The sequence below is a fragment of the Macaca nemestrina genome, chromosome 18 (genome assembly GCF_043159975.1).
Source record: "Macaca nemestrina isolate mMacNem1 chromosome 18, mMacNem.hap1, whole genome shotgun sequence".
In the NCBI taxonomy this organism is placed as follows: domain Eukaryota; kingdom Metazoa; phylum Chordata; class Mammalia; order Primates; family Cercopithecidae; genus Macaca; species Macaca nemestrina.
Window position 1 is genome coordinate 5192066 of NC_092142.1, and position 279227 is coordinate 5471292.

The 279227-nt window shown below is 51.0% G+C and overlaps 8 protein-coding genes across 31 annotated transcripts; 3 read left to right on the forward strand and 5 right to left on the reverse strand.

Annotated features, from left to right (window-relative positions):
• Nucleotides 1–3769: 3769 nt before the first annotated feature.
• On the reverse strand, nucleotides 3770–14356 carry SEPTIN12 (septin 12). The gene is made up of 10 exons (XM_071084083.1): nucleotides 14239–14356; nucleotides 13427–13614; nucleotides 12632–12757; nucleotides 12438–12519; nucleotides 10508–10645; nucleotides 10227–10344; nucleotides 10040–10135; nucleotides 5547–5643; nucleotides 4242–4293; nucleotides 3770–4154 (listed from the first exon to the last, which is right to left on the reverse strand). The coding sequence occupies exons 2-10, from the start codon at nucleotides 13590–13592 to the stop codon at nucleotides 3953–3955; spliced, it is 1077 nt and encodes a 358-aa protein (XP_070940184.1). The 5' UTR covers nucleotides 13593–13614; nucleotides 14239–14356; the 3' UTR covers nucleotides 3770–3952.
• An 8354-nt stretch (nucleotides 14357–22710) lies between these two features.
• LOC105467830 (small integral membrane protein 22) lies at nucleotides 22711–29537 on the forward strand. Of its 5 annotated transcripts, none has more exons than XM_011717564.3 (4): nucleotides 22711–22833; nucleotides 23105–23253; nucleotides 23343–23452; nucleotides 29363–29537. In XM_011717564.3, the coding sequence occupies exons 2-4, from the start codon at nucleotides 23130–23132 to the stop codon at nucleotides 29372–29374; spliced, it is 246 nt and encodes an 81-aa protein (XP_011715866.1). In that variant the 5' UTR covers nucleotides 22711–22833; nucleotides 23105–23129; the 3' UTR covers nucleotides 29375–29537. The 5 variants fall into 5 exon arrangements, with proteins under 5 accessions (XP_011715866.1, XP_011715867.1, XP_011715862.1 ...); XM_011717565.3 differs by having other exon boundaries at nucleotides 23343–23437; XM_011717560.3 differs by lacking the exon at nucleotides 29363–29537 and adding an exon at nucleotides 23594–23683.
• On the reverse strand, nucleotides 24084–29833 carry LOC105467831 (rogdi atypical leucine zipper). 3 transcript variants are annotated; one of them, XM_071084085.1, is made up of 11 exons: nucleotides 29677–29833; nucleotides 29532–29603; nucleotides 28682–28764; nucleotides 28445–28499; nucleotides 27678–27758; nucleotides 26870–26965; nucleotides 25760–25858; nucleotides 25260–25373; nucleotides 25127–25176; nucleotides 24903–25050; nucleotides 24084–24613 (listed from the first exon to the last, which is right to left on the reverse strand). In XM_071084085.1, exons 1-11 carry the CDS (start codon nucleotides 29719–29721, stop codon nucleotides 24572–24574), a joined length of 885 nt encoding a protein of 294 aa, XP_070940186.1. In that variant the 5' UTR covers nucleotides 29722–29833; the 3' UTR covers nucleotides 24084–24571. The 3 variants fall into 3 exon arrangements, with proteins under 3 accessions (XP_070940186.1, XP_011715869.2, XP_070940187.1); XM_011717567.2 differs by having other exon boundaries at nucleotides 24903–25029; nucleotides 29677–29832; XM_071084086.1 differs by lacking the exon at nucleotides 29677–29833 and having other exon boundaries at nucleotides 27678–27822; nucleotides 29532–29587.
• Nucleotides 29834–30355: 522 nt separating this feature from the next.
• LOC105467829 (glyoxylate reductase 1 homolog) lies at nucleotides 30356–78080 on the reverse strand. 8 transcript variants are annotated; one of them, XR_011616280.1, is made up of 17 exons: nucleotides 77943–78077; nucleotides 76888–76924; nucleotides 75797–75876; nucleotides 65694–65832; nucleotides 64916–65158; nucleotides 56456–56542; nucleotides 55525–55581; nucleotides 53838–53888; nucleotides 53673–53746; nucleotides 48310–48409; nucleotides 43052–43144; nucleotides 42272–42373; nucleotides 41088–41250; nucleotides 40624–40803; nucleotides 40171–40295; nucleotides 31667–32441; nucleotides 30356–31297 (listed from the first exon to the last, which is right to left on the reverse strand). XR_011616280.1 is itself a non-coding variant. In XM_011717557.3 (16 exons), exons 1-16 carry the CDS (start codon nucleotides 77978–77980, stop codon nucleotides 32367–32369), a joined length of 1644 nt encoding a protein of 547 aa, XP_011715859.3. In that variant the 5' UTR covers nucleotides 77981–78077; the 3' UTR covers nucleotides 30356–32366. The 8 variants fall into 8 exon arrangements, 6 of the variants coding, with proteins under 6 accessions (XP_011715859.3, XP_070940179.1, XP_070940183.1 ...); XR_011616279.1 differs by having other exon boundaries at nucleotides 43052–43162; nucleotides 77943–78004; XM_011717557.3 differs by having other exon boundaries at nucleotides 30356–32441.
• Nucleotides 78081–78195: 115 nt separating this feature from the next.
• LOC105467828 (ubinuclein 1) lies at nucleotides 78196–115496 on the forward strand. 5 transcript variants are annotated; one of them, XM_011717552.3, is made up of 18 exons: nucleotides 78196–78929; nucleotides 85386–85673; nucleotides 90974–91060; nucleotides 91555–91650; nucleotides 91967–92101; nucleotides 92808–92911; nucleotides 93607–94045; nucleotides 101963–102033; nucleotides 103333–103462; nucleotides 103637–103755; nucleotides 103970–104098; nucleotides 104281–104427; nucleotides 105977–106027; nucleotides 106125–106170; nucleotides 107308–108525; nucleotides 109925–110159; nucleotides 110433–110522; nucleotides 113217–115496. In XM_011717552.3, exons 2-18 carry the CDS (start codon nucleotides 85425–85427, stop codon nucleotides 113264–113266), a joined length of 3396 nt encoding a protein of 1131 aa, XP_011715854.2. In that variant the 5' UTR covers nucleotides 78196–78929; nucleotides 85386–85424; the 3' UTR covers nucleotides 113267–115496. The 5 variants fall into 5 exon arrangements, with proteins under 5 accessions (XP_011715854.2, XP_011715855.2, XP_011715857.2 ...); XM_011717553.3 differs by lacking the exon at nucleotides 78196–78929 and adding an exon at nucleotides 78958–79112; XM_011717551.3 differs by lacking the exon at nucleotides 78196–78929 and adding an exon at nucleotides 78959–79386.
• Nucleotides 115497–115647: 151 nt separating this feature from the next.
• Nucleotides 115648–172461, reverse strand: LOC105467827 (periplakin). 2 transcript variants are annotated; one of them, XM_011717550.3, is made up of 22 exons: nucleotides 172137–172461; nucleotides 144421–144520; nucleotides 137236–137390; nucleotides 135756–135876; nucleotides 134326–134451; nucleotides 134192–134233; nucleotides 132590–132751; nucleotides 132380–132487; nucleotides 131062–131157; nucleotides 128975–129097; nucleotides 128643–128789; nucleotides 127846–127997; nucleotides 126952–127049; nucleotides 126608–126765; nucleotides 125396–125574; nucleotides 125172–125310; nucleotides 124100–124293; nucleotides 123554–123704; nucleotides 122364–122447; nucleotides 121483–121599; nucleotides 120545–120637; nucleotides 115648–119466 (listed from the first exon to the last, which is right to left on the reverse strand). In XM_011717550.3, exons 1-22 carry the CDS (start codon nucleotides 172196–172198, stop codon nucleotides 116803–116805), a joined length of 5271 nt encoding a protein of 1756 aa, XP_011715852.2. In that variant the 5' UTR covers nucleotides 172199–172461; the 3' UTR covers nucleotides 115648–116802. The 2 variants fall into 2 exon arrangements, with proteins under 2 accessions (XP_011715852.2, XP_070940177.1); XM_071084076.1 differs by lacking the exons at nucleotides 144421–144520; nucleotides 172137–172461 and adding an exon at nucleotides 138569–138833.
• An 18817-nt stretch (nucleotides 172462–191278) lies between these two features.
• LOC105467826 (SEC14 like lipid binding 5) lies at nucleotides 191279–255173 on the forward strand. Of its 5 annotated transcripts, none has more exons than XM_011717548.2 (16): nucleotides 191279–191383; nucleotides 192832–192939; nucleotides 223335–223484; nucleotides 223941–224072; nucleotides 226582–226710; nucleotides 227636–227828; nucleotides 232273–232385; nucleotides 232800–232989; nucleotides 236321–236409; nucleotides 236519–236589; nucleotides 238988–239159; nucleotides 241592–241726; nucleotides 243044–243178; nucleotides 244024–244251; nucleotides 246693–246871; nucleotides 250562–255173. In XM_011717548.2, the coding sequence occupies exons 2-16, from the start codon at nucleotides 192877–192879 to the stop codon at nucleotides 250671–250673; spliced, it is 2091 nt and encodes a 696-aa protein (XP_011715850.2). In that variant the 5' UTR covers nucleotides 191279–191383; nucleotides 192832–192876; the 3' UTR covers nucleotides 250674–255173. The 5 variants fall into 5 exon arrangements, with proteins under 5 accessions (XP_011715850.2, XP_011715849.2, XP_011715851.2 ...); XM_011717547.2 differs by lacking the exon at nucleotides 191279–191383 and adding an exon at nucleotides 191844–192123; XM_011717549.3 differs by lacking the exons at nucleotides 191279–191383; nucleotides 192832–192939 and adding an exon at nucleotides 192996–193070.
• Nucleotides 255174–260906: 5733 nt separating this feature from the next.
• On the reverse strand, nucleotides 260907–270383 carry LOC105467825 (N-acetylglucosamine-1-phosphodiester alpha-N-acetylglucosaminidase). Of its 2 annotated transcripts, XM_011717545.3 has the most exons (10): nucleotides 270277–270383; nucleotides 269724–270179; nucleotides 268200–268339; nucleotides 266504–266612; nucleotides 265026–265154; nucleotides 264116–264321; nucleotides 263982–264029; nucleotides 263418–263519; nucleotides 263274–263337; nucleotides 260917–261834 (listed from the first exon to the last, which is right to left on the reverse strand). In XM_011717545.3, exons 1-10 carry the CDS (start codon nucleotides 270360–270362, stop codon nucleotides 261627–261629), a joined length of 1548 nt encoding a protein of 515 aa, XP_011715847.2. In that variant the 5' UTR covers nucleotides 270363–270383; the 3' UTR covers nucleotides 260917–261626. The 2 variants fall into 2 exon arrangements, with proteins under 2 accessions (XP_070939754.1, XP_011715847.2); XM_071083653.1 differs by lacking the exon at nucleotides 265026–265154 and having other exon boundaries at nucleotides 260907–261834.
• Between the last annotated feature and the right edge of the window lie 8844 nt (nucleotides 270384–279227).

Genomic DNA, 279227 nt, shown 5'->3' on the forward strand with positions numbered 1-279227 from the left:
TTTAGTAGAGACGAGGTTTCTCCATGTTGGTCACGCTGGTCTTGAACTCCTGACCTCAGGTGATCCACCCGCCTCGGCCTCCCAAAGTGCTGGGATTACAGGCGTGAGCCACTGCGCCCGGCCTCAGCAAATGTTTTAATAAATAATCTTAAATAGGCCAGGCGTGGTGGCTCACGCCTGTAATCCCAGCACTTTGGGAGGCCGAGGTGGGTGGATCCCCTGAGGTCAGGAGTTCGAGACCAGTCTAGTCAACATGGTGAAACCCCGTCTCTACTAAAAATACAAAAATTAGCCCAGTGTGGTGGCACAAGCCTATAATCCCAGCTACTTGGGAGGCTGAGACAGGAGAATCACCTGAACCCGGGAGGCAGAGGTTGCAGTGAGCCGAGATTGTGCCACTGCATTCCAGCCAGCCTGGGTGACAAGATTGAAACTCTGTCTCAAAAAAAAAAAAAATTTGTGGCCGGGCGCGGTGGCTCAAGCCTGTAATCCCAGCACTTTGGGAGGCTGAGACGGGCGGATCACGAGGTCAGGAGATCGAGACCATCCTGGCTGACACGGTGAAACCCTGTCTCTACTTTAAAAAATACAAAAAACTAGCCGGGCGAGGTGGCGGCGCCTGTAGTCCCAGCTACTCGGGAGGCTGAGGCAGGAGAATGGTGTGAACCCGGGAGGCGGAGCTTGCAGTGAGCTGAGATCCGGCCACTGCACTCCAGCCTGGGCGGCAGAGCGAGACTCCGTCTCAAAAAAAAAAAAAAAAAAAAAAAAAAATTTGGTGGGTGTGGTGGCATGTGCCTGTAGTCCCAGCTACTCAGAAGGCTGAGGTAGGAGGATCATTTGGGCCTGAGACGTTGAGGGTGCAGTGAACTATGATTGCACCACCGCATTCCAACCTGGGCAGTCGGCAAGACCCTGTCTCAAAAAAAAAAAAAAAAAAAAAAAAAAAGAAAAAAGAAGGAGAAGAAGGAGGAAGAGGAAGAGGAGGAGGAGGAAGAAGAAGAAGAAGAATCATCATGTAGCACAAGTGCGGGTGGTGCAGAGGTTGAGAAACCTGGTCTATCTGTGAGATGCATTCCTAGAAATGCAACTGCTGAGCCAAAGGGTGTGTGCTTTTGAAACGCCTGTAGATGTTTCCATATTGCCCAGGGCTAATCTTAAACCTGGGGATGTGCTGTGATGCCGGCCAGTGTCTCCGCCAACTCAGATGTTGATAGTGGGTGGTTTCCATGCCCACGGGCTCTGGAAGCTCCCCAGTCCTGGAGTCAGCCTGGGGTGTGGGTGGAAAAGCCAGTTTGTGAATTCAACCAGCAGATGGCTATAGGGCAGGCAATACAGGGTCCATTCTGTTCAGTCAGCAGCCGTGTTCTTACCACCTGCTGTGCACTGGATGCAGGGATGAAACTGACATATCTCTGCCCTCACCAAGTTTCCGACCTAATGGGGGACCAGGAAACAAATCAGGTGACACACACTCAGAGGGGGCAGTGAATGGGTTGCCTGGGGAAGGCAAGGAGGGCTTCAGGGAGGAGGTGATTTTTAGTTGGAACAAAACTGCTACTCGCTGTTGTCATTTGTTGAAGGCTCACCTTGCACCCAGCTTCCTAGATTATAGGGGTAGCTCTTTCTTTTATTACCAAACTAACTTAGCTTTGGCCCCCATGGTGTGGGATTCTGTGAAATCCATTTATTTTCTAGCTTTTTTTTTTTTTTTTTTTTTGAGATGGAGTCTCGCTTTGTCACCCAGGCTGAAGTGCAATGGTGTGATCTTGGCTCACTGCAACCTCTACCTCCCGGGTTCAAGCGATTCTTCTGCCTCGGCCTCCTGAGTAGCTGGGATTACAGGCGTGCGCCACCATGCCCGGCTAATTTTTGTATTTGTAGGAGAGACGGGGTTTCACCATGTTGGCCAGGCTGGTCTCGAACTCCTAACTTCAGGTGATCCGCCTGCCTCTGCCTCCCAAAGTGCTGGGATTTCAGGCATGAGCACCGCGCCCCGCCTATTTTCTAGCTTTCTGGAGAGTCCCTGGGCCATGGAGCTCACACATTCTGTAGTACGTCCTCCACCCTGGACCGCTGCTCGATCTTCATCATGTAGCCTCCGTCTTCATTGCCATTTCTCCAGGTTGTGGTCGGCACATCCTAGGGAGTATTTCATTTTGTCTGAACAGCTGTGTTATGTGCTTGGTACCACGATCCCCATTTTATAGATGAGGAAAGTGAAGCAAGGGAAGCATAAGTGACTGACTTGCCTGCTGGGATTTTCACACTGGCACTGCCAGGCTCCACAGTGGGAGCTGTTTGCTGGCCATGCTGGCCCCTGGGGCAGGGTAAAGAGGAAGGTGGGGGACGGTGGAACACAGAGATCAGGTAAGACGGCCACGACGATGGGGATTTTGAAAGTGTTCTTTCCCTGTAGGCCTAGCCCTGGGCCAGGAGTAAGGGGCTGGGACAGATGGGAGAGCTAAATTTGTAACTTGGGTCTGGCTCTGGGGCAGAGGGGGGCTGGTTGTCCAAGACATGCCTTCCCAGGCCTTCAAGATTCCTAGGGCCTTGGGTCTCACATTATTACTTCGAAAAGAAGGCTGGGTGCTGTGGCTCTTGCCTGTAATCCCAGCACTTTGGGAAGCTGAGGCAGATGGATCACTTGAGGTCAGGAATTCAAGACTAGCCTGGCCAACAGGGTGAAATCCTGTCTCCACTAAAACCACAAAATTAGCTGGGCCTGGTGGTGGGCACCTGTAATCTCAGCTACTTGGGAGGCCGAGGCAGGAGAATTTCTTAAACCTGGGAAGCAGAGGTTGCAGTGAGCCCAGATCACGTCACTGCATTTCAGCCGGTGCGACAGAGTGAAACTCCATCTCAGAGGCTGGGTGCCGTGGCTCATGCCTGTAATCCCAGCACTTTGGGAGGCCAAGGCAGGTGGATCACTTGAGGTCAGTTCGAGACCAGCCTGGTCAGCATGGTGAAACCCCATCTCTACTAAAAATACAAAAATTAGGCCGGGCGCGGTGGCTCAAGCCTGTAATCCCAGCGCTTTGGGAGGCCGAGACGGGCGGATCACGAGGTCAGGAGATCGAGACCATCCTGGCTAACACGGTGAAACCCCGTCTCTACTAAAAAATACAAAAAACTAGCCGGGTGAGGTGGCGGGCGTCTGTAGTCCCAGCTACTTGGGAGGCTGAGGCAGGAGAATGGCATGAACCCGGGAGGCGGAGCTTGCAGTGAGCTGAGATCTGGCCACTACACTCCAGCCTGGGTGACAGAGCGAGACTCTGTCTCCAAAAAAAAAAAAAAAAATACAAAAATTAGCCAGGTATGGTGGCACATGCCTGTAGTCCCCAGCTACCTGGGAGGCTGAGGCAGGAGAATGACTTGAACCCAGGAGGCAGAGGTTGCAGGGAGCCGAGATCGTGCCATTGCCCTCCAGCTTGGGCAACAAGAGCAAAACTCCATCTCAAAAAAAAAAAAAAAAAACCACAACTCCGTCTCAGAAACAACAACGACCACAAAAACTTGGTTGGTAGCAGTGGTAATCCCAGTGTTTTGGGAGGCTGAGGTGGGAGGGTTGCCTGAGGTCAAAGACCAGCCTGAGCAACCTAGCAAGGCCTTATCTCTACAAAAAAATTGTAAAAATCAGCCCACCAAGGTGGTGTCATGCCTGTAGTCTTGGCTACTCGAGAGGCTGAGGCAGGAGGATCGCTTGAGCCCAGGAATTTGAAGCTGCAGTAAGTCATGATCGTGCTACTGTACTCCAACCTGGACAACAGAGTGAGACCCAGTCTTTTTATTTGTGGATAACTCAAAGAAGTCATTTACAAAATGCCTTTTGTTTTCAAAGCACAGCTTTTCATAAAAAGCAAGGCCCACATGTAATAGATGCTCTGGTACACAGATGGGTGTTGAGAGCTGCTGGGGACTCGGGAAGCCCAGCAGCTGCGGGATCAGCCGGTGGTCAGAACTCATCATCAGAATCGTCATGGGCCCCCCTGCAGACCTTGAAGGTCCGAGGGGTGGTCAGCTGTCCTGGGGAGGCCGGGGCCAGGTTCACCCAGCCAGGCCCACGAGGCAGCAGGTGGCTTTCATTGAGTCTGATGACGCGGTAGTTCTCGTAGTGGACATTGTGGGTTATGTCCTTCAGGTCTTGGAGGTGGGAGCTGGGAGACCGGTGATGGTCAGCCCCGATGGTGGTGTCCCCAGGGCCCCTCGCCAGCCCCCTAGCCCTGGGCTCCCCACACCCTCACCGGATGAGCAGGTCTCTCAGGAGAGGAAATTCACAGTGCGCCATGTTCTCCACTGCAAGATATGGGACTCAGTATGGGCTCTGCTTAGTGAGCAATCAGTAAGCGCCTACTATATGCACCACCTGACACCATTTCCCTTAGCCCTTTTCCCACATTTCTCTTAATCCTATCCTGCCTTCCCTTTGCTGGTTCATTCATTCATTCATTCATGCACTGTTGTGTCCCCAGTGCCTGGTACAGGCGGCTCCTACAAGTAGCTGTAGAATGAATGAATCCACAGATCATTATTGTATTATATGAACAGTCGGCCTCTGTATCCATGGGTGCCCACTGTGGGACTTGAGCATCTGCCGACTTTGGTGTCCCTGGGGGTCCTGGAACCACCCCCTGCAGATAGCATGGAATGCCTGTATGCTACATCATAGGTAATAGTATAGTATATTTCTAGCCGGCTGTGGTGGCTCATGCCTATAATCCCAGCAGTTTGGGAGGCCGAGGTGGGTGGATCACCTGAGGTCAGGAGTTTGAGACCAGCCTGAACAACATAGTGAAACCCCGTCTCTACTAAATACAAAAATTAGCCAGGTGTGATGGCATAATCTGTAGTCACAGCTACTTGGGAGGCTGAGGCAGGAGAATCGCTTGAACCTGAGAGGCGGAAGTTGCAGTGAGCCAAGATCGCTCCACTGCACTCCAGCCTGGGTGACAGAGCAAGACTCTGTCTCAAAAATAAATACAGAGAGAGTGTAGAATATTTCTAATAATTATAATAATACATCAGGGGCTGCGTCCTGGCGGGCCCTCGTGTCTTACTTTCCCTCCCTCCCTAAGGCGGTCTCCCCTCCCTCCCCCCACAATCGCCTTCACTGTGCCTCTCCCACCTGTCCTTGTCCCGTCAGCTCTATGGAGACAGGGACCCTGTCAGTCCTCCCTTTACCATGCACCATGGTAACTGCACGTAGCGGTGCCCGATACACAGTAGGCCCATCGTAATTTCCGGCCAGCCACTGGGGCAGCCTTGGGTATTCGGCATTGTGCCAAATGGTGGTTCTGCCGGCTCCAGCACCCGAGGAAGTTGATGCCACTGTGATGCCCACTTTACTGTGAGGAAACTGAGGCCCAGAGCATCCGGAAACTTGCCCACGGCCTCCCAGCTGGAAAGAGGGACCATTCCCCAGGCCTCTTTGTCCAATGGGCTTCGCTTTTCTGTGCCCTGTGGTGGGTGCTAAGGATGTCTAAGGCACAGGGCTGCTCTGGCTTCCAAACTGTCCCCACCAGCATCCTACCCAGGGGCCCTGCACCGACCTTCAATGATGCCCCACTTGGTCTTCCGGCCCAGGACACACCTCCCGTTCACCAGGTGCTCTTGGTCAGCCCCCACCACAGCAAAAGGGATTCGGTCCTGGGAGAGGAGGAGAGATGGAGACGGGAGCATTGACTTCACTGGGGAGAAGAGAAGCCAAGGCACCCAGGCAGGAGAGAGGAGCCCTGTCCTTTTCGGGGAGGGAACATGGTAGAAAGTGCACAGAATTCCCAAGTTCAAAGACATAAAGTCTAATCGGTGCCTCTGGCCGGGTGAGGTAGCTCTTGCCTGTAATTTCAGCACTTTAGGTGGGAGGTGGGAGGATCGCTTGAGCCCCAGGAGTTTGAGACCAGTCTGGGCAACATGGTGAAACCCCATCTCTGCGAAAACTAAAAAATCAGCTGAGCGTAATCGTAGCTCACTGCAGCCTTGACCTCCTGGGCTCAAGTGATACCCCCCGCCTCAGTCCCCTTAGGAGTGAGGATCACAGGTGTGCACCACCATGCCTGGCTACTTTTTAAACATTTTTAGTAGAGATGAATTCTCTGTGTTGCCCAGGCTTATCTCTAACTCCTGGACTCAAGTGATCCTCCCTCTGCCTTCCAAAGTGCTGGGATTACAGGAGGGAGCCACCACACCCAGTCCGCCTGATTTCTTATATATGAAGTTTTATTGGCACACAGTCAAGCCTGTGAGTCACTCTGTCTATGGCTGCTTTTCAACCAGGACATCAGAGTTGAATCATCGCAATAGAGAGCCTACGGACCACAAAGTCTAAAACATGTACTACCTGGCCCTTTGCAGAAAAGGTTGTTGAATCCTACTGTAAACTCCAGTTGTTTACTTGCTCATGGCCAGAAGCAGAAATTCAAACTTGCAAACTCCTAAGTGACATATATGGGTTTGTTTTAACTTCTGAGTTCATCTGTGATGGGGAATAATGTTGATATTGACAACATTGGGCATGGTGGCTCACACCTGTAATCCCAGCATTTTGGGAGGCCGAGGCAGGCAGATCACCTGAGGTCAGGAGTTCGAGACCAGCCTGGTCAACATGGTGAAACCCGTCTCTACTAAAAATAAAAAATTAGCCGGGTGTGATGGCACATGCCTGTAATCCCAGCTATTCAGGAGGCTGAGGTGGGGGAATCACTTGAACTCAGAAGGCAGAGGTCACTGTGAGCTGAGATTGTGCCACTGCACCCCAGCCTGGGTCACAGAACAAGACCCTGTCTCGGCCGGGCATGGTGGCTCACGCCTATAATCCCAGCACTTCGGGAGGCCGAGATGGGTGAATCACAAGGTCAGGAGATGGAGATCATCCTGGCCAACATGGTAAAACCCCTGTCTCTACTAAAAATACAAAACAAAATAAAATAAAAAATAGCCAGGCATGGTGGTGTGCGCCTGTAGTCCCAGCTACTCAGGAGGCCGAGGCAGGAGAATCCCTTGAACCCAGGAGGTGGAGGTTGCAGTGAACTGAGATCGTGCCACTGTACTCCAGCCTGGGTGACAGAGCAAGACTACATCTCAAAATAATAATTAAAAAAACATTGTACAGTACAGTGGTTCTTAGTATTTGGCCAGGGTTATGCAACCATCATCACAATCTAATTTCACAACCTTTTCATCACACCCCCCCAAAAAAATCCCATACCTTTTAGCAATCACTCCCCATTTCTCCCTTCCCCACATCCACTGACTACCACTAATCTACTTTCTGTCTCTATAGATTTGCCTACGCCTCTTCTGGACATTTCATATAAATGGAATCCCATAATACGTGATCTTTTGTATCTGAATTATTTTTGTCTGAGAAACATGTTTACAAAGTTCCCCCACCCTGTAGCAGGCAGGTGACAGTGCTTCATTTCTTTTTCTTTCTTTTTTTTTTGAGACAGGGTCTCACTCCCTTGCCCAGGCTGGAGTGCAGTGTCGTAATCTCTGCTCAGTGCAACCTTCACCTCCCAGGTTCAAGCAATTCTCCTGCCTCAGCCTCCCAAGTAGCTGGGATTACAGGTGTGTGCCACCACACACCTGGCTAGTTTTGCATTTTTAGTACAGATGGAGTTTCACCCTATTGGCCAGGCTGATCTCAAACCCCTGGCCACAAGTGATCTGCCCGCCTCAGCCTCCCAAAGTGCTAGGATTATTACAGGCATGAGCCACCGTGCCGAGCCTTGAACTGTACACTTTTAAAGGGTGAACTTCATTCCCTTTCATAGATAAGGGCTAGTCCACGGTAGGGGATATGCCACATCGCGTTTCCCCACTCATCTGTTGATGCATATTTGGGTTGCTTCCACTTTTAGGCTAAGTAACGCTACTGTGAACATTCATGTACACATTTTTCTGTGAGTGTACATTTTTGTTTGTTCTGGGTATACATGTAGGAGTTCAGTTGCTGGGTCATATAGTAACTGGATGTATAAGCATGTGAGGAACCACCAGACTGTTTTCCAAAGTGGCTGAGCCATTTTCCTTTCCCTCCAGCAGTAGGTGAGACTTTCAGTTCCTCCACATCTTCCACAGCACCATTTTTTGTTGTTGTTGTTAAGCCGGAGTTTTGCTCTCGTTGCCCAGGCTGGGGTGTGCAGTGGTGCGATCTCGGCTCACCGTAACCTCCACCTCCAGCTTTGTGTTTTTTTGTTGAGATGGGGTTTTGCCATGTTGCCCAAGCTGGTCTCGAACTCCTAGGCTCAAGGAATCCTCCTGCCTCAGGAGGAATTCTCCTGCCTCAGCCTTCTGAGTAGCTAGGCTTACAGGAACCCACCACCACGCCCGGCTAATTTTTTTTTTTTTTTTTTTTTTTTGAGACGGACTCTCTCTGTGTCGCCCAGGCTGGAGTGCAGTGGCGCCATCTCAGCTCACTGCAAGCTCCATCTCCCAGGCCATTCTCCTGCCTCAGCCTCCTGAGTAGCTGGGACTACAGGCGCCCGCCACCACGCCCGGCTAATTTTTTGTATTTTTAGTAGAGACGGGGTTTCACCGTGTTGGCCAGGATGGTCTTGATCTCCTGACCTTGTGCTTGTGATCCACCTACCTCGGCCTCCCAAAGTGCTGGGATTACAGGCATGAGCCACCGCGCCGGGCCTAATTTTTTGTACTTTTAGTAGAGATGTGGTTTCGTTATGTTGGCCAGGCTGGTCTCAAACTCCTGACCTCAGGTGATCTACCCGCCTCAGCCTCCCAAAGTGCAGGGATTACAGGTGTGAGCCACCACGCCAGGCCAATGCTTTTTTTTTGAGACAGAGTTTCACTCTTCTTGCCCAGGTTGGAGTGCAATGGTGCCATGTCAGCTCACTGCAACCTCCACCTCCTGGATTCAAGCCTTTCTCCTGCCTCAGCCTCTTGAGTAGCTGGGATTACAGGCATGTGCCACTATGCCCAGCTAATTTTTTTGTATTTATAGTAGAGACAGGGTTTCTTCATGTTGGTCAGGCTGGTCTCAAACTCCCAACCTCAGGTGATCCAACAGCCTCGGCCTTCCAAAGTGCTGGGATTACAGGTGTGCGCCACCACACCCACCATGGAGGAGCGAGAGGCCTTTAGGCACAGGGTGATCTGGGTGCCTGGGGCAGGGCTGGGGTTATATTTTATTGCCTTTTTTTTTTTTTTTTTTTTTAAAACCTGGTTCTCACTGTGTCACCCAGGCTGGAGCACAGTGGTGTGATCACATCTCACTGCAGCCTCCACTTCCTGGGCTCAAGTGATCCTCCCACCTCAGGCTCCTGAGTAGCTGGGACTACAGGCACATGCCACCATGCCAAGGTAATTTTTGTGTTTTTTTGTTGAGTTGGGGTTTTGCCATGTTGCTCAAGCTGGTCTCGAACTCCTAGGCTCAAGGAATCCTCCTGCCTTGGCCTCCCAAAGTGCTGGGATTGCCACCACACCGGGGCCTCTTTTATTGTTGAGCTGTAAGAGTTTTGTTGTTGTTGTTGTTGTCTGTTTGTTTGTTTGTTTGAGTCACTCTGTCACCTAGGCTGGACTGCAGTGGCGAAATCTTGGCTCACTCACTGCAACCTCTGCCTCCCAGGTTCAAGCAATTCTCCTGCTTCAGCCTCCTGAGTAGCTGGGACTAAAGGTGTGCACCACCACATTCACAGAATTTTTTGTATTTTTGGCAGAGATGGGGTTTCACCATGTTGGCCAGGCTGGTCTCCAACTCCTGACCTCCAGCGATCTGCCTGCCTTGGCCTCCCAAAGTTCTGAGATGACAGGCATGAGCCACTGTGCCCGGCCCAGTGTTCTTTATATATTCAGGATACAAGCCCCTTGTTGGGTATGTGATTCATAGACATTTTCTCTGATTCTGTGGGTTGTTAGTGTGAGCTGTTATTTCTTGCTCACTTTGAGCTTGTGGATGTGTGGACAGTCATATCTGCTAGGAATATGTGCACGTTTCCCTGAGATACAGAGAAAGATGAATCTTTGGGTGGAAAGGATGTGTGGGAAGGAAATCACCTCGCCTGCCTCCCGCCCCACAGCCTCTTACCCGTAACTTGCTGTTAAGGATTCTGTCATTGATGTCCTCATCAAAGCACATCTGGGGGTAGACGTCGATGCAGTGGGTCCTCAGGTTCTGCTGGATCTGGAGATCCCGCACAGGTGACCTCAGCCCACCCTGCCCACTCTGCCCTCTGCCCCGCTGACCCCAGCCCTGCCCCAGGCACCCAGATCACCCTGTGCCTAAAGGCCTCTCGCTCCTCCATGGTCAGGCTGTCGGCCCGGGCAATCACGGGCACCACGTTCACAGTCCGGCACAGTCGCTGCAGGAACTCAATGTCCAGGGGCCGCAGGCTGCCGGGGCAGGGCAGTGATGGAAGTGGTGGTGGTGGTGAGTGTATGAATGATAGCAGCAGGGCAGGGGGGTGGGGGCAGCCAGCAGCCCACGTCGGGGACCCCTTCTCCTCCTCCCTGCCCCATGCAGGTGGTCCTCGCCTTGCAGGTGCAGCCCCCTCACCAGTGCCCAGTGGGTGGTACAAAGTACACGCAGCAGTGCACCCGGGTGTCTGGAATATGGCGCTGGCGGGTGATGAGGATCTCCTCCTGGAGGTACTGCTCGTATTGCTCGTTGATGTAGCCCAGGATGGGATCCCAGCTGAGGCGGGAGGTGGACCCTCCCCTCAGAACTGTGCTGTGCCTGGAGAGCCCCACCCCTCTCCGCTGTGTCCTCTGGGTGGTCCTCCCGTGGGATGATGAATCGTCCCGGTTTGCCCAGGACCTCTGGGTCACCCTGTTACTTTCCCCCACTTCCCTGCATCATCAGAGAGACATAGAGAGACCTCCTGCCATTCTCGGCTTCACTGTCTGTAAAATGGAGACAACAGCAGCACCTATGGTGCAAGTAAGGGAGGGGTGAGCATTAACTGGGCTAAAGGGCCACAGCTGGGCCCAAACCACGAAGGACTCGCGCCTGATGGTTGCAGGGGTCTCCCTCCTCCTCGAGTCCCTTCCCCTCTTGGGTATTGTCAACACTGTAAATAGCCAAACAGATCCTTTTTTTTTTTTTGAGACGGAGTCTCGCTCTGTCGCCCAGGCTGGAGTGCAGTGGCCAGATCTCGGCTCACTGCAAGCTCCACCTCCCGGATTCATGCTATTCTGCCTCGGCCTCCCGAGTAGCTGGGACTACAGGCACGTGCCACCACTCCTGGCTAATTTTTTATATTTTTAGTAGAGATGGGGTTTCACCGTGTTAGTCAGGATGGTCTCAATCTCCTGACCTCGTGATCCACCCGCCTCGGCCTCCCAAAGAGCTGGGATTACAGGCATAAGCCACCGCGCCCGGTCTCAGATCCTTTTAAAAACAGGTGTCAGGACAGGCCCAATGGCTCATGCCTGTAATCTCAGCACTTTGGGAGGCAGAGGCAGGAGGATCGCTTGAGCCCAGGAATTCGAGGCTAGCCTGGGCAATATAGGGAAATGCCAACTCTACAAAAACTACAAAAATTAGCTGGGTGGGGTGGCACGTGCCTGTGGTCCCAGCTACTCAGGAGGCTGAAGCAGGAGGGTCCTTGAGCTCGGGGAGGTCGAGGCTGCAGTGAGCCATGATCTCACCACTGCACTCCAGCCTGGGAAACAGAGTGAGACACTGTCTCTAAATAAATAAAAATGAAACCAGGGCCGGGTGCGGTGGCTCATGCGTGTAATCCCAGCGCTTTGGGAGGCTGAGGCAAGTGAATCACCTGAGGTCAGGAGCTCAAGACCAGCCTGGTCAACATGGGGAAATCCCCGTCTCTACTAAAATTACAAAAATTGGGCCGGGCATGGTGGCTTACACCTGTAATTCCAGCACTTTGGGAGGCCGAGGTGGGCGGATCACCTGGGGTCAGAAGTTTGAGACCAGCCTGGCCAACACGGTGAAACCCCGTCTCTACTAAATAAATACAAAAAAGTAGCCGAGCATGTTGGAGGATGCCTGTAATCCCAGTTACTTGGGAGGCTGAGGCAGGAGAATCACTAGAACTCCAGGAAGTGGAGGTTGCAGTGAGCAGAAATTGTGCCACTGCACTCTGGCCTGGGCAACAAGAACCAGACTCTGTCTTTAAAAAAAAAAAAAAAAAAAAAAAAAAAAAAAAAAGGCCGGGTGCGGTGGCTCAAGCCTGTAATCCCAGCACTTTGGGAGGCCGAGACGGGCGGATCACGAGTTCAGGAGATCGAGACCATCCTGGCTAACACGGTGTAACCCCGTCTCTACTAAAATACAAAAAAAATTAGCCGGGCGAGGTGGCGGGCGCCTGTACTCCCAGCTACTCGGGAGGCTGAGGCAGGAGAATGGCGTGGACCCGGGAGGCGGGGCTTGCAGTGAGCTGAGATCCGGCCATTGCACTCCAGCCTGGGCAACAGAGCTAGACTCCGTCTCAAAAAAAAAAAAAAAAAAAAAAAGAACCCACCAGTTGTCATTGTTGATCTGGTCCCCGAAGCCAGGCGTGTCCGTCACTGTCAGCTTCAGCTTCACACCCTTCTCCTCGATGACTGCGGAGGGAGAGGGGAGTCAGGAGACATTGGACCCTGATGGGATGGGGTGGGGCAGGGTGGGGTGAGGTGTCGGCAGGGTGGGGTGAGGTGTGGGCAGGGGCTCACTCACCATGGGTCACTGAATGCAGCTGCAGCGTCTGGGGTGGGGGCACCCCCAAGCCCGGTGGGTTTGACTTCCACACTTTGGACTTGAACAGCGTGTTCACCATCGTGGACTTGCCCAGTCCACTCTGCCCTGGAAGTGGCAACCGGATGACAGCAGTTAGGGTGGGCATTTTAAGCAGTTTTTCTCTAACTCTTTACTTTTTTATTTTTGGAGACAGGGTCTCACTCTGTCACCCAGGCTGGAGTGCAGTGGAGCAATCTCGGCTCACTACAACCTCCGCCTCCCAGGTTCAAGTGATTCTCCTGCCTCAGCCTCCTAAGTAGCTCCTAAGTACAGGCGCCTGCCACCACGCTAATTTTTGTATTTTTAGTAGAGACGAGGTTTCACCATGTTGGCCAGGCTGGTCTCAAACTCCTGACCTCAAGTGATCCTCCCGCCTTGGCCTTTCAAAGTGCTGGGATTACAGGCTTGAGCCACCACGCCCGACCTCATTTTTGTACTTTTTGTAGACGTGGGGTTTTGCTAGTCTCGAACTCCTGAGCTCAAGTGATCCACCCGCCTCAGCCTCCCAAAACCCTGGATTATAGGTGGGAGCCACCGCTCCAGGCAGATTTTTGTCTTTTGATGACTGAGCATTTCTCAGATTTTCAATGACAACATCCCTGTGAGGTGCTATTACCAGGTCCACTTAGCAGACGGGGAGGGGTAACAGGCTGCCAAAAGTGAGATCACATGCCCATGCCCAGGCACGTGTAGCACCGTGGGTCTGTCCTGCCGTGGGCCCCACCTCTCACTCACCCACCACCATGATGTTGAACTCAAACCCCATCTTCATAGCCTTAATCTTCAGCTGGTCCAGCACAGCCTCGATGCCCACAGGACCAAGCATCTCGCAGGGTGGGGTGCTGGGGCTGGAGGGCCGTGAGGACAGGCAGGGAGAGGGGGAGCGCCTCAGGGGGTCCATGGGGGCCGAGGGTTCGAGATGCCTGTCACCAGGTGGGTGGGGAGAAGGGCGTCACTGGGGCTCAGAGGAGCCCACACTGACCTCTCATATGTGAACCCCAATTTGAGCTTGGCTGTTGGCCAACCCCCTCCACACTTCATGCCTCCGGTGTACCCTAAGTGCCCGTAGTCCCAGGGGTGTGGCGAGGGTGCCTGTGGGGAGCCGTTTCTCCGGGGTGCTTCAACCCCCATCCAGAGAGGCTCCCCCGCCCAGGAGTCTGCCCTGTCCCCACCTAGAGCCCAGGCAGGGGCCTCTCAGGTCACTTCCCCCAGCAGAACCTGGAGGGCCAGGCAAAGTCCAGGATGGGTGTCTGCAGCCAGGCTGGAGTCCTGGAGGGGCTTCAGGGAGTGTGTGTGGGGTGAAGTGGCTGCCATCCCAGCAGGGAACTTGGGCAGGGGGCTCAGGAGGAGGCACCCCCACTTTCCCCAGGGGGACACACAGCAGAGTTGATAGAGATAGGGAGCGAGAGAGATGGCACAGGTACACAGGTATGAAGGTGACGGAGACACAGAGAGAGAGACCAAGGCGAGGCAGGGAAGATGGCTGGGAGGGAGCGGTGCAGAGAGTCCACAGTGGGCAGAGAGAGAGAAGCAGCCTGCTGTGGCACCTGGTGGACGTGGGTCCTGGTGGAGCTTCCAGGAGCTGCCTTGTCCTGGCAGGGCCTGGTGTGTGTGATGGGGGAGGGGAGAGGGTGACAGTTAACCGAAGAATCTGAGCTCCATCCGCACTTGCTGTGACCCCCACCTGGGGGCTTCTCTGCAGCAGGAGCAGGAGCTGTTATCCCTCTCATCCTCAAAATGACCCCAGCCTAATAATACAACGATCCCCATGTAGAACCAGGGGCCTGAGTCCCCCACGTCAGCTAGGCTTCCACCTCCAAGCTCCCACCCTCAACCACTCTGTTGGGGCGAGCAAACCCGGGTCCCACAGCTGGCTAGCGGGACATCCGTGTCCATCCTTGGCGCCGTGTGTTTTAAGTTGCCAGCGTCAAAAACATTAAGAGATTGCTTTAGCAAATATTTACTCAGTCCTGACTCTGCACATGGCATTGTTCTTGGAGCCCAAATACATTAGCTTGCTTAACAATAAAGCCCCGGGAAGTAAGCGCTGTTACTACCCCCAGTTGACAGATAAGAGAGGGTCAAGTGAGGAGGTGGCAGAGCTGGGACTTACAGCTCTGAGTCTGTGTGCTCACCCTCTACTGCCTTTTTCTTGTTTACAGAAACATCTAGATTTCCAGTGTATCTTAGAGATTATCACCCTGACTTGAGATGCCCTCTTTAAATGGGCCATGTGCTTTCCAGACCATGTTCCTCACCCCTCCCTTATTGTCTCTCTGATAGCTGTTTCTTTTTTTGTTATTTGTTTTTGAGACAGAGCCTCGCTCTGTTGCCCTTGGTGGAGTGCAGTGGTGCGACCTCGGCTCGCTGTAACCTCCACCTCCTGGGTTCAAGCGATTTTCCTGCCTCAGCCACCTAAGCAGCTGGATTACGGGCGTGGACCACCACGCCCCGCTAATTTTGTATTTTTAGTGGAGACGGGGTTCCACCATGTTGGTCAGGCTGGTCACAAGCTTCTGACCTCAAGTGATCCACCAACCTTGGCCCCCCAAAGTGCTGGGATTATAGGCGGGGGCCACCGTGCCTGATCTTTATTTTTCTTTTTTCCTTTTTTTTTTTTTTGAGATGGTGTCTTGCTCTGTCGCCCAGGCTGGAGTGCAGTGGTGCGATATTGGCTCCCTGCAAGCTCCGCCTCCCAGGTTCATGCCATTCTCCTGCCTCAGCCTCCCGAGTAGCAGGGTCTACAGGCGCCCGCCACCACGCCTGGGTAATTATTTTGTATTTTTAGTAGAGACGGGGTTTCACCGTGTTAGCCAGGATGGTCTCAATCTCCTGACCTCGTGATCTGCCTTCCTCGGCCTCCCAAAGTGCTGGGATTACAGGCGTGAGCCACTGTGCCCAGCCCTTTTTTTTTATTTTTTGAGACAGGGTCTCACTATGTTGCCCAGACTGGTCTCAAACTCCTGGGTTCAAGTGATCCTCTCACCTCGGCTTCCCTAAATGCTGGGATTACAGATGTGAACCACCGTGCCCAGCCTGATAAGCTGTTTCTTATACCAAGTCCATCTCACACAGTTAATTCTTTCTTACCTGTTCCCTGATACCTGACTTCACAAGGCTTAGGCACTCCTGTGTCCTTTGTATTGACAAAGATTTTCTCTTTTCTTTTCTTTCATTTTCTTTTTCCTTCCTTCCTTCCTTCCTCTCTCTCTCTTTCTTTTTCTTTTTTGGGACAGGGTCTCACTTTGTCACCCAGGTTGGAGTGCAGAAGCTCAATGATGGCTCACTGCAGCCTCGACTTCCTGGGTTCAAGTGATCCTCCTGCCCCAGCCTCCCTAGTAGCTGGGACTTCAGACACGTAGACCAAGCCAGGCTAAATTTTTTACTTTTTGTAGAGATGAGGTCTCCCTATGTTGCCCAGGGTGGTCTGGAACTCCTGGGCTGAAGGGATCCACCTGCTTCAGCTTCCCAAAGTGCCACCACACTCAGCCTGGCAAGTGTTTTCTGTAAAGGGCCAGGTGGTCCCTATTTTAGGCTTTGCTGGTCCTAAGTTCTCTGTTGCAACTACTATTCAACTTTCCCATTGTAGTGAGAAAGTAGCCACAGACAATAGGTAAACAGATGGGTGTGGCTGTGTCCAAGTAAAACTGTATTCACAAAAGCAAGGTGGCTGTGGTTTCAGTTTTCCTGAACCCCAGGCAGACTTCTGTCCTTTGCTGTCCACTGCCTTCAGCCAGTTCTTCCTCCTGGTAACTCCCCCTCCTTCCCAGAGGCTTAACATTAAAGGCTTAGAGAATAGGGTGCCAGGTGCGGTGACTCACGCTTGTAATCCCAGCACTTCAGGAGGCCGAGGTGGGCAGATCACTTGAGGTCAGAAGTTTGAGACCAGCCTGGCCAACATGGCAAAACCCCGTCTCTACTAAAAATACAAAAATTAGCTGGGCACGCTGGCAGGCACCTGTAGTCCCCGCTACTTGGGAGGCTGAGGCAGGAGAATAGCTTGAACCAAGGAGGTGAAAGTTGCACTGAGCCGAGATGGTGCCACTGCACTCCAGCCTGGGCGACAGAGTAAGACCCTATCTCAATAAATAAATAAATGAGTAAATAAATAAATAAAGGCTTAGAAGTTAAGGGTGGGCCAGGCAGGACCCAGGGTGGCAGAGACGACGGAGCAGAGCCTGTCCTGGAGCACAGTTCATTGTCAAAGGTGAACTCTCGCAAGCCACAACTCCACAGTCCTTGAAGGATTCAGCACGGGGGCCTCGTCCCATAAGCAGATAAGGATGTGGTTAGCGGATGAACAAAAGGCTCTGGTGATGGTGATGTGTGGACTGCGTTTGAGCAGTAGACGTACTCGTGGGGACGTCCCCTAAGGAAATAAGCTTCTGTGCAGAGAAAACACTTTCTCGCCGGGCGCGGTGGCTCAAGCCTGTAATCCCAGCACTTTGGGAGGCCGAGGCGGGTGGATCACGAGGTCAGGAGATCGAGACTATCCTGGCTCACACGGCGAAACCCCGTCTCTACTAAAAATACAAAAAACTAGCCGGGCGTGGTGGCGGGCGCCTGTAGTCTCAGCTACTTGGGAGGCTGAGGCAGGAGAATGGCGTGAACCCGGGAGGCGGAGCTTGCAGTGAGCCGAGATCACGCCACTGCACTCCAGCCTGGGAGACACAGCGAGACTCCGTCTCAAAAAAAAAAAAAAAAAAAAAAAAAAAAAGAAAACACTTTCTCCAGGAAAATCCTCCCATGGGAGTGATGGTCTCATTCTGAAAATCGTGGTGGTGCGGGCAAGAGCCTCACTGGGTGCCAGTAGGGATTGCACCATGTTAGTGCCATCAAAGGAGTAGTTTGCAGAAAGCATGCTGTCATCTGAAAGGTGCTCCCGGCGGCGTTCACTGGCAAAAGCCAGGGGTAAAACGGTCTGTGCAGTGTGACTATGGTGGAAGAGGACAAAAGACTGGAGGGAATCCCACGTGGACACGGCGATAATAGCACAGGGCCATTCAGCGCACGTTTCTGTGAGCCCGACGGCTCCGATATCGACGATCAGTTCATTTCATCCTCACAATACCGGAAGGAGGTGGATACTATTAACACACCCATTTTACAGAAGAGAAAACCGAGGCAGAAGGGCTCAGGGAATGTTACTCAAGCTCACACACTGGTGGGTCTTACGGCATGCAATCGAACCTGGGTCCAGGAGTCTGACTCACCGGAACCACTCCCTGCCACAGCCTCCTCCTCCTGTTACTGTCCTGCCTGGGACTGGGTGGGGCTCTGTGACTTCTGTCTTTTTTTTCTGAGACGCAGTCTCACTCTGTCACCCATGCTAGAGTGCAGTGGCAAGATCTCAGCTCACTGCAACCTCTGCCTCCAGGGTTCAAGTGATTCTCCTGCCTCAGCTTCCTGAGTAGCTGGGATAACAGGCATGCACCACCACGCCTGGCTAATTTTTGTATTTTTAGTAGAGACGGGTTTCACCACGTTGGCTAGGATGGTCTCGAACTTTTAACCTCTGGTGATCTGCCCACCTCGGCCTCCCAAAGTGCTTGGATTACAGGTGTGAGCCACTGCGCCTGGCCTGACTTTGGTCTTTTAACAACTTGGTGGTTCCCAGATCTTCTTTAAGAAATAGATATGACTTTCATAATAGTAACGACAAACATTAGAAACAAGGTACCCAGAGAGACAGGAAGACTGAGAGCCAGAGGGGAGAGGAGGGGACAGTGGGCCTCCTGACTACCCAGCCAGGCCAAGAGCTGGAGCAGGGGCCACAGTTGTTCCCTTGCACTTTAAAAATAGAAGTATGTCAGGTGCGGTGGCTCACACCTGTAATCCCAGCGCTTTGGGAGGCAGAGGCGGGCGCATCACTTGAGGTCAGGAGTTTGAGGCCAGACTGGGAAATATGGTGAGACCCGTCTCTACTAAAAATACAAAAATTAGCTGGGCATGGTGGTGGGTGCCTGTAATCCCAGCTATTCGGGAGGCTGAGGCAGGAGAATCACTTGAAACAGGAAGGCGGAGGTTGCAGTGAGCCGAGATTGCATCATTGCACTCCAGCCTGGGCAGTAACAGTGAAACTCTGCCTCAAAACAAACAAACAAAACAAAACAACGACGACAAAAAAACAAATTCAGTGGCATTTAGTACATTCACAATACGAACAACCGGCCAGGTGTGGTGGCTCACGTCTGTAATCCCAGCACTTTGGGAGGCTGAGGGGGGTGGATTGCCAGAGCTCAGGAGTTCGAGACCAGCCTGACCAACATGGTGAAACCCCATCTCTACCAAAAACACAAAAATTAGCCAGGTGTGATGGTGCATGCTTGTAATCCCAGTGATTCAGGAGGCTGAGGCAGGAGAATCTCTTGAACCCAGGAAGCAGAGGTTGCAGTGAGCCGAGATCATGCCATTGCACTCCAGCCTGCCAGCCTGGGTGACAGCGAGACTCTGTCTCAAAAAAAAAAAAAAAAAAAAGGCCAGGCATGGTGGCTCACGCCTGTAATCCTAGCACTTTGGCAGACCGATGCGGGTGAATCACCTGAGGTCAGGAGTTTGAGATCAGCCTGGCCAACATGGTGAAACCCAGTCTCTACTAAAATACAAAAGTTAGCTGGGCATGGTGGCGGGCGCCTGTAATCCCAGCTACTCGGGAGGCTGAGGAAGGAGAATCGCTCGAACCTGGGAGGTGGAGGTTGCAGTGAGCCGAGATCATGCCACTGCACTCCTGCCTGGGGAAAAAGAGCAAAACTCCATCTCAAAAAAAAAAAAAAAAGGCCGGGCGCGGTGGCTCAAGCCTGTAATCCCAGCACTTTGGGAGGCCGAGACGGGCGGATCATGAGGTCAGGAGATCGAGACCATCCTGGCTAACCCGGTGAAACCCCGTCTCTACTAAAAAATACAAAAAAAACTAGCCGGGCGAGGTGGTGGGCGCCTGTAGTCCCAGCTACTCGGGAGGCTGAGGCAGGAGAATGGTGTAAACCCGGGAGGCGGAGCTTGCAGTGAGCTGAGATCCGGCCACAGAACTCCAGCCTGGGCAACAAAGCGAGATTCCGTCTCAAAAAAAAAAAAAAAAGAGGGAGGGAGGAGGAGGATTAGAGTCAGAGGAGGAGACGTGAGCCTGGAAGCAGAGGGTGGAGGGATGGGAGACCGCCGGCTCAGGAATGCCGCCAGCTTCTAGAAGTTGGACAAGGCAAAAGATGGACTCTGCCCTAGAACCTTCAGGATGAACACAACCTGGCCAACCCATTTTAGACTCTGACCTTCAGAACCGTAGGATGATAAATTTGTGTTGCTTGAAGCCACTGAATTTGTGGTAATGTTACGGCAGCATCGGGAAATTAATCCACTAGGTGTGTGAAGGGCTAATGACTTAACTTCTCTAGGCTTTCGTCTCCTCATCTGTAAAATGGAAAAAGCAGTAATACCCACGTTAGGATTGCTATGAGAAATAAAGCAGGTGACACAGCACAGTGCTAGGTGCAGAGCCTCACATTACCGGATATTTTCAAGTATGAAGATAGAGAATATAAGGACGCTGAAGACTCCTGGTACAGCTGGCCTTCCATATCCACAGGTTCCACATCTGTGGATTCAGCCAACCACAGACAGAAAATATTTGGAAAATAAATCACAGCTGTACTGGACATGCCCAGACTTTTTTGCTTGTTATTTCCTATACAATGTAACAATTATTTACCTAGTACGCATTATATTAAATATACGTATATATATATATATTTTGAGACAGAGTCTTGCTCTGTCGTCCAGGCTAGAGTACGGTGGTGCCATCTTGGCTCACTGCAGCCTCTGCCTCCTGGGTATAAGCGATTCTTCTGCCTCAGCCTCCCGAATAGCTGGGATTACAGGAGTGTGCCACCACACCCAGCTGATTTATTTTTTTTGAGACACTCTTGCTCTGTCACCCAGGCTGGAGTGCAGTGGCATGATCTTGGCTTACTATAGCCTCCGCCTCCCAGGTTCAAGCGAGTCTCCTGCCTCAGCCTCCCAAGTAGCAGGAATTACAGGTGCCTGCCAGCACGCCAGGCTAATATTGTATTTTTTTTTTTTTTTTGAGATGGAGTCTTGCTCTGTTACCCAGGCTGGAGTGCAGTGGCGCGATCTCAGCTCACTGCAACCTCCACCTCCAGGGTTCAAGCAATTCTGCCTCAGCCCACCGAGTAGCTGGAACTATAGGTACACGTGCCACCATGCCCGGCTAATTTTTTGTATTTTTTTTTTTTTTTTGAGACGGAGTCTCACGCTGTCGCCCAGGCTGGAGTGCAGTGGCGCGATCTTGGCTCACTGCAAGCTCCGCCTCCTGGGTTCACGCCATTCTCCTGCCTCAGCCTCCTGAGTAGCTAGGACTACAGGCGCCCGCCACCGCACCCGGCTAATTTTTTGTATTTTTAGTAGAGACGGGGTTTCACTGTGGTCTCGATCTCCTGACCTTGTGATCCGCCCACCTCGGCCTCCCAAAGTGCTGGGATTACAGGCTTGAGCCACCGCGCCCGGCCATTTTTTGTATTTTTTGTAGAGATGATGTTTCACCTTGTTAGCCAGGATGGTCTTGGTCTCCTGACCTCGTGATCCGCCCGCCTCAGCCTCCCAAAGTGCTGGGATTACAGGCGTGAGCCACCGTACCTGGCCAATTTTTGTATTTTTATCTTCTTTTTGAGACAGAGGTTCGCTCTTATTGCCCAGGCTGAGTGCAATGGCGTGATCTCAGCTCACCGTAGCCTCTGCCTCCCGGGTACAAGCAATTCTCCTGCCTCAGCCTCCCTAGTAGATGGGATTACAGGAATGTGCCACCACACCCAGCTAATTTTGTATTTTTAGTAAAGACGTGGTTTCTCCATGTTGGTCAGGCTGGTCTCCAACTCCTGGCCTAGGGTGATCCGCCTGCCTCGGCCTCCCAAAGTGCTGGGATTACAGACGTGAGCCACCGCGCATGGCCCAATTTTTTTTTTTTTTTTGAGATGGAGTCTCGCTCTGTCGCCCAGGCTGGAGTACAGTGGCCGGATCTCAGCTCACTGCAAGCTCCGCCTCCCGGGTTCACGCCATTCTCCTGCCTCAGCCTCCGGAATAGCTGGGACTACAGGCGCCCGCCACCTCGCCCGGCTAGTTTTTTGTATTTTTTAGTAGAGACGGGGTTTCACCGGGTTAGCCAGGATGGTCTCGATCTCCTGACCTCGTGATCCGCCCGTCTTGGCCTCCCAAAGTGCTGGGATTACAGGCTTGAGCCACCGCGCCCGGCTTTTTTTTTTTTTTTTTGAGATGGAGTCTCGCTCTGTCGCCCAGGCTGGAGTGCAGTGGCTCGGTCTTGGCTCATTGCATGCTCTGCCTTCCGGGTTCAGGCCATTCTCCTGTCTCAGCCTCCCGAGTAGCTGGGACTATAGGTGCCCGCCACCGCGCCTGGCTAATTTTTTTTGTATTTTTTAGTAGAGACGGGGTTTCACCATGTTAGCCAGGATGGTCTCTATCTCCTGACCTCATGATCCGCCCACCTCGGCCTCCCAAAGTGGTGGGATTACAGGTGTGAGCCACCATGCCTGGCCATGATATTACATATTATAAGTAATCCAGAGATGATTTAAAGTATAGAATATATGCACAGGTTATATGCAAATACTGCCTCATTTTATATCGGACACTTTAGCATCTGTGGATTTTGGCACCCACGGAGGTCCTGGAACCAACCCTTCAGGATTCCAAGGACAACTGTATGATGCAGGCACACCTCTCCTAGCTGCTCAAGGGTCGTGGGATGCAGGCAGGTCTTCTCCCCCTTCCCCCTCCCTCCCACACACCTTCCCTCCCGTCTCTCTCCCTCTTTCATTCACGAAGTCAGCAGTGGCCAAGCACACAGCTGGAAATCTGGGATATTGAGGAAAGGTAAAAAGTCCCAGGACTGAAGCCACAGGCCCGCATCTTCCTCCCTGGGTCTCCAGCAGTGGGCCCTCTCCGCTGGGCTCGGCAGCCTCTGCTGGGGCTGGGCCCTCTCCGCTGGGCTTGGCAGCCTCTGCTGGCCCTGAGGAGGGCGGGGCTGGTTGCCAAGACCTCAGGTGGTATGGAGCCGGAAGCAGGAAGCAGCCTGTGCTCCCCAGACCTGCCTGGTTGAAGGAGTTGGAGGCTTCTAGGAGGTAGGTGGGGGCCTGGGGGCTGGGCCGCCAGGGGAAAGAGAGGGGAGAAGACAGTGGCTGGGGAGAAAGTTGTCCAGGTTGGGGTCAGGGTAGGGACCACAGGGCTAGGCAAGGAGAGAGGCTGGGCCTGGGGCCAAAGGAGAAGTGGAGTGGGAGGGGGCGGGGAAGCTGGTGCTGGGCGAGGCTCTGGCAGAGGCTGGGCTGTGGGAAGCCTGGATGTGGTCCCCGCTGAGCAGAGCCCAGGGTTCTGATGCAGCCTCTGGGGGGCCAGGGCAGGCGGCACTGTGCACGCCGAGATGGCTGTGTCCACAGAGGAGCTGGAGACCACAGTTCAGGAAGTCCTGGGGAGACTGAAGAGCCACCAGTTTTTCCAGTCCACATGGGACACTGCTGCCTTCATCATCTTCCTCATCTTCGTGGGTAAGTGTGGCTGCGGCCTCGGGGTCCCCCCAGCCCCCTGCCCTGGGCCCTGGGTTGGGGTCACACCTGGATGGCTGTCCTGTCCCCAGGTACGGTGCTGCTCCTGCTGCTGCTGGTCATCGCCCACTGCTGGTGCTGCAGCTGCTGTGGCTCCCCTGGGCGCCGCAGGGCAAGCCCCAGGAAGGTGAGCCCCTGGAAGGTGAGCCCTGCCGGCCACCGGGACCTGCATGGAACTGTACTGGGGGTGGAGGGGGGAACGGGGGGGAGTGGTGGGAAGGGTGCTCATCCCCCTAGGGAACAAGGAGCAAACCTGCTCGGTCCCTCTGTGCTTCTCGTGCAGGAAAGACCCAAGGGAGTGGATAACTTGGCCCTGGAACCCTGACCCTGTGTGCCCTGCCCCGTGGCAGTAACAAAGACTTGTCTGCCCAGAGCCTGAGTCTGCAGTGTCTTCCAGTCCCCATCTGGGTGGGTGACATGGGACTCGCTGCCCTACTCAGGTGCCCACCTGGCCTCTCTAAGCTTTCAGTCAATACCACTGTGCCAGATCATCCTGGGTCACCTAGCTGGGAGGGGAGCTGGTCTCAGACCGGGCGGCCCGAACTCCCAGGTGGAGGTCTTGTCACCACCCCCCGGGTCTCTTGGCAGAGAGGACGAGAGAGAACCCGTCCTCTCTCGAAGGTGGGTTCTGTGTCCAGCCCTTGCATGGCATAAGGAGTGGGGAAGCCAGGCTCTGGGAATAGGGGAGATGGCTGGCTCCTTAAGTTGATGGCCACTGACTACCAGGGACTCCCCCGCCTGCCTGGGTCCCCACTCAGATGGACAGACACGGCTCCAGGTGGAATCTGATGATCTTTATTTCTTAGAGGGCCCTGGATCGGGGCTATGGAACACAGTAACCAGCACTGCACTCACTCCTGGGGTGGCTTTCTCTGCGCCGTTCCTGACTGTCCCCTGGGACTCATAGCTTAGTGCCACCCCCCACCCTCCAGGGGGAGGGGACAGCGAAGGGGAGAGGAAGGAGAGCCCTGGGCCTGGCCCTGTCCTGAGTCCAAAGATTCCCATGGTGACCAGAAGGGCGGGGTTGGGAATGTGGGACGCCCTCGGCCCCGCCTTCCGGACCTCCCCACTACCCTACCAGACTAGCCTCCCTTCCTCCTGGTGCTTCCAGTGTCCATTCCCAGCAGTGCAAATGTGTTAGGCAGGGGCGGGGGTAGGACAGAGAGATAAATAGCAGCCTGGCATTGGTGCTGGCTGGTGCTCTGGGGCGGGTATGAGGGGACGGGCTGCCTTCCTGGAGACAAGCTCCTGGGTGCTGTGATCAGAAGGGTCTGTAGCTCCAGTAGCTGGAGAACACGGAGATCTGCAAGGAGAGGGGGTGTGGTGAGTGGCTGGATGGAGGGGATGGGATGGCCCAGGGGAGATGTCAAGGTCACCCAAGGACGGTATGTCAGGACAGGGCATTGCTGCTTAGCAGTACTGTGGGGGTACAACAGACCCCAAGACTGGGGCGCTCTGAGGGTGGGGCAGGGCCCTCACAACCCCTGCCCACTGTGAGGGTACACCAGACCCCAAGGTTAGCGCACTCTGAGGGTGTGGCAAGGACCCTTAGAAGCCCTTCCCCTAATGAAGGTGCTCAGCCCAGGCCCCACCTTGTCCTTAAGCTGCTGGCAGAGCTGCAAGGAGACGGTGAAGTAGACCAGGGCGTCGTTGAGCCAGGGGATCACGCACTCCACCTTGTGCACGTGGCTCACCTCCAGGCGCTGAGAGCCCCACTCACTGTGGGCGGTGAGAGGGTCCCTGAGGGGGGGCCCGGCCCTCCAGGTGCAGAGGGATGGGGTGGGCATGCCCGAACCCCTCTCCCCTGCCTACTTACAACATGGCCCCAGGGCTGTGCAGCACCGCGCCTCCGGCTGGGCGGAAGTTCTAGGGAGAACAGCACCAGACCCATCAGGCCCTGCAGGGTGTGTGCATGGGGGGCAGCGGGCCGGGCAGGGGTCCCTCCTCACCTTGGTGGAGTTGGGCTGCAGGGCATGCAGCTGGTACACCGTGAGGCAGAGCTTATTGAGGTTGATGTAGACATTGACCAGCAGGTCGGAGGGCAGGGCGGGGGCGAACATCCGCTGTGGGAGGCAGGTAGGATGAGACCCTCCCAAGCTCCCATCCCAGGCTGGATGGAGCAGGGCTGTGCAGTCATTCATGGAGTCTGCAGGGGACTCCAGTCCCCATCCCAGAGATGCTCTTCCCATGAACGGGGGGCTTCCAGACTTTTCCCAGGTGCCCCAAGTACCTTCCTGTGCTGTCAGGTTTGGGAACCACTAACCCCAAACAGGGTTAACGTATTTTGGGGGCACAGGACAGAAGCCAAGGACCCCATCCCAGAAAATTGCCTAGACAGAATTCTAACTATAATTTGGGGGGTGGCACCCCTTGGTGTCCATCCTGAGGGCAAGCTGGGCCCCGCTGTGGGGACCCCTCTCCTGGGGCAGGGGCTGGCAGGGACACTGACCGTGAGGCCACTGGCGGCGATCTCAGGGAGGGTGAGGGTGGCGGGGGTGGTGAGGCGGTTTCGGGCTCTGGTCAGCTGCAGCATCACTGCATCCATCAGCTGCAGGGAGGGGCGGGGTTGGCTCTGCTTCCACCCAGGCCCCCATGCGTCAGGGAACAACAGATATGGTAGCTCCCACTCCCGCCCAGTGGCTACGGTTCCCAGGACCCAGCAGCAGGGGCCTGTTAAAGACAGGTAGTTGGGCTCCAGCTGGGTGTGGGGGAAGGCAGGACGTCTGCACTGATGTCAGTCAGGACAGGGCTGATTCACTGCACAAGGGTCCTGGGAGCTGGATCAATGGGGAATGGAAGGTCCTGGGAGGTCAGTCCCAGGGGCACAGGCTTTGCCGACAGGAGTACAGGCAACAAAGGTTGGCTGCAAAAAGTCAGAGAGGGCTTCCTGGAGGAGACGATGGATGGCTAGGTTGAGGTTTTCAGGAGGGTAAGCCAGGGTCACAGCTTGTGGCTGGTGGGACCACCTGGAGCCCATCCCTTCCCTTTGCCGTGGAGCAGAGCCCTGGCAGACTCCTCAGAGCCCCAGCTTTCATGCCATCCAGCCGTGGCCATGAGTACCAGGGTGATGTGGCTCCCAGGAAACACGAAAAAGCTGACTGGGGGCATGGGGGCTGCAGCTCCCTAGGGTGGTTACAGTTCTCGAGGGGATCTTAGTCTATCTGGTTCTACCTGTGAGGAAACAGAGGTCCAGAGAGGGCAGGTGAGCCACCAGAGGACACACAGTGAGTCAGGGGCAGAACTCAAGCATGAGGTCAGGCACCTGAGTCAGCTCTTCACATGTGCCATGCGGTTAATGTGAAGGCTTTCACTGCTGCTGCCAGCAGCGGTATGTGCCGAGTGCTTACTGGGGGCTCCATGACCTGAATTATCATGGCGAACGGTTACTGCAGCTTGCCCCTGACCCCACAGGTAGAAAATGGAGACACAGAGTAGGCAGGTAAGTGCTTAGAGGTTGCACAGCTCCAAGTGGAGGCCCTGGGATTGGAACCCAGGTGTGATTCTGGATCCAGGACGTGGGACTCTATAGGCCCAAGAGTCAGGCCTGGGGGGAGCTCACCTTGAGGACCTCAGCACCCGTCTTGAACTGGTAACTCTCGTCCCGGCTGGTCAGCAGGTAAATGGCTTGGCTCACATGGTTTCTGGCATCCTGGATCTAGAAGCAGAGTTCATCCAGAGGGGTCACGCCAGCTTCCGTGCAGCCAGGAGGGGAGGGTGGGTGCTGCCTGCCTGCCTGCCCCAGGTCATTCCACTCTCCACACTGTCATCTCTGTGCCCCGGAGGGCCAGGTCCCTGCCAGGTGATGGGCGCCTGGCATCACCTGGGGCAGGCCCGGTCTCTGCCTGAGTGGGCTGCCCCCTCCTTTTAAGGGATGGACAAACAGTATTGTCCAAGACATCTGTGCAAGTTGTGGAGGAAAGCAAACAGGGTGATATGGCAGGGGCAAGGGCCCTGAGATGGAGACAGTCAGGGTAGGGGGGCAGGAGAGGAGGCCAGGGCAAGTGGTACAGGAGCTGCCAGGGAGCATGGGCCTCATCCCCAGAGCCATGGTAAGTCCCTGGAGGTTCTGGGCAAGGGAGTGACTTTTTAGAGGGCTTCTGAACCATCTCATCAAGCCAGCTGCTGTGGGGACACCACAGTCCCGATGTGGCCCTTGGGCTCTCAGGCCAGGTTCTCCACCTCCCCACGTGGCGCAGGCGCCAGGGCTTCAGGAAACACCTGCCCCCAGCTTTGCTGCTAGGAAACACCCTTCCAGGCTTGCTGTGGCCACAGATCCCCAGGGCTAGGCCCTTGCCAGGGAGGCCCCGTGGTGGGCCTGCTGCCGCCTGTCCTTGTGGCTGAGCACTAGCCAGGAGGGGCGGGGTCACCTGCTGCAGCTTCCACTGCTTGTCCTCCCGGAAGGCGAAGTGCAACAGCTGGTTGTTCCGGGGCATCTTCAAGTTCACGTCCTGACAGGCAAGAGTGGGGTGAAACAGGCACGGGGGGCGCCTCCTGCCACAGCCACTCTGAGCCCTTAAGCGTGGGGCAGAAATGGGGTGTGTGGTGGCTCAGGCCTTGGCTGCTGTGTAGGGCAGAGAGACTCCCAATGCCTTGGCCGTTTGGGGGGTGAACAGGGAGGTCAGGAAACAGGAAAACAAGCCCAAGAGGAGCCACGAAGAAGTGAAATTGAAAGAGGTGAAGAAAGGGAAAGGGGAAAACAGCAGGCAGCCTCTGTGAGGCTCTGTGCGAACCGGGTGCATCTAGCGTCTACAGGGGCCAACAGATGGAGCCCAGGAGGGGGGCCTCCCCCCACGCCTTGGTGCCTGGCACAGGGTTGGATGCAGACTGGAGCTCAGGCGTTGGCTGATTCAACGGTGATGTGTGGCCAGCCTAATCCGCCAATGCCCATGTTTCACTGGTCCAGACATCAGGCCAGGCCGTGTGCAAAGAACCCCCCCTCCTGCATGTCCTCCTGAATCCACACACCCATCCCGGGGGAGGTGTGAGGGCTGCTGTCATTTTCCAAAGGAGAAAACTGAGGCCAGAGACATCAAGGGTCCCGCTCAGAGTCGCAGGGCTTGTATAGAGAGAACGTGGGAGCCCCCATGCTCTTCCCCACTGGCAGGATGGGAGGGGACAGGGCTGGGGGACTCACCGCCTGGCTGAGGGCATCCCCCTGCAGAGTCAGCACACCCTTCACCTGGTCTGTGCTGTAACACGTGGCATCAGAGCGGTGCCTGTGGTCACCACCCCCACCACCCAGCCCTCCCTCCCGGCGGGCTGCCCCTCCTGTCCCATCGCACACCCAGCTGGTCTGCAGGACAGGGCTGTGGTCATGCCTCCTACCCGCCAAGGTACCCATTTCCCCGGTTTCCGCCCAGCCCAGGCTCACCCACAGCTGCCTAGGATGAAGTTCTCTTGCTTGGCGGGCCCCTCAGTGCCCGAGCCCGGCAGAGTGAAGCGCAGAGAGGCCTCCTGTGGCACAGAGGGAAGGAGGGGAGCTGGTAGTGCCCACTCAGGCCCGGCCCAGTGCTCCTTCCAGAAGGCCCCCTCCCTCCACGTCAGCGGGGGGAAGGAACAAGGTGGCCTGGCCTCAGTTTCAGCTGGGGTGGGAAGACCCTGCCCAAGCACCCCGGGCACCTAACCGTGAGCCCGATCTGTTTACCCCACGTTCCCTGAACACCTCCTGTGTGTCCGCCTCGGCGAATACCGGACAGAGACAGCCTCCCAGCTTGGTTGAGGGGGAAAGGGGCAAGGGGCAGAGTCAGGGAACAAGGCAATAGTCAGGGTAACCCGCGGTCCTGGGCCACAGCAAGCACTGCGCCGGTCACTTCTGGTGAGCTGCTTGGCTCATTTATCTATACTACAGCCTCGCGAAGCGGGTGCTGTTATCTCCCTTTTGCAAAATGAGAAAAGGGAGGCCCAGGGAGGTTCAGTGACTTGGCTGAGGGTCACACTGCCGGGCAGAGGCAGAATTATTTGGCTCCCAAGGCGGCCTTCCCCGATCCGAGGCCGGGCGGGACTCAGGCCCTTGCTAGCACCCGCGTCAGGACTCGCCCCTGCCCGCACACAGGTGCTTGTGTAACGAGGTCGGCTCGAGTTCGCGAAGGCGGGGCCTTGCTTGAAAGCCGCGGCGGCCGCAAGCAATAGGCGCTCAGGACGCAGCCGCGGGGCCCCAGGTGGAGCCAGGGAGATGAGGAGGAGGGTCGCCACGCCCGGCGGGGCAGGGCACGGATCGTTACCTTGAGAATGTCCTGCAGCTGCTTCAGCACAGCGTGCACCTCGTCGTGCAGCAGCCAGCGGAACTCCTCCTCCTGCGGGACAGACCTGGCGGTCACGCTTGGCCCCGCCGCCCCGCCAGCCCGCCCGCTGGCCCGCGCGCCTCACCAGCACGGCCCGCTCCGCCGCCGTCGCTGCCATCACGGTGGCCATGGCCGCAGGCCGCTGCCAAGCGCCCTCCCCGCCGGCCGCTGCTCCGGTCCACCAATCCTTCTGTCCTCGGTCCTCCAGTCCTTGCGTCCGCCCGCGGGGTCTGGCTCCGCCCCCACCCCGACTGGCTGAGTGGGCACCGCCCCGCCCCCAGGCCGGCTCCGTGCTCGCGATTGGCCGGCTCCTGTCGGCCCGCCTCGGCTCGCGAAACCCTGCGGGCGTCTTGGAACGAGGCCGGCGGCTGCGCAAGTTGAGGCCCGCTCCGGCCGGCCAGGGACGCGGCCGGCGGCTGCGCGAGTCAGGCTCGCTCCCGCTGGTCAGGGACGCGGCCGGCACCAGCCTGGGGCGGCCGCTCGGGGGCGGAGCTCCCGTGTCACCCCCAGGCTATGATAGGGCGCGCTGCTCCACTAGCGCTCACTGATTGGGCGGCAGGACAGTCTGTTCCCGCTCCGCCTCCCTATTGACCCGCTTGGCCTCCGTTGGTCGCGCTTCCAACCCCGCAGCGGACCTCGCCGCCGCTCGCAGGTCCGTCTCTCCCAGACGCTGAGGTCCCGAAAACCCGTCCCGGCCCCGCAGCTGCCCTCTCCTCCCACCCATCTCGCCGAGGGCGAGGGAAGCAGGACTCCCGCGGCACAGCTGTGTTACCAAGAAGTGTTTTATTTTTCTTGCAGTAGCTTTGTTAATTGCACAAAATCATGTTTTGTTTTTGCCATTTAAACATTATCACACAATCCTATTCTGAAAGACAAATGTTCATTAAAAACAAAGCAAAAATAAAAATTCACAACCTTAATTACCTAGATTTGTCATTTAAAGGTTTAAAGAAAAAAAGGGAGGGGCTTTCTTACAAGCTTTTTCACAAGTGTCACATTTTCTCCTTAAAAGGGAAGGATTTCAAAACAAAGGTGAAATAGCTTAAACAGAAATATTCATAAAAAGGAATTTTACAGAATTGTCAACAATATTAAGACAACATTGACTAACCGGTTTCATTACCGCATCTTCCCCCGCCCCCACCCCCAGTGTGTCCTGCCAGGACTAGAACAGGCTTTGTGTTCAGACAGAAATGCTTCAAAATCCCAGTGAAATGAACTGTGCTAAAAACCCGACAGGCATCTTCCCTGCCCCCCCCCCACCTCATCTTCTGCAATCCTCTAACCCAGGTTCTATCTGTGAAAGGGGCCAAAGCTGTGAGGGGGAAGGACCCCACCCCAGTGTGGCCACCTTATATATATATATTCCATCATAAATGCTGGCCTTCCTTCTGCAAATTATGATTTTGGAAAATCCAACCCATGCAGAGAGAGAAAAAACTGACATCCCTTGGGTGACTTGTTTTTTTGCATCATCCCAAGCCCCCCATGGTCCCCTATCCAAGGAGATATGTAGGGCCTCGAGGATGTCCCAGACCCACCTCGGAGGGCCAGTCAGTTCAGGTAGGTCAGGCCCAGTTCTCTTCCCTCCCGACAGACCCCGGGCCCGGGCAGCACCGAAGACCATGATGCTGGCTGGAGTGAAGACACTCGTTTCCGTATCAAGAGCTGAGCCTAAGAAATGCTCATCGCTGGTCAGGCTGGGTCTGGGCCAAAGAAGGGGCAGACAGAAAGAAATACTGTCTCCACAGGAGGAAGAGGGCAAGGAGGGAGGATGGAGAGTGGTGGGCATGCAGGGGACTTGGCAGGGCAGACTGGAGAAGCGGGGACCACTGGGAGGGGACCGAGGTCAGAGTGGCTCTTCAGAGCCAGGTGAAGAGTCTGTGGCCTAACGGAAACAGGAAGGAGCGCCCCCAACCCCCACTCCTCATGGCTCATCACTAGTGGCCCTGAGGACCCCCTCCCAAGAGCTGGAATGCAAATCCAAATACTAGAACAGCCCAGGGAGGAGCGCTTGTGGCAGTGGCGTCTGGGGCGTGGCTTCGAGGCGGTGAGGGCCGGACCTCCAAGCTCACCTGCAGGCCGGATGCTTGCTGCACTCCCTGGAAAGCCAGGGCCCCATCTTCTCGGGACTCTGCCAGTCTCTTTTCAGTTCACAAACGCGTCTATGGAGCGCTGGGTGCACAGTGGACGCTCAGACGTGAAAATCTTTCTCAGCTCATCACCTGAGGTTGGAGGGCCCCAAGGGACCCTCTGTCTGGAGTCTGTACTGGCTCATCTGGGCCCGAGGCCTCTCCTTGCAGGGAATCCAGTGGGGATGTGGACGTGACTACAGCCTCTTCGCTCTGGGGAAAGCTGTGGGAAGGCTTCCAACTCTCATTGCTGATTCTAGTTCCTTGACTGGAAGGGGTTTGAGATAAGACAAGCTCGGAAGAAAAAAAGCCAGGCAGCAGTTTCTGGGCAGCTTCTATCCAGGGGCGAGTCTGTGTGTGTGTGTGTTTGTGTGTGTGTGAACACACAGCCACCTTGTCCGGGGGCCAGTGCCCAGCTCAAGAGCTTTCCCATAAGCCAATCCTGCTGACACTCGTCCCCTCCCCACCGGCCTCAGGGGAAGGCTGCTGCTGTGTGCTGTGCTGATGGCAAGTCTCAAAGTCTGTATAAAAGGAAATGGAGACAGGTGGGCTGGTCCAGAATGAAGTCCCAGGCCCCCGACCCAATGTGAGGAAGAAGGGGTCAGAGGGGGGATTGGAGGGGTGGGGGCGGGGTGTCGACAGCTTAGTGTATATAGGCTCGGTACACGGCGGACATATCGTTATCGGACTGGTCCAGCGCCTTGGCTCTTTTGTACACCTGGAAAAAAAAGAGATGGCTCAGTCTCTGGCCCCAGAGCTGCCTTCAAGACCTAGATCTGATTCCTGGAGGCAGTGCCGGATGAGGCTAGCAGGCAATGCTGGAGCCCAGGCTATCTAGGTAGGAATCCTGTTTTGACCTTGCACGAAGCATCTGTTTCTCTGGGCCCCAGCCACTGTGCTTCTTGCTCTGGGAGAGGGAATAGTACCCAGGGGTTCTTGTGAGAATGACGTGTACTATGGGATATAAAGCACTCAGCATTGGCCGGGCACTGCGCCTCATGTCTGTAAGGCCGAGGTGGGTGGATCACCTGAGGTCAGGAGTTCGAGACCAGCCAGGCCAAAAAGATGAAACCCCATCTCTAATAAAAATACAAAAATTAGGGCCAGGTACAGTGGCTCATGCCTGTAACCCCAGCACTTTGGGAGGCCGAGGTGGGCAGATCACAAGGTCAGGAGATCGAGAGCAGCCTGGCTACCATGGTGAAACCCCATCTCTACTAGAAAAAAAAATACAAAAAATTAGCTGGGCATGGTGGCCTGTAATCCCAGCTACTCAGAAGGCTGAGGCAGGAGAATAGCTTGAACCTGGGAGGCGGAAGTTGCGGTGATCTGAGCTTGCACCACTGCACTTCAGCCTGGGTGACAGAGCGAGACTCCGTCTCAAAGAAAAAAAAAAAAAAAAAAAAAAATAGAGGCTGCGGTGGCGCGTGCCTGTAATCCCAGATACTCAGGAGGCTGAGACAGGAGAATTGCATGAACCCAGGAGGCAGAGGTTGCAGTGAGCAGTGAACCGAAATCACATCATCACACTCCAGCCTAGGCGACAAAAGCGAAACTCCGTCTCAAAAAAAAAGCATTCAGTATTATTAGTAATTTAATAATGTCCCTAATGTCCCTTCCTGCAGATCACTCTCCAAAGCCTTTCCATGTTATCCTCTGGGCTGTTGTTCTTACTATTCCCTCTGCATGGAATGCTTTTCCCTCACTCACTTATCATTGGTTCTTTCTTAGCTCAAAGGCCTTTGCCAACTGTTCCAAATGAAGCAGCAGCTGCACCCACCACTTTACCCAGTCATCTCTGTCTTTTACTTGTATTTCTTACACTGTGAAATTCTGACCTTTTTAACTGCTTATGTGCTAATTCTGTACCCGCTTGCAGTTAAATGTAAGTGTTCCTGGGAGGGATGGAGGGAGCTGCACACCAACATGTACTCGGAGTGCAGAACAGTGCCTGGCAATCAGCACCTGCCCCAGAGACACTAGTGGAATATGAAAAAGCTTGAAAAGAACTAAAAAGCCATTGCTTGACAGGCAATAGGGCCATGCTGAGGCAATGTGGCTGGACACATGGGTCCCTCCTACGTAATTAGCTGTGGGCTGTGGGGTTTTTTGTTTTGTTTTGTTTTCTACATTAAGTAGTCCTGCAAGAGACACCATAACTGAGGTTCACTGCAGCTCAGCTGTAACTTTCAGCTCACAGTTGACAGTTACAATTGAATAAAGACATTTTCAGGTAAAAGAAACTGTCACTGGGCAGATCCACATTATAGGAAATTCCAAAGAAAGTTTTTCAGTGGAAAGGAAGTAACACCAGAGAGAAACTCTTCTTTAGGGAGGGATAGAGTCTACTAGAAACGGTAAATCTAGAGAAACTTAAAATTATTTTTTCTATTATTTTCTTTTCGAGACGGAGTCTAGCTCTGTCCACCAGGCTGGAGTGCAGTGGTACAATCGCAGCTCATTGCAACCTCTGCCTCCCAGGTTCAAGAGATTCTTGTGCCTCAGTCTCCCAGGTAGCTGGGATTACAGGCGCCTGCCACCATGTCTGGCTAATTTTTGTATTTTTAGTAGAGACAGGGTTTCACCATGTTGGCCAGGCTGGTCTCCAACTCCTGACCTCAAGCGATCCGCCCACTTGGGCCTCCCAAAGTGTTGGGATTATAGGCGTGAGCCACCATGCCAGCCTTTTCTCTTAATTTCTTTAAAATACATATGACTGGCCAGGCGCAGTAGCTCATGCCTGTAATCCCAGCACTTTGGAAGGCAGAGGTGGGCAGATCACAAGGTCAGGAGTTCAAGACCAGCCATGGCCAACATGGAGAAACCCCATTTCTACTAAAAATACAAAAGTTAGCCGGATGTGGTGGCATGTGCCTGTAGTCCCAGCTACTCAGGAGGCTGAGACAGGAGAAAGGCTTGAACCCAGGAGGCGGAGGTTGCAGTGAGATGAGATCACGCCATTGCCCTCCAGCCTGGGCAACAGAGTAAAACTCCGTCTTGGAAAAAAATAAAAATAAAAATACACATGACTGCTTTGTTTTATTTTATTTATTTTTTTTGAGACGGAGTCTCGCTCTGTCGCCCAGGCTGGAGTGCAGTGGCTGGATCTCAGCTCACTGCAAGCTCCGCCTCCCGGGTTCACGCCATTCTCCGGCCTCAGCCTCCTGAGTAGCTGGGACTACAGGCGCCCGCCACCTCGCCCGGCTAGTTTTTTGTATTTCTTAATGGAGACGGGGTTTCACCGTGTTAGCCAGGATGGTCTCGATCTCCTGACCTCGTGATCCGCCCGTCTCGGCCTCCCAAAGTGCTGGGATTACAGACTTGAGCCACCGCGCCCGGCCACATGACTGCTTTAAAAATCACAGTGTTGCCTGGTGGGTTTAAAACAAGGGCAGATGAGGCCTGGCGTGGTGGCTCACGCCTGTTATCCCAGTACTTTGGGAGGCCGAGGCAGGTGGATCACCTGAGGTCAGGAGTTCGAGACCAGCCTGACCAACATGGAGAAATCCCATCTCTACTAAAAATACAAAATTAGCCAGGTGCATGCCTGTAATCCCAGCTACTGGGGAGGCTGAGGCAGGAGAATTGCTTGAAGCTGGGAGGTGGAGGTTGTGGTGAGCCAAGATTGTGCCATTGCACTCCAGCCTGGGCAACAAGAGCAAAACTCTGTCTCAAAAAATAAATAAATAAATAAAACAAAGGCAGATGGAACACCCAGGACCCACCTATACCTCAGAGTGAGAGTTCTCACACCTGTGGTGCTTCTGCCCCCAGGAGATATCTGGTAATATCTGGAGACATTTTCTGTCACCCGAGGAGAACTATGTCACTGGCGTCTGCCAGGTGGGTTGCCCAACATCCTGCAGTGCTTGGATAGCCCCCACACACAGAATGACAGTAGTGCCGAGGTTGAAAAACCCTGCCTTAAAAGACGAGGGAGGGGGAAATAAATGCTTTTATGTGGTTGCAAAGTTTCTACATTTAACGGGAAATGGTACAAGATTATCTTTTTTTTTTTTCTTGAGACGGGGTCTTGCTCTGTTTCCCAGGCTGGAGTGCAGTGGTACGATCACAGCTCATTGCATCCTTGAACTCCCAGGCTCAAGCAATCCTCCTGCCTCACCTGCCTCAGCCTCCCAAGTAACTAGGAATAGGGTGCTTGCCACCACGCCCAGCTAGTTTTTGTATTTTTTTTTTTTGTACAGATGGGGGTCTCAAACTCCTGGGCTCAAACAATCCTGCCTCGACCTCCCAAAGTACTAGGATTACAAGGATTACAAGTATGAGCCACCGTGCCTGGCAAGATTAACTCTATTTTAAGGATTTATATTGCAATCTGTAGAATAACCCTAAAAAATGAATGTAAAGAGGCAAAGTAAAAAAGAAAATAGATAAATGAAACTGGAATTCTTTTTTTTTTGAGATGGAGTCTCGCTCTGTTGCCCAGGCTAAAGTACAGTAGTGCAATCTTGGCTCACTGCAAGCTCCACCTCCTGGGTCCACGCCATTCTCCTGCCTCAGCCTCCCAAGTAACTGGGACTATAGGCGCCCGCCACCACGCCCGGCTAATTTTTTGTATTTTTAGTGGAGATGGGGTTTCACCATGTTAGCCAGAATGGTCTCGATCTCCTGACCTCGTGATCCGCCCGCCTAGGCCTCCCAAAGTGCTGGGATTACAGGTGTGAGCCACCGCACCTGACCTCTTTTTGTTTTTTTGAGACGGAGTCTCGCTCTGTCACCCAGGCTGGAGTGCAAAGGCACAATCTCGGCTCACTGCAACCTCCACCTTCCAGGTTCAAGCGATTCTCCTATCCCAGCCTCCCGAGTAGCTGGGATTACTGGTGCCCACCACTATGCCCGGCTAATTTTTGATATTTTTAGTAGAGACTGGGTTTCACCATATTGGCCAGGCTGATTTCGAACTCCTGACCTCAGGTGATCTGCCTGCCTCAGCCTCCCAAAGTGTTGAGATTATAGGCATGAGCCACCGTGCCCAGCCGAAACTGGAATTCTAAAAAGCAAGCAAGAAAGGAGGAACAAACAAAAGACAAAGGCAACAAACAGAAATCAAATGATAAAAACGCTAGCTCCAAATCAAACCACATATCAATACAACTACTAAAGCTCAATGCACCAGTTAACCTTAAGAACCCGACCTCTGAACTCCTAACAGTACAGAGCCTAAGCTCCGAACTGAAATGGCTGGAAAGCACCGAGCTGCATTGAGAAAGTAACCTAAAAACTCTGCTTCCAAGCCAATGAATCCTGCAGTCAGGGTGGAGGCAACCTGGAAGTCACTTAAAAGAGCAGCTTTCCCAGTGCAAGCCACATCAAACCCTTGGGAAATAACTATAGTCAGAAATGAGCTTTCAGCCGGGCGCGGTGGCTCAAGCCTGTAATCCCAGCACTTTGGGAGGCCGAGACGGGCGGATCACAAGGTCAGGAGATCCAGACCATCCTGGCTAACATGGTGAAACCCCGTCTCTACTAAAAATACAAAAAATTTAGCCGGGCATGGTAGCGGGTGCCTGTAGTCCCAGCTGCTCGGGAGTCTGAGGCAGGAGAATGGCTTGAACCCGGGAGGCGGAGCTTGCAGTGAGCTGAGATCCGGGCAGACAGAGCGAGACTCCGTATTAAAAAAAAAACAAAAACAAAGAAATGAGCTTTCATCAAAAAAGACTTATAAAATACATAAATACATGGGGAATTCTACTATCCAGAGAGAATCCACAGGTCGAATGAACAGGGGGGACTTGAAATAGTAATGTAATCTGAAAGAGTCATGAAATAAGTACTTTGAAATGTTGAAACAGACAAGAGACAGAAGTCAGAATTTAGGAACAAGGCTGCACGCGGTGGCTCATGCCTGTAATCCCAGCACTTTGGGAGGCCAAGGTGGGCGGATCACTTAAGGCCAGGAGTTTAAGTCCAGCCTGGCAAAATGGTAAAACCCTGTCTCTACTAAAAATACAAAAATTAGCCAGGTGTGGTGGTGCATGCCTGTGGTCCCAGCTACTCAGGAGGCTAAGGCAGGAGAATCACTTTAACCCAGAATGTGGGGGCTGCAGTGAACTGAGATCATGCCACTGCACTTCAGCCTGGAAAACAGAGTGAGATTCTGTCTCAAAAAAAAAAGAAGAAAAAAAAAAAAAGAATTCAGGAATAGAGAATTACACTATGAAAAGCCAGGTGTCAACAGAACAGTACTGGCTGGGCGTGGTGGCTCACGCCTGTAATCCCAGCATTTAGGGAGACTGAAGTGGGTGGATCATCTGAGGTCAGGAGTTTGAGACCAACCTGGCCAACATGGTGAAACCCTATCTCTACTAAAAACACAAAAAGTTAGCCAGGAGTAGTGGCAGGCACCTGTAATCCCAGCTACTGGGGAGGCTGAGGCAGGAGAATCGCTTGAACCCAAGAGGCAGACGTTGCAATGAGCCGAGATTGCACCATTGCACTCCAACTTGGGCAACAAGGGTGAAACTCTGTCTCAAAATAAAATAAATAGAATAAAATAGTGTATCAGCTGATAGTACTTGAAAAATACAGCTGCTGTTTCGCAGTGTCATTTTTATTGTAATCATATGGTAAAGACAAATGTTTTTCAGTTGTTTTTTTTTTTTTAGATTCAAATTCTATGAACATGAACTAAGAAAGTAGAACTTCTACCCTAAAAAACTTTTCAAAAGTGTATGTGGGCCGGGCGCGGTGGCTCAAGCCTGTAATCCCAGCACTTTGGGAGGCCAAGACGGGTGGATCACGAGGTCAGGAGATCGAGACCATCCTGGCTAACATGGTGAAACCCCGTCTCTACTAAAAAAAAAATACAAAAAAACTAGCCGGGCGATGTGGCGGACACCTGTAGTCCCAGCTACTCGGGAGGCTGAGGCAGGAGAATGGCGTGAACCTAGGAGGCGAAGCTTGCAGTGAGCTGAGATCCGGCCACTGCACTCCAGCCTGGGCGACAGAGTGAGACTCCGTCTCAAAAAAAAAAAAAAAAAAAAAAAAAAAAAGTGTATGTGAAGCTGGATACAGATATGCACGCCTGTAGTCCCAGCAACTCGGGAGGCTGAGGTGGGAGGATTGCTTGAGCCTAGGAGGTCAAGGCTGCAGTGAGCTATAATTGCGCCACTGCTGAGACTGTCTCAAATATAAAAAAAAGTGCATGTATAAGTGCTTAAAATGTCATTTGAAAAATGCTAATAGACATGCTAATTAAAAGGCAGATACCATCAAAATGGATAAAAATCCAAGCCCCAATTACATACTGTCTACGAAAGACACAATTCAGACATAAATAAGAGAGGAAATGCATGGAAAAATATACATACCATGAAAACAGTAAGCCGGAGAAGGCTGTAGCCGCTTTCTTTTGCTTTTTTTTTTTGAGATGGAGTCTCATTCTGTCACCCAGGCTGGAGTGCAGTGGTGCGATCTACGCTCACTGTAACCTCCTGTCTCCCAGTTTCACGCAATTCTCTGCCTCTGCCTCTCTGAGGCAGAGATTACAGGTGCCTGCTACCACACCCAGCTAATTTTTTGTATTTTTAGTAGAGACGGGGTTTCAACATCTTGCTCAGGAGATGGAGACCATCCTGCCTAACGCAGTGGAACCCCAGCCTGGCCAACATAGTGAAACCTCATCTCTACTAAAAATACAAAAATCAGCTGTGTATGGTGGTGCATGCCTGTAATCCCAGCTACTTGAGAGGCTGAGGCATGAGGCTGAGATCACACCCCTGCACTCCAGCCCGGGCGACAGAGTGAGACTCTGTCTCGAAAAAAAGAAAAAGAACGAAGAAAAGCTAAACTAAGTAGAGGGAAGGGAATAAAAAAAGAAACTGGGCCAGGCACAGTGGCTCACGCCTGTAATCCCAGCACTTTGGGAGGCCGAGGAGGGCAGATCACGAGGTCAGGAGATTGAGACCATCCTGGCTAACACGGTGAAACCCTGTCTCTACTAAAAATACAAAAAAAAAAAAAAAAAAAAAAAAAAAAAAAAAAAAAAAGCCAGACGTGGTGGCGGGCATCTGAGGTGACACAGCAAGACTGTCTCAAAAAAAAAAAAAAAAGAAAAAGAAAAAGAAAAAGAAACCGAATGGTTGGGTGTGGTGGCTCATGCCTGTAATCTCAGCACTTTTGGAGGCCAAGGCAGGGCAGATCACCTGAGGTCAGGAGTTCGAGACCGGCCTGAACAACATAGAGAAACCCTGTCTCTGCTAAAAATACAAAAATTAGCCTGTGGTGGTGGGCACCTGTAATTCCAACTACTCAGGAGGCTGAGGTAGGACAATTGCTTGAACTCAGGAGGCAGAGGTTGCAGTGAGCCGAGATCGCGCCAGTGCACCCCAGCCTGGACTCCATCACAATAAAAAAAAAAAAAAAGAAAGAAAAAGAAACTGAAGGGCCTTGGGACTTGGGCCACACCCTCTGTCAAGCTACGCTACCTCGTTTGCTGCAGCTGCCATGGGAGTCGGATGGTTGACCGCATCACCCAGTGCGATGGCTAAGCGGAGATCCTTCTGAATGTATTTCAGGTAGAAATCAGGTTTAAAGTTGCCTTGCAGGATATCTGAGGAGAAAAAGCCAGTATCAGATAAAAGCCAAGGACCTGAAATTAAAAGCCACCTACAGTCCATCAGGTGTCAATACCTAAAACGTATTCAAGGCTCTGTTCCACACAGCCTAGGCCTCACGGCCTCTCCCACACCCTTAGATACCTGAGGGCTGGCACTCCCAGCTTATATTCCCAAATCCCGCCCACCGTGTTTCTGAACCTCCTCTGGCCAGGGTCAGGGACTGACTAGAGAGGGGCATCTTTCATGCTCACTGAACCCCTGACGTAGTCCCCTGTTCTAATCAAACACCAAATGCAAGAAGAGGGACCAAAGGCAACTTACTTTGGCACTTCTGGTCCAGGAAGATGCTGGCCAACTGTCCCTGATTGAGGATGTCCAAGAGTGTCTGCTGGGACTGGCCTGTCACCTGGGCCAGGGTCAGCCCCTCGGCGATAGTGGCCATGAAGCTCCCTTGGACCATGTTCACGATCAGCATCATCTTGGCTGCGTTGCCCACTTCACCTGCCCAGGGCAAAGACTCACGGTCACAGCCCAAGAATGCCACAGACAGGGCTTCTCTGCCCACGCTCACCTCTGCTCAGACCCACCTCTCTCCAGGGGAGGCCCCCTTCACCTGCCCCCGACAGACTGGGCTCTTCCTCCTTCCACGCACTGACTATGCAGGTGAAAGGAAACCTTCCCTGGGGCCCCCGGCAGAAAGGCCGTGTGGGACTGACGCTGTCATCAGTGTGACACAGAGGAGATGTGGCCCCAGGCTCCAGGCCTGACGGGTGCAGGCGTGTTACCTAGGAAGAAGGAGGTCTTCCCCATCGCCTGGAAGCAGCTGCTGCAGTCCTCGTATAAGCCCCTGTCTCCAGCCGCTAAGATCACCAACATCCCGTCATTAGACAGCTGCTGATTCCCTGAGACGGGGGCTTCCAGAAAGCGCCCCCCCCTGGACACAATCACCTGGAAAGAAAAGTCACAGCTTCTGGAGGCCTCCTCTCTCCCAGCGCTCTCTGGGCAGGACACAAGGAGTGTTGCTGAGTGGCCACGGCTGCTCATCACACCTTCCAGAGCTGGAGAAGACGGCCACCCATACCAAGGTTCTACAGCTGACTCCTGAACTCAGGAGCTAACCATGTGCAGGTCAGACAGGCCGAATCACAGCAGTGATGAGACGCTGGGGTCTCCACACAGGCATCCAACTGACTTGGAATTTCTTTCTTTCTTTTTTTTTTTTGAGACACAGTGTTGCTCTGTCGCCCAGGCTGGAGTGCAGTGCCGCGATCTCAGCTCACTGCAAGCTCCGCCTCCTGGGTTTACGCCATTCTCCTGCATCAGCCTCCTGAGCAGCTGGGACTACAGGCACCCGCCATCACACCTGGCTAATTTTTTTGTATTTTTAGTAGAGACGGGGTTTCACTGCGTTAGCCAGAATGGTCTCAATCTCCTGACCTCATGATCCGCCTGCCTCAGCCTCCCAAAGTGCTGAGATTACAGGTGTGAGCCACCATGCCCGGCCCGGAATTTCTTAGAGACCAACAACTAGAACCCGATGCGACCATGTCAATGGCTTGGCTGAACACACAACTTCCCTGTGGATGCTGCCCTCCCCTCAGAACATGTGGGTCCCAACTCCCACTCCCTTATTTGGGCCAGATGCTCGGAGACGAGGGATGCTTTGCCAGTGCCAAATGCAGACAGCTGCTCAAACCCCAATGCCAGGCGGGCGGCCTGGGTTACTTCTCAACATAAGGCTGGCAGCTCCAGGACTTGATGCCCATCCCAGCCATGCAGCAACTGCCCATGGCTGTTCAGACTAGCTGCGGTTTAAAGGTGGAGCACGGGATAGGCTAGTCCCAAGGCTACTCGCCTCTCCTCTTCCCTCTCTGGCATTGGCTCTAGAGTAACTGCCCATTCTTGTAAGCCTGGGTCTTGGGCTCTGATAGAAAAGATGCTGGAGAGCCAGCCCGAGGAAGGCTGCTACCTGGGCCAGCTCAGTGACTGTGTCAGCGTCCACTGTTGACATGTCCACGTAGCACTTCCCAGGGCGGATCCCTTGCAGCACACCACTGGGGCCCAGCACCAGCTGTGGGGACATAAGGGAGAAGCAATAGCCCAGGCTCCCAGGCAGATGCTCAGGAGCCCTACAGACCTCAGATCAGAATCCTGCTGCTGTTTTGGCTCATTTCCTGATTTCTATCAAGCTGAAAAGGGAAGAACAATGAAATAAGCAAGGGATAGAAAAGTACTTCCTGCATGTTCCCATTTATCTTTAAAAAGAATATATGTGAGTGTATGCATTTCTTTTTATTAAAAAGAAACCCATTTAAAAGAATGGTTTATTTTGGGGGCTTCTTTGGATTTACTTGGATTAGGCTAGTCACCAGTTTAACAAGATGACTACCGCACTTGAACTTGTAAAATATACAAACACAGCAACAGCTAAATATAAAAACCTGGCACCTGGACCAAAGGCACACTCAGTCCCAAAGCTTCCAGTTCAACAAGAACACATGAAGCCTGTTCAAGACGAATTTCAGCACAGACTCCAAGGGCTCTAGCAGTATTCATTCTTTGATTGGAATTAAAGGAAGTCTGTATTCAATTAATGCAAACACCCTTCACAATGGGAAATGGCCCTTCATGGGAAATTCAGCCCCCCACATGTGGACACTCACTTGGTGTGCAGGGGAGGAGGGGAGGAGGCCAGCCAGCAATCCTGGCTGTGACCCGGAGTCGCTGAGGGGAGGGAGGGGGTCCTTACGTCCTTGGCCGCCTTGGGATCCGACACGCAGGCGAAAGTGATGTCGCAGGTTGAAACGACTTCAGCGGGGGTTCTTCCCAGACGGGCCCCCTCCTGGATGAACAAATCACACTGCAAAAGTCACAGATCCTAACGTGAGCTGCAGGCAGTGCACAACAAACATGCCAGCCAGGCCAGAGAAGCGCTGACCAGGCCTCCTGGCAGGCCTTCCAAGGCAGGAGGCTGAGGCCGGGAGCCTGGGTCATGGAGACAGGAGCCCAACTTTTGATGAAGTGCACGGGGCCTTTTACCAGCCATCTTCAGTTTTTGCGTGACAGGTGCCTAGGATGATGCACTACTTCACAAGTGTCTGCTGAAGGTGTACTGTTTCAAGAATGGGATGTGAGCAGCACCTGTCCCCAGCCCCTGCTGTGCTGTCCTGGCTGTGGCCTTGAGCTATCAACACTTTGCTGGGAACGTGGGGCTGTGGCTGGGACCCTTCCGCCTGGTGGCCATTACTTTTTGGGATGTTTCTCAACACTGTTGTCAGGTTAATAAGACTTCTGGAAGTGTCTAAAAGCACTAACATTTTGGCTTTTTTTTTTTTTGAGACAAGGTTTTGCTCTGTCACCCATGCTGGAGCACAGTGGTGCAATCATGGCTCGTTGCAGCCTCAACCTCCTGGACTCGAGTGATCCTCCTGCCTAAGCCTCCTGAATAGCTGGGACTACAGGTGCATGCCCCATGCTTGATTTTCTTCTTCTTCTTCTTTTTTTTTTTTTTTGTAGAGACAGGGTTTCACCATGTTGCCCAGGCTGGATGGGCCTACTATTTTATATCAAACTTTTAATAATTTTACGATTCACATTTATCTATATTATCTTTCATAATTCTGGCATAATTATGGTTTATAGTGGTTGACTGCAGAACACTTCACTGAGAGACATACTGTGATTTACCTAATGGCTCACCTGCAGTTTGACACTTAGCCCGCTTTCAATTGTAAAGTGATATCAACAAACACCTTTATGTACAAAACTTTTCTGTTTTAAATTTAGGTCTCCACAAGTAAAATAAAACAGGTTCTAAAACAGTTTTAAGGCTCTTAACAAATGTAGACAGATGACTTCCCAATTAGACTACGTCACTTCATAAAGAGCACCAGCAATATCTCCTGTTATGCCAGTGCCAAGTGTGTAATTTAAAAACTACAAATAAGGGCCCGTAAATATATGTAAAATTCTTCCTACCTGATCATTTAACCAGTCAAAAAAGGCAACTTTTTGTTTGATATATTTTAATTACTCCTGATTACTGAACCTTTTTTATGCCTTTGTTTCCTCTTTTGTGAGCAATTTTTTTGTCTTTTTTTTTTTTCTGAGACAGGGTCTTGCTGCTGCCTACGTGGGATTGCAGTGGTATGATCACAGCTCACTGCAGCCTCTACCTCCCGGGCCTAAGAGATCTTCTGGCCTCAACCTCCCAAGCAGCTGGGACTATAGGCAGGTGCCAGCTCACTCGGCTAATATTTTATTTTTTGTAGAGATGGAGTCTATGTTGTCCAGGCTGGTCTCAAATTCCTGGACTCAAGCAATCCTCTTCCCTCAGCCTCCCATGGTGTTAGGATTATAGGTGTGAGCCTATTCTCACATCTAAAATTAGGAGCACCCTGCTAATTTTTTTGTCTTAATTATCAAACTATGTATTTAATAAAATCAACGTATTACCCTTCTATCGTATTTGCTGCAAGTACTTCTAGTTGGTATTCCTTTCAATTTTGTTTATTTTTTGTTGTTGGGGAGTATTATCAAAAAAAAAATCAACTGATCTTCTTGTGTGATCTTTATTGTTTCTAGATTACAAAGATCTATGTTAATATTTATTTTCTTCTGATTTTCTTTTAAAAAATTAATTCTAGGCCAGGCACAGTGGCTCATGCTTGTAATCCCAGCACTTTGGGAGGCCGAGGCGGGTGGATCACCTGAGGTCAGAAGTTCGAGGCCGGGCGCGGTGGCTCACGCCTGTAATCCCAGCACTTTGGGAGGCCGAGGCGGGCGGATCACAAAGTCAGGAGATCAAGACCATCCTGGCTAACACAGTGAAACCCCGTCTCTACTAAAAATACAAAAAAATTAGCCGGGCGTACTGGCGGGCGCCTGTAGTCCCGGCTACTCGGGAGGCTGAGGCAGGAGAATGGTGTAAACCCAGGAGGCAGAGCTTGCAGTGAGCTGAGATCACGCCACTGCACTCCAGCCTGGGCGGCGGATCGAGACTCCATCTCAAAAAAAAAAAAAAAAAAAAAAAAAAAAAAAGAAGTTCGAGACCAGCCTGGGTAACATGGTGAAACCCCGTCTCCACTAAAAAAACCCAAAAAATTAGCTGGGTGTGGTGGCGCACGCCTGTAATCCCAGCTACTGGGGAGGCTGAGGCAGGAGAACCACTTGAACCAGGGAGGCGGAGGTTGCAGTGAGCCGAGATTGTGCTATTTTTTTTTTTTTTGGAGACGGAGTCTTGCTCTGTCAACTGGCTGGAGTGCAGTGGCACGATCTCAGCTCACTGCAACCTCCGCCTCCCGCGTTCAAGCAATTCTCCTGCCTCAGCCTCCTGAGTAGCTGGGACTACAGCTGTGTGCCACCACGCCCAGCTAATTTTTGTATTTTTAGTAGAGACAGGATTTCACTATGTTGGCTAGGATGGTCTCGATCTCCTGACCTTGTGATCCGTCCGCCTTGGCCTCCCAAAGTGCTGGGATTACAGGTTTAACACACCGTGCCCGGCCGAGATTGCACCATTGCACTTCAGCTTGGGCAACAAGAGTGAAACTCTTATCTCAAAAAAAAAAATTAATTCTGTAGTTAACTTGGGATATATTAGTATGTGGTAGGAAGTAGGATCAGCATTTTCCCAAACTTCTAATTAGTTGTTCGGAACCAAACTCACTGACCAGCCCTTTATTATATCTCACTGATCAGAGGCTGTCCCAGGCTGCCCAGTCCTCACAGAGCCTGGTGTTCCCTGCGGCCTTTTAGTAACATAGCTTTACATCATGTCATCACCTTTGCTTGGGAGGGTTCTCCTCATTACTCTCTTTTCTGAAAATCCAAACTATGTTTCCTGCTATTCTAACAGAACCAGTGAATCATTTTTACCAAAAGTCTTTTAGAAATTCCATGGGAATATCATAGGATTAAATGGCTTTTTAAAGATAATCTTTACTAAATATGTACTCTAGATTTCCTGGTTACCCTACCCTCTGGCAGTAGCAGGGTCTCAGGATATCGTAATCTCAAAATACCCTGCCAATGGGGCCTTTGAGATCCCACTCCTGATAGGCCCTCATAGTGCCAAACAAACGCCCAGCACCTGAAGCCCAAGTATCTGAATGTATCCTTAGTGCCTGTCTCCTCCAGACCCCTTCACCTCTCTAACCACTTCCCTGTTATTCTTGAAAAGAACATCATTCCAGTGAGGTGAATTTTTACTTTGTTTAGAATATTTTAAGTTTAAATCATCAGTTCCAATACTCCCTTCAGCAATCACACCTCCTTCCAGCTCTTATCGCTGCTGTACTGTTTGTTCACAGGGCTCCCAGCAGCACCTTCCTGTGCACACATGGGCATGCCCACCCCTTTCACAAACACATGCTCAACCATACCATGTGCATTGATTATTATTTTTTTTAGGCCAGGCGTGGTGGCTCATGCCTGTAATCCTGGCACTTCGGGAGGCTGAGGCAGGCGGATCACTTGGGGTCAAGAGTGAGACCAAAAAAAAAAAAAAAAAAGAGTTTGAGACCAGTCTGGCCAACACAGCGAAACCCCATCTCTACTAAAAATACAAAAATTAGCTGGTTGTGGTGGTGGGTGCCTGTAATCCCAGCTACTTAGGAGGCTGAGGCAGGAGGATTGCTTGAACCCGGGAGGCAGAGGCTACAGTGAGCTGATATTGTGCTACTGCACTCCAGCCTGGGCAACAGAGCAAGACTGTTTCAAAAAAAAAAAACAAACCATATATATATATTTTAATACAAATTGAGATGGGGTCTCGCCATGTTGCCCAGGCTGGTCTCTACCTCATAAGCGCAAGTGATCCCCCTGCCTTGGCCCCCCAAAGTGCTGGGATTACATGTGTGAGCCACTACACCTGGCCATCTCAAGAGGCTGGAAGTTCTTAGTCTCTCTTCCTTTGTTCCATGCAGGAGTACAGTGCTTTAGTTTTCTGTTTTCAGGCCATGGCTTTTCATCTTTTCTCAGAGGAGAACTTGGTGGGAGCTGTTGCCTCTCTCCATTATAAAAAGTGATCATTCATGGATTTGGAATTCCATCTCTGGGCATGCAGACCTTTTGAAGCCATGGACCACCACCTCAGGTTGAGAACTTCTAAACTCATGCTGTCTAATATGGTAGCCACTAGCCACATGAGACTATTTAAATTTTAATTTAAATGAAATAAAAATTCAATTCTTCAGCTGTACTAGACAACTTCATGTTGTCAATGTTTAATACCCTTGTGTGGATAGACAGTGGTTACTGCACTGGATGGCACAGATACGAAACACTGCTATCACTGCACAACGCTCCAGTGCACAGAACACCATACAGCCGGTAAAAAGAACCAAGTGGATCTATCCACAGGCTCTGTGTGAATGACACTCACTGTATGTGTGTATGTTCACATAGGCATGGAAACAAGAATGTAAAACCTAACACAAGCTATGTTAGGTAACAGCAGAGGGGGGGATTTTTCCTTCATTTTTTACCCCCTGGGTATTTTTAAATGTTTAGTTTTTATTTATTATTAATTTATTATTTTGAGATGGAGTCTCGCTCTGTCACCCAGGCTGGAGTACAGTGGCACGATCTCGGCTCACTGTAAGCTCCACCTCCTGGGCTCATGGCATTCTCCTGCCTCAGCCTCCGGAGCAGCTGGAACTACAGGCGCCCGCCACCACGCCTGGCTAATTTTTTTTTTTTTGTATTTTTAGTAGAGACAGGGTTTCACCGTGTTAGCCAGGATGGTCTCGATCTCCTGACCTTGTGATCCGCCCGCCTCAGCATCCCAAAGTGCTGGGATTATAGGCGTGAGCCACTGCGCCCAACAAATGTTTAGTTTTTATAATAACATTCTAAGTTTAGGCATCTATATCTCTACCTGCCTGGAGTAAAAGCTTGGCTTCTATTCTACTGCATGCAGAACGCTGAGACAACAGGGGGAGATGTCCACCCTTAGGGTTACCCCAGACTCCCCCAACCCAACAGGCACCACCCCTGAATGCTTACTTTCTCTGCAGTGCGGTTCCAGACAGTCACTGTGTGACCCATTTTTAGCAAGTTGGAGACGATTCCACTTCCCATGAGACCAAGGCCCAAAAATCCTATCCTGAAACAGACAGAGACTGTTGAGTTCAGGGTGGAGCGGGAGGGTCAAGGTGATGATGAGTCCATGCAGCACAAGGCTTAGGGTGGGGAACTCAGACCACCAGAAACCGCAGTGTGCCAATCTACCTGCAGAGCCAGGGGCTTCATGCACATGGGTCTTTTCCTATGCCATGGTCTAAAGGTGTCCCAGGACGTAAACAGGCATTTTGAAACCCCTGACTGTCACAGAAAAAAGTATGATGTGTATGGTTCAGGGCCAGTCTCCCAGGGCAAAGTCCCCTTGTTGCCTTTTTTTTTTTTGAGACAGCCTCACTCTGTTCCAGGCTGGAGTGCAGTGGCACAAACTTGGCTCACTGCAACCTCTGCCTCCTGGGTTCAAGCGATTCTCCTGCCTCAGCTTTCCGAGTAGCTGGGATTACAGGCGTGCGCCACCATGCCCGGTTTATTTTTGTATTTTTAGTAGAGACAGGGTTTCACTATGTTGAACTCCTGACCTTGTGAACTGCCCGCCTCGGCCTCTCAAAGTGCTGGGATTACAGGCGTGAGCCACCGCGCCCGGCCTCTTGTTGCTTTGACAGAGGATTTCAGCTCACAGTGCCATAATAGTAAGAAAGCGGACATCTGTCTTTGGCCCTTGAAGTGGCTTCCCAATCGGCCATCTTGAGCACTAGGCTTGATACCACTTTACTTTTTTTTTTTTTTTTTTTTTGTGAGACGGAGTCTCGCTCTGCCGCCCAGGCTGGAGTGCAGTGGCCGGATCTCAGCTCACTGCAGGCTCCGCCTCCCGGGTTCACGCAATTCTCCTGCCTCAGCCTCCCCAGTAGCTGGGACTACAGGCGCCCGCCACCTCGCCCAGCTAGTTTTTTTTGTATTTTTTTTTTTTTTTTTATAGTTTAAGAATCTTTTTTTTTTTTTTTTTTAAATTAATTTATTATTATTATACTTTAAGTTGTAGGGTACATGTGCATAACGTGCAGGTTTGTTACATATGTATACTTGTGCCATGTTGGTGTGCTGCACCCATCAACTCATCATTTACATCAGGTATAACTCCCAATACAATCCCTCCCCCCTCCCCCCTTTTTTTGTATTTTTTAGTAGAGACGGGGTTTCACCGTGTCAGCCAGGATGGTCTCGATCTCCTGACCTCGTGATCCGCCCGCCTCGGCCTCCCAAAGTGCTGGGATTACAGGCTTGAGCCACCGCGCCCGGCCTACTTTTTTTTTTTATTTTTATTTTTTTGAGATGCAGTCTCACTCTGTCGCCCAGGCTGGCGTGCAGTGGTGCGATCTCGGCTCACTGCAACCTCCACCCTCTCTGAGTTCAAGCGATTCTCCTGCCTCAGCCTCCTGAGTAGTTAGGATTATAGGCATCTGCCACTGCGCCCAACTAATTTTGTCTGTCTGTGTGTGTGTGTGTGTGTGTGTGTGTGTTTTAGTAGAGATGGGGTGTCACCATCTTGGCCAGGCTGGTCTTGAACTCCCGACCTCATGATCCACCCGCCTCTGCCTCTCAAAGTGCTGGGATGACAGGTGTCAGCCACCGGGCCCGGCCTCATACTTTACTTATTTTTTGAGATAGTGTCTTGTTCTGTTGCCCAGGCTGCAGTGCAGTGGTGCAATCATGGCTCACTGCAGCCTCGACCTCCTGGGCTCAAGCAATCCTTCCCCCTCAGCCTCCTGGGTAGCTGAGACTACAGGTATGCGTCACCACACCTAGTTTTTGTGAAGACGGGCTTTTGCCATGTTACCCAGGCTGGTCTTGGACTCCTGGGCTTAAGGGATCCGCCTACTTCAGCCTCACAAAGTGCTGGGGTTGCAGGTGTGAGCCACTGTACCCGGCCCTGGATACTTCTAACAGGATCCACCACAAGACACTGAAGCACTGTGTTTAGAGCCAGGCAACTTCCTTGACTGCATGAACCAGGACAGCAATTTTCACCTCTCTTTCCCAACTTCAATTCTCTACCCACACCCTACCTTTCCAGTCTTCCTGTTATCAACAGAGTGGGCCTTGCCTCTCCTCTCCAAAGCTAAGTCCTTCACCTGAGCTCGGAACCCAATCTGTCCCAGTCCACAAATCCCTCTCCCTATGCCTGCCTTCCCCCAAACCTCTCACCACTCCCCCAGCCCCTCCTTCCACAGGTCCTTCCCGATCCTTGTGACAGAAGCACTCCTTGGCCAGTCTCCTCCACACACATTCACATACTCTGCCTCCTCCTTCCTGCAACCCTGAGAGCTGGGGGCTGGCCGCCACTACTGCTATTTCGACATGCTTTTACAGGTGACTTTTAGCTTGCCCAGGTGTCTTTTCTTGGTTCTTATACTTCTTTACCTCTCTTTGCATGTGACAATGGTGCTAAAGAATGCCTCTTTCCTCGTTTCTGATCATATCATGTTCTTGTTTTGTAGTTTTTAATTTTATTTATTTATTTATTTATTTTTTGAGAAGGAGTCTCACTTTGTCTCCCAGGCTGGAATGCGGTGGCGCGATCTGTGCTCACTGCAAGCTCCGCCTCCCGGGTTCACGCCATTCTCCTGCCTCAGCCTCCCGAGTAGCTGGGACTACAGGCGCCCGCCACCACGCCTGGCTAATTTTTTTTTTTTTTTTTTTTTTTTTTTTTTTTGAGACGGAGTCTCACGCTGTTGCCCAGGCTGGAGTGCAGTGGCGCGATCTCGGCTCACTGCAAGCTCCGCCTCCCGGGTTCCCGCCATTCTCCTGCCTCAGCCTCCTGAGTAGCTGGGAGTACAGGCGCCCGCCACCGCGCCCGACTAATTTTTTGTATTTTTAGTAGAGACGGGGTTTCACTGTGGTCTCGATCTCCTGACCTTGTGATCCGCCCGCCTCGGCCTCCCAAAGTGCTGGGATTACAGGCTTGAGCCACCGCGCCCGGCCAAATTTTTTGTATTTCTAGTAGAGATGGGGTTTCACCGTGTTAGCCAGGATGGTCTCGATCTCCTGACCTCGTGATCTGCCCGCCTCAGCCTCCCAAAGTGCTGGGATTACAGGCGTGAGCCACCGCGCCTGGCCAATTTTATTTATTTAACAAGAGAGATGGAGGGCTCTTGCTGTGTTGGCCAGGTTGGTCTCGAACTTTTGGTATCAAGCAATCCTCTCACCTCAGCCTCCCAAAGTGCTAGGATTATGGGCGTGAGCCACTGCACCCAGCCTTTTTTCTTTTTTTAGACAGCATTTTGCTGTCTCCCAGGCTGGAGTGCAGGGGTGTGATCACAGCTCACCGCAGCCTCAAACTCCTGGGCTCAAGTGATCCTTCCACCTCAGTCCACCTGAGCAGCTAGGACTATAGGTGTGTGCCGCCATGCCTGGCTAAGTTTTAAAACTTTTTGTAGAGATGGGGTCTTGCTGTATTTCCTATGCTGCTCATGAACTCCTGGCCTCAAGGGATCCTTCTGCTTTGGTCTCTTAAAGTGTGGGGATTACAAGGATGAGCTACTGTGCTTGGCCATGTTTTCAATTCAGGCTTTCTCTGAGTGCTGGATGTCCCCTGCAGCTCCTCCACTTTGACCCCCTCATTCTTTCCATAATTTTGGTCTTCTGGAACCATCTCTACAAATGGGCCCCTAATCTCTGCTAGAATATTAGCTGCTCACATTCTCCCTGTCCCAGCCTGCATTAAGTAATTTGAGTCACATGTTGAAAAAGGAACTCACCACCTTTCTCACCAAAACAGACCTCCTTGCTAACTGCTTCAAGTTGCGACTTAAAAATGAGGAGGTATCTTTTTGTCACTCATTATTTGGTTAGTGCAATAATCCCCCATGATTCTAAATTATGACAGGTGAATTCCCTTTCCTTTCATGGTGTTCTAGGAAGTCCAGTAGACCCGGGATGAAGTTTCCGGATTTTTCTTTTTTTTTTTTTTAGACAGAGTCTCGTTATGTTGCCCAGGCTGGAGTGCAGTGGTGTGATCTCGGCTCACTGCAACCTCCACCTCCCAGGTTCAAGCGATTCTCCCGCCTCACCCTCCCAAATAGCTGGGATTAAAGGCACCCATTATCATGCCCGGCTAATTTTTGTAGAGACGGGGTTTCACCATGTTGGCCAGGCTGGTCTTGAATTGCTGACCTCAGGTGATCGGCCCACCTTGGCCTCCCAAAGTGCTGGGAGTCAAACAGCCGTGAGCTACCACGCCTGGTCAAGGTTCTGGATTTTTAAGATGGCAACTGACAGTCCTTCACACTGTGTCTCAGATAAGTTGGAAATGTGGATTAAGGTGGGTTGGGTAACAAACTGGCTGGTTCTGATGCTGGCTTCATACTCTTTACTACAAGTTTGACTAATGGGCCAATAGATGTGTTGGGTAAAGACATCAGCATTCTGTGGTCAGCCCCATCCTGGTCACATTTTTACTATTATTTAACACAATCCTCCTCCCCCTTTGTTTGCACCTAATATGCCCTTATCTCCTCCACTCTACAGAGGCAAGTTCACCAAAAATAACTGGTAGCATTACTGATTTCGACAGTACAAAAACGTCAAGTAAAAGATGCACTGTTTTTAGTCTGGGGAAGACCATGTGAAAGGTACAAACTGGAAACTGACTTCAGCTAACTTGCTCCAGAGAACATGTTTTCTTAGAAAACATATCTTTTTGTCAACAAGACTCTGTGGAGGAGACAGGCCTACAGAGCAGGCACAGAGGCAAGGCTGGGTGCAAGTTGGGTCTGGGAGCAAGTCCACGATCACTCCAGCCACCCTGGGCAGGGTGCAGGACAGCCAGCAGGTGCCCAGTGAGGACCCCTAAGCACCTTCATTTCTCTTCCCCCATCTGCCCCAACATGGCCAATTTTGGGGCTTCATAATGATTCTACTCAGCCAGTGGTTCTCACAGTGTAGCTCTGACCAGCAGCAGCAGTATACCTGGGAACTGGTTAAAAATACAAATTCTTGGGCCCCACCCGGACATACTGACTGAGAAGCCACCTTCCAGGTGACTGTGAGGCACAGGAAAGTCTGAGAACCACTAAGCCAAGTGCTCCTTGGCTCCTGAGTTCTGGAGCCAAAAAAAAAAAATCCCTCAGCTTATGCCCAAGGGAAACCTGACCATAGATTTATACAGCTTCTGACTCCTATGAGTCAAACTGCTCCTACCATTGTCAATAAAAGTTACAACGTCCCCCGCCCTTTCCATTCAATGCCAGCAATGGCTAGGACACAACCCTTAAAGAACCCCCCTGGGATCAACTTCCCCCCACCCTCAGCAGAACCAGAGCCACTGGAAGCCTTTTCATCAAAGGTCCTACTTTTTGTCTGTGGGTGTGATGCTGCCATTCACGGCTGTGCTGTCAGCTGCCTGGATGGAGGTGGAGCCAGTTTCCTACGGACAGGAAGCACATCAACAAGTCAGTCAGCCTGCAGTTTAAGGACCCAGGTGAAAATTAAAATGGGGAGGTATGGAGCCTACGTACCTCTTCACAGATTTTCAACTTCTTAGTGATTGCCTGGTAACACACAGCTGGCTAATGGAGGAGGAGGAAAGAGACTACTTATTCAACTGCAAGCTTAGCCAGTCTTCATAATAATCCCCTCAAAGGTTAGACCCAAAGTGGGAAGTTAACATCAAATATTTGTTTTATACTTAAGTGAACTCCAAATTTTACACCAGAAAGTTCATACACATTACCTCATTCAAGTCCCCATGCAATTCTACAAGTTCTTTTTGCTGACCATGGTGTTGACAATAAAAGTCATAAGCTTGGAACCCACATCTATCCAACTCCAAAGCCACAAACTCTCATGAGAACCTAGCATGGCTCAGTCTACCCCATAACCTTGCAGACCTTGGGAGAGCTTCCCTCTGCATCCGCAGGACTTGGAGACCGTCTCTTGGAGTGAGCTTCAAGATGTGTCTGCCATGCAATTTCATGGGGAGCTGACAGCTTACGATGTTTGCTTTCTGCCCTAAACTCTAAAGATCACTGTGAAAGTCTCAACTGCACAGCTGGCTGAATTTTTATTTATTTATTTATTTATTTTTTTTTTGAGACTGAGTCTGGCTCTGTCGCCCAGGCTGGAGTGCAGTGGCCGGATCTCAGCTCACTGCAAGCTCCGCCTCCCGGGTTTACGCCATTCTCCTGCCTCAGCCTCCGGAGTAGCTGGGACCACAGGTGCCCGCCACCTCGCCCGGCTAGTTTTTTGTATTTTTTAGTAGAGACGGGGTTTCACCGTGTTAGCCAGGATGGTCTCGATCTCCTGACCTTGTGATCCGCCCGTCTCGGCCTCCCAAAGTGCTGGGATTACAGGCTTGAGCCACCGCGCCCGGCCTAGCTGGCTGAATTTTAAATGCTCTTTTTGGGATATCTATCTATCTATCTATCTACCTATCTATCTGAGATGGAGTCTCGCTCTGTTGTCCAGGATGGAGTGTAGTGGCACGATCTTGGCTCGCTGCAACCTCTGCCTCCTGGGTTCAAGTGATTCTACTGCCTGTCTCCCAAGTAGCTGGGATTACAGGTGCGCACCACCCCGCCCAGCTAATTTTTGTATTTTCAGTAGAGATGGGGTTTCACCATGTTGGCCAGGCTAGTCTTGAACTCCTGACCTCAGGTGATCCACCTGCCTTGGCCTCCCAAAGTGCTGGGATTACAGGCATGAGCCACTATGACCGGCCTTTGGGTTTATTTATTTTGAGATGGAGTCTTGCTCTGTCACCTAGGCTGGATTGCAGTGATGCGATCTTGGCTTACCGCAACCTCTACCTCCCGGGTTCAAGCAATTCTCCTGCCTCAGCCTCCTGAGTAGCTAGGATTACAGGTATGCACCACCACGTACAGCTAATTTTTGTATTTTTAGTAGAGACGGGGTTTCACCATGTTGGTCAGGCTGGTCTTGAATTCCTAACTTCGTGATCCACCTGCCTCGGCCTCCCAAAGTGCTGGGATTACAGGTGTGAGCCACCATGCCCGGCCTGGGTTTATTTTTAATCTTAATAATGCTTGGGTCATTAGTGGGCCCATACTAGGGCTTCTCGGCTAGTTGTTCTGGGCAATATACCAGCAGAGCCTAACTTTTCAGGTGGCTGGGCCAGGACCCTGTGGAGAAGCACTCCTTGGCCAGCCCCTGACCAAGGGCCAATAGCCTCAAAGGGCAACTCACCTTCTCTGTTTGGCTTAGCAGGAAATGATGGAAATGAGGATCTGCATCTTTAACAGGCTGAAACCAGAAAACAATGAAATAAAACCAGTACCTGCCACCAAAGGTCACTTCCTTCTCCCTGGTAACCGGACTCCCCTCTGGCTGGAACACCTCTGGATTCTGGTCTCTTTTTCACAATTGTCTGGAAATTCTTTTCCCATTTTGGCCTAAGCCTTTTTATAAACAAGCCCCATTCCAGCTAGAGGAAAACTGGCTTTAAAGTGGAAAAGAATAAACGATTCTGCCAGGTTGGTGCGCACGTTGTTCCAACGAGACTGTGGGGAAATATTAACAAGCATACTTGGGCTTTATAAATTCCGTGCTTATTAGGCACAGCAGACTGAGTCACATCTATTCCGGAATTGCAGGGTTTCGGCCTACTTGTGTCTGGTACCAAGCCCTTGGGGATCTCATCTTACTGAGCATATTAAACAGAGTAGCCACAACAGTGGACCTTCATGGGCTTTCCATAATCATGCCCAGCAATAGGTGCAGCCGCACCAAGGATAACAGAACTAAACATTAAAATTGTATTTACGGATAATAGGAGGGTATTGATAAAATATTAGGGGGGAAAACTTATGGAATGATCCCTCTTTTGTGAAAAAGAGCCCTGCCCAAAATAACAAAAACCAGACATAAGTCTATAATCATCTAAATGAATGCTGAGTGGGCATCCCAGAGGACTGAAATCTGCCACCTCAAGCCTCACAGGGCTCACCCTAGAGGGAGATTTTTAATTTTTTATTTCATGGACTTCTGTACTGTTTTGTAATAATAAATTAAGCCTCACACACAAGAAAAGGACAAAAAAAAAAAAAAAAAAAAAGAGGATCACACAGGAACCTCGCCCTAAGCTGCAGCTTGTCCTGCCTGCAGAAGAGCTCCTTACCTCGCTTGCGGTTGGCTGCCATTTAAACACGGCCATCGGTCCGGCCATCATCCCCTTCACGGTACTAGACTCCGGGATGGTGAGATCCTACAGAGGGAGGGGCAGGGCATTTTAAAATCACATTCAAACCCCAATGAAATCCCTTGCAAGCTCCACGGTCTAAGTGAAAGTTCAAGCCAACCCCCAACCACTGTTTTGATGACTGACTGTCCCTCAGGAGAAACAAGCCAGTTCTTCCCATTAACACAAAGTGAGTCTTTCTTCTCAATTCTGGAAATAATGTGGGCTTATGTCTAAATTTCACAAAGATGGAGGTAATTAGAAAGCCCAAGTATGATCTGCAGTACTGTCTGCAAAGTTGCGGAGTAAATGCCATATAGTGAATACCAAACATTAAGAAATAGCAGTGGCGGCTGGGCGTGCTGGCTCACGCCTGTAATCCTAGCACTTTGGGAGGCCGAGGTGGGCAGATCACGAGGTCAAGAAATTGAGACCAGCCTGGCCAACATGGTGAAACCCTGTCTCTACCAAAAAAACCCAAAAAATTAGCCAGACATGGTGGCGGGCACCTGTAATCCCAGCTACTTGGGAGGCTGAGGCAGGAGAATTGCTTGAACCCGGAAGGTGGAGGATGCAGTGAGCCAAGATCGTGCCACCGCACTCCAGCCTGGAGACACAGCAAGACTGCATCTCAAAAAACAAACAAACAAACAAACAAAAACAACAAAAAAAACAAGAACCAGGAGTGGCTTCAGCAGAAGGAATCCACCATATTTCAAAAAAACAAATAAAACCACATGGGGCTGATGAGGTCTGCTCACATTTTACAGCTATTGTGACAAAGGCTGAATTAAACTCCAGGGTAGCCGGAACCCAAGAGCCTGAACTCTCCTGAGACGGACACAGGAGAGGACATAGAGGACGTGGTGAAACGAGCAGCTCCTCTTCACGTTCTTCCTGGGCAAAGGGTCCTCTTTCCAATTCTTTTTTTTTTTTTTTTTTTTGAGACGGGAGTCTCGCTCTGTCTCCCAGGCTGGAGTGCAGTGGCGCAATCTCGGCTCACTGCAAGCTCCACCTCCCGGGTTCACGCCATTCTCCTGCCTCAGCCTCCCGTGTAGCTGGGACTACAGGCGCCCGCCCCCGTACCCGGCTAATTTTTTGTATTTTTAGTAGAGACAAGGTTTCACCATGTTAGCCAGTATGGTCTCAATCTCCTGACCTCGTGATCTGCCCGTCTCGGCCTCCCAAAGTGCTGGGATTACAGGTTTGAGCCACCGCGCCCGGCCCCCTCTTTCCAATTCTAACACTGGTCTGGTCCCTCTCGACTGCTCTGATGTTACCTTGCACTCCCTTTCCCCAGTCGCTCCCTTCCAGCCACAGTGGCCCTCCTGACACCTCCTGCCTAGACTACTCCTGAGGTTTTCTTAGTCTTAGAAAATGCCTGCTCCATTCTACTAGGCCGACATCTTTAGAGCCCTCCTTGACCCCTCTTCTCTAATCACTGGCAATGAATGGGGCTTTATAGTTGGGGATCTGCCCAACCCCTTCTTCTCACCATCCAGGCTACCAGTATCTAAGCTCAGGCCATTGCTGGCCACCTGGACAATTGCAAAAATAAATCTCCCGGCTTCCACTCACAGTCTAGTCTCTACACAGCAGCCAGTCATCTACCAAAAGGGCCAATCAGATCCATGACACTTCTCTGCCTAAAACTGGCTTCCAGTCTCACATAGTAAAGCCACGGGCTTCATGAGCATGGTCTACAGGGAGGGTCTTGCAAGTTCTGCCACCTCCCACCCATCCCACGCCAATCTCCAACCTCAAGTCCTATTTCTTCCTCCTGTCACTGCTCTCCAACTCATTAGCATCCTGCTAGCCTTCCACCCAGGCCCCAAACACACCAAGCATGTGCCTGCCCTGGCTCCCTTGTGCTACTGGGAACGTTATTCTGACAGTTATCTCCTTGGCTCAGGCTTGCTTTAGGACTCTGTTGAAATGTCACCTTATCAGAGTGGCTTCACCTGACCTCTCTGTATTTTTGCCCACAGAACATGATGCTGATGTGGATCATAATGAGAAAAAATGCTTTCATAGGGCTTACTACATGCTAGATGTCACTATAAGTGCTATTTTATATGTTCGTTCTCATGTAATTCTCACCCCTTCATGAAACAGAACTACTATGATCTTTTTTTTTTTTTTTTTTTGAGATAGAGTCTTGCTCTATAGCCCGGGCTGGGGTGCAATGGCGTGATCTTGGCTCACTGCAAGCTCTGCCTCCTGCGTTCAAGCGATTCTCCTGCCTCAGCCTCCTGAGTAGCTGGGACCACAGGCACATGCCACCACGCCCGGCTAATTTTTTGTGTGTTTAGTAGAGACGGGGTTTCACCATGTTAGCCAGGATGGTCTCCTGACCTTGTGATCCGCCCCGTTGGCCTCCCAAAGTGCTGGGATTATAGGCGTGAGCCATTGCGCCCAGCCCTATTATTATCTTCTTCTACAGAATACAAAACTAAGGCACACAGAGCTTAAGTAACCTTGCTTAAGGTCACCGAGTCAAGTCACTGGTGTGGTAGATACAATTTATTTATTTGGAGGCATAGTCTAGCTCTGTCACCTAGGCTGGAGTGCAGGGACGCAATTAGGGCTCACCGCAGCCTCAACCACCTGGGGTGGGAAGAAGTGATCTTCCCACCTCAGCCTCCTGGGTAGCTGGGACTACAGGTGTGCGCCACCATGCCCGGCTAACTTTTTCTTTTTCTTTTTTGTAGATTTATTATTTATTTGCAATTATTCGTTTTTTGTAATTTTTAATTTTTTGTTTTTATAGGGTCTTGCTATGTTGGCCAGACTGGTCTCGTTATAACTTCTGGCCTCAAGTGATCCTCCTACCTCGGCCTTCCAAAGTACTAGATTATGCGAGTGAGCCACTGTGCCTAGCAGACTGACAGAATTTGGCTCCAGGGTCTGTCATATTAGAAGCACATCCTAGGAAAGCAAGAACTCTGCCAGTTTCGCCTACTCTACAACCCATGCTGGCATACAGTCCAGGTTCAATTGTTACTGAAGGAGCCTTGTCTGACTTTTATACTGCTTTCTCTCCAGGCATCTGGCCTATGGTAGAATTGCTCAGTAAACATTTGTTGAATTCAGAGGTTTTTGGGGGAAGAGAAAGGCCCAGCCCAGAGCTGCTCAAAAGAATATTCTGCAATGATACAGGGCGTGTCCTATATCTGCACTGTGTGATAGAGCACGCGCCAGTCAAGTGTCACTGTGGAGCATCTCACACGATAGGATGATGGAGATGGAGAAGCTGCATTTTAACGTGTATTTAATTTAAATTTAAATGGCCAATTGTGGCTGGGGCAGCACAGCTGTCTGGGGAGGTGCAGCCCTAGGAATTGCCTCAGGACACAATGACCCAATGGGAACTAGGAGGAGGCAGCTTGTAGCTCTCAGTTTGGCACTAAGGAAGGGCCCCAACTCCTAAACTTCTGCTCCTCGTTTGAGTGTGGGATTCTGGGAGAGTCACAGACCTGACAGTGCTACTTTGATCCAGGTGGGCTGTACCCAGAGTTCATCCCCAGAAAGAGGGTGGGTAGGCGCTGCTGGGGTACAGCACTTACACGCAGGTCCAGACACAAACCCAGCCTTTCCCTCCCTGCCTCCGCCATCAAGGTCAGCCTTTTCCATTAATCCTCACGGGGCAGGAGATTATGTCCCGGAATGGCACTCAGCTGGGCTTTGCCCAGTTATCAGCCTATTTGGCTGCTCAGTGTTTCTGAGAGGAGCTCGACAGCCAGATGACAATTACTACAGCAACACACACACAAACACCTTCCTCTGAGACTACAGGATATATCACATTTAAAACGCACCAAAATTCCAAAGCCCAGGCACCGATTCCCTACCCGTCTGAAGGTGCTGAACTGAAACGGCTCTCCGTCTTGTACCACTTGCCAGCTCTGTCCCCTCCTGCTCATATGTCCTTTCACTATGGGCCAGGCCAAGCACAAAGAACAGGTAGGAAGGACACCTCGAAGGGTCAACAGCAGCTAGAGCTCCTGGACCACAGACACACCTGGTTTTATTATGCTTTGTTTTATTGTGCTTCATAGGTATTGCACTTTTTTTTTTTTTTAAACGAACTGAAGGTTTGTGGCAGCCCAGTATCAACCAAGTCTGTGGGGCCATTCTCCCAGCAGCAGGTGCTCACTTTGTGTCTCTGTCAGCATTTTTTTAAGCAATGAAGTATTTTTAACTTAAGGTATATACTTTTTTTTTTTGAGATGGAGTTTCGCTCTTGTTGCCCAGGCTGGAGTGCGGTGGCGCGATCTTGGCTCACCGCAACCTCCACCTCCCAGTTCAAGCAATTAATTCTCCTACCTCATCCTCCCAAGTAGCTGGGATTATAGCTGGGATTACAGGCATGCACCATCATACCCGGCTAATTTTTTTTATTTTTAGTAGAGATGGGGTTTCTACATGTTGGCCAGGCTGGTCTTGAACTCCTGACCTCAGGTGATCCACCCACCTTGGCCTCCCAAAGTGCTGGGATTATAGGTGTGAGCCACTGCGCCTGGCTTTTTTTTTTTTTTTTTTTTTGGGATGGAGTCTCGCTCTGTCACCCAAGCTGGAGTGCAGTGGCGCGATCTCGGCTCACTGCAAGCTCCGCCTCCTGGGTTCAACGCCATTCTCCTGCCTCAGCCTCCCAGGTAGCTGGGACTACAGGCGACCGCCACCACACCTGGCTAATTTTTTGTATTTTTAGTAGAGACAGGGTTTTACCATGTTAGCCAGGATGGTCTCAATCTCCTGACCTAGTGATCCGCCCGCCTTGGCCTCCCAAAGTGCTGGGATTATAGGCGTGAGCCACTGCGCCCAGCCAAGGTATGTACATTTTTAAAAGACATATTGCTATTGTGCCACTTAATAGACTTCAGTATAAATCTAACTTTTACATGCACTAGGAAACCAAGATGTTTGTGTGACCTGCAATGATCTGGAATCGAACCTGCAGTATCTCCAAGGTATGCTACACTACTCCCCAAATTAATAATTCAGACTCAAGGGCAGTCTGCTGTTTACTGGGAGCTTGTGAGACGAGTCCCTGGAAGCCTGGGCAGTGGCCTCTGGGGTTCTCACTGCACAACTGGCTATTGTCGGTGAAACAAACCTAAAGAACTGATGAAATGCCTTGTACACGGGTACTGTTCTAAGTGCTGTGTCCACGTCAGTCATTTAACTCACACGGTGAACCTATGAGGCACATACTGTTATAATTCCTAACGATCAGATGAGGAAATTGAGGCAAAGATGGTTTGCTAAGTTCCTATACATGTGATTCAAACTCCGGGCCCTTGTCATAACCTCTCCTTTGTACTTCCCTTTATCCAATGAGAAGGTGTTTCTGTCCAGGGTGGCACAGGCGCTGGTGAGATGCGAGGCTTCACATTCCAGACAATATCAATTTGGGAAATAGTGTAAAATCTGACAGCCCAGATTCCTTTTGGATTCCAGGAAATAAATTCAAAAGTCACATTACATTTTTTGTGGATCAATTTAGATCATGCTCCCTATAAAGTTCTCTCTGCACTGCAGCTGGCAGTTTTTCCAAACCTTGGGGTCACGGTATCCAGGGACAGCACCACCGCTCTTGCTCTCACCACTCACTTAGCCTTAGGTCATCTAACAGTGAGAAGGGCTGTCTCTCACCAGAGGCCTCACACTGGCAGCCCACAGATATGTTTCTGTGGACCCAAGACATATTTTTTAGCTAAGCACATTTAAAATTGGGATATTTCACATAAAAACCTGTATTTCCAGCTTTTCTTTTTTTTGAGATAGGGTCTCACACTGTTGCTCAGGCTGGAGCGCAGTGGTGCAAGTGTAGGTTACTACAGCCTTGACCTCCTGGGCTCAAGTGATCCTCCCACCCCAGCTTCCCAAGTATCTGGGACTACAGGTGTGTACCACTAATGCCCAGTTAGTACTTTTTGTTTCTTTCTTTTTTTGTTGTTTTTTTGAGACAGGGTCTCGCTGTGTCACCAAGACTAAACTGCAGTGGCATAATCTTGGCTCACTGTAACCTCCACCTCCTGGGTTCAAGTGATCTTCCCACCTCAGCTTTCTGAATAGGGGGCACTACAGGCACACACCACCAACTCCAGCTAATTTTTAATTCATTTATATTAATTTTTTTTTTTTCCTGAGACGGAGTCTCGCTCTGTCGCCCAGGCTAGAGTGCAATGGCGCGATCTCGGCTCCCTGCAACCTCTGCCTCCCAGGGTCAAGCGATTCTCCTGCCTAAGCTTCCCGAGTAGCTGGGATTACAGGCATGTGCCACCATGCCCGGCTAATTTTTGTATTTTTAGTAGAGACGGGGTTTCTCCATGTTGGTCAGGCTGGTCTCGAAATCCCGACCTGAGGTGATTTGCCCACCTCGGCCTCCCGAAGTGTTGGGATTACAGGCATGAGCCACCACGCCTAGCAAAAAAATATTTTAAAATAGAGATGGCGTCTCCCTATGTTGCCCAGGCTGGTCTAGAACTCCTGGGCTTAGGGGATCCTCCTGCCTTGGCCTCCCAAAGTGCTAGGATTACAGGTGTGAGCTGCCATGCCTGGCCAACTTTTTAGTTTTTGTAGAGCTCGTCTTGAACTCCTAAACTCAAGCAATCCGCTCACCTCAGCCTCCCAAAATGCTGGGATTACAGGCATAAGCCACCACACCTGGCCAATTTTATCTATTTATTTATTTATTTGTTGTAGGGAAAGGGTCTTACTATGTTGCTCAGCCTGGTCTCGAACTCCTGGGCTCATGTGATCTTCCTGCCTCAGCCTCCCAAAGTGCTATGATTGCAGGTGTGAGATACCACACCTGGCCTTTCCAGTTTCTCTTGAGAAAAAACAGACAACCTGGCAGAAGCTGGCTGGAACCCTGTGGAAGGAGCATGACCTCTCCAGACTCCCTGACCATGGCCAGCCCTGCTGCTCTGAGCACCAAGGCAGGTCAGCTGGGGTGCCTGGCACCCGTGCCACTGCTTCTTAGGTCCAGTCAGCTACAGTTGCTTCCATTACCTGCCTGGGCTCACTGGTGTCTGAATTTTTGAGCCTTGATCCAAAGTCTAGTGTTTCATCATGGCCTTATCACCCAACTGTTTCTGCCAGCCATCTGGCTTCTTTTTCCTGCTGTTGGCAATCCTGCCGCATTCCTGACACAGGCCCCTTCACTTTGAAATTCTTCTCTGTGGCCTTCTAACACTGGCCCCAAATCTCGTCAGCAAGAAGGCAAGAGATGCACCCTGGCTGCTTTATCTCATCTTGCTAGCTCCTCCCACTCCTTCCTGCCCCGAGCACGGCATTCTTGTTGCAATGCAGGCTTCCGCCCTTCCCTCTTCTCCCTCTCTTCCTGAGACAAACCCCATCCCACTGCCTGGACTCAAATACCCTTTTACAAATTCACCTCCCGAATCTACATTTCTAGTCCTGAGGTCACACCAAGCTCCCAGGCTGTCTAGGCCTTGCCTCAAATTCTTGCCATTCCAAACTGGTACTCTTTTCTCCACAAGCCACCTCTATATCCCAACTCCTCTAAGAAAGTGATCATCAGTTTCCCAGGAATGAAGCTGGAAATCCTCTTTTCCTTTTTCTCATTCATCCTCTATATACCCAGTTACAGAATCTTAAGAACTCTTCCTCTAAAGTGCTTCTCACCTATTTGCTTGCAACATTTGCAATTACCCCCTTATGAATGCACACCTAGCCTTAGCCTTCTAATTGGCTCTGAGACTTTCCCCTCTGGACTCTGTGACTACTGGAGCACACACGGGAAGCACACACTGCCACCGGCTCAATCACCTTCACAGGCCCCCACTGATTCCAAGACGCTTTAGTACCATGCTGCTTCAGTAGCTCTTCAGGCCCTCCAAGATCTAGGGACAAGCTTCCTTTTTCTCTGCTCTCCTTACTATCCTCTCCCTGTTCGAGAGTATCTCCGCCAGCACTGAGCCTCACACGGGCTGCGCCCTCCACCTCTGGAATGCCTTCCCTTCTTTCTTGCTAAGCCCTTCCCAGGACCAGCCCTTGTGCACCGGCTCAAGTGGACTGCTCTCCTACCTCATGCTCCTATTTCACACCTGCATCCAGGCCGTGTCTCTCACTGGAATATGGGATTCTTTTTTATTTTTTAAAATAAGAGTCAGGGTCTTAATCTATCACCCAAGCTAGAGTGCAGTGGTGCAATCGGCTCAATGCAGCCTTGAGCTCCAAGTCTCAAGCCATCTTCCTGCCTCAGCCTCCTGAGTTGCTGGGATAAGGCATGAGCCACCGCACCTGCCCTGCAGGATTCTTGAGCACAGAATTCTGCTCCCACTCCGTGAGCGGAGGCACACTGTAGAGCTTAACTCGACCTTCTACTAAAAGGACATCACTAATCCCGGAAGCTGCAGAGAGGAAACAAACCTTCTCATCCTTTGGGGGCCGACCCCGCTTCCGGGGACTTTGCTCTTGGGCTCTTTTCAGAGGGGATTTGGAGCCTCTCTCTGAAGAGCCTGAAGACACCCTCTTCTTTCCTTCTCCCATGTTCTTCTTCACCTTCCCTTCAGACAGGCTAAGTTTGCGCTTCTCATCACCTGAGTTTGGCCTACTTCTCTCCTCACTGGAATTACGTCGATTCTTGTCATCAGCAGAATTGTGGGATGACGTCTGAAAGTTTAATAATAATAATGATAACTACCACCACAGCTGCTGTCGCCATCGCCACCACCATTTACAGGTGCCACGTGCTGCTACAGGCACTCTGTGTGGTCTCCTCACAGTGACCCTAGAATAGATTCTGCTGTCATCCCCAGACATTGGGAGAAGCAGATTGAAAGTCATTTTCCCTAGGTCCCAAAACTAGGAGATGGGACTTAAATGCAGGCAGTATATATATTTCAAAGGCTACGCTCCTAATCTGTGTGCTATGAAAGGAAGAAATGGCCTGTGCTAGACTCAAATGCTAGATATTTCTCCTGGGTCCAAGCAATTTTCCTAAAAGCAACAACCTACTCCAGAAAGGTTAGCCGCATGGAGTTTCAAGCTGATAAGCAAAATGCTGACACCTTAGAACTGAAGTAGCTTTCTCCAGTGGCATTTCAGAAGAACAAAGGTTTGGGCTTGGGTGACATTTAATCTGTTAGTTGCTACGCAAAAATCACCAGTCTGGCGTTGGTAGAAAGTGAACATTGTTGTCTCTCACCTGGTCTTTCCCTTTGGCTCTCCTGAGGAACTCTTCCACGGCATCTACCGCTTGCTGGAATCGTTTACCCTTGTTAATTTTTATCATTTCCTCTTTATGAGCATGATATGGCTTTAGCTGTTCCACTTTGATCCAGGCACTAGCAGAAAACAAAAACAGAAAAGGGTATGATCCATATTGCATATGCCATAAAGTATCAACAACCTCACTATGGCACGGTTTAAATATCCATTTGGTTTAACTGGACTTTGCCAACAGGCCTCACCATTTTTTTCAAAACATGCTATCAACCATCTCAGAGTCTCATGCCTAAAGTATATTTTCTTGAAACAAGTCAAGCAGAACCACCACCACCACCACTGCAGCAACCACAAATTAAATTCCTCCAGAGAAAGCACTGTGTTGCACATTACTTATTTCCACAGTTGTCTATCAGCTTCCAATGCCCAACCACATATACCCTGCCACTTGCTCAGGGCAGAAAGAAATCTGGAGACCGTTTCCCATTCTCACCAGGCAGCACAAATGGCCAAACACGGATCCCTGGGAATCAGGGTACCTGGAAATGTGATAGACGACAGCAGCATTACTATGCAGGAAAATGCTTGCTGCTTGTCAACAATCGGAACCAGATTTATGATCTGTTGATCGACAGAGAATCAGGGATGTTACAGAGCTGAAGAAATGCAACATCTTCTAAAATTTGTGGCTCTTATGGATATTCACAGCCACTGAGCCTATATTTGTTCATAAATGATGGTAACCATGGCTACTAAACCACACAAAACACGGAACACATGGTTTGGAATAAGGGCAGCAGTTACAAAAGGAGGCATTTAAAAACGAGATGGCATGCTGTTTTATGATGTCTCAAAAAAAAGAAACAGAACAAGATTCTTGAGATTAAAAGTAGAAGAACACACATCTTTGATACTTAATTTTTAATTTCAACCATCAATGTTGGTGGTTGGAATTAACAGGATTTGACAGGAAAGTAGTGAGCTGTCAATTCTGGGGTACCTGGCCTGTCACACTAACCTGAACAAATCTGCTGCAGTTGGCTTTCTACGTTTCCCTCAATGACATGCAGCTTATAGAATCCAAGCACAAAATAATTTTATAGGCTTGACAAAGTATCAGTTAATTTACATGTTTTAGCCTGTGATACTCACAGCTTTCACAGCATAACCTTCAGAAAAAGTGGGTCAGGTTAAGGATACAGAAACCGACCTATCTCATGAGCTTCAGGTTGTTTTCTTTATAGAAAGCTAGAGAATATTCACTAACAGCGTCAGTGTTAACCTTTGCACATAAAAATAATGTTACTAACCCTCCACCAGCTACCTGGACTTTGAGTGTGGTGCTGGTAGTTGTGATGATGGGGTCTGTGCAAAAACACAGCCCTGGGATCATCGGCCTGCACATGACAGGCAGTGAACCACTATCAGGCATGCCAACATGGCTAACTGAGACGATGAATGGAGATACAGAAGCTGGTCTCCCTGGCACAGCTCCAACTAGAGGAGTTAGGCAAATTCCTTCCTTTTTTTTTTTTTTTTTTTGAGACGGAGTTTCACTCTTGTTGCCCAGGCTAGAGTACAATGGTGCAATCTCGGCTCACTGCAACCTTGCCTCCCGAGTTCAAGCGATTCTCCTGCCTCAGCCTCCCAAGTGCTGGGATTACAAGGCACGCACCACCACGGCTGGCTAATTTTATATTTTTAGTAGAGACAGGGCTTCTCCATGTTGGTCAGGCTGGTCGCGAACTCCTGACCTCAGGTGATCTGCCCGCCTCAGCTTCCCAAAGTGCTGGGATTCCAGGAGTGAGCCACCGCGCCTGGCCTTTTTTTTTTTTGGAGGGGAGACAGAGTCTTGCTTTGTCACCCAGGATGGAGTGCAGTGGCACGATCTTAGCTCACTGTAATCTCTGCCTCCCAGGTTCAAGCAACTCTCCTGCCTCAATTTTCCGAGTTGCTGAGACTACAGGTATGTACCACCACACCCAGCTAATCTTTATATTTCTAGCAGAGACGGGGTTTCCCTGTGTTGGCCAGGCTGGTCTTGAACTTCTGGCCTCCAGTGATCCGCCCGCCTTGGCCTCCCAAAGTGCTGGGATTACAGGCGTGAGCCAGCAAATTACTTTCTAGTGACCAACTCATCTTAAAGTTTGAAATTCAACATGAGAGTGCCAATGAGTCCAATCTGCCAGGAGGATAAGTGGAAGGAGATTTTGACCTCAGATTTTCTGGCAAGTATATCCCTGAACTCACTCCCTTCCCTCTCCTTATGGGGATGCTAATGACAGGCCAGAGCAATCAGACACAAAGTCAGACGCAGCCCCAAAAGCCAGCGAAGCTACCATACTAACCCGTGGGTCTGAGATGACACAACCAGTATCAGGGATAAAGCTTAAGGAGTTGTGACTAGCCTCTTCCTCCTAGGAGCTTCTGTTCAGAAGCTGAGAACCATACAAGTTCCCAATATAGGACCAACAAAGTGATTTTTATGGAGCCCCTTGAGATGGGACAACAGACTCCAAGACTCGCTAATCCCATTCATGCCATCCTGCTACCTCCATCCCCGACTTCCACTCCCCAGCCTCACAAGAACCTGATTCTGAGAGGATGGAAAGGTGAGGATGTCTGTGAAGTGCCAAGAAATCAACCCCATTTTTTGTTGAAGCATCTTACAAGGTTTACTGATTTCTGCTAGAAGGAACTGTACAGTCAAAATTCCACTCACTTTAAAGCGTTTGAGATACTGAAATTTTCCTCTTTACAACCATCTTCAAAACATTAAAATGGCTAAATGAACTGACAGTATGAATAGGATGGTAAATCCAAGAAATGTTAATCTATTTAAGGAATCAACTTATTGCTGGAGAAGCATCCTGTTACATCAGAAAACAGCCATAAAAAACCAGCTTGGCTGGGCACAGTGGCTACCACCTGTAATCCCAGCACTTTGGGAGGCAGAGGCAGGTAGATTGTGGTAGTAATTGCCTGAAAACAGCCAAGGTCATTACAGAGAAGGAAAGGGAATGTCTCATAACATATCTGGTTACATGGAGATGATCAAGATAAAAAGCAACGCATGTTATGTGCCACCATTCGTGCAAAGATAAGGAAAACGGACTGACCATGCACTGATATCTCTGGAGGGACACAACATCAGAAACTGGTCTAGCTGGGTGTCTGTGGGATGGGGATGAATGCAACTGTTTCAGTGTTGACAGGTTTTTTTTTTTTTTTTGAATGGTGAACACATATTATCTTGAAAAAACCGAATCAATACAAAAGGCCTCTGCCATAGAACACAGGCTATTCCGACTGCCCAGAGGGTTTCCTCCATGACTTCCTGGTTTGTAGGTTTGCTCTGGTGGGTTGCTCCTGCCTGGCTGCTGGTGTAACTGCACCTGTAACACAGCCAATTTACTCTGGTGACCTGACACACTTCCCATAAAAAGTCTCTTCATCTATGAATACAGAACTGCCACTAAGCCACTCTCAGATTATTCCAATCAAAATGAATTAAAATCTGGTATTTTCAAAAACTTCCACATTTCCGATTTGCTTTCCTCTTAAATTAAAATCATACATGTAGGGCCAGGTGCGGCGGCCCACACCTGTAATCCCAACACTTTGGGAGACCAAGGCAGGAGGATCACTTGAGGCCAGGAGTTCAAGACCAGCCTAGCCAACATGGCGAAATCCCATCTCTACTAGAAAACACAAAAGTTAGCTAGGTGTGGTAGCACGTCTGTAATCCCAGCTACTCAGGAGGCTGAAGCAGGAATTGCTTGAACCCAGGAGGTGTAGGTTGTAGCGAGTGGAGATCTTGCCACTGCATTCCAGCATGGGTGACAAAGCAATACTTGATTAAAAAAAAAAAAAAAAAAGAAAACCATACATGTAGATACCGTATATTAAAGATGTCAGCTTATGACTAATCTTGAACCGCCTTACATTTGTTTCAGCCTTTGCACAGACAGGTGACATGGGCTGAAGCCTTGAAGCTAAAAGAAAGAGAAAAGGAGAAAGGGTGGGGAGAAGACGGGGGACGGAGGGAGACAGAGAAAAAGAACACACACACACACACACACATACACACAAGCATAGAGTTTTCTAAAGGTGAGAACAAGCCGGGCATGGTAGCTCACACCTGTAATTCCAGCACTTTGGGAGGCCGAGGTCAAGAGATCAAGACCATCCTGGCCAACACGGTGAAACCCTGTCTCTACTAAAAATACAAAAATTAACTAGGTGTGGTGGCGTGCGCCTGTAATCCCAGCTACTCGGGATGCTGAGGCAGAAGAATCGCTTGAACCCAGGAGGCGGAGGTTGCAGTGAGCAGAGATCGTGCCACTGCATTCCAGCCTGGCGACAGAGCGAGACTCTGTCTCAAAAAAATAAAAATAAAAATAAGAATTAAAATACAAGTGACAACAAAGATGGGGCCAGAAGGTGTGGGTTCTCCATTTGCATTTGGTGAATACTTAGTAAACAATTTCTATGCATGATTTTTTAAAAAAAATCCTAGGAGCTTCTGGTCAGAAGCTGAGGACCACACAAGTTCCCAATGTAGGACCAACCAGGTGACTTTTTTGGAGCCTCTTCAGATGGGACAACAGACTCCCAAGACAAAAGGGGCTGAAGATTACTGAGGTGTTCCAGGTTAAGTTCTTCAGAAGTAAAAGCACCAGAAAAAAACACACACAAATCAGGTACAGGTGAAAGGAAAAAGGGATGCTTCCAAGCTGCTATGTTAATTATTAACCACAAATTCTTCCAAAACAGCTACTTTCAGTACTGACTCAGACACCTCACATCCAGTGAGACCTGTCCACTTTAGATGTGGCTTGATGGAAAAAGTACCACTGGTCTTTCAGTTTCCTCATCTGTGAAAAAATAAAACCAGAAAGATGACCCTGTGCACTTCCTGAAAGGGCTGCTGTGAGGACTGGAGGTGAAGACTGCCATGGAAACTCGCGGGTAGGTACTTGCAGCCTCTCCATGGTTTGTCCACAATCTGTTGAAATGGTTGGTTTCTGGTGGCTTCTGAGCACTTGTAATTTAAATGAACACTCCCTCCATTCCACTATCATTTATAGCCACTGATGAAACTTTTCCTTCTTTCTTTTTTTTGAGATGGAGTCTTGCTCTGTTGCCCAGGCTGGAGTGTAGTGGCGCGCTTTCGGCTCACTGCAAGCTCTGCCTCCTGGGTTCACGCCATTCTCCTGCCTCAGCGTCCCAAGTAGCTGGGACTACAGGCGCCCACCACCACACCCGGCTAATTTTTTTTTGTATTTTTAGTAGAGACGGGGTTTCACAGCATTAGCCAGGATGGTCTCAATCTCCTGACCTCCTGATCTGCCCACCTCAGCCTCCCAAAGTGCTGGGATTACAGGCGTGAGCCGCTGCGCCCGGCCTCTTCTTTTTTTCAGATGGAGTCTCACTCTGTTGCCCAGGCTGCAGTGCAGTGGCGTGATCTTGGCTTACTGCAAGCTCTGCCTCTGGGGTTCACCTCTGGGGTGAGGCGCAGTCCAGCTTCTACAGGAGCCACTTATGACTTTGTCTTCACAAGTTCTCATCCCTAAAAAATCCCCTTGCAATACCTGTCTACACCACCTCTTAAACGCCCATTTCATCCAGTGCTCCTCACACTGGTCCTAACGCAGTCACACCACAATCTACTTGCAGTGCCCATCGCCAAAATCCTCCAGGCCATTGGCTGTTTCCTACATCCTGATCCTGTGCTTCCTTCAGTCTTTGCTTCTCCACATTTAAGGGTCCTGGTCTTTTGTCTGACTCAGTTCCCTTTTCGGGATCTTGGCCAGTTCTAACAGATCCCTTTGGAAGCATGATCTGAAGTACACATAGTATTCCTGATGAGGCACAGTACAGTTTCACATCAAGGTGGAATCATGCATGATTTTGTACTCAAAGCCTTTTTGGTAAAAAGAGAATACCTGGCTGACATCCTTTAGGAACTTCCAACTCTCATATTCCTTTCTTTTCAAACATACACACACGCTCTCTCTCTCTCTCTCTCTGTGTCTCATAGTGAGAGTCTCCATCTCTCTGTTTTCCATACTTAAAGGCATCCTGGCCCAATGTCTGCTAATACCTGCTGTATGGCAAGCCACATTCTACACAAGTGATACTACTTTTCCTTCCTAACCATGAGGTAGGGGGTATCATCCCCTTATGTGGAGGACACAGAGGCTCAGAAAGGTGAAATAGCTTGCCCAGATCAGGGAGCAAGGTGGAACTGGTACCTGAATGCACATTAGGCCGGTAACCAATCCAGAGCTCTTTCCCCCAAAGTAATCTGCTGTCAGCAGCCAATCTGGAGATCTTACCTTAATAGAAAAACACATTAACCCACCCCAGCACTGATCACTAAGGAAGTGTTCCTCCTTTAGAGAAGTACTGTACATCTTTCCCCTTCATTTCCTTTCTCTAAGTTCACTGTCTACCCAAAAAAGATAACACTAGTACCACAGTGACTTCATTTTTATAGTTTTTTAAAATGTCTAACTCTATCCAAGGAGTTTAAAAGGTTAAAAATATTGCATTTAGCAGTTGCTTTGTATCCCACTTGTTTACAACCATTCAAAGAACCTTAGTCAGTTAGAAATTATATCATCACCACCACCACTATAAGGCTATTTTTGTCTTCAGCAAGCACATCACCACTGGCTTCACCTGTTTGCCTGGTTAAGCTCTGAAATTAACTCAACTCCAATTTTCTGTGTCCTATTTCTAGCACTTGTTATAAACAAGGATCACAGCTCATTAATCTAGCCTTTTAGCATTAAAAAATATATATATATATGGCCGGGCGCGGTGTCTCAAGCCTGTAATCCCAGCACTTTGGGAGGCCGAGACGGGCGGATCACAAGGTCAGGAGATCGAGACCATCCTGGCTAACACGGTGAAACCCCGTCTCTACTAAAAATACAAAAAACTAGCCGGGCGAGGTGGCGGGCGCCTGTAGTCCCAGCTACTCGGGAGGCTGAGGCCGGAGAATGGCGTGAACCCGGGAGGCGGAGCTTGCAGTGAGCTGAGATCCGGCCACTGCACTCCAACCTGGGCGGCAGAGCGAGACTCCGCCTCAAAAAAAAAAAAAAAAAAAAAAAAAAAAATATATATATATATATATATATATACACACACAGACACACACACACATTGGGGCTCGGCACTGTAGCTCACGCCCGTAATCCCAGTACTTTGGGAGGCCACAGCGGGAGGATCACTTGAGCCCAGGAGTTTGAGACCAGCCTGGGAAAGACGGTGAGAACCTGTCTCTCCAAAAAAAAAAAAAAAAAAGTAAAAAATGTAGCAGGGCATAGTGGTGCACACCGGTGGTCCCAGCTACTCGGACTGCTGAGGCGGGAGGACTGCCTTAGCCTGGGAAGTCAAGGATGCAGTGAGCCATGTCTGTGCTACTGCACTCCAGCCTGTCTCAAAAAAAACAAAAACCAAAAACAACAAACAAACAAAAAAATAAGGAAACAATAGCTTTCAGGCTAGGCTCCCTGTAATGAGACTGAGTTCCCATTTTTGTTTCAGACTTGTGTAATTATTTGTTTAGCTAATGAAGTTTGAGCCAACCATACTGCCTCTGTTATTCCTAAGCACAACTTACCTCAGGCAGGGAGCCTCTCCCTTTCCATAACACCCAGCTGAATGCCAATTGTTCACAGCATCTCCACTGCCTGAAATGCCCCTACAGTCCTCGTCCATCCGATTCTACGTATCTTCCAGAGCTGGATTCAAATCCCATCTCTTCAGTCAGTCTTCTTGGATCTCATGGCTCTCCACTCATCTCTCCCTCTTCTAGAATTCTTTTGCTTTTTGAGACAGGGTCTAGCTCTGTCACCCAGACTGGAGTGCAATGTTGTGATCATGGCTCACTGCAGTTTTGACCTCCTGGGCTCAAGCAATCCTCCTGCCTTAGCCTTCTGCATACATGGGACTACACTAGTGTGCCACCATGCCTGGCTATTAAAAAAGAAAAAAAAACATTTTTTTTTTTTTTTTAAGCAGAGACAAGGTCTTGCTATGTTGCCCAGGCTGGTCTCCAGCTCCTGGGCTCTAGCAATCCTCCTGTCTTGGCCTCCCAAAGTGCTGGGATTACAGGCATGAGCCACTGTGCCCAGCCTAGAATAAATAATTATCTGCCATCATTCATTCTGCACATAATCTTTTTTTTTTTTTTTTTTTTGAGACGGAGTCTCGCTCTGTCACCCATGCTGGAGTGCAGTGTCCCGATCCATCTCTGCTTCCTGGGTTCAAGTGATTCTCGAGCCTCAGCCTCCCAAGTAGCTGGGATTACAGGCACACACCACCACTCCTAGCTAATTTTTGTCTTCTCTGTAGAAAAGGGGTTTTGCTATGTTGGCCAGGATGGTCTCGAACTCATGATCTCCAGTGATCCACCCACCTTAGCCTCCCAAAGTACTGGGATTACAGGCCTGAGGCACCATGCCCGGCCAAATCTTCTTTTTTAAATCCATGGAATTATAAGAACATTCCCTCTTCCAGAAGCTCTGGCTCCACAGCTTCAGGCCAGCGATCTCCTTGAAATACTGCCACCACAGGCTGCTAAGCTGGCTTGTGATAGAGAACTGGGGCTGGCTACATCTGTAAATATGAAACCAGGAAGAGCACTCTGACATATAAACTCCTGGATGAGTGAAGAATACTGTTTATAATATGTTGCTTTCTAAGAAGAAATACTTTAACCATCAGAATTAAATTTACCAGAGAAGCCAGAGACTTTTCTTTAAGTCTAATACTGTATTTTCCTGTAAGAATAACAGAAATACAACTACTTAAAGAAATCAAATGGTCTGGGCATGGTGGCTCTCGCCTATAATCCCAGAACTTTGGGAGGCCGGGGGTCGGGGGGGCAGATGACTTGAGGTCAGGCAGGAGTTTGAGACCAGCCTGGCCAATGTGGTGAAACACTGTCTCTACTAAAAATACAAAAAAATTAGCCAGGCGTGGTGGTGTGCGCCTGTAGTCCCAGCTACTCGGGAGGCTTAGGCACGAGAATTGCTTGAACCCGAGAGGTGGAGGTTGCAGTGAGCTGAGATCACGCCATTCCACTCCAGCCTGGGTGACAAAGTGAAACTCCATCTCAAAAAAAAAGGTCAAACCATCTAGCTAGACCCAGGTAAGCAACTTGACATAGTGATGAGAAAGCTAAACAAATCACTAGTAACTCAAGTTAATACACGTTCTTCCTCTCACTGCAACATGCTATATGGTCAAAGAGTCTCAGATTAATGGTCCTGGTTTCCCCAACTTAGGACAGATCCAGCAAAAAGACCTACTATAATAATGCCAGAACAAATCACTTAGTTTTACAAATGAGAACAGGATTGAACAATTACTTTCATTAAGGTAAATACAATTTTAGTTTTCATTGTATACCTCATGCATGAACCACAATGATATATAGCATTAAAAGAGAACTGAACATGGCTTTTATAAAAATAACTGCCAGCTGGGCGTGGTGGTTCATGCCTATAATCCAGCACTTTGGGAGGCCAAGGCAGGTGGATTGCTTGAGTCCAGGAGTTCCACATCATCCTGGGCAACACGGTAAAACCCCCTCTACAAAAAATCAGCTGGGCATGGTGGTGCACACTTGTGGTCCCAGCTATTCGGGAGGCTGAGGTGAGAGGACTGCTTGAGTTGGGGAGGCAGAGGTTGTGCTGAGCTGAGACTGTGCCTCTGTACTCCAGGTTGGGTGACAGAGTAAGTCCCTGTCTCAAAAACAAACAAAAAGGAACTGCCTTTGGAGTTGGGTAAAGAAACATGTGAGAAACTACTTCGATGTGATTATTACATTTAGAAGGTAAATGAACTTAGCTCTTGCCTGACTTAGTTATAGGCCTAGGACAGTTGTCTAGGGCAATTTCTGCAAGAAACTGCACCTTTATTTAGGTATGAAGCCAGAATGAGATGCCAGTATTATACATTATAAGAAGACTGAACTAAGGATCCTTAGAATATTTTCAAAGCAGCTCAGACTCCAGGTAACACAGAAAGAAAGGTAAAGGGAGACTCCTGGTGAATACTACTCACTGATCTTCTGTTCCAAAAAATTTCACAAAGAAGCATTTCTTTCCACGAGGTTTCTTCAAGTCCTTTGGTGGATTAACAATCTGGAGGATAAAAGGGGGAAAAAGGTTGGCTGGCAACGCGCAGCCCACTCTCTAGTGGCTCCACATTGCTCTACACAGCTCTATGTTGGGAAGAAAAAAGTAAATTAAAATGACTTACAAATAAATGTATTTATATACAAAACAGAACCCAAGGCCTAGTACTTGTCTAAATCTCCCATTTTTCTAGAGATTTGTGGAAATGTGTAGATATTCTACAAGTTCCCAATATTTAACATGTAGCACAGTGCTCAGCAGACACAATATCCCTTTCACTGTAGAGGCCCTGTTTTACAAGCAGTTAAAACTAAGATCAACAACATCTCCTGCCCCCCACCAACCTGCCCCACCCCAATGTGACCCCATCATTACTGAAAAAAAGCAGAGGACACTCTTTGAAATACTTCCTGTGCAGGAAGAGTTGAGACAGGACATAGTGAAAACAAAGGACAACTGAGGCACAGAAAACACCATATTGCAAAGAGACCATCTAAAGACACTTCCTGGGCTCCAAGCAAGAATATAAAAACACATTTGGAAAGCAATGATGGATCACCTCATGCAAAATCTGGAATGCCAACTTCTGCAAAGAGGCACTGGAGTAGCACATATGGTAACATGGAAAGAAGATTTAAACTTAGTTGGGACAAAAATACTTTGGCTTTTCACTAACCTACATTTAGACTTCTCTTCCTGGATAATTTATATTTTCTTCTCCTTTTGTTACATTCAAGCATAAAGCTAAATTCAGATTAGAATTATTTCCGGGGTTAAAAAAGAAACTTCATAAACCTTCTCTAAATCAAGAAATAAGCGTTTAGAGCAGATTTAATGATCTGGAATATACTGCATTGCCTTTTAAAAAATAACTGATACTAGGAGAAAAAAAATTCTAAGTGCCATCTGAATGGGCCCAGTTTAACTCAATACTAGAAACTGAGAGGAATGCATCTTACATTCTCCACCTCCTCAAACCCAACTTCAGATATCTTCCTTTAGTAGCAAGACACTCACCTTTCCTGGCCAAGGAGGATACCGGCCGAGTTTCCCCCTAGAGAAAAAACACAGAGTTAACACTCGACCTGGAAAAGTCAGCCTATCTCCTTCAACCCACTCAGTACGCAATTTATTTTCCTAAATCTCTGCTGGCATCCTCAAGTGGCGGAACAAAAGCTTCCACAGCTGGGCCCAAGACCCTCAGAAGCAAAATGCAAAATTGTATACTTATGTACACAACGTGTAACCATTCTTCTGTTGACAAGGAATACAAAACAACACAACTGTCATAAGTCACTTGTCTGGAGCTTCTTAATGACGGGGGTGGGAGGACAACTTCCTCTGTAAACACAGACTTTCCCTCCCTAAGTCTGGTTTAATTCAACAGGAGACCTGCCTGGCTTTGACAAATGCTAATGGAAGCCTTCCTCTGGGTGGAGAAACAAGCTATGCAGCTCGAGGGAGGCGGCGACAATCAGCCTTGGTTCGGGCAGTTGTCTGGGACAGAGAAGCAGAACGCGGGAGGCACCCAAGCCTGCACTGGTCACTGCCAAGCCATTGGTTGTAAAGAACTACCCCGCCGTTTCTTCGCGGGGCAACGCCAGAAGTCCGGTTTAGACAATCCCGGATGAGCCGCCCGCACAGGTCGGCTGCATCGCAACCTGGGCTTTAACCGAATGGCACCGGCGAGATGGACTCGCAGGTCCGGTCCCCGGCGCTTCTGCTTTCTGGGAAGCCCCAGCAAGACCCCGGGAACAAGTCGTCCAAGGAAGCCTCGCGGCACTGGCGGGTCCTTTCACAGGGGCCGCCAGTAGCTGGGCCCCGAGTGCAGAACCCTCCCGGGCGGCCTCGGGGATCAAAGCCGGTGCCCGCCGTGGCCACCCTCGGCCTCGGTCCCCCGGGACTGGACTGCCCCTTCCGCCCGGCGCCGCTCGGAAGCGCCGGCACCTTCTCTTCCCCTCTCTCCGCGACCTGGAGCGCACAGAAAGACAGCTCCGGGGCCGGCAGCGAACCCCGCACCCTGGCGGGCAGCTCCCCGGCGCGTCTCGGTTGGCCCGGCCGCCCGGACTCACCACACCAAGTCGCCGAGCCGCAGACTCACAGCCGCCATCTTACCACCCAACCACCGTCGACGCACGGGCCGCCGGGAACAAGCAGGTCGCCTCGGCGCCGCCCATTGGAGTGGGTTCGACCACGTGATGGGGGCCGGCTGTCATCGGCCACGCCGCTGCTCCGACGTCACCGCGCCTGTCGGGGATCATTGGCTGGCCGAGCGGCACGTGACGCGAGCGCCGCGGTCTCCGCGCGCCGGAGCGCAGAGACTCCCGGCTCTTTCCCCCTCCCTCCGGCTCGTGACAACGAAGCGTCCGCGGTCTGAGGCGGCGGCGGCGGCGGCGACGGTGCGACCGGCTGAGCGCGAGAGGGAGCCGGCCTCGCGGCCTGCCCCGCCCCCGGGCCTTGGACTCCGCGCTCCTCCCCTCTCGGCGCTTCCGTTGCGGCCGTTGGTCCTGCGCGGGCCCCGGGGCCATTCCCGAGCCCGAGGCGCTGGTCGGCCCCGTCGCTGCGCCCGTGAGCTCCCGTGACGGAGCTCAGCGCGGCCTGGAACTCAGCTTCCGCCGGGTCTGGGCTCCGGCGCCCGGCTACTCCTCTTGGCCGCAGACCGGGAGGCCCTGGTGTCCGCGCCCGTCTGCTCCTGCCGCCCGTGTTCTTTGGAGCGCTCCTCCCGACGGCCGCTTTCGGAGGCGCCGTCTGAGCGCGTGGTCCCGCGCCGCAAGTTCTCCCGGGGCGCCCGGAGGCTGCTCCCCCGACCCCTTGGTGTCCTCAGAGTGGCTGTACGGACGTCGAGTTGGCATTTCTTCGCTTCCTCCTGGGCCGGCGCGCGGCGCGGCACACCAGGCTCCCCTGGGCGCGGGGACCCGGTCATGGGCCGAGGCGCGGGCCGCCCGCCCGCAGGGAGCCACGGCTCGGGAGCCGACCGCTAGCTGCGCCGCCGCCCGGGGACCGGCATGAGGACCGCCGCGGGGGGACGTCTGCGGCCCGCGTCGGCTCTGGGGACAAAGGTGCGTGTCTTTGTCGGGTCCGGGCTCTCCCGTTAGCCTTGCCGTAGTTTGGCACTTCTGAAAAAGTTGTGACAACAGGAAGACAGATGCCGGGCGTAGTTTGGACACTTGAAAACTGAACCATGAAGTGGGAAGTGTTAGCTGCGGTTGAGCGCAGCGCCGGCCCAAACTTCAGCAGACCAGGTAGAAACACAGTTTTGCAAAAGATCCCAGACCTGATCACAGACTCCACAGTGTCAAGGAATGACTTAGACTCGGTGTCGGGCTCTTGTTGAGTTCCAGCCTGCTGGAAAAGGTGGCGGGTCCCCACGCGTTTCCCCAAGGCATTTTGGTGGTTAGAGGTTTCGGTTGCAAGTCGGTGTTTACCGTACTGGGTCGTCCCGCAGCCTGATTTTTTTTGGGAGATCAGTTTCCCTGAAGTACCAAGAATTAACTTCATGAACTGTCATTTTACTGTGTATGTATTTTTAAGACAAAATGATTTTGAAAGCGTATTTGAGATACTAGGGAATAATTTGATAAAAATAACATGTTCCTGTTTAAAAATTCTTACTTTGTAAGGAATTGAAGGATGTTTTAATAACTTAATTAAAAATATGAATCTTGGCTGGGCATGGTGGCATAAGCCTGTAATACCAGCGTTTTGGGAGGACGAGGCGGGCGGACCACCTGAGATCAGCAGTTCAGAGACCAGCCTCGCCAACACGGTCAATCCCGTCTCTACTAAAAATACAAAATTAGCCGGGCGTGGTGGTACATGTCTGTAGTCCCAGCTACTCGGAAGGCTGAGACAGGAGAATCGCTTAAGCCGGGAAGCGGAGGTTGCAGTGAGCTCAGATTATGTCACTGCACTCCAGCCTGGCGACAGAGCGAGACTTGTCCCCCCACGAAAAAAAAATATCTTTAATCAACATTGCACCAAAACCTAGAGGCATTCCCGTTAACGTCAGAAACATGGTACATTTCTGCCACTATTAGATAATATGAATGTATTGCCTAATATCCTGAAAGTTCTAGCCAGTGCAATAAGACAGGAAACAAAAATAAGAAATGCAATTTTTGGAAAAGGGAAGACAGAATTCTTATTTCCATGGATGATAGGTCTGCCTCTTTTGGGGGAAAAAAAAAGCCATTAAAATAAGAATTCAGGAAGGGTACTCATTATAAGTTGGAATACACAATTTAGTTTTTCTGTTTCATCAATAACCAGTTTGAAAATATAATGTTTAAAAGGATATATATGCATGGTAAGAAAAAACATAAAATTCCTGAGAATAATCAACGGACAAGGAAGGCTAGTATTTTCTCAGTAACACCAACTGAGGTTTTTAAAGGGGGATCTTGGTTTTTTTTTTTTTTTTTGAGACGGAGTTTCACTCTTGTCGCTCAGGCTGGAGTGCAGTGGCAGGATCACAGCTTACTGCAGCCTCGACCTTCCCAGGCTCAAGCCATCCTGCCACCTCAGCCTTCTTAGTAGCTGAGACTACAGGGGTGTGCCACTATACCTGGCAAAGTTTTTTTTTTTTTTTTTTTTTTTTTTTTGAGACGGAGTCTTGCTCTTTCGCCCAGGCTGGAGTGCAGTGGTGCAATCTCGGCTCACTGCAACCTCTGCCTTCCGGGTTCACGCCATTCTCCTGCCTCAGCCTCCCGAGTAGCTGGGACTACAGGCGCCCGCCACCATGCCTAGCTAAGTTTTTTGTATTTTTAGTAGAGACGGAGTTTCACTGTGTTAGCCAGGATAGTCTCAATTTCCTGACCTTGTGATCCGCCCGCCTCGGCCTCCCAAAGTGCTGGGATTACAGGTATGAGCCACTGCACCTGGCCTACCTGGCTAATTTTTAAAAAATTTTTTGTAGAGAGGAAGTCTCACCATGTTGCCCTGGCTGGTCTTAAACTCCTAGGCTCCAGCGATCATCCTGCCTTAGCCTCCCAAAGTGCTGGAATTTTGGGAAGTGAGCCACTGCACCTAGCCTTGAGAGGGGTGGTTCTATGTGTATAATTCTGCACTTAAAATAGTGTTCAACTCATTAAAGTTGAATATTTATTAATAATTACTACTATTTGAGACACAGTCTTACTGTTACCCAGGGTTGAGTACAGTGGCACAGTCAGCGCACGCTTCAGCCTTGATCTCCCTGGCTGGAGGGATCTTCCCACCTTAGCCTCCTGAGGAGCTGGGATCACGTGTGCACGCCACCACACCCAGCTGGTTTTTGTATTTCTTGTAGAGATGGTCTCACTGTGTTGCCCAGGCTGGTCTTGAACTCCTGGGCTCAAGCAGTCCTCCCACCTTGACTTCCCAAAGTGTTGAGATTACAGGCGTGAGCCACTGTGTTGGGCTAAAGTTGAGTATTTAAAAACTTGGCTATTTTTTTTTTTTTTTTTTTTTTGAGACAGAGTCTCGCTTTGTCGCCCAGGCTGGAGTGCAGTGGCCGGATCTCAGCTCACTGCAAGCTCCGCCTCCCGGGTTTACGCCATTCTCCTGCCTCAGCCTCCCGAGTAGCTGGGACTACAGGCGCCCACCACCTCGCCCGGCTAGTTTTTTTTTTGTATTTTTAGTAGAGACGGGGTTTCACCATATTAGCCAGGATGGTCTCGATCTCCTGACCTCGTGATCCGCCCGTCTCGGCCTCCCAAAGTGCTGGGATTACAGGCTTGAGCCACCGCGCCCGGCCAACTTGGCTATTTTTAAGCCTTTTAAGTATTACTCACAAATCTTGTTTTATTTACAAATATAAGAACATTTATTTTAAAAAAAACTTGATCTTTGACAAAGGTTCAATTCAGGCATCAGTTTAACAGATTAAATTCCCAACTCTTTTTACAAAGTTAATTAAATCACGAAGTTAATTAAATTATCTTAAATGTTTTAAACTGCACTTAAAGCTTTATATTTCTGATTCAAATACTTCAAACTTCTAAAGAGATGAACTTAGTAGTAAAATCTTTGGGAGGCCAAGGTTGACAAATTGCTTGTGTCCAGGCAATTGAGACCAACCTGGGCAACATGACAAAACCCTGTCTCTACTTAAGATAGAAAAAAAAAAAAAAAAAAAAAAGCCTGGCGCGGTGGTGAGTGCCTGTAGTCCCAGCTACTTGGGAGACTGGGATAGGAGAATCACCTGGGTCCGGGAAGTTGAGGCTGCAGTGAGCTCTCATGGTGCCACTGCACTCCAGCCTGGGCAACAGGAGTGAGGCAGCTGTCTCAAAAAAAAAAAAAAAAAAAAAAAAAAAAAAACTAAACTAAAATCTTTCCAAGGACTTAGGCAACTCTTGTAAGTCTAATAAACACGTCAATGTAAGTCAGTTTTTTTTTTTTTTTTTTTTTTTTTGAGACGGAGTCTTGTTCTGTTGCCCAGGCTGGACTGCAGTGGCCGGATCTCAGCTCACTGCAAGCTCTGCCTCCCGGGTTTACGCCATTCTCCTGCCTCAGCCTCCCGAGCAGCTGGGACTACAGGCGCCCGCCACCTCGCCCGGCTAGATTTTTGTATTTTTTAGTAGAGACGGGGTTTCACCGTGTTAGCCAGGATGGTCTCGATCTCCTGACCTCGTGATCCGCCAGTCTCGGCCTCCCAAAGTGCTGGGTTTACAGGCTTGAGCCACCGCGCCCGGCCAAGTCAGTTTTTTTAAACATTCAAACATGTTTGAACTTAATTATGTTTTCTTAAGCATTTTGAATTATGGTTGTAAATCGAACATACCATTGTTTAAGGTATCGGATTCTCTTACATGTTTCAAGTGGCTTAGTAACAGCAGAACATTATAGTGATTATAAAACAACGCAAAATCTAAGTGTTAATAGATTACAGGTTTGACTCACTTTATCCTGTAGTCCTATTTTTTACCTTCTTGGACTTGGAGAGTCACTTAAGCAACTGAAAGGAGCAGTTTTGCCATCTAGGATTGAAGCTGCAGTCTCTCAGACTTGGACTGAGATAAGGTTATGTGTTTACTGCCTGGACAAGGAGAGTAGGACCTGGTTGCCACTTCCAGGATGACCTTCCTACATCCCATTGGTTAACCTGCTGATTCCCTTCTTATAGTGAGACAGTTCCGGTTCTGTCGGTGGGGGAATCTGTAAACCTTCAGCTGGGATTTATTTCCACACCCCAGTGCATCACAGATATCCTGAGGGCCTTGGAGGTTTCTTTTAGGGAAATCTCCTTTAACATCTTAGTACACGTTGGGAGATGGTCTTTTGCACCACCAACCTGTTTTACTGCTAATCGTTTTGCTGCCTGATTAGAATTATTTTAACTCTTCATTTGCAGATATTTTGTTCCCTTATCTCATGTTATGTTGCAATTTTATGATCATAATTTGACAAATGAGTATTGGATATATACAAATACGTTTACATGTATATGGATATATGCTAATTTTCCTGAATTAACTCAGGTTTGTGATTCATTTACAACCAAAATACAGTGAGTTTTTTGGAAACCTGCCAAAATAATACATAGGCTGGAATGGCAAAGTATTATTTATAAAGGAGGATAATAAACATGAGCTTATGCAATATTAAAATTTATCATAAAACTTTTCAAAACAGTGCAATACTGGTTAAAGAATCTCTAATACCATATTAAGATACAGATGGACTTCAGAAACAGGCCTTAGATACCTGCGATGTTGCTTTGCAATATATGCCAAATCAGCACAGGAAGGAAGGATTGTTTAGTGATTGATACTGGAAGAAACCAAGTTATAGCCTATCCTCATACTTTATAGCATAGCAAATTCATCTGGGGTTAATGAAGTAAATGTGAAAAAATATCTATAAATGACCATGTAGGCTGGGCTCAGTGGCTCACACCCGTGATTCCATCACTTTGGGAGGCCAAGGCAGGAGGATCGCCTGAGCCCAGGAGTTCAAAACCAGTCTGGACAACATGGCAAAACAAAAAATACAAAAATTAGCATGCCTATAGTTCCAGCTCCTAGGGAGGCTGAGGTAGGAGGATCGCTTTAGCCTGGGGGGTTGAGTTGCAGTGAGCTGAGATTGAGTCACTTTATTCCAGTCTGGGCAACAGAGTGAGACTTTGTCTCAAAAAACAAACCTATATACACAAGTTCTTCTGTAAGATCTGGTTGGAGATGAGCATTCTAGGCATACAGGAAATGGGAGGAGTCTCAAAGGAAAAGAGCCTAGTTTTGACTGCATACGAAGTTATCATTTCCTTGGAAGGAGAGTTGCTTGAGGTTGTGAACTTAAGACCAGCCTGGGCAACATAGTGGGTCAGCATCTCTACAAAAAATAGAAAAAATTAGCCAGCCGTGGTGGTGTATACCTGTAGTCCCAGCTACTCCAGAGGTTGAAGTGATGAGAGGTTTGCTTGAGCCTGGGAGGTTGTGGCTATGATCGGGCCACTGCTCTCCAGCTTGGATATAACAGTGGGACCCTATCTCAGAAAAAAAAAGTTAACATTTTTTTCATCATACCTCACTCTAATCAACATTAAACAACAAATAACAAAACAAGAAAAAGCAGTTATAAGAGATATGACAGGTGTTGTGTATCTATAATATGTAATAATTTATGTATAGTATCAAGAGCTCTTACAAGTCAGTAAGAAAGTCGCAGTTTATTCAACCATTCCCTGATTGATTGTCATTTGATTGTCATTTTGGTTGCTTCCATCATTTTTCTTGTATAAACAAGGCGGCAATAAATATCTCTATTTATTGGTATGGTAGAAAGTTCACACTAGAATATGAACTCTTTTAAAAAGCAGGACACAAAATTATATATGAAGTAAGCAGAAAACATGTATGGCATGTATTAGCGTATTCATATTCTGTGAACATTTGGAATTCTGTATTCAAAATCTATTTTGACCATTCCCTAGTGATTTTGAAGGTCTTTGGCATGTGATAATTTATTTTGCCAAGGCCAGTATTTGGGTGTGAGAGTGGTGCACAGGGCAGGAGTGTGTAACTTTGTTAGGAAGTGAGCCTAGCCACACCCTCCTGAGTCACTGGTTCTTTATTATCCTGGGGTAGGCAGTATCTTTTGTTTAGCTGGTAAAAGCTTTGTCCCTGTGAAGATTGGCTCCCAATGATAGGAAACTGCTGGTGATGAAAATAAAGAGTCCTTAAAGGTTATTCTCAGCCAGAAAAAATAAGTGTTAGACAAATTAAGTGGAAAACAATTAATATTTTAGTAGTCTTTACAATGTGGAGGTCTAAGGCTCTGTTAGCATGCGTTCTTTTAGGTCGAGGATCTAGGATATAGATACATAGAAAAAAAGAAGTGTGCTAAGCAGTGACTGTCTCTGAATGATTATGAAAAAATTTTAGGATGAGTATTTAAGCAGGAAAAAGCAATAAATGACAAAGTATAACAGTGGAGTTTTCTTGACAATGAAATTCTCTTAAACTTAAATCTCTTTAATTAGACAGGTAAACTATTTTATCATCTTCGTTTGACCTGGCCCTTCTTTTCAATGTTAACAGAAGCCATGCAGTGACACCCGCTAAGACTTGTTGGTAGCCATGTCGGAGCCCCACAGGGTCCAGTTCACCTCTCTCCCAGGTTCCCTGAATCCTGCATTTTTGAAGAAGTCCCGGAAGGAGGAGGCTGGGGGAGCAGAACAGCATCAGGACTGTGAGCCGGCCGCAGCAGCTGTTCGGATTACACTCACCCTCTTTGAACCAGATCACAAACGCTGCCCAGAGTTCTTCTACCCAGAGCTGGTGAAGAATATCCGAGGGAAGGTAAAAGGCCTTCAGCCTGGAGACAAGGTACACCCCTTTGTTCCCAGAGGCGCTGCAGGTTTAATGCACAGGGGTCAGTGCGTGCATGTGGGGCTTCCATAGTGGGGAAGCAAGATTTACTGAGGTTTTGGCTGCTCAAAGATCCTGTCACTCACTCAAGGCAAGCACAAGGTTTGCTTCTCTTACCTCTGTGCGCAAAGGGAGAGGCCAATTTGAATTATAACTAATTAACATAAATTTTAAAAACAGTGCATTTTTCTCTGTCAAGGTTGTAAACGTTATGTGTAAATGAAACCAGTCCCTGACAGTTCCAGTGTTAGAATTTCATGCTGGACATTTTTCTCTTCCAAGAGAGTCTTGCTGTCTACCTAGTATAGGGGCCGACAAGAAAACACGTAGACTGCTTTTTGTTGTTGTTTTTTTCTTGTTTTTTTGACTGAGTCTTGCCCTGTCGCCCAGGCTGGAGTGCAGTGGCGCGATCTCGGCTCACTGTAACCTCCACCTCCTGGGTTCAAGTGATTCTTCTGCCTCAACCTCCTGAGTAGCTGGGATTACAGGTGCACGCCACCATACCCAGCTAATTTCTGTATTTTTGGTGGAGATGGCATTTCACTGTGTTGGCCAGGCTGGTCTCAAACTGCTGTTCTCAAGTGATCTGCCTGCCTTGGCCTCCCAAAGTGCTGAGATTACAAACATGAGCCACTGCACCTAGCCACAACTTGATGGATTTTCATGAACTCACTGCACCCATGTAATCTGCATGTAGGTCACAACATATATTTATCATGACCCCAGAAACCCTCCTTCTGCCCTGCCAGAAGACTATCCCAATACTAATGGGCAACCACTGCCCTGATTTCTAACAGCTTAGATCAGCTTAGATTTGTGGAGGTTTTTTTGTTTGTTTGTTTGTTTTTTGAGGCGGAGTCTCGCTCTGTCGCCCAGGCTGGAGTGCAGTGGCGTGATCTTGGCTCACTGCAACCTCTGCCGCCTGTGTTCACACCATTCTCCTGCCTCAGCCTCCCGAGTAGCTGGGACAGCAGGCGTCCACCACCATGCCCGGCTAATTTTTTTGTGTGTTTAGTAGAGACGGCGTTTCAACGTGTTAGCCAGGATGGTCTCGACCTCCTGACCTTGTGAAAATCCACCCACGTTGGCCTCCCAAAGTGCCGGGATTACAGGCATGAGCCAAGGGTCTGACCTCTCTCTTTTTTTTTTTTTTTCTCTTTTTTGAGACCAAGTCTTACCCTGTCACCCAGGCTGCAGTGCGGTGGTGCAATCTTGGCTCACTGCAACTTTTGCCTCCCAAGTTCAAGTGGTTCTCCTATCTTAGCCTCCCAAGTAGCTGGGATTACAGGTGCCAGCCATCACATCTGGCTAATTTTTTTTTTTTTTTTGTATTTTTAGCAGAGACGGGGTTTCACCATGTTGGTGGCCAGGCTGGTCTTGAGAACTCCTGACCTCAAGTGATCTACCCACCTCTGCCTCTCAAAGTGTTGGGATTACAGGCGTGAGCCACGGCACCCGGCTGTGTTTTTGTATTGTATGTAGATAGAATCATATGGTATTTGAGTACTGCCTAGGTGAAAAGCATTTTTAAGCACCTATGTCTCCCTTTGCACTATGCTAGGCTCTGAGGAAAAGGTAAGTAGGCCCCACACTGGCAGCATTCTAGTCTCTAGAGTGGCTCTTGGTGAAATGGGGATGAGGCTGATAATTGGCTCACAGCTGTCTGAGCGTGGAATGAGATCATGTTGTGAAGTGTCTTTTTTTTTTTTTTGAGACGGAGTCTTGCTCTGCCGCCCAGGCTGGAGTGCAGTGGCCAGATCTCAGCTCACCGCAAGCTCCACCTCCCGGGTTTACGCCATTCTCCTGCCTCAGCCTCCCGAGTAGCTGGGACTACAGGCGCCCGCCACCTTGCCCGGCTAGTTTTTTGTATTTTTTAGTAGAGACGGGGTTTCACCATGTTAGCCAGGATGGTCTCGATCTCCTGACCTTGTGGTCCGCCCGTCTTGGCCTCCCAAAGTGCTGGGTTTACAGGCTTGAGCCACTGCGCCCGGCCCTATGTTGTGAAGTTTCTAGCATTATGCCTCAGTGCCAAGTGATCAGTCGGTCTTATTCACAGGTGTGCTGTTTGGAGGGTATTTTTGGTTAGAAGGATTAACCTTTTTTTCCTGAGATTAAAAAATGTATTTTCTTGGCCTGGCATAGTGGCTCACACCTGTAATCCCAGCACTTTGGGAGTCAGAGACATGAAGATCACTTGACCACAGGAGTTCAAGACTAGCCTGGGCAACATAGTGAAACTCCATCTCTGCAAAATAATGTAGAAATTAGCTGGGCATGATGGCGCATGCCTGAAGTTCCAGCTACTCAGAAAGCTGAGGTGGCTGAGGTGGGAGGATTGTTTGAGCCTGAGAGGTCAAGGTTGCAGTGAGCCGTGATCACACTACTGCACTGGGTGAAAGCAAGACCCTGTCTTAAAAAAAAAAAAAACAAAAAAAAACAAAAAAAACATGGCTAGAAGGCCTGGCGCAGCATCCCAACACTTTGGGAGGCTAAGGCGGTCTGATCACTTGAGGTCAGGTGTTCGAGACCAGCCTGGCCAACATGGTGAAACCCCATCTCTACTAAAAATACAAAAATTAGCCGGATGTGGTAGTACACGCATGTAATGCTAGCTACTTGGGAGGCTGAGGCAGGAGAATTGCTTGAACCCAGGGGCTGGAGGTTTTAGTGAGCCGAGATCATGCCACTGCACTCCAGCCTGGGTGACAGAGCAAGACTCTGTCTCCAAAAAAAAAAAAAAAAAAAAAAGCCGGGAGTGGTGGGACGCACCTGTAATCCCAGCTCTGGGGAGGCTGACGCGTGAGAATCACTTGAACCCAGGAGGCGGGTTTTGCAACGAGCTGAGATCGCGCCACTGTACTCCAGCCTGGGTGATGGTGAGACTCCATCTTCCCCCACCAAAAAAAACCAAACCAAAAAAAAAATGTTTCCTTGATTGAGGTCTGATTGCCTGATTGCCAGAATCGAGGCCAATGAGTCTGTACCAGGGGTCAGCCTGTTGGATGAGGGCCACTGGGCAGGATGAGAAAAAGTAATTTCAAATCCCTTTATAATTCCTGTTTCAGTAAAATGGTATCTTTTTCGTTTAGAGGAAGAGACAGTAGCAGGGGTTGGTTAACCAAATCAGTGTTTATTTGTGGGTTGAAACCAAATCAGTAGGTCAACTGAAATGAGAACTCCAGTGCTCTGATTGCACGTTTTTGGGGGCTCCAAATGCCCTTCTCCATTGCAGACAAATGCATGGAGGATACACAGAGAACTTTGGATCCAATTCAGAGGATTCAGTCCTGGACTTCGGGTTCAGGGAACTCCTAAGTCGCCGTGGGTCTACTCTGCAGTGTTAAAAGTACAATGAAATCGGACACATTCGTGCAGCATTCTTTTAGTGTATATTTCTTAATAGTATGAAGGCACTGTGCTAGATTCAGAGGACTGTAGAAAGGTAGAGAAAACACTGTACCACACTCAAACGTGTAGGTTTAGGAGAATGGTACCACCACAGGTAACAGAAATTACAATACGGTCATTGTTTAAGTCTGGTACAACACAGGCCCTGGAGGTCTTGGAAAGAAGAGAGCTTATATCCTGATTAGTATTTGGACAGAGCTGGACCTTCCATCATACAGTCAGGAAATAGTAGTTATTGGAAGACTGCTGTTGGCAAGGCATTGAGTAGTATACATGGAATCCAGTGCTCCTCAAGGTTGGTGGGATTTCTTACTGTTACATAACCACTCAAGTTATATGTGATCATCCTAGAAAAATTAGAAGATCCAGATAAGTGTGTTTGAAAGACTCCCCATTTGTGGTATGTTCATTAGATGTATGCTCTATAAAATCCCATTGTGTGTGTACACCACAAATCATTTAACTGATCCTTTGCGGGTAGTATTTCAGTAGGCAGAGATGGAAGGGTGAGATAAGAAAGTTTGTTTGAAACAGGCATACAGTCTTTAATGTTTTCTCTCTACCTGGAAGTCTTTTTTTTTTTTTTTTTGAGACGGAGTCTCGCTGTGTCGCCCGGGCTGGAGTGCAGTGGCCGGATCTCAGCTCATTGCAAGCTCCGCCTCCCAAGTTTACGCCGTTCTCCTGCCTCAGCCTCCCGAGTAGCTGGGACTACAGGCGCCCGCCAACTCACTCGGCTAGTTTTTTGTATTTTTTAGTAGCGACGGGGTTTCACCATGTTAGCCAGGATGGTCTCGATCTCCTGACCTCGTGATCCGCCCGTCTCGGCCTCCCAAAGTGCTGGGATTACAGGCTTGAGCCACCGCGCCCGGCCTACCTTGAAGTCTTAAACATTTTTGGTACAGGAGTCTTGTTAAGGTTCCTGGCTTCTGGCTGGGTGTGGTGGCTGTCACCTGTAATCTCAGCACTTTGAGAGGCTGAGATGGGCAGATCATTTGAGCCCAAGAGCTTGAGACCAGCCTCGGCAACATGATGAAACCCTCTCTCTACAAAAGACTTAAAGAAAAAATGAGCTAGGCCTAGTGTTGCATGCCTGTGGTCCCAGCTATGCAAGAGGCTGAGGCAGGAGGATCACCCTAGCCTGGGGAGGTTGAGGCTACAGTGAGTCATGATTGTGCCACTGCACTGCAGCTTGAGTGACGGAGTGAGACTATATCTCAAAACAAAAAAAAAATTTTTTTTTTTAGATTCCTTGCTCAAGAACCTTAAGGCTTATCTCTGGAAAATTTGCTTGATGAGAAAAGAATAAGCTTATAAAATGGAAATAAGCCTTGGAAGCCTGAGTTTAACTTTGGTAGCACCGAGAGAAGTGCAATTTCAGACCTTTCTAAACAGTGTGGCAGAACGGCTCTCAAGAACTTGTACCACATTCAGTGGGATTTTCACGTTTTTGAGCCATTGACTCTTTTGGAAGTCAATGGACTCTTTCTTAGAATGTTTTTAAATGCATGAAGAAAATTTTAGAGTTACGAAGGAAGTCCGCTGTATTGAACGTGGTTGTGTAGCGATTGAGCATCTCCTTCTAAAGGCCCTTTGCTGTCTTTGAGCCCTGTAGCCCCTCCTGCTGTGGTGGATAATTGTAGGCATTCAGTCAAGTTTTATTAACCTACGTGAATGGAAATTTTACTTTCTTAATTAAGATAAACTTTGATGAGATAGTAGCATGTTTTATACCTTGCCTTTTTCTGAAAAACATTGTTTTGATATAGGTATTGAGTAGTCAGTGGAGTTTCTACGAATAAGAACATGGGACTATTTTGTGACTTATTTTTTATGGAACAATCTCTTTACAGAAGAAAGATCTGTCAGATCCTTTCAATGACGAAGAAAAGGAAAGGCATAAAGTGGAGGCCCTTGCCCGGAAATTTGAAGAAAAATACGTAAGATTTCTCTCTTGAGCAACAAAACAACCTCATTGGGTGGGAGAGGTTTCCATACATTTCTGTATTCCTTTTAGTGGATTATCATGTAATAAACACTGATGTGGACATAAGCATTAAGCTTGGAGAGAACAGAAGCAGTTATTAAACCTAATGCATTAAGATACAGAAAACGGGCATGGCAGAGCTAGAGTGAGGAGCTAACTGGACAAATAACCGAGAAGGGCCTGTGATCGTCTTAGAAGAAATGTTTTGGTACGAAGCATAAGAAACCATTTAGTTCATTTTTCTGTCCTAGGACATTTTATACAGATACAAATCTGCCCTATGTTAAAAGGTTTTCAGGAAAGGAGATTTTGGGGTTTGTGTATGTGAGAGAGTGACCTTTCTAGTTAGTGCTTTTCCTCTTTGAGTCATAGCTGATGAAGTTCAAGGCCACAGTTAATTCTGTGTATTTATCAAAAAGCATGTAATCTGTTGCTTTTACATTTTAGGGTGGAAAGAAACGTAGAAAAGACCGAATACAGGACTTGATCGATATGGGGTATGGTTATGATGAATCCGATTCCTTCATCGATAACTCTGAGGCGGTAAGTAGTTACTGAAAATGCCGTGTCAGACCCACTGTGCCATAGCTCCTCCTCATACTGGCCAGGAAGCTGGGGGTGGGGTCACAGCGGCCATGCCCTCTTCCCAGCATGAGGCAGTAGCAGCGCTGATGAGAGACAAAGTGACATTCTTGATCCGCGCCTTAGTTCCCTCTTCAGAAAATGTTGACCAGAAGGATGTTTTAGCATGCTCTTGGAAGTGTCAGAGGAACATACTCACATCTCTCTCGAGACCTGCTTTGCACCTTCGGACTACAGAAGCAGAACTTGGAGCTGACAGTTTGTTTCACCCTTTCAGTATGATGAGCTTGTTCCTGCTTCTTTGACTACGAAGTATGGAGGATTTTACATTAACTCGGGAACCCTGCAGTTTAGACAAGCATCAGAGTCTGAGGATGACTTCATTAAAGAAAAGAAGAAAAAGTCTCCAAAGGTTAGAATGTGCTTGCTTTTGGATTTTAGAAATGCTTTTTGATGTGACCCTATCAGATGAGTAGGTGACTCGTCAGAATACGTGGTGCTTGGCCGGCTCAGGAGGACGGTGGAAAGGCAGAGCCGTGCCAGGTCGATGGTTCACCTCATACACATGTGCCCTGATGAGGACACATGCCTGTGGGGGCTCTGTGCAGCACTTGGTCATCGTGTCCACCTCACATGACATCCCAGCAGGCTCAGCAGGGATCGTTTCTGGAGGTGGCCTAAGGGTGGGAAGGGTGTGGAGTGAGGAAATGTGTACCACCCTTGCTGACCCTCTTCTGTGGACGTGTAGAGGACTTCAGTTCCCAGGGCTGCCACCCCACTGAAAACCAGTCAGCCTTAGGATCAGTGTGTTTAAAAACCTGTGTACCACTGCCTATGTGTTTAAAACAAGAGGTAGGGCCCACTTGTAACTTTCAAACTAGAAAGGTTTCAGGCTCCAGAATGGTCACTTTTGTCTCAGCCCTGGGTGTTTCCAGGAGACACCGTCGGTGGGAATGCTGTGGGTTTGTGGTCCAGGGACCAATCTGAGAGCTTTTGTTCATGAAGGAAATGAGACAGGTCTCAGGATGTGCCCTGGGCGGAGCAAGGCCAGTGCCGTGTAGTGCACTTGCTCCCTGAGTTAGGGAGCCGTGTAACTGTGCCTTGTCTTTAATTCTCAGAAGCGGAAGTTGAAGGAAGGTGGTGAGAAGATAAAGAAGAAGAAAAAAGATGACACTTATGACAAGGAGAAGAAATCGAAAAAGTCCAAGTTTTCCAAAGCCGGGTGAGAGGCAGCAGCTTCTTTGCTAGGATAAAGCCTGAACTGTTAGGGCAGGACGACTGGGAGCTGACTCACCTCCTCCCCACAGCTTCGGAAGAGGCAGCAGGGCCTAGCCTTCCTGTCCTCCTGCACGCCTCCCGCAGTGCCATTCTGGGCATACACGCTCACCTCTCTGTGTGTCAGATAGTTCCACTGTCAGTGTTGGCAGCTATTCTTGTCACTGTGTGACTGCTGATGTTTCTCGTTCTCCGGGACGCTCCTCTCTGCCCCAGTTCTCCTTCTGTCTCTGCTGTTTTCCCTTGTCGTCTGTGGTCCTGCTTCCTTCTCCTCACTTGGTCTCACCCCAGCTGCTCTTCAAGTTGCTGCTGTTCTCTGCTGCTCCTGCTTTCTCCCTGTAAATACTTTTCTTGCTCTCCCTGCCCCTTTTTGCAACCTTTTATTTCAGCCTGGCAGTGGTTTCTAAAAACCCGTCGGAAATTTAGCATATGTGACACTGTGTTGCTAACCTGTATTAACTCTCAAGCTTTGGTCTCAGCAAGAACGAGCTCCATATGCCAAGAGGAGGGAGGAGGAATGACAGGGTGGACTGTGACAGGTTCTCCTGGAGACCATGGCCCTGGGAGCAGGGGTGAAGGCCTCTGGAGTTCCCTTTGGCAGTGTCCTGTAGTCTGAGTGACCAGTTTCCCTCTTGCTTGCAGCTTCACAGCCCTCAATGCCAGTAAGGAGAAGAAGAAGAAGAAATATTCTGGGGCTTTAAGCGTTAAAGAGATGCTAAAGAAATTTCAGAAGGAGAAAGAGGCTCAGAAAAAAAGGGAGGAGGAGCATAAGCCTGTTGCGGTCCCATCAGCGGAAGCTCAGGGCCTGCGAGAACTGGAGGGTGCCTCTGACCCCTTGCTCTCACTCTTTGGCTCCACTTCTGACAACGACTTGCTCCAGGCGGCCACTGCCATGGACTCGCTGACGGATTTGGACTTGGAGCATCTGCTCAGTGAGTCTCCAGAAGGAAGCCCCTTCCGTGATATGGATGATGGAAGTGATTCCCTTGGGGTGGGATTGGACCAGGAATTCAGGCAGCCCTCTTCTCTCCCCGAAGGCCTGCCAGCACCCCTGGAGAAGCGCGTTAAGGAGCTGGCTCAGGTATGGTGACACAGTGCGGCTGGGCTTTCCTGGAAGCAGTTTGGGCAGATTGCCGTTGGTTCTGCACTGCGTGAAGCTCGCCCAGAGAAACCTTAGTGAGTTGGCAGTTAAGGTGTCAGCTTTTTCCAAACTCTCTTCTCATTCTGAGGGAGAAAACAGTGCAAGCCTTGCCCGTCAGGCATCATTTTAGGCCATTCTTCATTTCTTCATTTCTGGAAAGTTTGCTTTCTTCTGGGGAGATGGTTGTCTTTCTGTTTTCTGTCAGATTATTCTGTTTTCTGTCAGTTTTCCACTCGGCATCTTTTCTTTCATGTGATAGATGGATGATGTTGGCAACAGGCAGCTGAGGCAGAGATTCATCTTAGAATTCTTCCGAAGGTTTTGCAAATTCACAAAAGTTTGCAAACATATGAATTGCACATAGAGTATATGCTTCGTTGCCACTAGGTTTCAGTTGCTCCTTTGCATTGTGTATCTAGAGTTAGGTAGTGATTACGGGAATGCTTCCAATGTGATGAATGAAAAGTAACTTAATTTTAATTGCCGTCCATGCCCCGTTAAAACCCACCATTGGCGGGGCACGGTGACTCACACCTGTAATCCCAGCACTTTGGGAGGCCGAGGCAGGTGGATCACCTGAGGTCAGGAGTTCGAGACCAGCCTGGCCAACATGGTGAAACCCTCTTTCTACTAAAAATACAAAAATTTAGCTGGGCAGGGTGGCGCATACCATAATCCTAGCTACTTGAAAGGCTGAGGCAGGAGAATCACTTGAATCCAGGAGGCGGAGGTTGTGGTGAGTGGAGATGGCGCCAGTGCACTCCAGCCTGGGCCACAGAGCGAGACTCTGTTAAAAAACAAACCAACCACCATCACCACCTTTAGGATATAGCAGCTCTTGCTGTTTTCCTCCAGTGATTGGGAATTGATCCCTAAGCTCTGAGAATTGTCTGTTCAAGTAACATATTTCTTAACTGTAAACCTGGCATGGATCATTAGTTGTAGTATCATTTACCTTTAAGTTAAAATAACATTTTATCTTAAGCATCAGGACTTGTGATGCAGCTCTGGTGGCACTCATAATCTACAGCTGTAGGTTTTAAACCAGCAGTTCTTACAGTATTTTAGAAGCATTGTTACGTATAGTATCCTTTGTGTTTTAGGGCAGGGTAAATTGTCAGCCACTGCTAAAATGATTTTCTCACTTCCAAAAACTATTTGAACGCCGTATATAAAGCAAATAAAGTATCTGTTCCAATCTCTATCTCATCTTTGTCAGCTTGTGTTCAGCATTGGAAATTCAAGTATTGTATTTGAATGTAATGATTTAAATGAATTGTGCCATGTTGGGGTTTGGAGTATCCCTTAAGTATGACCTTGAGGTGGAAGTAGCTGAATCTGAACTTGGTGTGTTTGAGCCTAGTGTCCTATATTTGCTCTCAGAATTCATGTTAAACAAACATTATATCTTGCTCTTTTTAATCCTCTGGTTTGTAATCAAATTGTTTCATAGTCTCTGAAAGTCTTGTTAAATCATTTAAGGTCTATGTGATGATAGCTGCTCATTAGAGAAAAGTCAAAACCAAATTCTTGGCTGTGTCCCCACTCATGCCATAGGTTGTGTTCTAGTGTGAAGACTTGCTGTTTCACTTTCTTGGGAAAGATAGGGACAGATTTAGTGTCAACAAAATGATACAACCGGAAAAAGCATGGGGCTCTGGTGCAAGAAAGCGGAACTGAGTAAACACCTTGTTAGGCAACCTGCCCTGCCTCAGTGATTGCCAAGTGTCGGTTAGCTCTTGGGCATAACAAACACATGGTTCAGGATCCCATAGTCAAGGTGGGCCTGGGGCCTGGTGGGGAGCTGGTGACCAGGAGAGGCTGATGTTCTGGTTTGAAAATATGATATTCAAATGTGAAGTTGATATTCGAGTCTTCGCATTGCCCTTCTCCTGTAACAGCTTTAAGAAACTTTGAAAATGGGGTGGCAAGTGTGTAGAAATGATCCATCCGGCCAATATAAAAACAATTTCTAGTTGGATATTCTTTTCTAGCCTCTGTGTATGTGTTTGTTTTTTTTTTTTTTTGAGACGGAGTCTCGCTCTGCCGCCCAGGCTGGAGTGCAGTGGCCGGATCTCAGCTCACTGCAAGCTCCGCCTCCTGGGTTCACGCCATTCTCCTGCCTCAGCCTCCCGAGTAGTTGGGACTACAGTATGTGTTTTTATGCAACTGTAATTATAGTTGTGAATAACTGTTTCCTGCCTTTTTATATAATATTGTAAAACCCTCATCACTTTTCATGGTTGCATTAAAAAGGTGGCTTATTTTAGAAAATTGCTGAATGCTACTCCGAAGGGTCCTCAGGTGCACTGTTCTGACCAGGGCCCTGTTCTCGGGGCATTTGGAGGCCCCACATGTGTGTGCAAATGCTCTGGACCCCTGACCCCGCTGAGAATCTGCTGGGAAACATAGTCTTCCCAGGGAAATAATGCACTGGGATGATAATAATGCACAAATTGCTTATGATTCCAAAAGCCACACGTGATTATTTGGATCCTTAATAATGAGTCTATCCTAGATCTTGAAATGGATATCACATTTTTAAAATTTAAAGTAAACCTGCTGTATGTAACTGGAACATTAGCAGTGTTACGTATTTCTCACTTTATTTTTCATACCCCTAATTTTTCCCTCCTTTTCCCTTTATTATAAGATTGGTTAGACTTTACGTCTTGGCCCTAGATGGCACACAAATCAGTTTCTATCACTGTCTACAAAACACCCCCCCAAAATTGGCCTTATCATAGCAGTTGGTTTCTCCTGAGTCTGGGCCCATGCTCATGGCTGCATTCAGCTGGCAGGTTGGCCAGGTGCTGGCAGGGCTTTTCTTTCCTGGCCTTTCATCCTGCCTTCTTCAGGGCATGGTGGTCTCAGGGCAACATCTCAAGAGGGGAAAGGTGGAAGCCGCAGGACTCTTGAGAGCTAGCCTTAGAGGCTATGTGTATCACACGACTTCCACCACACTTTTGGTCATAAGAAATCACAAGAGCCGCCCAGATCCAAGGATTAGGGAGCTAGGGTGCACCTCTTAAGGAGGAGGATTTCTTTGATCCTGGTTTGTTGCTGCTGCTGTTCCGTTTTGTTTTTTTTGAGACAGAGTCTCACTCCGTCACCCAGGCTGGAGTGCAGTGGTGTGATCTCGACTCACTGCAACCTCCACCTCTGCCTTCTGGGTTGAAGTGCTTGTTGTACCTCAGCCTCCTGAGTAGCTGGGATAACAGGCGTGAGCCACCGTGCCTGGCCTGTGTTCCTGTTTTGTATCTGCCACAATACATAGCAGATTCTCATCCCATGTGTAGTGATCCCTTAGGGGAAGAAACTCTTTCTGGGAAGTGAAAATTAGATATATCTTTTAAGTAAATATGGTACTTAAAACTTTGAAAAATATCTTTGAAAACTTGTGTATGTTAAAGAGGCCCTCTGAGAAGGAACCTTGGTACTGCCTCTGCCATCTTCACTACATTCTCTCATTAGCCCGTTTTTTGTTACTGATTTGTATTGTACATTTGTATAGGCCCCAGGGAATCCAGTGATTTGATGGCCTTACCCTGCCTCTCTTAATATGCATTGATGGTGTCTTTTGTCTTGGTTGTTGGCCAGTATAGGTGCTGACAAAGCTCAGGTTTGATGTTCCTTTGGGTTATTGTCTTGAGGTAGTTTGACAGCTCTTCAGCCTCAGGCTGTACAAATAACCCAGATCTGTTTTGATTCTCTTTAGTCAAGCATAACATAGAGACAATACTAAGAGCAGGAATGAAAGAGACCCTATGTCACCCATTTTACTCTGCCCTCCTGTAGAATTAGAGCCCCTCGTCACAAGAAGTCCAGGGAGAGATGGATCCAAAGAGAATAAGGTGGGGGGGGGGGGGGGAGAAAACCAAAACAACTTGTTTGATCTTTTTTAAAAAAATCATGCCAGATTTTCTCCTGCTCAGCAAAAACAGATAACAGTATATAAGATTTAGAGCTGGGTGCTGAAAGGCTACAAGTGGCATTTCTTAGAATAAATAAAACAGCTCATTAAAAGGCTGTTGGAACTCTTATAAATCAGCATGATTGGGATGTTTAACTTCGTTTCCTAGTTAACTTAGGATTGATTAATTTACCCAACTTCTGGGGTAAGAGTGTCTCTTTTTAGGGGTGAGGGACCTCATTTATTTTTGGAAGACTATCATATATATCCAGTTGCTCTTTTAATTAGATTTACTTTAAAATGCCGCAGTCAACTCTCTTCGGTATAAAGCCAGACCCTCAGAGATACTGTGTATGCAATTCAAAAGGTTTCAGAAAAATATTTTTTAAATTACATAATATTATTTAAAATATTTTTAAAGATTGCATAAAGATTACATAGGAAGCTTCTGAAATATTGCACAAATGGCTATCTAAACAGAAAATTTGGCCGGGCATGGTGGTTCATGCCTATAATCGCAGTACTTTGGGAGGCCGAGGTGGGAGGATCACCTGAGCCCAGGAGTTCCAGACCAGCCTGGGTAACACAGTGAGAAAAAAAAATCTAAAAATTAGCCAGGCATGGTTGCATGCAGCTGTAGTCCCAGCTGCTTGGGAAGCTGAGGCGGGAGGATTGAGCCTGGGAGGTCAAGGCTATATGAGCTATGATCACGTCACTGCACTCCAGAATGGGTGACAGAGTGAGACCATCTCAATAAAATAAGATGCCGGGCATGGTAACTCACACCTGTAATCCCAGCACTTTGGGAGGCTGAGGCGGGCAGATCACTTGGAGTCAGATGTTTGAGACCAGCCTGGCCAACATGGTGAAACCCCATCTCTACTAAAAATACAAAAAAAATTAGCCGAACATGGTGGCAGGTGCCTGTAATCCCAGCTACTCAGGAGGCTGAGGCAGGAGAATCACTTGAACCTGGGAGGTGGAGGTTGCAGTGAGCCGATATCACGCCATTGCACTCCAGCCTGAGCGACAGAACAAGACTCCATCTCAAAAACTAAAATAAAATAAATAAAAAGTAATAAGATAAAATTTGATTGGAAATTTAAGCTGTCGATGGGTCTGACAGTGTAGCATATGAAATACATGTTAATTAGTTTGAATTCATGTGAGGGTGCTTCTGGATCTTATAACTAGCAGTGTAAGCTTAAGCAAAAAAAGTTGTTTTATTTTTTCTCAGACTAATATAATTCTAGTACCTTCCAAGTGCCAAGGTAGAATTCTGAATGTTTCTAAGAGGGTAAGAAATTGGCATATGACTGGGTGAAAAGTCATGCCCTTTTTTTTTGTTATTCATCTGTGGATTTCACCCCTTTGGCTTTTCCCCTAGCCAACGGATCTGGAGAAGCTTGAGGTTTGCATGTTTTCTTCCAACTTAGTTTTGGTAGTTTGTTGTTAAGCTTCTCTCCCTGTGGTGTGCCATCTTACAGGAGTATCCTCACTTGTTCATTCACTCAGTCAACATTTAGTAAATATTATGTGACAGACAGCCATGGGAAATATATTGATAAATAAGACTCAGTTCTTTTTTTTTTTTTTTTTTTTTTTTAAAGACAGGGTCTTGGTCTGTCACCCAGGCTGGAGTGCAGTGGCACGATCTTGCCTCACTGCAACCTCCACACCCAGGCTCAAGTGATCCTCCCACCTCAGCCTCCAGAGTAGTTGGGACCACAGGCATGCACCACCATGCCCAGCCTTTTTTTTTTTTTTTTTGTATTTTTAGTAGAGACAGGGTCTCATCATGTTGCCCAAACTGGTCTGAAACTCCTAAGCTCAAGTGATCCGCCCACCTTGGCCTCCCAATGTGTTAGGATTACAGGTGTGAGCCACCGCGCCGGGCCAAGGTTCCATTCTTGTCTTCCATGAGCTCGTTACATAAATGGACCCAATAGATATGCAGATGGTGGACTGTAGTACAGAGCAGAATGAAGTAAGCTTTGTGATATCTGGACGGCCAAATAACCCGACTTAAGGGGTAAAAGAGAGGCTCTTGGGGGGCATATAGAAAGCAGACTGGAGGCAACAGGCTTGCCCGGCCTCCTAGGGAGAATTCCCTAGGAGAAGGCAGGGAGCAGAGCTGAAGATGGGCAAATTGGTGAATTGCTGGGCCAGATCGTTGAGGACCCCAAATGCCATGTGAAGGAGTTTGGGTTTGATACTAGGCTTGGAAAGAGCTGCTGAAGTGTTCTGAAGAAGCGAGTGGCGGTCTTAAGGTTGGAGTGCAGTTATTAGAAGTGGGGAGCACAGGCGGAAGAGCAGAAGCCAGTGGGTCTGGTGTAAGTTGAGTTTGCAAACCAGTGGGTCATCCATCCACAGAAGTGAAGTTGACCCTTGAACAGCACAGGGTTGAACTGCGTGGGTCCACTGAAACGCAGACGTTTTCTAACCAAATGTAGGTTGATTTGAGGGATGCTAAATCTGTATATACGGGGCTAACTTTTTGTATAGGCAGGTTCCTCAGGGCTGACTGTGCACTCGGATTTTGGTATATGCGGGGGTCCTGTAACCAGTCCCCTGCCTATACCAGGCGTTGACTGTAATTGGAAATTACTCGGAGATAACTGGAAATTCTGGTCCAGAGCTTAGATGAGAGGGTTTAGGGTTTAGTTTAGATTTGAGTGTACAATTATCTGTGTTATTTTGCAGCCCTGAGGGGGAAAGAAGTTATTGGGAGAAGTGGGTTCTAGTGAGAATCCTGGGGTCCGCCTATGGAAAGGAGCTGGTGGAGGAGGCAGATGGAGTAGTTAGTAGAGTGGTTGGAAGGGGTCCCACAGGATGCAGTGAGAGGAAGGTGAGTAGGGGAAATGGTAGGGGAGTTAGCAGTGTCTGCAGTTTCAGAGGGGTCGATCCCTTCATTCTAGGTCGTCACTTTATCACCCTTGTTTGCTGTCGTTATTGTATATCATGTCTGATTTCAGAAATTTCATTTCACACAAAGCCTTCAGACCAGCAGCTCTTGGGGTTAGATGAGTGGTTCCCAGCTCTCTCTGCACATCAGCATCCGCAGGGCTGCTTTGAAAGAGTCCTTGGGCCTCTTTTAGAGAGTGCACATTCTTGAGTCTCCTTTCCAGAGATTGTGATTTAAGTGGCCTGAGTTGCTCCAAGCTGCCCAGAGAATTCCAGTATGCAACCAAGTGTGAGAACCCCTGATGCAGACTTCGCAGGACCCCTGATGCGGATTTCCGCAGGGCCTGCCTTCTTGTGTTCCCGCAGTGTCGTGACTGCCTGATATGGTTGCTTCAGGGGTCTCTGAGCTTGCCATCCAGGGTGTGTGTTAACTGTGTTCTTTTGGAAAGCAAACTAAAGACTGTACTGAAACTCCTATAATCTGGTGTTAATAGGTAATATGCTGGGTTAGTTATTCACATGGTCTGGCTAATAGCTCGTGGTATACCATAAGTAGATTAGGAATTGTCAAAGAGTTTAGATGTCCTTAAGTGCCAGAGCTGCACATTATTATTGTTTTTGTAGATAAAAAGGCCTTTAAATCCTATAGGCTGGTTGAAGTTCTTGAATATTTTTGTACTGTAGATACATGGAAATCCCAACTAATGGTGTAGTTGATAGTGTATGGGCACAGGGGTTATTTGGCCTTTTTGGCCTCTGGCCAAGTGCATTGTGATGGCTTTGACTCTGTGATTTTCTTTTCTGTAACTGTTTTAAGTCCTGGGAAGAACTGGCAGCCCACAGATGCTGCAGCAGCATTTGAAAAGAGAATATTGATTGCAGGCGAACTTAACCCGGGACTAGGGTGGAGTTGGAAAGGTGGCGGTGTGATTGTATTGACAGGTGCTCTTCATGGAGCAGTGACTCCTGTGCCTGTGGGTGAGCGTGAGGGACGTGTGGGGAAAGTACACTAATGGTTGTTACTGTCTGCTGTGCACCAGGCTGCCAGAGCTGCTGAGGGGGAGAGCAGACAGAAGTTCTTCACCCAGGATATTAATGGAATCCTATTAGAGTGAGTATCGTCTGTCTGTCTGTCTGTCTGTCTGTCTGTCTGTCTGTTTCTGCTATTATTGAGCTTGGGGCAAGCCAGCCAGGGGAGAATGGGAGTATAATTGAACTGCATAAAGGTGACCGCCAATGAGATAAAAGAAGAATTGGATTAACATGGTTTCATTGTTGTTTTTCTATTAAAAATCAAAACACAACAGAGATACCAAATACTTGTCTCCAGAAGTGGTAGACCTCCCTGATCTTAGGCAGCAGGCATTAATAGCATATGATAATCATGGCCTGTTGGAAGAGGATTTCTTGGCAGGTATGAGAGGAAGAGAGAGAGAAGGTGTTGCTTGCCTGTCTCTGAGAATCCTGAAGAATGAGAGACAGCCTGGTGGCCTCAGGGGTCTGTTCTGCCTTGGGTGTTGCTTGGCGTCCCTGGCTGTTCCCCTCGCTTGCACTCCTGCTCCTCGTGCCACGTGCGTCATCCCTAATGCTGTTCCCACACACCTGAGCCTCTGAGACACCATGCTGTGTGAATCGGGTTAAAAAGCAGAAGAGCAAATGTCTGTAAACCCAGACTGGGAAAAGTGAATCCTTGTGGCCTGGCCTGCAGTGTTGCCGCTTTTCTCCTGGTTGCAGTTTGTGGCAGGGGAAGCTTGTTGCTCAACAGCTGAGGAGTTTGTGTATGTAAGAATAGTTGTCAAAATGTGGGTGTTCTACCAAATGGCCTCGCCTGGCCAGAGCCTGGATTGGCCCCTTGGGTCAGGAAGTGTGGGCTGCAGAGAGCACCTGAGCATTGGTGCGGATGATAGGGTTGTGTCAACAAGGAACCTGCTTGAGCGTGCCAGATATGGACAGCTCAAGGCATTGAAGAGAAATATTTTTTTGCTTATCTAGTTGGAGAAACTGGAGGGGTGAGGCTTTTTCTGACCTCTTAATGGTTGATAAAACTGGGGACTAGGGGGAAAAAGAAGAAATGCTGCCGGGAAGTATTTCCTGTCAACCCCAAGTAACTCATGATTTTCCACTTTGAAAGCTTAAAGTGCTTCAGAGCTTGTTCTCCTGGGCTCTGTTTTCCTGGTCTTGTTTTTGACCTGAGAGCCTTGACCCACGTTACCTAACTCTGTTCATCAGGCTTGGGAGTTGGTCTTGTTTGTCGATTGCTGAAGATGTGTTTCCTTGGGCACTCAGTTACCAACGTAGACAGGGCCTGACCTGCCTCTGGCCCCTAGCTTTCCTCTCCGCATATGGTGGGCTGGTGAAGACAAGAGCTGCAGTGAGCTGCAGCGGGTGGTGACTGTGTTCTGTTCTTCAGCATAGAGGCGCAGACTCGGGAGCTGAGCAGTCAGGTCCGCTCGGGGGTGTATGCCTATCTCGCGTCATTCCTGCCCTGCAGCAAGGATGCCCTGCTCAAACGTGCTCGGAAACTTCACCTCTATGAACAGGTGGGTGACTCTAGAGTGAAGCCCTTTGGCTTTGGGGCCTGGTGGAGGGGTGACTGAGCCTTAATCAATGCTGCATCTGCTGCCCCACTGCCTCCTTGTGATTACCCTGTCGTGCGTCCTGAACATAAAGAGCGATGTGTAAACCTGGCTTGAATTTTGTCCCGCTCTTCACAGGGGGGGCGTCTGAAGGAGCCTCTCCAGAAGCTCAAGGAAGCTATTGGCAGGGCAATGCCGGAGCAGATGGCCAAGTACCAGGACGAATGCCAGGCACACACGCAGGCAAAGGTTGCCAAGTAAGTTTGTCCTGGCGCTTGCATGGCGCGACCCTCCCGTCTCTTGCCTCTTCCCCTCCCGTTTCTCGGTGTGTACTGCCATTTCTCCAGGAGCCTCTTGGCTCTTCTCTGGCCTTTTCTCCTTCTCTGTGAAGTCCCAGTTGTACAGAGGGTGAGGGGAGAGGTGGTGGGCAGGAGCACCTTGGGGCCCCGTGTAATTCTATTCACCCTGTAGGATGCTGGAAGAGGAGAAAGACAAGGAGCAGAGGGACCGGATTTGTTCGGATGAGGAAGAAGATGAAGAAAAAGGGGGCAGGAGGATAATGGGACCTCGGAAGAAGTTCCAGTGGAATGATGAGATCAGGTGTGCCCCCACTGGGACTTGGCCTCTTTGGAGGGTTGGTTGGGCAGTGTCTGAGCACATCCCCTATTGCTGACAAAGGTTAGGCTCATTTACTTTCATCAGGGCTGCTGAAAGCACATGATTGGAACCTTGAAGAAGCATCTGGAGTAGTTTGGAGTTTCTGATTTCTGCCTCCTTCTCAGGGAGCTACTGTGCCAGGTGGTGAAGATCAAACTGGAGAGCCACGACCTGGAGAGGAACAACAAAGCCCAGGCTTGGGAGGACTGCGTGAAGGGCTTTCTGGATGCGGAGGTCAAGCCCCTCTGGCCCAAAGGCTGGATGCAGGCCAGGTGAGGGCCATGTGCTGAGATGGGCATCTGTGCAGTCAAGACATATTTGAACGCTGCTTTTGTGCCAGGCCAACAGGATCCCTGCCCACAGGGAGTCACTGTCTAGCTGCCTCAACTCTGATCTCACCTGAGTAATTGGGGGACATGCAGGTAGCTGGGAAAGGGTGTTCTGGATCTTCCCTGGAGGAAGGGAAGTTGCCTGCAGGGTTTTGTTTTTGTCATATTTTTTGTCCCACTTCAGGTTGAGGTTTGGCCTCCTATCTCAATATGCACTTTCCTTTTTTTTTTCTTTTTTTTGAGACGGAGTCTCGCTCTGTTGCCCAGGCTGGAGTGCAGTGGTGCGATCTCAGCTCACTGCAAGCTCCACCTCCCGGGTTCACGCCATTCTCCTGCCTCAGCCTCCAGAGTAGCTGGGACTACAGGTGCCCGCCACCACGCCCGGCTAATTTTTTGTATTTTTAGTAGAGATGGGGTTTCACTGTGTTAGCCAGGATGGTCTTGATCTCCTGACCTTGTGATCTGCCCGCCTCGGCCTCCCAAAGTGCTGGGATTCCAGGCGTGAGCCCGCGCGCCCGGCCGCACTTTCCTGCTTGAACATACAGGCTGCTGCGAGCATTTGAGAGATGGGTTCATCTTGGGTCTTTCCTGATGCTCCTGAAGAAGCCTCATTTGCAGGGAGCAGGGCTGACTCCTTATTGGAACTAAGTGCCAGGCTTCCGTCTCAGAGGCTAACTTGTATGAAGTCGCTTCCTGCGAATGAAGTTATTTCTGTCATACACAGGACAGAGAAAGTTAACTGGAGTGATTTTATTGATTGGACCCGAATCATCTGTTGTGCGGACAGATCTTGGAACCTTTGAAATTGCAGTCCTCTCTACATAGGCTGGACTCATATGAAGAACATTTTTTGTTGAGTTTCTCTGGACAGAGACGCGCTGGGTCACTCCACGTTTTATTCCTGGAATGGAGGGAATAGGCAATAAGGAAAGTGCTGTGCCCTTTAGGGAAGCATCACCATGAGAGGTTTGAGGCAGAGCCATACATTTTATTGGTAAAAGCCAGACTCAGTCTTTGGGCAGCCAGTGTGGCCCATTCCGATCCTCTCACCAGGAATTTGGCTCCCCAATCCATTGACCTTTTTTGTGTGTGAGGGGAACAGAGTCTCGCTCTGTTGCCCAGACTGGAGTGCAATGGCACAATCTCGGTTCACTGCAACCCCTGCCTCCCTAGTTTGAGCGAATCTCCTGCCTCAACCTCCCGAGTAGCTGGGATTACAGGCGTGCGCCACCATGCCTGGCTAATTTTTGTGTTTTTAGTAGAGACAGGGTTTCACCATTTTGGTCAGGGTGGTCTTGAACTCCTAACCTCAGGTGATCCGCCTGCCTTGGCCTCCCAAAGTGCTGGGATTATAGGCGTGAGCCACTATACCTGGCCAATTGACATTTAATGAGGGATAGCCACTGAGTACCGGGAACACTAGCAAAGCTCTGGGAGTAGAGTCCCAGCTTTTTGGGGCGTGTACAGATGCCTGGTGTTCTGTGTCTTTCAGGACTCTGTTTAAGGAGAGCAGACGAGGCCATGGACACCTGACTTCAATCCTGTGAGTGTCTTGGTATTTTCACATCTCGGGACAAGTGTTGTTTTTGGTCTCCTCTGGATAGTCTCTAAAGCTTTTCTGTGCTCATTCCTTTGAACAGGGCCAAGAAGAAAGTTATGGCTAACCCTTCTAAAATCAAGGTGAAGGTGAGTCAGTTTGCTCAGGTCACATGTCAGCTATGCTCATCTCCCTGCAGCTATGCTCTGGAAACCTGTCAAGTGACTGTGGAAGCTCATTGATCTTTACTGGTCTGGGGACAGCTACTCAGGATGGCATTCTTGAAGTTACACCGGGACAGAGACCCAAGCCACTTAACCCCCCTCTAGCCTTGGTTCTAGAAACAGTACCCAGCTGGCCCAATTCCTGGGGTTCTTGTGGGATTAAGTGGGATCTTCTTGGCAGCCCTCTGAGGAGTCAAGAGCCCCTGCAGGTGTGAAGGTATTACACTGCGATCTTTGTATGGAAGAAATACACTCGAGCCAAGTGCAGTTTAGCTTTGGAGCCACAGCAGAAAGAAAAGGCAACTTTGTTGAGCCACCAGGCGGAAATGGAGGGCAGTACAGTGGCTGGAGAATAGACACTGTGAAGATTACCTTGGATGTTGCAGAAACCTCTCAATGTAGTAAAAATTGCTGTTTATCAACATTTTTTCCAGTTCTTAGTGTGGTGCCCTTAGCCATGCCTAAGCAGACCATGAGAATGAGATGTGCAAGTCGTTTACTCCTAAGTATCTGTTGAGCTCCCACAATATCCCAGACACACTGTATTGAGCACCAGGGATGGAGGAGTGAAGTATTAGACCCCATTCTTGTTTCCCATGAAAAACTTACTCTTCTTTGAACCCAGTCTGAGGAGTTAGGTGATGGGAAAAATCAAGGAGGAAAAAATAGCTGCTTTAAGCAATTTTCATGCCATGCCTTGGTCTGATTGCAGTTAGGAGTGCGCTAAGACAGTGGGAATGCCAGTAGGCAAAGTATCTCTTCATGAGAGTCTTACACTTTTCAGAACAGAAGAAAATTTCTCCTGGTGGCATGTTTGTACTTAGCAACGAAGCATGCCGGGGTAAACCCAGCCCTGGCCAACCAGATACTCGCCAGGGGTGATGAAGCCATGGCATCTAAAGTCAAGGTGGGCGCGGCTCCTACTCTCTCCTACCGCTTGTTTTGTAATTATACAGGAAGACCTAGTTTTTTGCGCCTCAAGTTCACGTTTATATCCTCACAACAGGCCAATGTTGACATCTTTGGACCTTTCTAAACATCAGCATTTCTGTTTTCCTTTAGGAATCGTCTACGAAGCCTGATAAAAAGGTTTCTGTCCCATCAGGACAGGTTGGTGGCCCCATTGCTTTGCCCTCAGATCACCAGACAGGAGGCCTGAGTATTGGGGCCTTGAGCAGGGAGCTCCCATCCCAGGCATCGGGCGGCCTTGCTAACCCTCCTCCTGTCAACGTGGAGGACTCGTTGGATGAAGAGTTGATCCGCAATCCAGCCTCCTCTGTGGAAGCTGTGTCCAAGGAATTGGCTGCATTGAATAGCAGAGCAGCTGGGAACTCTGAATTCACACTGCCTGCAGCCTCAAAAGCACCTGCAGAAAAAGTTGGAGGTGTTTTATGTGCAGAAGAAAAAAGGAACTTTGTGAAGCCCAGTCCTTCTGCTCCACCACCAGCTAGCTCTCTGCAGTCACCCCTCAATTTTCTGGCAGAACAGGCTCTGGCACTGGGGCAGTCCTCTCAGGAGAAAAAACCAGAGAGTTCTGGCTACAAAGAGCTGTCCTGCCAGGCTCCCCTCAATAAGGGCCTGCCAGAAGTACATCAGTCCAAAGCAAAGCACCACAGCTTGCCACGGACGTCTCACGTGCCCCAAGTGGCAGTTCCCGTGCCTGGCCCCCAGGTCAAAGTCTTTCATGCCGGCACTCAGCAACAGAAAAACTTCACGCCCCCATCTCCGTTTGCCAATAAGCTCCAAGGCCCAAAGGCTTCTCCCCCACAGTGTCATCGTTCCTTCCTGCAGTTAGTGAAGACAGCGGCCAAAGGCCAGGGCTTCCATCCCTCTGCACCAGCCACCTCAGGAGGCCTGCCAGCCTCCAGCAGCAGCTCTCACAAGACCCCAGCCTCGTCCTCTTCTGCCCTGAGCCATCCAGCAAAGCCACACTCAGTCAGTTCTGCAGGCTCATCTTACAAGAATAATCCCTTTGCCAGCTCTGTCTCCAAACATGGGGTTTCTTCTGGCAGCTCTTCCTCGGGAGGAACACCAGTCCAGAGTTCTGCTTCTGGGAGCCTGGTCCCTGGCATACAGCCTCCCTCCGTGGGACAGGCCACCAGCCGACCCGTCCCAAGCTCAACAGGGAAAAAAATGCCTGTTTCCCAGAAGTTGACCCTGGTAGCGCCTCCAGGCGGTCCAAACGGAGATTCCAGTGGAGGGACCCAGGGAGTGGCAAAGTTGCTGACCGCGCCCGTACCTTCTTCAGTCAGTGGTGTGACATCGTCTACCTCCTTGTCAGTGAGTATCCGGCATAGCAGCCTGCCCTGCCCCACTCACAGGGGCCTTGGGGATGAGGTTGCTTGCCTTGCCCCGGGTGGAGAGAGAGATCTAAAACCACAGGTCAGGTAGGAACAGTGGGCTCAGACGTAGGAAGGGAGACGGGAGACTGGGCTCCCTGTTCTCAGGTATTCACTTTTCTGGTGACAGGAAGCCCAGGATGGCCTAAAGCTTCTTCTGAAGAGGGCAAAGGGAGCTAAAAGACAGCCAGCACCATGCCTCTTCAGAGGCTGGGTCTGTGTGGCACAGAATGAGCCACAGCACTCGCCTGCTGTGACCCCTTGCCTCTCCGTCTCTCTAAACAAGGCGGATGGAGGTGCTGTCTTCTCTCAGTGGAGTCATGTGGGGGTGTTCATGGACCAGGAATAGCAGGACCTTCTAAGAGTGATTCTGTTGATTTTTGAAGGACAGAGTCCAGTAATTTAGCAGGTTCGAGAAGAGGGAATGAGCATTTTTTTTTTCTTTTTCTTTTCTTTTCTTTTTTTTTTTTTTTTTGAGATGGAGTCTTGCTCTGTCACCCAGGCTGGACTGCAGTGGCGCTGTCTCAGCTCAACTGCAAGTGCCGCCTCCTGGGGTTCATGTCATTCACCTGCCTCAGCCTCCCGAGTAGCTGGGACTACAGGAGCCTATCACTGCGCCCCGCTAATCTTTTGTATTTTTAGCAGAGACGGGATTTCACTGTGTTAGCCAGGATGGTCTCAATCTCCTGACCTCATGATCTGCCCGCCTCGGCCTCCCAAGTGCTGGGATTACAGGTGTGAGCCACCACGCCCGGCCTGTTTTTTTAATATATAAATGAAGTGGTTGCAAAGACAAAATCATAGAAAGGTCTGTTGGAGGTCTCACCTCCTTTCCTGCATCCACCACCCCTGTAAGGTAACTAAGCTTTTTAGTTTTTGGTTTATTTTCTTTTTAAACAAAAGATTAACAAATATATACAAAGGTATATATATATATGTATGTATGTGTATGTGTATAAATATATATACACATACACATGAACATTTATGGATATGTATATTACATTTTTCCCTTCACAAAGGAGGCTTTTTTTTTTTTGAGACACAGTCTGGCTGTGTCACCTAGGCTGGACTGCAGTAGCGTGATCACAGCTCACTGCAACCTCTGTAGGAGACATATTGAATATCCTGCTTTTTAAAAAATTATGTTGCCTGGAATCCATTCCATGTTGGTTCATAAAGACTGTCCTGGGTCCTGTCTTTGGGGCTGCAGGGTCGGAGGGTGCCTCCGAGGGCCAGCTGACATGGATGTGTGTGTCCTCCTTTGTGTTGCCAGGTTTGGTGTGAGTCAGCCATGAACAGGACTGGAGTTCTTACCTCTTGCTGTGTTTCTTCCCTAGAAAGGAGCGAGTGGGACTGTGATGCTGACTGGCTCCTCTTTGATGGCTTCACCCTACAAATCCAGCAGCCCAAAACTGTCTGGGGCCATGAGCTCGAACACCGTGGGAATTATAACCCCTATTCCTGTCCATGTGCTCTCCTTCAGCGCTGACTCCTCTGCCAAAGCAGGGGTCTCCAAGGATGCCATCGTCACAGGCCCTGCCCCTGGGCCCTTCCACCATGGCCTTGGCCACAGTAAGTGCTGCTTTGCTGCCTCTGGTCACTTGGGAACCTCTAGATTGTGGCCAGGGGTCCTGCTGTCATGTATTCTGGTTCCTGTGTTTGAGTCTGGTGTGTGACTGTGGGGAACATCTCCGGGAACTGTGCTGAGCCCCCACTGCCCCTTTGGGTGTGGTGCCCAGACTGGCCTGGCAGGTTGTCAGGGGCTCTTGCCTGCTGGAGCTGCTTTTCCGTGCCTGTCTTCAATGTGTGTGTTTTGTTCTTTTCTCCCCTCCTGTTTTCTCTCAGGTCTTCTGGCTGGCTTGCACTCCAGCCCGCCCCATGCAGCGCCTCTCCCACACGCTGCCGTGCCCACCCATATCCCGCAGAGTCTGCCAGGTAATCACCCGACGGTCAGTGTGCCATGTGCACCATGTGCCTTCGCCCTCTCCACCCCTGGGTGCTTTGCCACTGCCAAGGGTCTTGGTGTCTTTGCCTTGTCGCTGTTGTTTTGGTTTGTCCTTTGAGGCTGTACTTTGTCTGTACTCAGGGTGACACGCACTTCTACTCTTGGGGTTTCCTCTGGTCCCCACTTGGAGCTGCCGCTGGGTCAGCCTCAGCCTGTGTGATCACAGGGAAAGTTGCGGGGGGCAGGGTGGGGCGGTTTTGTGTATGATGGAGGAGTTCCTAACCCTTGGCTCGTTTCTTTCTCTTCAGTTAAAAAAAAAAGGAAGGTAATGGTGCATCTTCTCCAAGGGCTAATTGGGTACAACAAGGTCTTGAAATGCAAGCTGCTCCACTTTCAGATGTGATTGCTTAACAGAAGACTCTCTAAACTTTGTTTCCATTAAAGGGAAAATCCAAGTAGCAGCCAGAGGCCGCAGTGCAAGACTTTGAGAGGAGCAGCTTTAAATCTGTCCAGGTGTAAAACCTCCATCAAAACAGATTTGGAGGCACAGCAGGCATGTGGCCGGCGTTCCCCTTAGAATAGCGCCTTCTGAAATAGCCTCTAAAAGCCTCAGGCTTGAGGCTGGTCTGGTAGCACCTGAGAAGAGGGCTCAGGTGCCCCGGGTTGGCACCTTTGCATTGAGTGCATCTGCCTCACCCTGTCCCAAGTCTGCGATTCTTGGGTACGCCTCCTGGAATTCTGGCATGGGAAGTCTCATGGTGTCTCGGCTTTGACCTAGCATTCTTCCTACTGTAGACCTGCTTCAGACATGACCAGGGTGCTACTTGGATAAGGGGAGAGCCACTCTCATGGGAGACAGCTGAGGTAACCCTGGTGAACTGGTGCCAGGTGGAAGTAAGGACCCTCTATGCTGCATGTCTCCCAAATTACATCTGCCTCATGATGTGCTGTGGCTCCCTGGCACCATGGCATTATAGTAAATGCCAGAGACCATATGGGGCAAGACTCAATCTGGATATCTCCACAGTGGAAATTGTGCTGCTTTGAGGGGCTAAGACTACAACACTAGTGACTCCTCCTTTCCTTGGGAGGAGAAGTAAAGTGCAGTGACTTCTCTACAAACTAGAGGCTGCAGAGCCAGCTTGGTAAGAGCAGGGGTCTTTCCAAAGTCAGGCTGCCCTGCCTCTGCTTACTCTCAGGAACGTTACTCTCAGAAAAGCAAAGTAATTGAGGCCGGACCCGGTGACTCACACCTGTAATCCCAGCACTTCGGGAGGCCAAGGCAGGAGGATTGCCTGAGTCCAGGAGTTCAAGACCAGCCTGGGCAACATGGCAAGACCCTATCTCTACATTAAAAGAAAAAAATTAGCCAGGTGTGATGGCATGTGCCTGTAGTCTCAGCTACCCCCAGTAGTATATAGCTTCAATGAGGAGGAGGATATTGAATGTCCCCAACAAGAGGAGATGAAAAACATTTGAGGTGATGGATAGGCTAATAACTCTAACCCGACACTACACGTGTTAGGTGTCAAAACATCACTGTGTACCCCATAAAATATGTATCATTATTATGTGTCAGTTTTTAAAACTGTTTAAGGCTGTCAGAGTCTGGATGTGGTGGCATTGAGAGGCAGGAGGATTGCATGAACCCAGGAATCAGAGGGTATAGTGTGCTATGATCATGCTTGTGAATAGCTGCTGTCTGGGCAACATAGTGAAACCTCATCTCTCTCTCTCTCTTTTTTTTTTTTTTTTTTTTTTTGAGACGGAGTCTCGCTCTGTCACCCAGGCTGGAGTGTAGTGGCCGGATCTCAGCTCACTGCAAGCTCCGCCTCCCGGGTTTACGCCATTCTCCTGCCTCAGCCTCCTGAGTAGCTGGGACTACAGGCGCCTGCCACCGCGCCCGGCTAAGTTTTTGTATTTTTAGTAGAGATGGGGTTTCACTGTGTTAGCCAGGATGGTCTCGATATCCTGACCTCGTGATCCGCCCGTCTCGGCCTCCCAAAGTGCTGGGATTACAGGCTTGAGCCACCGCGCCCGGCCGAAACCTCATCTCTTAAAAAAAAGTTTTTTTAATCAGTTTAAAAGTTCGGGGAAAAAGAAAGTCAATGAGAAAAGCAACTATACCACAACAGGGTTATCCACGTGAGCCTCTCACTTCCTTAGATGGACTTCAGCTTATAGGATGACACGAGATGCAAGTAAGAAGCTATTTGCGCATTTCAGCCGTGTGACTTGTGTCTGCATTGCTTTCCTTTCTTCTGTGGACTGAGAATGCTAGTCCTTTGAATTTGTCTTTACAGGACCTGAGGGTCTTTTGATGGTAAGAGAATGAATGATCATTGCTACCTTGAGTTCTATGTGATCGTCAGGCCTCGCCTCAGGATGGCAGTTGTAGCCTGAGATGACATAACCCAAGTTGCATAGCAGAGTTGCTCTTCCGGGAACACCGTGCTGAGTGACCACGAACCTTCGCAGTGCTATTATGCTTGCAGGCTGCGGCCAGGAGCAGTGTACACGAATAACCACTTGCTGGTGTCTCATGGCTTGTTTGAGCTCTGGAACACTCAGCATTTGGTGACTTTTGCTATTTAGATGTTTCCCTTGAAGTTTTGTTACTACTGCCTTAAGGAAATCAGAGAGCCTGAAAAACTTGTGTTCTAATTTTTCTTACTCTTTTCCAGGTGCTTCTCAGCTTCACGGGAAAGGGCCTGCTGTACCACGGAAATTGTGACCGCTTCAGAGGCAAGGCTTGCCACTTGGATCTGGGTGGAATCAGAACGTGCAGGTCTCCCAGGATGGACACTCACTGCGCCCTTTCTGCTGCTTGGTGTTCTTCTGGAGGAGCGTGAGTTCTCAGTGGAGCGCTTCTTGGCACTTCTGACGTGCCTCCCACGGAGGGAGCCGGGCCCTTGCTGCTCAGGAGGTGCAGACTGTCCTGTGCTCTGGGCCTTGCGGCTCTGTTGCTAGACAGTTGTTAGAGGGGCAGCTCTAGGCTGGGGCGTGTGCTGGGCCATGGTGGGAGGCATGGTGTTTACAGGCTCTGGTGGCAGAGCAGTTGGCACACCTGCAGGTGAATCTGCCTGACCCCCTGGCATTTGGTCAGAGTACCTCAGAGCACCCCACTGCTCAGGGGCTCCTTCTGGCTGCAGTAAGCTCCCTGGATGGTCACAGTGCCACCTCATCCCAAGGCTGTGTGCTCAAGAGAACAAAACCCAGGCCAGAGCCACAGCTAGGAGACCTGCACTGTCCCTGCAGAATACTAAGAACACCTAGGGTGTGCTCACTGTGGGGGCCAGTTTCTCCTCAGAACATGACAATGAAGCTCTTTTAGAGAAAAGACCTTTGTAGATTCAACAATTGTGATAGGATTTTTACAGACACCTATTTTGGGCTCAGTTTTCATCATTACCATTAAATGCATTGGATAGAAGGGGACTGTTCTTCACACATCATATTATAGGAAGACATAATTCCAGTGCCTTTATGGTGGAGCAGAATTCGACAACACATGTCCATTCAGCTCTCTGAGTGGATCTGAGATGAAGACCTTTTTAAAGATATGTCTGTATTCAAGACAAAGCCAGTTTTGAGTTTTTTACACTTGCACATCATTATCTGTGCCGTCCTGACTAGAAGGGTGTCTGGGCCCCCAAATTCCAAGTCCCAGTGTAGCCAGGGCTCCCATTTTGCTTTTCCAGAGTTTGTGGAGTTGGACTGCAGAGCCCAAAGCCCTTCATCTTTCTGAGGGTCAAGGATACCAGGGGTCCCGAGTCACAGATAGACATTCCAGTTTGTCTTCTTAGAAATCATTCGTAGGCAGTGCGGCAGAAGCAGGCCTCTGTGAAGTGTCTGCCAGGTAGAAATAGGCCTTGAAGTCCTGGGGGGGCCCTCCAGGCAGTGGGGTTATGTGTCGACTTAAGGATGATGTGCGGGAAGAGCTTGAGGAGTGGATCAGAGAGACTAGGACAGTTACTGCAGAGCTCGTAAGTCACCACTCAACCAGTGGCTGTTTCACAAGGATTTGAGGGCACTTGCCTGTCCTGTGAGGTCTTTGCCACAAGGTGAGTCTGAACTGACTGCTCCAGCTAAGTGATCTCAGGCACGTTGAGAGTATAGCGCCCTCAGCACGTACACCCGGGGGAAAACGGATCGCTCTTGGCTCCTGACTCCCAGGGTACAGCGCCCAGTAACTCATCCGTCATTCAGAGGTTTCCTGGCCTTCCTGGTTTCCCAAGGAGCAAGACCTCTGTCCGCCCTTTGGCCTGGCCTCTGCTCTGACTCCTTTTTTACATAAGAACCAATCTGTGTTTCACATTGGGCTAAGTGGATTCCTTATCCCTTTGTTATATATATTTTTTGCAACTTGGATTTCCAGTTTGTTTACAGAGTAGTCTTAGGTAGTAGCAAAAGAGCCAAAGAAGAGATTTGTATTGCTGAGCTCAAAGCCAAGCAGAGGCCGGCAGTGGAGGCTGAGCAGGGACTCTCCAGGCTTCTCTGCCCATAAACACCCGGGTCCCAGCCCCTCCTTCCTTTCCCTTTGGTGCTCCCTCCTCCCCATGTACCATTGCGCGCGCAGCTGGAGCAGAATACCCTCATTTTTAGGAATCTAGTGATGCCTCTTGCCTCAGGGAAACGTTTCTTTGATGGGGAGTTTGAGATTTCTTTTTCTTGTTTATGCTTTATTTGTGGTAATGAAAGAGCGAATGACTGAACAGCCATGGCAAGGCAGATCTACAGGCGAGGCCGCAGCAGAGGGTAGGGCAGAGCGGCCTCGGGGTCTGGGGGCTGCAGGGGTTTCCTTGGTGCAGCGAAAGTCTCTGAGCACTTACCGGGCGTGGCCGTTTCTTATGTGTGAGAGGGGCTGTGGCTTTTGTGCAGCGACTATGTTGGTGTTAGGGGTGGTGTGGAGATTGTTAATCTTGTATAAAGTGATTCAATAAATTGTTTCAAGGTTTCCAAAACATTTTTTCTCACTCTTTTTTTTCTACCCTGTGGAAGTAGTTCATCCTGTAGGAGCTGTTATATGTGGAATATCCATTTTGGCTGAAAGCCAAGAGGGAGTTGGGGAAATAAGCCTTGCATGTAAAAGAAGAAACACGTGGACCGTAAAAGTAGACTCCAGCCACCAGGTTTATTTTCATGCTATAAATAAAGTTCCCTATTACTTCCCATTTTCTTATGTTCTACATGAGATACAGAGAACCAGAAATTTGTGTGGTGAATAATCAACTGTTTGTATACCTAAATACCAATGAGATGATAAGCGAGACTTGTAAAGCACTGAAACTGAGGCTAACAGCAACACAATCCACTATCAAAGGATTTAAATGCCAGAACTGTGAAACATTCTCTGTAGGTGCCGGGACAGTCTGGCTGACAATTAACGTCCATTCTTGCACCGAGGCCTGGACACTTGTGGTTTCTGTTCACCTTTGCTGGCTTGGAGCCCAGATCTGTCTCATGAGCAGAGTAACTACCGAGGAGGCTTCTGTGACGGAAAGTTGGTTTTAAGCCAGAAATCTGGAGAGATGTCATGCCCGGCAGCAGCCCCCACGGGCCCAGGCCTTTGTGGGGCAGTGTCACTGGTGTGCCACCAGTACCCATGCTGCATGGAGTGGGCTTGGCTGCTGTGGTTGGCTTGTGCTTTAGTGGTTTTCAGATGGTGTGCAGGTGTCACGAGGAGTTTGTTGCTGGGAGTGTATAGGAAAAGGCAATGCAGTTGTCCAATGATTGGAGGATGAAGTGGGTCACTAGGGTGAAGGATGGTTGGAACGAGAGTTGCCTGTCTTCAGCCAGTGCCTGTTCCATATGTGGGCTGGACTCTGAGCAGCCTGGCAGCAAGGGTGTGTATAAAATGCTTGGCCTAGGCCGGGCGCGGTGGCTCAGGCCTGTAATGCCAGCACTTTGGGAGGCCGAGACGGGCGGATCACGAGGTCAGGAGATCGAGACCATCCTGGCTAACATGGTGAAACCCCGTCTCTACTAAAAATACAAGAAAATTAGCTGGGCGAGGTGGCGGGCGCCTGTAGTCCCAGCTACTCGGGAGGTTGAGGCGGGAGAATGGCGTGAACCCGGTGGGGCGGAGCTTGCAGTGAGCCGAGATCGCGCCACTGCACTCCACCCTGGGGCACAGAGCAAGACTCCGTCTCAAAAAAAAAAAAAAAATGCTTGGCCTGCACCAGGGCTAGGGAGAAGACGACACCAGGGAGGTCACAGCGTCGGAGGAGAACCAGCATCTGCTGCTATGAAGAGTTACAAGAGCTGTGCCTACTTCTGCCCAGATACCAAGACCGCCAGTTCCTGGATGGACATGTCCTTGTTGACGTAGCGGTCATACTGAGCAGGGGTCAGCCTGCCGCTCTGCAGGGCCTCTTCAATGGAGAACTTCTTGCCAGACTTCCTGTCGTGTATTACTGAGGACTCACCATTAGGACCCTTCACTGAGATCTCCTCCCAGTCGCACTCCTGGCTTCTGAGTTTCACGAACATGTTCCAGTCGATGAGCCCCACGCGGTGGGCTTCCTCCGGGGACAGCTCGCGGCCTGTGTCGGGGTGGATGACTACGATGGAGCGCCGCAGGTGGTTCTCCCGCTGCTCCCGCTTGACAGCCACGGAGCCCAGACGTTTCTGCAGCTCGTCGATCTCGAGGTCTTTGTCCTTGGAGAGCCTCTTGAGGTCATCTAGTTCCCTCTCCAGGGACCACAGTCTGGAGTCATGGTTGGTCCCGGAGTCTGCCACGGTCATGTTCCGCAGGTCTCGTGTTTCCGTCGCTGCCATGTCAATTTCCGATTGGAGCCTTCGGGTCTCCAGCTGCAGGTTTTGCCTCTCCAGCTGTAATTTGTGGTTCTCTTCCCTTAGAAAATCTAGTTCCTTGGATGACTTGGAGTTATGAAATTCCAGCTCCGCAAGTCTGGCTTCCAGCCGGCTCACCTCGACATCCAGCTCGCGCTTGCTGCGGCTCTCCTCCTCCAGGTTGCTCTTGAGCCTCTGGATCTCTTGCTCGGTGTCACCCTTCTCCACCTGGATGCTCTCGGAGAGCACCACCTTCTCCTTGACCTCCGCCTTCTCCAGTGCAGCCAGTTTCCTCCGGAGGGGCTCAAGCTCACCCTCCAGGAGCTGCCGCCGGTGCTGCTCTTCTTCCAGCTGGAGTCGGAGCAGGGCATGCTCTCGGGCCTGCTGCGGGTCCTGCTGCAGCACCACCTTCTGCTTGCGGGTTACCTTCTCACGGGCCTCCGCTTCTTCCTGCTCCAGCGCTGCCAGCCGCTGCTGCAACCGCTGCACCTCGCGCTCGGCCTCCCTGCGGGCCTGCCGCTCACGCTCCAGCTCCTCCAGCTGCCGCTCAAGCTCGGTGCGCCGGCGCTGCAGCCTCCGCAGCTCTGCCCGCAGCTTGTCAATCTGTCGCAGCTCCACGTCGATGCTCTCGGCAAAGGCGCTCACCTCGGCCCGCAGGCCTGGCTCCTCCTCGTACCTGACGACCTCCTGCTGCACCACCCTTTCCTTCACTCGCGAGAGCTCCTCCTCCTTCTGGGCGATCTGCTTTTCCTGGGAGGCCTTCTCCCTCTCCAGATCCACTTGCTTCTTCTGCTCCTCTGAGAGCTTTGCCCTCAGAGACTCCACCTCCTCCTTGGTTTGAGGGTCTTCTTGGAATTGGAGGATCTCCTGGACCACCTCTTTGGTCTGGACCTGGGGTTTGGTGTCTTTCAGGGCCTGGATTTCCTGCTTGAGCTGGTAGATCTCTAAATCACACCTTTCAATCAGTCTGGTCTTGTCCACGATCTCCTCCCTAAGCCGCTGAAGCTCCTTCTCCATCTCGGGGTCAGTTTTGTACTTAATGACTTCCTTAGTCACCTCTTTGACTTCCACCTGGGGGCCTCGCCTCCTGAGGGCCTCCAGCTCGCTCTGGTAGCTCCGGAGCTGCTCCTCGGCACCCCGGTACTTTCGCTCCTGCTCCACAAGCTCCAGGCGGAGGTTGGCCACCTCACTCTCCGCCTTGGGGTCTGGCCGCACAATCTCCCTCACCTTCTCCTGCACCACCACTTTGGCGTTCTCCTCCTCCAAGGCCCATATCTTCCGGAGCAGCTCCGTCTTCTCCCTCTGGCTAGCGCGAGCCTTGGCAGCCTCGTCCTCGTATTGGCGGGTGAGATCGCTGACCTCCCTCTCGGTGGCTGCGTCCTTCTCCACCTTGAGCACCTCCTTGACGGTGATCTTGCCCTCGGCCATGGCCCGCTCCTTCTCCAGCCTCTTGAGCTTGTCCTGGAGGAAGCTCAGCTCCTCCTCCTGCTTCTCCCTGAGCTGGCCCTGGCACTGGTGGTCCTCCTGCAGCTGCCGGTACTCTGCCTCCAGCTGGGGGTCATTCTGCAGTTTCACCACCTCTTTCTCGGTGACCTTCTCCTGTGCCCGGCTCTTCTCCTCGGCCAGGACGGCCACACGCTGCTGCAGGAGGAGCACCTCTGCCTCCCGGGCGCCCTTCTGCCGCCTCAGTACCTCCAGCTCCTCCCGCAACTGCAAGACCTCATCCGCCTGGGCCCTGTCGGGCTCAATGCGCAGGACCTCTTTGACCATGTACTCCTGCCCCCCATCCCTGGTCTCCTGCTCCAGGGCACGCAGCTGCAGTTGCAGTGCCTCCAGCTCCTCCTGCAGCAACTGGTTCTTGTGCTGCTCCTCTGCCAGCGTCTGCTGCAGCTGCTGGAAGCTCTCCTCCAGTGCGGGATCTGGCACCTTCTTGAGCACCTCCTTCCTCACCACCGATTCCTGAGGCCCCTGATTCCTCAAGGTCCGGATTTCTTCCTGGGTGCTCTTGACCTCGTTCTCCAGCTGCTGCCTCCGCTCAGTCTCCTCATCCAGTTGCTTCCTGATCTTCCACGCCTGCTCCACTCCAGAGTCCGGCCTGTTCCTTTGCAGGGTCTCATGGGTCACTTCGACTTCCGGCTGCTGTGATGGAGAAGACAAGACAAGGTTAAAGCCAGGCTCTGGCAGCACATGTGGGGCCTGTCCCCAGCTGGTCAGAGCGGCTGTCCTGTGATCCCCAAGGGACTCCCTCAGCGCCAGTTCATGTTCGTTGTAGAGTTCTAGGGTTACTTTCAAAAATGATCAAACAACTAGTTTGGGGTTTTTTTAATTAGGTAAAACATTTTTGAGCTGTGGAAGAGTTTAAAATGAAACCACGGTCTCCCACCTCTGGTCCCCTTCCTAGGGCGTGTCTGTCTATGCTCACACAAGCATGTCTGTCTGTAGTATGCACCATGTGTTTATCTTTCCTGCACAAATGGTATTCTTGCTGTGTGCCCTGCCGCTGACTGCACTGACAGAGCTCATTCCAGCTCCGCACAGAGAGTACTGCTTCAGGATTTACCAGCAGCATAGTTTCCACTCTGGACAGACCGCAGTTTAGCCCATTGCTGATGAAGAGTGAACCGCTTCCAGTGTCTTGCTATTACAAACAATGCTGTCGTAAACATCATGGACTTCAGAAAATAACATTCATTTTCTTTGCTTTCTTTTTTTTTTTTTGAGACAGAGTCTCGCTCTGTTGCCCAGCTGGAGTGCAATGGCACAATCTCGTCTCCCTGCAACCTCCACCTCCTGGGTTCAAGCAATTCTCCTGCCTCAGTCTCCTGAGTAGCTGGGATTACAGGCATATGCGCCACGCCGCCCAGCTAATTTTTGCATTTTTAGTAGACACAGTGTTTCACCATGTTGGCCAGGCTGGTCTCAAACTCCTGACCTCAGGTGATCCGCCCGCCTCGGCCTCCCAGAGTGCTGGGATTACAAGCGTGAGCCACCATGTTTAGCTGAAAATAGCATTCACTTTCAGCAGACGTTTACTAAGTTGAATAAGTTCTCATGTCAGTAGAAGCATTGGCTCGGGCCAGTCTTTTCACTGGTCCTGCCCAGAAACGTTAGCAAGGGGACACTCCCATCAATTCACAGACTATTTCTCTGAGACAGAGTCCGTCTTTGTCACCTGTTAGCACAGCTTGAAGTAGGATTTCTTACGAAGATCAGTTACCTGTCTCAGGAGATTCAGAGCAAACTCCAGATTCTGCAGCCTCTGTCTGTTGATGGCGTAAACTTCAGTGAACTTGGCGGCAAGTGCTGCTTCCTGCAGACAAGACGTTTAGGAGAGCGATCAACAAACGGGTGTCAACAGGGTAAGCAACAGAGAGCTAGAGAGCGTGGGCGTGGTTCTTGAGAAGTATGGAATTTGCGGGTAGAGGCATAACTCTTGCTTTAGTCTCACTGGTGGAGAGAAAACTGGATCTCGAGGCAGAAGATCCAGACCAGGGTCTTGACTACACTGACTTTGAGCACCAGTGTTCTTTCTTGTGTGTGCAAGGGACTAATATCAGCCCTCCACTCTACTTACTGAGCAAAAGAGGAACTTTCCAGATCCATGGCTTTGACCCTGACACTGCTGTTCAGCTGTGTTTTCAAAAGTTTTTACTTTTTAAAGACAGAATCTCACTCACTCAGACTGAAGTGCAGTGCTGTGATTGCAGCTCACTACAGCCTTGAACTCCTGGGCTCAAGTGATCCTCCCTCCTCAGCCTCCCAAGCAGCTGCAGGTGTGCACCACCACGCCTGGCTAATTTTTTTGTAGATTTGGGGTCCTGCTTTGTTGCCTGGGCTGGTCTCAAACTCCTGGGCTCAAGCAGTTCTCCCACCTTGGCCTCCCCAAGTGCTAGGATTACAGGTGCTAGGAGCCACCCAAAGTGCTAGGAGGCACCGCGCCCAGCCTTGCTGTCTTTCTAGGCATATCGCTGTCACTGCCCTAGAGCAAGTTCCTCATCTTCTCTTACCAAACCTGTTTGCACACAGGAGGGCTCTCAGTGGCTTCTCTGTTGTATGTGCATCTCTGAGGCCAGCGCGTGACACCAATGCTCCCTGGGGAGCAGGGCAGCTTGGCCTCCACCTCAGTCCCGAGGCCGCCCGGCCCACAAAACTCACCTCTTCCTTCACTTTGGCAGCAGGAGATTGGAGCCTGGCTCTCTTGCTCATGTGGCTGCTCCTTCCATTCTCCAAGTCAAGAAGAGACCTTAGTTTTTCTGCTTCTAACTCATAGTCCTGCATGAGTGAGAGACATGGCAGAGGGTAGATTAAAACAGGTTAGAAGAGACAGACATGTTCCTGTACCCCTTCCGGCTGACCCAGACCAGCCCTGTGCCATGTGCTGGTTTTATAATCTGCACGGGTCTTCCTCACAGCTGCACCCTGTAGTGATTGCCAGGAGGTTTTGAGAATTACCGATACCTCAGCAGTACAGAGCTCCATCACTCAGTAACATGCAAGACAAGAAAAAGCACCCCCCGAATTCCCCTCCCGACCTTCCTACATGCCTAGAGATTTTCACCTGCTGCTGCTGCTTTTAACATTGTACCATCACCGTGTCTCACCTTGCCACCACCTCTTCTCATGTTTACCAGCTTGCAGACTTCATAATCCAGCAAGTGGATGTGTGCTGCTTCACGCAGCTTTCCCCTTCCACTGGACACCCGTCCTTTCCAGCTTACTAGTTTTGCTATTGTAAATAGGGCTGTTGCAACAATTTTATCCTGCTTTTTTTTTTTTTTTTGGTATTTTTTCTTTAAGGATAAATTCCCCCAAAGAGTTTACTGCTTCAGAGTATAAAACCCTTTTACGGCATTGCATGTCTAGTACCATGCTATTTTCCCAAAAGCCCATGCCAGTTTGCACAGCAGCCAGCAGTGCCGCCGGATGGCCAGCTCCACCCACATGTGCCAAGGCTGGTGCTTGCTGCTTCTCTGACCAGGGGACGGAGGAACGAGGCCCCTGCTGTTTGTGCTTCGGGCAGAAGTTTCCCGGCTCACCTTTACAGCCTGCTGGTACTGCTGGGAATTGGCACAGATCTTCTGTACTTCCTGCTCCCTACTTGCTATCTCATCTAGCAGGTTCTGTAAGACACAGTTTAAAAATCAAAACGAACCGGAAAAAAAATTTAAAAAAGCAAACGTGGATGAAGTAGCTGGAAATCTCAGAATCTGAATTTACTCTTCTCTAGCACAAAGTATGATGAATGGCTCCCTGGTATACATTATTGTTCATTGCAAAAGGCAGTTTTTTTTTTTTGGTTTTGTTTTTTTTGTTTTTTGAGACAGAGTCTCACTGCATTGCCCAGGCTGGAGTGCAATGGTGCAATCTTGGCTCACTGCAACCTTAGCCTCCTGGGTTCAAGCAGTTCTGCCTCAGCCTCCCAAGTAGCTGGGACTACAGGCTCCTGCCACCATACCCAGCTAGGTTTTTTTTTGTATTTTTAGTAGAGATGGGGTTTCACTGTTGCCAGGCTGGTCTTGAATTCCTCACTTTGTGATCCACCTGCCTCGGCCTCCCAAAATGCTGGCATTACAGGCGTGAGCCACTGCACCCGGCCATAAAAGGCAATTCTAAGGCTCTGTGAAGGGCCAAGATCATTATCTCTGCTAGGAAACAAATGTTTACTGATGATTTGGACCACCAGACACTGTTCTGCTCTCTGACTTAGATTATCTCATTTGATCTTCAAATGATGCCAGAAGGTAAGCATCGTGACCTCCAGCTTATGAGTGAGGAAAGTAAAGTTTCCAAAGTGGGGATGTGGCTGATGGGGTGGACCTGGGAGTTGCATCTCAGCCTTTATCTTCCCATGTTCTTCCCTCACCCCAAGGCACTGTGTTGGGCCTGGGGAGGCCGGAGTCCCAACTCTGGAAATGGGATTTTCCCCACAAAGGCGGCTCCTCATTCTGTAGCTGCTCACTCAGATAGCCAACCCACGTCAGGCGTCCACTCTGCACCAGGCCCTGTGCGGGGCACTGAGCTGGGAGAGGTGAGCGACACACTCGGATCTTGTTCTCAGAGGGTTGGGTGTTGGGAGCCTGAGAGCTGAGGCCCAGGGAGGACATAGCTGTGGCAGGCCTCTGCCCTGCTCCACCTCCCAAAAGCTTGGCTCCCCAGAAAGGGGCTTGCTGACCTCTGACCCTCCCTCGCCAGTGTGTGCCTGGGGCTGCAGAAGCGGCCGTCTCACCTTCTGGTTCTTCAGCTTGGTCTCCATCTGGCTGAGGCTGTCTGTCTCCTGGGGCTCGTAACTGGGGATGCTGGCGAGGAGCTGCAGCACGTGGTCACGGCCGTGGTGGAAGTCCTCGTAGGCCGCCTTGGCACTCTGTAGGCTCTGCGCCCTGCCAAGGCAAAGCATTCAGGCCTTGGCCACAGCAAGCAGATGCCTTACGGGGCCCTCATTTTAAAAAAAAAAAGTGGGAAACAATCAAATGTAACTTAACTAGAGATACCCTAAGTATCTCCCACACGGGTGGGTGGTAATTAGGGAATGTCAGGTGGGAGTGTGGAGAACCGGGTGAGTCCACATACACTGACTTGCAGAGATGCCCATTGTGGATTACAAGACCCAGGTAATCATGACTCAAAGGAGAGACCACAGCGCTGTCAGGGAATCTGACGAACTCACCAAAAAGAAAAACGGCACCATCTGTGGGACATGGCTACAGCATTGTTTAGAGGGAATTAGATCGCATTCTCAGAAAACAAGAATGACCACCACCCCCCGCACCCTCACCTGCGCTCCACCTGCTGGCACAGGTTGTCGAAACGCTGGCCCAGCTTGTGCACCTCGGCCTCCTGGCGCTCCAGGTCCGGGCAGTGCTCCTGGAAGTGGCTGGCCAGTGTGCTCGAGCACTGCTTGGCTGCCTGCAAGTTCTGCTCCACCTCACCCAGGAGGGACTTCTGGGCCTGTAACTCAGAGGCCATGGCCTGGCCGGGCAGAGGAGGAGACAGCGGTGCTATGGCCAGAGGTTCCAGAGCTCCCAGAGCCGGGTGATGACAGACCCCGGGCCACTGGCTGTAGGAGGGTGGTCAAGGCCACAAGGAGGAGGGACTGGAGCCTTGCTCTGTCCATCTCAAACCTGGGTCACTTCTGCCATCTTCTGTTTTATTACAATGACCAAAGCCCTGAAAAACTAACTTCTAAAAACACTGCAGCAGGCAGCTCGTGCCCCGCACTAGAACAGCCTGCCACGGGCCGTGAGGCCTTGGCAAAAGCGGGTCGTGAGATGGGAGTGTGAATAAGGGGCCTCGGGTCGCAGACTTGAATGTTTCCTGCGCTCAAGCAGGCCACGCGGGAAGGGGGCCCGTGGCAACTGCGAGGGGAAAGCAGGCCGAGGACGCAGCTGCTCCTCTGCCCCGTGACTTGCCCTGTGGACTGCAGCCCAGGATGCCAGCTGTGCTCAGCAAGATATACTGGGAACATGGATTGTTAGGTGTTTTTTTTTTTTTTAAGAGATGGGGCTTGCAACATTGTCCACGTTGGACCTAAACTCCGGGGCTCAAGCAAGCCCACCCCAGCCTCCTGAATGGCTGGTGTTACAAGCATGTGCCACTGCACTGTCTATTGCAGATATTTGATCTTAAAATGCTGGCATTTGAAATCCCATAGGTCACACAGATCCCGTGAATAGCTCGGATTTGTCCTGCGGGCCTCCATTTGCAGTTCCCAGTTTGTCACACTGGGCATTCTAAACCCAGGGAGACGGGATGCTGGTGTCCTCGTCTGTCCGGATGGGGTGGGTGGATGGGCCTGATGCCCTCACCTGCTCAGAGAAGGACTTCTGGGATTTGGGCCCCAGACTCACCGCCAGCTCTTGCCCCTTGCTGTCCAGGATGCAGCTACTCTCGGGCACTGTGTCATCCTGATTCAGATGGTTCTCGTGTGTGGCCAGCAACTCCCAGCCCTGCTGCAGGCTCTTCTCCAGGCGGTTGGCCACGTCAACTCTGAGGACACCAGTCAGGCGTCAGGGGATACCCACCTGGTCCCCTGACGCCACCCCAACCTCCATGTTGCCTGTCTGCCACCCACTTTTCCTGGGCCAAGTCCAGCAGCTGCGCCAGGCGCTCGTATTTCTGGTTGGTGTCCTCCACCCGGGTCCTCAGCAGGGGTGCGGTGCCACTGCCCGGGAGGGCCTGGATGAAGGCTTCGCCCTCAGCCGCGCTCCGAGTCTTCTCAGGCTCAATCCGCAGTAGCTCATTGGTGATGTTCTGTGGGGACCAGGGCCCCTCAGTTTTGGACACAGCCAGGCAGCCCCTTCCCCCAAGGATGTGGCCAGGGTGGGCACACATTCCCACATCAGGGATAGTGGAAGCAGCTGGAAAGGCCTGGCACACTCTGGGGCTCTGATGCGGCGTCTGGACGCCAGCCTGAGGGCTGCATCTTTTACGAGCATCCCAGGGAACCGCTGAGGTGGACTGTGGACTAGTGCCACCAAAAGCACCGAGGCAGCTGGCTGACCTGTGCTGTCCTAAGCACTGCACGTGAACGCTTCTGTTTAATAACCTTTCCAGCAACCCTGGGAGGTGAGTACTACGACTCCACCCAGTCACGGGTGGGGGCGTGATGACTCCCAGCAACTTAGGAAGGGACTTGTGGGGTCAGGTTACACCCGAGACCCGCATCCTCTCACCCTGACTCGGCCCTCACTGTGAGGCCCCATCAGGGACTAGGGCACTTCTCCAATCCCAGATTCCCCTCTGTAAAATTGGAGTGCTACTCCCTGCCTCAAAGGGCTGCCTTGAGGATGTGGGAGACTGTGTAGGAAAGGAGGTGGGTGGTGGTGGCCTTGCCACATTGCCCCCGGCATCAGCTCACCCTGTCCTTGCCACCGCCCTGCAAGCAGGGTCAACCCATCCTACTGAAGAGGCCTGGGGTTTAGCTAACGTGTCTGCGGTCAAATCAGCCAGTGACCCAGTCCTGCGGAATTCCACAGCCCATGTGCCGCGCCAGGCGTCAGATCGACAAGCCATGCAGGGACAGTGCAAGCCTTGGCTCTTTCTCCTGGGGATATGTCTGGAAAGAGCCTGGCGGCCTGGTCCTTGGTCTGGAAGCTGGGGAGGTGATGAGGGCAGCCCTGCCAGCTCCACGACTCGGGACCCGGTTACATGCAGCAGGCTGTCCCTGTCAGACACCTGCAGTGAATGTCCTAAGACCCCACGGGGAAAAGACCTCGAATAGGGGCCGCCAGGGGGCCAGTGCAGGGCTCCCCAGGCCCCGCCTGTGCTCCTGACCCACAGGTACCTTAAGGTCTTTGGCCCGCTCAGCACTGTCCTGCACAGCCCGGCCTTGCTCCAGCGGTGGCCGCAGGATCCCTGTGATGGCCTTCTCCTGCCGGTCCAGGTCTCTGGCCACCTTGTCCAAGCCAGCCAGCAGCTGCCGCCCTTGTAGGTCAGAGGCATCTGTGGAGGGAGGGAGGACACAGGCAGGTGTGACAATGGGCCAGGGGTGTGAGGCTCAGGGAGGGACCTAGGTACCCAGCCCCCCACCTCCTGCCAGGCCCCTGCCATCTCATCCACAGCATATACCCTGGGTCCAGCCCCTCCCTGGCACCCCCAGAGCCTCAGGCGAGTGGCCCTGGCACCCACCTCCAGGGTTCTCGGTCTTCAGCACCTCATACCGCTGCTGCAGCGTGCGTTTGCTCCCGGCTGCCTTCTGCTGCACGCTCCGGTACTGGCTGCCCAGGCTGTGAGGACAGAAATGAGCTGGGAACCTGGGCAGCCCACCACCCCTTGCACCCACAGAGACACGACAGCAGACTGGCTGGGCAGACACCCCAGAGGAGCCTGACAGCTCCTTAGATGCAGACAGCGAGTGCTCACTGTCGTGCTGGCCTTTGTGTGCTCCTGGGCTCAGAACTCCTCCTCCTTCCCCTTCTTCATAGGAAGTCTTAAACTACCTAAAATTGTCCAATAATCTCCACCAAGATGTTACCTCTGAGGGAGCATACACAGTAGGTGCTCAATAAATACATGAATGAATAAATGAAGGCATTCCTTGAATCATCCACGCATTCAGCAAGGAGTTCCTGGGCACCAACTTTCCACCAGGTACTTAACTAGGCCCTGGAGAGAGGAACTTCAAGGAGCCCAACGAGACTGACACATATGATAGTCAATAAAAAGTGGTGTGTGCAGTGGAAGAAGGTTCCTGGGAGCAAAGAGGAGGCAGCCCTTATTCCAGCTGAGTCCACAGTCGAGGGGCTGGGACCTGCAGGTACAGGGAGCAGTGCGTGTGGGAGCCAGGGGCCCTTAGAAACTGCTTGCTGGACGAAGCCAAGAGCTGGATATTCATGTTCAGCAAGTCAGCCGGCCCACGATCTGCCCCTCTCCTGTATGAACCTCCAAGGGGGTACAGATGGAGAATGTCAGCAACCCCCCGCTCCCCACAGGCTAAATCCAAATGCCCAGGGCTATGAATGGGGCCTGAGAAGCCGTGGGGGTGGGGCTGGTCCATGCAGACTCCCGCCTTCGCCCTTGTACCTGTCAGCCAGAGCCAGGGCCTCAGGGTCTGTGGGGGGGATCACGAAACAGACAGCCGGAGCAATCAGCTTGTTCCCAGCACTGTCCATGAGTTCCCAGCTCTCCCCGTTGTTCTTCTGCAGGGTATAGCTGTAGCCCCGTGAAATCAGGCCCTGGCAAGGGCAGGCCAGACAGTCAGGGTCCCGGGAGGGGCTGAGGGCCTGCGAGCGCGGTAGCCATCTCACCCTGGACTCTTGGACCTGGGGACCCTCGGCTTATCACTTGGACCCTCCCCATAGAGTTGGGAGGATTATGCAGGAGGAGCACATATGTTGAGGCTGCTGGCCCAGCAACCCACCTCCATTTCCCTTTGAGGAACTGTCCCTCCCAATTCCCAGTCCCTGTGGTCTCATTCCTTCTCCATTCCCAAGCTCCAGATGGACATGTGACTTGGACCTGGCCAATGTGAGACTGGCATTCCCCGGCCACAGTCATTGGTATAGGGTAGACACTGGCGTTCCCCGGCCACAGTGATTGGTGTAGGGTGGACACGTGACTCAGTGGGCCAATGAGAACCTGGCCGGGGACTTCTGAGGTGGGACTGGGGTTGCTAAGCTGGTGGAACACAAGGCCAGGGCAGGCGAGGTGGGGGCGGCATGGGGGTGCCAGTCGGCCTGCATGAGGTAAAGGGTTGGCAGAGTGACACCAACCATGGAGACAGGCACAGGCTCCCGAGAACGTCGCCTGAGGCCCCAGATCCAGCCATGTTACCCCAAAGACTTTGTAGTGATGTGAACAGAGGAGCTGGCCCCGCGCACCTGCTCCCCCTCAAAGTCACAGAGTGCCTCCACGGGGATGGGCTTGAGCGGAGTCTCCCGGCGGTACTTGAGGGGCACCACCTGCTGGCCTCGCTTCTGCAACCCCCGCACCACGTCCTCATACTTGTCCAGCACCTTCTCCTGGTCCTGAAGAGAACAGGGTCAGGGGCCCGGTGAGACCAACAGCCTTCCCCTTGGTGGGAGGGCGCCGAGTAGGGGCTGGGGTCAGCAGGTGGGGTGCTGTGGGGGGCTCTGTCCAGGGCTGAGGGTAGGCATGGTGTAGAGGGGTCCCCCGCCCCCCGGGCCAGCAGGGGTCCTGGGCCCTCGCTCACATCCAGCTCCCGCAGCAGCAGCTCAATCTGGTACCGGTCCTTGAAGTCAGGGCCGTATTTCTGGTTCAGGTCCGAGTCCACCTTGTGCAGCAGCTCCTGAGCGTCCTTCACGTCTTTGTGGAACTTGGGGAGAAGGTGGCTCTGTCACAGCCAGGAAACCACTAGAAGCACGTGGGCTTCTGTCCGAGGCTTCAAGCTCATCCCCCAGGCGGGGCTGGGCCTCCGGTTCACTGGGAGTCCAGCATGGGACCCTGCACTGAGCCTGAGGCTCCTCTGCGTGGAAACAGCCTCACCCTCCCTGAGCTGGCTCCTTAGGGGCCTCACTGGGAGAAGGCAGGTCCCTTCCCACCCATCCATGAGATGCCACCTCTGTGACATGTTTTCTTTGATATACCAGTAAGTCTTGAGGTGTCCTTGATTCAATTCCTCTCTCTGTACTAGGAACACCCAGACTTACTACTAGAGTTTCTTTCTAGGTTTTGATAATAGCCTCCCCTTTTTCTCGAAAATTCTCTTGCCCGTTCTTCAGTCTATCAGCTCTTGGGTCACTGTCAGCTATCCCCTGGGCTGAGCACCTGGGCTGCAGCCATGAACAGGACCTGAAGCGCCCACCGTGCAGCTCAGTGAATAAGGAGTGACACGGCGTCGCCCACATCCAGCTTTCCCCAGACATCTCAATCCTAAGAATTACCCGCAGCTTCTTAAGAACTCTCATTCCTCTGGAAACAGACAAGTGTCCAGCCACAGATGAGTGGATAAACACAGTGGTCTAGCCATACAATGGGATATGATTCAGCCATAAAAAGGAGTGAAGCACTGAAAATGCTACAACACGGACGAACCCGGAAAACACGCTCAGTGAGAGAAGCCAGACACAAAAGGGCAGAGACTGCATGATCCCACTGATTCTTCATATTCGTTCTAGATGTGAAACGAGACAGCAAGAAGACCAAAGGTGACCTGGGGCTGCGGAAGCGGGAATGGAAGACTTACTGCCTAATGAGTACAGGGTTTTTTTGTTTTGTTTTGTTTTTTGCTTTTTTTTTTCAGGCGGAGTCTCGCTCTGTCGCCCAGGCTGGAGTACAATGGCACAATCTCAGCTCACTGCAACCTCTGCCTCCTGGGTTCAAGCAATTCTCCTGCCTCAGCCTCCCATCTGGGATTACAGGTATGGGCCACCACGCCTGGCTAACTTTTGTATTTTTAGTAGAGATGGGGTTTCATCATGTTGGCCAGGGTGGTCTCGAACTCCTGACTTCAGGTGATCCACTCGCCTCAGCTTCCCAAAGTGCTGGAATTACAGGCGTGAGCCACCATGCCCGACCAGGGTATAGGGTTTCTGTTTGGGGTGATAGAAAGTTTTGTAAGTAGATGGTGGTGATGGTTGCATAATATTGCGAATGCAATGAATGCCACTGAATTGTACACTTAAAAATGGCAAACTGGCCAGGTGCAATGGCTCACACCTGTAATCCAGCCAGAGCCAGGGCCTCAGGGTGCACTTTGGGAAGCCGAGGCAGGCGAATCACCTGAGCTCAGGAGTTCGAGACCAGCCTGACCAACATGGCAAAACCCCGCCTTTACTGAAAATACAAAAATTAGCTGGGTGTGTTGGTGTACACTTGTAATCCCAGCTGTTCAGGAGGCTGAGGCAGGAGAATCGCTGGAACCCAGGAGGCAGAGGTTGCAGTGAGCCGAGATCGCACCACTGCACTCCAGCCTGAGTGACAAGGTGAGACTCTCTCAAAAATAAAAACAAAAACAAAACAAAAAACAAATTTTGTTTTATGTATCTGCATGCATATTATTTTACCAAGATTATAAACCCCACACACTCACCCTAGACCCCATGTGACCTGGGGAATCAGACTCTGGCCCTGGTCCCCAAGGAGGATGGACAGGGGCTGGCAGGCTTGGGACATGTCTGCACACGCCATCAGAAGCATGGGTGCTGGGGGCCTGGGATGGCAGCCCCGCAAGGCTCCTGGACCAAGCAGCACGAGGCCACATATGAGCCAAGTAGGCACTGAGCGCTCTCAGAGAGTAGCACCACTGGTGCTGGGGGGACTCCCAGGAGAGGCAGGTACCTGGTGGTAGTCCTCCATGTACTTGAGGTGACTCTCCTCGCAGATGAGCAGGTTCAGGTACTCCTTCCAGTCTGCGTGCACAGCCTCCATGTGTGCCTGCCAGAAGAAGGGGCTGGTCACCACTGGGCAGGTACTGCAGACACCAAGGGAGGGACCACTGGGATATTGGGCTAGGGCATGGTGGGGGAGGGAGGCATCTGGCATCTCTCTGGGAGTGGCTACCACAGAGGTAGCCAACTTCTGCTCAGGGGTGGGAGGAGGAGAGACGGGTTATGTCAGGGACCAAACAGGGACGCCACATATGGATGCCCAGGCTGTGCGGTGCACAAGGGGCAAGTGGGGGCTGTGTCTGCCCAAAGTGGTGCCTTAGCAAATCTGCACAAACGCACTGTCATGGACCAAACAGTGTCCCACCAAATCCATGACCCTGGCCAGGCACGGTGGCTCACGTCTGTAATCGCAGCAGTTTGGGAGGCCGAGGCGGGTGGATCACCTGAGGTCAGGAGTTCAAGACTAGCCTGGCCCACATGATGAGGCCCCGTCTCTACTAAAAATACAAAAATTAGCTGGGTGTGGTGGCGTGCGCCTGTAGTCCCAGCTACTCGGGAGGCTGAGGCAGGAGAATCGCTTCAACCTGGGAGGCAGAGGTTGCAGTGAGCCAAGATCGCACCACTGCACTCCAGCCTGGGCGACAACAGCAGAACTCCATCTCAGGTGGCAGGGGCATTGTGGGGGTTGGGAAGAATGCGACCTTATTTGGGAATAGGATCTTTGCAGATGTCATTAGTTAAGGATCCTGAAATTAGGGTAAGCCCTAAATCCATTGACTGGCATCCTTATAAGAAGAGAGGACACAGAGAGACATGGGGAGAGAAGGCCGTGTGAAGATGGAGGAAGGGACTGAAATGATACAGCCACAAGCCAAGGGCTGCTGGCAACCCCCAGAAGCTGGAAGAGCAAGGAAGGTACATGTCCTGGAGCTTCCAGAGGGAATGAAGCCCTAAGACACCTTGATTTCAGACTTACAGCCCACAGACCTCTGAGAGAATGAATTTCTGTTGTTTAAAGCCACTAAGTTTGTTTTAACTTGTTGCAGCAACTCTAGGGGGCTTCAGAAGTCCAGGGACTTAGGGCAGAGGTGTCAACGGATCAGGATAAATGAAGGAGGCAGAGTCAGACACAGCAAGATAGAGACAGACACAAGATGCAGCTTGCAGGACCCCCAGCTCCGGGGTCTGCCCGAGCTCCAGGCGACCCACAGGCAGAGGCCAACCAGAAGCCACCCTGGAGGAAGTGTCTGGTCTTGGGGTGCACACACCTCAATGGAGTTCCTCCCGGGGTGCTCGGCTGCCAGCAGCTGGTCACCCTCGCTGTGCAGTTTGTTGATTCTCTCCTCTTTGGCCTCCAGGTTCCGGTTGATGAAATTCTGCAGTGCGGGGCAGTGGAGGGGCCTCAGTGCCCAGCCCGACGGGCCTGTGCTCTCTCCAGGGCTGCCTCCTCCCTGATGCCCCAGGCCCCCAGCGCCCACCTCGTACTGGCGCCGGCGGCTGGGATAGTCGAGGTTGCGGTCACTCCAGTCGTACTGCATGCGGTCCTTGGCCTGCTGGTCTAGCCAGTACAGCTCGTTGGTGCAGCGCTGCATGTAGTCCTGCAGTGAACTCAGGTGCTGCTGCCGGGCCTGTGATGCTGCCTGAAGGGGCCGGGACAAGGACAGGGCTGCGTCCTCAGCCCACTGCCACTGCTCGCTTCCTTCCCCACCTCCTGCAGGGCCCAGCTATGGCCGGCCTGAGGACAAGCCCAGCTTAGCCACTTCTAGGCCAGACCCCCTTAGACAAGTCACCTGACCCCCTGAAACGCATTCATTCATTCAGCAAATGTTTATTGAGCATCTCCTACGCGCTGGACATGGCTCCAGGTACTGGGGATACAGCAGTGAACGAAACACACAAAACCCTTGCGGAACTGACACTTTTGTGAAGACTTAGTTTGCCCATCTGTAAATGGGGACGATGAAAGTCCTGACCTCACAGCGCACACAGACTGGCATATAGTTAGTTGGTGCTCAACAAATATCAGTCACTATAGCTGCTACTTTGATCTTTATCACGATCATCTTACAGAGGGCTGGAAGGAAAGCACCACTTTACGTCTGAGAAGCGGGGGTGCAAGGGAAAGGAGGGATGTTTGCATTTTGGTACATGGGGCCCTCCGCGAGCCAGCACTGCGCTACGAACTTCTGCAACATTGACTCATTTCATCCTCAGAGCGACCCTATGAGACAGGAACAGGTAGGAACTCCATTTCACAGATGAGGAAACTGAGGCTCCCAGAGGCTAAGTAACTCGCTCAAGGTGGCACCACTAACACTAAGGAGCAGAGGCAGCATGGCTCCTTACAACGACAGTGCTGCCTCCGCGTTCTCTGAGATGTCTGAAACATCGGCAACGAGAAAGTATTTGCATAACACTCATGCAATTTTTAAAACAATGCATTCTTTAAAGGTTTGGGAAGGAAAATGGAAAGCTTTTGTACAGACAGCAAGTGGCATCCTACTTGGCACACAGCAGATACTTAATAAAGAAATAAGCAGGACAGGCTGTACCCTTGGGGTCTCTTAGGGTTTTCCCTGAGCAACCAGGGTAAACCTGGCAGTGGCTCAGGAAGAGGCTGGGGCACGTCTCTTCCCACCTCAACCCCTCTCCTGATTGAAACGTTTACTGCACGCCTTTTTTTTTTTTTTTTTTTTTTTTTAAGACAGGATTTTGCTCTGTATCCCAGGCTGGAGTGGAGTAGCATGATCTCAGCTTATTGCAGCCTCCGCCTCCTGGACTCAAACAATCCTCCCACTTCAGCCTCCCAAGTAGCTGGGACCACAGCATGCCACCAAGCCCCGCTAATTTTTACATTGTTTGGAGAGCTGGAGTCTCACTATGTTGCCCAGGTGGGTCTCAAACTCCTGGGCTCAAGTGATCCTCCTGCCTCTGCCTCCCAAAGTGCTAGGATTATAGGCCTGAGCCACCATGCCTAGCTGCCTGTGTCATTTTTAAAAGAATACATCCTTGTCCCCCCGACTCCAAGCTTCCCATCCTCTCCTCTCCCCATGATGCCTTTCCCCCAGGGAGCTCCTCACCAGCAGTTTCTGGTACTTGGCCCGAAGTTCACTGTTCTGCTCCTGAGGACAGAGCCGAGGGCACAGGTCAGGGCCAGGACGCAGGCGCGGCCCCCTCCATCCCTGGGTCCCCACCACAGCAGCACATGCCCCACCTTGACCCCGTCCTTGGCCAGGTGGGGCCCGATGGCCTTGACCTCGTTGTGGAAGATGTTATGCTCCTCCACTTGGTGGTCCACCAGCGGCAGGTCAGTCCCAAAGCTCTGGCTGCTCAGCTTGTCCTGGCCGGGAGGGCAGAGAAGCAATAGGGAGAGGGTGGGCTAAGGGCTGGGCATGTGCGGCCACCCCAGGAGCCTCGGGGGTGGGCATGATGGTGCTCTCTTTTTCACAGGGCCCCGCAGAGCCACAGGGAGATGCCGGCCACACCTTCAACCCTGAAGTTCCATTTGCTGAGCACTGACCCGTTATCATCTTTCATCTCACAGAGCCTCAGAGGTCCACATGGTTACTGTTCCATCTCTCAGATGAGGACACAGAGGCTGAGTGAGGGCAAGTCACCTGCCCAGGGTCATGCCACTAACAGTGGACAAGCTGGCCAGGCATGGTGGCTGATACCTGTCATCCCGGCACTTTGGGAGGCCAAGGGGGGTGGATCACTTGAGCCCAGGAGTTTGAGACCAGCCTGGCCAATGTGGCAAAGCCCCGTCTCTACAAAAATAGAAAAAATTAGCCAGGTGTGGTGGCATGCACCTGTACTCCCAGCTACTTGAGAGGCTGAGGTGGGAGGATCACCTGAGCTTGGGAAGTTGAGGCTGCAGTGAGCCGTGATCATGCCACTGCACTCCAGCCTGGGAGACAGAGTAAGACCTTGTCTCAAAAATAAATAAATAAATAAAAAATAAAATTGGGGAAGCTCAGGAATTTGAGACAAGCCTGGCCAATGTGGCAAAGCCCCGTCTCTATAAAAATACAAAAAATTAGCCAGGTGTGGTGGCGTGCACCTGTAATTCCAGTTACTTGGGAGGCTGTGGTGGGAGGATCACCTAAGCCTGGGAAATTGAGGTTGCAGTGAGCCGTGATCATGCCACTGCACTCTAGCCTGGGCGATGGAGTGAGACCTTGTCTCATGAATAAATAAATAAATAAATAAATACATAAATAAAATTGGGGAAGCTGAGGCTCGAACCCGGGACACCTAGCTGCAGTGGCTGTGTGCTTCTCTGTGGCGAGGGCCAGGAAAGGGAGCGACAGGCCAGAAGTCTGGCCACTCCTGCCCCAGCCTGCCCACAAAACGTCACCAGGACCCCAACATGCCAGGGCTGGAAAGTGGGACTCAGGAGCAGCAGCGAGGTGTGGATGATGGGACAGAGTCCGAATCTCCACCCCTCGAGCTGTGTGACCCTGACTTGGCGCTGCACTTCTCTGAGCCTCACTCCTCTCACGGGCACATTGGAAAATCATCAGGACCATGGCTCTCTCCCTGGTAAGACCCGGGATGCCCATTACATGGCAAGGCTCTCCCTGCACACGCACGGCCCCCTCCCCAGCTGAAGCCCTGAAGCCGGCGGCCCCGTCCAGGCCATACCAGCTTCTCCTCCACCAGCGCCGCCCAGTTGACCTGTGGGTCCACTTCCTTCGCCGCCAGGCTGTAGATCTGCTTGTGTTTCCCGCGCAGGTTGGTCACGCGCTCCTTCAGCTGGCGGATACTGATGGGAGAGAGGCCGCCCGCTTAGTGGGGCTGGTTGGCACTGCCTGTACCCCACAAGGGGCCTCCCACCCAAACCCTGGCCTCAGTGTCCTGGAAGGACACAGTGACCATGGCCTTTGGTTCCAGACCATCTGGGCATCCTGTCACCCCTCGTCCCACGTACTTTCTTTCTTTTTTTTTTTTTTTTTTTTGAGACAGAGTCTTGCTCTGTCACCCAGGCTGGAGTGCAGTGGCGCGATCTCAGCTCATGGCAACCTCCGCCTCCCGGTTTCAAGCGATTATCCTGCCTCAGCCTCTGGAGTAGCTGGGATGACAGACATGCGCCACCTCACCTGGTTAATTTTGTATTTTTAGTAGAGACGGGATTTCACCATGTTGGTCAGGCTGGTCTCAAACTCCCGACCTCAGGTGATCTGCCCGCTTCGGCCTCCCAAAGTGCTGGGATTACAGACGTGAACCACCGTGCCTGGCCCCACCCACTTTCCATCAACCTTCCTTCCCCCATCAGAGTTTCCTGAGAGCCTACTATGTGCCCAGAACCATAGAAGGTTCTGGAATAAGCAGGAAGGATCTTGTTTTCTGGAGTCTGCCACCCAGCAGGGCCCACGGGGTGGTGCATGCCATGCCAAGGACGAGTGTCGAGGGTCGTGGGGCACCGAGAGAGCCCTGCCCTTGCTGGGGTGGAGGTGGGGACAAGGCAGGAGTCAGGGAGGCTGATCCATCCAAGATAAACTGAACCAGGAGTTGTGAGCCAAGGAAGCCAGGGACAGGGCACCAGGCAGCGGGAGGGCTCGCTCAAAAGCTCACAGGTCAGCCTGGTGGCTCCAGAACAAGGGATATCAACTCCCTGAGCCTCGGTTTCCCCAGCTGCAAAATAGGGTCATCAAGAGGATCATGTGAGGCCGGGCAAGGTGGCTCACGCCTATAATCCCAGCACTTTGGGATGCCGAGGCGGGCGGATCACCTGAGGTCTGGAGTTTGAGACCAGCCTGACCAACATAGAGAAACCCTGTCTCTACTAAAAATACAAAATTAGCTGGGCGTGGTGGCGCACGCCTGTAATTCCAGCTACTTGGGAGGCTGAGGCAGGAAAATCGCTTGAACCGTGGAGGAAGAGGTTGCAGTGAGCCGAGATTACACCATTGCACTCCAGCCTGGGCAACAAGAGCAAAACCCTGTCTCAAAAAAAAAAAAAAAAAAAAAAAAAAAAGGATTGTGTGAAGCCTTTGGCACGTGCCTGGCACCTAGTTAGCCCTTGATGACCCCTGACTCGGGCTCCCAAATGCTGAACAGTACCCCCTGCCTTGGCCCACAGCCCCCAATGGATCCCCTGGGATAAGAAGCCGAAGGGACCTACTCCTCAGCAATCATGTCTCCCTGTGGGTGCTTCATGTGCTTGGCAATGGCCGCGTCCGCCTCCAGCACATAGAGCAGCTTCTCGGAGTCCAACACCTTCTGCAGGGTCACGTCCCGGTGTTCAGGCTGCCGACCGCCCTGCAGCCGAGCCACATCCTGTGAGGGCCATAAGAGAGGGGACAATGGACTGAAGCCAAGAGCGGGCACGGTGGCAATGGGAGGGGTGGGAGGAAAGGGGTCAGCAAGGTGCTCCCCTTCTTTCCCTTTGAATAACATCTTCTGGGCTTGTCCGGCTGGAGCGCGGTTGGTAGTTCCATCTCTTTGCTGCTACGTGGTATTTCTCAGTTCACTTTGCAAAATCGGCATTTTCCTTATGCCCGTCCAGCCTGTCCTCCAGCCACCCAGCAAACAGAGCTCAAGTGCCTACTGTATGCCAGGTGTTGGGACACAGCTGTGAACAGAAGAGACACGGCCTCCCTGCCCGGCACTCACAGCCCAGTCTGCGAGGCCACCAGGAAGGCTAAAGGATGAGCCTCACGGAGGTGACTGCAAGTCCCTCCAAGTCAGTGTTTATGAAAGAAACGCCCCAGAGGCGGAACGAGCGGACCTACTTCAGCTCTGGTGGTCAGAGAAGCCTCTCTGCAGCGGAGACACAAGCTAAGAACAAAGGATGAAAGGAACAGGTGTTCCAGGCACAGGGACAGCCTGTGCAAAGGTCCTGAGGCAGCAGAGAGCGAGCTACGACTGAGCCGTAGTGAAAAGGCCACTGTGGATAGGGAGGAAACAGGGCAGGCGGGGAGGGCCAGAGCACAGAACGGCTGCCAGGAGGGATCCCGCACAGCTCCATTTGTGCTTAAAGGCAATGCCTCCATGGGCTCTGCAGAGAGAGGACATCAGCAGCAAGGGTGTGGGCTGGGAAGGCAGGCAGTGGTCTATGGCAGCAGCCAGGTGACAGAGAGGTGGCACCAGCAAGAAGGAGCAGAGCGGGGGGGGGAAATCTGAGAGGGCCCATCGATGGTTGCTGATGAGTACAGGGCTTCTGTTCGTTTAGGGAAGAGCAATGAATGGCAGCCGGGACAGTAGGTTTCTAAACACAGCGGGTTAATTCACTGTGTCAGTATCCGAGAAGCCTGGCTGCGAGTCTGCACCATGCCAGGTCCTGGGGATGAATCCCTGAGGCATCCCCAGTCCCACAGGGGAGGCAGTGACATGTCAGTGTGGGGACTAAGTGCACGTTGGCTGAGCCTGGAGCACTCAGAGGCGGCCCCCAGTCCCTGCCCCTAGCTGGGTCTCAGCATTCCCATCTCTACAATGGGCATAAGGAAAATACCCACTTTGCGAAGTGAACTGAGAAATACCACTTCGTAACAAAGAGCAGGAACTACGGACTGTGCTCCATCTGAACGAGCCTGGAAGACGTTATCCGAAGGGAAAGAAGCCCGACAGAGTCCACGTGGTGTGGGATCCATTGATGTGAAGTGCCCTGAACAGGCAAGTTCAGAGAGACAGAAAGTCTCTGTCTCTTAGCGGTTGCCTGCGGCAGGGCTGGGAAGAGGTATTAACCGTAAATAGGCACGAGAGATCTTGCGCGGGATGAAAATATTCTGAAACATGGCCGGGCGCGGTGGCTCAAGCCTATAATTCCAGCACTTTGGGAGGCCGAGACGGGCGGATCACGAGGTCAGGAGATCGAGACCATCCTGGCTAACCCGGTGAAACCCCGTCTCTACTAAAAAAAATACAAAAAACTAGCCGGGCGAGATGGTGGGCGCCTGTAGTCCCAGCTACTCGGGAGGCTGAGGCAGGAGAATGGCGTAAACCCGGAAGGCGGAGCTTGCAGTGAGCTGAGATCCGGCCACTGCACTCCAGCCCGGGCGACAGAGCGAGACTCCGTCTCAAAAAAAAAAAAAAGAAAAAAAGAAAAAAAGAAAATATTCTGAAACTGATTCTTGGGCGTGGTTCCATCCCTTGCTAAAGTTCCTCAAAATCATTAATTTGTACACTGGCAGTGGGAGCATGTTTAAAGTGAAATATGTCTCCATAAAGTTGTTTTTAAAAAAGAAAACGCCAAAGGAAGAAAAAAAAGAAATACACAGCGGCGACGTGGTCCCTGGTATGAAGTAAACACTTGGCTTCCTCTTGGAGGAAGAAAATGTGTCAAGAGTGTCTTTGCCTGGCTAAGTCTGGAAGGGCTGAAGGGTGAACAGGCCTGGCTCCCCAGGGGACTGGAGGTGAGACTGATGTCTCGAAAAGCCAATGGAGGCCAGGCACAGTGGCTCATACCTGTAATCTTAACACTTTGGGAGGCTGAGGTGGGAGGATTGCTTGAGCCCAAGAGTGCAAGACCAGCCTGGGCAATATAGTGAGATCCCATTTCTTAAAAAATATTTTTAAAAGGTAGCTGGGTGTGATGGCAGGCACCTATAGTCCTAGCTACTCAGGCAGCTGGAGCAGGAGAATCATTTGAGTCCAGGAGTTCAAGGCTGCAGTGAGCTAAGATTGCACCACTGCACTCCAGCCTTGGCGACAAAGTGAGACCCTACCTCAAACCAACCAATCCAAAAAGCCAATGGAACCAGGCATCCCCCAACCCTGGGTAGGCTGGTGTGTGTTAATTACAACAAAACATCAGCTTCTTGACTTGGAGTGGAATTTTATTCACTCCATTATCACTGGCTTCCCTGAGCTGCAGATCAAAGATTAATTCCACAAAAGGAAGAAGTCCATTAATCATTGCCTAATTCATGAAGGTGCCCAGTGGGAATGCAAGTTCTCTCAAAACACTGGCTGAGAGAGAAAGAGAGCATCTAGCTGAGGGAGGCTAGTGTTCAAAAGTTCAAAGTCAGGCAGAAGTGATCGATGGTGAGAGAGATTAGCATAGGGTTGATCAACTGGGGAGATGGCCAGGGAGCTTTCTAGACAGTGTTACCCATCTTGCCCCAGACAGTGGTTATCTGGGTATCTACTGATGCAAAAATTCAACCAGGTGAAGTCTTCAAATGTAGACACTTCTCTACAGTTTATGTAAGTTATATCTTGATTTAAAAAAAAAAGTTTTTTTAAGTCATAAAGGTCAGGTGCAGTGGCTCACGCCTATAATCCCAGCACTCTGGGAAGCCCAGGCCAGAGGACTGCTTGAGCTCAGGAGTTGGAGACCAGCCTGGTCAACATAGTGAGACCCTATCTCTAAAAAAAAAAAAAAAAAAAAAAAAGGCCAGGCGCGGTGGCTCAAGCCTGTAATCCCAGCACTTCGGGAGGCTGAGATGGGCGGATCACAAGGTCAGGAGATCGAGACCATCCTGGCTAACACGGTGAAACCCCGTCTCTACTAAAAAATACAAAAAAATAGCCGGGCGAGGTGGCATGTGCCTGTAGTCCCAGCTACTCAGGAGGCTGAGGCAGGAGAATGGCATAAACCCGGAAGGCAGAGCTTGCAGTGAGCTGAGATCTGGCCACTGCACTCCAGCCTGGGCAACAGAGTGAGACTCTGTCTCAAAAAAAAAAAAAGAAAAATACAAAAATTAGCCAGGCATAGTAGCATGCACCTATAGTCCCAGCTACTTAGGAGGTTGAGGTGGGAGGGATTGCTTGAGCCCAGGAGGTTGAGGCTTCAGTGAGTCGTGAATGCACCACTGCACTCCAGCCTGGGTGACAGAGCAAGACCTTGTCTCAATAAAAAAATAAAATAAAAAATGATAGGCACTAATATATCTAATAAATCACACACACACAGAGATACATGATAAAACCAATTCAGCAGACATTATTAGTAGGATTGGGCGGTGGGATATGGCTGTTCACTGTACAGTTTTCTGCATGTTTAGCATTTGAATAAATGTGTGATGCAGTGTATGATTCTGTTTATGTCAAATATCCAGAATAAATAAATCCATAGAGACAGAAATCAGATGAGTGGCTGCCGGGGAAAAGGGGAGGAGGGGAGTCACTGTTAAGGGTGTGGGGTTTCCCTCTGGGGTAAGGGAAATGTTTTGGAACTAGATCAAGGTGATGGTTGTGTAACATTGTGAATGTACTCAATGCCACTGAACTGCACACATTACACGGTTAATTTTATGTTACATGAATCTCCCCTCAATTAAAAAAAATGGGAAATTCAAGAGCACTTCTGGGAAATGAAATAAATAGTATCTTTAGCAAAAAGTAAACAAGAAAAAGACTGTGTGATCCATGTAGTCTTCAAAGCCTAGCTTCTTTTTTCAAGTGAGTTCAATTGAAGTTAAAAAAATAGGCCGGGCACGGTGGCTCACACCTGTAATCCCAGCACTTTGGGAGGCCAAGGTGAGTGGATCACGAGGTCAGGAGTTTGAGACCAGCCTGGCCAATATGGTGAAACCCTATCTCTACTGAAAATAAATAAATAAATAAATTAATTAATTAACTGGGCGTGGTGGTGCATGCCTGTAGTCCCAACTACTTGGGAGGCTGAGGCAGGAAAATCGCTTGAACCCGGGAGGCGGAGGTTGCAGTGAGCCGAGATAGCAAACTGCACTCCAACCTGGGCGACAGAGTGAGACTGTCTCAAAAAAAAAAAAAAAAAAGAAAGAAAGAAAGAAAGAAAAATAGTTCAGGCCAAGCACTCACGCCTATAATCCCAGCACTTTGGGAAGCTGAGGCAGGAGGATGGATTGAGGCCAGGAGTTCAAGACCAGCCTGGACAACATAGCAAGGACCTCTGTCTCTGCAAAAAATAAAATAAAAATGGTTCAAATGGTTCAAAATTACCTATTTCAAGTCATTACTCCAGGAAAATAAAATGAGAAGGTTAAACCCTCTTCCTTCTTTCTCCCTCTCTTTCTGTCACACACACACAAAGGTCAAACAGATATACACCAATATGTTAATAGCCAATAGATACCTCTGGTGGTGGAATTCTACATGATTGAGTTTACTGACTGACTGATTGATTGATTGAGGCAAAGTCTACCTCTGCTGCCTAGACTGGAGTGCAGTGCTGTGATCTCAGCTCACTGTAGCCTCAACCTCCTGGGCTTAAGTGAGCCTCCCACCTCAGCCTCCCAAGGAGCTGGGACTACAGGCACACACACCACCACACCTGGCAAATTTTTCATATTTTTTGTAGAGACGAGGTTTCACCACATTGCTCAGGCTTGTCTCAAACTCCTGGGCTCAGGTGATCTACCTGCCGAGGCCTCCCAAAGTGCTGAGATTACAGGCGCGAGCCACCGTGCCTGGCTCATGATTTTAATTTACTTTGTTATGCTTGTTTATCCGTCCTGAAATGTGTGTGACGAACACATATTATTTTTATTATGAGGAAAAAAGAGTGACACCCCCAAAAGATGTTTTTCATTTAATAAAGAAAAAATCCACCACCACAGGGAGCCTCAGATGGCAGGGGATGAAACTGCAAATGACGAGGGGAACTGACAGGAGGGAACAGGTAGAGGCCAGAGAGGCAGGAGGTGGAGGCCCAGGAGGGCATGGAGGGCGGGACCCCAGGAAGGAGGCCAGGGCAAGGCCCACTCCCGGGGCCCCTGCAGGGGACAGCTGGTGGCGGAGAACACAGTCTCCACTTACCTGCCCCCTGCACCCCCATGGACTGTGCCCACCCACCACCTTGGGTCTCTTGGCTGCTGTGGACAGGCCTTCAGAGGGTAGGCAACTGGGCCATCAGGGGCAGCCAGGGGGTTAGACATCTATGGCTGGGCCTGAGCAGACCTTGACCTCCCTCCTGACCTCCCCACCCTCAGCCTCCCACTCCTCTGGTCCCACCTTTCTTTGTTGTTGTTGTTGTTGTGGTTGTTGTTATTTTCAAGACAGAGTCTTATTCTGTTGCCCAGGCTAGAGTGCAGTGGCATAATCTTGGCTCACTGCAACCTCCGCCTCCCAGGTTCAAGCGATTCTCCTGCCTAAGCCTCCTGAGTAGCTGGGATTATAGGTGTGCACCACCACGCCCAGCTAACTTTTGTACTTTTAGTAGAGATGAGGTTTTACCGTATCGGCCAATCTGGTCTCAAACTCCTGACCTCAAGTGATCTGCCCACCTCGGCCTCCCAAAGTACTGGGATTACAGTGGCGTGAGTCATTACGCACCTGGCCTGGTCCCACCTCTTAGTCATCTCCCGCATAGGGACGCCAGATGAAGTACAGATCACCAGTTACACTTGAATTTCAGATAAACAACAAATAGTGTTTTAGCATAAGCCTTTCCCTAATAATTCATGGGCTTTCCCATTACTAAAACATGATTTGTGTTCTGAAATTCAAATGTTACTGGGCATCTTGTATTTTATTTGCTAAATCTGGTAACTCCACCTCCGGGCCAATGCCAGCACCATCTCTGTCACTGACTCATCACCCCAGTCCCTTCTGAACCTCAATTGCCCCAGGCTACAAAACGGGCATCAACCCAGTCGCACCAGGCTGACACCGGTGGAAGGCTCGAAGAGGTGATCATTCCAGAGGCTTATGAGTCCCGCAGGGTACAGAGGCTTCGTGCCATTGAGTCCACCGGGCAGTTATCCCCATGTAACAGAAGGGGAAACTGAGGCACAGAGCGGGGAAAGTGATTTGCGTAGCTATTTTCTCTCTCTTCTCCAAAAAAGGCTGAGGATGACCTGCACCCTGAGTGCTGGCAGCAGCAGGATGAGCACTGAGAATGATATTAATGATAGTAGCTCTGCACTTTACCTGAATAATCTATTTAATCTTTACAACCACCCCGCCAGGTGGGAACCATCACTCCTGCCCAGTTAGAGAGAATCCCATTCATGGGGAGGTGCAAAGACTTACTTGCCCAAGGTCACCCAGCAAGGACAAGGCTGGGCTGCTTCCCTAGAGCCTGACCCCATGGCAGTCCTCCAGGCAGGAGACGCTTTGCACAGGGCCCAGGAAGTGGGAGGAACTTAGTATCCAGCAGGTACTGGTATTAACAACAATGGCCGGGTTCCTCTCGCAGAGCAGGGCTTCCTGACCTCGGCGCCCCTGCCCTACACTGCATGGTAGGGTGTTCAGCGGCAACCGTCTCCCCTCCCCAGCTGACGCCAGGAGCACCTTCCTTCCAAACAGTGAAAACCAAACTGTCTCTGCATGTTCCCTCGGGGCCAGAATCACCCCTGGGTGGGAATCACTGATTCCGAACAGACCTCGGTCCTGAACGGGGCTGGTAGCACAGGGGCACCCGGGCAGGAACGGGGGCACTCACACTCTGCATCTTGGCCTCCGTGTCCACGATGTTCTTCTCCACCTGGTCGGCATTCTTCTGCAGCTGCTCGATCAGCTCCGAAAGCTCCTTGTTAGAGATGCTGCGGGCAGAAGCCGAGGGGAGATGGGTGGGGTGCCTGGTGGGTGGGGGCTGTGCCCCTACCAGCACCCCATCCCCTGGCTGTCCCCGGCCCCACGCTCTGAGCAGGAGCTGCCCACAGAGCCTTTGAGGTAGTTGGGCTGTTCCCGTAGGGCAACGTCACTAAAGCCCCAGAGACAAGGCAGCGCCTAGCAGGGGGTCAGCCTCCATTTTTTTTTTTTAAATTTTTTTTTGAGATGGAGTCTTGTTCTGTCACCTACGCTAAAGTGCAGTGGCATGATTTCGGCTTATTGCAACCTCCACTTCTTGGGTTCAAATGATTCTCATGCCTCAGCCTCCCCAGTAGCCGGGATTACAGGTGCACACCACCAAGCCTGGCTAATTTTTATATTTTTAGTGGAGACGGGGTTTCACCATGTTGGCCAGGCTGGTCTTGAACTCCTGACCTTAAGTGATCTGCCCACCTCGGCCTCCCAAAGTGCTGGGATTACAGGCGTGAGCCACTGGGCCCGGCCAGCTTCCACTTTGATCATTCTAATACTTCTATTTTTATTTATTTATTTATTTGTTTATTTAATTGCCATAGATAGAGTCTCACACTCTTGCCCAGGCTGGAGTATAGCGGCACAGTCATGGCTCACTCTAGCCTCTATCTCCTACGCTCAAGCAATCCTCCCAGCCCGGCCTCCCAAGTAGCTGGGACTACAGGCACATGCCACCACTCCTGGATAACTTTTACATTCCTTTTGGTAGAGAGGGGGTTTCAACATGTCACCCAGGCTGGTCTCAAACTCCTGAGCTCAAGCAATCCATCCACCTCGGACTCCCAAAGTGCCGATCACAGATGTGAGCCACCAGGCCTTGCCTACATATTTTTTGTGAGAGATACAGTCTCACTCTGTCACCTGGCTTAGAGTGCAGTGGCATGATCGTAGTTCGCTGCAGCCTCGAACTCCCGAGCTCAAGCAATCCTCCTACCTCCGCCTCCCGAGTAGCTGGGACCACTGGCACCACCAGCGCACCCAGCTTCTAATGCTTCTATTTTGCCATGTTGGCAAAACGCACCATATTTTAAAAATTGGGAGATAACTCACATACCGTAAAATTCACCTGTTTAAAGTACACAGTCAGTGGTTTTTAGCACTACATATTCAGAATTGTGCAACCATCACCACTATCTCATTCCAGACATTTTTATCACCCCAAAGCTCCACACCCACGAGCTGTCACTCCCTATTCCCCACCCGCTCCAGCCCCTGGCAATCAGGAACTCACTTTCTCTCTCTATGGATTTGCCTATTCTGGACATTTCATAAAAACAGAATCACACAACACGTGGCCTTTTGCGTCTGCCTTCTCTCAGCATGATGTTTTCAAACTTCATGCATATTGTGGCATCTATTAGAACTTCATTCTTTTTATGGCTGAATAATATTCTGTCACATGGCTACATCACATTTTCCTTATTCATTCAACAACTGACAACCATTTGGGCCGTTTCCACCTTTGGGCCATCATGAGAATCACGCTGCTGTGAACATTCGGGAACAAGCTATTGTGTGAGCAGTCTTATTTTTAATTACCTGATATTTTTCTTTCAACCTACTCATTTTATTTTAGAGTTAAATGAATGTGTTTACAAAGGTAACTTGCTCTCCCCCTTTTAAACGGAAATCCAGAAGCCCTCATCACAAGTGAATTAGCTGCCAAAATAAATTTCATGGGAACGCAGTGGCATTGGGTTCCATGGTGACGCCGGGCTGCCCGCTGTTACGAGTCAGGAGGTGTGACAGCCGTGGTGGCATCAGGCCCAGCCTCTCTCCTGATCTTCTCAGAGAGCCTGAAAGAGACTTGAGGCCTGGTGCGGTGGCTCACACCTGTAATCCCAGTACTTTGGGAGGCCACAGCGGGTGGATCACCTGAGATCAGGAGTTTGAGACCAGCCTGGCCAACATGGTGAAACCCCGTCTCCACTAAAAATACAAATATTAGCTGGGCGTGGGGGTGCGCACCTGTAATGCCAGCTACTCAGGGAGGCTGAGGCAGGAGAATCGCTTGAACCCGGGAGGTGGAGGTTGCAGTGAGCTGAGATCGTGCCACTGCACTCCAGCCTGGGCGACAGAGCGAGACCCAGTCTCAAAGAAAAAAAAAAAAAAAGTCTTGAAAGCAGCCTGGCCCTCTCCCTCACTGTCTCTGTGTCCCCTCCTGTCACATCTGTCTACTGCCCCCCGTCCCCCAGAACCACATACAAACTACTCTGGAAAATGCTATCATGGGAGTTAGTTAAGACTTTGGCCCTGGGGTTAGCTGTGGGTGCAGATCTTGGGGCCCATCAGCCGCTGAGTGGCTGTGTGACTTGGCCAAGCTCCCTTGCCTCTCTGTGCCTCTGCTTCCCAATCCGATGGACTACAGGAACAGAACCTTTCCCGGGACCGGGGTGGCGGGGGTTACAAATGGAAGTGAGGTCACACTGCTAAAGCGCTGTGCACAGAGCTGGGCGCAGAGTAAGTCTCAACAAAGGTTTGTGATTTTAGTTGTCAAGGAGCCTTAGAGATCACCCAGCCCTGCCTCTGTTGTTTTGAGACAGAGTCTCGCTCTGTCACCCAGGCTGGAAGTGCAGTGGTACGATCTTGGCTCACTGCAACCTCTACCTCCTGGGTTCAAACGATTCTGCTGCCTCAGCCTCCTGAGTAGCTGGGATTACAGGCGTGCGCCACCATGCCCGGCCTCCATCTGTTGCTTTCTTTAAACAAAGAAAGAAACAGAGACCAGACAGGGAAAGCAGCTTAGCCACTGTCACCCAGCCAGCCAGCCATGATAGTTCCCCTGTCTCCATTGAAGACCCACAGTGGGGCCTGTGCGGCTAGGCACGCAGAAGATTCCTCCTACTCACACTCATTAAGCACCTGCTGTGTGCAGGCCTGGCATCTCACAAAGACAAGCCTCTCCCTCCCTGATCCACCCTACAGACCAGGAGGCAATCAGTATTTATAGAAACAGTCACGAGACTGAGACAGGCCTGGGGGCTGGGGATGCCCAAAGGAGCCTCTGGACTGGCTGGGCGGGGACAGCAGTAGTCACGGAAGGCTTCCTGGAGGAGGTGGTGTCGGCTGGGTGCTAAAGCAGGAGGAAGAATTTGGCGTTCCTGTGCAGAAGGCTCCAGTGAGGACAGGCCATAGAGAGGCAGGTCCTGGCATGTCCCGTGGGGTGGGCCAGGGTGGGGTTCTTCACCATCAAGGCAGAGTGACCACCAGCCCTTTAGACTGACACTCCCCAGGTCAAGGTTCTGGGGCCCAGTGTGAAAAATTCAGATTCCGGGCCACTAACCCAGACCTGCTGAACCCAGGTCTCCAGAGCTGGGGCCAGGAAGCTGTATTATTATTGCGATTTTTGCAGGTTCCCCAGGGGACCTGGACACCTACTGGAGGCATGAAGCAGCACTGCAGGTGCTGTTGATGTTGGCGGCGCTGGGGGCAGAAATGGCAGCAGCAAACGTGCTGGAGAATCTACCCCCCGATGTCCCAAACCTTGCCTAAGGGCTGGCTTTGTGGCAGACCTGGATACACCGGAGCTGGGCGATCTTGAGGGAACAGGACCCAGGCCACACCTTCTGCAAGGTCAACTGGGGGCAGCCTGCCCCAAAGTGGGGTTCCAGGAACCCAGCTCTTACAAGCCTTATTCTTCCTTGGTCAAGGCAGTTAGGAAAACCCCACCTTGATATGTTCATGAGCCAGCAAAGGCACTGACAAGTCCTGCAGTGAAGAAAGCTGGTGTTTGGTGGGGTGGCCAGGAAGGCTCAGCAGCGGGGAGCTTTGGATGGAGGATCTGGGTAAGAAGGGATAAGCTGGGCTTCTAGAACATCCAGGTCAGGGGTCCACCCCTGACTCCTCCCTCATTCCCTAACCCCCACTTCCTGGTTTTGGCAGGCCACATGGAGAATGTGAGTTTCTGGACCCCCACGTTCCCACCCCAGTCACTGACCATCTGCCGGGCCAGCTGCACCTTGAGGCAGTGAGTCTCACCCCAAATAGTCAAGCCCTGACTCTGCAGTGCATTGTTAGGGTCTGCACTGTGGCTCAAGCAGGGGCCTTGGTCTCTCTTGAGCCCAGTCCCACCTCAGGCACAGGGCCAGCGCCCAACCCAGCCGTTTCATGGACCGGGGCAGATGCAAGAAAAGCCACCTCTGGACTCCATCCTGGCCGGGCCTACTGTTCCAGCCGAAGTCCCCCAGAGGACATGGGAGTTGTGCGGCTATGACCACTGCCTCAGGGACCTTGGACTCCTGGTGGGACAAAGTTGTGAGCAGCAGCAGGAACCTATGAGGAGACAGGCCCACGGCCCACTCCGCCGCTTGCTGCTTAGACAGCCTCAGGCAAGTGCCCTACCCTCGTGCAGCCTCCGCTTCTCCATCTGTCCACTGGTGATGACCACAGAGGCATCCTGGGCATGTGCCACTTGCTGTGGGCTTTGCCAGACCTCACATTCACAGGCACCAGCTCAAGAGCATCGTTGCCCTAAGTCCCCGGGGAGGTTCGTGTGCCCCTTTACAGATGAAGAAACCAAGACTCTGAGACATCAAAGCACTTGCCCAGGGTCACACAGCTTGTGAACCACGATTCTCTCCTCCAGCAATCTCACTCCAGAGGCACGTGATCGACTGGGCTAACAGTCACTCATAGGGATACTAGGAAACTCACACCAATAACAACCTCCACCATTAAATATGAGCTAATGGCTAATACTTTCTACATGCTGGGCTCCTCACTGTTTCTGACTCAATCTTCATGACAACCCTGCAAGCTGGGTGTTAGCACGGTGGGTAATTGTATTATTATCCCCATTTATGGGTGTGGAAACTGAGGATCAGAGAGGTTAAGTAACTCTCCCCAAGTCACCCAGCAATTAGATGGCAGAGCCAGACTCCAGGCCCTTAACAACTCAATGTGATGATCTTACAGGGCTCCCAACACACAGTAGGTACTTCACAGATAATTTAAAATGCCAAGAGCCCAAAACCACACCAGGATGTCACTTTTCATCCACCATAATGGCTATAATAAAAAAGACAGACAGTAACAAGTGTTGACAAAGATGTGGAGAAATCGGAACCCTCGTGCCTTGCTGGTGGGGATGCAAAATGGTGCACAGTTGTGGAAAACAGTCTAGAAATTCTGCAAAAAGTTAAACAGTCACCATAAGATCCAGCAAGTCCACCCCTATGTGTTCTTTTATTTTTATTACTTATTTATTTATTTATTTTTTCGAGACAGGGTCTCACCCTGTTGCCCAGGCTGGAGTACAGTAGCATGATCTCGGCTCACTGCAGCCTCCGCTTCCCAGACTCAAATGATTCTCCTACCTCAGCCTCCTGAGTAGCTGGGATTACAGGTGCCCACCACTACACCCGGCTAACTTTTGTACTTTTAGTAGAGACGGGGTTTCGCCATGTTGGCCAGGCTGATCTCGAACTCCTGACCTCAGGTGATCCACTTGCCTCAGCCTCCCAAAGTGCTGGGATTATAGGCATGAGCCACTGTACCCAGCCTTATTTTTATTTTTTGAGACAGGGTCTCACTCTGTTGCCCAGGCTGGAGTGCAGTGGCGCAATCTCAGCTCACTGCAGTGTTGACCTCCCAGTCTCAAGCAATCTTCGTACCTCAGCCTCTGAGTAACTGTGACTATAGGCACCTGGCACCGTGCCCAGCTAATTTTTGTATATATTTTTTTTTTTAGAGAGGGAGGTTTTGCCATGTTGCCCCAGCTGGTCTTGAACCCCTGGGCTGAAGCAATCCATCTGCCTTGGCCGCCCAAAATATTAGGATTACAGGCGTGAGCCACTGCACCCAGCCTACCCCTACGTATCTATCCAAGAGAAATGAAAACCTATGTCTGGGCCAGGCGCGGTGACTCATGCCTGTAATCCCAGCACTCTGGGAGGCCGAGGCAGATGGATCACCCGAGGTCAGGAGTTCGAGACCAGCCTGGCCAACATGGCGAAACCCCACCTCTATGAAAAGTACAAAAAAATTAGCTGGACATGGTGGTATGTGCCTGTAATCCCATCTACTCGGGAAGCTGAGGCAGGAGAATCGCTTGAACCTGGTAGGTGGAGGTTGCAGTGAGCCGAGGTCGTGCCACTACACTCCAGCCAGAGCAAGACTCTGTCTCAGAAAATAAAAACCAAGAACCAAAAAACAAAAAAATCTATGCCTGCACAGAAACTTGTACATAGATGAGTCACAGCAGCATGATTCATAGTAGCCTTTTGGCTTCCACTTTTTAGTGGAAACAACTCAAATATTCATCAACTGATGAAAATATAAACAAAATGTGGTCTATCTGTATTATTTGGCCAAACAATGAAGGCAGAACTGACAACTGCTACAGCCTCATGAACCTCGAGAATGTTATGCTCAGTGAGAGAAGCCAGACACAAAAGCTCACATATTATTCCATTGGTAAGAAATGTCCAGAATGGAGGAATCTACGGGAGCAGAAGGTAGATAGGTTGTTGCCAGGGCCCAGGAGGATGTGAAATGGAGAGTGATTCCTAAAGGGTATGAGATTTCTTTTTGGGGTGATGAAAATGTTTTATGGGGATGGTTGGACAACTCTGTGACAATATTAATAACCACTGAGCCAGGCGCGGTGGCTCGCACCTATAATCCCAGTACTTTGGGAAGCCGAGGTGGGCAGATCACTTGAGCCCAGGAGTTTGAGAGCAGCCTGGGCGACATGGTGAAACCCCATGTCTACTGAAAATACAAAAAATTAGCTGGGCATGGTGATGCGCACCTGTGGTCCCAGATACTCGGGAGGCTGAGGGGGGAGGATTGCTTGAGCCCAGGAGATTGAGGCTGCAGTGAGCCGAGACTTCACCACTGCACTCCAGCCTGGGCAATGAGAGTGAGACCCTGTCTCAAAACAAAAAAACAAAAACAGTGAATTGGACACTTTAAATGAGTGAACTGCATGGTATGTGAATTATATCACCGTAAAACTGCTACAAAAAAAAAAAAAAAAAAAAAAAAAGGCAGCTGGGCGCGGTGGCTCACGCCTGTAATCCCAGCACTTTGGGAGGCTGAGTCAGGCAGGTCACCTGAGGTCAGGAGTTCAAGACCAGCCTGGCCAACATGGTGAAACCTCGTCTCTACTAAAAATACAAAAATTAGCTGTGCACGGTGGCAGGTACCTGTAATCCCAGTTACTCAGGAGGCTGAGGTGGAAGAACTGCTCGAACCCGGGAGTGGAGGTTGCAGGGAGCCAAGATTGTACTACACACTCCAGCCTGGGTGACAGAGCGAGACTCAGTCTCAAAAAAAAAAAAAAGACAAGTGTCATTTAGAAACGACAGGGGTTTGTTTTTTCTCTCCCGAGTCAGGTCCTGCCTCTTGTCTCATTCTCCAGGGAGGCTGGCCGGCCGCAGGTAATCCCCCAGCAGCCTGGAAGGGGCTAGTTAACTCCTAGAGGGCTATTTGTCCTGCCCAGTGCTAAGCAAGTCACATATATATTAGCTCATCAATCCTACCACCCTCTAAGTAAGTAGCATTGTTCTCAAAAGTTGGAGGATTACAACTCTAAATGAGTGAATTGCATGGAATTCACATACCATGCAATTCACTCAGTTACAGATGGGGAAATAGAGGTACAAAGAAATTCCATCATTTGGCCACAGTTCCACTGCCAGCAAGCAAGGCAGAGCTGGGATTCGAATCCAGGTCTCCAGAGGCACAGTCTCAGCGTTTCGCCCTGTAGCTTTGGGGTCCCGAATGAGAGGCCCCAAAAGGTCCTGCGTTCCCCCCATCATCTAGCTGGCCTCAGGAATCAACCATGTGTCCCTTGGAGAGCCATGGAGCCCCATGCTAGGAGGCCAGCAGGAATGTGGGTGGGGCAGGAACCTGCAGGAACGGGGACGGGTCCCAGGAGTGCTGGGAAACCGGCTAGGCTGGTCCAGCTTTTCATCTCGGTAATGAGCCGCATTGGGGCAGCCAGACGTGGCACCCCTGGGCCACCAGCCCCACTGATGGAGGCCGAGACACAGCCCTGTCACACCCACAAAGACACAGACAGCAGCCACCTGGCCGAGCTAGGAAGACCAAGACACCCCCGTCCCCACACACACACCAGAAAAGGGAAGGGGCCTGAGTGACAGACGGAGTACATGCCCAGCCCTCCCCTTTCTTACTCAGAGGGTAACACGGACACGTGTGCTGAGAGCAGTGGCCGCTGGCCCTCGAAGGGGCCTCAGAAGCCATCCGGCCCCACCTGCTCATTATCCAGATGAGCAAGCCAAGGTCCCGGACGTGAAGTCACTATCCAGGGTCACTTGGGAGGGCAGCCCATGTAGGAGAAAGACTTCGGGTCTGGAGTCACACAGGGTTCAGATCCTGACTGCACCAACCAGCAGTGTGACCTGTGACGGTGTGACAGAGGAGCTACACTGTATTTCCTTTTTAATCTTTTTGTATTTTCTTCAAATTTTTAAATAGAGATGGTTTCTCACTATGTTGACCAGGCTGGTCCTGAACTCCTGGCCTCAAGCGATCCTCCCATCTCGGCCTCCCAGAGTGCTAGGATTACAGGTATGACCACCATATGCCTGGCCAGCCACTCTGTATTTCTGAGTCTCAGTCTCATCATCTGTGGAACGTGAACAAGAAATTCTCTCTAGTTATGTTTATGTGTGGCCCCAGGCACAGGGGTGCACACCTGTAATCCCAGCACTTTGGGAGGCCGAGGCAGGAGCATCTCTTGAGCCTAGGAGATCGAGACCAACTTGGGCAAATAGGAAGGCCTTGTCTCTACAAAAAATACAAAAATTAGCCAGATGTGGTGGTGTGCACCTATAGTTCCAGCTACTTGAGAAGCTTAGGTGGGAGAATCGCTTGAGCCCAGGCGGTCAAGGATGCAGTGAGCTGAGATCACACCACTGCATTCCAGCCTGGGAGACGAAGAAAGACCCTGTCTCAAATTAAAACCAAACAAGGCCGGGCGTGGTGGCTCACGCCTGTAATCCCAGCACTTTGGGAGGCCGAGGCGGGCGGATCACAAGGTCAGGAGATCGAGACCACGGTGAAACCCCATCTCTACTAAAAATACAAAAAATTAGCCGGGCGCGGTGGCGGGCGCCTGTAGTCCCAGCTACTCAGGAGGCTGAGGCAGGAGAATGGCGTAAACCCAGGAGGCGGAGCTTGCAGTGAGCCGAGATCGCGCCACTGCACTCCAGCCTGGGCGACAGAGCGAGACTCCGTCTCAAAAAACAAAAACAAAAACAAAAACAAAAACAAAAAACAAAAAAAACAAACAAAAGTGTATGTGTGGTATGTTTGGGGGGCGGGTAATCAGGATCACTTTTAGAAACACCTCAGTCAGGCCGGGCGCGGTGGCTCACACCTGTAATCCTAGCACTTTGGGAGGCCGAGGTTGGTGGATCACGACGTCAGGAGATGGAGACCATCCTGGCCAACCTGGTGAAACCCCGTCTCTACTAACATACAAAAAAATTAGCTGGGCATGGTGGCACACACCTGTAGTTCCAGCCACTCGGGAGGCTGAGGCCGGGGAATTGCTTGAACCCGGGAGGCGGAGGTTGTAGTGAGCTGAGATTGCATCACTGCACTCCAGCCTGGCAGCAGAACGAGACTCTGTCTCAAAAAAGAAAAAAAAAGAAACACCTCCGCCAAATTTCAAAGACACCTTTGTGGTTCAAGGACTGAACTGGAGGTTCAGAGCAGCGTCCAGGGCCCCGAAACAGACTCGAGATCATTTATACTGTTTTAAAATTTTGAAAGTCTTGTTCTGTTGTCCATGCTGCAGTGCATTGGTACAATCTTGGCTCACCGCAACCTCTATCTCTGGGTTCAAGCAATTCTCCTGCCTCAGCCTCCTGAGTAGCTGGGATTATAGGCGCATGCTACCATGCCTGGCTAATTTTTGTATTTTTAGTAAAGACAGGGTTTTGCCATGTTGGCCAGGGTGGTCTTGAACTCCTGATCAGGTGATCGGCCTGCTTCGGCCTCCCAAAGTGCTGGGATTACAGGTGTCAGCCACCATACTAGCCCTGGCTAATTTTTTAATTTTTTTGTAGACATGGAGTCTCTCTCTGTTGCCCAGGCTGGTCTTAAACTCCTGAGCTCGGCCGGGCGCGGTGGCTCAAGCCTGTAATCCCAGCACTTTGGGAGGCCGAGACGGGCGGATCACGAGGTCAGGAGACCGAGACCATCCTGGCTAACCCGGTGAAACCCCGTCTCTACTAAAAAATACAAAACACTAGCCGGGCGAGGTGGCGGGCGCCTGTAGTCCCGGCTACTCGGGAGGCTGAGGCAGGAGAATGGCGTGAACCCGGGAGGCGGAGCTTGCAGTGAGCTGAGATCCGGCCACTGCACTCCAGCCTGGGCGACAGAGTGAGACTCTGTCTCAAAAAAAAAAAAAAAAAAAAAAAAAAACTCCTGAGCTCAAGGGATCCTCCTGCCTTGGCCTCCTAAAGTACAGGGACTACAGGCATGAGCCACTGAGCCCAGTTCATTTACATGTTGATACAATTGAGGCCTTGCTGGCTGTTTCACCAGTGGGCCTGAATGGGGACTCAGGACCTGGCTAGCAGCAGAAACAGCCCCCTCAGCCTCGGCCAGGCTGTGGGTCAGGGGCTAGGTGGGTTTCGCAAGCCACTGGGAGTTACCTCGAGTCGACCTAGGTTGTTCTTCCCTAGCTTTTTCCTTCTGGGCTGGGGACGCGAGTCTGGGACACTCCTGAGCAGACTCACGGAGCCCCATTTTCTTGGCCTGGTCTGCATATGAGGCTCTTGATGCAAGCAAAGAAAAATGGAACCAGCAGGTCAGGAGGCTGCCTGGCTCCTCCTCGGAGCTCCAGGGCTGGGTTTGAGGGCACTGCCAGGGACCAGACAAGGGTTTCCTGGCCCTGAGCCCGCAGGCTTGAGCCTGAACAGCCGTCTTTTTGTGTCCCAGTGTGTACTCAGAGCAGAGGAACCACTAGGGAGGGGGCTTGGGAGCCTCAAATGGCATCAGGTCCCCCGGCTCTGTCGCTAGGAGTCAGAGCCTCAGTAGACACAGCCTGACCTGCTTTACTGATTGAGACTGAGTCTCACTCTGTCACCCAGACTGGAATGCAGTGGCATGATCTTGGCTCACTGCAACCTCTGCCTCCTGGGTTCAAGTAATTCTCGTGCCTCAGTCTCCCGAGCAGAGCAGCGGGGATTACAGACATGCACCACCACACCAGGCTCCTTTTTGTATTTTTAATAGAGACGGGGTTTCGCCACCTTGGCCAGGCTGGTCTCGAACTCCTGGCCTCAAGTGATCTGCCCACCTTGGCCTCCCAAAGTGCTGGGATTACAGGCGTGAGCCACTGCACCTGGCCCCGGCCTGCATTAGAGGTGGCAACTCGAGGCTGAGGATCCAGTGACTCAGTGAGCCCAGTTGCAAAGTGGGGAGCTGGGACTCGAACTTAGGGCTGTGTGCTGCCCTGGCATGGCCAAGGACAGCACATAGTCCTCAGAGGGCCAGCCGGGATGCCCATTAGAGGAGCTGGGACAGAGGTAGCACCCTGGCCCTGACACACGACCAATGCTCCACGTGGGCAGAGAAAGAGAACACAGGTGTCTCAGGGGACCCTCGCTCTCCACCTTGTGGGTCTGTCTTCCTGCTTTAATTTTGTGCAGGTATCACTGGCACTTTCTTTCAGCTGGAAAGGCAGTGTGGCCCAGTGGTTAAGCACCCAGACCAAAGCCAGACAGCCTGGGGTCATAATCCTGCCTCTGCTCTTAGTAAGCTGTAAATGACTTAGCCTCTCTGAGCCTCAGTTTCCCCAGCTGTAAAATGAGAGTCATCACAGTATGCATGCCGCAGGGATGTGGTGGGGGTGACTGAAAGAACAGATATGGGGGGTGTTGCTTCTGAGGAGCTCGGCTCTGCCTTGACCTGGATCCACCATCCAGGGGTTTAGGCTCCTTTTAAGGAGCTGATAAAAGCCAGAAGCTGGCTGGGCGCAGTGGCTCATGCCTGTAATCCCAGCACTTTGGAAGGCTGAGGTGGGTAGACCACCTGAGGTCAGGAGTTTGAGACCAGCCTGGCCAACATAGTGAAACCCTGTCTCTACTAAAAATACACAAATTAACTGGGCATGGTGGCGGGCACCTATAATCCTAGCTACTCAAGAGACTGAGACAGGAGAATTGCTTGAACCTGGGAGGCGGAGGTTGTAGTGAGCCGAGATTGTGCCACTGCACTCCAGCCTAGGCAACGGAGTGAGACGCCATCTCAAAACAAAACAAAACAAAAAAACCCGAAAAACAAACAAAAAGCCAGAAGCTGGCCAGGCCCGGTGGCTCACACCTGTAATCCCAGCACTTTGGGAGGCCGAGCTGGGTGGATCACGAGGTCAGGAGATTGAGACCATCCTGGCTAACACGGTGAAACCCCGTCTCTACTAAAAATACAAAAAATTAGCCGGGCGTGGTGGCGGGCGCCTATAGTCCCAGCTACTTGGGAGGCTGAGGCGGGAGAATGGCGTGAACCTGGGAGGCAGAGCTTGCAGTGAGCCGAGATCGCGCCACTGCACTCCAGCCTGGGTGACAGAGAGAGACTCCGTCTCAAAAAAAGAAGAAAAAAAAAAAAAAAAAAAAGCCACAAGCCAAGGCCTGAAGTCAGAATCCTCCAGCACCCGGGAGATGAAAGAAGGACCCCGGCCATCCACAACATTCACGCTGATCCTGCTGCAAGCCCAGGCGTGCTCTGCTTCCGCTCTGTGAATGTCGCCTTGCCCGGGCACGAGGAATTCGCAAATAACCTCAGAATCTGGAACTATCTCCTCCAACATCTGCGTGGAGAGGCTAGTGCCCATATATGGGTAATGAGGTGTCGGGAGGATAGGAGATCCTGGGTCCCAGATGCCCACTCCCCAGGCCTGGCTGGGGACAAACGCACAGCCCACTTCAGCTGTCTTAGATTTGGGCTAAGGATCTGAGTCAGTAGGTTTGGGGATTTGAAGGGTACAGGGTGTTCCCACTGCTCTGAGAACACTCTTCCATCCGCATAAGGGAAACCGCAGAAGGGGAGGGTGGGGAGGACCTGTCTACCCGGTTATGCCAACAGATCCCTGAGACCTGTCCCTGCCTCTCCCTCCACTGGTTCTACATGGGAACACGTCCCCTGCACATCCTCCTCCATCTGCCCTTCTGGCCTCCACCTTGGCCAAAGTCACCACTTCTCACCTGGCCCAATGCAACAGCCACCCACTGTCTTTTCTGAGAGCATATGGGAACACAAGTTTTGGATGATGGTATGATCTGGCTGCATCATACATAGATCTAAGAGTTGGGGAGATATGCTTCCCAGGCTCCTGCCCCCAGGAGAGACCTGGACCCTCCAAGGACACCATGAATGGCCAACCTTCCAGCCGTCAGTGACCTGGGAGTGGGCTCCCTGTGTGTGGGTGGCTTCAAGAGCCACCCTTGATGCCTTCAGCTGTACCTGTTCAAGTCATATGGCACCAACTGGCCCATTCTTTGTACCTGACCTACAGGGGAGGAAACTGAGAGCAGCCTGGCCAAGGCAAGGAACGTAGCCTGTGTTGTTGCTGTGACCTAGGTGTGGGCTCGGGCAGGTTCCTTAGTCTCTCTGTGCCTCAGTTTCCTCATCTCTGAGACAGGGATAGGAATTGATCCCACTGCAGAGGGTTGAGATAATTCAAGGAGATAATCCTTATAAATGAAAGCACTTTAGGTGTGGCCACACCATGATTAGGATAACTGGGTTTCATCCTCTTCCTCCCTGTCACTGGAGCGTGGGGACCCTGCCAGGGCAGGGCACCTTGTCTGTTGTTCACTGCCATGTCTGCAGCGCCCATCAAACTGAATGAACTATGCTGGCTATTTGGAATAAAAGCATATAGTACTCCACCTGTCTCAGCCTTAAGTTCCTTGAACATAAATGGGGTTATCGTGCCTGCTTGCCATGGAACAAGCAGAAAGACACTCAACAGCTGGAAAACATTCCCACAGGAGGCACTGTTCAACAGAAACTGAACCTGAGCCACAGAGACAATTTACATTTTTCTAGTAGCCACATGAAAAGAGTAAGAAGAAATGAGTGAACTTTTTTTCTATTTTATTTAACCTAATATATCCAAAATATGATCAATTTGACAAGTGGCCAACAGACCATTATTAATGGATAGTTTACATTCTCTTTTTCATACTAAGTCTTCAAACCCTGGCACACAGACATACTTGCACAGCCCATGTCACGGGGCCGGTAATTACTGAATAGGACAGCAAGATTCTAGGTGATTCTGGGGCACCCGGACCTGCTTTGCTCTAAGCCCGCAGTGACCACAGCCTTTCAGTTCTGCTGTAGGAAAGCTGATGTGCGCTCAGAGCATCTTCCAGTCTTACTCGGTGCCTGGTACCCAGGTACACCTAATAAATGCTAATTCTCTTTGAACCCTGCGACTCTGCCTCCTGTCCACACTCATTAGCTAGATGTCTGCCCCAGGACAGGGTATCCTCTGAGGGTCCTTCCCTGGCTGCCTAACTCCAAAACAACCCAGGGCTCCCAACTGTGCCCAGTGGAGCCTGGCGCCTGGGTGTGGAGAACCCTGGCACAAAGACCACAGCCCGACACCCTTCCCCAGGTCCCCAGAGCCGCTGCAACCCTGTCCATAGGCCACGGGGCAGAGCTGGAGGCACCTGGCCTGCTCACAGCTGTCCCCTTCTCCAGGCTGGGACGGCAGCCACCCCAGGAACAGATCATACTTCAGCAACATCGAAGGGGCCACGTTCCTGCCATGGCATAAGCCCCAGCTGTCCCTGTCACCCAGAACTGCTGTGTCCCCTGTTGGGTCACAGCCCAGCCTGCACTCTCCCCCGATGTGTGGACACAGGTCCCTGCAGGCTCAGCACTCCCTGCCTGGCCAGGGCCACTGGCCTTTGATCACATCTGCCGTCCCTTCCTCTGGGGGTTAATTCTGTCTCAGTGGGTGTGTATGGGGGTTGCATTGGTGCTGGAATGTCTGGAATGCACAGGAGTGTACACCCTTCCCTGGAACCAGCCTCACCTCTCCCAGAGTCCAGAGAAGGGGCTGGGCCTCCTGTCACCACGGTCATCCTCTTCTGGCGTCCTGCCTGCCTGCGGGGCCAGCTCGGGGGAGGTGCACCTCCGGTGCCGAGCAGCCCTCTGCCCCTACCTTCTTTATACACTGCCTGGCTCCTGAAACATCTGTCCTGGCTCTGACACAAAGGCACCCACCGTGGACACTCAGGAAACGACTGATGAATAGTAACAACATTGAAGGCACCTACTGGGTACCCAGCAACCACTCAGTCCTTTTGTGCATCACCCACTGAAATCTCAAAGCCCTAGGAAGTAGCCACCCTTAGTGATACTGGGGCTCTTAATCCTACCTGTTAGGCTATTAAACTTTTGGACAAAGAGAACTTACTCATTTTTTTAGTGGGCCCTTCTTTAACCCTTCATTCCACACCTTGAGCAGGCTTGGGCTCAATAAATAGGTGTTGAATTGAGCAGATGTTTTAATGCAATTCGGTAAGTCCTATGTCTCTGTGTTCCAGATGAAGATAATAATTGAGGCTCACAGAAGTTAAGAAACTGGTCCAAGTTTACACAGCTGGGAAGTGGTGGTGCCAAGATTCAAACCCATGAAGACAGGCTTCAAAGCCACCTTCTCAGTACAGAGGGGACATCAACATCGATCCACACCCACCCCTTACAGACAAAGGGACAAGAGACATTGGCGAGACAGAATGATGGGGTCAGGCATTCGCCACCCAGGGGAGGCAGAGTGATTTACAGTTTGTTGTCATTTTCATCAGTACAATTAATCCCAGTGGTTGGTTCAGTAATGATTAGTTATGGTAAACTGAGGCTGAGTCATTCTCCTAAGATGCCACCACAAGGAACTCCCAGCCTGTCCCTCTGAACAGACCTTTCAGGCGGAAGCACTGAGTGAACACCTTCCTGGCCCACACCCTACGCCAGAACCGGAAGCAGGTTTCATCTCTGATCCTTATAACAACTGGTTGAGGCAGGTGCTATCATAGCTCCATTGCAGATGAGGAAACTGAGCCTCAGGAAGGAGCGGCCACTTGCTCAGGGTCAAAAGGTTAGTAAAGGTTTATGCTTGTAACTGCTGCAGCCACAGCTGGGCACTTTCTAGATATTCAGTAATTGCCAAATAAATTTTCAACCACACCCCACCAACTCCTTGTCATCTTTCTGCCCCTCACAGGCCCTGGCAACAGGCCCTTCTCCATTAACAAGCCCCCAGAGATATGAATTGTTGACACGCTATAAAATACCTGATCAATTTTACACCTATTCATTGAGTCCCAAGCTTATGTAAGGCCTGGAATTAAGGACAACAGAAGGCCCTCTCCCAAAAGATGAGCAAATCCCAATTGTTCAAAAGTCTGTAAGCCAGAAGGTAGGTTAAGGACAAACACCCCAATGGGTATAATTACAAAGATTTGGCCAGGTGCGGTGGCTCACGCCTGTAATCCCAGCACTTTGGGAGGCCGAGGCAGGCAGATCACGAGGTCAGGAGATAGAGACCATCCTGGCTAACATGATGAAACCCCATCTCTACGAAAAATACAAAAACAAAATTAGCCGGGCGTGGTGGCAGGCGCCTGTAGTCCCAGCTACTCGGGAGGGTTGAGGCAGGAGAATGGTGTGAACCCGGGAGGCAGAGCTTGCAGTGAGCTGAGATCACACCACTGCACTCCAGCCTGGGCAACAAAGTGAGACTCTGTCTCCAAAAAAAAAAAACAAAGATTTTAGATCAGTTAGATCAGGGTATTTTCATCCACTGTGTTCCATTTAGGCCTTACAATCTAACTTTAATGATGAAAATATACTCAACTCAATAAAACCCACGAAAAGAGCAAAATGGAAACAAAGAGAAAGCATGATAAATAGGGCAACATGGTGGAGTAGGTTCAAACACATTAGTCACTACAATAAATGTAAATGAATTAATTTTGCCTATTAAAAGATAAAAGACTCTTAAGTGAGAATACAAAATATACCCCACCCCCAAGCTATGTGCCATTTTATAAGACACACACACTTGAAACTAAATGATACAGGAAGGTTGAGAATAAAGAAATGGAGAGTGACATACCAGGCAACTGGTACTGAAGAGAGAAAGCACTGTCCATATACCTCAAAGACAAGAGGGAGTGGGGCAATCCATGTAACTATGTGGTTCCCACCAGCTGCACATCAAAAGAATGATGTCTGGATCCATGTCCATGGAGATTTTGACTTAACTGCTCTTGGAAAGGGCTCTGACATCCTGTTCAAAGCTCCTAATGTAATTCTAATGTGCAGCGAGGTCTGAGAACAAGGAACTGAACCACAGCAAGGTTAAAAAGAAGATGAGGAAGAATCCTATATCTCTATAGGAAGGAGGTCTTATGAGAAAGCAGTACACAGGAGGTGTCCAATAAATACCAGATTGATTGGTCAATTGACTGATTCTCTCCCTACTAGAAACTCCCGTGCTAATTAGACAGTAAATGTCTCACACCCAGCTATTAATCCTGGGGAAATACATCCTAAGATGAGAGGGTTGTTGGTGTAGTAATTCTGGGTCTGTTTTTAAGGCCTAATCTGTTTCTGCCCAAGGAAGGCCGCCCTGCCTCCAGGACTGTGTTGGGGCCTAGAGTCCTGTGTCAGGTGAACGCTTTTGGGCTCCTCTTACAATCATACACAAGTTCAAGCTGCTTCAGGTAACACCAAGGCAATTCTTGAAGACAGGGCAACATAGCGAGACCCTATTTCTATCACAAATAAATAAATAAAATTAGCTGGGCATGGTGGTGAATGCCTCTAGTCCTAGCTGCTCAGGAGGCTAAGGTGGGAGGATTCATAGCTCACTGCAGCTTTGAATTCCTGGACTCAGGGGATAAATAGGGCTCCAGCCAACTTTGGTGCCCTGAGGCATTAGGATGTCACTCTGGGTTCAGGAGGACTGGACAAAGAGCACCAACCTCCTTTTTTATTTCTTGAGACAGAGTCTTGCTCTGTTATTCAGGCTGAAGGGCAATGGTACAATCATAACTCACTGCAGCCTTCAACTCTTGGGCTCTAACACAAAATATATTTGGTATTTTTAGTAGAGATGGGGTTTCACCATGTTGGCCAGGCTGGTCTCAAACTCCTGACCTCAGGTGATCCACCTGCCTCCCAAAGTGCAGGGATTACAGGCGTGAGCCACTGCGCCCGGCCGAATCGAGCTTCTCATCTGGGGTTGAAGCAGGGTTGAAGCCCTGTCTCTTCTTTGTGGTACAAACTTGGAATCCTTTCTCAGCCTTCAATGGGAAACAAACTGTCCCCATGGCCACAGAGAAGTTGAAACCCTAAAAGGTATCAGCCTGAAATCCTAGCCCAGGCAGTGGGGGCAGCAAAAAATTCTGCAAGTTCTATTTCTCCCACAGCCCTGCGGCCTTGCAAGCTGAGCCAGCAGCCCCGGTGTGTTTTATCTTCTAAGGCGTGACAAAAATCCTCTGCCTAGGAAAGGATGGGCAGGGCGGCCAGGACACCCTGCCAGCCCTCTCAAAGTGTCTGGGTAAGAACTGCTGAGATGGCTGGGCACAGTGGCCCACGCCTGTAATCCCAACACTCTGGTAGGCCGAGGCAGGTGGATCACCTGAGGTCAGGTGTTTGAGACCAGCCTGGCCAACATGGTGAAACCCCATCTCTACTAAAAATACAAAATATAGCTGGGCGTGGTGGTGGGCGCGTGTAATCCCAGCTACTTGGGAGGCTGAGGCAAGAGAATCGCTGGAACCCGGGAGGCAGAGGTTGCAGTGAGCTGAGATTGTGTCACTTCACTCCAGCCTGGGCAACAAAAGTGAAACTCTACTAGAAAAAAAAAAAAAAAAAAATGAATGACTGAGAGTCCCGGAGCAAGCCACTCAAATTCTCTGAGCCTCACTTGGAAAGAGAGCTGAGGGTAGAATTTATCTCAGACAATGTAATAATCATAAGTTAGGGTGATCGTTTTAAGCTAGGCCCCAACCTCAAGGCCTTTCTGTGTTCATACCTTTCCCAGTTTTGGTCCCCTCCCCTCCCCTCCCCTCCCACTTCCTCACAGAGACTCTCCCATTTTGTCTCCCCATCCAGAACCTGCCTGCTTGCCTTCCAGGACTGGGCCCCCTTTGCTTCCTGAGGCCCCTCTCCTTCCTCTCCCAGACCCTTTCTTTTGTTATGGTCTGGACTCGGAGTCCCAGGACTCAGGGCTTGCCTGCAGGCTTTTCCTATGCTGTGCCCCCTGCCAGCTGTGCCCCCTGCCAGCTGTGCCCCACACCAGCTTGCATTCTCTACTCCACCCTTCACCTAAACTGAAAGACTCATGGTCTACTCAGATATGCAGAAAAGCACTGAGAAGAATCAGCCGTGCATGTCCCCACCACCAGGGTTTGGCAGAATTTTAGATTTACTGATTCTTCCTAAGTCTGTTTTATTTTATTAATTTATTTAGAGACAGGGTCTTGCTCTGTTGCCCAGGCTGGAGTACAGTGGCACAATCACAGCTCACTGCAGCCTTGAATCCCTGGACTCAGGGCCTCCCCCATCAGCCTCCTGAGCAGCTAAGACTAGAGGCATGCTCCACCATGCCCAGCTCATTTCTTTTTTTTTTTAGAAATAGGGCCTTACTATGTTGCCCAGGCTGGTCTTGAACTCCTGGCCTCAAGCCGTCCTCCCGCCTTGGCCTCCCAAAGCTCTTGGACAAGTGTGAGCCACTGCACCTGGTCCCCTAAGCCTTCCAATACATAGACACATTTGCATTCAGGAAGAGTGTATGGAATTGCTCTGTGTATGTTTCTAAAAATGTATATATACAAGCGTCGTCTTTGCATCCTTCATCAACTTGCTTTGCTTGCTCACCGTCCTGCCTTTTCAGGTTGTGGGTACACACATCCCTCTCTCTTTCTGTCAGCTGCACTCTCTTTATCCTCTCTTCTCCAACTGACCCCTCCTGCAGAAGCCCGTGTGGCTGAGTCAGGGTCCCCCTTTATCTCACTATCACTCTGCATTGCTGCCAGCTGCAGACTCAACCAACTCTCTGCCCACCGTCCTGCATGCAGGAGGTGACTGGATGGGGACAAGGCAGGGGGCAACCTGCTCAGGCCTCTCATTCCTTTCCACTAGCTGGAACCCCTGCCTCATCTATCCCCACCTCCGGGCTCTGCTGGTCCTGGGGTGTGAAGCACAGGGCAGTGTATGCTCTCTTGAGATGCTGAGGGAAGGGAAGAATCTTAGCAGTCCCCTGTGGCTTACTCTCATTCATTCATTCATTCATTCATTCATTCATTCATTCAGCACATGTCTCTGGGGGAAGGCAGCCATGCAGCCACATCTGGCTACCCCAGAGTCACGTAGCTGCCGAGATAAGAGCTACCAAGGGCCGGGCGCGGTGGCTCACGCCTGTAATCCCAGCACTTTGGGAGGCCAAGGTGGGCGGATCACAAGGTCAGGAGATCGAGACCATGGTGAAACCCCGTCTCTACTAAAAATACAAAAAATTAGCCGGGCGCAGGGGCGGGCGCCTGTAGTCCCAGCTACTCGGGAGGCTGAGGCAGGAGAATGGCGTGAACCCGGGAGGCGGAGCTTGCAGTGAGCCGAGATTGCGCCACTGCACTCCAGCCTGGGCGACAGAGCGAGACTCCGTCTCAAAAAAAAAAAAAAAAAAAAAAAAAAAGAGCTACCAAGGAGAAGGGGAGTCCACAGAATAGGTGGATCTGCCCCAGCAGAGAGGTTGGGGAGGGCTTCCCTGCGGAACAGGAGGTAAACCTGGAAGCGGAAGAGAAGCAGTGAAAAGGGGTGGGAGGGGCATTCTGGGCAAGAGGAATGGCACAGGGAAAGGCCATGTGGCCTGGCACAGCGTGGAAACAAGACGGTGACAGGCATATGTTGATGTTGCGCAGGGTGCCAGCTCCCAGGGCCTAAGAGCAAAGGGAGTTCTGGGACAGAGGTTAAGCAAATGGAGGTATGGTCAGATTTATTTGTAAGGAGCTCCCTGGCTGCCATGGGGAGAAGGGACTGGAGCACTCGAGTGAAAGAAGGAACAGTGAAGAGGGGCTAGAGGCCTGCTGGGCTGCTGGCTCTGCAGGCAGGGAGAAGCGGGGATCCATTTAAAGGGAAAAGGGCCCGGGTGCAGTGGCTCATGGCTGTAATCCCAGTGCTTTGGGAGGCTAAGTCAAGAGGCTCGCTTGAGCCCAGGAGTTCAGGACCAGAGTGGGCAGTATAGTGAGATCCCATCTCTACAAAAAATTAAATTAACAGGGCATGGTGGTGTGCACACATGCAGTCCCAACTACTTAGGAGGCTGAGGCACGAGGATTGCTTAAGCCCAGTAGTTCGAGGCTACAGTGAGCTATGATCGCACCACTGCAGTCCAATCTGGGTGATACGGTGACAGCCTGTCTCTAAAGAATAAATAAAGAACACTAAAAAAAAAAAAAAAAAAGGTAGGTTGGGGTAGGGAAGGGCAGCGCTGGGATGAAGAGAGCTCTGTTCCACCCGGAGGCAGAAAGGGGCACCGGGCGGCCTCCCGGGTTCCAGAGGCTGTGGCACAGCAACCCATCAGAAGCCGGGGGAGCAAAGACCAGAAGCCATTTCCCCATTTGCTCCCAAGACAGGCCGGGGCAGGCAGGCCGGGAGGGTGGAAGGTGGTGCCAGCAACACCGGCACAGCCCTGCCAGGAGCAGAGAACAGCTGCACCCTGGGAAGCCGGGGTTCTCTTCCCTGGACGAGGAGCCTTGGAAGCTCTCTAAAGCAGCTTCTCCCCCAGGTCCTCCACTCCCAGGGCCTCCCCCCACCACAGCCTTAGGGTGTTGCCTAAAGGGTGTGGAGGGAGCTGTGTCTCTCCCCCAAAATACCCTTTCCCCAAATGATCTCCCCTGACAATGCCTGAAATGCTACCATTAGCAGCTGTTCCTCCAGGTAAGCTCAGCGCTGTCCTGAATCGAATTTATCCGGTCTCATTCCTTCTTCCAAGAGAACTGGGCAAGGGATGAGGGGGCAAAGCCAGAAGGAAAAGAGGTAGAGTGGGTTGCTGGGGGTGGAGGCAGTGAGCACAAACACCAATGACTCTACCATCTGGCCTGGAGCAGTCCCCAGTCACAGTTGCTGCCAGTTCCAGGTACGGGTGGGGAGGCCTCATTTGCTTCCCGCCCCCACCAGCCCATGTAACATCCATGGCCTTGCTGGGCTCACGGTATGTGCCTGAGAAATGGCGGGGCGGCTTTTTCTAAGCCGTCACCCACATGGGCCCTCTCCCAAATCGATGAGGCATTCCTACCGTCACTGACCAATGGGTGCATGCTTGAGTCAGCTCCCTGGTCAGCTCCAGGCTTGGCTCAGTCATGAATCTTTTTTTTTTTTTTTTTTTTTTTTCAGATGGAGTCTTGCTCTGTCTCCCAGGCTGGAGTACAGTGGTAAGACTCACTGCAATCTCTGCCTCCCAGGTTCAAGTGATTCTCCTGCCTAGCCTCCCCAGTAGCTGGGATTACAGGTGCCCGCCACCACACCCAACTAATTTTTAATATTTTTGTAGAGATGGGGTTTCACCATGTTGGCCAGGCTGGTCCTAAACTCCTGTCCTCAAGTGATCCGTCCACCTTAGCCTCTCAGAGAGCTGGAATTACAGGTGTGAGCTACCGTGCCTGGCCCGTTGTGACTCTTTTTCTTGAGACAGAGTCTCACTCTGTCACCCAGGCTGGAGTGCAGTGGCGCGCTTTCGGCTCACTGCAAGCTCCGCCTCCCGGGTTTATGCCATTCTCCTGCCTCAGCCTCCCGAGCAGCTGGGACTACAGGCGCCTGCCACCACGCCTGGCTAATTTTTTGTATTTTTAGTAGAGACGGGGTTTCACCGTGTTAGCCAGGATGGTCTCGATCTCCTGACCTCGTGATCTGCCTGCCTTGGCCTCCCAAAGTGCTGGGATTACAGGCGTGAGCCACCGTGCCCGGCCCATTGTGACTCTTAATAGCAGTGTGGCCGGGCGCAGTGGCTCACGCCTGTAATCACAGCACTTTGGGAGGCCGAGACGGGCGGATCACGAGGTCAGGAGATCGAGACCATCTTGACTAACCCGGTGAAACCCCGTCTCTACTAAAAAATACAAAAAACTAGCCGGGCGAGGTGGCGGGCGCCTGTAGTTCCAGCTACTCGGGAGGCTGAGGCAGGAGAATGGCATAAACCCGGGAGGCGGAGCTTGTAGTGAGCTGAGATCCGACCACTGCACTCCAGCCTGGGTGACAGAGCAAGACTCCGTCTCAAAAAAAAAAAAAAAAAAAAAAAAAAATAGCAGTGTGTGCTTCCGAGTATTGGCTGCTATGATTTGCCAGGCACTTGCTCTGAACCAGGTCACGGGCTAGACCCATCACGCGCATCCTCTCATTTGATTAACCCAGCAGCCTCACCAACTGGGGGTTGCTCTTATCTCCATCTCACAGATGAAGAAACTGAGGCTCGGAGACATTAAGTGACTTGCCCAAGATCAAACAGCTTAAGAGACACAGAGCTGGGGCCTGAACTCATGCCCAGCTAGCATTGAACGCTGTGTTCTTGCTTTTTTTTTTTTTTTTTTTCTTTTTGAGACAGAGTCTCACTCTTTTGCCCAGGCTGGAGTGCAGTGGCACAATCTTGGCTCACTGCAACCTCTGCCTCCCAGGTTCAAGTGATTCTCCTGCTTCAGCCTCCTGAGTAGCTGGGATTACAGGCACCCACCACCATGCCCAGCTAATAAAACACTGTGTGCTTAACCACCAAGAGGCTCAGGGTACCCCCGGTGCCTCCCAGTAGAGCATGCTTCCCTTTTGCCAGCTCTCCCCTCAAAGCCTGGGGTCCTGCCTCCCATGCAGGAGCACTCCATCAGGGCTGGGCCAGTGTTGCAAGACCTGTGTAGGTGAGGCCAGGCTGCTGGGTGTTTACTGGGACCCAGATCAGGGTGGAGGGGCAAGATTAATCCCATTCAACAGATTCAGAAGCACTGAGACTCAGGGAGGCTGTTTCTTTTAAAACAGAGGCAGAATTCAGCCTGACTGCAGAGCTGGGTCTTGGCTACTCCATCCTGCCCCGTGACAGGTCAGATGCCTCCTCTGGGAAGTCCTCCCTCACCTCCCAGCATCTGTGCTCTGACTGTGACAATTCTCACTTCAGGCGAGTCACAAAGCAAGCGAGTGGCCAGGCTGGAGACCTCATCTGTCCGGCTCTACGCTCCATTGCTCCTGCCTGGCCCTATCAGCCCGATGCTCACATAACCATACATGTACTGAAGCTTGACTCCATCTTACTCTCTGATGTGACTGCCAGCGACTCAAGTGCAGGGAGGTGGTTAACGTCTCCTCCACCTGCTAACCCCCAGCAACAGTGCCTATGGAATTGTGCAGTACATAGCCTGTCCACCATGATATCAAGTTTAACCCTGGGTATACCACAGCCACCTTGCCCGCATCTGCTTAATAACTGTAATTGTCATAGCTGCCATTACCTGAGGCCTCTTATCATTCTCAACCTTTCCCCTGCATTATTTCATTTAATCCTCAGTCAACATCTCCAAGCAGGTACCGTGCTTATTCCTATCCCACAGGTGAGAAAACAGGCTCAGAGAAGTCAAGCAGCTCCTCTGAGGTTGCACAGCCAGGGGGGTGGGAGCGGGTCTACTCCAGGGCCTCTCTGCTACGCTGGATGCTGTCCTTGGTGACCCGCACCATCCAGCCTGACTCTGTCATTAGCTCAGGTGTGAAGATCAGCTCTCACACCTGTCATTAGGAACCCGGGCAACGGGAGCAACGGGGTTCACACCCTGTCCCGGCCCAGGCGGACAAACTGGAAGGGGTGGCTTTCTTGGCGGGGTGCTTCATTCACTCATCCACACTTTGTAGTCCAAAGGCCTGACTACCTTGGGTGTGAAAGTCACAACTTGGGGCTCCTGGGTCCCCTGGGCCCGGAAAGGGGTGCTAACCCTCATCCGGGCACCTCCCGTGTGCTGTGCCCTGCTCCTCCCAGCAGCCCTATGCATGAGACACTCAGTATCACCACCCGTTCTGTGCCCACTTCCAGAGGCTCCAGGGTGGAGATGCCAGGATCAACAGTGAGACATTCTGTTCACGGTGCTGGAGCTCCTACCTGCCCCACCACGCTGAATCTCACCAGCAACCTTGTCCTCCCCCAAACAATGGAGCGGGCCCTGGAAAACTCGGGGTGAAGGAATAACTTGGAGATCCACTTCCTGTGACCAGCGACCACAGCCTAGAGCCACAAGTCTGTCCCTTCCACCCCCAACCAAGACACGTGCTATGGGGTTAGCTGGGCATCAGGCAATGCTCGAGAGATGCATTTGAGAGAAGTGGGTACAGGACTACCCCCACCCCACAATCTAGTCTAAGAACTAGTCCCCACTAAGGGGAGGGGGCAGAGGGATGCACTGGGCTTGGAGACCACCCGGGGAGGCATCTGACACCTGCTCAGAGCTGTGGCTGTGCTCATTCTGTGCTGGGGTGGCAAGGCTCAAAGGAATGGTCTTTCACCCCATGCTGAGGGACAGAATCAGGAGGGCTTCCTGGAGAAAGACACATCTAAGTGGAGACCTGGGACCAATGGCTGTCAGTCTAGGACAGACGGTGGCTGCTTTGGGTCAGGGATACAGAGAGTGGCGGGACCCCAAATCTTTGCCACCCCAGACCCTCTGAGTCCCTGCAGCTATAAAGGATGGGATGCCTTTCATCCTCACACTTTCAGGAAAGCCCGCACCCCTCCCAGCTTGTCTGGGTTCATTACAACCTTTTGTTAGGTCCAAGCTGAGGCCTTCAGGGATGGAAAGCTGCAGAAAGAAGGGAGGCTGGGGGGAGGCAGAGGGCAGGGGGAGGCAGAGGGCGGGGCGAGGCCTGGCCCCACTCCTGGTGTGTGGGTGTCTGCATGTGTGAAGGACTGGATGGGCCTAGTCTCTGGGGTGGAGAGGACAGAACGGTTCTCCACGGCTGGCACAGAGCATCCAATTGTGCAATGCCCTAGGGAACAGTGCAGGGACTGGACGGGCCCCCAGTTGGGTCCGAGTGCCAGCTGGACGCGGCCACGGAGGAGCAGCAGGCAGGCCCTGCCCAGTCTCTGGGGTTGTGAAAGATAGGGGAGGGGTGGGGAAATCTCTGAAGGGGGGAAATGCCTCTGAGCTTGAAAGGGCCCAAATGGAGATATGGGTGGGTGGGATCACAGGGCAGGAGGGCTTCTGAAAGGGCTGGAAGGCCAGGGAATGGAGTGTTGCACTCCAGCATGCCAGGGCCCCACCGCCTGCACCTGTCGGACTGGTCGGCCTAGGCCGGACTGCAGGGGTTGGGTGGGAGCCCTGGGCCCAGAAGCCTCTCCTTGCCTTCCTCTGGGGCCTAGGGAGGGAGTGAGGAGCTGCTGGAGGGCACATTGCAGGCTCCCAGTGAGAGCAGCTTGGGGGCAGAACTCCCAGCCAGGAGAGCCATGCAATTTGCGGGCCCCTCACCTGCCTGAAGCCTCTTGTCCAAGAAGCTGGCAAAATGGTCCTTGCTAACCCAGAGCCTCCATTCTATTTTCAGAAGTGGGGGCATAAAGCAGGGGCTGGATTCCCACCCCCTCCATCAATCTCAGCATCTCCACCAGGCTCCCCCAAACAGGTTATTAAGTGAACACATTAGGCTTATCAAAACGGACGTGGGCTGCTTCTCACTGCAAACACATCAAGACATGCCATTCCCCTCCCAGGCCGCCCTGGGAACCCGCGGCTCAGAGACACCGCCAGTTTCGGGGCTGGGGTGGGGGCAGGGAGCCACACCCCTGAGAAACCGAGCTTCGAAGAGGAGGCCCGGACGCCACCCAACCTCCGTTGAGAACCCAGAGGGTGGGGAGGTAAAGGGGGTGCCTGCCTGTGTGCCCCTCGACCCGACCCCGCACCCCCCAGAGCCTCTGAGCGCGGCTCTGGAGCGCAGGGTGGCAGATGCCGGGAAGTGCAGCGGGGGGTGGCCCCCCCCTTCGGACCCCCACCCCCTTCGGACCCCCACCCCCTCGCCTCTCGGACGCCAGGAACACTTGCGCGGTCTCAGAGGCACTGGAGAGCACCCCTCCGACGCCGGCTCAATTTCCCTGCCTCAGGGCGCCCCCTGGACGGAGCTTCCTGGGTCGCCCACGGCGACCCCGCCTTAAGTGCCCGGTCCTCCAAAAACTCCGCCCCCGCATCCAGGTGTCTATTCCCGGTCCTGGGCGACCCTCTGCTCAAGAGCGACCCTGGGACACGGGGGTGCCCTGTACCCCCAGCTCAGCTGCCCATGCCCTAGGCCCTCAAGGCAATGCTCCCTGGGCTCCCGGAGTCCCCGAAGTCCGCAATTATGCTCCCCCTCGGGTGCCCCAGCCAGTCCCCTCCCACCCGGCGGTGCTTCCCAGCTTCAGGGTGGCCTCGGTCCCACGTTCCCGTGAGTCTCGCACTCCCGGTTAAGTCCCCTGTTCCTGGGCCCCCGTGACCCCCATTCCTACACTGCCCGGGCGGTCTTCCCGGTCCTGTGCGCCCACAGGCGCAAGAGCGTCCCGGAACGGAGCTGCGGGCGCCTCCTCACCTCCGGGTCTGCACAGTGGGGCTGTATTTGCCTTTGTTTCTCTTCCTGAAGAGCGAGTTCATGGTGGCGCTCGGGGTGCGGGCGGTGGCGGCTGGCGGGCCGGGCGCGCACCGAGGGGCGGGAGGGAGCGCAGGTGAGCGAGCGGCGGCGCGCGGAGCTCCTAGTGCTGCGGGGCAGCGGCGCCGGGTCCCTACTCGCGGGGGGCGGGGCGCCCGACGGCCACTGGCTCTGCGGGCCGCTCCCCGAGAAGGTGGTGCTTACCTTCCCGAGGAGGGGCCACCGCGCGGGCGGGGCTTGGGCGCGGGGGTGGGGACACCGGGTCTTGGCCGGACACCGCCCACCCCCAGCCGGGGGACTCCGGAGGCCGGGCCGGCGCTGGGGCGCAAAGGCCGCCGGGGCGGGCGCTCGCAGCCCCACCCTCCCCGGGCCCGGCGCGCCTCTGGCCGAGGCCTTCACCTGGTTCTGCGCTGCCGCGGAACTCGGCGCTCCTGGTGCTTTGGCGGACACCCAGCTGGGCCCCGCAAGACAGGTGCGGCAGAGACCCGCACGGGTTCCTGTGCCCCAGTAGCTAGCGAATTGCACTCAGATGGTGGCAATTGAGGGAAGGGGGCTGGACTGCGGAGGGCGCAGGCCTGAGTTCAAACCCTGCCACCCTCAGGTCGGCTGACACTCCTGGGCAAGGCGTTTTGCTGCTCCCAGCCACAGTTAACTTCTTTGTCAAACAGTGATAACCACCACCCGGTCCGAAAGGCCTGTGGAGATGTCCCTGCAGGTAATGCACGCAGGCGCTGAGCGCAGTGCCCTGGCCCGAATCTGCTCTCTGCCTGCCATCTCGGGTGGACAAAAACTACTTTGAAACTTCAATTACTCCAGGCCCTGGCGCGAGAAGAGTGCTTCATAACTGGTCATAAAAGCTGCTCGATTCCGGCTCAGAACAACGTTACACAATTCTGCCAGCATGTCCTGGCTTAGACTGTGTGCCAGTGGAGAAGGCTGCTCTTAGACAGAAACCCAATCTGACCTGAAGCCCGGATAGGGCCTCACAAGCAGGGAGGGTTCAGCGCCTCTGTGGAGGGTGGTGAGGGGCTGAGCCCAGCTGGGAAGGAGGAGCCCAGGGGAGACCCCAGAAGGCAGCGATCAAGATACTATGTTATGGCCAAAAGGCTATTAGAGCTCAGATGAGGAGTGTTCAGGTCTGCGGGGAGGGGCCTCCAACAGGGGGTCTGGAGTCCTGGGTTCAAATTCAGCTTTCTGAGTCTTCAGACCAGTCTCTTCCCCAGTTGTTTTGTATTTAAAAACAAGGAGGCTGGGCCAGGCACAGTGGCTCACAGCTATAATCCCAGCACTTTGGGAGGCCGAAGTGGGTGGATCATTTGAGGTCAGGAGTTCGAAACCAGCCTGGTCAACATAGTGACCCCGTCTCTACTAAAAATACAAAAATTACAGGGGCATGGTACTGTAATCCCAGCTGCTTGGGAGGCTGAGGCAAGAGAATCACTTGAACCTGGGAGGTGAAAATTGCAGTGAGCCGAGATCTCGCTACTGCACTCTGGTCTGGGCAACAGAGTAAGACCCTGTCTCAAAGTAAATAAAATAAAATAAAATAAAACAAAATAAAAAGTAGGAGGCTGATGGGGATTTCATTTCCAAGGACTTTCCCTGCCCACAGCCCCAGAGTGTCTAAGGGCATCCAATGTCTTCCAGGCCATCTCTGTCCCTGCCACGGAAGGACTGTGGTTTCCAAATATTACAGGAAACTAGGAAAATATTATTATTATTATTATTTATTTTTGAGACAGGGTCTCTGTCACCCAGGCAGAAATGCAGTGCTGCCATCTTGGCTCACTGCAGCTCAACCTCCTGGGCTCAAGCGATCCTCCTGCCGCAGCCTCCTGAGGAGCTGGGACTACAGGCACATGCCACCACACCTGGCTAATTTTTTAAAATTTTTGTAGAGCTGGAGTTTCACCATGTTGCCCAGGCTGGTCTTGAACTCCTGAGCTCAAGTGATCTGCCCGCCTACAGCCTCCAGAAGTCCTGGGACTACAGATATGAGCCACTGCGCCCAGCCAACCTTATTGTTAATGGGGCTTCTATGGGTGGGCTTAACCCATTTATGCCTGAGGTTGCAATTTTTTGAATTGATAAATCAGACCTTGGCGATGACCTTGAGCAATAGGAGATAAATAACTCCCATAGGCGTAGCGTTCCAATAATGGAACACTAGGCATAAATGGTCAGGGGTGTGATTCCTCCTAAAGTTGTGCCTGCCTGCCTGCCTGCCTGCCTGCCTTCCTTCCTTCCTTCCTTCCTTCCTTCCTTCCTTCCTTCCTTCCTTCCTTCCTCTTTCCCTTCTTGCTTGCTTTCTTCTTTCTTCTTTGAGACTCAGTTGCCCAGGCTGGAGTGCATTGGCACAATCATAGCTCCCTGCAACCTTGACTTTTGGGGCTCAAGCAATCCTCCCACCTCAGCTTCCTGAGTAGCTGGATCCACAGGTGTCCACCACCACGCCTGGCTAATTTTTAAAACTTTTATATTTATACATGTTTTTGTAGAGATAGGGTCCTGCTGTGTTCCCCAAGCTGGTCTTGAATTCCTGGGCTCAAACAATCCTCCCACCTTGGCCTCCCAAAGTGCTGGGATTTCAGGTGTGAGCCACTGCACCCGGCCCTAAAGTTGCTTTCAAACTCTGTGTGTCCAAATGTGCGTTTTTCTGGGGGAGGGTGTATTGCTCAGTGGAGCCATTTACTCATTCAACAGATGTTTCCCATCACTCTCACAGCCTCAGTGTGCCTGGCTCTGCTTGTTGTACACGGGTGAGAAAAGGGAAAAGAACAAGAAACACAAAAGGGCCTTTCTCTTTGGGAGCTTTCAGGTCCTGGGGCAGGGGACACATATTAAAAATGTTAACTTGGCCAAGCACCATGGCTCACTCCTGTAATCCCAGCACTTTGGGAGGCCGAGGTGGGCGGATCATCTAAGATCAGGAGTTCAAGACCAGCCTCACCAACATGGTGAAACCCCATCACTACTAAAAATAAAAAATTAGCTGGGTGTGGTGGCATGTGCCTGTAGTCCCAGCTACTTGGGAAACTGAGGTAGGAGAATCTCTTGAAACCAGGAAGCAGAGGTTGCAGTAAGCCGAGATCATTCCGCCGCACTCCAGCCTGGGTGACAGAGTTAGACTTTATCTCAAAAAAAAAAAAAAAAAAAGTTAACTTTTCTTTTTCTTTCCTTTTTTTTTTTTTTTTTGAGATAGGTTCTTGCTGTGTTGCTCCTGCTGGAGTACAGTGGCATGATCATGGCTCACTGCAGCCTTCCTTGACCTCCCAGACTGAAGCCATCGTCTCTTCTCAGCCTCCCTCTCAAGTACCTGGGACTACAGGTGTGCACCACCATGCCTGGCTAATTTTTTAAAAATTAATTAATTAATTTATTATTATTATTATTATTATTATTGACAGAGTCTTGCCCTTGTCACCCAGGCTGGAGTGCAATGGCACGCTCTCAGCTCACTGTAACCTCCACCTCCTGGGTTCAAGCAGTTCTCCTGCCTCAACCTTCCAAGTAGCTGGGACTACAGGCGCCCGCCACCACATGAGGCTAATTTTTGTATTTTTAGTAAAGACGGAGTTTTGCCATGTTGGTCAAGCTGGTCTCGAACTCCTGACCTTGTGATCCTCCTGCCCCAGCCTCCCAAAGTGCTGGGATTACAGGTGTGAGCCACTGTGCCTGGCCTTTTTCTTCTTCTTCTTCCTCTTTTTTTTTTAGAAGGAGTCTAGCTCTGTCACCAGGATGGAGTGCAGTGGCTCGATCTCCACTCACTGCAACCTCCGACTCCCTGGTTCAAGGGATTCTCCTGCCTCAGCCTCCCGAGTAGCTGTGACCACAGGCATGCGCCACCACACCCAGCTAATTTTTGTATTTTTAGTAGAGATGGCTTAAACTCCTGACCTCAGGTGATCCGCCCGCCTTGGCCTCCCAAAGTGCTGGGATTACAGGCGTGAGTCACTGCGCCTGGCCGCCTGGCTAATTTTTAGAATTTTTTGTAGAGATGGGCTCTTACTATGTTGCCCAGGCTGGTCTCGAACTCCTACAGGCTCAAGCAATCCACCTGCATCGGCCTCCCAAAGTGCTGGGATTGCAGGCCTCAGTCACCGCGCCCGGCCACATTGTGAACTTTTTGAAGGGGTCTGGGGACATACAGGGGAGAAGGACCCTGGGAGAGGCGATGGTTCTAACATTGTTGCATCTTAGAATCTCTGGGGGAGTTTGTAAAAGGCATATCCTGGGGCCTTGGGACCCTTGATGTCCTGATTGAGGGGGGCTGAAGGGGGAGGTGCCCAGGAATCTGAACTCTGGACTAGCTTCCCTGGTGGTCTGAGACCTCAGTGTGTGCAGCCCCCCAGCTGCTCAGGCAGACAGCCCTGAACAGAGCTACCCACCAAACCCAATCCTTCCCTAACTCGGCAATGCCTGGCTCAGTTTCAGGTGCCACCCCCAGGTGGGCATTCCTCATTGGCAGGTAAAGGAGCGACAGTGCCCTCCCTCGTCCAAAAGTGACTTCCTTGCCTAGATCTCAGGGCCCTGAAGGGACGCACCCTCCAACCAGCTGATATTGGGAGCAGGTGTTAGAGAGGAGCGGGCGTTTCAGAACACAGGTGTGCGGGGAGTCACCTGGGACCCACAGAAGCCTGAACTCAACACGGAGCTGGCTCGCCACATAGACCCCTTCCCCACACCCCAAGAGGGGTTCCTGGGGAACTTGTCGGTCCTTGCTGTTGTCCCCTGCTCTGCCTCTGCTTGGACACCCTCTCCTTTCTCCTTCCCCATACCTTTCCCCACAGGTGGGCTCTTACTCCAGGCCGAGCATGACTTGAGGATGATCACTGCAACAGTGTTGCTCACATTGTGCTAAGTGTGCATCCTGGGATGCTCTTGGCAACACTGTTGCTAATGGAGAAGCTCTGTAAGGAAACTGCTGCCCATTTGGAGGGGGTTGGTCAGGTAACCAGGGCTGCCTACACGGGGAAGACCCTGCAGCTGGAAAAGGGGCAGATGTGCAGAACATATGCAGACTACACACAGAGTCGAGTGCCAGATGCAAAGTGCAAAATAAAGAGGGAAAGAGAGAGTATGTGGTGTGTAATATGCTTGTCTATGCACAGAAAACTTCTGGAAGGATGCATGAGAAACTGTTGGCTGAACCTCCCCAAAGAGGACAAGAAAGTAGTCTGAATTTTCTTTTCTTTTTGAGATGGAGTTTCGCTCTTGTTGCTCAGGCTGGAGTGCAGTGGCGCAATCTCGGCTCACTGCAACCTCCACCTCCCAACTCTCCTACCTCAGCCTCCCAAATAGCTGGAATTACAGGTGTGTGCCACCAGGCCCAGCTAGTTTTGTATTTTTAGTAGATACAGGGTTTCACCATGTTGGTCAGGCTGGTTATGAACTCCTGACCTCAAGTGATCCACCGCCTTGGCCTCCAGGCGTGAGCCACTGCACCTGGCCAATTTTTTTTTTTTTTTTTTTTTTTGAGATGGACAGAGTCTGGCTCTGTCACCCAGGCTAGAGTGCAGTGGCGCGAACTTGGCTCACTGCAACCTCCACCTCCTGGATTCAAGTGATTCTCCTGCCTCTGCCTCTGCCTCCCGAGTAGCTGGGACCACAGGTGCGTGAAATGTTTGTATGTTTTGTAGAGATGTAGACATCCAGCTAATTTTTGTATGTTTTGTAGAGATGTCGTTTTGCCATGTTGACCAGGCTGGTCTCTAACTCCTGACCTCAAGCAATCTGCCTGCCTTGACTTCCCGAAGTGCTGGGATTACAGGCGTGAGCCACCGCGCCCGGCCCATATCTGAGTTTGAATCCCCCTGACTCAGTCCCTTTCAGTTGTGTGAACATGGGCAAATCATTTTGCCTCTCTGAGCCTCGGTTTTCCTCATCTGGAAAGGGGGTGCAAGCCTAGCATCAACTTCACAGCGTGAAAGCCTGTGTGCTAAACACTCAGTATGTGTCCTGGCAGTTCGGGAGGCCCTAATGAAGGGGAGGGGATTCTATCTGTAGCTGGAGACTGTATGTTTGTGGGACTGAGGGGCACAAGTGATTACAGGAGCTCCAAACAGTGTCAAAACTCTGGGCTTCTCCAATCTGCCAAATCTCCTTTCCCTACAGCCCCTAGGAAGGTAAGAGTAGATTTGTGGGAGGGAACCAGATCGGGGTTGTAGGCCGACAGGCTTGTAGCTCAGCTGCTGAATAACAGTGACGACATTGATAATAGTAATGTCACCTCTTGTTTATTGAGGGCTGACTCCGTGCCAGGCACCATGGCACGTGCCCAACCACCCCCACTGCGTGAAGCAGGGCAGTTCTCCCTACCTGGGAGGTAGCCACTTCTTTGTCTTATTTTCTTTAATTAATTTTAAGACATAGGGTCTTGTTCTGTCACCTAGACTGCTGTGCAGTGGTGCGATCAGAGTTCACTGCAGCCTTGACCTCCTGGACTCAAGCGATCCTCCCACCTCGACCTCTTGAGTAGCTGGGACTATAGAAGCATACCACAAAGCCTGGCTAATTTTTAAATTTTTTTGTAAAGATGAGGTCTTGTGGTTGCCCAGGCTGGTTGAGAACTCCTGGGCTCAAGTGATCCTCCCACCTTGGCCTTCCGAAGTGCTGGGATTACAGGCGCCAGCCACGGTGCCCGGCCTCTCTTGTCTTACTTTTCAGGCAAGGAAATGGGCCCTGAGAAGCACAGGGCCCATTTGGGCTGGTACCTGGGTCAGCCTGCTCCCGGCCTGAGCTCTTGGACCCCTGCCTGCCTCCACTCTTCAGAGTTCTAATTCCTGGGCTTGGGCTCGGGGCAGCTGGGCTGGTCTCCCGCTGACTCAGCTGAGCCTGGCCCAGGAGTGGCGGATAGGATAGAATTAGCAGATTTAGGGAGGAATTTGAGTGGCACTTCACCATCCCTCCCCTCTCCATTCTCTAGGAGCTGGGCTAGGAGCTGGTGTGGCTGTGTATGTGTGCACGTGTGTACACACGTGTGCACGCCCCACGTTTGTGGGCAGGCCGGATGGGGTGGGAGATCCGTTCTCACCCCGTGCATCCTCCTCTGGGCAGATGGGATTTGTTTGGATCGGCGAAGCCCTCTCCTGCCAAGTGACTCATCCCCTCTGCTGCCGTGGGTGGAGGGCCAGCCTGCCGGGGTGGGGGAGGCTGTTTGCTTTCCTCGAGTTTGCTCTGCTCGCACCTTCAGGGCCATTGGTTCCCCGGCAACCAGGCCACCCTCAGCGACCCTGAAACCTGTGTTCCTGCAGCCAGACCAGGCAGCCAGCTCATGGGAGGCCACCAACTTTGGAAGGGTTCCTCACACCCGCCCTCCTTGTTTGTCATCACTGTTGCCCCAGCAGCTGGAGAGGTGTTTGGGGTATTCGCCTGTGAACCAGTTTGAAACAAGAAGGGCAGCATTCCCCCAGCCCGGGACAGACAGAGGGACATGCAGAGGGACATGCGGGATGCATCCCGGGCCTTCTCCCAGGGTGGAGGCTGGGGTCCTCCTCTCCGGGACAGCCATTCTCCCATCTGCGGCTGTATGCACCCCCACTTGGGGTGCATTTACAAATGCAGATTCCAGGGTCCCTCCCTGGAAGAGAATACGGTTGGGTGAGTCTTGGCAGGGCCCAGAAATCTGCATTTATTTATTTATTAATTATAGACATGAGGTCTCACTATGACCCAGGTTGGTCTTGAATGTCTGAGCTCAAGCCATCCTCTTGCCTCAGCCTCCCAAACTGCTGGGATTACAGGCATGAGCCACCAAGGAATCTGCATTTTTTTTTTTTGAAACAGTCTTACTCTGTTGCCTAAGCTGGAGTGCAGTGGTGCAATATCAGCTCACTGCAACCTCCGCCTCCCAGGCTCAAACAGTTCTCCTGCCTTAGCCTCCCGAGTAACTGGGATTACAGGCACCCACCACCACACCTGGCTAATTTTTATATTTTAAGTAGAGAGGGGGTTTCACCCTGTTGGCCAGGCTGGTCTCAAACTCCTGACCTCCAATGATCCACCAGCCTCAGCCTCCCAAAGTGCTGGGATTATAGGCATGAGCCACCGTGCCCAACCAGGAATCTGCATTTTAACAAACACCTACTCTGTGGGATTCTGAGACAGGTGGGTTTGGGGCCACCCTGAGAAACACAGGTGTGAACAGAGACAGATGTTGCAGCAGCTCCGGCCCTGGTCTGCCCACAGCCAGGAGACACTTACAGGCAGATGCAGCGGCAGCTCCAGCCCTGGTCTGCCCACAGCCAGGAGACACTTACAAGCTTCCCCCTGAAGCCAACCTGGGTTTGAAACGTGGCTGCACCTCACACCTCAGCCGTGTGACCTTGGGCAGGTGGCTCTCTTAACCTCTCTAGACCTCAGTTTCCCCATCTGTAAAATCAGGAAGAGCAGCGGGCAGGGATGTGTGCACAGCCCCTGGAATGAAGGCCCTGCTCCTGTCCCCACTCTGAGGGGACAGGAGGGGGCTGGCCCAGCTTCACCCCTGTTTTGTAACATGTGTTTACTTTTCTTACGGGACAATTCAAGGGGTGGAAAATTGTGCTGGCCTTCCAGCCCACATGGGCTGACTCACACTCAGCTCTGGGCTGGGGGCCCTGTGAGCTCCCCACAGTCTCCCTGGGGCCAAAGGGGAGGCCAGGCCCTGGCAGCTGGAGCAGGAGAGGGTCCACGGTGAGTCACGCTCTGCCTGCCCCTGAGTCATCCCCTGAGAATGTGCCTCAGGCCCCTACCCGCCCGGGCCCCCTGGCAGAATGCCACTTCCCCCTGCCGCCAGGCAGCCCCGCCCTCCTGCCAGCCCAGGGAGCCGCTGCTCTGACAACTGCCCTCCTGGCTGTCTCCTGGATGCACCTGTACAGCCCTGTGTGTTATCAAAATATTGAAATAGCTCCAGAGCAGTAGTTAAACAGTGGTTGCTCTGAGCCCCCGGCCACGCTGCTTTTTCCCCTCCCCAGCCACTGAGGGGTTAGCTGTGGGCTCAGCAAAGGGTTCTTGGACTCTGCCCCACCCAAGGCTGGGGTCCACTGTGACTATGACCAGCCCATCAGCCCATCTTGCAGATCCAGGTTTTTGGGGTTTCAGACACCTCATCTTGAACCCTGGGCCACATTCCTTTCTCTTTTTCTGTTTGAGACAGCGTCTTGCTCTGTCACCCAGGCTGAAGTGCAGTGGCATGATCACATCTCACTGTAGCCTCAAACTCCTGGGCTCAAGCAATCCTCCCATCTCAGCCTCCTGAGTTGCTAGGACCACAAGGGCACCACCACGCCTGGCTAATTTTAAAAACGTTTTTGTAGAGTTGGGGTCTCGCTATGTTGTCCAGGTTGGTCTCAAACTCCTGGGCTCAAGTGATCCTCCTGCCTCTGCCACCCAAAGTGCTGGGATTATAGGCATGAGTCACCGCGCCCAGCCCCTGGGGCACTTTCTGACAACCTGCTACACATCTTGGACACCACTTGTCAAGCCTGGCCCTAGGCCTCTCAGGGGTGTTGACATTAAGTGAGGAAGTCACACTGTCAGGGCAGAGAGAGGGGCTGGGTGGGGCTGGACAGGCTCTGCCAGCTCAGGATCCCAGCAGGACAGGCTGCCCAACCCAGCCCCAAAACTCCCATCCTCTGTCCAACGCCCAAGCCTGCTTCCTCCCTGCCCCACCTCACCTCACGCTGCCCAGACTGGTGGGGCTGCATTTTTGTCAAGTGTGATGGGGGACAGCCCAGGTCAGGAGGTCAGGGCCCCTTTTCCTCCCAAGCCAGGATGACTCAGTGATGGACAGATCGGGCCACAAGGGGCAGAACACAAAACCAAATTAGGATTTAGCTTGAAGCCAACCTGTGAACCTTGGCTCTGCCATGCGCCCAGCTGCATGACCGTGGGTTGGTGGCTTAACTTCTCTGTAGCATGGGAAAGAGCCAGTGAGTTGAGGTGTCAAATCTCAACTGATCTATTTCCTAGCTGTGTGACCCTGGGCAAATGTCTTCACCTCTCTCAGCCTCCGTTTACCCATCTGCAAAATGGGGACACTGACACCTGCTCTGTAGGGTCTTGAAAAGTCTCAGTAAAGGAAGACATGGAATCATGGCAAATAATAACTTTTGTTGGGCATTTACTATAATCAGGCCACGTGCCAAATACCAGGCTTGGAGGCTGGCACTTTTTCTTCCAGCTTGATTGAGATGTGATGAATATGCAAGAAAGGGCACATTTTTAAAAATTTTAGACTGGGCACGGGGGCTCACGCCTGTAATCCCAGCACTTTGGGAGGCTGAAGCGAGTGGATCACCTGAGGTCAGGAGTTTGAGACCAGCTTGGTCAACATGGCAAAACCCTGTGTCTACTAAAAATACAAAAATCAGCCAGGCGTGGTGACATGTGCCTGTAATCCCAGCTACTCGGGAGACTAAGGCAGGAGAATCACTTGAACCCAGGAGGTGGAGGTTGCAGCGAGCTGAGATTGTACCGCTGCGCTCCAGCCTGGGCTACAGAGTGGGTGTTCAGTGTCATTGTTGAATGAATAAATGAATGAGTGGGAGGACCAGTGCACTATTGTGATCCCGGGGAAGGTCCCCTTAGGGGAGGACCAGGAAAGATTTAGTAGATCCTAAGTTAAAACTATGATGGAAGAGAAGGGGTTCATTGGTTTGTTCAACCATCCATCCATCCATCCCTCCCTCCCTCCCTCCATCTCTCCATCCCTCCATTCCTCCCTCCCTCCCTCCCTTCCTCCATCCATCCCTCCATTCATCCATCCATCTCTCTTTTTTTTTTTTTTGAGATGGAGTCTTGCTCTGTTGCCCAGGATGGAGTACAGTGGCACAATCTCGGCTCACTGCAAGCTCTGCCTCCCGGGTTCACGCCATTCTCCTGCCTCAGCCTCCCGAGTAGCTGGGACTACAGGTGCCCACCACCACGCCCAGCTAATTTTTTTTGTATTTTTAGTAGAGATAGGGTTTTACTGTGTTAGCTAGGATGGTCTCGATCTCCTGACCTCGTGATCCACCAACCTCGGCCTCCCAAAGTGCTGGGATTACAGGCTTGAGCCACCGCGCCCAGCCCCATCCATCCATCTCTTCGTCCTTCCATTCCTCCCTCCCTTCCTCCATCCATCCATCCATCTGTCCATCCATCCATCCATCCATCCATCCATCCATCCAGCCATCCATCCCTTCATTTGTCAAATATTTATTGAGCACTTACTACGTGACAAGTCCTGTTCTAGGCACTTAGGATTCAAGATCAATTACAATAGACTCGGGTTCCTGCCCCCAGGGAGCTTGCTGTGGGAGGCAGGAGTGGGAATGGACAAACAATGTAAGTTTGAGGCCCATTTGGGTGGATCATGGTGCCTCTTCTGTGTGCCCCAGGAGACAAAGTCTGCAGTTGGCATAGAGCCACCATCAGGTAGGGGCCCAGGGACACTATGAGGAAAGCAGCCAGACTCCAGTCTGAGGGTGGTTGAGGACCCAGTGAGGAATGGGAGGTCCTGGCTTGCAGGGCGCCAGGTTCCCTCATCATGTTATCTGCATCGCTGACATTTCCCAGGAGCCAGGCTCCTCCCCGACCCCAGTGGAGGATCTCGACCTATTGCCCCCACAATACCTCCCACAAGTCACTCATCCATTTATTGAGCACCTACTGTGTACTGGCTCTGGGGATATAGTAGCAAACATGATACGCCCCCACATCCTGGGGGCCCCCTATCTTGGAAGGGAGGAGGGACAGAGGAGCAAACAGATAACCATATTTTTTTACAAATGAAATAACCTAAGTGCCCATCAGTGGGGGAAGTGGTGGTAAATTACAAAACTGCCCTAGTCTGGGAGGAATTCGGGGAGGTCTATGGGCCTCACAGGGAAGCCGAGGGTGTAGCGAGTGAAAAAATGAAGCTGCCTGCTATTAGGTGTCGTGTTTTGTCATTTCTGCTTTAGAGCGGAGCTGGCCTGTGTCTCGGTGAGCTCATCCTCCACCTGCCTGCCTGGCTCTGCCTCCACCCTTTGTTCACGCTCTCTGCTGAGCTCAAACATTCCTGCTGGGCCCGGACAGCCAAGCCCCCATCAGTTGCCTCCCAGGCCATTCTCTAATCACAAGCTCAGGCTTAATCCCCACACAGGCCCAGGACTCCGCTGTGGGCAAATTACCCCTCCTTTCAACCCTGAAGTCCCTGATCTCCCCCTACCCAGACCATCCTGTCCCCACCCCCCAGCCAAACGGCCACCTTCCACTGGTTGGGGGTGAGGAGACCTCAGTGTGGCCTTGTCTAATAAAACTGCCTGTGACGATGGAAATATTCTTTTTTTTTTTTTTTTTTTTTGAGACGGAGTCTCACTCTGTCGCCCAGGCTGGAGTGCAGTGGCCGGATCTCAGCTCACTGTAAGCTCCGCCTCCCGGGTTCACGCCATTCTCCTGCCTCAGCCTCGGGAGTAGCTGGGACTACAGGCGCCTGCCACCTCGCCCGGCTAGTTTTTTGTAATTTTTTAGTAGAGACAGGGTTTCACCGTGTTAGCCAGGATGGTCTCGATCTCCTGACCTCGTGATCCGCCCGTCTCGGCCTCCCAAAGTGCTGGGATTACGGGCTTGAGCCACCGCGCCTGGCTGAATTTTTTGTAGAGACTGGAGCCTTACTATTTTACCCAGGCCGGTTTTGAACTCCTGGGCTAAACTGATCCTCTCTCCTTGGCCTCTCAAAGAGCTGTGATTACAGGTGTGATCCCCTGTGCCCGGCCAAGGGTCTTGTTGTACTGCTCAGGCTGGAGTGCAGTGGTGTGGTCATGGCTCACTGCAGCCTGGAACTTCGGGCCTCAAGCAATCATCCTGGCTCGGCCTCTCCCAAAGTTCGGAGATGGTAGAGGTGAGCCACCAGACCCAGCTGAATTGCACACTTCAAATAAACGAATTGTGGCCGGGCGCGGTGGCTCACGCCTGTAATCCCAGCACTTTGGGAGGCCGAGGCGGGCGGATCACAAGGTCAGGAGATCGAGACCACGGTGAAACCCCGTCTCTACTAAAAATACAAAAAATTAGCCGGGCGCGGTGGCGGGCGCCTGTAGTCCCAGCTACTCAGGAGGCTGAGGCAGGAGAATGGCGTAAACCCAGGAGGCGGAGCTTGCAGTGAGCCGAGATCGCGCCACTGCACTCCAGCCTGGGCGACAGAGCGAGACTCCGTCTCAATAAAAAAACAAAAAAAAAATAAAAAATAAAAAAAAAATAAACGAATTGTGTTCCTCCAAAAAGCAGAGTTATCACCTTCCTATGCTGTGTTGGCCACCACCTCAAGTGTCCAACGTCAAGTCCCCACCCCCTGCCCACCCTAAAGTCCCGTGGGAGATGCCCCTCCTTCCGAGCCAGCACAGTTACAAACATTTACCCGGGTCCCCTGGGGGTCCCTGTGCAATTACTTTTCCTCACGCAATTTCCATCAACCTTCAGAATAACACTATGGTTTACCCCATTAAAAAAAAAGTTTCCAATGTGATTTTTTTTTTTTTTGAGACAGTATTTCACACTGTCACCCAAGCTGAAATGCAGTGGTACAATCTCAGCTCATTGCGACCTCTGCCTCCAGGTTCAAGCGATTCTCATACCTCAGCCTTCCAACTAGCTGGGATTATAGGGACCTGCCACCACGCCTGGTTAATTTTTGTATTTTTTTGTAGAGACAGGGTCTCGCCATGTTGTCCAGGCTGGTCTCAAACTCCTGACCTCAGATGATCTGCCCACCTTGGCCTCCCAAAGTGCTGATATTATAGGAGTGAGCCACTGTGCCTGGCCTCAATGTGATTTTTTCAAAAAAGGCTAATCAGGTGAAGCAGTGGGAGTGGAGAAACCAAAACAAAACAAAACAAAGAAATCTGCAACCGGTTGTGATAATTAGTTGTAAACACCACTGCACTCAGACCAGCTCATGTGATTTTTTTTATTGCAGTAAGATATATATAAAATGTTGCCCATCTTAATCATTTTTCAATGTGTGGTTCAGTGGCATTCGAATTGTTGTGTAGCCATCACACCACCCATCTACAGAACTCTTTTTTTTTGAAACAGAGTCTCGCTCTGTCGCCCAGGCTGGAGTGCAGTGGTGCGATCTTGGCTCACTGCAAGCTCCACCTCCTGGGTTCAAGTGATTCTTCAGCCTCAGCCTCCTGAGTATCTGGGATTATAGGCATGTGCCACCATGTCTGGCTAGTTTTTGTATTTTTAGTAGAGACAGGGTTTCACTATGTTGACCAGTCTAGTCTCAAACTCCTGACCTCGTGATCTGCCCGCCTCGGCCTCCCAAAATGCTGGGATTACAGGTGTGAGCCACCATGCCCAGCCTCCAGAACTCTTGTCATCTTCTGTTTTTTTTTTTTTTTGTTTTGTTTTTTTTTTTTTACAGAGTCTCGCTCTGTCACCAGGCTGGAGTGCAGTGGCGTGATCTCAGCTCACTGCAACTTCTGCCTCCTGGGTTCAAGACATCCTCCTGCCTCAGCCTCCCGAGTAGCTGGGACTACAGGTGCCCGCCACCAAGCCCAGCCAATTTTTGTATTTTTAGTAGAGACAGGGTTTCACCATGTTGGCCAGGATGGTCTCGATCTCCTGACCTTGTGATCCGCCCACCTTAGCCTCCCAAAGTGCTGGAGTTACAGGTGTGAGCCATTGTGCCCGGCCCAGAACTCTTTTCATCTTCTAAACCCCAAACTCTGTGTCCGTTAATTAACTACCCAGGCCCCTCCCCCAGCCCCTACCCCTACCGTTCTACTTTCTGTCCCTGTGGATTGGGCTCCTCTGGTGACTCAAACCTGGAATCACTCAGTTCTTGTCTGTTCAGCACAATACCCTCCAGGTTCATCCAAGTTGTAGCGCTTGTGAATGCTTTATTCCTCTCTAATGCTGAATAGTTTTCCATGTTACCCCTACTTTTCTATTTTTTTAAGATGGAGTTTCACTCTGTCGCCCAGGCTGGAGTGCAGTGGTGCCATCTCAGCTCACTGCAACCTCCGGCTCCCTGGTTCAAGCAATTCTCCTGTCTTAGCCTCCTGAGTAGCTGGGATTACAGGCATGCGCCACCACGCCAGCTAATTTTTGTATTTTGGTAGAGACGGGTTTCACCATGTTGGCCAGGCTGGTCTCGAACTCCCATCCTCAGGTGATCCACACACCTCAGCCTCCCAAAGTGCTGGGATTACAAGCATGAGCCATCACACCCGACTGCTTTTTTTTTTTCTTTTTTTCTTCTTTTGGGATGGAGTCTCTCTCTGTTGCCCAGGCTGGAGTGCAGTGGCGTGATCTCAGCTCACTGCAACCTCGGCCTCCAGGGTTCAAGAGATTCTTCTGCCTCAGTCTCCCTAGTAGCTGGGGTTACAGGCATGTGCTACCATGCCTGGCTAACTTTTTAATTTTTATTAGAGACAGGTTTTTGCCATGTTGGCCAGGCTGGTCTTGAACTCCTGACCTCAGGTGATCCGCTGGCCTCAGCCTCCCAAAGTGTGGGGATTACAGGTATGAGCCACTGTGCCCGGACCATTTTGCCACAATAAAATTAAGCTGGGGACCGTACCCCGCTTGCTGCATTCTCTCCAGCTTCAGAGCCATCCCAGTGCCCCTTATGTATTCCAGGGCCGGATCAGGGTCTGGACCCTGGGTCCAGCCATTCATAACACCCTCTTTGTTTTTTTTTTCTGAGACGGAGTCTTGCTCAGTCGCCCAGGCTGGAGTGCAGTGGTGCGATCTCGTCTCACTGCAAGCTCCGCCTCCCGGGTTCACACACACCATTCTCCTGCCTCAGCCTCCCAAGTAGCTGGGACTACAGGCGCCCACCACCACGCCTGGCTAATTTTTTTTTTTTTTTATTTTTAGTAGAGACGGGGTTTCACCATGTTAGCCAGGATGGTCTCGATCTCCTGACCTTGTGATCCACCTACCTCGGCCTCCCAAAGTGCTGGGATTACAGGCGTGAGCCACCGCACCCGACCATAACACCCTCTTTAACTCTCCTTAGTGTCACACTGAGCCATTCAACTCAGGACATTCCCAGCAGGATGCCTTCCAGGAACATCTGCCTTTGGATTGGGTCCAGAGTTTTACTCAAGCAAATGCATCACTAATGGTTGAGTATTCTCTGGCAGTGGCCCATCTGCTGGGAAGACATTCAGAGATATGCGGTGGTTTCTGGGGTTCCCGAAACCCACCTCCTCATAAGGCAGCTTTGGCTGGGTCATTCTTGCAGGGCAGGTGGGAAGCAGCAGATAGAGGCTAAAGATCCTGCCCCGGGACTGAGTTCATGCCCAGCACCCCCCCGGGAATCAGCCTATCCTTGTGGCGCCTTCTTGTCCTGGAGCCAGGGTGCCTGGAGATCTTTTAATTCAGGGCTTGGAAATCACATGATCCTGGAGTGTCAGCTGCAGCTCTGGGAGAAGAAGTCACTGGAGAACCAGAGTCCTGGGTTTGAGTTCCTAACTGGCTGTGTGGCCTTGGGCGAGTTATTCAGTCTCCCTGTGCCTTAGTTTCCTTACCTGTAAAATGAGGATTAAAATAGTTTTGACTGTATATGATTTTTGAGATGAAAGCCACGTAACAGAAAATCAGTCATTTTAATATGTACAATTCATTGGCATGTGCATTTGCAACGTTGTGCAATCACCACCTCTGTCAAGTTCCAAGACATTTTCATTGCTCTGGGATTGCTTTAAGGATTAGATGCGTTTGTGTTTGTAAAACTTAAGAATGGTGCCAGGTATAGTAAGTGCCAATGGACAGTCAATAAGTGATAGGAATAATTAGTAGAACAGTATTAATAATAGGTAACTGGGCCAGGCATGGTGTCTCATGCCTGTAATCCCAGCATATTGAGTGGCTGAGGCAGGTGAATCACCTGAGGTTAGGAGTTCCAGATCAGCCTGACCAACATGGTGAAACCCCGTCTCTACTAAAAATACAAAAATTAGCCTGGCGCTGTGGCAGACGCCTGTAATCCCAGCTACTCGGGAGGCTGAGGCAGGAGAGTCGCTTGAATCTGGGAGGCAGATGTTGTAGTGAGCCGAGATTGTGCCACCACACTTCAGCCTGGGCAACAGAGCCAGACCCCATCTCAAAAACAAACCAACCCCACAAACAGCTGGAGTGGGTGTTGGTGGCGTTATTAATTCCCTTTCCTGGGATTGGAGGAGGAGAGAATGGGGTTCTCACTCCCCTCCAGGCCCCAGTTTCCACTTTGAGCTGTTTGTACCCGCAGGACTGTCACACCTCTGTCTCCCACGCAAAGTCATTGTCCTCCCTCAATGTTGGGCGGCAGAGAGGCGGACTTAACGCCTTTCGTGGTGGTAACAGCAGCTAACAGTGTTAATGTTCACTTTGCTCTGTGGCAATGCCTGGGCAGAGCTGGGCATTTCCTGGATGAGCCCGGGTTGGGAAAGTCATCCCTGGATCCCATGTCCCCCAACTGCTCACTCTTGTGGTTAATCCAGGAGCCATGGACTATCATTTGCTGCCACCTTGCGACAGGGATGGGAACTTTGTGTCCCATTTCCACCCTTGATAGCCTTAGCCAAGAGCGTGCTGGGCACCTGCTGCCTGCCAGATCCCCAGCAAGATTGTTGCCAACGTGCGGGCAGGTGAGTAAGGCAGCCACAGCCACAGCCCCTGCCCTCAGGGAGCTCCCAGTCTCCTGAGAGAAACCGCCAGGAACCCACAGATAGATAAAATGAATAAATGCAATGATTAGAATGTGATGCAGGCTAGGAAGGAAAGCGGTGGTTTTCACAGGGTCCAATGACATATTTGAAATAAATCAGGGGTTGTCCATCTCCCTGGCCACCTCTGACTTCCCCTGCATGAGGGGATGAATTCACCCCACGCTGGCACATAGTAGGTGCTCAGTCATTGTTTTTTTTTTTTTTTTTTTTTTTTTTTTGAGACGGAGTCTTGCTCTGTGGCGCAGGCTGGAGTGCAGTGGCCGGATCTCAGCTCACTGCAAGCTCCGCCCCCCGGGTTTACGCCATTCTCCTGCCTCAGCCTCCCGAGTAGCTGGGACTACAGGCGCCTGCCACCTCGCCCGGCTAGTTTTTTGTACTTTTTAGTAGAGACGGGGTTTCACCGTTTTAGCCAGGATGGTCTCGATCTCCTGACCTCGTGATCCGCCCGTTTCGGCCTCCCAAAGTGCTGGGATTACAGGCTGCTCAGTCATTGTTGAATGAGTGAATACATGGATAAAAGTGCTGTCCAGAGCCAGCTTCTTGACTCTTGTAGGCTAAACAGATGAGGAGTGGCAAGGCAGGACTTCCGGGAGTCCTGGGAGGGCTGGAAGGGGTTAAGGGTGAGTTAAAATGAGGGTGATGGGCAAATGTCACTCTCCCAAGGGAGGCCCTCTTACTCCCTGTTTATTTATTTAGAGAATCTTGCTTTGTTGCCCAGGCTGGAGTGCAGTTGCCAGGTAACAGCTCACTGCCGCTTCGAACTTCTGGGCTCAAGGGATCCTCTTGCCTGAGCCTCTTGAGCAGCTTGGGACCACAGGCACGTGCCAACAGTGCCTGGCTAATTTTTCTTTTCTTTTCTTTTCTTTTTTTTTTTGCGACGTAGTTTTGTTCTTCTTGCCCAGGCTGGAGTGCAGTGACATAATCTCGGCTCAGTGCAACCTCTGCTTCCTGGGTTAAGCAATTCTCTTGCCTCAGCCTCTCAAGTAGCTGGGATCACAGGCATACGCCACCATGCCCGGCTAATTTTGTATTTTTAGTGGAGACCGGGTTTCCCCATGTTGGCCCATGCTGGTCTCAAACTCCTGACCTCAGGTGATCCGCCGGCCTTGGCTCTCAATGTGTTGGGATTACAGGCGTGAGCCACCGCGCCCGGCCCAATTAAAAAAAAAATTGTAGAAATAGGGTCTTGCTATGTTACCCAGGTTGGTCTCCAACTCCTGGGCTCAAGCGATCCTCCCGCTTCGGCCTCCTAAGGTGTTCGGATTACAGGCATGAGACATCGTGCCCGGCCTCTTACCTGTTTTTAATTGTCCTTTCTCTCCGCTGGCTCCTTGAGCCCCTTTCCTGCTTATTTTTCTTTCGTTAGAATTTTTCACTACCTCACACATATATTTGTCTTATTTATTGAGTGTCTGTCTCCCCACCGTAGTGTAAACTCCACGAGGGCAGGGATTCGTACATGTGGCTCACCGGCGGCTGTCAGGCCCCTGGACAGACCTGCTGACCCCCAGCAGGCGCTCTGTGAAGGTGTGCAGAGTGGGCGAACGTGCATGCGCGGGGCGTGGGGTGGGGACAGGTAGAGGAGCCGGTCAAACCCAAGTGCAGCGGTACAAGAGCGAGGTCAATTTGAGCAAGAAAAGACGTAAACTGTGCTCATTTACAAATGTAAACAGTACTAAGAGGGGCGGGTCGGCCCGGATGCAGGGTCCGCTTGGGGGCAGAGCTAGATTAGAGTGGGGTCTTCCTACGGCCGGATCATTCCCGAGGCTGAGGCCCTTGGGGGCGGGGACTTCCTGAGGTGTGACCAATCTGGAGAAATGATTGAGCTGCGGGCGTGGTCAAGCAAGATACATGTAAAATAAGGGGCGGGGCTAGAACTGGGCGGGGGGGGAGTTAGTCTGGGGCGGGGCCAGAGTGGGGAGGGACCAGTTAGGGGGCAGGGCCAACCTGGGCGGGGCCATGGCCAGGGACGTGGGCGGGGCCAGGCCAGGGGCGGGGCCAGGCCAGGATCTCCGCTGTCCCGGGTCCTGGAGAGCTCTCCGCTTGTCAGGTCTTTCTCCCGCCCCTCCGGCCTTCCACGGCTGTCCTGGCCGCAGGGTGTTCAAGGCGGGACGCCCCAGGCTAGGGAGCCGCGATCGTGCCCCGCCTCAGGCGCTGCGCTCCGGGCCAGGCGGCCGCGGGAGCCCGTAAGCGCTCAGCTCCCGAGCCGGGAGGGCTTCCAGGGCACTTGCCCTAGGCTGCGTTCCCGAAGGCTCCCGAGGGCAAGGGTGAGCAAAGCTGCGGGGACCTGTGTGTGCATGCGTGTGTGAGTGTCTCTACGTGTGTGTACGTGTGTGTGCATGTGCGCTCAGGTGTGTGTGCGTGTGTGCACGTCTGTGCACACCAGGGGAATTGTGTGTGGAGTTGGCCAGGTGCGTGTTTCAGGGAGCTGGATGTGTGTGCAAAGTTGGAGGCGTGTGCAAAAGCAGTCCCGTGTGGGAGGGAAACCTGCGTGTGTGCATGTGTGTGGCAGAGACAGTCCCTGTGAAATGTGGTGAAGGCTGTGTGTGTATGTCAGGGTGTCTGGGAGGAAAATGGGAGGGCAGGTGCAAGGAGACTTGGGGGTGGGCGACTGTGGCAAGCTGCGGGGTGCATGCGTGAAGAGAACCGTGGGAGTGTAAGAATTGCAAACGTGTGTGTGTCTGTGTGGGTGGCAGTGAGGCTTCTGGGGGCCCTCAGTGTGAAGAGGTGGGGGTAGCGGAATGTTTGGGGGTGCTGACTGCTCTTGGAAGGCTGAGCGTGGTCTGGGACCATGGCTAATGATAGGGAAGCTGTTGGGGCTTGGCCTGGAGTAATTGGGGGTCATATCAGCCTTCTCACTTTGAAGGCTGGGGAGCTGTGTGGGTGGGGCCAGGGGCTGCCCCTTACACTTGGTGGGTGGTGTCCCTGCTTCCCGAGGTGGGAATTGCGACCTCACCAATTACCCCTCGCCCCAGGCTCCGTGCACACCTGGTGACTTCTGTTGGTGCTCCAGCGTGAACATGGTGCAAAGATACCAGTCTCCTGTCCGAGTCTACAAGTACCCGTTTGAGCTGGTCATGGCGGTGAGTGACTCCTGATTCTTGGGCCCCCCGTGTGACAGTTGGAGGGACTTGAGATCAGCTATGTCGGGAGGAAGATGGAGCTCCTTAGACTCCCAGATCAGAAGGAATTAGTGAGCTACTCAGCTGACCCGGTGGGTTTAACTTCTAACCAGTGACCTCTCTGTCCGACCATCCTATCCTCTGCCCAGTGACCAAAACACAGTCTTTCTTCCTTCTCCTTGTTGAAGCTGACCTGCTCCCTTACTTTAGACTGTCCTGATAGAAAACAAAGGTATCAGGGGCCAAACCACTGCCATCGTTTCATATAATGGCATATCACAGTGATAAATGGAATCGTGGTGATAATGACAGCAGCTGTTCGTTGAATGTTTACAGCACTGTCTTAACAGATGATGTTTCTTCCAATTCTCAATAGCTGTTATTATTCCCATTTAACCTCCATGAAACTGAGACTTTGACAGGTGAAGAGATGACACCAAATTCTGTATCTAGGAAGAGGTGGAGTCGGGGCTCAGATCCCCACAGAGGAGACTCTAGAACCTCACATTTAACCACAGAGACCTCTTGCTCACAGACCCCCTTCCCTACCCTTCGAGGAAGCTGATACAGGGAGGAGAGAGAGAATGAGTGGGTAGGTTTGCTTTGTGATGTACTCTGTATTGTGCAGCAAGTCAGTTGGAGGCCTAGAATTGGCTGCCAGATCCTTGGCCCCCTGGATCACTGGTCTTTGCACCCTGGGGACAGAAGCTGGAGGTAGGTGGACGTGGAATTCCTTCTTGGCTCCATCCCTCTGCCTCTCAGCATTTCACTTCCCTGCTCGGTAACACAGGGACAATGCTATGAGGTTGCCAGGAGGAGTAAATTAGATAATTCTTGGTGCTCCTGGCTGTGTGACGGGCACACAGAAGGAGCTCATGAAATATGCTATCCCTGTTATTACACTGATGTCTTATAAATTAATGTATTGAAAGTGTAAGAAACATTAGCATCTACCCCTGTCTGTCCCACCCCAGCACTGACTGCTTAACCCCAGCCTTCTATCCAGGGACTTTCATATCTCTTGGTGGCTGTGTGTGTCTGTGTGTCCAGTCTTGTCTTATTCTATGGATCTACATGCATATAAGTTTATTATCACACAGAGGATTTAAAAGCATCACTGAAATCATCCACATACGTTGTGCTGTTACACGCAGATGGTTTTAGGACAGTGAAGAGGCAGGAACTGGCTTAGGTTCATATTCTAGCTCCCCAATTGACTAGCTGAGTGACTGTGGGGCAAGTTGCTTCACCTCCATGAGCCTCCACTCCCCATCACCAAAATGGGAATCTCCTGGGTTCCAAATCCTGGCGTCATGCTGTGGGTTGAATCAATGTGTAGAAAGCTCCCAGTACAGGGCTGATGCAGATCAAATGCTCACTGAGATCCAGCTATGATCGTTACTGTTTTTGCCTGTGGCTGTGTGACTTTGCTTCTGTGTAATGGAAGTGGAACACCAGGGGATGGTGAAGAGATCCAGGGATGTGAATTCAGATGCTTTAGGGTTCCGCTGTGCTCTGCCATGCTCTGGTAATATGTCTTAAGAAAGTTGCTGAATTTAGGCCGGGCGCGGTGGCTCACGCCTGTAATCCCAGCACTTTGGGAGGCCGAGGCAGGTGGATTACAAGGTCAGGAGATCGATATCATCCTGTCCAACACGGTGAAAACCCAACTCTACTAAAAATCCAAAAAAAAAAAAAATTAGCCGAGCGTGGTGGCGGGCACCTGTAGTCCCAGCTACTCGGGAGGCTGAGGCAGAAGAATGGTGTGAACCCAGGAGGCGGAGGTTGCAGAGAGCTGAGATTGCTCCATGGCACTCCAGCATGGGTGACAGAACGAGACTCTGTCTCAACAACAACAACAACAACAACAAAAGTTGCTGAACTTTTCTGAGCCCCATTTTCTTGTATTTTTTCGAGACTGAGTCTCACTCTCTTGCCCAGACTGGAGTGCAGTGGCGCTATCTTGGCTCACTGCAACCTCCGCCTCCCAGGTTCAAGCCATTCTCGTGCCTCAGCCTCCTGAATAGCTGATATTACAGATGCACACCACCACGCCCAGCTAATTTTTGTATTTTTAGTTGAGACAGGGTTTCATCATGTTGGCCAGGCTGGTCTCGAACTCCTGACCTCAAGTGATCCACCTGCCTCGGCCTCCCAAAGTGCTGGGATTAAACGTGTGACCCACTGCACCTGGCCCCCATTCATATAGCCTTAAGTGCTACATTCATGGGCATGGCTTCTTTTCTTTTCTTTTTTTGAGACGGAGTCTCGCTCTGTCGCCCAGGCTGGAGTGCAGTGGCCGGATCTCAGCTCACTGCAAGCTCCGCCTCCCGGGTTCACGCCATTCTCCTGCCTCAGCCTCCCGAGTAGCTGGGACTACAGGCGCCCGCCACCTCGCCCGGCTAGTTTTTTTGTATTTTTAGTAGAGACGGGGTTTCACCACGTTAGCCAGGATGGTCTCGATCTCCTGACCTTGTGATCCGCCCGTCTCGGCCTCCCAAAGTGCTGGGATTACAGGCTTGAGCCACCGCGCCTGGCCTCTTTTTTTTTTTTTAATTATACTTTAAGTTCTAGGGTACATGTACACAAAGTGCAGGTTTGTTACGGATGTATACATGTGCCATGTTGGTGTGCTGCACCTGTTACCTCATCATTTACATTAGATATATCTCCTAATGCTGTCCCTCCCCCCTCCCTCCACCCCACGACAGGCCCCAGTGTGTGATGTTCGCCACCCTGTGTCCAAGTGATCTCATTGTTCAATTCCCACCTATGAGTGAGAACATGTGGTGTTTGGTTTTCTGACCTTGCGATAGTTTGCTCAGAATGAGGGTTTCTAGCTTCATCCATGTCCGTACAAAGGATATGAACTCATCCTTTTTATGGCTGCATAGTACTCCACGGTGTATATGTGCCACATTTTTTTAATCCAGTCTGTCATTGATGGACATTTGGGTTGGTTCCAAGTCTTTACTACTGTGAATAGTGCCACAATAAACATATGTGTGCATGTGTCTTTATAGCAGCATGATTGGGTATACGGCATGGCTTATTTTCAAGTGCAGTGATTGTAAATACTTTTGAGAACCCTAAACATGACAAATTAAGTTGGCATTTATTAAGCAAATGCAGTCGATGGTTTTCCATCCTATGGTTAATGTGTCTCAGCTTCGTGGTAGAGAACCATATGTCCCTGGACTGTCAGAGAAGGGTGGGGACAGTTTCTCTCTTCTTATGAATGAATGAACAAATGCTTGGGTCTTCGAACATGTGAGCTGCCAGAGCCTTAAACTAAGAGTGATTATTTATGTTTATCGACCACATATTGTCACTTAGTAGGACTGGACCCTGTGCGAGGCAAACACACACACACAGTCACTTTCCATCTGCATGGCAACCTTATGAGGCACATATATTCATCCCCATTTCACAAATAAAGAAAATGGGGGCTGGGCACTTATTCGTAGAGTAAGACAGGACTGGACACACCATCCTGCACTCGAGCCTGGGCAACAGAGCAAGACTCTGTCTCAAAAAAAAAAAAAAAAAAAGAAAAAGAAAAAGAAGACAAAACAACAGAAAAACTACATGAATAGCACTAGTAATGTACTTGCATTGCCTTTGTTGGGTATGTTAAACACATTTTGTAAGCTTCATGTTCCACAAATGAAGGCAGAGCTCCATTTACTCCCTTCACTGTTGAGTTTCTAGGTACTGACACCTGTGGGTAGAGTGAAAAAAAGGCTTTCAAATCTTTATTATCTGGGGCAGGGTAAGGTGGCTCATGCCTGTAATCCCAACACTTTGGGAGGTCAAAAAGGGCAGACCACCTGAGGTCAGGAGTTCGAGACCAGCTTGGCCAACATGGTGAAACCTCATCTCTACTAAAAATACAAAAGTTAGCTGGGCATGGTGGCAAGCACCTGTAATCCCAGCTATTCGGGAGGCTGAGACAGGAGAATCGCTTAAACCCAGGAGGTGGAGGTCGCAGGGAGCCGAGATCGTGCCATTGCACTCCAGCCTGGAGGAAGAGTGAAACTCCGTCTCAAAAAAAACAAAAAACAAACAAACAAAAAAACAACTTATCTGTACCTGCCTTAATTTAATCATTAGTATTTTTCAAAGGGACTGCCACAACCGTGTCATTCTATCTTCCATACAGTCCTTTTCTGTGAAATGTTCCCAAGCCACAGCAACACTGCCAACAAAGCCACTTTGCCGACTGTTTACAAAACATTATTGTCCCCAAAATAGCTGCATAACTCAACATAATTTGCACACTGTGGAGGCACAAAAGGGGTTTTCTATACTTAATGTTTGTCTTTGTTTCTCAGTTAAACACTTGCCCTCAGTTTGGGTCAGATGCCGGGGAAGTTTCAGATGAACTCAGCTATTTTCACTGCATCCGAGTGACCAGAAAAGCTGGCCTTTCAGTTTTTCTGTTTAACAAAATTGACTTCAGAATCAAAATGCCCCTGGCTTCTTCAAAAGTCCACTGACAATGACACAAATGACTGAAACTGGGCTTGAGTAATTGATTACAAAATTGTGCTTTGAGGTAACCTTTCGAGACCTGGCTATAAAATTTTTTTTTAAAGTAATACTCTCACTTCAAAAATTTGTCTAGTCAAATAAATGGAGATTTCTCTCCAAATCCCTTCCCACAAATTTTGCTTCTAAAGGGAAGTATTCTAGGGGATCTTTCCTTCCCCCAACTTTTTTTTTTTTTAAGACGGATGCTCACTCTGTCACCCAGGTTGGAGTTCATTGGCATGATCTTGGCTGACTGCAACCTCCACCTTCTGGGTTTAAGCGATTGTCTTGCCTCAGCCTCCTGAGTAGCTGGGATTACAGGCATGCGCTACCCCACTCGACTAATTTTTGTATTTTTAGTAGAGACAGGGTTTCACCATGTTGGCCAGGCTGGTCTTGAACTCCTGACCTCAAGGGATCCATCCACCTTGGCCTCCCAAAGTGCTGGGATTACAGGCATGAGCCACCGTGCCCAGCCTTTTACTCTCTTTTTTCTTTCTTTTTGAGACAGGGTCTTTCCCTATTGCCCAGGTTGGAGTGCAGTGATGCAATCACGGCTCACTGCAGCCTTGAACTCCTGGGCTCAAGCCATCCTCCTGCCTTAGCCTCCAGAGTACAGCCTTAGCTGGGAGTACAAGCATGCGCCACCATGCCCGGCTAGTTTTTAGATTCTAATATATAAAAATTTATATATACATTTATAGAAATGAGGTCTCACTATATTGCCCAGCCTGGTCTTGAACTCCTGGGCTCAAGTGATCCTCCCACCTTGGCCTCCCAAGGTACTGGGATTACAGCCATGAGCCACTGTGCCCAGCCTTCCTTTCTCTCTTGATAGCATTCTGTATCACTGGGTTCAAAACAATGAACTTTCATTATCTTGGTAAACAGAGAAAAACAATTAAGACAATGGAGGCAGCTGGAGTATCCAGTGTTGGAGAGGGTCCGTCAGTCCTTTGAATGCCCAGGTCCCAGAAGGTGTGTGGGGTGGTGGTGTCTTTGTGGAGGTCCTTGCACAGAGGACACAAAGGCTTAGGGTGTGGGGTCAGGTAGCCTGAGTCCTGAAGACCATGCTCTGCCCAGCCCATTGTGAGTTGAGTCTAGGTTATTTGTCTCTTTTCCCAAGTGGGTGGTGAAGAACCAGGGCCGGGCGTGGTGGCTGATGCCTCTAATCCCAGCACTTTCAGAGGCCGAGGCAGGCATATCATGAGGTCTGGAAATCAAGACTATTCTGGCCAACATGGAGAAACCCCGTCTCTACCAAAACTACAAAATTACCCAGGTGTGGTGGCACATGCCAGTAATCCCAGCTAGTCTGGAGGCTGAGGCAGGAGAATCGCTTGAACCTGGGAGACAGGTTGCAGTGAGCTGAGATCATGCCATTGTACTCCAGCCTGGGTGACAGAGTGAGACTCCATCTCAAAAGTAAATAAATAAATAAATAAATAAATAAATAAATAAATAAATAAGTAAAGAACCAGACCCACAGGCTCTATCTCTGCTCTAGGCCTCAGCACATTCCCCAATTCTTCTTCACTCCTGACCTCAGGTGATCCGCCCACTTCGGCCTCCTGAAGTGCTGGGATTACAGGCGTAAGCCATTGCGCCCAGCATCATCTTCTTTTTTCTATCTTTTTTTTTTTTTTTTTTTTTTTGAGACGGAGTCTCGCTCTGTTGCCCAGGCTGGAGTGCAGTGGTACGATCTCGGCTCACTGCAAGCTCCGCCTCCCGGGTTCCCACCATTCTCCTGCCTCGGCCTCCCTAGTAGCTGGGGCTATAGGCGCCCGCCACCACGCCCGGCTAATTTTTTTTATTTTTAGTAGAGACGGGGTTTCACTGTGTTAGCCAGGATGGTCTCAATCTCCTGACCTCGTGATCCGCCCACCTCAGCCTCCCAAAGTGCTGGGATTACAGGCGTGAGCCACGGCGCCCAGCCTACTTCTTTTCACGATACAGGGTCTCACTGTCACCCAGGCTGGGGTGCAGTGGCATGATGTTGACTCACTGCAACCTTTGTCTCCTAGGCTGAAGAGATTCTCCTGTCTCAGCCTTCATGGTAGCTGGGGTTATAGGTGCCCACCACCCCGCCCAGCTAATGTTTGTATTTTTAGTAGAGATGGGGTTTCACCATGTTGGTCAGGCTGGTCTCCAACTCCTGGCCCCAACTGATCTGCCCACCTTGGCCTCCCAAAGTGCTAGGATTACAGGTGTGAGCCACTGTGCCCGACCACCATAATATATTTTTTAAAACTACCTCATTGAGGTGTGATTGACACATAAAAAGCTATATGTCTTTAATGTACACATCTTGAATGTGTCTGGCGATAAGAAGACACCTGAGTGTACAATGTTTTTAAGGTTCATCCACATCTTAGCATGTATAGATTCTGCCTTTGTTTTTATGGCTAAATAAATATTTCACTGTGTATGAATAGACCACATTTTCTTTATCATTCATTAGTTGATGGATATTTAAGTTGTTTTCAATTTGGGGGGACTATTATGAATAGTGCTGTTATAAATATTTATGCACAAGTTTTTGTAGGAACATATTCTTTCAAAAGAAATCTCTGTTGTGAATGGTGCTGGTTATTCAATGGGTTTTTGAAGATTCTATTTTACATTTTATTTAAGGCCAGTTGTGGTGGCTCACGCCTGTAATGCCAGCACTTTAGGAGGCTGAAGCAGGAGGATTGCTTGAGCTGAGGAGTTCTAGACCAGCCTGAGCAACATAGGGAGACCCCATCTCTACAAAAAATAAAATAGTAGCTGGGTGTGGTGGTGCATACCTGCAGTCCTAGCTACTTGGGAAACTGAGGCAGGAGGATCACTTGAGCCCAGGAGATTGAGGCTGCAGTGAGCTGTGATGTTGCTACTGTACTCCAGCCTGGGCAACAGAGTGAGACCCTGCCTCAAAAAATAAAATTAAAAAAAAAACTTTAAAAATGTTAAAAAAAATATTTAAACTCATACATAGCACTGAAGTTCCAGTCTCTGTTTTTTTCTTTTTTTGAGACGGAGTCTTGCTCTGTCACCCAGGCTGGAGTGCATGGCATGGTCTCAGCTCACTGCAACCTCCACCTCCCGGGTTCAAATGATTCTCCTGCCTCAGCCTCCTGAGTAGCTGGGACTACAGGTGCCCGCCACCATGCCCAGCTGAATTTTTGTATTTTTAGTAGAGACGGGGTTTCATCATATTGGCCAGGCTGGTCTTGAACTCCTGACCTCAGGTAATCCACCTGATTCAGTGTCCCAAAGTGCTGGTATTACAGGCATGAGCCACCGCGCCCGGCCCCAGACACTGCTCTGAGTCTATTCACTTATTAAGTCCTCATAGCCACCCCATGAGATGAGTTCTGTGGGTAGCCCATTCGACAGAGGAAGAGACTAAGGAGAGGTTTATCCAAAGCTCCAAAGCAAACATGTAGCAGGCGGGGACTCAACTTCAGGCAGTTCGGTCCCAGAATTTACACCCCAACTACGAGCTCTACCATTTTTCAGAGCTGGATGGAAGATCTGAAGTTACTGGGGTGGCGTCTCGGCCAAGTGCATGGTCCCAGCAGAAGCAGTTACCATCAGGATGCCTTTACCCCTTCAGGACCCTGCAAAGGAGAACACAGCCCAAGCCCACAAACCCTGGCCCCTGGCACACCGGCCCAGCCCGGGACTGTTTACTCAACGCTACCTGTGGCCAGCACTTTAGGCCAGCTCAGAGGCAGGTCACTTATAGCAGCCTGATCTGTAGCAGAAGAGGAAACTGAGGCTCAGCAAGGTCCAGGAGACTGTCCCTCAGTGACCAGTGTTTATAGTCCCACAGAGCCACAAACCGGGTGACTTAGAACAACATAAGTTCGTTGCCTCTCTGTACTGGAGGCCGGAAGCCTGAATTCAAGGTGTGAGCAGGCCCACACTCTCTCTCTCTCGAAGGGGATCTGCTCCTGGCCTCTCTCCCAGCCTCGGGCAGTTCCTTGACTTGGGGCAGCAGAACTCCAGTCTTCACATGGTGACCAGCTGTGTCTAGATTTCCCTTGTTTATAAGGACACCAGTCTCATTGAATTTATATGGACAAGCCAATGGCCTCGCTTTAACTTGATGTCTTGTAAAGACCCTATCTCCAAATAAGATCACGCTCACAGGTACCAGGGCTTAGGACTTCAACATATCTATTTTAGGGGATACATTTGACAGCTGGGATTTGAACTCAGGGAATCTGACCCCACAGCCAGCGCTCACAGCCAGACTTTCCAGATTCTGGCTCTGACTTTCATGTTTTTTTTTTTGACAGAGTGTTGTTCTCTTGCCCGGGCTGGAGTACAGTGGCTCTATCTTGGCTCATTGAAGCCTCTGCCTCCCAGGGTCAAGCGATTCTCCCACCTCAGCCTCCTGAGTAGCTGGGATTACAGGTGCCCGCCACCATGCCCGACTAATTTTTGTATTTTTAGTAGAGACGGGGTTTCGCCGTGTTGACCAGGCTGGTCTCCAACTCCTGACCTCAAGTGACCCCTTCCCTTCCCTTTCTCTGTCTCTATTTTATTTTATTTTATTTTATCTTACTATTTCTTTTTCGAGACAGGGCTTGCTCTGTTACTCAAGCTGGAGTGCAGTGGTGCAATCATGGCTCACTACAGCCTTGACCTCCTGGGGGTCAAGTGATTCTCCCATCTTGGCCTTCTAAATAGCTGAGACCACAGATGTTCACCACCACACCTGGCTAATTTTTTTTTTTTTTTTTTTGAGACGAAGTTTCACTCTTGTTGCCCAGGCTGGAGTGCAATGGCACTATCTCAGCTCACTGAAACCTCTGCCTCCTGGGTTCAAGCGATTCTCCTGCCTCAGCCTCCCGAGTAGCTGGGATTACAGGCGTGCGCCACCACACCCGGCTAATTTTGTATTTTTAGTAGAGACGGGGTTTCTCCATGTTGTTCGGCTGGTCTTGAACTCCCGACCTCAGATGATCCACCCGCCTTGGCCTCCCAAAGTGTTAGGATTACAGGCGTGAGCCACGGTGCCCAGTCACACCTGGCTAATTTTAAATAATATTTTTGTAGAGATGACCTCTCCCTATGTTGCCCATGCTAGTCTGAAATTCCTGGGCTCAAGCCATCCTCCTGCCTTGGTCTCCCAAAGTGCTGGGATTACAGACATGAGCCACTGTGCCTGGCCTTGACTTTCCATAAACATCTGTGCACCAGCAGCAGTACTGTGGCTTTAAGAATGACCTCGTACCCTTTTGTCCAGCCACTGCCCAGGTGCTCCTGTGGGTCTCCAAAGCCCAGTAGCTCTGGGTCATCTCTGTTTTGCAAACCTAAATAAGGAAGATGGCTTGGAGTAGAATTTCCTAAGCAAAAGGCTTTTCCTGTGGAGGAAGGGTTGTGGAGGTGAGGTTCTGTCCCTCAGCAATTAAGTGTTAAAATATTTAAAGACCTGGCCTTGTTGTATTGATAAACAGCTTGTAATTTAGCCAATGCATTGTTAACAAGAAGCAGCCTGTGAAGGTAAATTATTGTGGCTTCAGCCAAAAGCAGTTACAGTTGGATTCGCTGTTATGGACGTAGTTTTAACAAAGCGGCAGGGGCCTTCTTTAAATGAGTTTAAATTAGCTCCCTGGAGCCCGTCATCTGATCCTGTTGCTAACAGATTAAGGCAAGCAATGTTTTCTACCTTGAGTGCTGCTCTGATTTGGGCTGGGAGAACAGAGGTGATCCACTGCCCTGCGGAGTGGTCTTCTGATTTCAGAGGATCCAAAATAAGTGTAAGGCCCTCATTCATTCGTTTCTGTGTGCATTTATGTATGCATTCATGCATGTGTACATTCCACAAATAATTTTTGAGTTTCTGCTGTGTGCTAAAGGCTGTGCTAGGTGGCTTCCTAGTACTTTTTTTTTTTTCTCCAATGTTAGACGCTTAAATGTGCACCAATCTAGTACTTTTTTTTTTTTTTTTTTTGAAACAGAGTCTTGCTTTGTTGCCCAGGCTGGGATGTATTGGTGCGATCTTGACTCACGGCAACCTCCACCTCCCAGGTTCAAGCAATTCTCCTGCCTCAGCTTCCCAGGTAGATGGGATTACAGGCACAAGCCACCATGCTCGGCTAATTTTTGTATTTTAGCAGAAACAGGGTTTCACCATGTTGGTCAGGCTGGTCTTGAACTCCTGACCTCAGGTGATCAACCCACCTTGGCCTCCCAAAGTGCTGGGATTACAGGTGTGAGCCACTGTGCCCGGCCTGATCTAGCACTTTTTGAAATGCATCCTTATTCTGTTCATTTCCTTGTTTACATGGAATTTGCTTGTTTACTTGTTTATATGGGTATTTTTCATTAAGGGAAGCTCCAGGAAGACAAGGCTGTGTCTGCCTTGTCTGGTTCTTTTTCTTTTCTTTTTTTTTTTTTGAGAGAGGTCTCAGGTTGTCACCCAGGCTGGGTTGCAGTGGCACGATTACAGCTCACTGCAGCCTCGACCTTGGAGGCTCAAGCGATTCTCCCACCTCAGCCTCCCAAGTAGCTGGGACTACAGGCACCACAACTACGCCAGGCTAATGTTTATATCTTTTGTAGAGATGGGTTTTTACCATGTTACCCAGGCTGGTCTTGAACTGCCTGCCTCTCAAAGTGTTGGGATTACAGGCATGAGCTACTGCACCTGGCCCATCTGGTTCTTTGGATGTGGTTCCTGCCCTTATGCAGCCCCCAGTATAGTCTATTGGGGGAGGGGGTGACAGGCGAATGCCATGTAGAACCATTCGTGATGGGGAATAACAGGGCATTGTAGGAACACAAAGAAGGACCCTTTGGAGGCCATAGGAGGGTCGTTTGAGCCAGCCAGGCTGAGAGTTGTGGGGAAGCAGGGAGTTGGGAGGTGGGGGGTGTTGGGCAGGGTTTAGCCTATGCAAAGGCCAATGGAGCGGAACTTGTCTCTCAAAGAAGTGAACTAGCTCAACTGGACCCCAGTGCAAGTTAGAAAGTGGCTGGCAGCGTCGTCAGGGGCCAGGTAGCAGAGGGGTTGGAGGTCCAGAGGTATTCCTGAGACGCTTGGAAAATGTAAAATAGCGTTTCCCCTCTGTGCAAGATCCTGACATACCATGTAAATGTCAAGCTGCTCTGGGCTGGCCTCGCTAAGTCATCCGCCCTCCTGGAGCTGTCAGGGTCACCAGCTGATCCTAGGAGTCCCCGGGCCCCACTCTTGACGTGTGGGTGAGACTCTGCAGTGGGTTTGTGCACACATGGGTGGCACAGGCTGACGTTCTCCCAGTGCCGGAGAGGCCAGGCGTTCTGAGGATGAGTCCTCACGTGGAGGGGACACGGTTTCCCAGCCCAAAGGTACATCCAAGTGTGCAAAAGCAGGAACCAGTAAGAACTAGACCTGGCTGGGTGTGGTGACTCACGTCTGTAATCCCAGCACTTTGGGAGGCCGAGGCAGATGGATCACGAGGTCAGGAGTTCGAGACCAGCATGGCCAACATGGTGAAACCCCATCTCTACTAAAAATACAAAAATTAGCTGGATGTGATGGCATGCGCCTGTAGTCCCAGCTACTCGGGAGACTGAGGCAGGAGAATCTCTTGAACCGGGAGGCGGAAGTTGCAGAGACCAAGATTGTTCCACTACACTCCTGCCTGGTGACAGAGCGAAAAAAAAAAAAAAGAAAAGAAAAAAAACAAACTAGCTGACTTTGGTCCTATTGCAGCCATGGGATAGGGAACTTGTTAAAAAAAAGGCAAAACTGGCTGGGGACAGTGGCTTATGCCTATAATCTTAGCACTTTGGGAGGCTAAGGTAGGAAGATTGTTTGAGCCTAGGAGTTTGAGATCAGCCTGGGCAACATAGGGAGACCTTGTCTCTACAACAATTTAAAACATTAACTGGGCATGGTGGTGTGTGCCTGTAATTCCAGCTACTTGGGAGGTTGAGGCAGGAAGATCAGTGGAGCCCAGGAGGTCGAGGCTGCAGTAAGCCATGATCTTGCCACTGCACTCCAGCCTGGGTAACAAAGCAAGACCTTGTCTCAACAACAACAACAACAACAACAACAACAACAACAACAGCAACAAGAGAAAACAAAAAACAAAAAACAGGCGAAACTCTCCCTCTCCAGCTTTGTTCATGGCTGATTCATTGTTCAATCCCTGTGGATAAACCCTGTTCTGACAACTGAGGGGAGTTACTCATTTATTCACCTGCCCAATAAGCATCTTCCAGAACCTAGCTCTCTCAAGGCAGAGCTTTGGGCTGTGCACCTGCTGATGTCCCCTGGGAGTGTAGACGTAGGTCCACTCACTCTGAGACTAGGGAGACCAGTACTTATGTGACTTAATTTCCCAGGGATATATAGAAAGATGGTTCCATTTTCCTATTTTACTTCCCTGGCACTTGGCCATTCACTCATTCCTTCCTTCTTTCATTCATTTGACAAATATTGGCTGAACGTCTACAATGTCCCAGGTGTTGTATAAGGCACTAGGGAATTCAGTGGTAAATGAAACCTACATAGTGGCATTGCAAAAGTAAATAAACAAACACAGACATAACGTCCTATTCCAAACCATAACGAATGCTTCTGATACAGTTGTAGACCATCTAGGAGGTGGCTTATTCTTTTTTTTTTTTTTTTTTTAAGTGCCCAGGCTGAAGTACAGTGGTGCAGTTATAGCTCACTACAGCCTCAACCTCCTGGGTTCAAGCAATTCTCCCTTCTCAGCCACCTGGGTAGCTGGGACTATAGGTGCCACCAAATCTGGCTAATTTTAAAATATTTTGTAGAGTTAGGGGTTTTACTGTGTTGCCCAGGCTGCTCTGAAACTCCCGGCTTCAAGTGACCCTCTTGCCTTGGCCTCCCAATGTGCTGGGATTATAGGTGTGAGCCACTACACCTGGTCTCACTCTATATTTTTTTTACTGTGATGAAATACATGTAACATAAATCTTACCATTTTAAGCGTCTTGAGTGTACAGTTCAGTGGCATAAGTACATTTGCATTACTGTGCAACTGTCTGCACCGTGCATCTCCAGAACCCCTTCATCATCCCAAACTGGACTCTACCCATGAAACGCTGACTCTCCACTCCCTGCTCCCCACTGCTCCTATTAGCCACTATTCTATTTTCTGTCTCTGCAAATTTGACCATTCTAGGTACCTCACGGAAGAGGAATCATACCATAGTTGTCCTTTTGTGTCTGGCTTATTTCACTGGAAACAATGTCTTTCCGGTTCAGCCGTGTCTTGGCAGGTGCCGGTGCCTCACTCCTCTTTAAAGCGGAATATATACGTCATTGTATGACTCCCTCACCCTTCATTTATCCATTCATCTGTTGATGGACACGTGGGTGGTTTCCACCTTTTGATTATTGTGTAAATGATGCTGCTGTGAACATTTGTGTACAAATATCTGTTTCAAGTCCCCATTGGTTTGCTCTTGTCCATTCAGAAAAAATCAAGTATGTGGTACCTGGCATTGTCCCTTTAATTGTTGCAGCAACTCCAGAGCCCACACTCTTAATGGCAGTGCCATGCTATTGTTCATTCCTTCATCCCGTAAATGTCTATTGAGTGGTGACTATGTGCTAGGCATTTTTGCAAAGCACTGCAGATTCAGGGATGTCAGGGGCTGATGATGCTACTTCGGCAGTTGTGATGCATGAAGGAATAAAACAGGCCCAACTGAGTCAGCATCCTTTTCCTCTTTTTTTTTCTGAGAAAAACTGAGCCTCAGAAAGGTTGCTTTGAGGACATCCAGCTGCCAGTGGCAGAGCTGGGGTCCCTTGTTGACCCTGTGCTGTGTCTCTGCTACTCCCCCAGGCCCCGCCCTTGTCCTCTCACTGAGTCCAGGTGCCCTGGCTGCAGAGGTTGTTCTGACCCTGTGTCTCCATCTCATGTGTGTCCCAGGCTGGCTTTGCTGGGATGAGCAGTGGCTTTTCAGCTCCAGGGCCATCTGGGTACAGCTGCAATGATGGATTGTCTGCAACAGTCATCTCAGGGCTTCCGGAACAGTGTCAGCCTGGTTCTGCCAGGCCCACTTCCGTTCATCAGCTGGGTGACACTGCTGCCATTGGGTGGCTGATGACTCATTCCAGCTCTAGTTGAGCACCCCTACTAAGAGTTGGGGGGTCTATTTCATGGCACAGTATTCAGAAGTAAAAAGGAAGGAAGCACTGATGCATGATGCAGCAACACGGATGGCCTGAAAACATTGTGCTGAGTGAGAGAGGTCAGAGGCAGAAGGCTGTGTCTTATGTGATTTCTTTTCTTTTTCTTTCTTTCTTTCTTTCTCTTTCTTTCTTTCTTTCTTTCTTTCTTTCTTTCTTTCTTTCTTTCTTTCTTTCTTTCTTTCTTTCTTTCTTTCTTCTTTCTCTTTCTCTCTCTCTTTCTTTCTTTCTTTCTTTCTTTCTTTCTTTCTTTCTTTCTTTCTTTCTTTGTTTCTTTCTTTCTTTCTTTCTTTCTTTCTTTCTTTCTTTCTTTCTTTCTTTCTTTCTTTCTTTCTTTCTTTCTCTCCTTCCTTCCTTCCTTCTTTCTTTTCTTTCTTCTTTTTTTTTTTTTTTTTTGAGACGGAGTCTCACTCTGTCGCCCAGGCTGGAGTGCAGTTGCCAGATCTCAGCTCGGGTTTACGCCATTCTCCTGCCTCAGCCTCCTGAGTAGCTGGGACTACAGGCGCCGCCACCGGGCCCGGCTAGTTTTTTGTATTTTTTAGTAGAGACGGGGTTTCACTGTGTTAGCCAGGATGGTCTCGATCTCCTGACCTCGTGATCCGCCCATCTCGGCCTCCCAAAGTGCAGGGATTACAGGCGTGAGCCACCGCGCCCGGCCTCTTTTTTTTTTTTTTTTTTTTGTCAGAGTCTTGCTCTGTCGTCTAGGCTGGAGTGCAGTGATACAATCTCGGCTCCCTGCAACCTCTACCTCCCGGGTTCAAACGATTATTGTGCCTCAGCCTCCTGAATAGCTGGGACTACAGGTGCATGCCACCATGCCCAGCTAATTTTTTGTGTTTTTATTAGAGATGGGGTTTCGCCATGTTGACAAAGCTGGTCTTGAACTCCTGATCTCAGGTGATCTGCCCAACGAGGCCTCCCAAAGTGTTGGGATTACAGGCGTGAGCCACCTCACCAGGCCTTATATGACTTCATTTCTAGGAACTATCCAGAGAAGGGAATACATGGACACAGAAAGTGGATGAGTTGGATGAGTAGTCATCTAGGACTGGGGTGGCACGGGACCGGGTGAAGATGGGGGTGACTTCTAAAGGATACAGGGTTTCTTTTGAAGGTGATAAAAATATTCTGGATTAGGTAGTGGTGATGGTTGTCAGTTCATGAATGTACTGAATAAAACACACTGGACTGCGTACTTTATATTTTATTTTTTGAGACAGGGTCTCTCTCTGTTACCCAGGTTGGAGTGCGGTGGTAGGATCACAGCTCACTGCAGCCTCAAGCCATCCTCCCATCCCAGCCTCCTGAGTAGCTGGGACCACAGGCACGCACCATCATGCCTGGCTAGTTTTTTATTTTTTTGTAGAGATGAGGTCTTGCTATGTTGCTCAGGCTGGTCTTGAATGCCTGGGCTCAAGCGATTCTCCCACCTCGACTTCCCAAAGTGCTGGGATTACAGGGTGAGCCACCATGCCTGGCCTGACTTGCATACTTTAAAAGGGAGAATTATATGATATGAGAATTATATATTTTTTAAAATTTATTTTTAAATAGTTTTTGGGGTACAGCTGTTTTTTTGTTTGTGTGTGTGTGTTTTTTGTTTTTTTTTTTTTTTACATGGAGAAGGTCTTTAGTGGTGATTTCTGAGATTTTAGTGCACCTGTCACACAAGCAGTGTACACTGTGCCCAATGTGTAGTGTTTTATCCCTCACCCCCCCAATCTTCCCCTCCCATGTCCCCAAAGTCCATTATATCATTCTTATGCCTTTGCATCCTCATATATATATATTATATATATATGTATATATTTGAGATGGAGTCTCACTCTGTCACCCAGGCTGGAGTGCAGTGCTGTGATCTCGGCTTAATGCAACCTCTGCCTCCTAGATTCAAGCGATTCTCCTGCCTCAGCCTCCTGAGTAGCTGGGATTACAGGTGTGTGCCACCATGCCTAGCTAATTTTTGTATTTTTAGTAAATATGGAGTTTCACCATGTTGGCCAGGCTGGTCTCGAACTCCTGACCTCAAGTAATCCGCCCGCCTCAGCCTCCCAAAGTCCTGGGATTAGAGGTGTGAGCCATCGCACCCACCTTGCATCCTCATATCTTACCTCTCACTTATAAGTGAGAACATATGCTATTTGGTTTTCCATTCCTGAGTTACTTCACTTAGAATAATGACCTCCAGCTCCATCCAAGTTGCTGCAAAAGACATTATTTTGTTCCTTTTTGTGGCTGAGTAGTATTCCACGGTGTATATATACCACATGTTTTAAATTCACTCGTTGGTTGATGGGCGTTTAGGTTGGCTCCATATTTTTGCAATTGTGAATTGTGCTGCTATAAACATACATGTGTATGTGTCTTTTTCACATGATGACTTATTTTCCTTTGGGTAGATACCCATATTTCAATTTTTTAAAAAAGGGGTTGGGGGAGGTGAGTAGGTTGATATTACATCTGTACTGTGGTCCCCTAGACTTGCATGGGGAAGGAAGGGGGTTGACAGGGAGACTCCTGAAGAGAATGACAGGGGATGGGGGCACCTTCCTCAGTGGCTGCATAGTGGCCAGGGCCCCAAATCAGGTCTGCAGAATAGAAAAGGGAAGGGAAAGCATCGGGCTGGAAGATGTTGGTGCAGTTGGGATATTCTTTCTGCATTCTTACTGGACGTTTTGGGGTAAGTGGCATTCCAGCTTCCTTTGAATTTGGATGAGGAAGAGCAGGAAGGAAGGAAGGAAGGAAGGAGGGGAGGAGGGATCATCTGTCAAGTGATTAGCAGAAATAGCTTTTTGTACTTTATAGAATCTCACTCATTTTTAAAATTTAAATTTATTTAACAAATGGCGATGTAGAATGAACCATGTGCCAGGCACTGCTCTAAGGACATTACATGAGCTGACTCCTTTATTCCTCTAACAAGTAGCAAAGTAGCTACTTTTTTTTACCCCCCCCTTTTTTTTTTTTGAGACGCAGTCTTGCTCTGTGGCCCAGGCCAGAGTGCAGTGGCCTGATCTCAGCTCACTGCAAGCTCTGCCTCCCGGGTTCACGCCATTCTCCTGCCTCAGCCTCCCGAGTAGCTGGGACTACAGGAGCCTGCCACCACGCCCGGCTAGTTTTTTTTTTTTTGTATTTTTTAGTAGAGATGGGATTTCACCGTGTTAGCCAGGATGGTCTCGATCTCCTGACCTCGTGATCCGCCTGTCTTGGCCTCCCAAAGTGCTGGGATTACAGGCTTGAGCCACCGCGCCCGGCTTTTACTCCCCCTTTTATACAGAAACGAATTAAGGCACTGAGAGCTTGATGACTTTTTCACACAACTGATGAGAGGCAGAGCAGAGATCCCACTCCAGACCCCAGAGCCCACTCTCTTAAGCGCGGTGCTATGCTGTTGTTCATTCATTCACCCTGTAAATGTCTACTGAGCGTTGACTATGTGCAAGGCATTTTGCAAATCACTGCAAATTCAGGGATGTCAGGAGCTGATGACCCTACTTCAGCAGTTGTGATGCCTGAAGGAATGAAACAGGCCACCTGAGTGCTAGTTGGGAGGTTCTATGATTATTCCACTTTACAGATGAGAGAGGGGTTACCCAGCCTGGAATTGGGCAAGTCTGGGTGGGAATTCAGGGCTATTTAGCTCGAGCCTCCCATCTCCACACGCTAATTGTGTCAATATGGATTTTGCAGGATGGGGACCCATAAGAGGCAGCCCTGACTGGTCCCTGCCTGCCCCGCTGTGGCCCTGCAGCTGTGGGCCCTGGGCTTTGAACCATCTCCTTTTCTGAGCAGGCAGGCTTGGATGTCCTCTCCAGCCGCCTGGCAGAAGGGCTGTAACTGAATGCTTCTGTGGCCTTGTGTCCCTGAGAGCGCCAAGCCATGTGTTTGTTTAGCAGGGAGAGGCTCAGGTCTCATTTGTGGGTGGTCAAGCCAACTTTAGGGACAGGAGTCAACAGCTGAGGCTCTGAGGCAGGGACAAAACTAGTGGTGTGAGCCGGTTTCCAACACAGAAAGGTCCTGTGAGCTGTTTGATCCTCTAGGACCCTGGGAGGTACCAAAGGCACAGGGGCCAGGGCCTGTTTGGTCTCTGCCAGGGCCTTTCACAGGGTAGGGTGCCCAAGGCCCACAGTTTCTCAAGAGTCACAGCAATGTCTAACAAGGAAAGAAAATAAACGTAATAATTCCAGAATACAAAAAGAAACAAAAAGCCACCAGGCGTGGTGGTTCATGCCTGCAATCCCAGCACTTTGGGAGGCTGAGGCAGGCAGATCACTTGAGATCAGGAGGTCGAGACCAGCCTGGCCAACATGGTGAAACCCCATCTCTACTAAAAATACAAAAATCAATCGGGCATGTTGGTGGGTGCCTGTAATCCCAGGTATTTGGGAGGCTGAGGCAGGGGAATCTCTTGAACCCAGGAGGCAGAGGTTGCAGTGAGCCGACATCGTGCCATTGCCCTCAAGCCTAGGTGAAAGAGTGAGACTCCATCTCAAAAAAAAAAAAAAAAAGAAAGAAACCTGCAGAGTTAAAATGAACAAATGTTGAATTAAATGCCTACCAAGGGCAACTTCATGCCAGGCTGTCGTCTGGACCTCAACTGTGATGAGCTCATGTATATGTAAATCACGGAAAGTGGATGCATTTTAATATGTGTGATGTGATTGCCACGGGTAGGGCCCAGGACCTGCGAAGGCCTCACAACCATCCTGCGAAGAGAGGTGCTCTATAACCTTCCGGGGCTCCCTGGTCCCTTCTAGGTAAGGTCCCTACCCACTTGGCAGGCAGGCATTTGAATTTTATTCAGCCAGTGTTTTTATTTTATTTTATTTTGTTTATGAATTATTATTATTATTATTTTGAGATAGAGTCTCTGTTGCCCAGGCTGGAGTACAGTGGCATGATCTCGGCTCACTGCCACCTCCTCCTCTCAGGTTCACGCCATTCTCCTGCCTCAGCCTCCTGAGTAGCTGGGATTACAGGTGCACATCACCATGCCCGGCTAATTTTTTGTATTTTTAGTAGAGATAGGGTTTCACCATGTTATCCAGGCTTGTCTTGAACTCCTGGCCTCAAGTGATCCACGTGCCTCGGCTTCCCAAAGTGCTGGGATGATAGGTGTGAGCCACCGTGCACAGCCTTTATTTTATTTTTTAAAGAAACAAGATCTTGCTCTGTCACCCGGGCTAGAGTGCAGTGGCATAATCATAGCTCACTGCAGCCTTGACCTTCTGTGCTCAAGCGATTCTCCCGCCTCAGCCACCGGAGTAGCTGGGACTACAGGTGCATGCCACCACACTTGGGCAATTTTCTTATTTTTAAAATTTATTTCTTTATTTTTGAGACGGAGTCTCACTCTGTTGCCCAGGCTGGAGAGCAGTGGCACAGTCTTGGCTCACTGCAAGCTCCGCCTCTGGGGTTCAGTCCATTCTCCTGCCTCAGCCTCCCAAGTAGCTGGGACTATAGGCGCCCGCCACCATGCCCAGCTAATTTTTTGTATTTTTAGTAGAGACGGGGTTTCACTGTGTTAGCCAGGATGGTCTCGATCTCCTGACCTCGTGATTCGCCCGCCTAAGCCTCCCAAAGTGCTGGGATTACAGGCGTGAGCCACTGCGTCTGGCTAATTTTCTTATTTTATGTAGACATGAGGTCTCACTATTTTGCCCAGGCTGGCCTCGAACTCCTGGGCTCAAATAATCCTCCTGCCTTGGCATCCCAAAGTGCTGGGATTATAGGTGTGAGCCACTGCACCTGACCTCAGCCAGTGTATTTTAATATCGTCTCCAAGTCAGATGCAGGAAGCGAATCTCCGGGCAAAGAGGCTGGACCCTCAGAGGTGCCCACGGTCAAGCTGGGGAGACAGACACATTTTCAAACACATGGGGGACTGCCCGAGGAACAGGGGCAGAGGAGGGTCAGAACTGGGTTGAGCGTGAACGGAGGGTATGAACCAGGCTTCCGTCCTGTGTGGGAGTGTCTTGGGTGCAGGGCTGTCCCTCAGAGATCAAGGCACTATTTGGTTCTAGAAGCAATGCAATGCACCAACCCCATGGTCTGACTGCAAGGGCGTCCAATCGCAGCTTGATCCCTCACAAGCTGTGTGACTATGGGCAAGTGACTTAAACTCTCTGAGTTTTGGCTTCTCCATCTGTCCGATGGGGAGGATGAGCACTACCTACTTCTTCGGGAGCAGCACATGGTACGCAGTGAGCCCAGTGTATGCCTCGGCTATTGCTGTCACTGCAATGATGATTAGGCTTGGGCAGCTGAAAATTGTCCAAATGTGTCCTTTTGGTACTCATCGGCACCTTGTGGTCATCCAAAATGAACAGAAAGTGTTCTGCCTGACCAGCCACCCGCTATAGACATTCACCCCAGGAGAAGGCAAGGCAGTTCTCCCGGGGCCTGGAGGCGCCTGGAGACCAGGCATTGATTGTCCCTGGACAGCCCTTGGGCTGGGAGGAGCTGCTTTTCTTGCTTCTGTGGTCATTTTCTCTGCAACAGGAGGATGAGGTTTGGAAGCAGCAGGCAGAATGTGAGGCTGGTTTCTGCCGAGGTCCCTCCATCCCCTTCCCTGCATCCCCTTCTCTCCATCCCCTTCCCAGCATCCCCTTCTCTCCATCCCCTTCCCTGCATCCCCTTCTCTCTATCCCCTTCCCTGCATCCCCTTCTCTCCATCCCCTTCCCTTCATCCCCTTCTCTCCATCCCCTTCCCTGCATCCCCTTCTCTCCATCCCCTTCCCTGCATCCCCTTCTCTCCATCCCCTTCCCTTCATCCCCTTCTCTCCATCCCCTTCCCTGCATCCCCTTCTCTCCATCCCCTTCCCTGCATCCCCTTCTCTCCATCCCCTTCCCTGCATCCCTTTCTCTCCATCCCCTTCCCTTCATCCCCTTCTCTCCATCCCCTTCCCTGCATCCCCTTCTCTCCATCCCCTTCCCAGCATCCCCTTCTCTCCATCCCCTTCCCTGCATCCCCTTCTCTCCATCCCCTTCCCTGCATCCCTTTCTCTCCATCCCCTTCCCTTCATCCCCTTCTCTCCATCCCCTTCCCTTCATCCCCTTCTCTCCATCCCCTTCCCTGCATCCCCTTCTTTCCATCCCCTTCCCTTCATCCCCTTTTCTCCATTCCCTTCCCTGCATCCCCTTCTCTCCATCCCCTTCCCTGCATCCCCTTCTCTCCATCCCCTTCCCCGCATCCCCTTCTTTCCATCCCCTTCCCTTCATCCCCTTTTCTCCATTCCCTTCCCTGCATCCCCTTCTCTCCATCCCCTTCCCTGCATCCCCTTCTCTCCATCCCCTTCCCAGCATCCCCTTCTCTGACATCCAGGGTGGTGAACCTCCTTCTCATGCCCCACCAGCCCCATTCTCAGCCCACCCCGATCCTCACTTCTCCAGTTCCCCTGCTTTGCGAGTTGCAGGCTAGCGGGACTCAGCATTTCCAAACCACCGATGGTTGTGACGTAGCCAGAGATTCTGAGGCAGGAAAGGGTGGTTCAGGGTTGGCGTCTGGGTCAGACAGGCTCACGCACCAATCCCACCACTCTCCAGCCATGTGCTGTGCTGGGCGAGTCACTCTGTCTTCCTGAGCCTCAACTTGCTCATCTGTAAAATGGGCAAATACTAGTTCCCATCTCACCAGGGCCTTGTGAGGATAAAGTGAGGCAGTTAACACTTTATAAAGTCCTTAACAACAGTGTCCAACAATCGTAAAAGTCCTCTGATGCTGGACAACTGGCTCTGGGATGGATGCCTTCCAGATGGAGCCTCAGCTCGGGTGTCCCCCCATAACATGTGGTTCTGTCACTGGATACTGGGAGAAGTACCTTCCTTCCCTTTCGAAGTCAGAGAAAGTCGTGCCCAAGCAGACCAGCCTCCCCCTCTGTGCCTGTTATCTGGGGGCTCCAGACCAGGCCTTTCTAACAAGACGTTTGTTAGGACGGGAAGTGAGTCAGGAACTCTGGCCCTTGATTGCCTGCGTGTACTGAGTCTATGGTTTTATCCCCTCCCTGACACCCTCCTTGGGGCTGTTTGGGCCAAGTGCATGTTATTTTCTTCTTTGCTGGTTAGCACTGTTAGCCCCGAGGGTATGCTGAGGACGAAGCCCGGCACAGGTATGAGGTTGTGCTTTGGAAAAGGAGGTCATCCTCCTTCACAAATTTCCTGTTACAAGGCACGATAAACGCTCTCAAAGAAATAAAGGGTAAAAGGAAAGAGAACCAAGGAAGAGGCAGTCGTGCATTGGAGGGGCAGGGAGGGTGTCCTAGGAAGAAGGACCAGCATGGATGAGGGCCTGAAGCCTGAACGTCTCCTTGGCCCAAATCCAGGCCTCCTACCCCTCCAGAAAGCCCCATGACTCATGCCTCCCATCCCCTTCACTGTCAAGGAAATTGATCAGCGTTCCAAGCATCTGGAACAGCAAGTGCAAAGTCTTCATGGCAGGGACACGCTTGATGTATTATTGTTCTAAACGCAGCAAGACTGCCGTGGCTGGAGCCAGATAAGGGGGCAGTGATGGGAGATGGGTTGGTAGGGCAGATCACACAGGGCCTGAGGACCATCATAAAGAGTGCAGGGTTTATTCTCGGCATCAAGGCCTATTCTTTTCTTTTTTTTTTTTTTTTGTTTTTCGTTTTTTTTTTTTTTTTGAGATGGAGTCTCGCTCTGTCGCCCACGTTGGAGTGTAGTGGTGGTGCGATCTCCGCTTACTGCAATCTCCGCCTCCAGGGTTCAAGCAATCCTCCCGCTTCAGCCTCCTTAGTAGCTGGGATTACAGGCATGCACCAGCACGCCTTGCTAACTTTTTTTTTTTTTCTTTGTATTTTTAGAAGAGATGGGGTTTCACCATGTTGGCCAGGCTGGTCTTGAACTCCTGATCTCAAATGATCCATCCACCTCGGCCTCCCAAAGTGCTGGGATTACAGACGTGACTACCTCGCCTGGCCTCCTCAAGGCCTGTTCTGAGTATATCCTCCCCCGAAACCATTTCGTTTGGGGAACAGGAGGGAGACAGCAGTAGAAGGAAGGGGAGAGGCTCACGGGCGGTGTGGCCGCTGCCTGGCGTGATTCTGAAGAACAGAGGGTGGAAAAGGGAGAGTGACTGTTTGGCCCGGGGGGACAGTGCCTGGCTCTGTTTCTGAGCTGCCCATGAGAACAAGCCCCGCTGCTGAGCAAACGGTTCCTGGAGGGAGTGGGGGCTGGGCCCAAATGGGATTCAAATCCAGGTTCATCATCCCATGCTGTGTGACTTTGGGTAAATTAGTGAGCCTCTCTGGGCAAGTACATGAGACATATACGCATTTTCCAAACGATGAAACAGGCCCAGAGAAAGGAAGGGGCTTGCCTCGTTGGAAGGAAGTGGAGCTGGGCTTCCAACCAGGTGACCTGAACCCCTCCAGCCTCCACTGGCTTTACTCTGCGCTCTGTCCTCCGTGGGGAGATGATTTCCTTTGAAAGTGGGGCCAGCGTGGCTGAGATCTATAGGGCAGATACAGTTCTCAGGGGGCCTCCCTTGCCAGCTGGCTGAGCCCAGACCCCAGGATCCCCATGGTGCATTCTCTGGGCGAATGAGGCCTCCCGATTCCAACGCTGATGTGTTTGTCCCAGCAACTGACTTGGAGATACGGCAGGAGGCAGCTCTGTCCTCCTGGCCCCTGGTGGAGGACAGGCTGGCTGGCCTAGCCCGGCCTGGGGTGACACCAAGGGCTCCTGGGCATGTATCCGTTTCTTCCTCGGCCCCCTCCCCCTGCTTCTCTTCCTGGGAGCCAGGAGGGAAGGGGGAGGAGATGTCTGTCCTCAGATGCCGGCACTATTTTTGGAGCCTGCGTTGATCCCAATTCCGGGGCACGTGGGCTGTGACAGGCGCTGGGAGCAGACCCCGCTGGAATAAGGAATAAGGTCAGCCACAGATGCCGGGATATGCCCCCACCACCCTGACCCTGGCCCTTCTAGAAGTGGGCACAGACTCTTGCCCTCCCTGAGCACAGGTTCATGGGCTTGGGGGCCCCTCCCAGGTACTTTCACCCAGCTCTGCACCCCCACCTGGCAGGACCTCCGCCCGCACAGAAGCAAGCAGCCCCAGCACAGAGGCTGGGGCTGACCTGAAGTGGCTCCCAGGACAGTGAGGGGCCCTTCCCTTTGAAAGGCACGGGGCATGGAATCCAGCTTAACCTCCTGTGCTGGTGACCAAATCCTGTCTGAGACACTTGGAGAGGCCGTGGAGGAAATAATCCCGGCCATCCCTTCTCCAGCACCCACAGCAGTTTGCTCAGGTCTCAGGACGTCTCTGTGCAACCAGGCACTGAGAGTTTAAGTAACCCACCCAGAGTCACACAGCTTGTGAGTGGTAGAGCTGGGATTTGCACCCAGGCAGGGCTTCAGTCTGTGCCGTCAGTCAGGGTGAGACTGTCTAACGGCTCATAGGAAGGACAGTGCTGAATATTTACATTAACATATACATAAAAAAATCACAGAGTAGATATATTCATATATAAAATAAGCTCCTTATTTAAACCATCCATATATTTATTTATTTATTTTTATTTTAAGACGGAGCCTGGCTCTGTTGCCCAGGCTGGAGTTCAGTGTCTCGATCTCGGCTTATTGTAACCTCTACCTCCTGGGTTCAAAAGATTCTCCTGCCTCAGCCTTCTGAGTAGCTGTGATTAGAAGCATGTGCCATCATGCCCAGTTAATTTTTTTTTTTTTGCTATTTTTTAGTAGAGACAGGATTTCATCATGTTAGCCAGGCTGGTCTCAAACTCCTGACCTCAAATGATCTGCCTGCCTTGGCCTCCCAAAGTGTTGGGATAACAGGAGTGAGCCACCGTGCCTGGCATACCCATATATTTATATATGGCATATATTATGTATCCATATATAAAATAATATATTTACATGTGTACATTTATATATACATTATATATTTATAGATATGTGTAGATATGATCTATATTTATATACTATCTATATTTATTAAATTATAATATATTGTATAGAACACCCTGTATTTACATTGTGTATAGAAAGATATATGCACACTAAATAATTATGTATATTTATATTAACACATATTCACATATCTTTATATATGCATTTAAATAATATACGTATTCATGTGGCCAGGCGCGGTGGCTCATGCCTGTAATCCCAGCACTTGGGGAGGCCGAGGTGGGCGGATCACCTGAAGTTAGGAGTTCGAGACCAGCCTGACCAACATGGTGAAACCCCATCTCTACTAGAAATACAAAAATTAGCTGGGTTTGATGGCATGTGACTGTAATCCCAGCTACTTGGGAGGCTGAGGCAGGATAATCACTTGAACCTGGGAGGCAGAGGTTGCAGTGAGCCAAGATCACGCCATTGCACTCCAGTCTGGGCGACAAAAGCAAAACTCCATCTCAATAAATAAATAAATAAATAAATAGTATATGTATACATGTGGATTCATATGTGTGTATGTGTATATATAAACACATACACGTGGAGAGAGAAAGACACCTTTTAAAAATAGTTTTATTAAGATACAATTCACGTCATACAACTCATCCATTTGCAGCTCACAATTCAGTGGCTTTCAGTAGATTCACAGTATTGTGTAAACTTCACCACAATCAGCTTTAGAATAGTCTCATTACCTCAAAAAGAAGCTCTGTCTGCCTTAACCCTCAACCCTCAACACCCCCACCATCTCTTTCCTCACCACTCCTGGCCCCTGACAGCCACTAATCTGTTTTCTGTCTCTCTCTATTTGCCCATTCTGGACATTTCATATAAATGGATTCATGCAATATATGGTCTTTTGTGATTGGCTACTTGCACTCAGCATAATGTTTTCAAAGTTCACCCATGTTGTAGCATGAATCAGTACCTTATTCCTTTTTTTTTTTTTTTTTTTTTTTTTTTTTGAGACGGAGTCTCGCTCTGTCGCCCAGGCTGGAGTGCAGTGGCCGGATCTCAGCTCACTGCAAGCTCCGCCTCCCGGGTTCACGCCATTCTCCGGCCTCAGCCTCCCAAGTAGCTGGGACTACAGGCGCCCGCCACCTCGCCTGGCTAGTTTTTTGTATTTCTTAATAGAGACGGGGTTTCACCGTGTTAGCCAGGATGGTTTCGATCTCCTGACCTCGTGATCCGCCCGTCTCGGCCTCCCAAAGTGCTGGGATTACAGGCTTGAGCCACCGCGCCCGGCCCCTTATTCCTTTTTAAGGCTGTATAATATTCCATTTTATGGCTAGACCACCATTGATTTATTCACTCATTCATTGATGGACATTTGGGTTATTTCCACTTTGCCTATTATGAATAATGTTGCTACAAATACTTGTATTTTTTTTGTGTGTGGATTTATTTTTTCATTTCTCTTGGGTACATACTTATGAGTGGAATTGCTGCATCATATGGTAACTCTTTGTTTAATTGTTTGAAGAACTGCCAAACTATTTTCCAAAGGGGTTGTACCATATTACACACACATGGGAGGGTTTGGAGGCTTCAGTTTCTTCACATCCTCACCAGCACAGGCTATTATTATGTCTTTTAAAAGTTATTATAGTCATCCTAGTGGATGTGAAGTGGTATTTCATTGTGGTTTTGATTTGCATTTCCTTAGTGACTAATGATGTTGAACACAGTTTCATTTGCTTTTTTGTGTTGGTATATTTTCCTTGAGGAAAAGTCTGTTCAGATCTTCTGCCATTTTAAAATGGGGTCATCTCTTTATTGTTGAATTCTAACACTTGTTTATATATTCTAGATGCAAGTCCCCCATCTTCTACACACACACAAGCACACATATGTATGTGTGTATAATTTGCAAAAATTTTCTCCCGTTCTCAGGGCTACCATTTCACTTTCTTGCTTGTATCCTTTGAAACACAAAAATTTTAAAATTTGATGATATCCAGTTTATTTTTTCTTTTATTGTTCGTGCTTTTGGTGCCATAAGGAAAAAACCATTGCTTAATCCGAGTTCATAAGCATTTATTCCTATGTTTTCTTCTAAGAGTTTCGTAGTTTTTAAAAAATCCTTTTACAAAATTATTATTATTATTTTATTTGTTTATTTTTTTGAGATGGAGTTTTGCTCTTGTCTCCCATGCTGGAGTGCAATGGCACAATCTTGGCTCACTGCAATCTCCACCTCCCGGGTTCAAGTGATTCTCTTGCCTCAGCCTCCCAAGTAGCTTGGATTACAGGTGAATGCTACTACACCCAGCTAATTTTTTTGTATTTTTAGTAGAGACGGGGTTTCACCATATTGACCAGGCTGGTCTCTAACTCTTGACCTCCGGTGATCCACCTGCCTCGACCCTGCAAGATTCTGGGATGACAGGCGTGAGCCACCACGCCCGACTCCAACTTCATTCTGTTGCATGTGTATATCCAATTGTCCTGGCATCATTTACTGAAGAGATTATTCTTTCCTCATCAGATTGTCTTGACACCTTTGTAAAAAATCAGTTGATAATAAACGTAAGGGCTTATTTCTGGATGCTAGATTCTTTTCCATTGAGCTGTATGTCTACCCTTATGCCAGTATCACACTGTTTTGATTACCATAGCCTGGTATGATATCTATGTATAGATATGATATATATTTATATACATACTATCTATATTTATAAAATTATATAGAAACACTCTATATTTACATTGTGTGTAGATAGATATGTGCACAGTCTATAAAATTGTATTATTTTTCTTTTATTGTTGAATAGCTTGATGTTGCTATAAATATTTGTGTATAATTTTTGTGTGTGGACTTATGTTTTCATTTATCTTGGGTATATACCTAGGAGTGGAATTGCTGGATCATAAGGTAATTCTATGTTTAACTGTTTGAAGAACTGCCAAGTCATTTTCCAAAGGGGTTGTACCATATCACATTCACATGATGGGGCTTGGGGGTTTCAATTTCTCCACATCCTCACCAACATGTGCTGTTATGTCTTTTTTTTTTTTGAGACAGAGTTTCGCTCTTGTCGTCCAGACTGGAGTGCAATGGTGTGATCTCGGCTCACTGAAACCTCTGCTTCCTGGGTTCAAGCAATTCTCCTGCCTCAGCTTCCCAAGTAGCTGGGATTACAGGCACCTGCCACCATGCCCAGCTATTTTTTGTATTTTTAGTAGAGACGGGGTTTCACTATGTTGGCCAGGCTGGTCTCGAACTCCTGACCTTAGGTGATCCACCTGCCTTGGCCTCCCAAAGTGCTGAGATTACACACGTGAGCCACCACACTTGGCCTGCTACCCTGTCTTTTAAAGTAAATCAGGAAATATGAGTTCTCCAATTTTGCTCTTTTTCTTTCTTTTTTTTTTTAAATAATATCTTTTATTTTTTTGAGACGGAGTCTCACTTTGTGGCCCAGGCTGGAGTGCAGTGGCCGGATCTCAGCTCACTGCAAGCTCCACCTCCTGGGTTTACGCCATTCTCATGCCTCAGCCTCCGGAGTAGCTGGGACTACAGGCACCCACCACCAGGCCCGGCTAGTTTTTTGTATTTTTAAAATAGAGATGGGGTTTCACCGTGTTAGCCAGGATGGTCTCGATCTCCTGACCTCATGATCCACCCATCTCGGCCTCCCAAAGTGCTGGGATTACAGGTGTGAGCCACCGTGCCTGGCCTTTGCTCTTTTCCAACATTGCTTTTGGTTATCTTTGGTCTGTTGCATATCCATATGAATTTTAGGATAAGCTTGTCAATTTCTGTCAAGAAGTCAGCAGGGATGTGGATATTGTGTTGAATCTGTAGACCAGTTGGGGAATATTGTCATCTTAACAATATTAAGTCTTCTGTTTCATGAATATGGGATGCCTTTCCATTTATTTAGGTCTTTAATTTTTTTCAGCAATGTTTTGTAGTGTTCAGAGTATACATTTTACATTTCTTTTTGTTAAATATATTCCTAAGTATTTTATTCTTTTTGATGTGGTTGTAAATAGAATTTTTTCATTTTATTCTCAGTTAGTACATAGAAATACAACTGAGTTTTCTACATTGGTTTTATATCCTGCAGCCTTGCTGAACTCATTGATTAGTTCTAATCTTTTTGTGTGTACTGTATGGATGCTTTAGGATTTTCTATATAAATAATCATGTCATCTGCAAATACAGATGGTTTTACTTCTTCCTTTCCAACTGGATGGCTTTTATTTCTTTTACTTATCTAGAACCTCCAGCACAACGTCGAATAGACACGAAGAATGCACATTCCTACCTTGTTCCTAATTTTGGGGGAAAGCACTCAGTCTTTCACCAGGGATGTAAACTGTGGCTTTTAGCAGATGGCTTTACCAAGCGGAGGAAGTGCCCTTCTATTCCTAGTTTATTGATTTTTTTTTTTTTTTAATCATGAAGGGGTGCTGGATTTTTCTCAAATGGTTTTCCTGAGAAATACCTTATTTTAAAATGTCCCCGGAGTCCCTGTGCTTCCTTCTGAGGGCAAAAACTCAAATGCAGAGGCAAAAACTTATTTGCCAAATCATTGTCCATGCTCTGCTGTGTTGGGCTCTAACAGGTGCTAGCTGGTGGAATGAGTGTTGGTAACGACTGCAAAATCCCTGCCCCTTCCAGCGGCCAGGGCTGCGTTTCACGTCTGATAAGTGACACAGCAGATAAGGAGGTCGCGCTGGGTGGGGGAGTCCCTCTGCCTCCCACCGCGGGCGCTCACTGCCGCTCTGCCTCCAGGCCTACGAGAAGCGCTTCCCCACCTGCCCGCAGATCCCCGTCTTCCTGGGCAGCGAGGTCCTGCGCGAGTCCCGCAGCCCGGACGGGGCTGTGCACGTGGTGGAGCGGAGCTGCCGGCTGCGCGTGGACGCCCCGCGGCTGCTGCGGAAGGTGGGCGGTCCTGGGGCTGTGGGGCGGAGGAGGGGACCTGTCGCCGGGGTATGGGAGGGCTGGGCGCGGGAGCTGGGGACCAGGGCGGCGGGGGTCAGGAGGTGGAGTGAGGGTGTGTGAGTTGATGTTCGGATGGAGGTTCCAGGATGAGGGTGGCGGAACCCTGGTGGGGGGACCAGGGCCCAGGAGGGGCGAGGGCTGGAAGGCTGGGCTGGGGAGTAGGGGGAACTGGGCGGGGTTCGCGGGCCCAGGGCCGGAGCTGGGTGGTGGAGATGGGTGGGCGGCAGGGTGGAAGTCGGGGGTTGGGGTCCTGGGTCCGAGCTGGGTGGGCGGTGGCGCAAGGGACTTGGGCCTCAGGGCAGGGGGTGACTGGGGCCGACCCGCCGGACTCTCTCTCCATTCCTGTGCGTTTCATGCCCTCCACCCACCTCCGCCTCCCCGCCCCTTCCCTTGCAGATCGCAGGTGTTGAGCACGTGGTCTTCGTGCAGACAAACGTCTTGAACTGGAAGGAGAGGACGCTCCTCATCGAAGCGCACAACGAGACCTTCGCCAACCGCGTGGTGGTGAACGAGCACTGCAGCTACACGGTGAGCCCAGGCCGCCCTCAGTGCCCACGCCCAGAACCCACCTGCGTCCAACACCCATTTGCCCCCGGGACCCACCCGCCCCCTGCACCCACCTGTGCCCAGAGCTCTGTCCTCACATTCCTTGAGCCTCTGCCCAGCCATCCCTCCTGCCGTATTGTCAGGTAAGATGCAGGATGCTTGGTTGCCTTTGCAGTTCGGATGAACAACCCATAAATTTTTTTAGTATGTCTCGAATATTGCTTGGGATATACTTATACTCAAATGTTATTTGTGGTTAATCTGAAATTCAAACGTGACTGGACATCCTGCGTTTTATCTGCTAAATCTGACAACTCTATCCCCTCCCTCCTTTCCTTCCTTCTTTCATGAAACTATGCATAAGTTTCCTCACGTGTGAAATTGGCTTAATAATCATGCCTACTACATAGGTTGATGTAGGATTAAATGAACGAAAATACACAAACCCTTTAGACCAGTGCCTGGCACATATTAAGTTCTATGTAAATGTTACCTTTGAATATAATTAATAATAATAATTATTCTTCTTCTCTAATATATACTGGTTGAGCACCTACTGTGTGCCAGGCACCCTGCCAAGTGCTGAGCATACAGCAATGGACCAGGCTGCCTGACCACTGCCCTCATGGAGGGTCCACTCCAGTGGAACAAAACGGAATCAGTGTGTATGCATTTGTCACAGCTGAGGCTGGATCCAGCAGGGGGATGTGTGGGAGTCAGAGGAGGTGGTGGGGGCACTGAAGCTGAGTGCTAAAGGATGAGAGAAGCTGCCCATGGAGGGCTGGGAACGGCATTTTGGGGGTGGGAACAGCATGAGTGAGGACTGCCAAGGTGAGGCACATGGGGGCTAGATCTTGATGACTTTAGAGGCTGGAATGAGGCACCTGCAGGCATTCACTGATGGCACCCAGTTCTGCCACTTTCTTGCTGAGTAACAATGGGCCACACCGTCTGTATCTGTAAAATGGGGACATTGGCAGATCCTGCCTTGTTGGGTCGTTTTCACAACGATAACTCCAGGATAGCAATGATAGATCACTGTACGTGGTTTTTTCTTTTTCTTTTTCTTTTCTTTTCTTTCTTTCTTTTTTTTTTTTGAGAAAGAGTCTCGCTGTGTGGCCCAGGCTGGAGTGCACTGGCACAATCTTGGCTCACTGCAACCTCCGCCTCCTTGCTAAAAGGATTCTCGTGCCTCAGATTCCCGTGTAGGTGAGATTACAGGCATGCGCCATCGCATCCGGCAAATTTTTATGTTTTTAGTAGAGATAGAGTTTCTCCGTGTTGGCCAGGCTATTCTCAAACTGCTGGCTTCAAGAGATCCACCCACCTTGGCCTCCCAAAGTGCTGCGATTACAGACATGAGCCACCGTGCCCGGACCCATTGCCTTTTCTTTCTATGCCTCCAGCTCCACTTGGCCCTCCAGGAGCTTGGGCTCAGGGTGTTTAGATCCACTGGGGAGGGGCGAGCAACAGTTGTTGAAACCCCTCTCAGCGTGTGTGGTTTCTCAGAATGAGTTCTGTCAGTAGCTGAGTCAGCAGCACTTGGGCTGCTTGTGAAATGCAGATTCCTGGGCCCCAACCTGGAAGTGTCTAGGGGCAGGCCCAGGAATCTGCATATTTTAACAGACTCCCTGGTAATGTTTCTGCCCACAGATGTTTGAGGGGGACTAGGTCTGGGTCCATAAAGGAGCTCTGCCAGTGAAGTTTTCTTTTTGCAAACATACAGATCTATAAATATTTACTGATATATAAGGATGTGTAATATATCTTTATATCGATAACATATAACTATTTTTAAAATCTAAATTTTATGTATATTGATATATAATTTATATATTTATGGATTATATAAATGATACACTGAACAATTGTATTTATTTATTTTTTTATTATTATTATTTTTTGGAGAGGGAGTCTTGCTCTATTACCCAGGTTGGAGTGCAGTGACATGATCTCGGCTCACTGCAACCTCCACCTCCCAGGTTCAAGTGATTCTCCTGCTTCGGCCTCCTGAGTAGCTGGGATTACAGGCACCCACCACCATCTCCACCCTAGTTTTGGATTTTTAGTAGAGACGGAGTTTCACCATCTTGGCCAGGCTGGTCTCAAACTCCTGACCTCAACTGATTCACCCACCTTGGGCTCCCAAAGTGCTGGGATTACAGGTGTGAGCCACCACGCCCGACCTAAACATATGTATTTCTAACTAATTTTCTATGTATGTGTATAATATTGAAAGGGCAGGGCTGCAGATTTGAGACCCACATTCTCCCGGCTTCTCATGAGAAGGCTTTTTGTTCCCTGACAGTTTGAACTTTGCATCCTTCTCTGGGTGGGGGCCCCTTGGTCCTGCTACCCCCTCCAGGGTTGCCAGGCTTGATCTGCTGTCCACTGCAGGCTCTGCCTGGGCCCAGGTCAGCAGGAGAGCCTTAGGGGAGGGCAGGGTGCCCCCAACACTGAGTCCCTGGCATGGCCCCCGCCTGGCTTTCAGGTCCACCCTGAGAATGAAGACTGGACTTGCTTCGAGCAGTCGGCCTCACTGGACATCCGGTCCTTCTTTGGCTTTGAAAATGCCTTGGAGAAGATCGCCATGAAGCAGTACACCGCCAACGTCAAGAGGGTAAGGGGTGGGTTGTGTTAGTTACTGGAGGAAGGTGCACACACCTGCTGTGCCGTCACCAGCCACGTGACACCTGGCAAGACCCTTACCCTTCCTGGGCCTCAGTCTTATCTGTTAAATGGGTACTCTAGTAATGACCAAATCACCACGAGATGATGGATGGAAAGTAACTGGTCTGTAACAGGGGCACCCTAATCCTTGCTCTGGCACCACGAGACGTCCAGGATTATGTGGTGAATTTTCTGGACACCAGATAACTCTGTGGTGCTTTTTTTTTTTTTTTTTTAAGATAAAATGATCATTGCTTGCTTTAAAGACCTCAATCCATCCCTGAGTAAAGACCTGTTCTTGTGATAAAACAGATGAAATTAACTTTAATAAAAAAATTTTATCCAATGTGTTACTGATATAAAACGTATTACTCCGAGGTGGGAGGATCAATTGAGCCCAGGAATTTCAGAACAGTCTAGGAAACATAGTGGACCCCAGCTCTAAAAAAATAAAATAAAATAAATTAGCTGGGTGTGGTGGTGAGTGCCTATAGTCCCAGCTGCTCAGGAGGCTGAAGCAGGAGGATCTCTTGATCCTGGGAGGTTGAGGCTGCAGTGTGCTGAGATGGTACCACTGCACTCCAGCTTGGGCAACACAGCAAGACACTGTCTCAAAAAAAATAAAAACAACCCCCAACCCGAAAAACTTATTACTGAGCTATTTTGCATTCTTTGTTTGGTACCAAGCCTTGGAAATCAGGTGGGCGTTGGACACTCGCAGCGTTTTTCCATCCCGACTGGACACATCCAGCTGCTCAATAGCCACGTGTCAGGGCTGGGACCTGAGCCAGCTGGGGGTGACTCCCTGCGGTGACCCGGTGACCCCCGTCCATCCTGCCCCATGCTCATGTGTCTTGGGTCTCTCTGGCTTCCAGGGGAAGGAGGTGATTGAACATTACCTGAATGAGCTCATCTCCCAGGGTACCTCGCACATTCCCCGCTGGACGCCTGCCCCGGTCCGTGAGGAGGATGCCCGCAACCAGGCTGGACCGAGGGACCCTGGCTCCCTGGAGGCCCACCGGCCCGGTAGCGCCCTGGGCCCCTCTCTGGAGGCGGTCAGTATGGACGGTAGGTGGTGCAGCCCAGGCCAGTCAGTCCTAGGAGGCTGCTGCAGGTCCTCTTGCTCCATGGGGGGCCTGGGGCATGTTGGGGAGAATTGCTTCCCATCCCCCTGGGAGTGGGTCTGGATCTTGGAACAACGCAGCCTCCTGCCTCCACTGACTGCTTCTCCCTCTCTCCATCCTGGTCCAAGAGCAGAATCCATTTGTGTCTCTTCTTTGTTTGTTTGTTTGTTTGTTTGTTTTTTGAAACAGAATCCCCCTCTGTCGCCCAGGCTGGAGTACAGTGGCGCGATCTCGGTTCGCTGCAACCTCTGCCTCCTGGGTTCAAGCGATTCTTCTGCCTCAGCCTCCCAAGTAGCTGGGGTTACAGGCATCTGCCACCACGCTCAGCCAATTTTTTGTATTTTTAGTAGAGATGGGGTTTCACCACGTTGGCCAGGCTGGTCTCAAACTCCTGAGTTCAAGTGATCCGCCTGCCTTGACCGCCCAAAGTGCTGGGATTACAGGCATAAGCCTTGCGCCTGGCAAAAACTCATTTATTTCTAGATCAGGAATTAACCTCTGGTGCCTTGACATTGCCTCTTTCTCTAGTTTTACTATTTACTAACTTACCAATTATTATGAATTTACTAATTATTACGATTGCTATTGCTATTTTAAATTATATGAGTAATGCATGATCATGGTAGAAAAAAATTCAAACTGCTTGGAAGGTGTAAGAAGAAAGATTCTTTTCCTCTCCCTAGAGGCTAACAATGGTTTTGTGTTTCTATGTCCTGGAACTGTTTAGGTGTATATATGGACATAATATGTGTATATACCCACACACATATGTGTATACTTGCATACATACATGTGTGTCTTATGTTGAATACATGAGAACATATACATTCCATTTGATATTTTGCTTTTTTTCCACTTAGTAATGTTGCCTGAAAAACTTTCTGTATCAGTGCTTATGTCTTCTTTTCATACTTCATAGTATGGTGTGGTTGCACCATAACTTATTTATTAATAAATATTAATTATTTATTTAGACACAGGGTCTTGCTCTGTTGCCCAGGCTGGTGTGCAGGGGTGCAATCATGTCTCTCTGTAACCTTGAAATCCTGGGCTCAAATGATCCTCCTGCCCCAGCTTCCTGAGTAACTGGGACTATATAGGCACAGGTCTTTTATTTTATTTTTAATTAATTATTTTTGAAGCAGAGTCTCACTCTGTCACCTAGGCTGGAGTGCAATAGCAGGATCTCTGCTCAATGCAACCTCCGCCTCCTGGATTAAAGCGATTCTCCTGCCTCAGCCCCCTGAGTAGCTGGGACTACAGGCGTGTGCCACCACGCCTGGCTAATTTTTATATCTTTAGTAGAGATGGGGGTTTCACCATGTTGACCAGGCTGGTCTTGAACTCCTGACCTCAGGTGATCCACCTGCCTTGGCCTCCCGCAGTGCTGGAATTATATGTGAGCCACTGCACTTGGCCTTGATTATTTTGAATTAGTCTATTTAGCTAGTTCCCTATTAAAGGAAACAACCCTATTTAGGTTGTTTTAGTTTTTTAAAATACAAATAGCATGGTACATGTGAGTACTTAAGAATTTATGAGAAGTACGTAAGTATATACAAAGGGTAACATTTTAAAAGTGGAATTGCTGGTTCAAAGTTTACATGCAAGTAAAATTTTGATAGATTTAACCATTAGGCTTCCAATGAGGTTGTACTAATCATTGTTCCCAGCGAAAGTGTGTAATTGCATCTATTCCTGACTTCACCCCAGCTCCCCAGAAAACTCTTAGAAAACATTTCAAACTTCTGAAAGGCAATAAAAGTGGTCACTGGTTGATTAGTGACCAGTTTTTTCATTATGAGCGAAATCAGGCATGATTTTTTATGTTTAGCAACCGTTTTCCTTTTTTTTTTTTTTTTTTAAATAATGAATACTTGTTCTTGTCCTTTGTCCATTTTCTTATTTGCCCATTGCTTTCTTATTGGTTTGTAAGAGCTCTTTGTATATGAAAGCAACTAGCCTTTTGTCACAGTTCAGGCTTTTATGGACATGGAAAATGTTCACAATATAATGTTAAAAGGAAAAATCCTAGGATACAAACTGTATGTACACCACGAATTCAGTTCTAGCCATGTGTAAGATGTGTACTCATGTTGATAATGTTTTTCCTTTAGGGCCACTGCCGTGCAGGGACTTCCCTGACTCTGACATACTTGGGTGGCAGTGCCATGGAACTAATAATACATCTAGGGGTCTGTTTAGGGAGAACGAAGTTCATTCATGCAACAAGTATTTATTCTTTTTTTTTTTTTTCTGTCACCCAGGCTGGAGTGCAGTGGCACGATCTTGGCTCACTGCAATCTCCGCCTCCTGGGTTCAAATGATTCTCCTGCCTTAGCCTCCCGAGCAGCTGAGAGACTACAAGCGTGTGCCATCATGCCCGGCTAATTTTTGTATTTTTAGTAGAGATGGGGTTTCACCATGTTGGCCCTGCTGGTCTCAAACTCCGACCTCAAGTGATCCTTCTGCCTTGGTCTCCTAAAGTGCTGGAATTACATGCAACAAGTATTTACCCTGCACCGGCTGTGTGTGCTGGCTGGATGCTGTTGTACGTGCACATTTTTTTTTTCTTTTTTAAACAACAGTGCCTTCTCCTGCCCCATCCTGTGCACGCTGTCTGTGGCCTTGTACCCTGTACCTTCCCCATTTTGCACAGGTCCATCCTTCCTTCTCCATCTGTGCTGTCTGCCAGTAGCGCAGGCACTCAGGGTGGCTGGCAGAGGACATCCTCTGCCCCTTCTGCCCTCTCCTGAATCACTGAGTCTTTGTGCTCAGAAGTAGAAAAAACCTTCACATCTGCCCAGGGCCGGAAGGATGCTGGGAGCTCCGGGCTCCCTCGTGTTTCTCTCTCATCCCATCCCCACTCTGTCCCTGATTCCAGCATCTCTGCCTCTGACCACACAAGGTCTGAACAATTCACCTCTCTGCCAGCATTCTCCTGCCTCTGTTTACCCAGGTGCCTCCTGGCACAGCAGTTGGCGTGACCCCCCACTGTGGGCTTTTCTGTTTTGGGGGTGCTGCTGGCCATTCATTCAGCCTGTTTCCTTGTTTAGCCGTCTGTCCACGAAGAACTGGCCCTGCCCGTGGAGGCTGCTGCTTTGTGTGACGTCTCCGCCCACTGCTGAGATGCCGAGAGGCCACTGCATGGCAGCATCTGCCACCCTCATGGCTAAGAGTCGGGCAACAGGACTCAGGCTTGGGGCCTGGCCTCTGCACGCTGGCAACATTCCGACTGCAACCGCCCAATTGTGGGGGACAAGTGGGAATGTTCCCTGTGGTTCCCGGGCTGCTGAAGAGACAGCGTGGCTGTGTTGCAAGGTCCAGGCTCTGTCAAAAGCTGCTGTCTGTCAAAACCCCACAATGGGACCTGGGCAGGCGGAAAGCAAAGAGAACTGGCGTTTATCCACCACCTCCTTTATGCTGGGCACACAGCATGCATTTACTCATTCGAGTTCCTCCACCTCTCTAGGCCTCAGTTTGTTTGTTTTTTTTAGGTATATTGCCATTTTTATTTTTTAAGTGTTTTATGTTACATTTTCTTCTTTTTTTTTTTATTATACTTTAAGTTCTAGGGCACATGTGCACAACATGCAGGTTTGTTACGTATGTATACATGTGCCATGTAGGCCTCAGTTTTATCTTCTCTCTCTTTCTCTATCTCTGTCTCCCCCTTTTTTTTTTTTCTTTTTTAAGACAGAATCTCACTCTGTTGCCCAGGCTGGGGTGCAGTGGTGCAATCTTGGCTCACTGCAACCTCCATCTCCCATCTTCAAGCGATTCTCCTGACTCAGCCTCCTGAGTAGCTGGGATTACAGGTGTGCTCCACCACACCTGGCTAATTTTTGTATTTTAATAGAGACCAGGTTTCACCATGTTGGCCAGGCTGGTCCCAAAATCCTGACCTCGGGTGATCCGCCTGCCTTGGACTCCCTAAGTGTTGGGATTGCAGGCGTGAGCCGCCGCGCCAGGCAGTTTTATCTTCTCTAAAGGGGATAATAGTGACGCCTGCCTCACAGGGGTGTGGGGAGAGCTCACTGAGACCAGGTGGCTTCTGAGCAGGCAGTGAGTGTGAGCCCATATTGTGAAAAATCCTTAGAACGTCCCCAGAGGGTGGGAATTATTCCCGGGGTCAAAGAGGAGAAATCCCGTCTCATAGTGAGATCGAGGTTTGCCCGATGATGCGTTTTCAGAACACCCTTGGACGTGGGCTGGAGAAATGAATGCATTGAGAGTCCCTGCAGCTGCTATCTGGGATGGGGACTCAGCCTGGCTTGGAACCACATTTTAGGGTCAGTGAGGCAGCCAATCAGGAATGGCAGACAGACCACTTGGTAAAGAGACGCGGCGTCTCCCTCTTGTCCTGAAGCTCCCCCTTCTCCTCCAAGGGGACAAGTTGGACGCCGACTACATTGAGAGGTGCCTGGGCCACCTCACGCCCATGCAGGAGAGCTGCCTGATCCAGCTTCGGCACTGGTTACAGGAGACCCACAAAGGCAAGGTGGGTGCAGGGGGTACCCTGGAGCAGTGGATGAACAGACAAGGACTTGTACTCAGCCTCCATGTGCGGGAAGGAAAGGCGAAATGAAGTGTGATGAGAAGGCGAGATGATAATACTGACACATTATCTCTTGCTTATTTATTTATGTATTTATTTGAGACAAAGTCTCACTCCCACCCAGGCTGGAGTGCAGTGTGTGATTCTCACTGCAGCCTTCGCCTCCTGGGTTCAAGCGATTCTCCTGCCTTAGCCTCCTGAGCAGCTGGGATTACAGGCGTGCACCACCACACCCGGCTAATTCCTGTACTTTTTGTAGAGATGGGGTCTCACCATGTTGCCCCGGCTGGTTCTGTAATTTTATCTGCTGGGTCAGGGGATTCCGTTCTGTGGGCTTTTTACTTCTTTGTCTCTCAGATTCCCAAAGATGAGCATATCCTTCGGTTCCTGCGGGCTCGTGACTTCCACCTGGACAAGGCCCGGGAAATGCTGTGCCAGTCCTTGAGTTGGCGGAAGCAGCACCAGGTGGATCTCCTCCTTCAGACCTGGCAACCCCCTGCCCTGCTGGAGGAGTTCTATGCAGGGGGCTGGCATTACCAGGACATAGGTGCGTGCCTCCACCCACACCATGTATAGGGCATACTTTGGGCACTGCCAAGTGCACTTACTTTATTTATTTATTTATTATTTTGAGATGGAGTCTCACTCTGTCACCCAGGCTGGAGTGCAGTGGTGCCATCTCGGCTCACTGCAACCTCCGCTTCTTGGGTTCAAGCGATTCTCCTGCCTCAGCCTCCCCAGCAGCTGGGATTACAGACACCTGCCACCACACCTGGCTAATTTTTTTGTATTTTTAGCAGAGGCGGGTTTCACCATGTTGGCCAGGCTGGTCCCAAACTTCTGATCTCAAGTGATCTGCCTGCCTGAGCCTCCCAAAGTGTTGGGATTACAGGCATGAGCAACTGCACCCGGCCCCAACGCACTTTAAATGCCATGCGTCATGCTAACATCTTATTATTTTTCCTTTTGACTCTTCCAGGCATCTAGAAATGCTTTGAAGTGACAATCTAGGTAGGAAGAATCAGAGCTGGAAAGCTCCGGGGCTTGAGGAAGAGACATTTCTCCACTGGGCTGAGTGAGCCCACCATTACTCACAATAATTGCGATTGTATACGTAACAGGTGCATACATTTTGTATGATTTCCAAGGGCAGCTGTAGCAAATTAACACAAACTTGGTGGCTTAAAACAGTAGAAATGTGTTCTTTTACAGTTCTCGAGGCCAGAAGTCTGGAGTCAAGGTATCAGCAGGGCCATGCTCCCTCTGAAATTTCTAGGGGAGAATCCTTCCCTGCTTTTTCCAACTTCTGGTGGCCGCAGGTGTTCCTTGGCTGGTGGCAGCTTCACTCCAGTCTCTGCCTCTCTCTTCACATGGCCTTCCCCTCTGTGTCTCCGTGTCCACACCTCTTCTCATAAGGACCCTGGGACATTGGATTTAGGGCTAAGCCCAAATCCGTGTGATTTTAGCTTGAGATCCTTAACTGATTACACCTGCACAGACTATTTCCAAGCAGGGCCCCTTTGTTTTCTTTTTTTGAGACAGTCTGTCTATGTCACCCAGGCTGGAGTGCAATGGCATGATCTCAGCTCACTGCAACTCCGCCCCCCGGGGTTCAAGCGATTCTCCTGCCTCAGCCTCCCGAGTAGGTGGGACTACAGGCGTGCGCCACCATGCTTGGCTGATTTTTGTACTTTTAGTAGAGATGGGGTTTCACCATGTTGGCCAGGCTGGTCTTGGAACTCCTGACCTCAAGTGATCCGCCCGCCTTGGCCTCCTAAAGTGCTGGGATTACAGGAGTGAGCCACTGCAACCAGGCATGGGTTACATTTTAATGTCCCCATGGATATGAGTTCTGGGGACATGATTCAACCCATTACAAATATAGTTTCTGGATTTTTAAGTTAAATTGCCACTGAAACCTGTGCCTAGCACACTTTCCAATGTCCTTTATCTAAACATTCCTCTATATCAAGTAGGGTAAACGCTTGACTCTGCTGAAGAGCCGGCTGGCATGGTTTCTGTTAATGCATGATCAATCTTCCTTATTTATGGAATCCATATTTATGAACTCCCCTTATTGCTGAAATTTACTTGTAACCCCCAAATCAGTATTCACAGAAATTTTTCAGTCATGCTGAGACATATTCAGAGTGGCAAAGTATTGGAGTCGCTCATCACACACGCTGTCTGCTGAACGACGCGGCTCCTGCCTTCTTGTTTCAGTTCTCATACCCTAAACAGTGTCCTTTTTGTGGCCTATTTAATGCCACATTCTTATATTTTTGGGCTTTTCTTTGGTGACTTTGCTGTTTAAAATGCCCCCTCGTGTAGTGCAGAAGTGTGCCTAGCTTTCCTAAGGATGAGCAAGTGGCCACGTGCTCCATGCAGAAATCACCCAGAGTGCTCCGCTCGCTTCAGATAGGCACCAGTTGCAGGGCTGCTGGCCGTGAGTTCAACGCTGATAGATCAGCAATATACATTCAAGTGTCCTTAAATAGAAACAGAAGCTGGGCGCAGTGGTTCACACCTGTAATCACAGCTCTTTGGGAGGCCAAAGCTGGAGGATCTCTTAAGCCCAGGAGTTCAAGACCAGCCTGGGCAACATAGTGAGACCCCCCCCCCCACCCCGAACCCACATCTCCACAAAAAATACAAAAAAATTATCTGGGCATGGTGCTGCATGCCTGAGGTCCCAGCTACTTGGGAGGCTGAGGCAGGAGGATTGTTTAAGTCAGGGAGGTTGAGGCTGCATTGAGTTGAGATCATGCCACTGCACTCCAGCCTGAGTGACAGAGTGAGACCCTGTCTCAAAGAACAAAGAGGCCAGGCCCGGTGGGCTCACGTCCGTAATCTCAGCACTTTGGAAGTCCGAGGTGGCAGATCACTTGAAGCCAGGGGGTCGAGACCAGCCTGGCCAACATGGTGAAACCCTGTCTCTACTAAAAATACAAAAAATTAGCCAAGCGTGGCGGTGCATGCCTGTAGTCCCAGCTACTTGGGAGGCAGAGGTGTGAGAATTGCTTGAACCTGGGAGGCAGAGGTTGCAGAGAGCTGAGATTGTTCCACTGAACTCCAGCCTGGGTGGTACAGTGAGACTGTCTCAAAACCCAACAAATCAACCAGCCAACAAACAAAACCCCCACATAAAACAAGGTTATGTATTGATTGGTTGACAAAAAGTATTATGGGGTCGGGTGCGGTGGCTCATGCCTGTGATCCCAACACTTTGGGAGGCTGAGGTGGGTGTATCACCTGATGTCAGGAGTTTGAGACCAGCCTGGCCAAGATGGTGAAACCTCATCTCTACTAAAAATACAAAAATTAGCCAGGCATGGTGGTGGGCGCATGTAATCCCAGCTACTCAGAAGGCTGAGGTAGGAGAATCACTTGAACCTTGCATTTTTGGGCTTTTCTTTGGAGGCGGAGGTTGCAGTGAGCCGAGATCGCACCACTGCACTCCACTCTGGGCGACAGAGCAAGACTCTGTCTTAAATAAATAAATAAATAAATAAATAAATAAATAAATAAATGAAAATGTTTTGTAGAGAAGGGATCTCACTATGTTGCCCAGGCTGGTCTCCAACTCCTGAGTTGAAGCAATCCTCCTGCCTCAGCCCCCCACAATGCTGGCGTTATAGGTGGGAGTCACTGCGCTGGCTCTTATCCTCCTCGTAACACTTCTGTTTTTCTGCCTTTCATAATAAGTGGCGTCAGCCCCTCTTGGAAGCAGGCAGGGTGCTAGTAAGTGAAGGCTGGATCGGGCCTTGGTGGGTTGCAGCCTGAGGGGGTGAAGCCCTCACCTGCAGCTGTGACCTGCCCCCTCGTAAGCATTCCTCTAAATAATGGGCTCTTCTTTTTGCTCGGCCCCATCCACAAAGACGGCCGCCCCCTCTACATCCTCCGCCTGGGCCAGATGGACACCAAAGGCTTGATGAAGGCTGTGGGGGAGGAGGTGCTGCTGCGGCACGTGAGTCAGGGGTCTCGTTCCTGGACCCTGTGGCCGGGGCCGGGCCTGGGAAGGGCTGCACGGGGTGGAGGAGCGAGGTGGGTGTTCAGGAGCACTGTCTCCCTTCCAGGTTCTCTCCGTCAATGAGGAAGGACAGAAGCGGTGTGAGGGGAGCACAAGGCAGCTGGGCCGTCCCATCAGGCAAGAACCTGGGCTGGGGACAAATCCCCCCTAAACAGCAAAGACGGAGGATGAAGAGGGGTCCACCATGCGTGTGTACTATGCCAGGCAGCGTGCCAGGAGCTTCATTCTCCCCCAGTTTCTACAGTGGTCTTCCGGGTCTTCAGGCAGGGCCCATAAGCATCCCCATTTCTTATGCATGAGGAAACTGAGACTCAGAATGGTGGCCCCCATAGAAGCTTGTGAACTGGTCAGGACAGAGCGGGATTTGAACCTGGGGTCTTGTCCAGCTTCCGGCTCAAAGACTTTATCCTCCCACTCTGCTCAACAGTCTCCTTGACTTTGCTTTTTGAGATCAGCTCTCCACCACGAGTTCTGCCTTGGCTCTGTCATGGCACATCCAGGAACCCACTGTCCTCTGCAGGCACCCACTGTCCTCTGACTCCCCCACATTTCTGTTCCTGAGCTGTTTCCTGGAGCCAGTACTTTTGGTGGCATCGCCCCAAAAGGCAGCAAACCTTTCTGAGCAGCAGCTTCCTCTTCTGTAAAAGTGACTTTTTTATTTTTTTATTTTTTGAGACAGGCTCTCACTATGTCACCCAAGCTAGAGTGCATTGGTGCAATCATAGCTCACTGCAGCCTTGACCTGCTGGGCTCAAGCAATCCTCACACCTCAGCCTCCCAAGTATCTGGGACTACAGGTGTGCACCACTGTGCCCAGCTAATTTTTGTTTTTTTGTTTCCAACATGTTGGGATTATAGGCGTCAGCCTCTGCTCCCGGCCTGTAAAGAGGCTTTTAAAAATTGATTCTCAAAAATAATAATGGTTTAAAAATAATGCGAACATGGATCTTGCACTTGCTATGTAGCAGGTGCCCTTCTAAGCACCTTGATTTAGTTCCTCCTCCTAAACAGCCCTGTGAGACACGGGCGGGCAGGACCTGCTGTTCCAGCTTTTCAGCCCCCAGTATCCAGATCTTTGTGAAAATTAAAGTTCCTTTGCTGTTTGGAGATTTTTTTTTTTTTTTTTGACAGAGTCTCATTCTGTTACCCAGGCTGGAGTGCAGTGGTGCAATCTTGGCTCACTCCAACCTCCACCTCCCGGGTTCAAGTGATTCTCATGCCTCAGCCTCCCAAGTGGCTGGGATTGTAGGCGCCCACTGCCACACCTGGCTAATTTTTGTATTTTTAGAAGAGATGGGGTTTCACCACGTTGGCCAGGCTTGTCTCCAGAGATTTTCTTTCTTTTTTTCTTTTTTTTGAGACGGAGCCTCTGTCGCCCAGACTGGAGTGCAGTGGCACAATCTCGGCTCACTGCAAGCTCCGCCTCCCGGGTTCACGCCATTCTCCTGCCTCAGCCTCCCAAGTAGCTGGGACTACAGGCACACGCCACCACGCCCGGCTAATTTTTGTATTTTTAGTAGAGACAGGGTTTCACCATGTTAGCCAGGATGGTCTTGATCTCCTGACCTTGTGATCCACCCGCCTCAGCCTCCCAAAGTGCTGGGATTACAGGTGTGAGCCACCGCGCCTGGTCTATCTCTAGAGATTTTTTAAGGACACGTATGTTGGGGTGGGACTGGGAATCAATCCATTAGTGTCCTGGCTGGAAGCATAATTCATCCCAGATGGTTCAAATGAGGGGGTGTCATGAAGGGATGCTTTGGAGAGGTATGTACAGGTTTAAGGAAACAATCTGGGAGGGAAAGGTTCCCAGGCACCAGCCACTGCAGTCAAACAGTTATTTTCCTAATGAATGAGTACTAATGAAACGGAGGCACAGAGAGGTTCAGTACTCCACCAAGCTCACACAGCAAGTGGCAGAACTGGGATTTGAACCCTGGCCATCTGACTGTGGAGTGCATGCTCTCGGCACCTCTGCTCTATTTAGTAGTTAGCATCTTTTCAACAATTAACTCATTTATGCCTGAGGTTGCAATGTTTTGAATTTTTGCCATCAGACCTTGGTGAGCAGTAGGATAGAAATAACACCCACACGCTTAGCGTTCCAATAGTGGAACACTAGGCCTAAATGGCCACTTGTGATAACCAGTTTTAACTGAGGGCATGCGGTGTGCCCGTCCTTGCAGACAGCTTTGTATATACCATCTCACTTGATCCTAACAGCAGTTGTTTCAGATGGGGACTGTTACTATGTTTGCCACTGTCCTGTGAGGAAGTGGGTCTGTGGCCCTGACCCAGAGCTCTCAAGGGTGGAGGTGAGACTTGAATGTGGGCGCTCAGCCCTGAAGTCCACACTCGGACTCTCTTCACCGCATGGGCTCCCTCCTGTGGCAGAAGCACCTCCTCTGCCCACAGCCCTGACTCTCAGAGCCTCCCTGTTCATCCCCCGTGGGGAGGGTGTTGGTGGCCTTGGGAGCCAGCAGAGCCAGGTGGAGCTGGGGCCGTTTCTGCACAGCTCCTGGACCTGCCTGCTGGACCTGGAGGGACTCAACATGCGGCACCTGTGGCGGCCGGGGGTGAAGGCCCTGCTGCGGATGATTGAGGTGGTTGAGGACAATTACCCAGAGACCCTGGGTCGGCTGCTCATCGTGCGAGCGCCCCGCGTCTTCCCCGTGCTCTGGACGCTGGTAAGAGCTGGAACCTGGGCCAGGCCCTTCCCCGGGGGTGGGTGGGATGGGATGGGATGGGATGGGATGGGATGGGAAGGGAAGGGGCCCGTCTGCGAGCGGCTCTGTTCTTTTCCTGTTTCATTTCATTTAATAACTTTTTGGAGATGAAACTCACAAAGCATAAAGCTCACACTTTTGAAGTATAGACCCCAGTGGTTTTTAGTGTATTCACTGAGTTAAGCAACCGTCACCACTAACCAATCTCAGAACATTTCTGTGGCTCCAAAAAGAACTCCCATGCCTATTAGCGTGGGTCTCAAATTCCTGGGCTCAAGCGATCCTCTTGCTTTGGCTTCTCAAAGTGTTCGTATTATAGGTGTGAGCCACTGAGCCTGACCTGAAATATACTTTATGTTGTAACCCGGTGGGTACACGTGTGCATGCACGTGTGCACGTGCACACATACACAAGAGAAGGGTGCAGCCGGCCACCGCACAGCGTGGGCAAAGGCCAGGAGGCTGGACGCAGCTTGATGTTTTGGAGGAATTGAAGAAACAGTCCAGGGTGACTGAGCAAAGAGGAGTGAAAGGGACGATGGCACCTGAGGAGGCTGGAAGATGTACAGGGGCCCGTGGTGAAGATGGGACCTTGTCCTGGGGCAGTAGGGACCCATGGAGGGTTCAGTAGCAGGGGAGGGTGGGGGACAGATTTAGGGGCCAGGAAGTTGTCTAGCTTTTGTGCGTGCTTCAAGGCTCTGTTCAGGTGAGGCCAGGCGGCAGGAGCTGCTTCTGAAGCTTTTTATCCCTAATTGTCCTAATCTCCGGGAAAATTAAGTTCACCTGCTGTTTGGGGTGGTTTTGGGAGTGCGAGTGCATTGGCCGGGGTCCTGGCTGGATGTGGACCTCACCCAGATGGTTCAAATGAGGGGTGTCCTGAAGGGGTTCCTTGTAGAGGTGTGGGCAGGGGAAGGAGAGACCCCAAGCACCAGTGACTGCAGTAAACCTGGCCACCCCCAAGAGGAGGGAATGTCCTTGCAGAATCCTGGGGAAAGCTGGGCCGGGGGTGGGGGCAGGGAGTTACTAGGGGGTCAGCCTCAGCCTCCTGGGGCCCAGCACAGCACAGGGGGCAGTGGGGCTGGGGACAGGAGAGGGCCCAGCACAGCATAGAGGGTAATGGGGCTGGGGACAGGAGAGGACCCTGCATGGGGGGATTATAGGTTCCTCATCCATCTCTTGCTTGCGACATTCCTTGTAGAACTGGCCTGTTTCCTGACATGCCAAGGGCTCCTTCCTTCCTTCTTTCTCTCCCACTTCCTTCTTTATCAACGTGTGGCTTAGAGCTCAGTGTTAAAATGGATTCCAGCTGGAATAAACAAACTGTGGAATACTGTTCCATCCATGTAATGGAATAGCATTCATCCATAAGAAGGAAGCGGCCGGGTGCGGTGGCTCATGCCTGTAATCATAGCACTTTGGGAGGCCGAGGCGGGCGGATCACGAGGTCAGGAGATCGAGACTATCCTGACTAACACGGTGAAACCCCGTCTCTACTAAAAATACAAAAAAACAAAACAAAACAAAACAAAAAAAACGGGTGTGGTGGGGGGTGCCTGTCGTCCCAGCTACTCGGGAGCCTGAGGCAGGAGAATGGCATGAACTCGGGAGGCGGAGCTTGCAGTGAGCCGAGATCATGCCACTGCACTCCAACCTGGGCAATAGAGCAAGACTCCATCTCAAAAAGAAAAAAAAAAAAGAAAAGAAGGAAGCACTGATCCATGCTCTAACACAGAGGGACCTTGAAAACATGATGCTCAGTGAAAGGGGCCAGACGGGGAAGTCCATGTACTGTGTGATCTCCTTTATATGAAATGTACAGAATAGGCACGGGCACGGTGGCTCACACCTGTAATCCTAGTACTTTGGGAGGCTGAGGTGGGCAGATCACCTGAGTTCAGGAGTTTGAGACCAGCCTGGCCAACATGGTGAAAATACAAAAGTACAAAATCAAAATACAAAAATTAGCCAGGCGTGGTGGTGGGAGCCTGTAATCCCAGGTACTCAGGAGACTGAGGCAGGAGAATCGCTTGAACCTGGGAGGCGGAGGTTGCAGTGAGCCAAGATCGCGCCATTGCACTCCCGCCTGGGCGACGGAGCGAGACTCTGTCTCCAAAACAAAAACAAAAACAAAAAACGCGCAGAATAGGCAAATCCACAGAAACAGAGCGTAGATGGGTGGTTGCTCCGGGCTGGGGGAGGGGAGATGGGAAGTGACTGTGGGGTGGGAGTGGAGTTTCCTTCTGGGGTGATAAACAGGTAGAGGTGCTGGCTGTACAATGTAGTGAGTGCACTGAAAGCTGCTGAACTGAGCGCTTTACAATGATTAATTCTATGTTGTATGAATTATATGTCAATAAAAAAATATATCCATCTTGCCATATATCCTGGTTTCAGATCAGCCCCTTCATCAACGAGAACACCCGGCGGAAGTTCCTCATCTACAGTGGCAGCAACTACCAGGGGCCCGGAGGCCTTGTGGACTATCTGGATAGAGAAGTCATCCCTGACTTCCTTGGGGGGGAGAGCGTGGTGAGGCTTCCGCGTCCGCAGCCAGAGCTGGGCTCGAGGAGGTGGCGCGGCTGGCTGGGAGGCTGGGATTCCTGGAGTGGGGCTGGGAGGTGGATGCGGGCTGGGAGGTGGAGCGGGGCTGGGAGGTGGATGCGGGCTGGGTGCGGCACGTGCACTCTGCCTGGGGAGGGTCTTGCTGGCTCTCAGCAGCCACAGGGCTTGCTTTAGAAGCTGCTTCAAAGAGAGGTGGTGCTGTTTTGAGGTTGGGCCTTCCTTTGGGTCCTCCAAACATAGTGAGTGAGATAGAAGTTTCTGGAAGCCTAAAGACTGGGCCAGTCAAAGGCTGACCCATTCTGTATTCCCATCAAAGACATTGCCAAGCAGCAACAACTTGACCTGCTCACTCACTGCAGGGGAGGTGACTCCAGTGTCTCCGCAGCCCTGGACCGTGGCGCTGGGGCTAGTCTGCAATGCACAGTCACACAGCCTGAGACCATCAGGATCCCCTTTCAAGGGAGGCAGTGTCCAGGCCCCTTTATTGCCTCCCCTGGGGATGAAATGACAGGCTGAGGTGACCCTAGGTCACAACCCTGTCATCTCACATGGCCCCCAGTGGCCTGGGCCCTCTTCGTTTCTAACAGAAATACCAGACAGTGAACTTGCATCATTGCTGGATTTTAAAAAAGTCTTTTCCTAGGAATTTTTCCAGGCTTGCCTGTTCTCTCCATTTGTGGTACGTGGCACACACGACTTATTTTTAGCAAACGGTTCTGCAGAGCTGAGAGTGGCTTGTGGAAGGACACTGAACGGTGGCCTTGCTTTGCTAATCCCAGTGTTTCTACAAGTGAAACGGGGTGGGGGGAATCATTGTTTGGTGGTGGCAGGTGGGTCTGCCAAGGCCTGCCCATCCAGGGGGCCTTTGGTTTGGGGAAATCTGTCGATTTCAGTGCAGTGACTGCTCCACCCCCGCTTCTGAGGGGGAGAGGCAGCTGCTATGGGCTGCGGTGTGGAGAGGCCCCCAACCTGGCTGTCAGTCCAGCACAGGGTAAAGGGACATGAGCATGGGGCTGTGACGAACGTGGGTTTGTGCCCTGGCACACTCACTTTCTGCTGTGACTTGCCCATGCCTCCATTCCTTCCTCTGTGAAACGGGAAGAATAATAGTCTCCACTGCACGGGTGGACCTGGGGATTAAATGGGGTCATGGAAGCCCACAGCCTACTCAGTAAGAGGTTGCTGTTACGAACGGCTTCGGGGGTCACGCAGCACCCTCCTGTGGGTCAGGCCAGCCAGACCTCGACTGGCCCTGACCCGCTGCCCTTTATCTCTGACCTACAGTGTAATGTCCCTGAGGGAGGGCTGGTCCCCAAGTCCCTCTATATGACGGAAGAGGAGCAGGAGCACGCGGACCAGCTGTGGCAGTGGAGCGAGACCTACCATTCAGCCAGCGTGCTCCGCGGAGCCCCCCATGAGGTGCCTGGGCCTGGCCGTGGAGGGCCCACTGGGCTGGGGGTCTGTCATCTTAGGTCAGGTGACCCCAAAACACAGCTTGAGATGAGGATTCTTTTTTTTTTTTTTTTGAGATAGAGTCTCACTCTGTTGTCCAGGTTGGAGTGCAGTGGCACGATCTCAGCTCACTGCAACCTCCACCTCCCGGGTTCAAGCAATTCTCCTGCCTCAGCTTCCCAAGTAGCTGGAATTACAGGCACATGCCACTGTGTCCAGCTAATTTTTGTATTTTTAGTAGAGACAGGGTTTCACCATGTTGACCAGGCTGGTCTTGAACTCTTGACCTCAGGTGATCCGACTGCCTTGGCCTCCCAAAGTGCTGGGATTATAGGTGGGAGCCATGGCACCTGGCCTCTCTCTCTCTCTCTCTCCTCCCAGGTTCAAGTGATTCTCATGCCTCAGTCTCCCGAGTAGCTGGGATTACAGGAGCCAGCCAGCACGCCTGGCTGTTTTTTGTTTTGTGTGGTTTTTTTTGTATTTTTAGTAGAGATGGGGTTTCACCATGTTGGCCAGGCTGGTCTCGAACCCCTGACTTCAAGTGATCCACCTGCCTTGGCCTCCCAGAGTGTTTGGGATTACAGGTGTGAGCCACCAAACCTGGCAGAGATGAGGATTCTTATGCCAGCGATCTGTTGCAGGTGAGGTCTCAGGAGAAAACTAAGGAGAAGAGAGCATTCCTGTAAGGAACGAGCGTGTGGCCTGGGAAAGGAGACCCCAGGGGGCACCCACAGTCCCTCCTGCCACCGTCTTCCCAACCCCAGCTCTCCCGTCTCAGCTGTGACTCTCAGACCTCGCCTGTCTCCACGCAGGTGGCCATGGAGATTCTGGAAGGGGAGTCGGTCATCACCTGGGACTTCGACATTCTGCGAGGGGACGTGGTGTTCAGCCTGTACCATGCCAAGAAGGTGCCCAGGCCGGGCGCCCGGGAGCCAGGGACCAGGGCCAGTGGGCAGCTGATCGACAAAGGCTGGGTCCTGGGCAGGGATTACAGTCGTGTGGAGGCTCCCCTCGTCTGCCGGGAAGGGGAGAGCATCCAGGTTTGCATTCTCTGGACCTCTCATTCGCTTGCCAAGCAGCACTGAGCGTCCACCACGTGCCAGGCTTCTGGGGATACAGCGGAGGACAAACTGGGCTGCTGGTCCCCAGCCTCAGGAACCCTGCAGGACAGGGCAGAGGAAAGACACACAGGGTCTCACGTAATGAAGTGCTCACCTGCCCAACGGCAGCTGGTGCAAAATCGAGAAAGCACAGGGTGCTCTGCTCAGAGGTGGCTGGTGTCTTGGGGAGGAGCACAGGGTCTGGAACCTCAGTTTTCCCCATCTGAGAAACGGGACTTCTAACAGGATCTAACTGTATTTGTTTCTTGGGGTTGCAGTAATGAGTTACCACAAACTACATGGCTGAAAACAACAACAATTTATTGTCTCGCAGTTCGGGAGGTCACAAGTCCAAAACCAAGGTGTTGGCAGGGCCACGTTCCCTCTGAAGGCTCTAGGAAGGGGTTCATTCTACGCCTCTGTCCTAGCCTTAGGTGGCCCCTGGCAATCCTGGGTGTCATTGGCGGGTAGATGCATCACCCCAATCTCTGCCTCTGTCCTTAAAGGGGTTTCTTCTCTGTCTGTCTCTCTTCTGAGTCTCAAAACTCCCCTCTCTCCTGCAAGGACACTAGCCATCGCATTTAGGCCCCACCCTAAATCCGGTTCTTGTTTTTTGTTTTTTTTTTTTTTTTTGGTTGAGACAGGGTCTCACTCTATCCATGATCAGGACACTGTTGTGGGGCTGGGAGTGCAGTGGTGTGATCACAGCTCACCACAGCCTCCATCTCCTGGGCTCAAGTGATCCTCCCATCTCAGCCTCCTGAGTTGCTGGAACTATAGGTGCCCGCCACCATGCCCAGCTAAGTTTTGTATTTTTAGTAGAGACGGGGTCTTGCTATGTTGCCCAGGCTGGTCTTGAATGCCTGAGCTCAAGCAGCCTCCCAAAGTGCTGGGATTAGAGGTGTGAACCACCATGGCTGGCCACACCCTAAATCCTTAACCAAAAAGACCCTATTTCCAAATAAGATCATGTTCTGAGGTTCTGGTTGGACATGAATTTTGGGGGTACACTGTTCAACCCACTGCATTAACTCGTGCAGGGGGAAGGATGAGCATGTTGAAATTTGAAGTCTAGGTTGCCTGCATGCATTCAAGTGGCTTCAGTGTGGACGAAGACCTTGAGTTGTGGCTGGATCTGGGAGGGGGTGAGAGGGGATGATGTTCCAGGTGGAAGGAATAGAAAGAACAAAATTGAAGCCGCAGGGAGAAGGCAGGTGGACACGCGGGCAGCATGAGTGCTGGGGAGGGGCTAGAAGTTAGTTTGGATGGAAGGGGAGGTGCTAAGGTTCTGAGGTCAGTAGTCAAGATTTTTGATGCACACTGTGGTTTCAGAACTGATACAAAATAAACTGTAGGTCTTGGGCAGGGCGCAGTGGCTCACGCCTGTAATCCCAGCACTCTGGGAGGCCGAGGCAGGTGGATCAACTGAAGTAAGGAGTTCGAGACCAGCCTGGCCAACATGGTGAAACCCTGTCTCTACTAAAAATACAAACAAAAAAAAAATAGCCAGGCATGGTGGCATGTGCCTGTAATCCCAGTTACTCGGGAGGCTAAGGCAGGAGAATCGCTTGAACCCGGAAGGTGGATTTGCAGTGAGCTGAGATTGTGCCATCACACTCCAGCCTGGGTGACAGAGTGAAACTCCATCTCAGGAAAAAAAAAAAAAAAAAGAAACTATAGTCTTGGAACAGAACTTGGATGTGTAACCAGAATATGGGCTGTCCCTGTTGACCCCACATTCTCCAGGAGGCCAGTATTGCAGGTGGAACGTCACTCTGACTCCCCAAATGACACATGCACATGCAGCACCAGCTCCATGAACACTGGCAGACGCTGCAGATGTCACTAGAGTTCCCAGTGGGGAGAGGGTGGAGGGCCGTCCTGCATGTCCTTCACGGCCACCCCTGGGTCCCACTGAACTTCTCAACCCAGAGCAACCCACAATGGCTCTTCTTGTAAAAACAGACGCTTCCCTTTCTCACTCTCCCTGACCCCTCCACAAATTCTCTCTAAGCGCCTGTGAGCTCCTGGCCCAAATCCCTCTCCTAATCCCCTTGGTTTGCAAATCCCGCTCAGCAGAGCAAAAACCCACAAAATCCAGGTGTTTAAGCACCTCTGTTGTCCTGAAGTTGCACCCCCCGCCCAGGCGTCAGCTCCTTCCCAGATTAAGAGGGAGGCTCTGGTCCCAGGGATACGGGGGTAATAGCAAGGACAGCTTCCAGAGGCCCTGACAGGAGGATTTGCTGGTGGACGGGAGAAAGGGACAGAGGGAGAAGAGCCCCAATTTCCAAGCCTGGTGATGAGAAGCCCACGACGGCTCAGCCCCCTCGACCTGTCCTCAGGAGGACCCAGGGCCTCAGGGCGGGGCTGCTGTGTTTCAGGGCTCCCATGTGACCCGGTGGCCCGGCGTCTACCTGCTCCAGTGGCAAATGCACAGCCCCCCCGGCAGTGTGGCCTGCAGCCTCCCGGGCGTGGACGACGTCCTGACGGCTCTGCACAGCCCTGGCCCCAAGTGCAAACTTCTCTACTACTATGAGGTGCTCGCCTCTGAGGACTTCAGGTAGGAGGGCTCGGGAGCGGAGGCCTGGGCAGGAAGGGCCCTGGGGCTGAGTAACAGCGCAGATGCCTGGGCTCTTGTCTCTCCGCTGGGTCAGCTTCTCCGGGGGTGGGGCCCCAGCATGGGCGTGGCTGGAGTTCCCTCACTAGGGTATGAGGAGGGCCCAGCTCTGTGTCTCTGACTCCACTTCTGAAGCAGGGCTTTTCCTTCCAATGAAACCCTGGGCAGAAGCTCAACTTTTTGGAGCACCTGGAGGGGAGGAGAAGGGGAGTGTTAAACCCTCTCATGTGGGCCTCCCCTCACTCCTAGAATTCCATGGGAATATTTTAGAATATTCTAAAAGAGTGCCTTTAGACAACCCTCCCCAAGTTGTTGCTTTCAGAGAGACAGGGAAGTGTAATGGTTAAGACCTCCAGCACTTCCTGGTTGCTGTGTGACCTTGGGCAAATCACTTTACCTTCCTGAGCCTCAGGTGCTTCATCCCTTAAATGGGAACCACTTGAGCCCCAGTCTTGTGGGTGTATCATGAGAATGAGATGGTTGGGGGAAGCTGCCTGTCACCTGGGCGTGCGGTATGGATGCCACAGCAGAAATGAACTAAAAGGTCTGGAGGCGGAGCAGGCAGTTTCTTCAAGGTTTTGCATTTTATAAAAGCACGTATGATTTTGCACCCTGCTTCTTGATGGATCTGCGTTAGTTTTCATCCAAGAATAATGCTTTAAATTCTTTAGGGGTAAAATTGAGGCACCAGGAGGGTGCTGAGTCTAGACCCCAAATTCCAGGTGGAGCTCCAAGGATCCCAGGGGCATGGGCAGCCCAGAGTGAGGAACACTGGGCCAGAGTCTTTATCCAAGGAGGGGTCCCATAGCTTGTCGGGGGGCTGGTGATTCACTCTTTGTGATCATGTTTCGGCCATCGATCCTCAGTGTGAGGCGAGAGGCTGAGGCCCTGGGGGACACAGAAGAATTGACGCAGGCATTGGAGGTCTGTCTCTGGGAGGGCTGATTCTGAAGCCGGGCATGTGGAGGCCAGAGGGGTGGGCTGGACCAGACACTGCACACCAACCTGTCTAGGGTGGTCACTATGAGAGGACCTTACTGCCCTGTCCTCCTGTAGCCTCATGAGAAAATCAGTTCAAAGGCCGTTTCCTGGTCACCCTCAGGGGGCAGGTGGCGGCTTCGATCGTGGGCAGACCAGACAGATAGTGTCTGCCATCATGAAGCAGAAACCAAATGCTCACACCCAAGTGTAACTATGGTCAGCGATGGATGCCATGGCCAAGGTCACTGTATTAGTCCGTTTCCACACTGCTATAAAGAACTACCTGAGGCCGGGTGTGCTGGCTCATGTCTGTAATCCTAGCACTTTGGGAGGCCGAGGTGGGCAGATCACCTGAGGTCAGGAGTTCTAGACTAGCCTGGCCAACATGGTGAAACCCCGTCTCTACTAAAAATACAAAAATTAGCCAGGTGTGGTGGTGCATACCTGTAATCCCAGCTACTCGGGAGGCTGAGGCAGGAGAATGCCTTGAACCTGGGAGGTGGAGATTGCAGTGAGCTGAGATCGTGCCACTGCACTCCAGCCTTGGCCACAGAGCGAGACTCTGTCTCGAAAAAGTGAGAGAGAGAGAAAAAAAGAGAGAACTACTGAGACTGGGTAATTTATAAAGAAAGGAGGTTTAATTGACACACAGTTCCATATGACTGGGGAAGCCTCAGGAAACTTATAATCATGGCGGAAGGCAAAGGGGCAGGAGAGAAGAGAGCAAAGCAAGCCGCACACTTTTACACCATCAGACCTCATGAGAACTCATTCACTATCGCGAGAACAGCATGGGGGAAACTGCTGTTTCCCCGCGTGCAAAATCATATGCGCTTTTATAAGATGCAAAACCTTGAAGAAATTGCCTGCTCCTCCTCCAGACCTTCTTCTTCATTTCTGCTGTGGCATGCAGTTTCCTCCCACCAAGCAATCACCTCCCACCAGGTCCCTCCCTCAACACGTGGGGATTACAATTTGAGATGAGATTTGGGTGGGCCATAGAGCCAAACCGTATCAGCCGCCCAGCCAGGAGGTGCTCAGGGATATAACGTAGAGCCTTAGCACAGGATAGGGGCCTGGCCTAGGGTTGGGAGAGGGAGTGGGGGAAGGAGTATGGAACATGACACTGGAGTGAGATCTAAGTGGTGTGGTGGTCACACAAGTCACCAGGGGGTCTTTTTATTTATTTATTTTTAGACACAGAGTCTCACTCTGTTACCCAGGCTGGAGTGCAGCAGTGCAATCCTAGCTTACTGTAGCCTTGAACTCCTGGGCTCAAGCAATCCTCCAACCTCAGCTTCCCAAGTAGCTGGGACTATAGGCGTGTACTACCATGCCTGGCTATTTTTTTGTTGTTGTTGTTTGTTTGAGACAGAGTTTCACTCTGTCACCCAGGCTGGAGTGCAGTGGCACGATCTCTACTCACTGCAGCCTCTACCTCCTAGGTTCAAGCAATTCTCATGCCTCAGCCTCCTGAGTAGCTGGGATTACAGGTGCATACCACTATGCCCAGCTAATGTGTATATTTTTAGTGGAGACCAGTTTCACCATGTTAGCCAGGCTGGTCTCGAACTCCTGGCCTCAAGCAATCCGCCCGCTTCGGCCTCCTAAAGTGCTGGGATTACAGGCATGAGTCACTGCACCCAGCCAATTTTTAAATTTTTTGTAGAGACGGGGTCTCGCTATGTTGCCCAGGCTGGTCTCAAACTCCTGGCCTCAAGCAATCCCCCCTCCTCAGCCTCTCAACGTGCTGGGATGACAGGCATGAGCCATGGTACCTGGCAAAGTTCTGCATCTCTAACAAGCACCGGGCACTGCTGGTGCTGCCAGTTCCCAGACCATGCTTTGAGAAGCAAGGCCCTAAATGCTGCACTGTCCCATCCGGTCGCTGCTAGCCACCTGCAGCAATTTAACTTAGCAAGCAGAATGAAATAAAAGGAACAATTTAGTGCCTCAGTCGCATGGGCCACATTTCAGGTGACCAGCAGCCCATGTGGCCAGTGGTTGGTGTGTTGGACTGTGCAGATGTAGAGCACATTCATTGCAGAAAGTTCTTGGAGGCTGGACATGGTGCTTCATGCCTGTAATCCAAGTGCTTTGGGAGGCCGAGGCCCGAGGATCGCTTGAGCCCAGGAGTTCGAGACCAGGCCTGGGCAGCATAGTGACAGCCCCGACTCTATACAAGAAACGAAAGTTCTCAAGGATGGCACTGCCCTGAGGTTTGGAGTAGGAGTTAACCAGACAGCTCGGGGAGGAGAGAAGGGGCTTCTGCCTCAGGCTCAGCGCACACGAAGGCCACTGCAAGAGCTAGGAGGAGGACTGTGGAGTTTGAGTGCAAAGAGCAAGGAGGGAGTGAGATGGGAGACAGGGCCAGGGACTCCCCAGGCCGTGGCGGCCTTAGGGCATGCAAGGGCCTCAGGCCAGGGGAGCCCGTGATGGGTCTGTGGCAGGCTGGGCTCCGTCTGGGGAGATGGGGGTGTGGGGAATTGGGTAGCACTTTTCTCTTCATGGTGTCACTTGCTTTTCCTTCTGCATTGGCCTAGGGCCCTGGGGCCTGATTTTGCAGCATCAACAGCTTTTCCACTGCTGTATGTCAGCCCAAGGGCCTTGTTACTGCAAGAGGGTAACGTGTGCCACACTCTTCCTCCCCAGAGGCTCCATGTCCAGCCTGGAATCCTGCACCAGCGGCTTCTCCCAGCTCAGCGCAGCCACCTCGTCCTCCTCCTCCGGCCAGTCTCATAGCAGCTCCCTGGTCTCCAGATAGCCAGGCCCAGTGTTTCAGGGCCGCCCGCTCACCTCCAGTGTCCAGAATGAAAAGCCAGCTAACTGCAGGGCCTGGAACCATGTGGGCTAGAGCCCCAGGCCTAGATGCTGCCCAAATTGGGGTATCTGGAGTGGATGGCAAGGATCCAGGCCTGGCCCGTGTGTGGTGTCAGGGCTCTTGAAGTTGCAAGGACAGAACCATCTCCTTCTGGCTTCGCAGAAGGAAGACCAAGCCAACGCCAGGGTGTCTATGTCTACCATACCACACCTTTGGGACATCCAGGCTTAGCGATGTCAGCCAGGCCCATCTCCCCTCTGTCCACCTCTTGCTCTGCTTTTGCCATGCAGGGGACCATTGCTATTAGGTGCCCTTCTCCCCGCAGCTCGCCTGCATAAGGGATCCTCTTCCTACCAAAGGCTCCAACCCACTTCCCAGAGTTAAGTCTTAGCCTGGAAGGGGGGGCGGTTCCCAGATCACTTCCTGAACCAATCACAGTTGCCAGGGACACTGGGGAATGCTGATTGGCCAGCAGGGTCATGCCCAATCTGGACCAATCACTGTGATCCAGGGTTGCAGTGAGGTGCAGTGATTGGCCAGCCTGGATCACATGCACATCTCTGGAACCAACCTCCTGCTCTGAAAAGGGCTAATGGGTTCCTCAAGGAGTATTGGGGTTCCCCCTAAGAAGAAGGGGGAAGGATGCTGGGGAGGCAGAAATGTAGGGTGTTCACCTTGGCATCTGGTTGCATAACGTTCTGTTATGCACTATTAAGATGTGCTTGGTGAGCAGTTCAGTGAGTTACAGGCACTGCTCTTTGTGGGGAACAGCACATCCTGAACTGAAAATCCATGTCCCCTGCACGTGGCCAGCATGGCCTAACCCTGACCATCCCTGATTGGAGAGGGTGGGAGAGCCCTGGGTTTCTGCTAAGTTCCAGACAGCGATGGGGTGACTGAGGCTGTCTGTATACCCCACTGACATGCCTTTCTCTCCTAGGGAACTATTTAATTATGACTGTTTTTGGTTGTAAGCCACAGAGACCCATGCCCAGGTGCTTAAACACAAAAGGGTGACCATTCATGGGTGCATAGAACTGGCCAGTCTAGGAGGGCTTGCTTCAGGTAAGGCTAGATCCAGGGTCTCAACACAGAGTCCTGACTCTCCCTGGGAGTGGAGGCTGTTGCATCTGCTCTGGGGCAGATATGACTCTGGAACTAGGTTCAATATTGACATGACTTTCCCTAGTTTTACTACACAGAGCATCTTGGGTCTCCTTGGGGCCTGAGGACATTTCTCCTTTCCTTTCCTGGGCTCCTCAAAAGGCAGCCAGTCAGGGGTCACCAACTTGAAGCCTGATCTGGCCTGCTTTTAGTGTTCTTTTTTGCCTTTAGAATGGTTTAAAAATTGGGGCATTTCACATCAAAATCAGGATTTCTGGCTTCCCTTAGGCATTTGGGAGCACCGGCAGAATAGGGTCACTATTGTTGGATGAAGGCAACACCTCTGCGCCCCTGGAGCGGGCCACTCTGGTCCCTACCCCATTAACTTGCACCCAGCGCACATTACACATCCTCATGACCTGCGTGACAGGAGCCTCACTGACATGGCTCTGTCAGCAGTGGCTGGTACCCTTGTCTCCTGGCCTTGCTTAGAGTTGGGGCTCATCTGTGACGGAGTAACTGAGCCAAGGGGTGGTTTTGTGGCCACAAGAATCATCTTTATGCAGGCTCAGCATGCAGGGCCAGGAGACTTATCTCCATGCCAGCCTCAACCCCAAACCCAGGGCAGAGAGAAACGGTCATCTTTTTTTTTTTTTTTTTTTTTTGAGACGGAGTCTCGCTCTGCCGCCCAGGCTGGAGTGCAGTGGCCGGATCTCAGCTCACTGCAAGCTCCGCCTCCCGGGTTCCCGCCATTCTCCTGCCTCAGCCTCCCCAGTAGCTGGGACTACAGGCGCCCGCCACCTCGCCCGGCTAGTTTTTTGTATTTTTTAGTAGAGACGGGGTTTCACCATGTTAGCCAGGATGGTCTCGATCTCCCGACCTCGTGATCCGCCCGTCTCGGCCTCCCAAAGTGCTGGGATTACAGGCTTGAGCCACCGCGCCCGGCCGAGAAACGGTCATCTTTTCAGACACATCCTTCTTCCTGCTGGGAGACAGCCTTGCCCACCTTCCTGTTGGCTCTCTGTCTGCTTCTCAGGTATCTGAACAAAATAGATTGCTTTGCACCCTGCGTCAAGGTGTGTGTGCACATGTGTGCATAAGAGACAGACTGATTGGAAGGAGACGTTCTCAAAACTAATGGCTCCCATGTCACTGGGCATTTATTGCTGAGAGCAACTTGCAATATTTTCAACTGTCTTTAAGTGAATTTCCAGCTTTTCTCTGAAAAACTAGATGTTATCCTACAAGTATGCTGGGATAAGCTGCCCTGGCAGTCTTCATACATTTATTGTGTAGCCCCAGAGAAGGACGCAGAAGACTTTTACTGGAGGAAGCTGGAGCTGCCTGTTCCAGAGGCAGGGGGTGTGTGCCATCAGCTGTCCACCCTTAACAGTGGGGGTGAGGAACCTCAGGCCCTTTCAGTTCTGCCTTGAGAGAGCTCTCTCCCTAGGGAAAAACCAGCCCAGACTGGCTTAAGCAACAAAGCAAATTCCCTGGGTCCTGTATTGGGGATGGCTGAAGGTGGCTGCTGCTTCAGGTATGGCTGGATCCAGGAGCTTAATGTCTTCAGGCCTCTCAACTGCACCCAGGCCTCTTGACTCTGCATCTCTTTGCGTGCTGACCTCATTCTTTCTTCCATCTGGCGGGAAAGATGGCTGCCAGCAGCCCGGAGCCTATAACTTCAGGATTCACACTCTCTAAGGGACGCTTTTCCATCTCAAATCTCATGGAAGGCTCTGATTGGCCCAGCTTGAGTCACATGCTCATTCCCGTGGGCCACACTGGCGAGGAACTAGGGTCCTGTGATTGACATTCCCTCCAGAAGCAGCAGCAGGATTGCGGAGGGCCAGTCCCCCAATGGACAAGAGAAGCTGGACTACAGAACCAGCAGGTATCTATGGTGGCATCTGCTACGGCCGGCGCTCCTCCCATGTGGAGGTCTCGGGGACCCACCTTCAAGCATCATCAAGGTCATTCTTCTTGCCTTTGGGAGGCCTGGAATTAAACATAATCCAAGGAAGGGATTGCCAAGCTTTTGGCTTTTGAATTTCCCCTGAGCCAAAGGCTGGAAGTGCCTTGGCTTGGGCTTCTTACATCGTTAGTTTATTAATCCATTGTGACCAGGACAGAAGCAACCCGCAGACAGCATGACTGTTGGTGTCTTGAATTTAGGCCAGGGTCTTGAATTTAGGCCAGGACTCAAACCCCAGCCTTCCTTTCACTAGCTGTGTAACCTTGACCAGGTGACTTAACCTCTCTGTGCCTCAGTTTCCTCATCTGTAAAGTGAGGATAGCAGTGCCTACCTCAATAGGTTGTAGTGGGAAGAAATGAGGGAGTAGCTGTAAAGCTTTTAGCACAGCTCCCAGAACACTGAAAGCGCTCCATTGATGTCAGTGGTCATTCTGATTACTTAATGCTTCTCGTCCAAAGACTCCAGTTTTCTTCCTGAGGTTACCTATCACTGTTTTTCATGATTGCACCCAGAGAAAAGTAGATGTCAAGAACTATTGCCCTCTGAGTTGGGTGTGCAGTCTTTTTCTTTTAGAAACCACTTGTGTGGGCTGGGCGCGGTGGCTCGTGTCTATAATCCCAGCACTTTGGGGGGTGGAGGCCGGCAGATCGCTTGAGTGCAGGAGTTCAAGACCAGCCTGGGCAACATAGTGAGACCCTGTCTCTACGAAAAATTAAAAAATGAGCCAGGTGTGGTGGTGCGCACCTATCGTCTCAGCTGCTTAAGAGGCTGAGGCAGAAGGATTGCTTGGAGGTCAAGGCTGGAGTGAGCCATGATCCCACCACTGTACTCCATCCTGGGTGACAAAGCAAGACCCTGTCTCAAAAAAAAGAAAAGAAAAGAAAGAATCTGCTTGTGTTTTCTGGGTAAATCCACTCATCTGAAGGAGTGTATTCTGAGTGGTATTTCCCTTGGCAGTGAGAAAATGTTTTTTCCAGAGGTTGCAAATGGAGAGTTTGAGATTCTTTTTTTCTACTCTGCACTCTCTGGAATTCTCCCTCCCCAATGTAAAATTAATTGTTCACTGAGAATAGTGTAATTCTTTTCAACAAAGTCTCTTTGAGCCGGTGAAACACGATGGCTTTTTTTGTTTGCCTGATCATTTGCTCCAACCCGCAGCGTTAAACGTTTTCCATTTGGATAAGCTTGCATCGTCAGCTTCCTGAAACCCTGGAGATTTCCCCTGGGCTCGTTCAAGAATTTTCCAGCTGTTGTTTAAAAGACTTTAGAGCGAGCTCGTTCAGCCTGTGGCCTGCGGGCTGCATGCGGCCCCAGACTGCTTTGAATGTACCCCAACACAAGTTCGTAAACTTTCTTGAAATGTTCAGTGTTTGTGTGTGTGTGTTTGTCTTTTCAGCTCATCAGCTATCATTAGTGTATTTTATGTGTGGCCCAAGACAATTCTTCTTGTTCCAATGTGGCCCAGGGAAGCCAAAAGATTGGACACCCTTGCTTTACAGCATTTGAAACAGGAGTGACATCACCCCCAAGGGGCTGCATATCTGTTTAATACAGGTATAACTGCGTATTATACATATCGTATGCATATGTAATGGATTGGATAGCATGTCCCCAAATTCACGTCCACCCAGAACCTTAGAATGTGACCTCATTTGGAAATAAGGTTTTTGCAGATGTAATTAGTTAAGGATCTCAAGACTGGTTATTGGGCGATGTGAAGGAGGATTACAATTTTTATCAATTTTTATCAATTTTTATATATAAAGCAGAAATATACTGTATCAGTTTCCTAGGGTCACTGTGACAAATTATCACACGCTTCTTAGCTTAAAACAACAGGAATGTTCTGGAGGCTGCAAGTCCAGAATCAACGTGGAGGCAGGGCCCTGCTCCCTCTGAAGCCTGTAGGGGAGGACCCTTCCTTGCCTCTTCCAGTGTCTAGTAGCACCTCGTGGCTTGTGGTCGCATCACTCCAGTCTCTGCCTCCATCATCATATGGCCTTCCTCTCTCTCTGTGTTTCCTCTTCTTGTAGGGACACCAGTCATTGGATTTAGGACCCATCCTAAGTCCAGTGTAACATCTTGAGATCCTTAACTAATTACACCTGCAAAGGCTCTTATTTCCTATTTCCAAGCGAGGTCACATTTTAAGGTTCTAGATGGACATGAATTTTGGGGCATGCGACTCAACTTACTATGTATGCATACAATAGATAACCAGATACACAGTTATATCTGCATTAAACAGATGTGAAAATCTCTGGGGCCCACCCAGCACTGCTGGAATTTTACCGGCCAGGTACCCAGGTGAAAGTGAGGGCCCTGGCATCCATCTCTCCTGGGCTGCTCTGCCCTCCCCCTGGGGTTTTACCAAAGTGCCAGACCTGGTGTCCTGGAGAGCTGCATCCCAAGACAGCCACAGTCCTGACGTCAGAAGGGTGTGATGGGCCCTGTCCAGGGTGCCACCTGTCCTTCCCGTGAGCTCTCTCGGGGCACGGAGAGTGGAGCTGGCTGCCACACAGATCCTGGGACTCTGAAAAGCCTTCCTCGTTTTGGAGCTGGTGAGTGGGGTTGTCACTTGTGAGAGCAGAGCAGGTGTGGTGTTTTGTGTGATGGCACGAGGGTCATCTGTCCACCCAGCTTCTGCTCCCCAGCCCTGCCCAGCACAGCTCATCAGGGGAGAGGAGGCAGCTCGCACTTGCGTGTGTTCATTGGCGGTGACTCTTCCGTGGATTTCTCTGGAACTGTGGGTGGCGGGTTTCAAAGGAACAGCCAGCTGACTCGTGGGTGCGGCGGGTGAGAAAGAACAGCCCTGTGGGGGAAGACGGAACTCCGGAGGGTAGGCGGGAGCTGGGATCAGGCCTGAGCTGCGGGGCCCTGCTGACGCCTGTCTCAGCCACAGCGCTTCCCTGGAGACCTCCTGGGGCCTGGACCCAGAGCAGGCCAAACATGCCCCTGGCTCCCTGTGGCCCAGAGGCTGCCTCTGGGATCAGTTCTTCAGGGATCAGGTCACAGATCCCTGGGACCTCTGCGGAGCCAGGCTGGACGCAAGCAGCTGCCGTGGGAGCTGGGGCAGGGCCTGGGAGGAGGGGAGTCAGGGCCTTCAGGGATGTCAGAGGCTGTGGCTGCCAACTTCTCCCGTTCACTTCCCTGCCTCCCTTGGTGCTCAGCCCCCCACAAGGCATTTTGGAGGCATACGGGTTCCCAAAAATCACATTTTTTTTTTGAGACAGGGTCTCACTCTGTCACCCAGGTTGGAGTGCGGTGGCGCGATCATGGTTCACTGTAGCCTCAACCTCCTGGGCTCAAGCAACCCTCCCACCTCAGCCTCAAGTAGCTGGAACCACAGGTGCGCGCCACCGTGCCTAATTTTTGTATTTTTGTAGCGGCGGGGCCATGTTGCCCAAGCTGGCAAAAAGCACAATTTGAAACCTCTGAGCCAGAATTTGATTTTTCAGACACAGACTCCTCGGACAATCCCATGAAAACTCAGGACACACACACGAATGGCGTTCGCTGTGGGACCCCAAAGAGTCTTTGAAAGCCCACCCACTGACAGCAGGACGAGAACCTTTCTGGGGTCTTTCTGAACACTAAAGTTCTGTGCAGAGCACCCCAGCAGCTGAGACGTGTCACCATGGCGACGGCCCAGCGCGTGGAACTCTCAGGGTTCCCAGTTGGGCTGCAGAGTCTGCAGTCTGCAGTCCAAGACTCCCGGGCCTGTGCCTGGGGGTCTTGAGTCACTACTGTGGGTGGGGGAGGGGACCCTCGCGTTGCTGGGATCGGAGCAGGGGAGACCCTTGCACTGCCAGGATTGGAGCTTATGCATCCCCAGCCAGCTCGCCTGCAGCTTGATGACTTTAGCTCTTGTATATTTGTGTCCCCACCACCACCATAGGTAGGTACTGGAATCTCAGACACTTCTGCCTCCTGCTCCATGTCCTATCCGAGGTCTGCAGTCCAAAATCTAAATGCCTGAGCCCCCAAATGTGCCTCTCCTGTAACAATACAAGTGTCACACGTTTGGGGTTGCAGGAGACCCCAAAACCCAATACAAATTGCCTCAAGCAAAAAATGGGAATTTATGGGTTCATGTAATTGGGAAGTCCAAGAATTATCTCACTTCAGGTACAGCTGGATCCAGGCATTAAAATCATGTCTCCTCCCCCACCCTGAGTTTAGTCCTTTTCCACACCGGCTCACCCGCTCCATCTCTTGGTTCCAATTAGGTCTTCTCCACGTTGGAGAAGAGTTGGTTTCCATTCCTCCTCCTCGTGGCCCACCTTGGGCCCACCTTGTGCCTTCCTTGTGTCTAACCTGAGAAGTTAGTCCCAGCAGAGAGAGTTTCTTCTTTCATTTGCAGCAGAAGTTCCAGGGTGGACTCTGACTGGCTGACCCGGGGCCAGTGCCTAACTCTGGACCCATCTCTGAGGCCCACCTGCAACTTGGGGTGAGAAGACAGTGCCACCCAAACTACCTGGATGGAGAATGGGGGACAGGTACTACCCTGAAAGCAACACGCTAGAGGCTCACAGCCAGGACTCCTGGGTTTTGGGGTCTCCGGCAACCCCAAACGTATGACACTTGTACTATTATAGGAGAGGCACATTTTGGGGCTCAGGCATTTAGATTTTGGACTGCAGACCTTAGATAGGACACGGAGCGGGAGGCAGAAGTGGCCACCTCCCTGGGCACTCTCATTACCATGGAAGACTTCATGTTGCAAGATGCTGCAAGTTTCCCATAGCTCCCTGTGGTTGCCAGGGCACGCTCGGTCTCTGGGTAGGGCAGGCTGGCACTGCCAGGGAGTCAACCCCCAGGAGCAGCCCTCAACCAATGATGAATGGGTGTTGGCTAATATGCCAGCTTCCTCGCCCTTGAAAGGTACAACCGAGACCTGTTCTACCAACTCTCCCAGAGGCCGCCAGCAGGATTGAGCCCCTGTTGCCCACAGTATAGACCTACTCACTCCTGCACCCTGCACAGGCTGCCTTCCCTCCCTGTCCTCTACCAGTGCTTCCTGGGGCCACCTCCCCAATAAACTACTTGCTTTCACCTCCTTGTCTTAGTTTCTGGGTCTGGGGAATCCCAGCCTAAGACAGGACTGTTGCTAGAAGACAGATTGGATGTTGGCCAGGCAAAGAAAATCAATATCACGATGACAAATGAAAAAGAAATTAGAGGCCCGACGCGGTGGCTCAAGCCTGTAATCCCAGCACTTTGGGAGGCCAAGACGGGTGGATCACGAGGTCAGGAGATCGAGACCATCCTGGCTAACACGGTGAAACCCCGTCTCTGCTAAAAAAATACAAAAAAAACTAGCGGGGCGTGGTGGCGGCTACTTGGGAGGCTGAGGCAGGAGAATGGCGTAAACCCGGGAGGCGGAGCTTGCAGTGAGCTGAGATCCGGCCACTGCACTCCAGCCTGGGCGACAGAGCGAGACTCCATCTCAAAAAAAAAAAAAAAAAAAAAAAAAAAAGAAATTAGAGGCTCACGCCTGTAATCCCAGCACTTTGGGAGGCCCAGGCGGGTGGATCACTTGAGGCCAAGAGTTCGAGACCAGCCTGGCCGAAGTGGCGAAACCCCGCCTCAACTAAAAATACAAAAATTAGCCGGGCATGGTGGTGCATGCCTGAAATTCCAGCACTCGGGAGGCTGAGACATGAGAAACGCTTGAACCCAAGAGGCGGACCTTGCAGTGAGCCGAGGTTGCACCATTGCACTCCAGCCTGGGGGACAGAGTGAGACTCTAAAAAAAAAAAAAAATTCCAGGGGCCACAGGACTCACACCACTCAGCATGTTTGTCACCTGACCTGGGACCCCTCTAGCCTGCTGTGACAGGCCCTTTTCAGGTACTGCTGCCTCTGGGCCTGGATTCCACTGGATTCCAGTGCACAGTAATGTCTTTTTTCCAACTCAGCTGCCGGCACAACAGAGGACAGAGATGTTCCCTCAGAGGTCATGGTTCTCAGGCTAAGGGTCATTTCAGGATGGCCATCACGGCCATCATGGTGGCCATGGCCTCAGTCTGAGAGTGATCCCTGTAGATTCCAGGATCTGCAGCCAGGCTTGGGAGCTGCTCTTCAGAATACGCCTCAGTGACTAAGGTACCTGACTTTGCAGCTCCTCCTAAAGAGGCAGAGCCCGTTTCCCTTCCCCCTGAATCTGGGCTGGCCTGGTGACTTGTGCAAGTGCCCACTGGAGCTGCCAGATCTTTAAAGAGAAACCAGCAGTCTGGAATTTTTGTTAATCTCTGGATGTTTTTTTTTTGAGATGGAGTCTCGCTCTGTCGCCCAGGCTGGAGTGCGGTGGTGTGATCTTGGCTCACTGCAACCTCCACCTCCTGGGTTCAAGCAACTCTCCTGCCTCAGCCTCCTGAGTAACTGGGATTACAGGCTCCCACCACCAAGCCTCATTTTTGTATTTATAGTAGAGACGGGGTTTTGCCATGTTGGCCGGGCTGGTCTCGAACTCCCGACCTCAGCTGATCCACCCGCCTCCGCCTCCCAAAGTGCTGAGATTACACGCGTGAGCCACTGCACCCGGCCCTTATTTATTTTTAAATCTCTTGACTTTTAAACATGGGTAACTAATTTGAATTCTATAAAAATACTGTGAGGAAAAACTAAGCCCTCGTCATTCAAAGTATGGTCGGGGGCTGGGCGCAGTGGCTCGAACCTGTCATCTCAGCACTTTGGGAGGAAAAGGAAGGAGGTTCACTTGAGGCCAGGAGCCTGGGCAACACAGTGAGACCCCTTCTCCGCAAAAGATTTTTAAAAATTAGCTGGGCGTGGTGGCATGTGCCTATAGTCCTAGCTACTTGAGGCTGAGGTGGGAGACTCACTTGAGCCCAGGAGGTCAAGGTTGCAGTGAGCCGAGATAGTGCCATTACACTCCAGCCAGGGCAACAGAGCGAGACCCCGTTTCTAAGAAAGACAGGAAGTGTGGTCTGGGGACCTGAAGCATCAGCATCGCCTGCAAGCTTGTTGGAAATGCAGAGTTGCTTGCCTCACCCCAGGCCCAAATCTGCATTTTAACAAGATCTCCTCGTGACCTGTGCATATTAAAGTTTGAAAAGCACTGGATTAAACAAGCAGGGAACGGGACTTGGCTCCGGGACACCGCTGTGACCTGTTTCGGGATAAGCTACACCTGCTAAGCCCTAGCAGCGCCCTGAAGTCCATGATTCAGAATCCAGATACCACCTGGTGGCTCCTTTTATTATATCAATTTATTCAAGTGATTAAAAAAACTTTTGGCAGCAGGATGACAAAATAGGTCTGTAAACATGATTTCATCCCCCGCCCTTCTTCCAAACAGTTTCCTATAACAGGAAATCGAATTCTAGTTGGCAAATCCTGTGATGAGGTCTGTACAAAAGGGGTGCTGTGTCACAGCGGGGAAGGCAGACTCGTCCGTTTAACCCGCCCCAGCCAGGGGTGCTGGCCGGGATGTGCTGTTTTGTCACGATACGGTCACCGGGTTTGGTTCATTGGCAGCCCCTTCCCCAGGAGGTGGGAGACTCTTTGGCAGTGCAGCAGCCCTCCCGGGGACACAGGCTTCTCGGCAGCAGACACAGGCAGGCAGGAAGCAGGCGGCTGAGTCTTTCCAGGGAGCGTGGTATTGCTAGGGTCACAGGTGCCCTGGCGGGTGGCCAGGTGAGGGGCTGAGGCACAAGTGCTATCAGGAACTTGGCTGCCCCACAGGGGCTGAGGACACCCAGATGGTCCACGCCAGTGGCCTTGAAATTTCCCCTGCAGAAGCCAGACGATGGGGAAACAAGCTTTCGGGACGTGCCACCCGGGGCAGCTGGAGGCTTCAGTCCTTGAAGGGGTTGTGGGCGCCCCCTGGCTGCTCCTTCTCTACGGCCAGAAGCTCCCCGTTCATCTCCTGCAGCGGGTGGTATGCATAGTCCCCACGCAGGCGCCGGTTCCTCTCTGCTCTGGACAGGAGCAAGGACAGGTTCGCGGCGAGGCTGAGCAGCAGGAGGAAGGCCAGCGCCAGGGTGAGGGCTAGCCAGGTGGTCCTGCAGACAGGAGAGAAGCCCCAAGTGGGGGACTGCTGGGTGGACTCGGGGCTGCGGGAGCACTGGAGGGGCTTCCTTTACCCAGTAGAGACAGCACTCAATCAGGTGCCTCCAGAGACCACGCAGGGAATGTTTTGAGCAAAATGGACTAGGTGGGGATGGGGCAACATTTAAGACATGTGTAGGGAACAGCAGAGGCAGTCATGACATGCAGTGCAGGTCCGTGCTACCCCATCTCCTGATTTTTTTTTGAGGTGGAGTCTCATTCTGTCACCCAGGCTGGAGCGCAGTGGTGTGATCTCGGCTCACTGCAAGCTCCGCCTCCTGGGTTCAAACGATTCCCTGGCCTCAGCCTCCCGAGCAGCTAGGACTACAGGCTCGAATGACCATGCCCGGCTAATTTTCATATTTTAAGTAGAGACCAGGTTTCACCATGTTGGCCAGGCTGGTCTTGAACTCCTGACCTCAAGTGATCTACCCGCCTCGGCCTCCCAAAGTGCTAGGATTACAGGTGTGAGCCACTACGCCTGGCCTCATATTTTAAGAGAAGCCACTAAAAAAGTTTTTAAGGCTGGGCATGGTGCTCACGCCTGCAATCCCAGCACTTTGGGAGGCTGAGATGGTTGGATCACTTGAGGTCAGGAGTTCAAGACCAGGCTGGCCAACATGGTGAAATCCCGTCTCTACTAAAAATATGAAAATTAGCTGGGCACCTGTAATTCCAGCTACTCAGGAGACTGAGGCAGAAGAATCGCCTGAACCCAGGAGGCGGAGGTTGTGGTGAGCTGAGATCACACCACTGCACTCCAGCCTGGGTAACAGAGTGAGACTTTATCTCCAAAAAAAAAAAGTTTAAAAACATGAATGTTACTGCTTTTCAGATGCTGTTAATATATTTTAAATTTTTAAAAATTGTATAAGCCAAATAAAACACAACTGGAGGCTGGGCATGGGGGCTGGGAGGCCAAGGTGAGAGGATCACTTGAGCCCAGGACTGTAGACCTCGTCTGTGCAACACAGTGAGATCCTATCTCTAAAAAAACAGTAAAAAATAAAATTAGCTGGGTGTGGGGGTATGTGCCTGTTGTCCTAGCTACTTGGGAAGCTGAGGCGGGAGGATCGCAGTGAGCTGACTGCACCACAGCACTTCCGCCTGGGTGACAGAATGAGGAAATCCCCTGCCCCCACCCTGGGATCTCATCTAGCCCAGTTTGCATTCTGAGCTCCGAGGCGGATGCTGACAATAGAGGCTGGGCACTCAGAGGCCCTGGGCTCTGCTCCAGGGTCCCCAGAGCAGACAGTGGGGAGAGCTGGTTCCCCTTCCTCTAAGGCAGGGAGCTGGCAGGGGACAAGGGTGGAGATGGACCACACAGGGGAAGGGTGCGGGAGACAAGGGGGATTCCTCCCACCTTGGCCCCACCTCCCACAGAAGCACCTACCTGGTGAAAAAGGAGAGTTCTCCCGCCCTCAGGGTGGCTTCAGATGGCTGGAGACACTGCTTTACTGTAACATACCAGAGACAGGCTGAAGGGGCCGGAGCAGGAGCGTCTGCCCATACCCCCTCCCCTTGGAGGAGCAGGTACCTCCGGAGACGCTGCAGTTGGCAGTCTTGGGGTCACAGGGACAATGGTGCTCACACTCACAAGGCCTCTGGCAGCCCGGCCCGTGCCAGCCAAGTGGACACTCTATGGAAAGGAGATGGGAGAAGGGAGGAGAGAGGACAGAGGTTGGGGCCTCCAATGTCAGAGCCTTTCTTCACAGGACAGGATACCTGCCCTGCCCCATGTGTACAGAGCTGGGCTAAAGGCGAAGCACCCCTGCCCGCCCTGGGCTAGTCCTTGAATGTGACCTTATTTGGAAGCAGAATCTCTGCAGAGGTACTTCAGTTAGGATCTCAAGAGGAGATCATCCCGGCTTTAAGCTGGGCACTGGAGCCAGAGCCCAGGATCCTTGTTTTAGCCGAGCCCTTTGTGGAATGGGCTGCAGCAGCCACAGGGAATCATGCAGTGATTTGCAGGTGAGGCAGGGGCAGAAGACAAGAGGCAAGCTGTTCTCAGACCAGAAGGTGGGGACAGAGTCAGCAGAGGAGCAGTGGGGGCTGTTGGGGCCACTGTCTCCCCACCCGCCAGTGGCATGGCAGCTCCTACCTTCACTGCAGTTGGACCCGGTCCAGCCGGCATCACAGCGGCAGCCAGCTGCCGAGATAAGACCGGGGAGGCCAGGTGAGGGCCCAGGGCAAGGCAGGGGCGGGCAGAGACCCCTCCCCAGAACCCCCACTCACTCTCTGTGCACAGCCCGTGCTGGCTGCAGTTAGAGGGGCCACAATCCAGCTCGCCGCAGCTGGGACCCCGCCAGAAGTGCCCGGTGCACTGGCAGTGCCCGTCCACGCAGGTCCCATGGCCGTGGCAGTCAGGTGGCTGGCAGCGGGGTTCGTGCACACACACCACGGTGGACACTTGGCGGGGACAGCGCCACATGTTGTCCTGGCTGTAGAGGGATGTGATGTGTGAGGAGAGGCCATGCCCAGACGGCCCTTCAACTCCCTCCAGGGCAGCCCCCACCGCCCCTGTCTCCATTCTCGTCTGTCTGCCTCCCTACCTATGAGATGGGGTCTATCTATTTATTTCTGAGATGAGGTATTGCGATCCTTCCACCTGAACCTCCTGAGCAGCTGTAACCATAAGATGTGCACCATCACGCCCAGCTAATCTTTTTTATTCTTTGTAGAGATGGGGTCTCGCTATGTTGCCCAGGCTGGTCTTGAACTCTTGGGCTCAAGTGATCCTCCCACCTCGGCCTCCCAAAGCACTGGGATTCCAGGCGAGAGCCCCTGTGCCCGGCCCCTCTCCAGCCTTCTATAGGTTCCTCTGCTTCCTACAATCCCTCCCAGCCCTGGGCGTTTCACACATGGTGCCCTCTGCCCTGAAGGGTCTCCCACCCCCACCCCGCTACCACCTCCTTCAAATCTCAGTTCTTACTCTGTTATCCTCAGGGAGGTCTTTGTTGGCCGACTGACCCCTGTTCCTAGGCCGGGGTAGTACTGGCATCCTGGGGGAGGGACTGTAGCAATTTCTGCTCAGTCTTGAATCCCCAGAGCCTGGCACACAGCAGGCACTCAATATTGGCTGAATGAGACAGGCTGGGGCAGACCTGGACTTCAGCCCTCATGATGGCGGCTTTCACGTGCTTACCAGTGATCTGACGGGTAACTGGCCAAGGTCCCATTGAGCACGAAGGTGGCAGAGCCACCCCCATCCAGGTTGATGGCGTTGACCACGTCCTGTTTCAGCAGGAACTCCGCCATTTCCCACAGGTTGATGCTGTGGCACAAAGTGGCACTGCTCAGGCTCAGCGCCCACCGTTTCCGATTTAACTCCTTTTCCTTCCACGGTGCACAGCGGCACGCCCACGGTGCAGGCACAGTTCTAAGCGGCCCCCATCCTCAAGCATGTCTCGTCCTAGCCCCCAGAAGCTGTGAACATGTGAGATCACACCCATGCCTGCGCTGTTACATGGCATAGGCATCCTTAAGGGAGGGGAAACGGCCTGGAGGATCTGGGTGGGGCCAGTGGAATCACAGGAGCCGTTCAACACAGAGAACCTTCTCTGGCTGGTGGCAGAAAAGGAAGTGAGATTTGAAATATGAGGGGGATGAGAGGGTGGGCTGGACAACTGGGGGAGGGGACACATGTGGGAAGGAACCTGGGCAGCTTGACGGAGCTGAAGCCCCAGACTGCGGCCAGCAGGGAAACTAAGACCTGAGTCCCACAACTGAGGGGACGTGGATTCTGCCAATAACCTAAACAAGAGGATTCTTTCCAGATCAGAGAGCCCTGCCTGACCAGCATCTTGGTTTTGTCCATGGGATACCCTGAACATAGAACATTCCAAGTCGACCAGCCTGGCCAACATGATAAAATCCTGTGTCTACTAAAAATATAAAAATTAGCCAGGTGCGGTGACTCACGTCTGCAATTCCAGCACTTTGGAAGGCTGAAGTAGATGGATCACCTTAGGTCAGGAGTTCGAGACCAGCCTGGCCAACATGATGAAACCCCCATCTCTACTGAAAATATAAAAATTAGCCGGGCGTGGTGGTGGGTGCCTGTAATCCCAGCTACTCGGGAGGCTGAGGTGGGAGGATCACCTGAACCCGAGAGGTAGAGGTTGCAGTGAGCTGAGACTGCACCACTGCACTCCAGCCTGGGCGACGGAGTAAGACCCTGCCGCAAAGAAACAAACAAAAGAACATTCCCTGTTGAGTGTTGCTAAATTTGTGCTAGTTACGCAGCCAGAGCAAACCAATACTCTCTTTATAGGGAATAGAAATGCGGCTCAGGGAGGCTGAGTGACTTGTCTACGGCATAGGATGGCTGAGCTGGGATTGGAACCAAGGTCTTCTCCCTGCTAACTTTGTGACCATTTCCTTGTATCCTAACTAGGGTTCAGGAAAGGTGAGGCCTAAAGCTGGAGATGACTTCTTGGAATCAGGAAAGATCTCAGGACCCTCATCCTGTGGGAGGGTAGGCAGGGGGGCCCTGGAAGGGGGAGTCAGATAGGTGTGAACATCCCAGAAAGCAGGTAGAGTCAGAGGGTGGCTGTCATTGGGTCAACGTTCCTCCCAGCAGGACTGAGCCCCAGCCAGGGGGCCTCAGCGCCCAGGACTCACCCACGCTGCTCCGTTTGGCCGTCCGCATGAAAGAGCACCAGCTGCCCTTTCCGGTCGTGGCCAATGGCCGTCCTGGCTGATATCACATTCACAAATTTGCTAAAGGAACCTGAAGGAGAAGCAGCCTGGCTGATCACCGGCCCCTTGGGAGGCCTCCTGCTTCTTGCCTAACTCCACTTCCCACTGGTCTGAGCTACCTGCCACTTTCCTGGGAAGCACAGCAGCCTCCTGGCTCATCTCCCTGCCTCCCCTCTGCATATCCCAGTCTCCCCAGGACAGCCGGGGGGCTCTTCTTGCAGGTAAACCAAGCTATGCCAGCCTCCAGTTGAAGACCCTCTAATGCTTTCCCCTGTTCTTTTATTTATTTTTATTTATTTATTTTTTTTTTTGAGACCAAGTCTCGCTCTGTCGCCCAGGCTGGAGTGCAGGGGCCGGATCTCAGCTCACTGCAAGCTCCGCCTTCCGGGTTCACACCATTCTCCTGCCTCAGCCTCCCGAGTAGCTGGGACTACAGGCGCCCGTCACCTCGCCCGGCTAGTGTTTTGTATTTTTAGTAGAGACGGGGTTTCACCGTGTTAGCCAGGATGGTCTCGATCTCCTGACCTCGTGATCCGCCCATCTTGGCCTCCCAAAGTGCTGGGATTACAGGCTTGAGCCACCGCACCCGGCCATGGTTTCCCCTGTTCTTAGAACAAGATCCAAAAGGCCAGCATGCCCTCCCCAGCCTCTTCCTCCTCCTGCCTCAGCTCCTGGGTGTCCCCTCACCACCCTGCAGCCACTTTGCACTTCCTGTTCCCTCTGGCTGAGAACTGTGCTTTTCTCTACCTTGCTCCTTCGTCAGATCACCTCGTTAGTGAGGCCTTCCTTGACAGCCCACTCTTTTTTTTTTTTTTGAGACAAAGAGTCTCACTGCCTTGCCCAGGCTGGAGTGCAGTGGCGGGATCTCGGCTCTCTGCAACCTCCGCCTCCCAGGTTCAAGCAATTCTCTTGCTTCAGCCTCCCAAGTAGCTGGCACACAGCACCATGCCTGGCTAATTTTTGTGTTTTTTTTTGTAGAGATAGGTCTCACTATGTTGCCCAGGCAGGTCTTGAACTCCTGGGCTCAAGCAATCCTCCTGCCTTGGCCTCCCAAAGTGCTGGGATTACAGGTGTTAGCCACCACACCTAGCTTACTGCCCACTCTATAAAAACAGCCCATGCCCACATCAGGGCCATGGTATCCTGTCCCCACCCCAGTACTCCGCATCCCAGTGGTTCTCAACCTTGAGTGTTGGTCAGAACCAGTACGGAGGCTGTTAAAACACAGACGCTGGGGCTGCCTCTGACTCTGCAGGTCTGAGGTGGGTGGGGCTTTGGAACGAGCTCCTGGGCCACGCCGATGTTGCAGGTCCATGAAGATTTTTTTCTCTTCACTATTCTCTTCCTGTACCCATGGCTCCTGTCCCCATCTCTCCCCTTTCCCCCAACTTTATTTTTGTTTCTGAGCACTTACCAATTCTTTTCAGCACATTCTATAACTATTTTCTGTTTCATATATTGAATATAAGCCTATCTTCATCCCCATGAATCCCCAGTACCCAGAGTAGTGCTGGGCACAAAGTAGCTGCTCAATACTTGAAAGACTTAAGAACAGCTCCGCCCAGCCCACTGGTCCTGGTTTTCAAGACGGCTGTTGTCAACAGCCTCCCCATCCAACCTGTCTCCTGTGTCTCGTCGCACTCTGTGGCTTGGCTCTCGTTGATGTAGATGCTTCCATTACGAATCAGCCACACGACCCCACTCAGCAGTTGCACAAATGGGTTCTCAGTGTCCAGCACCTCCTCCTCAGACAGGTACCTGGATCCGGGGAAGGTGGGAAGCTCACTCACCAGCAGGAGCAACTGCAGAGAGTCAGGCTGTTTCTCCCTGGCTGCCCCAACCTGGCTGCTAGATTCCCCCTCCTGCCCCAGGAACCTGCTGGGACCTGAGTGTAGCTGAGACAACTTAACGGCCCTAGGAAATCTCCCTGTTGTCAGAGCTGAAGCCAGACAGGGTTCTAACAATAGGATCCCCATGAGCCTTTGCAAACAGTCTAAGTTTCATTTAATAGAAATGACCATCCGCCAACAGATCTCAAATCCATCCATGGCCCTCAATCTCCAGGCCATACCCAGCCCAACTATCACCTGATCCCTGTTATGGCCTCTTCATTGGGTTCCTCGTTTCTCCACTGATTTCTCTCACCTGGTCCTACTCAGGATCAGAACAAGCTTTAACATCACCAAATAATTTCTTTGTTTTTTGTTTTTTTTTTGAGACTCAATTTTAAATAATTCAAACCATCAGTCTTCGCAGGGCGTGGTGGCTCACACCTGTCATCCCAGCACTTTGGGAGGCCGAGGCAGGCGGATCACTTGAGGTCAGCAGTTCGAGACCAGCCCCGCCAATAAGGTGAAACCCCCGTCTCTACTAAAAATACAAAAATTAGCTGGGCGTGGTGGTACACGCCTATAGTCCCAGCTATTCCAGAGGCGGAGGCAGAAGAATCGCTTGAACCCAGGAGGCGGAGGTTGCAGTGAGCCAAGATGGTGCCACTGCACTCCAGCCTGGGCGACAGAGCAAGACTGTCTCAAAAGAAAAAAAAAACCCACAAAATAATCAGTCTTGATGAGTTGATGTTTCTGACACCCCACTCCTTTTTCAGTCCCTCTCACACACAAGCCCCCCTGAGCCTCCCACCTTTGTGCTCGGGGTTCCTTTGGACTGAAATGCTCTTCCTCCCTTCCTCCAGTTCTGTCTTTGGCTTAGTGAGTAATCTTCAAGTTTCAACTCAAAGGTCACCTTGGAGAGGCCTGTTCCAGATCACCCTCCCTAAAATCAACACTGTATTTACAACCGGTTCACCCCGTTGGTTGCTTTGCTGCACACACAGCAATCAGAATGTATGTTAGCTATTTACCCGGCTTTTGTTGATTTTTCTAGTAATGGGGGAGGTCTGTTAAGGCAAAGACTGTGTCGTTCACGGTTATCTCACCAGGGCGCAGCACACTGCCTGATACAAGCAAGTGCTCAATGATACTAAATGATGAATAAACTCTGCAAGGAAGCGATTCCTATGCCCATTCTGCAGATGAGGAAACAGAGGCTCAGCTTGGTTAAATGACTTGAACACGGAGGCACGGCTACAACCCAAATCTCAGCCCCTCTGCCCTCGACAGCACGGAGCTCCCTGCCTCCTCACCCGATGACCAGGGTCCCGTCGCGGCGGATCCCGAACTGCGCGTTCTGCAGCCCCCCGGAGCTGCTCACCCGCCGCTCGTCGCTCACCACGTTCCCCAGGCACTCGCCCGTGTTCATGCGGAAGAAGCCGCCGTTCTGGGCGACGCGGCAGCCGGCCGCCCGCGCCGTCTCCTCCACGGTGGCGCGTCGTCTCGCCGCGCAGCCGCCGGGCCCACCGGGCTCCAGCACCGAGAAGGTGAGCAGGGGCGCAACGGCCCGCGTCAGGTGGCCGGTCACCGCGCGGTCCCTGAAGTGCGACACGAAGGTGCGCACGGCCAGACCGCCTGCGCCGGGGGTCGCGGGGGGCGGAGGCCAACTCTCGTGCTCGCGGCGGCCGGCGCGCACCCGTGTGCAGTCCCGGGGGAGGCGCGCGCGCGCGCGTGGATAGGGCAGTAGCAGGTCGTCGTCGCGGGAGGCCCTGCGGGGACGGGCGGCCGTGAGTTTGGGGGGCTGTCCTCGTGAGCTCGGAGGACAGGGGGCCCCCGAACCAGGCTCGCCCCGGGAGCTGCACTCACCCCGAGTCGAGGCCGCCGGACGCTTCCCAGAGGAAGCCGAGTAGCGCAAGCCGGAGGAGAAGCCAACGACCCGTGGAGGCCGCCATGTTGGACCGGGGCCTCCGGTCACGTGGGTTGGCCTCACGTGACTCAAGTCCTGGGCTGGCTGCTTTTAGCTTGAACTAAATTACCTGTGCTCTTCCGGGGGGTCGGCCGGTGCTAGTGATGGTAACTTTTTATCTCTATGTTATCTCGAAGCTACAGGAAGTTACTAGGGGAGCATAAAGAACTCTTGTAGAACTTTTATTCTTGTTTAGCAGTTGTTTAGGCTTGCCTGATTTACGCAATCGTTTGTACTTCGTTTTTTTTTTCCTGAACCAATTGCAACCAAGTTGCAGACATCATAATCCTTTACCCCATACTTCACTATGCATCTCCTAAGAACGAGGGCTTTTTTTTAACCCCAGGGCAAATCTCATTAGGACAACCCCCACTGACACAGTTCTGTGATCTTATCCACAGCTAACCTTCAATTGTACCTCTAATGTCTTTTTTGTTTTCTTCTTTATTTGTTTCCTTTTTGGCTGCCCCTGACCCTGTAATCCAGGAGTTGCTTTTAGTTGTCATGTCACTTTGATCTCTTAATCTGGAAGGCTCCTCAGCCTTTTGTCTTTTGCGACCTTGGCATTTTTGAAGACAGCCCAGCTACATAATTTGTGTGACTCAGTGCAAAATGAAAACGTGGGGACACTTGCTAAAAAAATCCAGAAAACTATTAAGAATTTCAAGATGGTCAGAGCAAATGGTTACAGCAAGCCAGGGACCTTGTGAGTGAGGCCATGAAGCTGACCCTGAGTATAAAAGCCAGTTTAGGCCGGGCGCGGTGGCTCAAGCCTGTAATCCCAGCACTTTGGGAGGCCGAGACGGGCGGATCACGAGGTCAGGAGATCGAGACCACCCTGGCTAACACGGTGAAACCCCGTCTCTACTAAAAAATACAAAAAACTAGCCAGGCGAGGTGGCGGGCGCCTGTAGTCCCAGCTACTCGGGAGCCTGAGGCAGGAGAATGGCGTAAACGCAGGAGGCAGAGCTTGCAGTGAGTGGAGATCACACCACTGCACTCCAGCCTGGGCGACAGAGCGAGACTTCGTCTCAAAAAAAAAAAAAAGAAAAAAGCCAGTTTATTTTGTAACATGTGCTTCAAGCTCCCTTTGAGAGGATTCGTCTCTTCAGGCCTCTTGTCCCAGTACAGTGTCCAGGGTTGGGTGGTGTCTTGGTGCCAGTGCAGTGCATGGGCCACTCCAGGAGCTACAGCAAGTCTAGTTGGCTTGATACTGTTGCAGTCTTGCCAGTGCACCTTAATGTAGCAGTTTCTACTTGTCTGAACTAGTACCAGGGGTTCTTTGTCCTACCTCCAAGAAAACTAAGGAGTGTGGACACAAGGGTGGGGTTGGAGTGAACGTTTAATAAGGGAAAGAAGAAAGCTCTCCGCAGTGGAGAGGGGAGTCCGAGGGGATTGCTGGGTTACAGCTGAATGCGAAAAGCTTTTTTTTTTTTTTGAGACGGAGTCTGGCTCTGTCGCCCGGGCTGGAGTGCAGTGGCCGGATCTCAGCTCACTGCAAGCTCCGCCCCCCGGGTTTACGCCATTCTCCTGCCTCAGCCTCCCGAGTAGCTGGGACTACAGGCGCCCGCCGCCTCGCCCAGCTAGTTTTTTTGTATTTTTTTAGTAGAGACGGGGTTTCACCGTGTTCGCCAGGATGGTCTCGATCTCCTGACCTCGTGATCCGCCCGTCTCGGCCTCCCAAAGTGCTGGGATTACAGGCTTGAGCCACCGCGCCCGGCCTTTTTTTTTTTTTTTAAAGACAGGGTTTTGCTCTTGTCGCCCAGGCTGGAGTGCAGTGGTGCGATCTTGGCTCACTGCAGCCTCCACAACCTCCACCTCTTTGGTTCAAACGATTCTCCTGCCTCAGCCTCTCGAGTAGCTGGGATTACAGACATGCGCCACCACGCCCAGCTGATTTTTGCATTTTGGGTAGAGACGAAGTTTTACCATGTTGGCCAGGCTGGTCTCAAACTCCTGACCTCAGGTGATCCGCCTCCCTTGGCCTCCCAAAGTACCGGGATTACAAGCATGAGCCACTGTGCCTGGTCGCAAAAAACTTCTGTAAGACACTGCTCTCCTCCCGGTAAAACTTAGTAACTTTTTTTTTGTTTTTTGTTTTTTTTTTTGTTTTGTTTTTTTTGAGACAGAGTCTTGCTCTGTGCCCCAGGCTGGAGTGCAGTGGCGTGATCTCGCCTCACTGTAAGCTCAGCCCCCCAGGTTCACGCCATTCTCCTGCCTCAGGCTCCCGAGTTGCTGGGACTACAGGCGCCCGCCACCACGCCCGGCTAATTTCCTTGTATTTTCAGTGGAGACGGAGTTTCACCGTGTTAACCAGGATGGTCTCGATCTGCTGACCTCGTGATCCGCCCGCCTCAGCCTCCCAAAGTGCTGGGATTACAGGCTTGAGCTACCGCGCCTGGCCAAACTCAGTAACTTCTTATCAGTAAAGCTGCCTGTGCAACTCCCCTTATAAGAATGCAGCTGTGGGTATGTCTCGAGGCAAGTGCAAATTGCTGCTTCTCTTGTGTAACTGTGGGTTTGTTTTAGATAAGGCCCCTTCCTCCCCGTGCCAGTTTCCGTGGAGCCCACCGTGTATATGCCTGAAAAGGGGAGGCAACTTTTTCCCAGGAGCCTGCTGACTATACAAAGAACAGAGGGCTTTCGCGCTGGACCCTGTTTGCTTCTCTGTGTGCAGGTCCAGCTTGAGTTTTTTCCCAGATTGTTTTATTTTTGCCAGTTGCTGTGACTTTTCAGGCAGGCCACTTCGGAGGTGGGAATTTTCCCCAACAGATTTTTCTTTTCCTTCTCCCTCACTACCACAGGTATGGGGGGACACAGGTATAGGAGCCAGGCCAGCCCCTTTTCATCCACAGTCAGCACTTCTGTGCTTGATCTCAGGCCCCTCTTCGAGCCACTGCTCCTTTGAGCCAGTGGACGGTGAGGGTTACTGAATTCAGAGTGTCCCCCACAAACTCATGTCCTTACCAGAACCTCAGAATGTGAACGTATTTGGAAATTGGGTCTTTGCAGATGTAATTAGTTAAGATAAGGTCATACTGGAGTAGGGTGGGCCCTGAATCCAATCTGACTGGTGTTCTTGTAAAAGACACAAATAGACATGGAGGAAGGTCATATGAACACAGGCAGAGATTGGAGTGATGCAGTCATAAGTTAAAAAATGCAAAGATTGCTAACAGCCACCAAGAGCTAGGAGAGGGGCGTGGGACAGACTCTTGAACTTTGACAGAGAACATGGTCATAGTGATGCTGTGCTTTTGGAAACTAATACAATTCAGGGACCTCAAAGGGGTCCCAGGAGCAGCTCTGACGCTCCTAGTTCACTTTCTTTAACCACGTACAAAATGATTGCTCCTCCCAGAGGCTTAAATGACCTGGCCTGACGCAAATATATTGATGTGAAGGGAGTATATCTTTCTGATCTTTACATTGGGCCGCTAAAAATAACCAGGAGAGGAACCCAGGCCTGACGCCTACTCCCTGCCTCTGGAAGCGCTCTTTTTTCTGCCTCAGTTAGGAGTTGCAGGAACAGGCAGTCTTTGGCAAGTTCTGACTTTCGTTTTCTCCCTCCTTTGAGGCTTGCGACTCCTTTGCCAAGTTTTTCTAAGCACATAATGGGTGCCACAGAAATTCTGCATTGGAACAGAGCAGCCCATATCCACAGTTCTCGCCACAGCCGCTAACAAAGCCAAGGGTTTTCTTTTTTTGTTTTTCAGCCTGGAATACTTTTGTCCCCTCTTAGCATCCTCATCTGAGTTCCACCATCATTTGTGTGTTCAACAGGCTGAGCACCTCGTATATGCTCCATTGCTGATGATCCCTGCCTTCATGGAGCTTAGATTTTCAGGGGGAAACAGACATGAAACAGTTATGTGATGAATGCGAGAAGCAAAGGGCGGGACTCCGAGCGAAGGATGTTGCAGGTGTGGCAGGGAAGCCTCTCCAAGCCCATTTAGACTGATTTGAAGGGAAGAAAAGAAGGTGCAGCTGTGGGCACATCAGGGCCAGAGCCTGAGGTGGGAAACAGCTTGGCAGGTGCAGCAGGAAGATCCACGTGGTGGGAGAGGAGGGCCATGGGGGAGGGGGTGGAGGTGGTGAGCAGGGTTGAGGTGGGAGGGCCAGGCCAAGGCCAGATGCTACATGCAGGGATCCAGGGAAATGGGTGTGGATTTCAGCCAAAGTGAAATAGTAAGCCATTGGAAGGTTTTTAAAAAACTTTATTAATATATAATTTACATACTGTAAAATTCTCCTGCTTTAAGTGTACAATGCAATGATTTTTAGTGAATATACATCGATATTCCAGCATCACCATTATCCAGTTTTAGGATTTTTTTTTAATCACCCAAAAAAGTTCTGTCATGTAGTTCTATTATTTAGAGACAGGATCTCGTTCTCTTGCCCAGGCTGGAGTACAGTGGTGCAATCATGGCTCACTGCAGCCTCGACTTCTTTGGCTCAAGCAGTCCTCCTGCCTCAGCCTCCTGAGTAGCTGGGACTACAGGTGTGCGCCACTACGCTCAGCTAATGTTTGTATTTTAGTAGAGATGGGGGTCTCACCATATTGGTTGGCCAGGATGGTCTCGATCTCTTGACCTCGTGATCCGCCTGCCTTGGCCTCCCAAAGTGCTGGGATTACAGGCGTGAGCCACTGCACCCAGCCAGCCTCAGGGAATCTTAAGGGACAAATCAAATTTAACCAGATTTGGGGTGGGGGCAGATTCGCAATTGCAAAAATGTGGAGCCAGCCCAAATACCCATCAATCAACGAGTGGATAAACATCATATATATATATGATGGAATACTACTCAGCCATAAAAAGAAATGAATTAATGGCATTCGCAACCACCTGGATGGGATTGGAGACTATTATTCTAAGTGAAGTAACTCAGGAATGGAAGACCAAACATCGTATGTTCTCACTTATAAATGGGAGCCAAACTATGAGGATGCAAAGGCATAAGAATGATACAATGGGGCCAGGTGCTGTGGCTCACACTTCTGTAACCCAGCATTTTGGGAAGCCGAGGTTGGTGGATAACCTGAAGTCAGGAGTTCGAGACTGGTTTGGCAAAGGCCGTGTCTATTAAAAATACAAAAATTAGGCTGGGCGTGGTGGCAGGCGCCTGTAATCCTAGCACTTTGGGAGGCTCAGTCGGGTGGATTGCCTGAGTTCAGGAGTTCGAGGCTAGTCTGGGCAATACAGTGAAACCCCGTCTCTACTAGAGCACAAAAAATTAGCTAGGTGTGGCGGTGTGCACCTGTAGTTACAGCTACTCGGGAGGCTGAGGCAGGAGAATTGCCTGAACCCAGGAGGTGGAGGTTTCAGTGAGCCCAGATCACACCACTGCACTCCAGCCTGGGGACAGAGCAAGACTCTGTCTCAAACAAACAACAAACAAACAAACCCCAAAATTAGCCAGGCGTGGTGGTGCGTGCCTGTAATCCCCAGGTACTCAGGAGGCCTCAGCACAAGAATCACTTGAACCCAGGAGGCAGAGGTTGCAGTGAGCCGAGATCGCCTGCTACTGCACTCTGGCCTCAAAAAAAAAAAAAAAAGAAAAAAAGTTACAATGAAATTTGGGGACTCGGGTGGGAAAGAGTGGGAAGGAGGTGAGGGATAAAAGACTACAAATTGGTTTCAGCCTATACTGCTCAGGTGATGGGTGTACCAAAATCTCTCAAATCACCACTCACGTAACCAAATACCACCTGTTCCCCAAAAATCTATGGAAATAAAAAATGAGAAAGGAAGAGAATAGGTGTAAACCTGGAAAAACCAGGGATACTGGGGGGACGTTGCCCAAGTCAGTCTTCCTGGCTCTGGTGGGCGATGGGGGCAGAGGCTTAGCCATTGAGAGACGGGAGTGGGGAAGGAGGTATGAAAGGATGGTTTGAACTTGCCCCAGCTCTCACCAATCCCTTCTCCACCCTCTCTGGCTCTCTCAGACCTCATTCCAAGCAACGGTTCTGCAGACACTGTTCTCACAACTGCTTCACACTAAAGTGACATGACAGTGAAAGTCTTAACTCATTCCTTTTCCTGTGTGTATTTACGCCTTAAGAGGAAACACTTTCAACCAGGCATGCTGGCTCATGCCTATTTGCTGACTCAGCAATTTGGGAGACCAAGGCGGGCGGATCACCTGAGGTCAGGAGTTCGAGACCAGCCTGGCCAACATGGGGAAACCCCTTCTCTACTAAAAATACAAAAATTAGCTGGGTGTGGTGGCGTGTGCCTGTAATCCCAGCTACTCAAGAGGCTGAGGCAGGAGAACCGCTTGGACCCAGGAGGTGGAGGTTGTAGTGATCTGACATCATGCCACTGTACCCCAGCTTGGGTGACAGAGTGAGACCCTCTCTCAAAAAAAAAAAAAAAAAAAAAAAAAGGAAAAACTTTAAGAACATGATGACTTAATAGAATTACTCGTTTATGGTGGGATTGTATACCTTGAGCCGGGAGCTGGAAGGAATGCAAGGATTGACCAAGGATTGTGGCAGAGGCACATAGAGCCACCGTGGGCCGGGTGCTCCCACCAATGAGGGCCTCTCTCTCGGGCTGTGTATTTGGAGGGCAAGGAAAGAAGGCCTTGATAAAGCCCTGAGGTGGGGTTTGTGCTGGGGGACCTGCTTTTCCATCCCTCTCTCATTTAACTTCCAACTCCCAAGCCTCCTTCTCTCCCTGTCTTCCTCCCACCCACTCCAAACAATCTGCCTGTGACTGGTTTTTCCGCTCTCTTTGCTACTTGAACAGGAGGCTGTCAGAAGCTGTTCTGCTCCAACGAGGAGAACCAATGACTCTCATTAGTGGGGTACTCCTTGTCTTGACCTCAAGTTTTGTTTCAAGCCCTTTGGAGGGTTCCCTCTTTTTTCTTTTGAGACAAGTTCTCGCACTGTCAGCCAGGCTAGGATGCAATGGCATGATCATAGCTCACTGCAGCCTCAACCTCCCAAGACTCAAGTGATCCTCTCGCCTCAGCCTCCCAAGTAGCTGGGACCACAGGCACAGGTCACCATGCCCAGCTGATTTTTGTGATTTTTTGTGGAGATGGAATTTTGTCATGTTGCCCAGGCTGGTCTCCAAATCCTGAGCTCAAGCAATCCACCCACCTTGGTCTCCCGAAATACTGGGATTCCAGGTGTGAGCCACCGTGCCCGGTCATATGAGAGGGCATTTGAGCAGAGACTGGGGCAAGGTGGAGCGTGAGTTACGTGGATGTCAGGGGAAAAGTATTTGGAAAGACAGGAGAGCCTTGCAAGGGAAGTGAGCTCCGTGTGGGCTGGGTGTATCTGTTGAGTGGATACATTCCTGGGAGCTTTTGGACTACAGTTTGGCTGTGGCTTGCTCCTGAGAAAGTCTTTTTTTTGTTTATTTGTGTTTGTTTTTTTGAGATGGAGTCTTCCTCTGTCACCCAGGCTGGAGTGCAGTGGCGTGATCTTGGCTCAGTGCAATCTCTGCCTCCAAGGTGCAAGCTATTCTCCTGCCTTAGTCTCCTGAGTAGCTGGGATTACAGGCAAGAGCCACCACACCTGGCTCATTTTTATATTTTCAGTAGAAATGGGGTTTCACCATGTTAGCTAGGCTGGTCTTGAACTCCTGGCCTCAAGTGATCCGCCTGCCTTGAGAAAGTTCTTTTTAATTTTTGGTTTCACATCAGTCCTTTAAATAGAGGACCAGGCTGTGACCGGGTCATCAGGACAGGTTATCTGCTTTCCCACGGGTGTGCCTGGGCTGCAGGGACCTTGTTGCTGAGACTGGAAACGGCTTGTTGAGGCAGGTGCTGCATTCGTTTCTGGGGCTGCTGTAGCGAGGTACCATTGACTGGGAGGCTTAAACCACAGAAATTTATGGTCTCACAGTTCAGGAGTGCCGGGATTATAGGCGTGAGCCAAGGATTCCCTTTCCTTGAAAGTGACTGATAACGCTCCGCTTTCCGCTACAGCCATTTCACCCTCTGCCTGATTTGGTAACTGAAGCCTTCTGAAATGAACCAGTGTCAGGCCCCCGTGAGGACTCCATCCCCAATTCAGGAAGCACAGAGGTGGAGCATAATTCCCCCGATTTGTTTACGTGCAGCCGACTTCTCTCAAGGTTGTGTGCCTGTTTCGGAAAACTTTTGTTTGCGAGACAATGTGAAAGAAATCCTTAAAGTTCACAGAGTGCCAGGTGGATATGACATTCTGGTCCTTGGTTCCCCCAAGAAAACAGCAATCTCCAGAAAGCAAGTCAGCAGAATCCAGGGATGTTCCTCGAGGCCTGACAACTTAAGAGCGATCATGGGAAGGCATTCAGAGGACCGCAGCAGAGGATCAGGTCAAGGGAGCCTATCTCCTAAAGGAAAGATCGAGAGGAACCATGCCCCCCACTACCACCTGGGCTGCTCAGCTGGGCACAGAAGCAGCCAGGGATATTTTAATTCAGATGCTCACATATGATTCAGTTGCCACATGAGGATGATTCGCGGCGATTTTCCACCTTGAGGTAAAGCAGGACAATGCATGTAAAGAGGTTTGCAGCCCCAGGACCGGGTTTTCAGCTGGTTTTTCTACCCCAGAGTGTAAGGCATGCAGGCTGTGCCATCAGCACCACAGGCAGCCCCAGAACCCGTAATAACGTTCCAGAAGGTTTTATTGCTAAATTAGTGTCAGAGCTCCAGGGAACACATTCAGGTATAGTCACACTGAGTCAGAGCTCGAGGGAAGAGCTGTAAGCTGGGAACGAGAGAACTGATGACAAGGCAGCGGCCTCTTCTGGCAGCTTCCGGAGGAGCCCCCGGTTAATGTGACATCATCCCTTGAGGCAGCAGGTAACTTACTATGTTATGAGCACTGTTCCCAGTATTCTACAAA

What these genes read in the sequence shown, in the direction of transcription:
- LOC105467831 (XM_071084085.1), bottom strand. Translation starts at nt 29,721, where the DNA reads ATGGCCACCGTGATGGCAGCGACGGCGGCGGAGCGGGCCGTGCTG. An exon ending in CGGCGGAGCGGGCCGTGCTG is followed by an intron (nt 29,604 to 29,676) that starts GTGAGGCGCGCG and finishes TCTGTCCCGCAG; the next exon opens with GAGGAGGAGTTCCGCTGGCT. An exon ending in TCGCCGCCAGTGGCCTCACG is followed by an intron (nt 25,374 to 25,759) that starts GTCAGTGTCCCT and finishes TGCCTCCCACAG; the next exon opens with CGGATGTTCGCCCCCGCCCT.
- LOC105467828 (XM_011717552.3), top strand. Translation starts at nt 85,425, where the DNA reads ATGTCGGAGCCCCACAGGGTCCAGTTCACCTCTCTCCCAGGTTCCCTG. An exon ending in AACTTCACCTCTATGAACAG is followed by an intron (nt 103,463 to 103,636) that starts GTGGGTGACTCT and finishes CGCTCTTCACAG; the next exon opens with GGGGGGCGTCTGAAGGAGCC. An exon ending in CCACCATGGCCTTGGCCACA is followed by an intron (nt 110,160 to 110,432) that starts GTAAGTGCTGCT and finishes GTTTTCTCTCAG; the next exon opens with GTCTTCTGGCTGGCTTGCAC.
- LOC105467825 (XM_011717545.3), bottom strand. Translation starts at nt 270,362, where the DNA reads ATGGCGGCCTCCACGGGTCGTTGGCTTCTCCTCCGGCTTGCGCTACTC. An exon ending in TCCGGCGGCCTCGACTCGGG is followed by an intron (nt 270,180 to 270,276) that starts GTGAGTGCAGCT and finishes CCGTCCCCGCAG; the next exon opens with GGCCTCCCGCGACGACGACC. An exon ending in GAACTCTCCTTTTTCACCAG is followed by an intron (nt 261,835 to 263,273) that starts GTAGGTGCTTCT and finishes TCCTGTCTGCAG; the next exon opens with GACCACCTGGCTAGCCCTCA.
- LOC105467829 (XM_071084078.1), bottom strand. Translation starts at nt 77,980, where the DNA reads ATGGCGGCTGTGAGTCTGCGGCTCGGCGACTTGGTGTG. An exon ending in AGTTGAAAATCTGTGAAGAG is followed by an intron (nt 53,747 to 53,837) that starts GTACGTAGGCTC and finishes TCCTGTCCGTAG; the next exon opens with GAAACTGGCTCCACCTCCAT. An exon ending in TGGCAGCTGCAGCAAACGAG is followed by an intron (nt 32,442 to 40,170) that starts GTAGCGTAGCTT and finishes TTTTTTTTCCAG; the next exon opens with GTGTACAAAAGAGCCAAGGC.
- LOC105467830 (XM_011717560.3), top strand. Translation starts at nt 23,130, where the DNA reads ATGGCTGTGTCCACAGAGGAGCTGGAGACCACAGTTCAGGAAGTCCTG. An exon ending in CATCTTCCTCATCTTCGTGG is followed by an intron (nt 23,254 to 23,342) that starts GTAAGTGTGGCT and finishes TCCTGTCCCCAG; the next exon opens with GTACGGTGCTGCTCCTGCTG. An exon ending in GGAAGGTGAGCCCCTGGAAG is followed by an intron (nt 23,453 to 23,593) that starts GTGAGCCCTGCC and finishes CTTCTCGTGCAG; the next exon opens with GAAAGACCCAAGGGAGTGGA.
- LOC105467827 (XM_011717550.3), bottom strand. Translation starts at nt 172,198, where the DNA reads ATGAACTCGCTCTTCAGGAAGAGAAACAAAGGCAAATACAGCCCCACT. An exon ending in CGGAGGCCAAGATGCAGAGT is followed by an intron (nt 137,391 to 144,420) that starts GTGAGTGCCCCC and finishes TGGCCCTCACAG; the next exon opens with GATGTGGCTCGGCTGCAGGG. An exon ending in GGAGACATGATTGCTGAGGA is followed by an intron (nt 135,877 to 137,235) that starts GTAGGTCCCTTC and finishes CTCTCCCATCAG; the next exon opens with TATCCGCCAGCTGAAGGAGC.
- LOC105467826 (XM_011717546.3), top strand. Translation starts at nt 203,058, where the DNA reads ATGGACGTAGTTTTAACAAAGCGGCAGGGGCCTTCTTTAAATGAGTTT. An exon ending in GGAGGCGGTCAGTATGGACG is followed by an intron (nt 227,829 to 232,272) that starts GTAGGTGGTGCA and finishes TTCTCCTCCAAG; the next exon opens with GGGACAAGTTGGACGCCGAC. An exon ending in CTGGCATTACCAGGACATAG is followed by an intron (nt 232,990 to 236,320) that starts GTGCGTGCCTCC and finishes CCATCCACAAAG; the next exon opens with ACGGCCGCCCCCTCTACATC.
- SEPTIN12 (XM_071084083.1), bottom strand. Translation starts at nt 13,592, where the DNA reads ATGGACCCCCTGAGGCGCTCCCCCTCTCCCTGCCTGTCCTCACGGCCC. An exon ending in GCTGCATTCAGTGACCCATG is followed by an intron (nt 12,520 to 12,631) that starts GTGAGTGAGCCC and finishes CTCCCTCCGCAG; the next exon opens with TCATCGAGGAGAAGGGTGTG. An exon ending in TCCTTAACAGCAAGTTACGG is followed by an intron (nt 5,644 to 10,039) that starts GTAAGAGGCTGT and finishes CTCCTCTCCCAG; the next exon opens with GACCGAATCCCTTTTGCTGT.